The sequence below is a fragment of the Drosophila innubila genome (assembly GCF_004354385.1).
Source record: "Drosophila innubila isolate TH190305 chromosome 2R unlocalized genomic scaffold, UK_Dinn_1.0 1_C_2R, whole genome shotgun sequence".
Lineage (NCBI taxonomy): Eukaryota > Metazoa > Arthropoda > Insecta > Diptera > Drosophilidae > Drosophila > Drosophila innubila.
Window position 1 is genome coordinate 4,507,950 of NW_022995374.1, and position 278,020 is coordinate 4,785,969.

At 37.2% G+C, this 278,020-nt stretch overlaps 29 protein-coding genes, 7 long non-coding RNA genes and 2 other non-coding genes across 66 annotated transcripts; 17 read left to right on the forward strand and 21 right to left on the reverse strand.

Annotated features, from left to right (window-relative positions):
* The first annotated feature begins 560 nt into the window (after nt 1-560).
* On the forward strand, nt 561-14,614 carry LOC117784747. 2 transcript variants are annotated; one of them, XM_034622555.1, is made up of 5 exons: nt 561-922; nt 975-1,060; nt 1,586-1,736; nt 1,804-1,964; nt 14,596-14,614. In XM_034622555.1, the coding sequence occupies exons 1-4, from the start codon at nt 646-648 to the stop codon at nt 1,959-1,961; spliced, it is 672 nt and encodes a 223-aa protein (XP_034478446.1). In that variant the 5' UTR covers nt 561-645; the 3' UTR covers nt 1,962-1,964; nt 14,596-14,614. The 2 variants fall into 2 exon arrangements, with proteins under 2 accessions (XP_034478446.1, XP_034478445.1); XM_034622554.1 differs by lacking the exon at nt 14,596-14,614 and having other exon boundaries at nt 570-922; nt 1,804-2,041.
* Nucleotides 2,044-18,087, reverse strand: LOC117784744. Its single transcript, XM_034622552.1, has 10 exons — nt 17,774-18,087; nt 17,142-17,243; nt 8,061-10,240; nt 6,848-6,978; nt 6,327-6,557; nt 5,205-5,316; nt 4,883-5,136; nt 2,686-2,979; nt 2,577-2,620; nt 2,044-2,513 (listed from the first exon to the last, which is right to left on the reverse strand). The coding sequence occupies exons 3-10, from the start codon at nt 9,521-9,523 to the stop codon at nt 2,442-2,444; spliced, it is 2,601 nt and encodes an 866-aa protein (XP_034478443.1). The 5' UTR covers nt 9,524-10,240; nt 17,142-17,243; nt 17,774-18,087; the 3' UTR covers nt 2,044-2,441.
* A 9,478-nt stretch (nt 18,088-27,565) lies between these two features.
* Nucleotides 27,566-30,352, reverse strand: LOC117783920 (angiotensin-converting enzyme). The gene is made up of 6 exons (XM_034621488.1): nt 30,272-30,352; nt 28,424-29,695; nt 28,150-28,367; nt 27,968-28,090; nt 27,733-27,911; nt 27,566-27,671 (listed from the first exon to the last, which is right to left on the reverse strand). The coding sequence occupies exons 1-6, from the start codon at nt 30,323-30,325 to the stop codon at nt 27,661-27,663; spliced, it is 1,857 nt and encodes a 618-aa protein (XP_034477379.1). The 5' UTR covers nt 30,326-30,352; the 3' UTR covers nt 27,566-27,660.
* Nucleotides 30,353-30,479: 127 nt separating this feature from the next.
* On the reverse strand, nt 30,480-33,016 carry LOC117784478 (phenoloxidase 2). Its single transcript, XM_034622227.1, has 4 exons — nt 32,016-33,016; nt 31,834-31,929; nt 31,017-31,778; nt 30,480-30,955 (listed from the first exon to the last, which is right to left on the reverse strand). The coding sequence occupies exons 1-4, from the start codon at nt 32,997-32,999 to the stop codon at nt 30,740-30,742; spliced, it is 2,058 nt and encodes a 685-aa protein (XP_034478118.1). The 5' UTR covers nt 33,000-33,016; the 3' UTR covers nt 30,480-30,739.
* Nucleotides 33,017-34,800: 1,784 nt separating this feature from the next.
* Nucleotides 34,801-35,803, reverse strand: LOC117784352. The gene is made up of 2 exons (XR_004617417.1): nt 35,728-35,803; nt 34,801-35,655 (listed from the first exon to the last, which is right to left on the reverse strand). It is a non-coding gene; the product is annotated as an uncharacterized LOC117784352 (long non-coding RNA).
* A 356-nt stretch (nt 35,804-36,159) lies between these two features.
* LOC117784611 (putative sodium-coupled neutral amino acid transporter 11) lies at nt 36,160-52,594 on the reverse strand. The gene is made up of 10 exons (XM_034622400.1): nt 52,538-52,594; nt 47,812-47,871; nt 42,573-42,905; nt 40,158-40,272; nt 39,812-40,064; nt 38,241-38,311; nt 37,912-38,073; nt 37,732-37,844; nt 37,300-37,491; nt 36,160-36,757 (listed from the first exon to the last, which is right to left on the reverse strand). Exons 1-10 carry the CDS (start codon nt 52,592-52,594, stop codon nt 36,515-36,517), a joined length of 1,599 nt encoding a protein of 532 aa, XP_034478291.1. The 3' UTR covers nt 36,160-36,514.
* A 134-nt stretch (nt 52,595-52,728) lies between these two features.
* On the reverse strand, nt 52,729-53,368 carry LOC117784999. The gene is made up of 2 exons (XR_004617470.1): nt 53,274-53,368; nt 52,729-52,897 (listed from the first exon to the last, which is right to left on the reverse strand). It is a non-coding gene; the product is annotated as an uncharacterized LOC117784999 (long non-coding RNA).
* Nucleotides 53,369-54,366: 998 nt separating this feature from the next.
* LOC117784397 (leucine-rich repeat-containing protein 34) lies at nt 54,367-55,647 on the reverse strand. Its single transcript, XM_034622123.1, has 2 exons — nt 55,199-55,647; nt 54,367-55,141 (listed from the first exon to the last, which is right to left on the reverse strand). Exons 1-2 carry the CDS (start codon nt 55,611-55,613, stop codon nt 54,399-54,401), a joined length of 1,158 nt encoding a protein of 385 aa, XP_034478014.1. The 5' UTR covers nt 55,614-55,647; the 3' UTR covers nt 54,367-54,398.
* Nucleotides 55,648-63,569: 7,922 nt separating this feature from the next.
* Nucleotides 63,570-72,062, forward strand: LOC117785193 (protein anachronism). 3 transcript variants are annotated; one of them, XM_034623105.1, is made up of 5 exons: nt 63,570-64,211; nt 69,290-69,684; nt 69,764-70,003; nt 70,943-71,015; nt 71,510-72,062. In XM_034623105.1, exons 1-5 carry the CDS (start codon nt 63,913-63,915, stop codon nt 71,868-71,870), a joined length of 1,368 nt encoding a protein of 455 aa, XP_034478996.1. In that variant the 5' UTR covers nt 63,570-63,912; the 3' UTR covers nt 71,871-72,062. The 3 variants fall into 3 exon arrangements, with proteins under 3 accessions (XP_034478996.1, XP_034478997.1, XP_034478998.1); XM_034623106.1 differs by having other exon boundaries at nt 69,290-69,675; XM_034623107.1 differs by having other exon boundaries at nt 69,764-69,999; nt 71,510-71,611.
* Nucleotides 72,063-74,259: 2,197 nt separating this feature from the next.
* LOC117783579 (solute carrier family 28 member 3) lies at nt 74,260-78,561 on the forward strand. Its single transcript, XM_034621029.1, has 9 exons — nt 74,260-74,420; nt 75,237-75,290; nt 75,354-75,389; nt 75,450-75,624; nt 75,687-75,897; nt 75,953-76,717; nt 77,766-78,093; nt 78,157-78,337; nt 78,414-78,561. The coding sequence occupies exons 2-9, from the start codon at nt 75,237-75,239 to the stop codon at nt 78,497-78,499; spliced, it is 1,836 nt and encodes a 611-aa protein (XP_034476920.1). The 5' UTR covers nt 74,260-74,420; the 3' UTR covers nt 78,500-78,561.
* Nucleotides 77,174-77,752, reverse strand: LOC117783580. The gene is made up of 2 exons (XR_004617374.1): nt 77,663-77,752; nt 77,174-77,477 (listed from the first exon to the last, which is right to left on the reverse strand). It is a non-coding gene; the product is annotated as an uncharacterized LOC117783580 (long non-coding RNA).
* A 187-nt stretch (nt 78,562-78,748) lies between the features above and the next one.
* LOC117783582 (solute carrier family 28 member 3) lies at nt 78,749-82,097 on the forward strand. 2 transcript variants are annotated; one of them, XM_034621031.1, is made up of 6 exons: nt 78,749-78,924; nt 78,985-79,330; nt 79,390-80,154; nt 80,208-80,535; nt 81,728-81,908; nt 81,963-82,097. In XM_034621031.1, the coding sequence occupies exons 1-6, from the start codon at nt 78,780-78,782 to the stop codon at nt 82,064-82,066; spliced, it is 1,869 nt and encodes a 622-aa protein (XP_034476922.1). In that variant the 5' UTR covers nt 78,749-78,779; the 3' UTR covers nt 82,067-82,097. The 2 variants fall into 2 exon arrangements, with proteins under 2 accessions (XP_034476922.1, XP_034476923.1); XM_034621032.1 differs by having other exon boundaries at nt 78,752-78,924; nt 79,765-80,154.
* Nucleotides 81,685-84,969, reverse strand: LOC117783581. The gene is made up of 10 exons (XM_034621030.1): nt 84,621-84,969; nt 84,387-84,562; nt 84,196-84,323; nt 83,924-84,135; nt 83,712-83,866; nt 83,537-83,648; nt 83,322-83,475; nt 83,088-83,259; nt 82,726-83,026; nt 81,685-82,667 (listed from the first exon to the last, which is right to left on the reverse strand). The coding sequence occupies exons 1-10, from the start codon at nt 84,891-84,893 to the stop codon at nt 82,089-82,091; spliced, it is 2,262 nt and encodes a 753-aa protein (XP_034476921.1). The 5' UTR covers nt 84,894-84,969; the 3' UTR covers nt 81,685-82,088.
* Nucleotides 84,970-85,148: 179 nt separating this feature from the next.
* Nucleotides 85,149-87,436, forward strand: LOC117785333. The gene is made up of 9 exons (XR_004617503.1): nt 85,149-85,235; nt 85,430-85,551; nt 85,732-85,786; nt 85,972-86,032; nt 86,203-86,252; nt 86,442-86,493; nt 86,681-86,737; nt 86,929-86,979; nt 87,162-87,436. It is a non-coding gene; the product is annotated as an uncharacterized LOC117785333 (long non-coding RNA).
* On the forward strand, nt 85,822-85,905 carry LOC117786014. Its single transcript, XR_004617548.1, has one exon. It is a non-coding gene; the product is annotated as a small nucleolar RNA R38 (small nucleolar RNA).
* On the forward strand, nt 86,531-86,615 carry LOC117786015. The gene has a single exon (XR_004617549.1). It is a non-coding gene; the product is annotated as a small nucleolar RNA R38 (small nucleolar RNA).
* Nucleotides 87,437-88,553: 1,117 nt separating the features above from the next.
* Nucleotides 88,554-105,621, reverse strand: LOC117783045 (protein FAM13A). 3 transcript variants are annotated; one of them, XM_034620206.1, is made up of 4 exons: nt 95,594-96,125; nt 93,324-93,486; nt 91,675-92,543; nt 88,554-89,308 (listed from the first exon to the last, which is right to left on the reverse strand). In XM_034620206.1, exons 1-4 carry the CDS (start codon nt 95,621-95,623, stop codon nt 88,613-88,615), a joined length of 1,758 nt encoding a protein of 585 aa, XP_034476097.1. In that variant the 5' UTR covers nt 95,624-96,125; the 3' UTR covers nt 88,554-88,612. The 3 variants fall into 3 exon arrangements, with proteins under 3 accessions (XP_034476097.1, XP_034476095.1, XP_034476094.1); XM_034620204.1 differs by lacking the exon at nt 95,594-96,125 and adding an exon at nt 103,579-105,621 and having other exon boundaries at nt 91,675-93,486; XM_034620203.1 differs by having other exon boundaries at nt 91,675-93,486; nt 95,594-96,127.
* Nucleotides 105,622-105,743: 122 nt separating this feature from the next.
* LOC117783053 lies at nt 105,744-108,108 on the reverse strand. The gene is made up of 2 exons (XR_004617343.1): nt 107,988-108,108; nt 105,744-106,235 (listed from the first exon to the last, which is right to left on the reverse strand). It is a non-coding gene; the product is annotated as an uncharacterized LOC117783053 (long non-coding RNA).
* Nucleotides 108,109-112,979: 4,871 nt separating this feature from the next.
* On the forward strand, nt 112,980-114,331 carry LOC117783050 (SH3 domain-containing protein Dlish). Its single transcript, XM_034620222.1, has 3 exons — nt 112,980-113,057; nt 113,126-113,240; nt 113,304-114,331. The coding sequence occupies exons 1-3, from the start codon at nt 113,012-113,014 to the stop codon at nt 114,277-114,279; spliced, it is 1,137 nt and encodes a 378-aa protein (XP_034476113.1). The 5' UTR covers nt 112,980-113,011; the 3' UTR covers nt 114,280-114,331.
* Nucleotides 114,332-115,039: 708 nt separating this feature from the next.
* On the reverse strand, nt 115,040-117,246 carry LOC117783049. Its single transcript, XM_034620221.1, has 3 exons — nt 116,051-117,246; nt 115,533-115,669; nt 115,040-115,468 (listed from the first exon to the last, which is right to left on the reverse strand). Exons 1-3 carry the CDS (start codon nt 117,032-117,034, stop codon nt 115,408-115,410), a joined length of 1,182 nt encoding a protein of 393 aa, XP_034476112.1. The 5' UTR covers nt 117,035-117,246; the 3' UTR covers nt 115,040-115,407.
* Nucleotides 117,247-117,479: 233 nt separating this feature from the next.
* LOC117783051 (serine protease inhibitor 42Dd) lies at nt 117,480-119,533 on the reverse strand. The gene is made up of 2 exons (XM_034620223.1): nt 118,562-119,533; nt 117,480-117,851 (listed from the first exon to the last, which is right to left on the reverse strand). Exons 1-2 carry the CDS (start codon nt 119,417-119,419, stop codon nt 117,579-117,581), a joined length of 1,131 nt encoding a protein of 376 aa, XP_034476114.1. The 5' UTR covers nt 119,420-119,533; the 3' UTR covers nt 117,480-117,578.
* Nucleotides 119,534-120,304: 771 nt separating this feature from the next.
* On the forward strand, nt 120,305-122,106 carry LOC117783048 (venom serine carboxypeptidase-like). Its single transcript, XM_034620219.1, has 2 exons — nt 120,305-120,428; nt 120,488-122,106. The coding sequence occupies exon 2, from the start codon at nt 120,507-120,509 to the stop codon at nt 121,953-121,955; it is 1,449 nt and encodes a 482-aa protein (XP_034476110.1). The 5' UTR covers nt 120,305-120,428; nt 120,488-120,506; the 3' UTR covers nt 121,956-122,106.
* Nucleotides 122,107-122,467: 361 nt separating this feature from the next.
* LOC117783052 lies at nt 122,468-122,972 on the forward strand. Its single transcript, XM_034620224.1, has 2 exons — nt 122,468-122,699; nt 122,753-122,972. The coding sequence occupies exons 1-2, from the start codon at nt 122,468-122,470 to the stop codon at nt 122,917-122,919; spliced, it is 399 nt and encodes a 132-aa protein (XP_034476115.1). The 3' UTR covers nt 122,920-122,972.
* A 260-nt stretch (nt 122,973-123,232) lies between these two features.
* LOC117783046 (myocyte-specific enhancer factor 2) lies at nt 123,233-181,580 on the forward strand. 12 transcript variants are annotated; one of them, XM_034620211.1, is made up of 13 exons: nt 123,233-124,137; nt 139,053-139,105; nt 146,447-146,757; nt 156,305-156,359; nt 173,339-173,774; nt 174,582-174,785; nt 175,979-176,345; nt 176,738-176,836; nt 177,082-177,212; nt 178,331-178,503; nt 178,600-179,054; nt 179,436-179,504; nt 180,433-181,580. In XM_034620211.1, exons 5-13 carry the CDS (start codon nt 173,721-173,723, stop codon nt 180,621-180,623), a joined length of 1,743 nt encoding a protein of 580 aa, XP_034476102.1. In that variant the 5' UTR covers nt 123,233-124,137; nt 139,053-139,105; nt 146,447-146,757; nt 156,305-156,359; nt 173,339-173,720; the 3' UTR covers nt 180,624-181,580. The 12 variants fall into 12 exon arrangements, with proteins under 12 accessions (XP_034476102.1, XP_034476103.1, XP_034476099.1 ...); XM_034620212.1 differs by having other exon boundaries at nt 175,979-176,327; XM_034620208.1 differs by having other exon boundaries at nt 177,082-177,254; nt 178,331-179,054.
* Nucleotides 181,581-184,521: 2,941 nt separating this feature from the next.
* LOC117784143 (electron transfer flavoprotein-ubiquinone oxidoreductase, mitochondrial) lies at nt 184,522-187,293 on the reverse strand. 2 transcript variants are annotated; one of them, XM_034621798.1, is made up of 6 exons: nt 187,178-187,293; nt 186,918-186,997; nt 186,460-186,686; nt 185,821-186,392; nt 185,307-185,756; nt 184,522-185,247 (listed from the first exon to the last, which is right to left on the reverse strand). In XM_034621798.1, the coding sequence occupies exons 2-6, from the start codon at nt 186,943-186,945 to the stop codon at nt 184,710-184,712; spliced, it is 1,815 nt and encodes a 604-aa protein (XP_034477689.1). In that variant the 5' UTR covers nt 186,946-186,997; nt 187,178-187,293; the 3' UTR covers nt 184,522-184,709. The 2 variants fall into 2 exon arrangements, with proteins under 2 accessions (XP_034477689.1, XP_034477688.1); XM_034621797.1 differs by having other exon boundaries at nt 186,918-187,006; nt 187,178-187,290.
* A 793-nt stretch (nt 187,294-188,086) lies between these two features.
* On the reverse strand, nt 188,087-194,514 carry LOC117784144 (FMRFamide-related peptides). Its single transcript, XM_034621799.1, has 2 exons — nt 194,410-194,514; nt 188,087-189,480 (listed from the first exon to the last, which is right to left on the reverse strand). The coding sequence occupies exon 2, from the start codon at nt 189,470-189,472 to the stop codon at nt 188,447-188,449; it is 1,026 nt and encodes a 341-aa protein (XP_034477690.1). The 5' UTR covers nt 189,473-189,480; nt 194,410-194,514; the 3' UTR covers nt 188,087-188,446.
* Nucleotides 194,515-197,814: 3,300 nt separating this feature from the next.
* Nucleotides 197,815-203,075, forward strand: LOC117783691 (putative fatty acyl-CoA reductase CG5065). The gene is made up of 7 exons (XM_034621220.1): nt 197,815-197,938; nt 200,432-200,615; nt 201,219-201,312; nt 201,374-201,537; nt 201,606-202,391; nt 202,460-202,717; nt 202,790-203,075. The coding sequence occupies exons 2-7, from the start codon at nt 200,449-200,451 to the stop codon at nt 202,872-202,874; spliced, it is 1,554 nt and encodes a 517-aa protein (XP_034477111.1). The 5' UTR covers nt 197,815-197,938; nt 200,432-200,448; the 3' UTR covers nt 202,875-203,075.
* Nucleotides 203,076-203,360: 285 nt separating this feature from the next.
* On the forward strand, nt 203,361-203,976 carry LOC117783902 (cytochrome c oxidase subunit 7C, mitochondrial). 2 transcript variants are annotated; one of them, XM_034621469.1, is made up of 3 exons: nt 203,361-203,525; nt 203,643-203,816; nt 203,879-203,976. In XM_034621469.1, exons 1-2 carry the CDS (start codon nt 203,439-203,441, stop codon nt 203,757-203,759), a joined length of 204 nt encoding a protein of 67 aa, XP_034477360.1. In that variant the 5' UTR covers nt 203,361-203,438; the 3' UTR covers nt 203,760-203,816; nt 203,879-203,976. The 2 variants fall into 2 exon arrangements, with proteins under 2 accessions (XP_034477360.1, XP_034477361.1); XM_034621470.1 differs by having other exon boundaries at nt 203,643-203,811.
* A 150-nt stretch (nt 203,977-204,126) lies between these two features.
* LOC117783901 lies at nt 204,127-204,663 on the forward strand. Its single transcript, XM_034621468.1, has 3 exons — nt 204,127-204,248; nt 204,311-204,444; nt 204,497-204,663. The coding sequence occupies exons 1-3, from the start codon at nt 204,162-204,164 to the stop codon at nt 204,516-204,518; spliced, it is 243 nt and encodes an 80-aa protein (XP_034477359.1). The 5' UTR covers nt 204,127-204,161; the 3' UTR covers nt 204,519-204,663.
* On the reverse strand, nt 204,650-205,729 carry LOC117783900 (protein seele). The gene is made up of 3 exons (XM_034621467.1): nt 205,417-205,729; nt 205,190-205,357; nt 204,650-205,121 (listed from the first exon to the last, which is right to left on the reverse strand). Exons 1-3 carry the CDS (start codon nt 205,517-205,519, stop codon nt 204,805-204,807), a joined length of 588 nt encoding a protein of 195 aa, XP_034477358.1. The 5' UTR covers nt 205,520-205,729; the 3' UTR covers nt 204,650-204,804.
* A 377-nt stretch (nt 205,730-206,106) lies between these two features.
* LOC117784614 (SPARC-related modular calcium-binding protein 1) lies at nt 206,107-219,857 on the forward strand. Of its 7 annotated transcripts, none has more exons than XM_034622405.1 (11): nt 206,107-206,228; nt 211,437-211,757; nt 214,277-214,454; nt 216,993-217,480; nt 217,600-217,714; nt 218,248-218,514; nt 218,583-218,734; nt 218,839-219,104; nt 219,171-219,305; nt 219,370-219,509; nt 219,576-219,857. In XM_034622405.1, exons 2-11 carry the CDS (start codon nt 211,659-211,661, stop codon nt 219,635-219,637), a joined length of 1,902 nt encoding a protein of 633 aa, XP_034478296.1. In that variant the 5' UTR covers nt 206,107-206,228; nt 211,437-211,658; the 3' UTR covers nt 219,638-219,857. The 7 variants fall into 7 exon arrangements, with proteins under 7 accessions (XP_034478296.1, XP_034478297.1, XP_034478299.1 ...); XM_034622406.1 differs by having other exon boundaries at nt 211,549-211,757; XM_034622408.1 differs by lacking the exon at nt 206,107-206,228 and having other exon boundaries at nt 211,118-211,759; nt 214,285-214,454.
* A 220-nt stretch (nt 219,858-220,077) lies between these two features.
* LOC117785450 (nose resistant to fluoxetine protein 6) lies at nt 220,078-225,112 on the reverse strand. The gene is made up of 6 exons (XM_034623456.1): nt 224,903-225,112; nt 223,026-223,422; nt 221,462-222,308; nt 221,035-221,400; nt 220,432-220,975; nt 220,078-220,364 (listed from the first exon to the last, which is right to left on the reverse strand). Exons 2-6 carry the CDS (start codon nt 223,390-223,392, stop codon nt 220,233-220,235), a joined length of 2,256 nt encoding a protein of 751 aa, XP_034479347.1. The 5' UTR covers nt 223,393-223,422; nt 224,903-225,112; the 3' UTR covers nt 220,078-220,232.
* Nucleotides 225,113-226,241: 1,129 nt separating this feature from the next.
* On the forward strand, nt 226,242-240,650 carry LOC117782998 (kinesin-like protein KIF13A). 4 transcript variants are annotated; one of them, XM_034620120.1, is made up of 17 exons: nt 226,242-227,409; nt 230,531-230,618; nt 230,711-230,874; nt 230,945-231,461; nt 231,574-232,150; nt 232,207-232,782; nt 232,842-233,156; nt 233,258-233,299; nt 233,414-235,079; nt 235,152-235,297; nt 235,710-235,739; nt 236,067-236,169; nt 236,239-236,343; nt 238,049-238,459; nt 238,520-239,140; nt 239,199-239,510; nt 239,576-240,650. In XM_034620120.1, the coding sequence occupies exons 1-17, from the start codon at nt 227,355-227,357 to the stop codon at nt 239,641-239,643; spliced, it is 5,796 nt and encodes a 1,931-aa protein (XP_034476011.1). In that variant the 5' UTR covers nt 226,242-227,354; the 3' UTR covers nt 239,644-240,650. The 4 variants fall into 4 exon arrangements, with proteins under 4 accessions (XP_034476011.1, XP_034476012.1, XP_034476013.1 ...); XM_034620121.1 differs by lacking the exon at nt 235,710-235,739; XM_034620122.1 differs by lacking the exon at nt 233,258-233,299.
* On the reverse strand, nt 230,482-230,928 carry LOC117782999. The gene is made up of 2 exons (XR_004617342.1): nt 230,697-230,928; nt 230,482-230,623 (listed from the first exon to the last, which is right to left on the reverse strand). It is a non-coding gene; the product is annotated as an uncharacterized LOC117782999 (long non-coding RNA).
* Nucleotides 240,651-243,050: 2,400 nt separating the features above from the next.
* On the reverse strand, nt 243,051-247,510 carry LOC117784239 (polypeptide N-acetylgalactosaminyltransferase 1). Its single transcript, XM_034621915.1, has 4 exons — nt 246,119-247,510; nt 244,614-245,013; nt 244,433-244,554; nt 243,051-244,375 (listed from the first exon to the last, which is right to left on the reverse strand). The coding sequence occupies exons 1-4, from the start codon at nt 246,772-246,774 to the stop codon at nt 243,751-243,753; spliced, it is 1,803 nt and encodes a 600-aa protein (XP_034477806.1). The 5' UTR covers nt 246,775-247,510; the 3' UTR covers nt 243,051-243,750.
* Nucleotides 247,511-251,636: 4,126 nt separating this feature from the next.
* LOC117785969 lies at nt 251,637-253,433 on the reverse strand. Its single transcript, XM_034624270.1, has one exon. It carries the CDS (start codon nt 253,431-253,433, stop codon nt 251,637-251,639), a length of 1,797 nt encoding a protein of 598 aa, XP_034480161.1.
* A 1,841-nt stretch (nt 253,434-255,274) lies between these two features.
* Nucleotides 255,275-257,077, reverse strand: LOC117785970. Its single transcript, XM_034624271.1, has one exon. The coding sequence runs from the start codon at nt 257,075-257,077 to the stop codon at nt 255,275-255,277; it is 1,803 nt and encodes a 600-aa protein (XP_034480162.1).
* Nucleotides 257,078-273,918: 16,841 nt separating this feature from the next.
* On the forward strand, nt 273,919-274,886 carry LOC117785199. The gene is made up of 2 exons (XR_004617488.1): nt 273,919-274,148; nt 274,205-274,886. It is a non-coding gene; the product is annotated as an uncharacterized LOC117785199 (long non-coding RNA).
* Nucleotides 274,887-278,020: the final 3,134 nt, after the last annotated feature.

The window sequence follows — 278,020 nt, forward strand, 5'->3', positions numbered from 1 at the left end:
GCTTTAGGAATTTTTGAAATAAATAAATATTATTTATTAAATAACTATTAAAATAAAATAGATCTGTGCCAGTGTATGCGTTAGCTATATTTACATAAGTTCCAACATATAAAATACACATATATTTTTAATCATATTTTTTGATTGAGTCGATTTGGTATGAAAATAATTTTTAAAAACGATTTTTTTAAGATTGTTCGTATGTATTTTTTACAGGAGCTGTGTAAAAACTAATAAAAACGGTTTTAAATATTTAATCTTTATATTTAATCTTAATCACAAAAAATGTACATAATAAACATAAAAGTTATTTAACAGACTAAAGGGTATCTCGTAGTCAATCACTTGCGACTAGAGCGTTCTAATAGTTTCAGCTGAAAATGGAATTCGACATTCTTTGATGTAACTTTCTAAAATCATTTCAATGTGAATATTAGCATATCAAATATGCTTTCTGAGCTTATGAAATATTTGATAGCAGCATGCGATTCGCTTTGTTGTCACACGATTGTAAATCGGAAAACACAACAAGATACTTATACTTTGACTAGACCAACAACTCGAAACACTCAATCATATTCGTTAGTAAATTATACTCGCAACATAAACCAAAAATCGAAATTGAATTAGTTTGAGCTCTTCGCCATGTCGGGCAAGGCAAAAGCAACAACAGAAGCTGCAGCCGCCCAAACGGCGGCAGCACAGGGCGTGGCTGCCGCATGTGGCAGCAGCATTGCGTATGTGCAATGCCAGAATCTCAAGTACAATGCCATCATTATCGGTTGGCTGGGAGTCATCATATCCAGTGTGGTAGTCTTCAGTTCCCTGATGATCATAAATATGCAAGCAGATGTCGAACTGTTGATCAAACATTTGCTGCTCAACGATGCCACAGACAAAGAGCAGCAGTTCCTGATGAATCGTAAGTAATCCCTTATAGAATAAGTGACTCCTTTAAACTGTATCCTTTGTAGTGTTGGCTGCATTCAGCACAGTTGCTTATGGACTTTCATTGATTAACTTGGGCGTCAGCCTACTGCTGCTCATTGGTGTGGCTCGGGTAAGTCAGAGGCGAATTTGAGGTAGAGCTTGTTAATAGCCCTCTGAGATATATATTTTACAGTTTTAAATTAATTTGGAAACGTATTAAAATTAAATATAAAACACTTTCATTTACCTGAAAACATACTTAAAGATCATAACCATTCTAAAATTATAATTAAACCAATGTGAAAGCCACTCAAACTTAAAATGCCATGTTAAGTTTAACGTTTATTCATATAATTTACAAAGAAAAATTATTTTCGAATTACTATTAATATGGATTACCAAAAGTTTTAATGTTTTTTAACTTCAAATTCAAGTTTTTAAATTTTTTTAAATTCAAGTATTTAGTATTTTAAAAAGAAATAGTTATGAAATCTATTTTAATTAATTAAATGCATTTAATATATTTTATTATTAAAGTTTAAAAATGCTATATTGATTAATTTTATTTTTGACGCTATATTAAAGTTGAATAAAAGTTTAAATGTAAAAATTAAAGATCATTTTTCTGTTGTTAAGCTTTTGGTTCTCTTTCCAGGACTCGAGCAGCCTGCTGTATCCTTGGCTGATATATCATGGCGTTATGTTCGGTTTCGGGCTTTATTTGGGTGTATTCTATGCCATGGCTGGTCTCTTTATCGATCTGTCTAGTTTCTTAATGTGTTTGCTCGTCTTTGCACTGGTATTGGGTGAGTGCTAGAATTTTCCCAACTATTCTACAACTAGACTCTTCTGCTTGTATACTTCTTTTCGCAGTAATCTATTATAAGATATATCATGAGGTTTTCACCCTGTTCCGCGTCATGCAACAACAGCTGCACTGTGGTCCACTTTATTGCCAGGATGCGGAACATGCTTGGGCTGCCAATATGCCGTATACGCCGCTTTATATGCCACGTATGCCCATCAAGTAATAAGAACAACAATCATCCGATATATGATGTGTATACAGTACGTATACTTGATAATAAATGTTTGATACATTGTTGCCTGTCATTTTCACATTTACATCATTTATTTACACAAAAATTAGTTCATAAATAGTTTAAAATTACGTAACAGCGCATATGACTAAGTAAATTAATTAATAATTAATTTCTAGTTTAAGTAAAGTATTTTGAAAATCGCATAATTCGACCGATATTCAATTTGGGGAATATCTTCTGCCTAAAATTCTAAATTCTAGCGAACTCGGCTTGCTCATTTTCTTAAGTTTAGCTTTATAATTTGTTCATGAATTATTAAAAATATGCATAAATAAAGAAATTAATTAAGACATTATTAAAGAATGCAAAAGTCAAAGGAAACCGGAAAGTGAATTATATACAAAACGTGCCCCGTCATGTTGCAAGCTGCAGCTGGAGCTAAAATAAATTAGACGCGAGTTGCATAGCTTAAATATTAGTTGTCAGGCCGACAACATAGGATACCCAGTCCACGGTATAGGCCAGACGATGATAGATACCCTGTAATTAAGTTGAGAAATTAAATTGAGTACTTTAAGTAATATTTTGGGTATTAATACTTACGGGTTGGCCACGGGAGGCACAGGAATAGCCGGCCGAGACGACACCTGGTGTAAAATAAATATCAGAGTAAGCTTAAATCTCATTTTTAAGAGATGATAAGGTAAGTTACCTATTAAATACCAGCGGCCGTTCTTCTCATGCATCAGCGGACCGCCGGAGTCGCCCTGGCAGGAGTCCTTGCCACCATTGCGATAGCCGGCGCAGAGCATCTCCTGGTAGATGACCACATTGATGCCGTTCTGTCGATGCCAACGCTCGCAGATGCGATTCTCAATCACGGGCACATCGACAGCTTGCAGCGTTTTGGGGCGCAACCTCGAGCCTGGATTCAAGGCGCCCCAGCCGGCAGCCCAGCCAAATTTGCCCAGAAAGTCCTCATTCTTCTCCGGCAGACAAATGGGAGCTGTAGTGTGGAATATATCAGAGATTACAAATAATGATTATTTACATATTTTTTTAATTTAAAAAACTAACGACATAGAAGAAAGATAAAAAAAAACACCATAATGATCGATTCTATGAAATCTTTGCATTTTCCTATTTTTATTTTTATGATCAAAATAAAATTCAAGTGCATTTTTGCAATTGTTTGTTACTTTTTTTGGCTTTGAGTGGTTTCTCTGTGTAGCAACAAAATTTGTAAAAAGTTCTACCCGTATGCCATAAGTTGCAATTGAGTTTTATTTTGATCAAAAATATAAAAATCGAGGTAGTGATTATATGTGTTTTTTTTTTTTTTTACTCAAAAATAGTTAATATTATTCATGCTTATTTTTTAAAATCATCAAGTTATCATTACTATTTTTAAAAATAAAACTCATAATGATTACGTTTTCTGGAATATATATACTATAGATCAGATTAGTATTTGGATTTATCCAAGTGGCGTGTTGTCGTTTTATTTTTTTTACTCAAAAATAGTCAATATTATTGATGTTTATTTTCAAAAGTCATCAAACTATTATTACTATGTTATTTTTAAAAATAAAACTTATAATGATTACGTTTTCTGTAATATATATAGATCAGATTAGTATTAGGATTTATCCAAGTGGCGAGTTGTCGTTTTATTTTTTTACTCAAAAATAGTCAATATTATTGATGATTATTTTTAAAAATCATCAAGTAATTATTACTATGTTATTTTTAAAAATAAAACTTTTAGAGATTACGTTTTCTGGAATATATATAGATCAGATTAGAATTAGGATTTATCCAAGTGGCGAGTTGTCGTTTTATTTTTTTACTCAAAAATAGTTATAATTATTGATGATTATTTTTAAAAATCATCGAGTTATCATAAAATAAAAAATAAAATTTATTATAATTACGTTTTCTGGAATATATATAGATCAGATTAGTATTAGGATTTATCCAAGTGGCAAGTTGTCGTTTTATTTTTTTTTAAATCAAAAATAGTCAATATTGTTGATGCTTATTTTTAAAAATCATCAAGTAATCATTATTATGTTATTTTTAAAAATAAAACTTATAGAGATTTTTCTGGAATATATATAGATCAGATTAGGATTAAGATTTATCCAAGTGGCAAGTTGTCGTTTTATTTTTTTAACTCAAAAATATTCATTATTATTGATGATTATTTTTAAAAAATAAAACTTATAGAGATTACGTTTTCTGGAATATATATAGATCAGATTAGGATTAAGATTTATCCAAGTAGCGAGTTGTCGTTATATTTTTTAACTCAAAAAAAGTCATTATTATTGATGCTTATTTTTTAAAATTATCAAGTTATCATTACTATGTTATTTTTTAAATTAAACTTATAATGAGTACGTTTTCTGGAATATATATAGATCAGATTAGTATTAGGGCTTATCCAAGTTGCAAATTGTCATTTTATTTTTTACTCGAAAATAGTCCTTATTATTGATGCATACTTTTAAAAATCATCAAGTAATCATTACTATGTTATTTTTAAAAAATAAAACTTATAGAGATTAGGTTTTCTGGAACATATATAGATCAGATTAGTATTAGGATTTATCCAAGTGGCAAGTTGTCGTTTTATTTTTTTTAAATCAAAAATAGTCATTATTATTGATGCCTATTTTTAAAAGTCATCAAGCAATCATTACTATGTTACTTTGAAAAATAAAACTTATAAAGATTACGTTTTCTGGAATATATATAGATCAGATTAGGATTAAGATTCATCCAAGTGCGAGTTGTCGTTTTATTTTTTTACTCAAAAATAGTCAATATTATTGATGCTTATTTTAAAAAATTATCAGTAAAGTAAAATAAAGGATTATTCATGTGGCAAGTTGTTGTTGCTTTACCTATGTGTGGCATGAAGTGAACTGTGCGCTCCAGCGTCAGCACGGAGACATCAAAGCGATCCGCCTGCGGTGTGAACTTGAAATACGGATGTACATCGATGCGACGGACGCCAAAGGTGTAGGCGGGCAGCGGTTCCACGGCCGAGTTGATCACATAATCGCCCAGCGTGACGTGCACCTGACGGGGCGTGGCACGTGCCACACAATGCCCGGCAGTGACCACATGACGACGCGAGATCAGCGAGCCACCACATCTGCAACACAACAACGAGAATGTGAAGGTGAAACTATTGTTGTTATTGTTGTTGTTGTTGCCACTTACCTGGAGGAGCCAATGCGTATGTATGCCTGCCAGGGAAAGGAGCCAAAGCCGGCATCATCACCGCCCACAATGCGACGCTGTGCGGTCTGTTTGGCCAGCGAGATGCCACAGCCTGTGGCGAGTGAGCGAGAGAGAGAAAGAAAGAGAGAGAGAGGAGATTGTGTGGGGTTAGCAGTCAGGTCAGGCTGAGAAATTATAGTACAAGAGTTAGTAGCAAACATGGCAACAGAAGCGTTAAGGTGAGCAGAGTTAGCGGCAGTGGGAGCAGGCGGATTGTATGTGTGTGTGTGTGTGTGTGTTGCATGCCACATAACAGAAAATAAAAAAACAAATAAAGCCGCTTGGAAACTGCCCGCAATTTCTGTGATCTGTGAACTGTAGTATAAGGAGGCGTTCAAACTTTCTAGTCGTTGTTGTTGATTGAAGGGAAAGGAAGGAGGGGGAAGAGGGGGAGTGATAGAGGAAGAGGAAGGGAAAGGGGCAAGTGGCATTCTCGTAGGTCGCTTGGACATGGAGCTCTCTTGCTGCTCGCCATGCTATTAAATGATGTGTAAATGTGTCTTAATTATCATTAACTTGGCTAATTAACATGCGCATGCTGTGGCAGCTAAGATTTTCAGTTTCAATATCTCTCATCTCTTACATTTTCCCACTGCATTTGGCGGCATTTTCATTTCGCTTGGCGCCTCATTTGAGAGGCGTTTCTTTTTTTGTTCGTTGTTGTGTTTTTTATTTTAGTAGCGTGTCTTAAAGTAACAAACAAATTGCAGCTTAATTAAAGCAGACTACAAAATTGATGGTGCAACAACAACAGCAACAACAACAACATTAATAACAGCGCTAACGTTAACAAATAAATCATAAAAGCAAAGCAAACAAAAATCAACAAAATTATTTGTTAGACAAAAACAAAAAATGAAAAAAGTAATGCATGCAAAAAATAAATATTTATTATTTTTTTGGAATCCAAAAGTGGCAAGCTGGTTGCTCTGCAAATAGTTGTAGTTGTTGTATTACTTTATTTTTTTAGTGTGCACGTGCTTGGGCTAAATATTTGTTGTTGCAAGTATGTATTTATTTATTTATTTTTTTTGGTTTTTGAGGAGACGCTGCCACACTCACTGGGTTCGTTGTTGACCGGTCCAAAGTTCTTTTGTGGCAAATCGGTCAGATCAACCGTATTGCCAACATAGTCCGAGCTTCGCAAATTAGCCGATTTGGCGGTGCGATGGCAACAGCCCCGCAGCAATCCGTTGCAAGTGCCCTGTATGAGGCCACCGGATAGCCAGCAGCCTAAAAAGAACTCACAGGTACCGCCGCGATGCTGGCACTCCATGTCCGATGAGATGTCGACTGTCGAAATGGTTTTTTGGAATGTATTTCATGATGAGAGCAACATGTAGGCGGTGTATGTATGTGTATGTATGCATGTGTATGGGTGTCTATCTAAATATATGTGAAGAGAGACTTTTTTGGGATGTGTTTTTTATGTGGGACAATTAGGCCTAGTGCAAGCAGTTCCCAGCAGCAGTAGCAGCAACAGCAACAGCAACAGTAGCAGTAGCAGCAGCAACACTAACTGAAGCTTAACTTAAACGACAAGCCCAAGTGTTGACTTTCGATCTAGAGACTCTGGCTCTTACCTTTCTCCTTGAATGTGCTGGCCGATTGGGGACTGCTCGTTGCCTCCGCAGCGCTGTCCAGATCCTGCAGGCTAAAATCATTGCGCACATCCTGAACGGCAGCCAATTCATTAATGCCAAAGTTTTGATCTCTGTGGGAGAAAAAGGTAGAGTGAGAAAAAAGAATTGTTAAAGATTTTAACTACTATTTGAATTCTGTACTTTAATACGTATTTATTTTAATTAATATTAAAACTAAGAAATTACTTCGAATAATAAATAATTTTTCACTTTTTAAGTTAAAGTTTTCATAAATTTCATATATAAAAATTTTGATATAAGTATATAACCAAATCTCAAAGTTTTTCTATTGTAATTTCTATGCCCAGTTTTCATTAAGTTATTCTGTCTTAAATACTGTAGAAATTTATAGTGAATAATACGCTTTTTATGGTTATTTACGATTACTATTAATATTATCTATAATCCCACTTAATCGCAGCAAGATCGAAGAAGTAGAACGGCAGTAATAGCTAACCAAAGTTAATAAAAATTAAGGCAATACACGCACCCAAAACTATGCAGTAGTTTTTGTTATGTAGTTATTTATATTAAGATCTTTAATATATATTGAAATAAGTAACGGGTATTCAAGGGATCTCGACTATAGCCTTTCCGACTTGTTTTTAATGTCCTTTATCATCCTATTCTCTCTACTCCTCCACATTAAACTTGTATAATCCCTAGCAAACTTACCTGAAAGCAATGTTGTAAAAGATTTTACCTACTATTTGAATTTTTTTCTTATTATTTATCTTACAAAATAGCTTAGAAATTCCTTTGAATATTAATAAATTTTTCACTTTTCAAGCTAAAATGTTCCTTCTTTAATACTGTATACATTTATTGTATAATACGCTTTTTATAGTAATTAACGAAATCTTTTAATATTATCTATGATCTCACTTAATCGCAGCAAGTTAGAAGAAGTAGAACCGCAAGTAATAGCTAACCAAAGTTATTAAAATTTACGGCAATACAAGCACCCAAAAGTATGCAGTAGTTTTTGTTATGTAGTTATTTCTATTAAGAACTTTAATATGTATATTGAAATAAGTAACAGGTATTCAAGGGATCTCGACCATAGCCTTTCCGACTTGTTTTTAATGTCCTTTATCAACCACTTTCCCTATACTACTACACATTAAACTTGTATAATCCCTTGCAAACTTACCTGAAAGCAATGTTGTCGCTAAAGTAGACGCCTGTGCCGGATGGTGCACTGCCTCCTCCGCTGGGTCCGGTGGTGCCGACATTATCATTGGTGGGAAAGACGACGCGGGGACTGCGCGACGACTTGTAGGGAAAGTAGCGACTCTTGCGGGAGCTCTGATAGTCGCCGGGTGCCACGTACTCGTTGAAGGCCTTCTGTGGCCCAAACTGTCGCATGGGACTGGGTCCAGTGCGGAATTCCGTGTCACCAAAGTAGAGGCCACGCTGCAGGCGCTGTGGCAAGGCGGTGATGGGTCCATTGATATCGCCAAACTTGGTAACATCATCGCGATAAAGTTTGCCAGCGGCAACGGCGGCATTGAGTGTGTGCGGCTTGGAATTGGCCACCAAACCGGGAAACTCGAAGCTCGAGGGCGACACATCCGAGTCGAAGTAGAGCTGCCGCGTGTGGCGCGTCTCATGTGGCTCGTATTGTGTGGGCGTGGGCGGGGCATCTTCGCTGTAGGGTTGCGGCTCATAGGCGCCTCCAGCAGCGCTGCTCTCCTCAAAGATGGGGCTGTCCTCGCGATAGGCCTGCGGATAAAATGGATTCGCCGGCTTCAAACTGTAGCTGGGAAACTGAAAGCCCACACGGCGACTCGTATTCTCCGGCTCGGCATACTCCAATCGGTCCGTGGAGCTGGCAGCCGCCACAAGATCGCTGCGTTCCGTGCGCTCCTGTTGCTGCTCCGCCTGTGCCGCCAATGCGGCACCAAATTCATGTGCCGCCGCAGCAACGCCATCGGCCGGTGGCCCCAGAGCAGCCAGTGTGGCATTGTGACTGGGTCGCAGCTGCAACAGCGTGGCAGCCGTGCCCGACTCCGCCTCCGACTGCAGTGGAATGTACATGTAGTTGCGTCTGCGTCCCTGACGTGTCACATTCTCCGGCAGCGTGGGCACCAGCTGCTTGGGTATCGTAATCAGTTCGCTCTGTGGCAGCTCCACCGATGGGGCAGGTATAATCTCCACATCGGAGCGACGCTGCGCATATGTTGCTGTTGGCGTCGATTGACGCGCTGTGCGATAGGAACCAAAGGATTGCACAATGCTGCCATCTGTGCGCTGTCGCACATCCTTAAAGCTGATGTCGTCCTGCCGACTAAAGCGCTGATATGGCGCATACAGATTGCGTGCTTGTGGCGCCGCCGTTGGCGTCGTGTGAAACGAGGCGGTTGTTTGCCACGGCGCCAACTGTTGACCCGTCAGCAATGCTGTTGCTGCCGTCGAGCTGCTCGCTGTGGCATTGCCCAGCTGCAACAGGCTGCAGCTTAGCAGCAGGCTGAGACTCAGGTGTTGCCAACTGTTGCTGTTGTTGTGGCAGCATCTGTTGTTCCTGTTGCTGCTGTTGTTCCTGTTGCTGCTGTGTTGGTGTTGGTGTTGGTGTTGGCGGCGCTGGCTCTGGTTGCTGTTGTTGGTCACTAACATCTTACATTGAGCGGGATGAGCGTGTGTTGTTGTAGCTGTAGTTGTTGTTGTTGTTGTGTTGGTAATGACACTGCGCCCAATTAAGGTGCAGCTGTGCAACTTCCTGCTTGTGGCAGTTGCAATGCTTGTTGCTGCTGCTGCTGTTGTTGTTATGGCGATTTTGAACTTGAACGTTGCCAAGCCAAATGCTGGCCCGTTTTGTTTTTTTTTTGTATGCTTCGTTGCGCCGTTGTTGTTGTTGCTGTTGTTGTCAGCTGCGTGCCGCGTTCATTGATCTCTCTCTCTCTCTCTCTGCACAGGTTTTTCTATTTGTTTTTGTTTTTTTGGGCTTTGGGATTTTCCGGCGCCCGATGCTTTGCAACGCGTTGTTACAATTCAGTTTCGAGGAGCCAACAAAGCTGGCAATTGGATTTGTGCCTGCCGCGGATATCTCGTGTGGCAAGTTTCGTTGCTGTTGTTGCTGTTGTTGTTGTTGTTGGGTGGTGCGGTTATTGGACTCCTTGCCTGCAGCTCTGGGGTGTGTATCCGTATGTGTGTGTGTGTGTGTTTGTTGTATGTTTGCTGCTCCAATGGCAATTATGGCAATTGCTGTTGACGCTTCAACAGCCGACGTTTCATGTGGTTGCATTCATGACGCTGCTTGGCTGATGATCTTGCAACGACGACGACGACGACAACAGCAACAAATCGACAGCCACAAATTACTTCCTTAATTGCCTGCAAGACAAAAAACAAAAAGTTAACGGTTTGGTATTTACGTGTATTTAAAGAAAACAACAATTTTGGCCATTAAATGACTACAGGCATGACACTAAATGTGGGTGTGTTTATCTTCTACACACACACACACACACACATATATTATCACAATATTATCAAAAGCGTTGTGGCATGTAGAGGGAAGTGGGCGGCGCTTGTAATGGGGGGCATGGCCATTAGCCACATCTAAACGCTCAAATGAGCTTTCATCTGGCAGTTTTAATCAACGATTTGCGCATTATAAGCACATTAAACCGACAACAAATTAATTGCAAATTACCGATTTAAGCATCAGCTTGAAGCATCAACTGGTGGCATGCAACATCAGCAGCAGCAGCAGCATCAGCAGTTGCAAGCTGTTAACCGCATGCGTTTCCTCGGTCACAAACCGCGGCAACAGCAACAACAACAGCAACAACAACAGCAGCTGACTTTTGGCAACAGCGCCAAAAAACCAGTTAACAAAAATAAAAGTCGCTTTAAGCCGCTGGAAAGCGGTAAATTCGAATTACTTTTATTTTTAGTTTATTTTTTTCAATTTCTTTTTCAGTTTTTCAAGTTATTTTTACGTTTAACGATAGAAGGAAATGAATGACTGCAATAATAGCAAAACCAACTTGCAATTGCATTCACAATGTGCTCCAATCAAAACTCTTGAGCATTTGCCTTCGTTTAGTCAGCCCAACACTCTGAGTTATTCATGAATATAATTGCTGCAGTTTCATTTATAAATATTTATATAATTCATTTAAATAAGTTACTCATTTTACTTATTTCCAATAACTTATTTTACATTTTTATATTTTATAGTCTTTGGATAGCTAATGAGTATAAAATATATTTTTGTTTGCATTTACTGTAAATCATTATCATTATATTTATTTAAATATTCTGTCAAATAAGCTGTTAATGGCAAAGCTTTTGTATAATATAATATATATATTAAAGTTTACTTTTTATCACCTCATACGAATTTTTTTCCTTATTTCCCCAAGCTGCGTTTCGTTTTTTTTTTAATTATTTAATAACTATTTTTAACTTTAATAAACAATTTTTTTTATGTTGTTCTTTTATTTTATTTATATTTATATTCCATCTATCGTCTTTTATTTTATCAATTTGAGACAAGTGCAATAATTTTTAAAAACTAGTCTATTCATGTAAACAAAATTAAATTAAATAAATTGTGAAATTGTTTAAGTATTTTTCTGTAATTTTGAACAGAAATTGATTTTTTTTCCAATCAATCATTTAATAATACGTCTCTTTTTATCCAATCCATCATTTAATAATACCTCTAATCTTGCCTTTGTAACTGATAGATATAATAATTTTTTTCACTTGAAGTAAGAGCATTCTACAGTCGACTTGCTGAAATTGCAGCGTTCTTTGTTGTTGCTTATTTGTGTGGTCAACGAAGCAGCAACAACAATAATAATAACAACAACAACAGCAGCAACTGCTTTGAAAGTAAGAGTTGGCAACTTTTTGCGCTCAGCTGCGTTGCAATCGTCGACGTCGCTGTCGGCGTCGCTGTTGGCGTCGGCGTCGGCGTCGCAGCCAGCGCATTTTCACTTTCATTTCGAGTTCAAGCACCACGCGGGCAGCTAGAGATGCCTAAGCGTCTATTGTTGTTGCTGTTGTTGCTGTTGTTGTTGTTGTTATTGCTGTCGTTAGCGATGTTGCTGCTTGTGCTTCCTCTGACGCTGGCGTAGACATTTTGAACTTGATTTGCCAGCAAAGGAGATTTCCATTATGTGCGGAAGGACACGAGTTGAGTCGAAGGCCGGGGGCAGGGTTCAGGTCATGTCACCAGGAAGCGACACGAATGAAACGTGACTAGACGGCAGACATGTTGTTGTTGTTGTTATTGTTGTTGTTATTTACTTCCTTTAGCAGCCATGAAGATTGTTTTGCATAATGTTTAACACATTTGCAGCGAGGCTGATAGATTTAATATATTTCTTTTTGATTATGAAATCTGAAAAGTGCCTGAAATGGCGCCTCAACTGGTTTGTCCACAAGTTGCGGAATTTTCCAAATAAATATATAGCAATATGTTCGTGTGTACATATAGTTGAAATACACGATTTGCGCGACTTATGCTGTGATGCAACCAGGCAGTGTCGCAAGTTGCTTAAAGTTGTGCAGTGTTGGAAAAGCAAACATAATTATATGCAAAAAATAAATAAAAGTGGCGCTTTAACGAAATTATTTATTGTATGTTATATAAAGCTGCGTTGAAAATGTTTACAATGAAGCAGCTGCTTCAGCAGCATCAACGTCATCATTATCATCTTCATTATCATTATCATCAACATCTTGAGCAGCCGCTGGGCGAAGCGGCATCAATTATTGCAACGGCCTTGTGAAGGACGCCGGAAACTGGCTTTACTTCTTTCTGTTTGCTGCCTTTCGCTTCTCTCTTTCTCTCATTTAATCTTATTTCATTTCTTTTATTTGCCTCGTTTTCACACTTCTCTTTTTGTTGCTGTTGTTGTGTGTTTTACTTTGCTGCACGCATAATTCACATTCATTTTTACTGTCTGCCAGTTTATTTGTTTTAATTAACAATTGTTGCTGCTGCTCCTCTTTATTTTTTATTGGAGCCCTTCTTTTGTGCTTGACTTTTATCTACATGTGCACTTTGTTTTACTTTTGCGCTGTGCCTAGTGAAAGTTTTATTTCTGCTTCTTCTTCTTCTTCTCATTGCTGCCGTTGTTTTTGTTGCTAACAATGCGCTGTAAACAAGCAATTTTGTTATTGTTTTTGTGTTTTTTTTTTCCTTGACTTTTATTCGTAATTGAGATAAATGCATTTTAAATGTGCTGAAGATGCGGATACATTGCATTGCGTATACGCAACGTTGCCTTCTCTCTGCCAGCTGTGTGTGTGTGTGTGTGTGCGTGTCTGGGGCGTGTTGTGGTTTCTTCAACTCTTTTTTCAACGTCTTCGTAAAATGTAAATACGCAATTTAAATAAAAAATACAATTCCAAATGCACAAAATCACAAAATGATGGCAAACAACAATGGCCAAAAAGTTGTTAGCTTTGTTCGTTGTTGCATTTGTCACAAGTCGTTGTTGTTGCTGTTGTTGTTGTTGTTGTTGATGATGCTTATCGCTACTGTCGCATCTCGTTTGTGCCGCTGACGAGTTGCGCATAAATAAATAAATGTCAGCCTATGGAAAATTGTGTATGTGTGTGTGTGTAGTTGAACATTGCCACAAATTGCTTAAATTGCACACGATTGCAGAAATGAATTATGAAAACTTGCACAAAACTTGCCAGAAAATTGAAGTTTTATCTTAACTGCCGATTAGACAAGAGTGTGTAAAAGTCAAATGCAAAAACTTTCAACTTTAAATTGGCTATAAAAATTCAAATTTCTACCGAACTACACGTATCATTTAAATAATGTAAATACAATAATAAGAAGTATTTATATTTAAAATACTTGTAACTATTGCTAATTTTAACGTTTAGATTAGTTTTTTAAATAAACATATATTTGAAATAAATATAATAAATTGGAGAAAATTATAAATTTCTAAAAACAAGTGCATGACTATAAAGAATATTGGATAACTAAATAGAGTAATTAAATAAAATCATAAAAGTAATGAATATTTGTTAATGCTTGGAACACTTATTATAGATCCAACTCTTTTACTTTTCAACTAATCTGCATAATATAACTATGTTTTATTTTCTAGTTGATCTCAGACTGTAGACATTTACAATTTGTGGCAATTATTTAAATCGTTAGCAATTGACCAATTGCAAATGCTTAAAGTCTGGCCAAAGCAAAAAGGTCGAAACGTTTGACTTTCCCATACATGCACACACACACGCACACACACACACAGGGAGATAGAGACACACTCAAGTGGGTCAGCAGCTTAGCTGAACTCTAAACAAAGCCGCATATCGATGGTAAATTGGTGTCATGCCATTGGCACATTTAGCCAGGCCAAAAGTAAACACACACACACACACTCCACACACAACGCAGTGAAAAGCTATTGGGTAAGGTAAGTGCCGCTGTAAGAGTAACTAGTAATTTGGGCCCAGGCCAAAGTGTTGTTGCCACATCGAAGGCGGCGCACGCCGCGCTACATAATCAATAGATGTACGCTGATAGACGGCAAGAGGGGAACACCCCACGAGGAAAGACATTAAGAGAAAAACAGTGAGGCAGAGAGGGAGTGTTAATTAATATTCAATACACGCGCCTGCTGCGCAATTGTTACGAATGTGTGAAGTCGACACCGACAGCAAAATGTGTTAAGAAGCATTGGCAACATCAACAGCAACAACAACAACAACAACTACAACAACATTGCATAGCATAAGCATTGCATGCAAATCGCAGCAACAAGTTTTATAAATTGATAATACTTATGTAATTAGCGCCACCTGTTGTACGATTTGCAATACAAGTATTAACAAATCTGCTGCACAGTTGAGTTTGGGTGTGCGATTTATGGTTTTATGGCTTTTTTTTTAGCAACTGTGCATTAGATAAGCGCCATAAAACTAAAAAACGAATATCTAATATATAACAACTCCTGCAAATTACAGAGAGAGAGAGACAGAATCCGGTCACTAACCGCTAAAAGCTGCCAAAAACTAACCGAAAATAACTTGAACTGAAATCTTCTACACATGCTAATCAATTTAGATTAATCATTAGATCTATAAAAGTAAATAAAGAAAACAGTAGCCATCATCCAATTAACAAGCAAAATGAATGCATAATCGATTGCGAGTCGAAAAATGTAGAGGCGCATTGAGAAATCATTTACATTTTTCGATTGCTTTACATAAGTCAGGCGAATGCAAAGGTGAAAGAAAACGAGAGAAATGAAAGAAAATACACAATCAAATAGCTATTTACATAAACAATAAACAACCAGAGAAAAAGCCAAGCAGCTGAGTAAGAAATCCATTGCCATGGTCACAATTTGGCGGAACTTGTTTCTCGTACGAACGGAAATTTAGGTTTATTACCAGATGATTTTTAAAAGGGTCGCGGCCTGAAATGCCCAACCGGATTTTGAATTTTTTGACCACTGCAACACCATAATCATAGCGATAAGAATGCTTAACCAAAGACTGCTAGACCAGCAGATACCCTGTACGGGTAATATTATGATAAAACTTCTGATCAATATTTGATTCCATTCGACAGCTAATTATTTTGTACCAAATACCCTCAACTGGTGTCTGTATACAGGGTATAAAAATGCGCCTTAAATTAAGTAATTTGTGTCAGGCGAGGAAAGTTCTCAGGTTTGTGTCTTAAGTCTTTCGTAATACAGCAGCACTAAGAAAAACAAAAACAACAACGAGGCACCAACTCAATATATAACATGCTCTAAAGAGCAGGCAGAGCAATACGAGTTTCTCCGCTTATGCAATAAGCAAAGCCCTAAATAAAAAATAAAATAAAACCACTTCAGGAAAACAAAAAAAAAAAAAAAACGAAATGAAATGAAATGAAAAAGCCAAAGAAGAAAGAAAAGAGATGTTACCAAAAAATACAAAAAGGAGAAAAAAAACAAAAAAAAAACGACATCGACGGCGTTGGCGGCGTTTTGCTGATAATGAAGTTCATGTCATACACAAATACATATAAACGTATGCATATATGCTGATATTGTATAAACACAAGACAAAGCTTCGACCAGACTATAAAAACGTTGCCAAATAATTTAAGTTTTTTGGGCCGTCTTGTGGTTTAAGCAAATTTGGGTTAAGTTTTCGACGCTTGCTTTTGTGTTGCATCTCTACCTCTCTCTCTCTCACTCTCTCTCGCTCCCTCTATGCATCTTTCTTGTTTGCCCTTTTTTCAACGCACTTTTATTTATGTTTTCCTGGTTGTTTTCGTTTTTGCATTTTCGTTCATTTTTATAGGCGACTTGACATGGTTTTTTTTTTGTCGTTTTCGGTTGGTTTATTTATTATTCAATGCTAGTGTTTGTTGCAAATGTTTATTATATAACAATTAACAAGCCCGAATGTTGTCGAAATATAATTAATACAATACAATTTGACAAATTTGGATCGACAACTTGCTTTACTATATATGAACATGTCTCATTTCGATTGACAGCAAGTAATCAACAAGCAACAATTCACATAGATTAACAGATTAAAAAAATAAATACAAAAGGATTGCAGAGAATTAAAAAAACACTTTAAAATATTAAATAAATAGTGCTGTTTATTAAACATATTTTGAAATGATTTTAATGCTCTTGAGTTGTATTAGTTAAATATTATTTTTATAATAAGAAAATCAAGTTATCAAAGTTGTCAATCATTGAACAATATATTATCGTGCATTCGATAATCGTGCACATATTTTTCAGTAATTCTTTTCAAATTATTTGAATTCCAACAGTTTCTTAAGCAAATCGCTATAAATACTGCGGTAACTGCCATGTCCAGTTTCTTAGCCTGTTTGCATTTTTCTAGCGTCTAACTCGAATACGTGCAACATGTTGCAAGAGAGCACGCCATGTTTACGCGTTATGCTACGCCACCCATACATACATATCTATGAATATTGCAAGATATATTAGATAATGACGCTTTAGTTTTCATTTCATTTCAGTTTTTTATTTTTCTTTCATTTCGTTTGTAAGTTTTTTTTTTTTGGTTTTGCGGTTCGTGCGCTGTTGCAATTTGAATGATTTAATCATCGTCGCAACGTCGATTGCTAATAAATGTTGATTGAATGTGAAATTTATGAACATTTGATTAGTTACTGCTCGCATTTGTGTCACTGTAGGAGTGAGTGTGTGGCAATACCTGAATATCGAATTAATTTGTGTGTATGGCTTAGGCTTACCCAACGATTTATTTGCAGAATTAATCCAAAGTTATAAATTGTATGTGTGTGGGTAGTTGTTGTATCGCTTATTGATGTTTTTGTTGTTTTGGCTGTGATAAACTGAAGCACAGTGAGAAAAACACGCTTTTAGATACGAGTATTTTAAGAAAAAAGATAAAAAATCAAATGCAACAAAATTCCATTGGAAATTGCTAGCGATTTTAGCTGCAATTTTGTATTTTCATTTTGGTTTTGCTTTGGTTTTGGCTTGGTTTGGCTTGACTGAGCGTTTTGTATTGCGTTGCGTTTTGTTATGATTTGATTTACTAGCCATAAAACTGTATAGCTGTATATATAAACAAAATGGAATATAATGATACCGAACAGATCAAATCATGCAGCAGCTGAGAGCTAACGCCAATAATAACAACAGCTTGAGATTGCGATTGCAACTCGGACTGAAATTGCAAAATCAAATCACTTTCACTGTCAGGCGCGCTGCAGCAGCCGCAATGAAAACGAAATTGCAACTCACACACAAACAACCACAACAACAACAGCAGCAAGTCAAACCAATCCCAATTCAATCCCAATGCAACCAAAATGCATTTCAATCGCTATCCAATTGCTAACAGTATCACTCCACTCACTCAATGATAAGCACACTCAATTTAGCAATAGTAATATCTCAGTTTTCAACTTCTGTTACCAATTCAAATGGTTTATTTGATCGTTTTTTTATATTCCTTGAATTTGCAGGTCCTTTGACATATCCTACACATGCACACACAAACAAACACTTACGATTGCGCGCTCAAGCAACACGACGAAAGACGAACGAGCTGGCGTTGCAAAAGAATTTAAATCAAACGAAACACAACGAAACGAAACCGAAACGAAACGAAATGAAATGAAACGAAGCAAAGCTTTGAGCTTTTAAAGCGAGCGCACACACGACCTTCTTGAGCGAAGTCTCAAAGAAGTCTGAACGCAAGCGCAGACGTTAAAGCTGACTGAAGCTGCTGTTGCTGCCTCTGCCGCTGCCGCTGCCTCGGCCTCTGCCGCTGCCTCTGCCGCTGATGCTTGCTTGCAGCTTTGGTCGCTGCCGCTGTTCGTGTTGCTGCTGTCTCTTCCTACTCTTGTGTGCGCTTTTTATGCCCAGTAAAAAAATGTTTTAAGAGGTTATGATAAAACGACTTTAATTTATTTAGTTATTTATTTCCAAGTTAAATTAGTTATGCAATTAAAATAAATTATTTATACAATTATTTTATGTTTGATTGAAAGGATAAAGAAATTGAAAGTCTATTACAATATTATATATAAAAGAAACAACATTTGTTGAAGGAGCGAACCTATTGCAATCCGAATAGAGGCTACAAGTTACAGATTAGATAATTAATAGTACGAAGAGAGGATTTTGTTGAAATAGCTGTTTCTATCGTCCTATTTATATCGATGTAAGGTATGTTTATGTTTGTTTTAATTATTTCTTTATCATTGATTTATAGTTTATTTCTTTATTATTTATTTATAGTTTGTTTGTTTATTTATTTATTATCATTTATTTATTATTATTATTTTTTTTTTGTTTATTTATTATTTATCTATTATTTATTCCAGTTGAGTACATTTTAACTTATATCATAGCAGTAATTCAGCCATAGTTATTTATCAACTGATTACAGGGTGTCTGCCAGTCGTCTAACGCTCTCTTGCTGATATATTTAATTTTTTTTTTGACTGTTTCGGCGCTAAGCAAAGCAAAGTAAGGAAAATCAGCTGGCGGTGTTGCTGCTGTTACTGCTGCTGCAGCGTTGGCGATGAGGCAACAATAAACTGCACAGACAGCGTCAAATATATGAAAGGGGACTGCGACGATGATGATGATGAGTTGGTGTATATATGTATATATATACACACATGTATGTTTGTGTGAGTGTAAGTATATGCATTAAAAGGCAGTAACAGCCAGCGCATTGTACAAATACTTATTACAAACAATTATTGCTTAATGCCGACCAGCAGACAGCAGACGTTTGCCGGCTCCCTTAGCATCGCCCTCGCCTCTCAGTTACTGACGTGGGGTGGGTGGGGGAAAGGGGGCAAGGGGAATTCCCCACGCACCCCTGCAGCTAACGACAGGCGAGTATTTCGTAAGCTGTAATTACAATGTTATGAAGCATCGTAAGGCATCATTGGCCGCCATGGTCAATAGTAAGTACGAATAAAAGCACAAACTGGCCATTGCTTTATTTTATTTTCATAGTCCAACAACTGTCGAGCCATGACAAGCGCCAATTAAACATATTTGGCTTAACAAAAAATAAAAAATAAAATAAATAAAACAGCCTGACAAACAGAACAACAAAAGCATCGACATGTTTAATGCTTTTTGACAGGCTGTGACATGTCTGTGACTTGACTATGACAGCTAATTGCAGTTAGGCGCGTCAATGCGATTGAAATATAAACGATCGCCCGAGCACCTTGTCAAATGCACATAAAAGAGTCTTTACATCGAAGCGCTGATTCGAGTTGCTCTATTGTCTATTATCTTGACTAAGAAATGGCGTTAACAACTTAAACAGAGCTGGCACGCAGTTCAAGGTAACATGACAATTGCTCGAAATTTCGTTTATTTTAATAAAGATTAAATTAAAGACTGAATATTCTTTTGACATCGTTTTAGGGCTTATGAATAATAAAATACCTAAAGGCATTAAAAATTCAATATTATAAATCTTAGATAACTTTAGATGTAAGAGCGAAAACTATATGGAAAGCTCTCGCAGTTTCTTTGACTTTTTTCCGTGTCTTTTCTTGACCTCAGTTGAGGTTATGAGTTGCAACAAGATCGCATGTACTTATCGGGCTAATTCCGCTTGAATCGAATGTATTTTCAACAGTAGTTCATCTTTCAACCTAACCACTTGAGCGTTCAATGTTGACCAAATATACAAAGATACAAACGAAAGACTTAGGCAACGAACTTGTGCTGAATGCTCAACGATTCAACGTCAAGGCTATGCCAAGGAGCCTTGATCTCAACAGTCAACGGGGCGAGGGAAACTCCCAAAAAGCAGTTGACAAAAAGCAGCTCACATCACATGAGGTAGCAAACACACACACACGCACACACACACACTCGCACGCATGTGAAATGGCCTTTGGAAAAACAACAAAAATGAAGACGATGGCGACAGCGCAAACAACATCCGTTGCCTTCAACTTTAGATGAATCATCGCGTTAAAAGTTTATAACGATTTCTTCTATTTTGATTGTTGAAGAGTTGTTGTTGTTATTGTTGTTGTTATCGTAGTGCGCCCCTTGTTGCTGGCGAGCTAAAGTCCGTTTTGCTCTCATTTTGCACACTGGCGAATTGAAAGTGAAAGGAGCAACAGCTCGTTTCTACAACTGAAGTTGTTGTTGTGGTAGTTGTAGTTGTAGCTGTGTATGTATCTGTATCTGTAAGTACGTGCATCTGTATCTGTATACTACTACTGGGACTACTTCAACTACAGCTGGCGGGCATGGGCATTGGCATTGGCGCGGGTGATGCTGATGTTGTCGTTTCTCTTGTTGTTGCTGTTGTTGCTGCTGTATCTGGCGGATGCTTGCGACAGTTGGAAAGTGTTTTTTGTGCTGTGACCCGGGCCAAATATTTGCATACACATCATAAACGCTGCGATAACCGCAAACTCGAGTAGCAATTGCTCTTAATTTCGCTTTTGGTGGCACAATTTTTGCTTTTATTTTTTGCATAAAGCTTTATAAAAGCCACTGCTGTTTGTTTGCTTATAATTTATGAATATTCATATTAATGCTCGCATTCATTTGACGGATATTCATATTTCAAATCTGCTCGATTTCACCGGCAAAACAAAGCGCTGGCAAATTTGCATCCATTATTGTAGATGCTGTCACATTTTGCGTCGACTGCATAACAGCTTCAGTTCCAGTCCCAGCGTCAGCATCACCTCCATCCACTTCATGGTCAGCTCCCGTTCCCGCTTCAGTCACAGTCCAAGTCTCGGTTCCATCTGCATGTGCAATGAGGAAGTCTTTGAGAGTTGCGCTTCACAGTTCGACGTCAAAAGCAAATAAAAATCGATAATTGAAAAAATGGCAACACAAATATTTATGAGCGGCACAAAAATGCAATAGACACACATACAAAAACTGCGGCTGTAACAAAGACAGAGAGAGAGAGAGAGAGCGTGAGAGAGAGAGAGAATCAGAGAGATTAGCATACATTTGCTGTGAGTTAAACAGGGTGCTCACTGATGACGCTGCAACTGCAACGTTGCTGCACCCAAGCTCCCCCTCTTCCCCCTCTCTTCCCCCCCTCTTCCCCTTCACTTCCCCCTCTCTTCCCACCTCGTTTTTGTTTGTGTTAAGCACCCAAAATGATGAGGCAGGAAAATGTTCGCACATGCTTCATTTGCGTGTGTGTGTGTGTGTATCGCTGCGAATGCCATCATCACTTTCACCCAGAGGTGATATAATGAACTACCGGCCTGTAAGCTAAAACCCGAGCCGCAAAATCGCAACTGCAGGCCCTGCAAATAAACAGCTGCCCGCAAGATGCGATTTATTATTGTTGTTGTTGTTGTTGTTGTTGTCACGCTGTTTTCTTACGCTGCGCCTAAAAACCCAACTCGTGATGCCATTTAGCACCCCTGTTTTAACAATTCTAACAAAAGAATTAACAACGCTCTGGGCTGTTGTTTTAGTTTCGAGTTTGTGCCTTAAGTCATTTGTTTGTGCATCTCGTACGATTGTTGCTACGACGATCACATCTAACTCTAATTCGATTAGCAACGCTTGACTAATTCCTCATAATTGTTTATTAATTATTTAAATGTATCAAAAACAGCCGGACATACAAATCGGATAATTAAATATACTCATCTAAATTTAGAGGACACTGAAAACTTTCCGCGTTAGAAAATGATTCATCATATATCTGGTACAGTTGACATATAGTTCTTTATTCCAAAATTTGCAATTTATTACCCTATAAATATAATGAATAATATACATATATGTACATGAATATTTATTGGTATTTATTTGATTACTTTTAGTTTCCAAAGCATAGTCAAAACTTATCCGATTTCGATGCGAAATATCAATTTAATCAATTTAAATTTATTCGCATCTTAACGTATTAAAATTGAGAAATTAAAATTTGGAGGTAAACATTTTCATTCTTTTACAATAACATATTTCCCAGTATTCGTAAAGTCAATTTGATCAATAAATTGACTGGTTGTACTAGTTTAAGAGACATTCCTTTTTTTATCAGTGTATTTGGATTGTCAGTGGGCACGTGCCCCACAGGCTGAGCTTAGCAAGAAATTTGCCTTCATAAGGCAATTAGTGGCATTTTTTGTGCGCTTTGAAACAAACAAAAAATATATGAACTACAAATGTGCTGGCCGAAAAGTTATTGTGAGATATGGAAGCGTATATGACAGCTGGCTGTGGGGCTGTCATAAATCAATTTCGGCGCCGGCAGAAGAAAAGGTGTCAACCAGTTTGTCAGCTGCGACCGACCTAACTTCAAGAAGGAAAAGGAGAAGGGGGGGAGTCACTGGATTGCCAAATGCCTTGCAGAGACAATCGAACAGCTTATGGAAATGTTTTTTTGAGTTCAAGAAATGAATCTGTGAAAAGCTAAAAGCCGTTTAGATTTTTAATGCCCCTGTCATTTTACTCTTTTTTTTGTCTTGTTTATTTTCTTTGTGGTTAATTACACAATTGTCTGTGTAACAACAACAGCAACTCCAACTCAAATGCGACATATTTATGTGTCATGTGGGGGACTGTCTGTGGCTTATACAATATAAAGACAGACAGCAGCAGATTCAACAGGGCATGCGTAACCGAGGGTGTTTTTTGTGTGCAGCCAAATGGGCTTTATGAAACGCCTTGTACAATGCTCGTTGAAGAAGAAAACTATTTCTCTCTCTCTCCCTCTCTCTCTCTCTCTGCACACTCTTTTCCTCTTTGGGGCGACACTGCTGTCTGCCTGCAGTTGATTACCTTTCAGGTCTTTGAGCTGCAATTTGAGTAAAATTTTATTGTCAAAAAAAATGAAAGATGAAGACACACACACACACACACACACACACATACCCACATGAAGGAGCTGTACGATTTTGCACATTAGTGTGTGCAGTAGAGTACAGTTAATTGAGCAACACCTGGAAATTAGTTTGGCAATTTAAATTTAAATTTTGTTTAAATTTCATTTAAGTTGACCTAGAAAATGTCTGACGAAAATCTAAACAGTTGTCAGCGCAATAATTGCATTTCATAAGCCAAATCCCAGCTAAATTGCCCCTTTGGCTGTAACGGTTTTTTTTGGCTGGCATCGAGCCAGGAAATTTAGCTATGGCCTATTAAAAGGCAATTTCAAGTGGCAAAACTAAACGAGACTCTTTGACTTTCATTGCGTTTTGTGTTGTGCAGTTGTTGTGCAGTAGGCGAATCAAATCAAAACAAATTGACGTTCAAGCTTTTATTATGATTAAATTGCAAATTATAATGAAAATATTTATAGATTTCCTCATTGCAGCTCACCGTTCACTCCGAACAGTCAGTCAGTCAATTTGTCAGATTTTTACGCCGTTATAAATTGGAATGGCCAAAACCAATAAGTTAAATGTATAACATTTTATGTGTCTCGATAGCAGAAAACTTCCTGTCAAAGTGAATGCTTGTTGCCATAAATCTCAACATCTCTCGATATTTGGACTTTAATGTAACTAGTTTTATATTGTTGCTTTATTTGCAACATATTCAAATTGCAATCAGATTAAATAACTAACAGCCAAAATAGACAGAAGACGATTTGTTTATAATTTTGGTCAAAAAAATTCATTAAACCACAACCAAAACATAGACAAGAGTAAATGAAATGAGCGCTGCCGAAAATGAAAGTAAAATGAATTTTATTTTGATATTTTTTTTCAACATTTTTGTTGTTGTTGCTTTCAAGTGGTTTCTGTTGTGGATTGCCGCTTGGCTTCTTGGCAATTTTTTGGCGATGATGTCAACATAATTTCTCCACCTACACAGCAGGCCATCCGCTGCCCCTACCGCACAGTCTCTGCCTCTGCCACAGCCTCTCGTATTGTAACTCTGACCCCTTGCGTGCTGGTTGAAGTTTTATTTAAAGCGAGCACGCGCTTATATAACCGGCCACAAGCTGGGCTTTAAATCTTGGGCGCGTTCGTGTCTTCAGTCTTTTGTCTTAGCCATTCGCCATGGAAGCCAGGAAGCGGAGATTGAGTGAAATAAATACTATGATTTGCATTTCCAAGCGCATCATCAAATGAATCAAACAGAACAGAAGTGTGAAAGACTTACAAACGAATCTAAAACTGAAGCTGTTACTGAAAAGAAATGATTTACATGTTAAATGCCATAAAAGAAAAGCACAAATCAAGACAATGCGACAGCCAAGAGTAGTGGAAATATAGAAATGAAATGCAACAAATGATAATTATGGGCATGCTACGAGTATATCATTGTGTTGTTTGCTTCAGCTGCTAATAATAATAAAGAAAGGTTAACAACAACCAGATGAAGAAAGGCGCCTGCAGATATTACTTATGTGCGTAGTACGTGTATACAACATTTTGGGGCAGCTGTAGCAGCAGCTGTGCCATCAAGCGGTGCGTATACATAATGTTCATTTCGGGTGTCGAGCGTCCATTTCACACCCCGCCATCTCCAGTTATTGTTGGTTTTTTTTTTGTTGTTTTCTTGCCATCATCACAGTTCGCTTCATTATACTTATACATAATTTCTTAATTGCTTGGGGTCAGCTTCGAGTTTTCTCGTTTTTACAGCCACAGCTTAAGATCCAACTCCAAAAATATTTAATAAAAAATAGCGTATGCGTGATATCGATGCAAATCAGCAATTGGTTTTCTCACTGTAATTATGGGGCATAATAAAAGCAAATCAAGCTGCAAATAGGCCGGATATTAAAAAAAAAAAGTTCAACTAATTTTTATATAAACTAGCACTTAAATTGAAAACAGCTTTAAGTTAGCTGCTTCAAAAGGAAACTTTATCAAACATAGATAATAATCTATATTATTTATATTATTTATTATAATTTTATTACCATTTTAATTTTGCTTATATATGTAAAGCATGATATAAAAAAATTAAATATATAATTAATAATATAACAATATAATTATCCGATATTTAACAAATGCAATTATTATGTTATTCTCCAAAAGAAAAATCTGAAATATATATCTATAAAAATATTATTGGACAAATTATGTTAAATTTTTGTTTTATTTTCGCTGAATATTTGAGATCTTGAATAAACATGATAAGAGTAAAATGCCGACCTCTATTTCACACACAGCTAATATAACATATATGTATATTCATATATGTAAATCCTATTCAGCTCACCTATTTGTCAGATTTGCTTATTTCATTTGGTTTGCTTTGTGCAAAGTTAATGGGAAAATATTTGCCTGAAATTCACCTCTTGAATATATAAGCAACAAATTTGCAAAGAAAAAGACGCAGAGTAAGTAAGAAGAAAGAGAGAGAGAGAGAGGGAGAGAGAGAGAGGGAGAGAGAGAGAGGGAGAGAGAGAGAGGGAGAGAGAGCGAATGTAGTTAAGACGATTTTTGGGTTAATGTTAATGCATTTGTTGATGGGCATGGGGGCAATTTAAAAAAGTTCAGCCAAATTGGCTGACAGCCGCATGTTAATTTCATTTAAAGTTGTTTTCCCTTTGCGGTCTCTTTGGGATTTTGCATAAAAAGGCATTCAGCAAAAACCGACGGACGATTACGACGACAACGATGACGATGACGATGAAGATGACGATAGCTGCGACTAAGTCTATGGCGTGGGTGCCTTTCACTCAACTTCAAGTTGAAGTTGAAGTCTGCGTCCGGCTGATGGCAGGCGTGCCACAGCGTGCCACAGCTTGCCACTGCTTGCCACGGCTTGCCTCAGCTGCATGTGGCATGTCAAAGTTGGACTCGGCAGCAGCTGCAGTGGAAACGATTTAATTTCATGGCCATTCATTCCGCGAGACACCCTGACAACAATTTGGCGCAATTAGCAGCGGCATGGAGCTACACTACGGATCCTAACGGATCGCTGGCGAAGGAGGGGGGAAGACAGACACACAATGCATTCATTTACCAGAGGACGCCCACACGAGCTTTAAACAATTGCAACTGCCAGCGAGTGAAAGAGCATTTGTTCCGCCCGACAATTAGCGCAGTTGGACTTGCAATCAACTCTTGGTTTTCAAATTCGAATCGAAAATCTAAATCTTCAGCGAGGCATATAAATGGGCGACCTTGCGCCATGGCAGCCAATTGTTGCCAGAGTTGCCACAGTTGGCTAATGACCAGTCGAAACGCTGACCTTTTGCCAGTCGCATTGTCGTTGTTTGGCGCAAGTGAAGCGTCAAGTTAAGTCCGGCTTGGAGCAGAATGGCAACAAAATGGGCATTACATATTTATAATCCAGTGTCTCATGATGCACGCTTGGAATGTGCAGTCAGAGATACCCGCTACAAATATGTTGCATGTCATGTAGTCTAGCCAGAGTCGTTGTCTTCTCTCCATCTCTTTCTCGCTTCGGAGGTGGATGGATATGGATGTAGATGCAATCAACCGACAACGAGCTGCGCTTGGATGAGCTTCAACTGCGACGGCTATAACTAAATATTGCGACACTTTAGCGTACGCATGTCGAGGGCTCTTGAGATTCGAGGTTGTTCCTCCTTCTGCCCCTTTCCCTTGCAGACGACGGTCAGCTGTGGTTAAACTTCAATGGAGTTGATACAATACAACGGATACAAAAAGTTAAAGTGCATCGAAAGCTGCACTGCCCACAACCGGAACCGATTATTCGGCTGACTGACTATTGAGAAATATATGGATAACTAATCTTAGCCAAGTTAACAGCAATTGTTGCTGCTCTTGCACAAATCTCTTGCGTTAGATTGGACAATTCTTAAGCAAGTTGCCAAATTTGTTATTGTTACTAGTCAAAACAATGCAACACAAAAATAATAACATTGGAAAATTAAAGTAAATGCAAGAAATCGATAACAAACACTCAGCTAAAAGGGAACTATAATGAATAAAAGTTAGAAACTAGTTAAAATATTTACTTATTTACATTACATTAATAAACATTTTTCAAATTGAATAAAAGCAATGAATAAATTGTGTGCATATTTGTAAATTCAAATTTCGGCATTTGGCGGCACAATTTCTAATTCTATTTGTCTCGCTCGCACGCACATGCGACTGCTTTAGCGCTGATACGCTTGTTTGTCTCAGAGCAAACGAGACAACAGCTGCTCGCTGAGCTAGTTCATTTTCGAAGTGTTGCAGTGTTGCAAAGCGTACACACAAAGCAGTTAATATTTAAAAACCTGGTGACAGCAATTGAGCAACTAAAAAGTTGAATTTATTGATAAGCAGAGTATTATATAAACAATTTAATGTTGTTTAAGCAAAATTAAACAATTTCTGAAAGTAGAAAATAACAATTAGATATAAAAATTTTAAAAATTATAAAAGATATGCTCACTTTTGCTTGTTGAATTCCAGCCAATTCTCACTTTGGTCTGCTGGTTGTGCGTTTTAAGCCAATCCAGAATCGGTTGATAGTATTCCAGCAGAGCCAGACTGCTGAGACCTGTATTCTTGGGCAGAACTTTGGCAACAACTTGCTTCCAGGGCTTAGTAGAGCCCAAGGACATCATAGATCTATTATGTAAAGAATTTGTTATACATATGAATTCAATTTTAAATAATTTGCTTACTTTAAGCTATTGCCAACTGCAAAATTGCCAAAGAAATCGCAATTGTGAAGCTGACCGCGATGATTGCTCTTCTGGCAGAGCGAGCGATAGAATTGATAGCCCAGAATTTCAGATATGAATTTTCTGCAAAGGAAATGTAAATGATTTACATAAGATAACAGTAAGATGAATATTTTAAATACTTTGTTTGATAGTTCTGTTCAATGTTCACATAGAACTTGTAGGGAAAATCAATGGCGCCCTCGGTGCGATCCGTGGGCGGTTCAATGCCCGCATGCTGCTCCAACAGCTTCCAGTAATGTTTGTTCACAGTGTCCATGTCGACGGTGCCGTTCAACAGATCGTGCATCACTTTGGTGTGCACATAGTACAGTGGAATGTTGAGCACATTATGAATGCCCTAAATAGGTTGACAATTAACGCAATGAATTAAACCAACTCTCAATTTCAACTCACCATACGGAAGAGTCGATTCTGCAGGGCATTTTCAGTGAACTGCACTCCCTTGGCCAAGCCACGGTTGGTCAGATGTGTGGGTGAGGAGGCGGAGAGAACGACAGCCTCGCCCACCGGATACTCCAGATTGTAGGCCTTAAAGTAATACGAGGGCAGACGCTTCTTCTGATCGGCATAATACACACGAGCCATGTGGGCGTGATATTGCATTAGTTTGCGGAAACTGACTTTCTCGCAGTACATCATATAGACATGCGGGGTCAGATCGAAGAGAGCGGGACGACAATCATCGTCGGGTCTCTCCTCGTTGGGCTCCTTTAGTTGATTCTTGTGGAAGTCGGCGCTGAGCGGCTCGAATCCCAGGGATGTGTAGAAACTCTCGGATTCATTGATTAACGCCTTGGCGCTGAGTTGCTTCACAAAGTCATCGTATTGGGGCAGATCCTTGCGTGGAAAGTAGGACTCAATGATGCTGCCCTCCTCCCAGGCCTGCTCCACCACCTGCTGGAAGAGATGATCCGGAATGGGTCCATTTGGCTTAACCACATCTCCGCCGTACTTCTTATGCAGCTCGTCACGCACAAATGCGTGAAGTTGTTGATAGGCGGGTTTCAGCTCGGACATCGCTTGCTCCATTTGCTGGAGCATCTCTTGGCTGTCGTAGCGATACCACAATTGATGCACTGGAATCTCTAGAATCTTGGCTGCCTTCTGATAAGACTGCACAATCGTATAGAAATTGACCGAGGCCCAGATTTGATTCTTATCGCGCCAAGTCTCCCAATAGTATTTCAACTCATCGACGTCATTGCTGCGCTGCACAATCTTCTGAATGTCCGGATAATAGGCCAGTGGACTGTCATCCTCGTCGGGCATCTTGGCCCCGCCCAGATACGGCTCAATGTCCTTGTCCGTCGACATCTTCTGCAGCGAGGCGAGATTCATTTGCACCGAGGAGAAATAATCCTCACCGAGCACAAACAAATCGCCAACTGTGCGAAGTTCCTGAAGTGCCGCCTTAAGCTCCGCACTATGCACCCGGGTTACATTAAAGCCACTTGCCTCTCGGGAGATGCCAACCAGCTCATCGGCAATGCGTTTCACATTGGTCAACTTGGAGAAGAGTGCGTCAAAGTCCTCCTCATCGTTGGCCGAATATGTCTCGGCGGCAATCTGATTATACAACTTGAAGTATCGCTCGCTGGACAGATCAATGAACGCTTTAACCTGACGATCATAGCTGGAGCTGGAGCTGACGCCAGCAGACGCACACTAGAGTTCAGAGATCAGTTAGATCAATAGCTCACAACACTGATAGTAAAATATTCTAAAATCAAGATTTTTGTCTCAGAACTAAGATTTTTGGTATAATAAATGCGTGGAGAATGTAAAATTCTTAAATTTATAAAACACATCTTGATTTTCAAAACATTTCTTCTTCTTTCTTATTTTAAGAAAAAATATTTTTAACTTTAACTATTTTTTTATTTATATTTTTATTTATATACACTTTATTCCGTCTTAGTAATTTTAAAAATGTTAATTTATTTTGTTACGAGTGGGATTCGAACCGACGCCTACAGCTTCACAACTGAAACGGTTTCTCTAACCAGAGCGCCACGGTTCCATCATTTGTTTCAAATGAAATTGAACATATTTATACTTTCCGGACAATTTAAGAATTGTGTTCTTAAATAAAGATTTTAAGATTTTTTAAATTAACTACTTAGTTTTAGTAATTTGGTCATAAAGTAATCATATTTAAAAAACAAAATATTCAAGATGAATGTTCTTGATTTTAGAAGCTGGTATTTTTTCAGTGTACAACTTTTAGTGGACTTTACTTACGCCCAAGGCCGCTATCAGCAGCCAGCACACAGATTGGCACAGAATGTGCCTCATTTTTCAACCGTTATTTTGTAGAATCTTTACACTTTTGCAGCTCGTCTTAAACTGAGCCACTCGAGCAGCTTCAGCTACAATTTAAGTGCGTGTTCTATAGGGAAGAGAGGAGAGAGTTTATAGCAGAGGAAGAGAGAACGAGAGAGAGAGAGAGAGAGTAGGCTATCAATAACACACATGCCCCATTGATAAGCGCAATCAATGAACAAGTGAAACTCGTCTAAGGCCACGACGTACAAAATTTGTGCTATTTTACGTTTTGTTTTCTTTAAATGCCATGATGCGTTTATTAAATGCTCAATAAAGATGCAATAACTGCTAGTGTGTTAGTATCTAAGTATCTATATAAATGTATCTCAACTCGTTGTCATCAACTGAAGGTCGCGTCATCTCAATCTGTAGCTCAATCAGTTTCTAGGCCTGTCGATTGGTGGTGGTCTCATTCTGGTGACGAATGCTCACATCCACAATGCTCATGTTGGGGGTCAGGAAGTTGACCAGACGATCGGCGCCAGTGCGTGGCAGACGATCGAAGGGATAACCCATCGATTGGCGATCAGGATAACGGCGATCCCTAACGCCACAATAGCTGGCAGCATCACTGCAACGGCCCACCAGCTCCTGGTCAATCTGTAAGCCAAAGAATTAGCTAGCGTCTAAGAGATTGAGATTAAGGTACTACTGTACTTACCCTATCGTTCTCATAGTTGGAGACCATGACAAAGAGATCGCAACGCAGTCCCTCGGGCAGACCCTTTGGGATGAGCATGTGATTGGGCCAACCGCAGCCGCAGAAGTTGAATTCGAGCTCCTCAGCGGTGCCAGCGGCCGGACGATTCGCATCCAGATTGCGGAAGGTTCTCTCGAAGGGTATGGTCACACTGGACTCCGTTGAGCGACGGCGAATGGTATTGGGTCCCGGATTGAGCGAAACCACAAACTTATCGAGCTCCACCATCATCAGACGTTGCTCCCGCATCAACATGGGCTGACCACGCTCATCATTCTTCGGCGCAATGAAGATGCGCACGTAACCAAAGCGCTGGGCACCGCCATCGTTGTTCACATTGATGGTGTAGGTGAAGGGCGTATGGGTCAAATGGGTGAAGCGAGCAAAGACATTGCCGCGTGGCGTGAAATCGAATCCACGTGACAAATCCATGTCAGACTGCTGCCAGAAGGTGCTCAGCACATTGGGTTGATTGCCATTGGCTGCCACTTGAACGCCAGTGATCGAGATGCCCGCATAGTTGAGCTGCGCATCCGTGTAGGCGGGCAGACGACTCTTGTACTCCTGGAAGATGCGATCGATGTACGCGTGCCATCTGTAGAAGGCTGGATCCCGCATGGCCGTCGAGGAGTCACCGATGACGCCAAAGGACTCCAAGTGCTTGTTGTTCGTATCATGAGAGTACGAGATGAAGACGTGGCCAAAGTTGTGCAGATCTCCATACTGGAAAACAGGATTAAATTAGTTCCAGTTTGGGGTATTACCTAAAAGGACTCACCAAAGTGCGATTGGGCGACAGAATCGAGGACTCCAGAATGTTACCGAGCACATCAATGCCTGTGGCCTCATCCAAAGGCACACGTTGTCCACGCTCCTGAAAAGCAAAGTAAAAAAAAAAAAAAAAAAAAAAAAAAATTTAATTTTTAACTGAAATTTAAAGCCATTGCATTTCCCACTCACATCCATGACGAAGCCCTGATGAATGGCCTCAAAGATGCGATCCCGCCAGCGTTCCATATCGGCCACCTCGACATTGATCTGATCCTGTTCGCGATTCAAGTCGCCCAGGCGCGTGTTATCGAAACGTGGCGGCCAAGCGCGACTGGAGACCAGCGAGTCCATCTTGGGGAAGTAGCCCTCGGCAATGGGATCTCTCAGATTGTTGAAGGGCTGCACACGGGCGAGATTGTTGCTGAAGCGTTCCATATTGTATCTGGCCATGATCTGTTCGTGCATGTAGTAGAAGAGCTCACCGCGACGATCCTTGTTCACAATGCTGCGATCGGAGGCCTCGAAGGGATAAACCAAATGCCAATGCCAGTGATGCAGATTGATGCCCAGATCCTCACGGAAATACCACAGACGATGCTCTGGCTCCAGATCCGAGGCCGTATAGTCGCGGGGAATGACAATGGGCATCCGTGAGCCTGGCTGCACCACAAAGGACTCCTCGCGCAGTTCACGGAACACCTGCGAGTCGACAAAGCGATCTGGGAAGGTCTGCGCAAACGAGGGCAGATCCAATCCCTGGGTATCGGGACGATGCAACAATGCCACGGACAATGCATAGTTGAACATGACAGGATTGACACGATCCCGAGCATACACCGCCACACTCTGCAGATCATCCACACTGCGCATATTCATGAATATGTCAATCAGACGTCCGGCGATCCGGCGATGCTTCGGAATGAACAGCGAGAACTGCTCGTCACGGCCCAGGGACATGGGAATGCGCAAGTCCGGAATCGAGATCTCACGAACTGGAATCCGTTGCTCAACCTTCTCGCCCACACGGCTCTGCACCTCGGTGCTGATGGGACGATAGCGATCGGTCAGATAATTATCGGGCACATCGAATACGGTCACCTTCTTGCCCTTGTCCATGAAGACGGGCTCCGTGGGATGCTCGAAGAGCAGCAATAGATTCTTCTTGTCGGCCATCTTAGCGAGTTGAACTTGGAATACCAGAAGTTGAAACAAATACGAGTATTACACTTGTGCGGCAGTCAGCTTGAGAACTGTGTCCATTCTCGGTTCCAGCTGCACCTTTTATAGTCGCCAGTTGAGGCACTCCATGTCCAGGGTATCAGCGTTATCAGAAACCGCAAGTATTCCCTGGGAACTAAATATGCGATAGACCCTTAAGTTAGGATAAGCAAATGTTTTGCGGTGTGTCCAAATAAATTCAACTGACAACTGATAAGAGAAAACCGCAGTTGCTGTTGTTCTTCTTCTTGTTGTTGTTGTTGTTTGCTTGTTTATTGCACATTTCTAAAATACATTCTTTATTTAGTTTATTAGAATTTTGTTTATACATATGTATATGCTAATTTGAATGAAATTTGATTAATCTTGTTTGTATATAAACTATATGTATATATATTCTATATATATTTATGTATGTATATATGCAACAAATTCTACGCTCAGAGCATCGAAATTCTACAATATTTTTTCTCTGTTAAGATCCAAGTTCTTCAACTGATCTGCAACTTTTTTTCTTTTCAAAATAGTTGAGACATTTAGATAGATGAAAATATCATAATATATGAATATATATTTCTATATTTTTGGTTTGAAATACTTCTGCAGACCAGCTCTGTAAAGTGTATATACAATTATATCTTGTTGTTGTTGTTGTTGTTCTTGTGTTGTTTTTGTTGTTGGTGTAAAAGCGTTGTTCGAGTTAGAGTTGTTGTAAAAAGTATCATAGAAAAGCCCTTTGGTTATGTCCAGTGTTCCATTTATAATTTGGCATGATATGTTGTGTTTTTGTTGTTGTTGTTGTTGTTGTCATTAAGCTCTTAGGATAGAGTTGGTTGTTTATCGGGTTTTCAAGTTTTAAACAGAAAACAGAATATACATTTGGTTCCCAGTAACCAGTACGAAGAAAAGTGAGCATTGTATTTAAGTATGAGTATCATATGGTATAAATCTCTTTAATCATATCAAAAATTACATGAAAATCCAAATACAAACATGTATTTACATAATCGTTGTGCATTATATAGGAAAAAAAAATCACAAAAAATACATACACAAACAAAAAAAATAGTTACATTCGGTGTGCCGAAAATTTAATACCTTTGCAGATTGAAGGATCGATATAATGTCAGCTGTTTATGCATAGAGTTTATTGGAGAAATAAATTGTATAAAATCAAAAAAAAAAAATATTATCTACCTATTGTTTTTATGGCAGTTGTATAAAATAGTTCTTAGAATAGATTTAAAAACAAAAATATGTTCGAAATATATTACACGTACTTCAATATTGAAATTAATCATTTAAAATTTATACACATAGAAAAATCACCTGCTTTTCTCTGCAAAGATATGGATAGTAATATAAATACAAATATGTATATATATATAAGTATGCAAAATATAATCAGTGCCATTTTGTTAAACAACTTAAAACTGTTGTTGTTCCCTAAAATAAGTTGTAAGTATATATTATATATATTGTATATGTATAATATGTATAATTCGATGAAAGTGGAATCTAGTTTTATGTTTTCATGTTTTCATGTTTCATGTATCTGGTTTCGTGTGTGTTTAAAGCTTAGTCACAATCTTGAGCTAAAGCAATTTCTCTACAGTTTGTATACATATATATAAAACGTTTAAATTTAATTTGATTCGATACGATAACTGTACTTTATGCCATATAAATTTTTCTATATATATATTATCGTATTTAGATAGTGAAAAGAAATGTGTATCAAAGCAGGCCGAAACTTTTCCTATGTTGATGTATTGTATTATATTTTAGAAATATAGTCAGTTCAAGCTAATACTTCATAGCGAGAGCTAACAAATTAAAGTATTGTTAATATTTTCTAATTTTACAATAAGAAAATGGCTGAAGAAGATCATCAGGGACTAATACTCTCGAATCACTGGGTCGACATCAGAGAAACTTAATCAACTTTAAGATCACAGACTCCACACTGAAGGCTTCTTTGGAGATGTATGGCCTGTGTCTCTGGATTCCATACATCTGCATCCTATGCGCCTTACTGCAAAACTCGGTGCACGCCAATTTACCGAGAAGCAGAAGAATATTGCAGCGGATTGTGAAGACAACAAGGAAGCTTAAACACAGCCCACTGTGGATTCTGAACTGAAACTGCTATCTATTCATCTATTCTGCAATGCGATTCGTAGACAACAGCAGCCAGCTGGAGTACTCATGTCGTCCCATTAACCAATGTTCTCAGATTTGAGCATTTGCTCCTCCGCAGCTCAGTAGAGCAAACGGAAGAGCAAGATGATGTTGATTGAATGGAAGTGGCAGCCGCACCAACGACATCGATGTTACAGCCTCTGGAGTCCAATGCGAAGCTGCCTCAAATTGGGAGGAATTGAGACTTAAGTCAGTCGAAGATTTGGCATGCCGGATGACAGGATGCATTCCAGCAATGAATCTGGTTTCTCATTCAGAGTTGGTGATCCATCAGTCGATGTTACTCTTACTTGAGGCAATAACTTCAATGTTGCGATGTTATAGATTGCCAAAAAGACTGTAGATTCCCCAATTCCAGCTTCCGGAGTATTTGTGCCTTTTGACAATCGGGCCAAATGACAGAATGATTCTGTGAAAAATATAAAACAAGATTACGTATTTAAAATTAAATACGTAAAGCTTTTATATAGTAACAACTAACCTTTCGCTATGAAGTATTAGCTTGAACTGACTATAAATAAAATAAAATACAATACATCAACATGAAACCAATCTTAGCCTACTTTGATACACATTTCTTTACAATAGTTACAAATTGTTTTTGGTATAATACTTTTGATTAGTTTTCTGTCAATTTCATATACTTCTTTCGTATGTATTGTGTGTGTGTATATTGGTGCCCAAATATATTTTCAGACTACACTAATGCTACATTTTGTATTTAAGTTTTTTTTTTTTTGGTTTTTGATCTTGTAATTACAATAACAACTATTCAAAAATTTTGCATGCATTAGAGACCGCCTGAAAGATCAAGGAACTTGCACTACAATTCAATTCATTTCAATTCAACAATTCCACATTCGAGGAATTCGCTTTAAATAATATTTTATAGAAATAGATTTGATGTTTTTGCTTTTTGGTGGTGTTTATAAGTACATATGATATAACAATTTGTTGCTGCTTTCTTTCTTGTCGCTTTGTACTGAGATTCAGGTTTCAATTAGCCTTGCATTATCTACTACACAGTTTGAGATACATTTCTAGCTAGCAGATACATTGCACATCAAGAGACTCAGGTACAGGTATTCAAGTTGCCCTCTCTGCCAAACTCTAACACTTTGTTATGGAACATAGACAGAATAAACTTAAAGATAAAGATTCCCACAAACAATGCTACATTAATGCAAATGTTTTGCCAATGCTTATAACTAAACTAATGACTTTTGACCCGACTGCTGCTTCAATTACTGTTCCTGTTCATAATTCGCTCAATTCCTCGTGGTGGCATTCTGTGACTCCTGCTTGCAATATCCCATCACAATATCCGAACGGCAATCGTCTCCCATTAGTCCAGGTAGCAGCACCGCAGCTCCCAGGATGGTAACTATTGCTCCAAACACAACCAGTCCCAAGGCGGGCAGCTTCTCCCGACTGAACAGCGCATGTGGCTCCATTTGTATATAGGCCAGGCCGGGCAGGATATATGCCAATGGTATGGCTGCCAGTAGACCCTAAAGTTGTTTAGAAATTTGCATGAAATTACAAAAGTTGTTCTTTTTATAAATATGCATACACTGAAAAACAAATGTTCTAAAATCATGATTTTGGTTTTAAAATTAACATTGGTCTAAAAAATGCGACAAGAATATAAAATTCTTAAATTTAGAAAACACATCTTGGTTTTAAGAACATTAAGAATAAATGTTCTTAAAATAAAAATCAAAAAATAAAAAGATTAAAAAATGATTTAAAAATTTAAAATCTTTTTTTTATTATTGATTTATATATTTATATATATTATTGAACTTATCGTTTGACAGTAAAAAATAAATAATAATAAAAAACTATAGATTTTATTTTGTCTTTGTAATTTTATAAATGTTTTCCTAACAATTTTTATTCTTGCATTAAGAGCTTTGATTTTACAGATTTATATTCTTTGTATTAGTTATATGGTCTTAAAAGGTTCATATTTTAAGAACCAAATATTTAAGATGAATGTTCTTGATTTTAGAAGTTAGTCTTTTTTTTCAGTGTATCGAATTAGACTCACATTCAATTCCAATACCGAGCCCAAGCAGTCGGTCATGGGCGATATAATGAAGGCGCTGAACACAATTGCCAAGGTAATGGCTTTCGAATACTCATCGATTTCGGCGCCCTTCTCCAAGCTGGGATCCTTGTCCTGGGTGAACTCGCTGATGGGTTCCTTCAGCACAAATCGATGCACCAAAGCGCGCACAATCTGTGAAAGAAAATACAAAATATTTCAAGCTGTGGCATGCCACACAAAGTTGCTCAAACAAACTGACAAAATAAAGTGGTCACATTACAGCAAAGTATCTCAAGGATGCAATTGTTGCAAGCACTAGCAGATACTTTGTAAAGCGCAGCTAGAAAATTACTGAATTTTAAACGAGAGTTTTAAAAAGGAGTATACACTTTCTAGGGTATCAATATATAGTAAAATGACCAGCATAAATACCTCACGTGAAACGAAGCACTCAATGGGAAAGGTCAGCAATATGGATATCGAGAAGAGCACACGCGAAAAGTTCATCAAATCATCATCCCAGCAATAGTTCTCCAATAAATCCCCTGACATAAATGCAAATGCAAATTTGATATTATTTTTATTTCAGCTATAACTTGTCAATTTGATTACCTTGAGACAGAGCCCGAAATGTTGAGTAACCCGCAATGCCAAATAACGCCGCCACAGTCCAGGCAAATCCAATTGAGATGTGGGTGACCTTCTCCCATCGTTCCATGGTCGCCTCGCGCATCGATTGATAAACGAGAAAAGTATTGTGATGACACATGAAAGCTGTTTGAATTTCGAGACGACATAGAGTGAGAGAACGTGAGATTGAAAGTGGCAAATGCAATTTTATAGCTTGTGGCTTTATTCCGAGCTTAGCTTCAATCATGTTATGGCTTATCCCTTTAGTTATATGTATAAGCAAATCAACTTGTGCTTTTTTAGCTACTTACCAAACACCATGATGCCTGTGGCGGGTATTAGATCCGAGTTCGCAAAGCGCCACGAGTCGGCAGTATCCGTGCTAAAGTAAAAAAAAAAATAGCAGCAACAGGCAAAGTAAAAATTACACAAAGTTAACACCAAATTAACATTTCGTTGGCTTGAGAAATGTTAAAAAATGTAGCTTGGCTTACAAAGAGAAACCAAAGCTGAGGTGTTGCTGCTTACAACAGCATAATGTGCCGCAGATAAAGCGGACCCAAGCAACGTAAATTGGGAATTTATTTAAATTTTATGCCCAGCAACATGGGGGGTAGAGCTCACAGCTTAAGCTCGAGCACCCTTTGACCATGAAATACGCAATGGTTGCGAGAATGAGAATGAAGAGCGCGAGTCTGTTTCCCAGTCAAGTGGCAAGTGGCAAGTGGCAACTGCAGCTGGCCAGCATTTGAGTTGTCGTCGCCAGGCAACAGTGGCCAACGATTCACCCTCGCTTGTGGCATATTCAAAAGTTGCAAGTCTCTTGCAAAAAAAAAAAAAACTGATGAAAAGCCAAACAAGTGGCGCACTAGCACATTTTATGAGTTACGCTCTGTTCAATGCCACACAGATTTTAAGGCACTAAAGCGCCACTTAGCACTAAAGCGACCTGGACTCCAACTCAACTGCAACACACAAACCCAACTGTAGGTGTGTGTGCCTGTGTGTGCTTGTGTGGGTGTAACACGGAGCTGCTCATAAATTTGCTGCCCCGTCGCACACAAATTGTAATTAAAATGCAAATAAATCTGCTCGCCTTATTAGACCGCGTCAACACTTAAGCGAAATTCATTTTATTTTTGGTAATTTTTTATAAATTAGCCAAAGCTGTTGCATGCGACAGGCAAGAAGAACGCGAGCTCCACTTCATAAATCATTCACCTTAATTTAATTCATTTTCTATTGCATACTCTGTGGCAAAAGCAGACTTGCGTATACGTAATTTTTTAAATTTGGTGTGTATAAAGTGTTTATAAGCTGCTACTCTGCTTTGATTAAGCTAAAACAATTTAAATGCAGTATTTGTAATTGATTTTTCAGTTGATACACTTAAATATATTTCTTAATAATATTCAAAATTATAGCTAAGCATATGAAAATTTAATTCAACTTAAAATGAATTTAAATTCAGTTTCGCATACTATATTTATTGACTAGCGCATTAAATAATATGTTTATTTTAATAAGAGACTTAATAAACAAATAAATAAATTATATACAAATATACAATATATAAATATTTATTTAAGAGATGTTGACAAAGTCTCTATATTTACTGCTATCTACTTAAATTCTTCAATTAAACTCAATCTTTAAACAAACAAAAAGTCAAAACTTAGTTGCTTTTGCATTTAAATGTAAACTTTAAGACAACACTTTTTCATTTTTTTAGCACCTGACGCAAATCGAAATCACTTGGCATTTACTTTATGCACTTTATAGAAAGGAGCTTTGACTTGGAAAGCCGTTAAAAGTAGCGCTATAACTAAAGTGTAAAACTTAAGCTGAAGATAAAACTTATGTATATACGTGAGATACTCACACTTTATAATCGCCCGACATGAGCTTCAGAATGACGGCAAACAATATGAAGACCACACACGCCAGGCTAACGAAACTGGCGCGAGCCAAACGGGAGACGTTCTTATAGAGGCATAGGGGCACAACCACGCCCACCGTCACAAAGAAGACAACGCCCAGTCGAACAGCGCCCATGGAATCGCCCCAAGAGGGAAAGAAGCGTACCAAAACTTTTGATAGAGTATCGCCCACGACAACATTGTACGATATCATGGCTGTAAAATGTTAAGTAAAAAGATGGAACAAGTTTTTCATTGTGACTGGGATGATAACATGTAAAGATAGCACGGTTGAAAGTCTCCACTTACCCAGAAAAGGATACATGAATTGCAGCAGCGAGAGCAAATAGTAACCGTATTTGCCATAGGCAGCCTCCATGATGCCCGGATAACTGAATCTGCCGCAGATGTGACCGCATCTGACCTGCAAATGAAATCAGCATTATCGATTGTGTTTTCCCATTCCCCTCTCTCTTTCTCCCTCTCATTCTTTCTCTCTCTCTCTCTGTGTGAACCGCACATTAATTATGCTAATGCAACAATTTTTCTGCTGCTGAAATGCAACTCGCAATCAATCAAAATATTTTGACAGTCTAAGAGCGAAAGCTTCACGGCTTCACAGTTACAGATTTAATTAAAGTTATCGTTTTACATAGCAAATTCGTATGTTCTTTGTAAAACAATTCAAACTTACTATTTTTTTGTTTTCTTGTAAAAAAATCATTTCAAACTGAACAAAAATGTTGACTTGTAAAGTTGCTAAGTCAAAAGTCGGACCAACTTTAAGCTTTCATAGCTTTGTCAAAACTAGACCGATTTTCAAGCGGAATGTCATTTTGTTCATGATTTGGTCTCTAAATTGATTCTGCATTTAAGTTTTTATCATCTAAAAAATTTGATATTTTTCGATTCTAAGCCATATATCATCCAATTTTCCATACCTACCCCTTCACATTTTTTCAAAAACTTTGATCTCTCATAACTTCATCAAAACTCATCCGATTTTCAAGCGGAATGTCATTTTGTTCATGATTTGGTTTCTAAATTGATTCTGCATTTAAATTTATATCATCTAGAAAATTTGATTTTTTTTCGATTCTAAGCCATCTATCATCCAATTTTCCATACCTACCCCTTGACATTTTTTCAAAACCTTTGATCTCTCATAACTTCATCAAAACTGATCCGATTTTCAAGCGGAATGCCATTTTGTTCATGATTTGGTCTCTAAATTGATTCTGCATTTACATTTTTATCATCTAGAAAATTTGATATTTTTTCGATTGTAAGCCATATATCATCCAATTTTCCATACCTACCCCTTGACATTTTTTCAAAAACTTTGATCTCTCATAACTTCATTAAAACTCATCCGATTTTCAAGCGGAATGTCATTTTATTCATGATTTGGCCTCTTAATTAATTCTGCATTTAAAAATTTATCATCTAGAAAATTTGATATTTTTTCGATTCTAAACCATATAACATCCAATTTTCCTACCCCTTGACATTTTTTCAAAAACTTTGATCTCTCATAACTTCATCAAAACTCATCCGATTTTCAAGCGGAATGTCATTTTGTTCATGATTTGGTCTCTAAATTGATTCTGCATTTAAAAATTTATCATCTAGAAAATTTGATATTTTTTCGATTCTAAGCCATATAACATCAAATTTTCCATATTTACCCATTGACATTTTTTCAAAAACTTTGATCTCTCATAACTTCATCAAAACTCGTCCGATTTTCAAGCGGAATGTCATTTTATTCATGATTTGGCCTCTTAATTTATTCTGCATTTAAAAATTTATCATCTAGTAAATTTGATATTTTTTCGATTCTAAGCCATATAACATCCAATTTTCCATACCTACCCCTTGACATTTTTTTAAAATCTTTGTTCTCTCATAACTTCATCAAAACTGATCCGATTTTCAAGCGAAATGTCATTTTGTTCATGATTTGGTCTCTAAATTGATTCTGCATTTAAATTTATATCATCTAGAAAATTTGATATTTTTTCGATTCTAAGCCGTCTATCATCCAATTTTCCATACCTACCCCTTGACATTTTTTCAAAATCTTTGATCTCTCATAACTTCATTAAAAATTAACCGATTTTCAAGCGGAATGTCATTTTGTTCATGATTTGGTCTTTAAATTGATTCTGCATTTAAATTTGTATCATCTAGAAAATTTGATATTTTTTCGATTCTAAGTCATATATCATCCAATTTTTCATACCTACCCCTTGACATTTTTTCAAAAACTTTGATCTTTCATAACTTCATCAAAAATTAGACGATTTTTAAGCGAAATGTGATTTTCATTAAGATTTTATTCATTCTGAATTAAATTTTTTTTTAATTTCGTTAAAAAAAATTATTGTTTTCTAAATCTTGGATTTCTTAATTTACTTCTTATGTCATAATTAGTATAAAGCAGCACTTTATCATTTTAAAATTTTTTAAAAATGATTTACTATATCTACTATATCTGTCTATACCAATATCTACCTGTTAATAATAGTTGCTTCGAGACGTACCGGAACCGAAACCAATATTTGTTTCGACTTAATTTCCTGCATTAAAGTTTTCCCTGACACGCTTTCAATTTCCGCTAGATTTTCAATTTGTCGCCAGCTTTAACTGACGACCAAGTGACCAGACAAGCGACCTTTGATATGAGCCCCGACCCAATGTTACACACATGCGTTTACTCACCATCAGGATGAGCGAGTAGTCGGTGATGTAGGCGACCAGGATGAGCAGAGCCAAGCCGAGACCGAAGCCGGCGCGGTGCAGAGCGTAGGGTATGCCAATAACGCCGCTGCCAACGATGGAGTTGATATAGTTGAACGATGCTTGCGGTAATGAGGACAACGTGTCGCCGGACATGACATCTCCTCCACCCCCACCTGCTCCTCCTCCTCCTCCTCGTTGTTGTTGTTGTTGCCGCTGTTGCTGCTGCGATGATTGCTGTGGGCGTTGTTGTTGCTGCTGCTGTTGCTGTTGCTGTTGCTGTTGGCCCTGTTGCTGATGTGTCTGATGGTCGTTCTAAAGGCAGCGTTAAGCAAAAACAAAAGACTAGAGTAAATACTGTGTGCATGAGAGTTGGCATGTGTGCCTGTATGCGTGTGTGTGAGTGTGTGTGTCCGTCCGGTTTGGTTAAGTCTATTATTGCACGTTGATTGGGATAAGAGCGCAAAATTGCCTCGAGTGCCTCTTTACATCAAAAGCAAACTGTCCTCCTGACACACACACACACATCCACACACACACAGACTGACATACATATATCTAGATAGCTAGAGCACGTTGCGTATACGCAATGTGCAGGTAGATGTTACGTATACGCAACCTTATCGTAAATTGTGGCTGCCAGCGCCAGTTACATCAACTGGCAACTGTTTGTCTGCGTTCTTTTTGTCATTTTTATGACAGAAGGGGTATACCCCTTCATCCCTTCATCCACGAAACGTGGCTATAAAAGACAAGTTTATATGAAGGGCTTTCACATAAAACCACAAATAAAATGCTACATCACGGCACAAGGCCAATGTTGTGACAGACGCGAAAACAGAATTTCGGGTTGTGTGTGCCAAGTTAGCAGGAGTTGCTGTTAGCTGTTAGCTGTTGGAGCATTTACTGCATTGCGAGCAAAAACTTTTTAGCAGCTGTTTGCAATTAAACAAGTTTTTTTTGCCCCTTTTGAGGTAACTTGGCGACGGCAAAATAGAGAAAACGAGTAACAGCAAAGAGCAAACAGTGAACAGCTAACAGGATAAAGCAGCTACAAAAGTTCTGCGTACAATTGGTAGTTGTTAGTTGACTGTTTCAACTCTCAAGTTGCCGAGCAAAAAGCGAAAAGCAAATATTTGCTGAACGAGATGGCTTAAAAGCCTTTGCTGGTGTTGGGAAAGGTGTTCGCACCTGGCGTTAAGTAATGAAAATTTCCAAAAGCAAATTACGTGCGAGTTGTGAGTTTTACAATTCAATTAAGTGGCGTCCTGTCGACAGCTGGCAAAGTTCGTAGCATACTTTCAGGCGGCACGTGGCAAAGTGCCATTAAAAATGCCATTCAGTATCAAAGCAAACGCCTAATTATGGGCAATTGAGTGTGAGTTGACACCCACGAAACTATTAGGTGTGTGTTTGCCCAGTCGCTGTGTCTCAATAATGAAACAAAGGCAGCATCAAGTATCTCGCCAATGCCAAGGATGCGACGACCATCAAGGTTACACAGCACACAGCCAAATGAAATTACAAAATGTCCTTCCTTCCTGCCAGCTGAGCAGCAAAACAAATTGCGGCATCAGATGAGCGACAAGCGAGAGAAACAGAGAGTGCGATAGGATGAAAGGGACAGCAAGTGGTTGGTCGTTAATCTGTCACAACAAGATTCGAAGGCTGTAGGTCTCGTATCCGCTGTCTGTTAAATCTAAATGGCAGCCTTGTACCTTTTTTTTCAGCTACGTGCCACATATACACAAATTCAGCCTGAATGCCACATTTAACTGCCTAATTTATAAGTACAAGTGGCATGGTGTTGTCTCTTTTGGGCCATGCAATTAGCTTTGACTTAAACCAACGACACATTTAACTTAACCATTAAACGACAGTTTTAAAGCGTTTTCACTTATCGTTTCAGTTGTATCAGGTAAACCTTGCTTTCCCCATGTGGCATACTTTTCGCAAATAATATTTATTCAGCATAATATTTTTGTAAGTGGTCCCAGGCAGCCTTAAGTTATGTCAGGCATAAAAAGGGACAAAAAGGTCTTGCAACAAGGCGATGACAACGGCAACAATAAATTTCACATAATTATTATGACTGCTTGAATGCCTATTCATATTTAACATAAACTCCCCAGACTCAAATCCCAAAATTCACAGATAGAACTGTGGACATTTATTATCGAGTGGATTCAGTAAAAATAAGTTAAAGCTTAAAGCCCATAAATAATGTCATGGAAAATGCCATAAATAATTTGGCAGTCAAATTCCCTGCCAGGCAATTAAAGCGCGCAATCCAATTAATTTGCCAAAAGAGAGAAAGAGAGAAAAAGGAAGCATGCAAAATTAAAGGCAAAACAGGAGGAAAAGGTGAAAAAAAAGAAAAAAGAAAAAGACAGCAGTCGGTACAGGTTGAAACTCAATTGAGCCAAAGTGTGTGAGGCGCAAAAAGGAAAAGCAACAAATTAGAGTCATGCTGACGTGTCGCAAGTGTGATCGACTGCCAGATGTCCTGCAAAAACGAAGAAAGAGTAAATGATGCGAGTGTGAAAATAAATATAATCTACATTAAAAATGAATAAAATAAACTGTACACATTAAAGATAAACTAGAATTTTATAAATTTATTATGCCACGATAAAATTGTTTTAGCTATGTTGTGTGAAAATTTCAGCCTTCTAGTTCTTATGGTTTTGGACTGTGCAGTGGGTATTTATTTATTCATTATTTAATTAACTTCCGCAATGCTAGGTCAACATTTTGCCAAGTAAACAGCACTGATTTTTGTGCTTCACTTTGTGTGCTTGCCACTCCTCCTAAGGCCACCCACACACATACACACACACACATATAGTCGCACAATTGTAGGATATTAAAATGCAAGAAAAAATGGCTGGAGCTTTGGCTGGCGAATCGACTCGTAACTCGTCTGTTGAATAGGTACACGTTTCTAATAAAAGACAAACATTGTCCAAGGCAAACACAAATACAAATACACACACAAACAGGTAGGATATGGCAATCTGAGGCAATCCAATGCTCAGATAGGAAGCAAACAAACCTTTTCATGCATTGCACGATTTTAATTAATAATATTCATGTTCACATTCCGACAGAGAGAACCATCTTGTACATTGTTCAGTGAAGCATACAGTACTGTAAACACTCTCACACACACTCACATGTACAGTAAACATTTCCCTAGAGCAACGCCCATAAAAACTTTTTGTTTGTCTAATGAAATTAGGCTAAAAATAAAAAAAAAATTGAAACAACTGAACATTTTAATTTGTTGAAAAACGTTTAGGCGCAAAATGTCAACACAGTGTTGGGCGTTGGGTCAAAGGGCGTGGTGGCAAGGGCGGGGAGTTGTGGACAGAGACAGGTGACCAAAATGTCAGACCGTAATTATGCGCATGGCAAATGTCAACCGCAGAAACTGCGCTTTTGTCAGCGTTATTGACACAAGCGTGTCGACCTATTATTCTATTTGTTGTTGTCTTTCTGTTTCTTTTTTCTTGTTGTTGCACATGCAGATAAACAAACAAATAAAGCCAACCCTCAGTCAACCACAAAGGCCAACACCAACACAAACATCAACATGGCCAAAAAAAAAAAAAAAAGAAGAGAGCGTAAAGTAAAAGTGAAACTTTTTCGAACCCTCTTCGTTTCGCTTCCTCGTTTCTCTTGCTGTCGAAATTGTAGAATATAATTAGATTTTGGCTTCTGCTTTTGCAATTAATAAGTTATATTTTGGCTTTTATCGAAAAGTTCTTTTTTAGTTTACACATAAAGTGCATAAATTACTAAAGCAAACTACAAAGACCAGTTGAAAGTTCTGTTGCCTTTTAGCACATGTATTTCGAATTCTTAACATTTATTCTTAGCATTTGGAGCATTGGCAATTTGCGTTCACGCTTTTCTCATTTTCTTTGCCCAACTTGCCATTAGCTGAGCAAACAATCAGCTACATGGGCTCAGGCTCAGTCTTGGCAATGAATGATACACTTTTTTATACCCTATGCTATACTCAAAATATTTGCAACATGTCTGAATAAAGGAAACAACGCTAAGCCTCATAATTTCAATTGTAAGGACTACTTGTGTCATGCGCACAGGGTATCTGCTAGTCTGGCAGTCTTTACTATTTACCAGTAGAGACTTGTTTCTTTTTTAACTGTCCTTAATATAGACCTTGTTTTGTTCGGGATTTTGGACAGCCTTGTTGGCCCTAATGGCAATGCCAACACTTTCAGTGTTAGCCTATAAAAACATTGCCTACACAGGCACACACACACACACACTTGCACACACACTCGATTCTTACTATGCATGGTCATGCAGCAACATATCAAATTACACAAGTTTTTCTCATTGTCATGAAATGAAAAAGCTGCAAACTTTTCATAAATTTTTGAAAATGGTGCACTTAATGCTCAAGTTTTTCTATTATTATTTTAAAACATTTTAAATTCAATTAAAGTCGCTGCAAACTGACTTGAATAATAATTTAGTAACTATATAATTTTATTTTAAGATCAACAATTTCTTTGTATTGAACATGTTCATTAGAAGAGGTGTTGAAATTTATTTGATTTTAGCTGTCTGCAACTGTTTTAAAGGAATTCGATAAAGATTTGAATTTTTAGCCGTTTCTCATTTTATTTAATTTTTCAGACATCATTTTTTCTTTATTTTGCTTCCAAAAAGTGTATTTTACTTTAATCAAGCTGAGAACAAGAACTAACTGCTGGTCCATGCTATATTTGAACATTTTTGATCCATTTGTTTATATTAAAGAAGTAAAAGAAGCAGATGCAAGTAAATTTTGCACCATTACTCATTTGCTTTTAGTCAGATAAAATGAAATTTGGTAGTAAAAATAAGAGAAATGTAGGAAAAGCAGCGCCCAGAAGGCGTCAAGCTGAAAATATTTCGAAATAAGAAAATTCTTTGATGTTGGGCAAAACCCAAAAGCAATTTACCCACAGGACTGAGAAGGTTGCGGCCAATGTCAGAAGTTTTTCAAACTCTTCCCATTTTTCCATATGCGAATAATGTCTGTCTCTGTGTGTGCATGTGTATGTGTGTGTGACTGTTATAGCAGCACTTGGAATTTAATGAATGTGAATGTGAATACGTGAATATGCGAATGCGGACATGTTGATTTGCATGTTGATGGAGCAAAACACTCTTTTGCCAAAATGTGGGTCAAACATACTGTTACCTTCATTAAATTGTTGAAGTCGTTGAATGCATAAGCCTCAGCAGCAGACACATCACTTCCCTGAGTCGCAGCATCGTTTATTGAAATTATGAAATTAAAATCGAAAAGTGGGAGGGAGAACCCCAATCAAATTGTTAGCTATATTTAATTGGTTTCTTTATCGAGTGCAATCTAATTGATCTTTCGTCCGTCGACTATCTCTCGATTTATGTGCAGGGTTATAAAATAACGTGCTCTATAAAAATTGCATTGCATTCCAAGTAACAGCCACAGATGGAAACCAAAGCAAAACCAACAAAAGCAAAAAACACAAGCTGAAAAAACAGAAACCAATTTATTTCGCATGCCAAATACGTATATACATAAGTACACATTGAACACGTGTTTTTTGCATACCCTGGACTTATAAAGGCGCAAATAGGGAATTTCAGTAGAATAGCGTCAATTTCAAATGACTTTTTAAAAGTGTCAAGGGGTTAAATATATTAGCAGAAATTTTATTTAATTAGAACTTCGATCTTATTCTTATTTTGATTAAAAAAAAATAAGTGTTTAAAAATAGGATGCCTGCTCTATATTTTTATAAACAATTTATAGAATATTTCACATTCAGTTTAAAACAATGCTATTCGAGTTTAAAAACTAATATTGAGTGTAGTTTACCTTTTTAACACTATTTTAGGTGTGCAACCATGGTATAAACACTTCCATTTATAGAGCAATTCATTGGCCTATCTTTGTCTAACCTCAAACTCTTACTTATTTTTATGTAAAAACAAGACTCAGCCCAATGGACTTACTGCCACTATTCTCGTATTCCCCACTCTGTTTGGATTCGGGCTGTTGTTATTGTTTCGCGTCGCCGTCAGTTACCGAGATATACACAAATACCACACAGCCCAGAGCAGAAAATGGCGGAACAGACAGACAGACAGACAGACAGACAGACAGACAGACAGGCAGACAGGGGCAGCGTTGTTGCCCCAAAGCGCGTTTGTTTTTATTGTTTTGCCAGAAGACACACAATCGCACACGTTAAATCCATCACAGAGGCATAAAATCGGCATGGACGTGAAATCGAAACCATTTAAGGCAACAAACCCATCCCCAGAGAAGAGCGTGAGTAAGCAGGGAATTGGCACACCTTATCAGGGGCACTCTGCTATTTTTTATGTGCGGCTTCAGATTTTTATGGCTTATACGTTCAGATAATGGCCAAGATTTTTTGAACAGCAGCTGTTGAATGCACTCAGCGCGCCATATAAATATATATTTGCATTTTTCTACTCGTATTTTTGATTTATATGTATTTCTCAAAATGCAAAACTTCTACGTACAAATTTGTTTTTTACTTTGATATCTGATTAAGCGTTTTTTTTACTTATTTAAAAACATAAGCATATATTATTATATCAAGTCGAATAGCAATAGTCGAAATCTCCACCTTAGAATACCCGGTTACTTTTTTCAATATATACTAAAGTACATAGAGAAATTACTAGTTAATAAAAACTACTGCATACTTTTGGGTGCTTATATTGCCTTCATTATTAATAACTTTGGTTAGCTATTACAGCCGTTCTACTTCTTCGATCTTGCTGCGATTAAGTGGGATTATAGATAACATTAATAGAAAACATTAAATGTTTTTTTGTCGTATGTATATCTCTTGTAAAGCATTTACTATGTGTGTGCAACAGTCATGCACTTATTGCATAACTTCAACTTGGGTTCAACATTGTGTGCGTTCACAATATGATTTCAAGTTCTCTTACTGAAGAACTTGCAACGCCCCTTGACACACATACGCCTGAGTCACTTTCAGTGACAGGACGTTGACGATGACGAGACAGAGAAGTAGAAGAAGAACGTTTATGTTGTCAGCGGCGCCGCAATTGGCCTTCAATTTGTTTAAATAGTTTACTAGCTTAGATTTGATTACAAAACAATTACGTGAGACATCAACTCTATAAACGGTTGTTGGCAATTGAATTAGGTCATTTTTAGAGCCCGTACTTTTTTTAATAGCTTCCATTGCATTGCGCATACGACACGTTGTGCAGCACTGCGTATACTTAATAACAGGCACTTAAGCTTTAAGTATAGACGCGTTTTACACTCCATTTGCAAGTACAAATTGTATGCGAAACAGGTTTGTCAATATTTGTGACTTGCCGCAGGTTGCACTTTGCACAACTTGCCGCAGACGACATTGATTTCTGTTATCGCGACTCGAGGGGGTTTGTGGAGGAAGAAAGTGCCGTTCGACAATGCACTGCATTTTTATTTGATATCTGAACAATGGCTGAGACGGCAAGATGCCTCGCAAGGCCTGTCTTAAGGTCACACCCTAAGCCACATGCCATGCATATTAAGCGGCGATTAAGCAGAACGCAAGGAGCTGGCAGCAATGCCAACCGTGCCACATGCTGCTGCATAGTCATCATAACAATGCTGCGAAACTCATCAGTATGTTCAGCAGGCGTCATAAATCCTGAAAATGTGTGTGTGCGTGAGAGGATGTGAAACACACTGAGTGAGAGCATTTTTTGCTGTGTGTGGCTGAGAATTGTTGTGTGTAATTAAAGGTTAAGATGCGCGACTTATCGATTTTATTATCGTCCAAGCGTCCCAAGGGTTTCAGAGATGTTGCCAAGTCTAATTAAATTTTCAGGATATGCTGGCAATGCAATGTCCTTTTTATACACTGACACACAGACAGACAGACAGACAGATGGACTAGAGCAGACAAATTTGTTAGCAGCGGGCAAAGGTCACAGTACAAACGATAAATTACTCAAAATTCATGTGGCAAATGTTTTCCAAGTTTTGTGAAGCCGCACAACAAATACGCCCACACACACACACACACACCTAACAATCATTAATCATAAGAAACTCAACAATTCCAAATGTGTGTGTGTGGAAGTGTGATTTATTAATTTACCACCTTTGGCAACATTCTACAGACTATGGCAACGTTTATTGAGTTATCACTCAATCAAAATCATATTAGCCATGTGCTTGTTGTTGCATCTGTTTTGTGGCTCTAATGTGTCATTGTCTTAATGCCCAAAGCGTGTGTAATTTGGCATTTGGTGTTGCTCCGTCATCGCCATTAGAGCACGAAACAAATTGATTTCATTCATGATTTAACCGTCTGCTCGATTGAGTCCACACGCAAGCCAATTTCGTGGCAGATTGTTTATTTGCCAGTTTATGTGCAACACAAAAATCTAATGAATTTCTGTCAGCTAACCGCAAAAGCCAAAATCATAACGAGGTTCGTCCTGTACCCCTTATTTTTGCTCTTCCTGCTGCTGTCCTGGTTCAAGCTTCAACCCGAGTTCTTGCTCAGTTACGTATTTATCGTAGCAAGCTCAAGGGATTATCAGCACGTCAATAGGTTTTGCACACACCGTCGCACATTTATGCATATCCTATAAGCATTCACATATGTATGTATATATGCACATATTTTATACATATATACATGATATGAATAAACCGAAAGGCTTTCATCGGAATTGGTTTTCACAGCAATTCATATGCAAATTTTGAGATGTCCGCGTGACGCGTTCTCATCGACATGACAAAGGATTACACAAAATGCAAATCACTTAAATACCCTTTAAAATACTATTGCATTCGATGAATGAAAGTATCTATAATATATATATATATATATATATAAATAATTATTATCAAATGTCTTTAAGAGCGGAACGCTAATTTAAAATTAATAACGACCAATTTTTTTTTAAATGCTAAAATTTCTTTGTTGGAAAACTGTAACTTTATGTCTACATGTAATATAAATGCCAATAAATATTTTACAAATATCAAAAAAAAATTATCTGATTTCTTTTTAATTTATTAATATAATAATTAATTAAAAATGAAACCATTACGACTGGAAAACTAGTGAATTTTAGTATGAAATTTGAAAATACCTAATAATAATATTAATTAAATATCTTACTTGGACTCAAACCTACGTGAATTGCGTGAATTACGTGCTGAAAAATCTGCCAACAACTCTGATCAAATGAAAAATGCCATCATATCAGACAGTTTATTGATGGACACTGCATTTCGTTATTATTTATTGCATTTTCATGCTGTTCACATATAAAATATTGACATGAAGATAAATAAGTTTATAGAAAACGTGATAAATGAAGAGAAATTGTGAAAATGATGCAAATTTCAGCATATTTTGTTTATCATGCACGGAAATTGATTTAAAAAATAAAGTCATTTTGAAAGAGTAATATTGATAAAAACCAATTAATTCGGTGCAGCAAAGTTCGTTAAGTATACGCCATGTGCAACGAAGAGAAAAGGCCAATCAATGAAGATTGGGGAGAGGGGGAAGGAAACAGCGAGTGAATTTGTGTGTATGAATTGAATTTGATTTTCGAGTCGACTTAACAAAGACATAATTCTTGTCGAACAGAAATTATGTACTTGGCAGAGCGGTTGGCAGGCGGGAGGGGTAGTTGCTTTGTGCTGTGGTTGCAATTAGTTGCTCTACCTGTTGTGGCAAGTTAATAAGCGCAAATGCTGTGCAATTAAAGTGAAACAATGGCAAGGGCTGCCCGGACAAGCTAAACCTAATAAAGAGCCAAAAAGAACAGCCCCAAAATGCATGCAATTAGTTGTGAGTAGTTGGGTGGGTGGAAAAGTGGTTGTACCTCTAGAATATGCTCAGCACCACACTCACCTGTCGTTGCAGTATGTAACTGAATTCCGTTGCCGTGTTGCGTCGACTGTCGTTCATTTTGCTGGCTTTATTTTCGTCTTTTGCTAGTTATAGTCAAAACTTTTAACGGCTTCTGCTTAAGGTTCAGTTTTAGTTTGAGTTGAAGTTGAAGTTTCAGATTGAGCTGCAGCTACAGCATCAGTTGAGTTTAGTTGTTTCGTTTTAGTTTTGATAAGTTTCAGTTTAGGTGGGTGGTTGGTCTTGACTTTGTTCTTGTCTTTGTTGCTGTTGCTGAAGTCGCTTAACGGCACTTAGCTGCACACTCACTGACCATATGAAAATTTAATTTTCAAACTCATTAAACTAAACAGCAGCTGCCGCCTGAAAAAATGGGTAATCAAAATCTTAATGAAAACATATAAAATTTGACACAGGAGCGCAGCTTAAACTCTTTTCATTTTGTTTAGAAGCTAAGCTACTTTCAAACATTTTAATTAGACGCTGCTTAAGCTGGGTAATGTCTTCATATCCTGCGTCAAATAATTAATTCTTTTTGGGCTTTAAATTGCCGCTCAGCTTGCACAACCGCAACAACAATAACAACAAATTAATTTAACACAAATCTAATCACAAGCAATGTTTAAAATTAATGGCATGTCTTTTACAATTCACATTTACATGCACCAAACGATATTTTTAAGCATTTTATATTTGTTTTCTTTTTATTATTTGTTTTTTTTTTATGCATTTTCATTACATTCGGATTATTTTGGGCCGTTGTTTGTTTGAGATCTCGATGCGATTTAGTTGCTTCGACGCTTTTGATGAGACTGCTGCAATAAAAATATATTGCAAAACTCTCAACAAGGATAATATTGGCGTCGTCGTCGTCGTCGTCGTCGTCGTTGTCCTGTCGACTGCCGATGTTGTCCTCGTCGTGTTCTGTGTTCTGTTTGCTGTTGAAGTTTCTGTGCTCAATGCTTTCGCAGCTGTTTGCTGCGCATTGTGTTGTTGTTGTTGCCGTTTGACTTTGAAATCGCCAACAATAATGCGCGCACACACACACACACGCACAGAGAGAAGCCGGAAACAAAAGCGAAAGTTGCCAGACTGTCAAATCAACTGATTACCGTTACAAGCATAGTCAACATCAACTAAAGCTTGAACTTATTAACAACAGTTAGTTCAAATTATAATACGGTACAGCTTTAGCGCCAAAAAAAATTGTTATTTTATTGATTGCATAATAGTCTGGCAACCTCGAGCCTTGGTATTTCATTCATACTTACAACACAAAAGAGAGAGAGAGAGAGAGAGGGAAACAAAAGAGTAATTTGAGAGCGCGGTGAAAGCTTAGTGCATTTACACTGCGCGAATTTGCCAAAAGCGTTCAACAGATGGCGTTAGAAATAAGGATAAAAGTTGCGCTGTTGCTTAATTAAAAATACTTATTTATTTATTTATTAATGCACGACTTATTGCAGTCAGCTAAAAAATTAAAGAACTGCAAAAAAGGCTTAAATTTATATCAAGAATAAACAATTAAATTTTATATTAATTACGAACTGAAACAAAAAAATTAAAAATTACGTAGTATATGATACATATTCTTAAATTATCATTCAAAGAAATAAAATAATTAAATGTAACCATTTATTTATTCCGCAACTTTTACATTAAAATAAAAAAAAAACTTATGAAAAATTGAAATATATTTTATATATTAATTTTCCAATTCTTAAATAAAAATTAAAAATAAATATTAATTTTAAGGGAATTAATTAAACTATTGGAAAATAATAATAATTTGATATTATATATTTTAAACCTACAACAGCTACAATCTCTGAAAAAAAACACATTAATTAAACTACAATAATTTTTAAAGCCAGGGCACAATGCGATATTGTTTGCTATCCTGATCGTAGGTGCAGCTAATGTCGATTTCATCGTTATTCAATATCTTGGCTTCCAGCAGGCGATGCAGAATTTGTGCAGAGCACTTATCAAAGTGATTGTTATACACTTGCAGTCGCTTGATGCGACAGGGCTTCTTGAGAGTCAACAGAATGAGATTGATGGCACTGGCCGCAATGTCATTGTTATTGATATACAAATGCTGCAACATTTGACAGGAGCTGAAGTACTTGGCAATCCATTCGCCGCCATGGGTGCCAATCGTGTTGCCACTAATGTCGAGCAGCTCCAGAACTCCACCCTGGGAAATGGCACGCATGAGGAACATGGCACCATCGGCGGAGATCTTATTGTAGGCCAGTTCTAGTCTCTTCAACGAACTGTTTTTGTTCTGCAGATACTCGGCTATTATCTCCATGTCCTGGGCAACAAATTCACACTGATTCATGGTAAGCTCCACGAGTTTATTCTGCATTAGCAGTGAGCCCACAATAGAGGCGATTTTATCCGTGTCCAGCGACAGATTGAGGCCAACTAGACGATTGGCACACAACTTGCGTATACTACTTGATTTGTGAACACCATCGGCCACAGTGGCAAAGTTGTATTGGCACAGGCTGCAGCTGGACACGTTAAGAGTGTGCAGCGTTTTACTGGCCAACAGAAACTCCCGCAACATGTTCGCATCCCTGTCGGACAATGGAGTGCCTGCAATAGCATTCAAACAGTTGGAGAACAAACATCATTCTACGCTATTCCACTTACCCTTCAAACTGAGTTCACACAACTTCATCTTATGGACATTTAAGCGCAACATGACAAAGAACTCATATGGCAGACGCATGAGCTTCAATTCAATCTTTGACACGCTTGAAAGCGAGCGAACAAAGCTCTGCAGCAAACCTGCATCCCGATTGCTTACAACAACACCGGAAATAGACACGGAGAGCAGACGACGCTGCAACATGAATTTAACAATGGTGTGTAGGTCACTTATACAGCGAAAATTGCGATTCATGCGCTCCTCAAAGTCCAGACGAGAGAACTTAAATTTGTTGTACGGACGCACATCGTATTCCCGCTGCCAACAGCTGAGCAACAGAACGGGAAAAGGACGTCCTTTAATGGGCGGCAAGTTCAAACTGCAGCTAAGATCGTTGCCACACAGCTGTTCGCACATCTTTAGTATTAAATTTATTATTATTACGAAGTAAAATAAAAACTAAAAGCGTTACGATTCTATTAAATTATACGATTATAATTTGACGACACAAAAAACACTAAACGAGTCTGAACTATGAATAAAAGCCAACTGCCGCAAAGTATGCAACGAAAATTGCAAACTCAGGCGAAGCGACATGAAGCACCCTGTGAGAAAGGCTGAGGTAAGACTCTCAGTCTGTTGAGTCTGTCGCATTAGCATAGTTAGCAGAACTTTAAGGATAAATTACCATAAACGATATTTCATTCATTTACTTGTTTAACTTGCGACGACAAGACGAGGCACTGAGACTGCAGCACAATGAATTAATTCAATGCCACGTGCGTGGACACAAGTATATATACAAACATATATTTATGTGCGGTTGAATGTGTGCCGGCACGCGCCGACTGCCCTATAAATAAACAGACAGGCCTATACACGTACATATTTATTTATAATCACTAAAAAAAAAAAGAAGAACAAGTAAACGACTAAGTAAAGAGACAGAGACAAGTTGGAAAAAAAAGAAAAGAGCGACAGGAACTGCATCGTTCTGCACGTAGCGAATGGGGAATGTCTTGGGATACATATTAGAACCATTTATGGACTGCTTGCATCTTCATTTATCGGATTGCCTTTTACGCGACGACAAATGCTTAAAAATAACGTGCTTCGATTTCTCGCTCTCGTTGTAATTCAGACTGCAACAGGTGCCCATTCAATAGACAAAGTGGCCACTACTTGCCACTTGGCATATTTGGCTCGTCAGATATTCAGAAATGAGAATTGTTTTTCACTTTTACTACCATCTTGCCAATGCTGTAATTATGCATTTAATTATGGTCAAGTTCAGCGACAGTGACGACGACAGACAGACAGGAAGGAACCACTGACAGGGGGCATGGGCCTTTTTCTTAGTCATCCCCGCAACAAAATGGCTGACAGGAGACAGGAGACAGAAGACAGGCAACTGAAACAACAGCAACAACAATAATAACAGGCAATTAACAGCAGCGACAATTTGGTGGCACGTTGCCTGTAAATTGAAATTTTAAACTCTGCACATGGCGTTGGCTATTACGTTGTCTCTCTCTCTCTCTCTCCCCTCTCTTTCTATCTCTCTCTGTCTCTTGCTTTGAAATCAGATAATTAAAAACAAAAACAATTTTAATAAAAAATATTGTAAAAGGCAGACAACCAGACGCTTATAATTGCAGACAGTCTCAGTTTACAGCTAGTGCAGGCCAGACAACGACAACAACCACAACAACAACGACGACTACGACGACAACAACCACAACAACGACGACGACAAGAGCTACACTAAAAAAAAATGTTCTAAAATTAAGATTTTGGTCTTAAAACTAAGAATTTGGATCTAAAAAATGCGTTGAGAACATAAAGTCCTTATATTAAGAAAACACATTTTGGTTTTGAGAACATTTTAAAGTTCTTATTTTAAGAATAAATGTTTTTAAATATAAAACCAAAAAACAAAAAAATTAAAAATGATTTTTCCAATTTATAATCTTTTTTTTAATTTTGATTTATATACATTTTATTCTATTTAAGTAATTTTATAAATGTTATTTTAATTTATTACGAGTGGGATTCGAACCGGCGCCTGCTGCCACAAAACAAATTATATTTGACCTTTCCTAACAATTTAAGATTTTTTATCTTGTTTTAAGAACTTTGATTTTTTAGATTAATATGCTCAGTATTAGTAATATGGTCTTAAAATGTTGATATTTTATGAAAAATATATTTAAGATGAATTTTCATGATTTTAGAAGTTGGTTTTTTTTTTGTTCAGTGTAGAAGCAGAAAAGCGAATCGCATGTGCATAACATTTAAATAAATTTTTTTTGTGAAATGCAAAGTGTGAAACTGCAGGCAGTCAGTCAACGAGCCAAACTATGCCCATGTCCGGACATTCAGCCAGCAGCCAAGGCGTCTGGGCCTTGCCTTATTCACCTGCCAGCAGCCAGAGGCAGAGATGGTCCATATTTGGATGCATCACTTAAGGACAACAGCAGCAGCAGCAGCAGTGGCAGCAGCAGACGCAGCAGCAACATTGGCATCGACATGCACATCAACATCAAAATCAACATCAGCGAATGTCTGCGACGGCCTCCAGACAAACGCCAGACATATGTATGAGATATATGTATGCACTTGTCTCAACTATGTGTCTGCCATGTGCTCACTGTGTGCGAGTGTGTGTGTGCGAGTGTGTGTGTGTGTCTGTGTCGAGCGCATTCATTGTCAATTTTGACAATCAACAAGATGCGACTACACGCCTGCTTAAATGCCAACATCAACATCAACATTACTTTGCCTCTTGTGCGTCTGCGTCTGCGTCTGCGACGGTCTGTCTGGCTCACGGGGTCTGGTTCTCAGTCTCTTGGCCTCTCCGTCTCTCAGGTCTCAGGTCTCACCATCTCTTGTCTCTTGTCTCTCGATAACAAGTACTTTGGCTGACTCTGGCTCTGGCGGATTGGTGTTGGGCAGAAGCCAAACGACGGCACGCGAAAGGCCTAAAAACTGAAAGCCAAAATGCACGAAAATTAATAACAATCAGAAATGACAAGGAAATCTTTTTTTAAATGACAGCACAAATACTCTTTAAAATAAATCAAATAATATCACATTAAATGTGAGTACAATTCTATAATTATTAGCACAGTTAAATTAATAATTAAATATTCTGTAATATATATACGCCATTATACATCCATATTTTTTCTATATACCTTTCATAAATGCTTCTATTACCTCTATTTACTCCTCAAATTTTTCTTATTCTTAGTAGAAAACTGCTGGTGAAAGTAAACCAAACATTTTACTTAAATATTGTCTAAAAGTAGTGTTAAATAATAGTATTAATAGTAATATAGTTAAAATAATAAAAAGTAAATCATAAGAAAGAGTAAAACATTAGAATTTAATTTAGGTAGCTAATAGAAAAAAATTAACATTTATATATACTTAATTCACTATAAATATATTTAATTCATATATATAAATAAAAGAATTTATACAAAATATTTAAAAGGCTTATTTTTGTTGAGTAATTACAAATAACAAACAATTACTCAATAATAATATTGAAAATGTATACGAGCAAGATAATTCTATAGATAAAAAAATAATAATAATTTAATTATAGGTTAACAAGTTTTCCATAACGTTTTAACTGTTGAAAATTAAATTTAATTATGTTAAGCTTTGTAAAATTTAATTTTAAGAGTTAAAGAAAGATAGATAGTTTTAAAAATGTGTTGGAAATTTTTGTTTTTTTTTTATTTATTTTTTTATTTATGCACGACTAAAAGCAGTTGGCAAGGAAAAAATTTTTAGGGAATCAAAATGATGTTAAAAATGTAAATTTAAAATTTATATTAAATAAGAATTATGAACTGAAAAGAAGAAAAAAAAATTAGAATTATAAATGGAAAAGAAAATTTTAATAATTAGCATCGCTGCATGTCATGCTCAAGTTTAGCTGGTTAATCACAATGCCCGTTGCAAGAGTATAGAAGAACGGCTGCAGAAGCTGAACGACAGTAGCACGAAGAGGCAACTGCAACGGTAGCAGCCAGCGGGCAATGGACAACAACAAAAACAAATTGGCTCCTGGTCTTTGCATTCCACAGGCAATCTGAGACAACAATCACGACAACTGCATTCGGCGACTACACCCGGCAGCAACACCGACACCGGCAACCGTCAACCGGCAACCGGCAACATCATCGGTGCAGACACAGACACAGGCACAGATACAGACACAGACACAGGCATTGGCATTGGCAACACCCAAGTGCTGGGCACTGTTGTTCGCTCGACCAGCAACAACAGCAACAACAGCAACAGCAGCAATCACAACAACAGCAACAACACTGAGCAACTTATTGACTTGGTCTGTGTCTGCCTCTGCCTTTGCCTCTGATTCAGATTCAGATTCAGATTCAGTTGCTGCTTCTGGGCCCAGGTCTGGGCTGGTCTGTTCTGGTCTGGTCTGGAGTTGTGCTGTCTGCTTTATGTATGTATTTTTAATAGACCTCTGGCGTGCTGCTGCTGCTGTTGATGATGCTTAAAGTGCTTTCTTGCGACTGGCTTGCTTGTTATTTTGTGATCTCATGCAACGCCAAGACAAAGTCACAATTATATTAATTACGTGTTATATTGATGCTTAAATACAATGTATGCATACACTTGCACTAAGCACACTTGGTCCAAAATGCAAAAATAGTAAATGCCTGGCCATTTAATTAGCCAAGTCTGTAAAAATAAGCATGACGATAACTGCGATCTTGCCAAGCACTAAATTCAATTGTTTAAACAGATAATCAATGTACTCTAGCGGTTCAATCACCTGCACATAAAACAATAAAATCCAATCCTGATAGCATATGAAAAGTGCGTGCTAATGAAACGATTATGCGATTGATAGATACGTGTATGTATTTATAGAAAATTCACTTAACAAATTCATCTGATTGTTGTTGTTATTTGTCGGCTTGGTCGCCACACAACCACTTGAAAGTGGAGCAGATGTTTGATTCTTGCATTATATAATCGCTGCTTTATTGACCAAGTGCTTTATTGACCAAATGTTTTTTTGCTGGCTACTGGTTTTATCAGTTTGTTGGCGGCAGTTAACATTAATTGGTAGCGCAAACAGTCGAATTTGTTAAACAATTTTTTTTGTTTTGTAGCCAGCTAGGGCCAGCCCCGTTCACTATTTTTAGAGAGAAAGGTGGAACAACGCACCTGCTTGTACACAGCTGAAAATTGTTGTGTTGACAGCGCCATTTAAAATTAACTTTCCAACTCTCTGTGTGGCATGAGGCACAGCTTGTATCCCACTTAAAAATAGCAGATTTAAATATACATTTATTTCGAGAACTATTTTGGCACTCGTGTGTCTGGCAGACGATGAGATCAAAGGGATCAACGGGTTCAATTACTAACAGGCTAACTTACAGTCTCTCACCAGCCTTGGCGAAATAATGAATTATCGAAAATGTTCGCTCGTGTTTTGAATCATTTTGCATTCCAATTGTCGCCGTTTTTCAAAATATATTTTTGACTTGCGCTTTGATTGACTGTTTATTTGTGTTTTCGTTTTCGCTTATTGTCCGCGAAGTGGGACAAATTCTATGCAAATGTGCGAATAGGTAAATAAATAAACATTATTATATAAACGTCTCGCATCCACTTTTTTTTTCCTCCTATTTACAGATTGAAAGAACTCGTTCCACTTTTTTTGTTGCCCCTTTTTTAGATTTTGTTTGCATTATTTTTTTTCTGTTGCGATTATGATCTGTGTCTCTACACATTTGATGCGATTGCAACTTTGCATAACAGACAATGTCTGGACCCGCCTCCGTCCCCGCCCCTCGTGTAGGTGTATCATTTGAAGCCTCAACAATGTGTAGACATAGTAAACACAGTCAGACAGTGAGAAATGCACACTTTATAAAGTGCTGCAAATTATACAATCGTTTAGAAATTCAATTTGATCCAGACAGCAAAAGGAACCAAAAAAAAAAAGAAAAGAAAAACAACAAAAATCAGTTTTAGAAAAAAGAATACGATGATAATCGTGTTTTCTTTGGATACTCGGATATAACAACAGCAAAGTAAATAAATAAATAAATCAAGAGCGTCCTTGAAGTCTCGCTTGTGATTTCCGTATGCTAATTGAAAAAAAGAACTTATTAATGAATGAATGAATGTTGTTTGTTTTTTCTCAGCTGAAGCTTAAAAAATTGGGCAGTTCTTGCAGCTATATCTCAATCTGGAATATAGAAAACCTATTTAAATATTTGACTTAGGAGTAGCCGTAATTATTCGTCTAGCCGATTGAATTCGCTGGGTTTCCGTTAGCTTCAGATGTAGCTTAAAATAGATTGAATCTATTATTTTAAGAGGAAAAGGAAACTCAACTCAGAAGCTGACAGTTTTTTCGACAGGAATTGCTCTTCAAATATTATTCGATTTATATTTATGTATTTGAATATATTCAGTAATATATTCAGAATGTACATGTAGTACTACCTTATTAACAAATATTTTAAACCCAAATTCGACTGTTAAAAATATTTATTTGTTGGGCCTTCCTTGGGTTAAGATCGTGCCAGGCACCGCCTCTCTATATCGCACGCATAATAGATTATTTCCGCCGATTTTCTTAGATATATCAACATCACACGCACTTTTGATTTGTATTAATCAACACGCACATTTTTGAGCCTCACAGTTTGAGGACGATCCTACTTAAGATTAGATAAACAAACGCAACAGTGTCAAAGTCAAAGGCAAACAAAAAATGAGAGACTACGACAAGTTTGTACTATAGATTGCACTAAGAAAAGAAAAATGAAGAATAATATATAAAAGAATTGAATTTGATAACAATAACACTAGATGTCACAATTTAAGTATCACAACAATTTGATTTAGAGCAAACGTGCGTTAAATCAGTGTATAATCTTATATAATCAGCTACGCCTCAGTTCATGGGGTATATATTATAACTACAAATATAGAGGCAGTGAGATTGCCAAATATAATCACAGTTCAAAGTCTAGCAATAAATTGGCGAAAATCAGAAGCTAGCATCCAACAATAATTGAACTAATCGATAATCTAAGAAAAAAAACAAAAACTATAATCATATTAATAAATTAATTGGTAATTGTACGGGACTTAATCAAGTACGCGCGCACTATCAATCTCTTAGCTAGGTACATTCGCAAATTCCAGCAATAATTCACAATCATCCAAAATAGTTAAAGCATCTCGTTAAACCCAATAAACCTGCCCCCTGTCGAACTGTCGAACTGTCCCACGCCACCTTCAGCGATTATGCGTTCCAATACGAATATCACTTTCTTTGGCAGTCACGATAAGAAACGAGCTTACAAACAACTATACACACACACACACACACATGCTCACAAATCCAATAAGCAAACAGACACACCAACACACACACACACACAGGTAAGCAAACGCAGTAGCTACGCTGCCGGCGACAGCGACAGCGACGCAACGTCAGCAGATCCTCTCAGCAGCAACAACAACAACAACAACAACAAGAACGACTACGACGACAACAGCGAACGATTTTGATTGGTCGACGACACGTCGCGACGTCGGCAACACAAAAACCGAACTATCCACACGAACCATGGCAGCGTACACTGCGAAAAATTCATGTAACAAAAAACTGAATATTAATTACAATAATATATAAATCAAAGTAAATAATGCAAATATAAATAATAAATACTTTGAAATTTTTTGCAGCTCTAACAGAAGTGTATGAAACATTTTTAAAATTTTCAATATAAAACAAATAATGAGTATAAAATAATTTAATAACATTTGATTTTAAATAAAAAACAAATTTGCTTTGATAACTTATATCAAAATAATTATAATTACAGTCTAATTGGATGAATAAGAAATGTATCTAAGAATTTCTTATGAAATATTAATTAGTAAAATATTCAAATAATAACAGTAATTAGTAGAAAATTTAAAAATATGTATAAGTACAGTCTAATTGGATGATTAAGAAACATGTTTGATTATGAAATATTAATTAGAATAGTAGAATATTCAAATAATATCAGTAACTAGTGGAAAATTTAAAAATATTTTTTTGATCTTCAGGCTACCGATTTAATTTAATAAAATATCTTAGTCATATTTATAGATTGCTAAGACTAAAACTTTAAAAATAAAAACTATATAAATATATAAGTTCACAATTTTTAGATGAGTAATCTCGTTAGGCCTAGCAAATGGGAAGTAACTATATAATTTTTTGTAGTGCAGCCGCAGCCCGTTTACGACCATAACAAAGTAGATATGCCCAGCGCCAAATATTTTCTTATTTAAGACTAAAAATTGAGTCGTGCAAATCACTTCATACTTGGTTCTTAGAGCGAACACATCGAGAAGCAAAAAAGCCAAAAACACACAAAATCGAAATAAGTAAAAAAAAAAGAAAAACAAAGTCCACAAGGAAATCAAGTTCGGAAGCGTTTTAAAATAAAAGGAACGCTTAAAGAGTGTTAAGAACTGCAGTGCTGTTAAATAATTATTAAATTCTCTCATTTATATCAAATATAAAATGAATCAATTTATTGCTTAGGCTTTAACTGTTCAATTTGTGTGATAAACTAACAGATTAGGCCCATTGCCAAGAACTCGTAATACACCGTTCGTATAGTTGCTGTTTGAAGCTCCCAAAAAAATGTCAAGTGTTGTGTGCTGTGAGGGCGGCAGTAGGCGTGTCAGCGTGTTGTTGTTACTGTTGCTGTTGTGCCTGCAGCTGATTTTGTCCTGCAATGCGGGACGGATCAATCGGTCGGCCTTCATGGACGGCGATGTGCGATCTGAGGTGGTCGATCCCAACAATCGCACCATCTGGAGCATGTTCAATCTAACCCAAGAGCAGGTCAGACGCATACAGAACGGTTCAAATCCCAGTGGTAAGGATGAGACAACACAAGCCACCAGGAATCAACTGCTGGATCAAATAGCCGTAAGGCGGTAAGTAACAGTTTCTGTGAACATTTCGCAAGCCAAACAATTTATCAATTAGATTAAAATTATATCTTAAAAAACACACAACACCAAAAATTTATAAATTTCATGGAGTGACCTTGCACTTTTTAGCTTAACCTGGCAACAAAAAATATTGAACTTTTATATAGAAAATATAAAAATGCAAATTTTGTAGCACATTGAAACATTGTACAAATAAACAAAATTTATGTGAAGAAAAGTTTAAATTGGAAATTTCAACGATTGCACATTGCAAATCTTAATATGTATTTAGATACAAAAATGAATACAAAAATTAAGTGTAAACACAATTTCTCAAAAATTTGCAATTTTCAATAAGAAATTGTGTGAAGCGAAAAACAAAGGAAAAAGCAATTGAAGCTTTCAAGGTTGAAAATATATGCATTTTTCTTGTATACATATATTATATTATTATAGCTCGATCAATCTTATGCCTCAAATCGTTAGGCATTCAACACGATTTTCCAGCAAAATGCAAAGTAATCAAAGAGTTCAAAAATAAATCATGTGAATATTATAGTGGAAACATGTGTGATAAGCACGTGTGGCAAATGCCAAATTGATAAGTGCTTGGCATATGCACTCTTCCTTTTTATACGCTAATCAAATCAGATCAGATCAGCACGTGGTGTCTGTCGGATTGTGACGACAAAAAGCCTGCCACAAAGCTGAGGGCGCTGTCAATTGTCAAGTATCTGAATCAGTATCTGTATTTGTATCTGTATCTGTTGCAGTTGACTGTGTGTACCTATCAGATACTACTTACAACTGGCAAACACTGCTGCATAAAAGCAGACACTCATACACACACACACACACGCTCACACACACACACAGAGTCATACACAGTGACTGAGACAGCTAAAGAGAAGTGAGACTGAATGGCTGCAATTGCAACGAATTCCGTCGCCGGCCTCTGCGTATTTGTATACGTCGTCCAATGTGGCCGCCTGTCTGGCAAATGTCTGGGAACAGTCTGGGCCATGTCTAGCTGGCTCCGTTAATGAACTTTTTGTAGGTCGTTGCTATGCGAGACATGCATGTACCATGCCTAGACAACACTAAATGTACACACACACACACACACATACATTTAACCATACATACATAAATAATATGATATTCTTGTTGTCTCAACAACAACAACAACAACAGCAACAACAACAAGAACCACAAGAACCACAATCAAAGGCATTTGATTAATGCTAGTCGGCGGTATCTAAATGTTTTCATCTCTTGTTTGAATTCATACATAATTATGACGTATGAGTAATATCGCGACATGGACACATGGTCGTAAAGCAGCAGCTACACTGAAAAAAAAAGACCAACTTCTAAAATCAAGAAAATTTATCTTAAATATTAAGTTCTTATAATAAGAACTTTTTAAGATTATATTACTAATACGAGTACTAAGAATTTTATTCTAAGAAATCTAAGTTCTTAATACAAGCATAAAAATCTTAAATTGTTAGGAAAATAACATTTATAAAATTACTAAAACAGAATAAAGTGTACATAAATCAAAATTAAAAAAAAAAATGTTATAAGTTTTAAAATAACATTTATAGAATTACTAAAATAGAATAAAGTGTATATAAATCAAAATTTAAAAAAAGAAGAAAATTATAAATATAAAAATAATATTTATAAAATTACTAAAATAAAATAGGATAAAATGTATAGAAATCAAAATTTAAAAAAAAAAGGATATTATAAATATAAAAATATTATTTTTTTGTTTATTGTTTGATTTTAATTTTAAGATTATTTCCTAAAATATGAACTTGGTCCTGCTTGAAATGTTCTTAAATTCAGGATTTGTTTTCTTTATTTAAGAATTTGATGTTCTCAAAGCATTTTTTAGACCAAAACTCTTAGTTTTGAGAAAAATCTTGTTTTTAGAACATTTTTTTTATCAGTGTATGTTGTATGTTTGCTCAGACTCAGACTCAGACCTGCCCCCACAGTCAATGCAAACAGACTGACAAACTGACTGACAAACTGACTGACAGACTGACTGACTGGCAGACTGACAAAGTGGACTGGACAAGCGACTACTGTTCGTCGACGCATGATAATGAAGTGCAGCCGGCGAGACACTGTCTAGCCGCGCATTGTGTATGCGCACACAGAGACAGAGACAGCGGGAGAGAGAGCGAGCGAGAAAGAGAGAGAGAGAGAGAGAGCGGAAGAGGGAGCAGAAGTTGGTCCAGACAGTCGAGAGGTAGGCAACAAAACAAGAGGCAAACCACAAAGAGGCAGACAGACAGACGAATACGCGTTGCTAGGAGACGACATATATAAATAAAAAATAAATACAAAAAAAAGGAAGCAAAGATTCAACAGAAGGTTGCATGCAACAGCTTAAGTAATACTTCAACTGGCCAAATGGAGGCCAGAGATTCACCTGCCAACTGCGCATGCTCAGCTCGAGAGGACAGCGCGTTGTTGCAGTTGCAGTTGCAGTTGCAATTGCAATTCGGGCTGCGTGAGTCACGCCATGCCTCAGCTGCAGCAACAGCAACAACAACAACAACAACTGCCTCCTGGACAGCGTCTGCTGTTGTTGTGGCTGCTGCATTTAGCCTAGCCAATAAAAAGCCACAACCTCGTACAACAGGCGTCTAGACAGGCCCCAGACAGACAGCAACAGCTAAAGCAGCCGCAAGTTAACAACAACAACAACAACAACAACAGCAACGAGTTTTCAAGTTCATGCCCCAACAGTTGGCAGACAGTCAACGAAACTCCTCAGCGTGCCATTTTGTCTGGTAGCGGAGGGGGAGGCAATCATTCCTTGCTTGATCGCTAGTTGAATATAAACATAAACATAAATTTGCAAGAAACATAACTATACATATAATAAGCCAAAGGCGTTTACAGTCTCCACTCTTGGCCTGACTTAACCCTCTAACACAAAAGCGTGTCTCAAGACACTTAACTCTTTAATTGAAATAACTAAAAAAGTCATTCATTTTTTAATAAAAAAATATTTTTTGACTTTTGCTTATAAATACAACAAATTATTTGCAAATGCTTAAAATCTCTCAGAGGCTTTTAGGGTATTTTTTTTTGACTTGCACACGTTTTGTGTTTTTTCTGCGTTAAATTCCATCTTTTAAAATGTGAGTTTTTTAAATTAATACAACTTACAAAATAGTCCATCAATTTAACTTATTCTTTTTTTTATAAAAGAAACGTTTAATTACTAATCAAATTAAATAGCATATTTGTAAAAAATATGAAAAATAAGCATTTAATCACTAAAAAGCTTTTTGAAATATTTTAATAATACTAATTTATTTTAATAAAACATTAAAAATATTTATCCAAAAAAAATAAATAAATGAAATATGTTTACATATGGTCAGCTTACAGTTAAAGGAAACCTTCTACACAGTTTCTGAACTCATTTTTAAATTCAGCGACCCAAATTAATTTATACAAAAATTATTTGACTTATATTTCTGCTCATTATTTTCAAAGTTAGTCATAGTGGGTTAACTTGACTTGGCCTGACTCGACTTGAGCTGAGTTGACTCCACTTCACTTCAGTCAACTTGGCTTAACTTGACTTGGCTAGGCTTTTGGCCTGGCTTGGTTCACTTTCAGAGCATGTTGCCATAATTATTTTGGCTAGACAAAATACGCCGCAGGCCAAAAACCGCGACAGCTCAACAATAACAATAACAATAATAATAATAACAATAACAATAATAAGCAAAGCTGTAAGCCAAATTCAAATATTTTCTTTGGGCCATTTGTTGGCCAACAATTAATCAGCTTTTTATTTTGACTACAGTCTCCTTCAGTTCAAATAGTTGTTGTTGTTTTTTTTCTGGCATTCGCAGCAACATTTTATGAGCAACTTTTGCAAAAGCGCGTCTCAATTACCGATCCAGACAGACATAACACACACACACACATGAGTACTCACAATTGTCCAATTGCGCACATGTGTGTGCCAGATTAGATCATAACTATAACTGCTGTATACGTATGTTTGTACAACTATTGTTGTCCGTCCAGACGAAACATTTCTCTACCGTCTCGATGGCTTTTTAAGTGACACGGCATTTTGATCTTCTTATCCGCCTCGGTCACTTATTAGATACATATTTCTATCTGCGAGATATTTAGGAAAAGTCACTCAAAGCTAGGCACATACAAACAATTAGTTAATTGAAACTACTTCTAGTTTAGGCAATGAGGCAATGAACTATGTATTTTTGTATATGATTAATTTATTTACATATCAGATTGAAGTTCTTCTAAATGTATTGTTACAGAAAATTTTAAATATTTCTGAATTTACTACAATAAAAAATTTTTTTTAAATTAGTTCCCATAAAATATTTCATCTGCATTTTGAGATTAGTTAATTAGTTAAAGACAATAAAACAAACTTACATGAGACCTTAAACAATTAAAATCTTTACTATTTTATTTTTTACAAAAAGTAATTTGCATATTTCATTTAAACTCTTACAAATGATTGATAGTTTTTACTAAATTGTTTGATTCAATTTTCACTTAATTATCTTATAGAAAATTGTAAACAGTTCGTAAGAACTTTTACAAATTGTGTGATTTAATTGAAAAATACTGGTAGGCTGTTGATAAGGCGCGGAAGCATCAATTTCTGGGCTCGCTAAATAGAGGCTAATCAGTTTCTATTGCCTGAGATGTCAGAGTAAAAGACACAACCCAATTTCCACACAAAAAATAAAAAAAAAAAGCTTATAAAGAACTAGACGTCTGTCTGTCTATTTGTCTGCCTGTCAGTTTGTCAGTTTTGTCTGTCTAAATTGAATCAATGCGCTATAAAGCTGAGCTAAATGGCACGTTTTCATTTGTGGGTTGCTCTTGTTGTTGTTGCTCTTGTTGCTGTTGCTGTTGTTGTTGTGCGCCAGTTACGACAACGCTTAAATGTCAATTAAGTGAGGCTTTACATAAACACTTGAACTAAATTAGTTAGATAGTCATAATCGCAGTAAACACTTGAACTAAACTAGATTCTTGTGCCTATCCAATTGCAGGATGAATGAGGTACAACAACGCATACAATTTGCACTGTCCAATAAACAGAATGCCGATGAGCCTCCAAGTGTGGATGATCAACCGAAGGCAACCCATGAGAAGGCTGGTTATCCTATGTGCAACGGCGAGACGACTCTGCAGCACAACTGGCAGCGTTTAAATAATGTCACATTACAGTTTGCCGACAGCATTTTCCAGCACAATAACAATGCCACCAACGTGGAAAGCGCCTTTCTGCGGCTCTACAAGGTGAATCCAAGGGCAACAGCTGGCCAGGAGGCAACACGCCAGCCAACGTCGGCAATGGAACCCATTTGCCCAGAACCCATGCTCGAGTCCCAGATACGCGTCACAGTCTCCATTGTCTATCAGCTGAAGAAGAAACGTAAGTTAAGTGCGTCTTCAAGTACATATAGCTGTTGTTCAGGATCAGTTGCTTTATGCCATTACTTTTTTTATTGTCTTTCGTACAGAAACTAAGAAACGCACCTGCAACACAATGATGCTGAGCTCGACCAAGACCGGCTGGGTGGACATTGATGTGAAATGTGCCCTTAACTATTGGTGTCAACCAGCAAGAGCACAAACTAACAACAACAACAATAGCAATGCACATATTGTTGTTGGCCAGCTGATGATCGAGGTGCACGATGATGAGGAGAATCAACTGTTGCCCGGACTCTACTTTCGACCACCCACTTGTGATCAGGCAGGTAAGCGTGTTGTTTGCCAAGCTTAACTAACTGCCAGACATGAGTCCAAATTAAATTCAATTAATGAAAAGATAAGAAAAGAGAGCGAGTTCTTCAGGGCTGCACTTTCCATATAAATCTTTGATTTCTATCTTCAGGCCAAGCCCCCACATCTTAGCGTTTATTTACATTTCCCTAAAAGGTCAAATATACTACATTTCTTTTGGGACAATGTTGCAAGCAAAAAACAATAACACATTTCTGCGGTGTCTGTAATATCGAATACAAAAACGCCGTTCGAAAGTACGTCGCACATTCGTTTCGACGAGCTCAGCAAATGTTTGTCGCGACTCTGGCGAGACTCCAAAAAATGCGACTGCATAAAAAATGCCACTCGTAAAATGCTAAGTAAAGCATTCAATTCAATTAAAATACAAGCACGTTTTCCAATTTTGTGCTGGCGTCTGTTTTCAAGAATTTCGGTATGTTTTCGTGTCAATTGTCTCTTACGAATTGCGAAAGTTTCTTCCGTTCGATATTTATGTGAAAGATTCACAAATTTCACAACCGATTTATTCCGTCTAGCGGAAGTAACAATCTGACAATTTATTCATAGTATTCAATAGTTTTCATGTCGCAAGTTTTGTTGGTAAGATATACACACACACACTACACACTCAGCTTACGCCGTTTATGCTACTAATGCTAATTGCTCATACGCACCGTTGTGCGTACATTGTTCAGTTGCTGCTGCTGCTGTTGCCGCTGCCTCTGTTGTTGCTTTATGTTTGATTATTCTTGTTGTTGTTGTTTTTTTTTTATTATTGTTATTGCCAATCCCCGATTATCTTGCATGTTTGTTGTTTCTGTTTGAAGTCTTTTCTTGTTCAGTTGAATATTGCATGCAACTCATATTTAAATGCAGTTGGTTTAATATACTCTCTTAAATGTATTTTACAGATCTTGCAGTCCCTTGGACCTTCTACAGATCAGCGACGAGTGTGTCTAGTTTGGAAAACAACAACTTGTCCAAGTAAGTACAACACAATTATCAATTAATTACAATTTCATTTCAATTTCCTTTTGTGTTTCGCATAAAAGTATGCTATATTATTAATTATCAATTCACCAAATATAGAAAAAATGTTGCATACTTTTCGGCTGTCGCTTTAATGGTTTGTGTCTTAGATCACAATCTGAAAACGTGCACAATTAAAATCGTCTTAATTTTATAGCAATAATTTGCAAAAAATTAACAGTTTAATGAAAATTTTTAATTCGAAAAAATATATGTGAATTTAAATTTGAATGCTGAGAATTCGTTGTGCCTCAGAGGGAAAAGTTGTGTAACTATGTTTAAATAAATTAAATAAAATTTTTTTACAAAACTCTTACAAATATTCTGCTAAAATTTTCCAACAATTATTATTTACTCTTAAAAGTTGGCAACACTGGTTCCAACACCGACAGTAAAATAAATTTGATTCATTATAATTAACAAAATTATTTGTTATTATTTTCTTACAGATGTCCAAGGTTAGATGTGCTATTCGTGGGCAATGGAGATTTGTCGGTGAAGAACTTCGACCATAGCAACTACGAAAGAAGTCAGCTTGAAGCCTTAAAGCATAAAACTTATAATCCAAACCGAAGCAAGGAAAACCTGAACACCGAATCAACCACATTAAATTCACCCACAATTGACAATATGCTTGAGAACAGCGAGAATGAGAGCCAGGAGATGGAGCAAGTTCATCACCATCGCCGGCATCATCATCACAACCAACAACAGCATTCAATGCCAGACTGTGAATCCAACTATCATCATCGTCACCATCATCAGCATCACAATCATCATAAGCATCATAATTCACAGAGCGAGGAGTAAACGCATATTCGCACACACACTCACACACACACACACACACGCACACAATTCCATTGCACATGCAATTCACCGATTCATGTCTCACACACACACACATATACATACTATACATACATGCATATATGCTGGTGTTAGTTTATTGTTTTTGTATCTTTAGGGCCAGTTGACTTAAATAGCTTTTAGTTCATGTCATTCATATTTTTTTTTTAATTTTTTGTAATTTTTTTTATAATCTTATATTGTTTATATTATTAGTGCTTTGATTTGTAAGTTGAAAATTTTTGACAAATTACTCGAAATTTGTATTTTATTTGAGAGTGTCTACATATGTTTATGTATTTTATATGTACGCATATTATTATTTTTAAATCTCTCTTATATTAGGAGTCTGTGATTTAGATGTGGTTGAATTTGAGAATTTTTTGCTTAAATTATCATAGAATTGTTGGAACCTCAAAACTAATTTCATTACGAATATATATAAATACTTATATATTATAATAATAATAAAAATAATAAAACGTATAAACATTAATCTAAATATGTATAACATTATAGGAGCATTTTGCCCTTGCTCTCAAATAAAAAGAAAATTTTCCACGGCACAAATCCTGAATACAACTAAACATGAATTATATTTACAAGGGCAAGGGCAAGTAGTCTATAAACCCATGAGTATTTATACGCACACATAAGCCTACTGAATTTATATACGTACACATCTAAACATATACACACATACACGCATTTACGTGTATAGTTTTGTTATTAAGTCACTAGGTTAAAAAGTGCCTTCCTTTTATATATGTAGCTACAAAACGTGAAAAGTCATGCAAGTGGATAACAGAATGTTAATATCAAACACTTTTTAATCTCATAACTGTTCAACTGTGAACTCTGTGTGAACTGAGAAGTTTGTGTGCATAACTTCTATTTAATATAATCCGTTAAAAACTCATGTTTTTTTACTTAATTAAACTTAACTCCTTTTGTAATCCAACCGACTGCAAATCAAATCAGATCGCACGAACAATAACAATTGTGAAACTTTGCCTATTACATGCGTTTACACATTCAATAACTATTATATTACCTACCTGCAATAAAATCAACACGTGACTACTATAAATATTAAGTATACGTACTTCGTTTTATTCAAGTATTATTTGTATAATTTTTCAATATTTATTTCAGCCGATTATTGTCTTGGCAACACTTTGGGTAAGTGCTTCGATAAGATGTCAAGAAATCAAAATCAATGTGATAATCTACCCCTTATACTAAAGATAAAGAGAACACGGCAGATTGACAAGTAAATACAGAAATAAATTATCAACAGAATTGTCAAAGTGTCAGTAGATTAGTACATTAAATCACCTGCTCGTATCCGATATGATACTCAATCTCTCAATCTATTCGCTATTCCACATTGTACCATGTTGTTCTAATTAAATTAATGTAGCTCGAGAGAATATTGCTGCTCTCTCGGGGCTCTCGTGGCTTTATCACGCAATTTCGGAGTTATCTTTGGTAAATATCGACACAAGCTCTCATGGGCCTCATTTCGAAGCTGATAAAGTGGTAAATATTAACATAATATACAACGCTTTGAGAATGCACTCCAAATATACAACTACGACACCAACTAGATTCGCTTCTTAACTGTTTCTATTACCAATGCCAAGTTCTGCATTATTTTTTACCGTGTAGCAATTCATTATCATGGGCCACAGCACTCATGTAAGATTACGGTATACGATAGGGTTCGACATAGAAATACCCTGCACTCTCTACTTGTAATCAGCAACAACAGCAGCTTCTAAATGATTTACACTTAAATAACTGATATAAATATCAAATGTGTGATTAAAACAGCCAAAAATTTGGTCTAAGTGAGAGGGTTCGATATAAAGATACCCTGCACTTCTCAGTTTGAAGTGCTAGCAACAGAATGCGTTGCTAATTACTGGAAAAAATTTATAACTAAATTATTTCAATTTGTAGCATGAAAATATAATTTATTGGTTACAATTGATCCTTCATAGCTCCGATGAAAATGGATGGTAGATATCACAAAAATCACAGGAGCTTGAGAGTCGTTGAAATTATTAAATTGTAATTATTAATTGTAATTATTATTAATAGCTCTCTTGTATTTTTCTTGTCGAAATCAAATTATATATAATAAATTATAATTAAATATAATCATTTTAAAAGTATTTACCATATATGATCACAATTAAATTCTTCAGCCTGTTGCATAGTTTAAGCATACCCGTATTGGCTAGTTTCAAGTGCTACAGGGTAGAAAGAGTAACAAATAGTAAACGGCATATATTAAACGGCTTTTGGCAGTTTCCAGTTTTAGTCGTTCCGCGGCATTCAATCAGTTACAATGGCCGATATTCCACTGCCCGAAAAATAATTACAGTTAAAATCGTGCTTGAATATATATGTTAAATATATTTATATACAATTCAAATACACACACGAAGGTTGCGACTGTGAAATTGTGTTTACCGCGACATAAACAACAACAAATTTGAAAAGGTGAATTACCTGTAATTTTAATAACACTCGCTGATATATGGCGGAGAAATAAAAAGTTAAATAAATAATAATAAACTGTTACGTGTATCTAGATACTTTTGTGTGCACTTTTATTTAGACAGATGTCATGATAATCATAAAATCTGTTAAGCTCAAAAAACAGCTTAATAATTTTAAATAGAATTGCAAAACAAATGTCTTATAATTTGTATATCTGGATAAGTAGCCTTGCCTGACAATATTTCAATTTAATTTCTGAATAAGTAGTCGCACCTGAAAAGAATGCAGCTTAATTGCTGGATAAGCATTCTCACCTAAAAGGAATTCAGCTTAATTTCCAGTCGAGTTGATGATTCACCTTGAAACTTTCAATGTGATTGAGCAGATAAGAGCTTCGATAGTTGTATTATCTGATTATAAACAGCCTGTTTAACGGAATATATGAATTATATGCCACAATTGTATTACTAACGTCAATTCATGAAGAATTTAGTGGGTGTCCATTCTGATTTCTGATAAGCTCGCATTTATTGGGGACTTCACCTTACGTTTATGATTGAAATGTAATTCTGTATCAAGCTAACTACTCTTGATATACGAGCATTTTCAGAAATCAGCACTTGACCAAACTGGCTATAGAATCCACGTGCTGTGTCCAGCTTATCGGCACCAACCCAAACTTATCTGTAAGAATGAGGAAAAACATTATTCAGTGCACTTTAACGTTTAATACCAAAGGAGAACTTAAATAGAGATTAGGGAAATATAGCTACACACGTTATCATTGAAATAACGAAAAAATTTATATAATTTTAGATGGCCAATAAAGAAAAAGAGGGGGCCATTAACAATTCCTATGAATTGGATCATGTACGTACACACATCTCTATTTATTTGTTAAACTGTAAACTAAGTGAACTATCTTCATTACAGAATGATATGGATGTAAACAAATCTGACTTTAATAAGGTATGAAAACGATTTACGATTACTTATTTGAATTGTGAATTACGCTTATCTTTGCTGCAGACTGACTTTCAAGTTGACAACATACATGATCATGATCCTGTGGAGAATGGAGAGATCATCGCAGCGAAACCTGAAAGCAAACTCCCTCGCTGGGTTAAAATTGGACTTCATCTGGTGCTCCAAGGACTTATAATTGCCTACTTCTGCTATGCCACTTATTACTACCATGATTTAAGTATGTCTAATCTCAGTTAGCTGTGTGGCTATTTTAAAGTACATCATTGCGATCTTCAACAGACAAATATGATTGTCATTATTACCAACCCTCAAACCCGCTGATGTGTGGCATACGCTTCTGTACTGGATATGGCATGCTCGTCCTGCTCCTGGGCTTCATCTACTTGGGCCTGTTCTATTACCAAATATTCAAGCCGAAGTTAGGACGACATCTGCACAAGAACTATCTGCATCCAGCCTCTGTGAAGTGGCACCGTTTCAGCAGAACCCGGTAAGTGTAGAGTATCTTCTAGTCGTACCCATACAATAATCTTTTCTTATCGCAGCGTGGTATCAACAGTCTTGATAATCATATTGCTTATCATCTTGGGCATATTCCTGTTCTTTGAGACCAGGGATGAACCGCAGAAATTGGTCTCCTTGGTGGCACCCTGTTTCTTTATATTCTGCGGATTTCTGTTCTCCACCAAACGGAGTGCCATCAAGTGGCGCATTGTGGTAACGGGAATCACCTGCCAGTTTCTGCTTGGCGTCTTTTGCATACGCTGGACGGTGGGTCGACAGATCTTCGAGTGTCTGGGCAACAAGGTGGCCACATTTTTGGACTATGCCACAGATGGTGCACGCTTTGTGTTCGGCGACTTTTTGATTGACACAAAGACCTTTGCCTTTGGCATATTGCCCGTGATCTTTTTCTTCAGTTTCTTCATATCGGTCCTCTACTATCTGGGCACCATGCAGTGGGTGGTCATCAAACTGGGCTGGATACTGCAACAGATCTTGGGCACAACTGTCTGCGAGAGCGTTACAGCAGCGGCTAACATATTTCTGGGCATGTCCGAGAGTCCCATGCTCATCCGACCCTATATCAATAAGCTGACCAAGAGCGAAATACACAGTATTATGGTATCGGGCTTTGCCACAGTTTCCGGTACTGTGCTGGCAGCATATCTATCCTTTGGTGCCTCAGCAGCTCACTTGATCACATCCTCGGTGATGGCAGCACCCGCCACATTGGCCATATCCAAGTTGTACATGCCCGAAACGGAAGTTAGCCAAACGTCAAGTGATACCATACAGTTGGAGAAATCGTGAGTTGATCAAATTTTGATTAAGATACAGATTCGGATGGCTGATTGCTATATTTCCATCTTATTCACCTACATACGCCATTATACACCATTATTTGACCTGTATACCTCCCCAAATCCTTTTTATTCATTTATATACGCTATTATACAAATTTGTTTGCCCTATATCTCTTCTATAAATAATTATTTTACCTGTTTTTACTCCCCAAATCCATTTTATTCACCCATATTATTACTATTACACTATTATACACCATTATATGCCCGGTATACCTTCTATAAATAATTCTATAACCAGTTTTTACTCGCCAAATTCATATTATAAACTCAAATACTCTATTATACACCATTAATTGCCCTGTATACCTTCTATACATAATTATGTTACCGGTTTTTAGTCCCCAAATCCATCTTATTCACCTAAATACGCCATTTTACACCATAATTTGCCCTGTATACCTTCTATAAATATTTCTTTTACCTGTTAATACTCCCCAAATCCATTTCATTCACCTATATACGCTATTATACACCATTAATTGCCCTTTATACCTTCTAAAAATAATTTTATTACATATTCTTACTCCCCAAATCCTTCTTATTCACTTTTATACGCTAATATACACCATTATTTGCCCTGTATACTTTCTATAAATAACTCTTTTACCTGTTTTTACTCCCCAAATCCATATTATTCACCTACATACGCCATTATACACCATTATTTGCACTATATACCTTCTATAAATAATTATATTACCTGATTTTACTCTCAAAATCCTTCTTATTCACTTTCATACGCTATTATACACATTTGTTTGCCCTGTATACCTTCTATAAATAATCATATTACCTGTATTTACTCCCCAAATCCAAATTTTTCACCCAAATACGCTATTATACTCCATTATTTGCCCTATATACTTTTATAAATAATTTCTTTACCTGTTTTTACTCCCCAAATCCATCTTATTCACCTATATACTCCATAATACACCCTTATTTACCCTTTATACCTTCTTTAAATGATTCTATAAATAATCTGTAGCGAGGACTCCTCCTTGTTGGATGCAGCTTCTAGTGGCGCCTCCAATGCTGTGCCCATTGTTCTTGGTATTATTGCCAATATTGTGGCATTTGTCGCATTCGTTGCGTTCCTTAATGGCGTTGTCAGTTGGCTGGGCTTTCTCATTGGACACGAGGAGATTGACTTTGAATGGCTGTTCTCCAAGCTTTTTATACCGCTTGCCTGGGCTATGGGCGTGCCATGGGATGATTGCGATATTATTGCCAAAGTGGTGGCCTCAAAGACCATCATCAATGAGTTTGTCGCCTACGAACGTCTTGGCCAATATATTGACAATGGTGATATTTCCGTAAGTAACTCAACTGCATACTCTTTAAAGAATGTGTATAATTAATTTGTATTTAATTCACAGGCTCGCAGTGCTGGCATTGCCACATTTGCCATCTGCGGCTTTGCCAATCCCAGTTCGCTGGGCATTCTCATCGGATCGCTGAGTGCTATGGCTCCCAAACGACGTGCCACAATTACCACGGTCGCTTTTAGAGCTTTTATTGTGGGCAGCATCGTTTGTTTCATCTCTGCCAGTTTTGCAGGTGTGTATAGAATACTTGAAAAGAACTCCACTTGAAAGTTCTACTAATACTCTAATAATTCCTCATCTCATTGCAGGCATTTTGATACAAGATGCTGAGGAACAGTATCACTATGATAAAATATTTGAAAAATTGGGACGCAGAAATATAACTATGGTCTAGTCTTTATTGTGGCAAAGCTACGGCTTCCTCATATTAGTAAATATATTTATTTAACTAAAATTGAAACTTGGTCTTTTAATTAGTCCTGCACTCTCTAGAAAAACAATATATATCAATTATTTCTGAGTGGAAACTTAACCAAACAGTTCCGAGTTTAATATTCGATACACAAAACAAGCTTCAACCTCAATGTCAAAATAAATTATTCCTAAGAAATTCTAATTTTGTTGTTGAAGTTAACACGAAAAAAAAAACAAACAATATAAAATATTAAACAACTATGGCCGAAGCTCCTTCAAGTGATGGTGCTGAAGATAAAAAGGAGTCGAGGACAAAAAAAATTATTAAATTAGTTTTACATATTCTATTCCACATACTTTTGATTGCTTACTTTATATGGATCACGATTGTATTTGTGAGGTTCGGTAAGTATGGCTTAGGAGCTTACAAAAGCTGCTTTAAAGCTTGCTTAACTTAATGCTTAGATAAAAATGGATCCGAATGCAATGAGCCTGAGAAGGACGATACTACAGCACAGCCAACGGCACAAACTAAAGCTGATGAGAATACAGAAGTGAAAACGACGGCTGTATCAGGAGTTACAACAACAACAACAACAACTGAAGCACCATCCAAGGAAACAGTATGGAGACCTCATATCCTTTGTGAATTGAACTGGTGTATTGGCTACGGCTTCTTTGTTATCATGTTTGTCACCTTTTATTTATTTTGGATATATTATTGGCTCTTCAAGCCATATGTTGGACAGAAACTATATGATGACAAGATTGAGCCAGTTATCGATAAATGGCTTATTTTCAGTCGCAAAACGTACGTACATCAAATCGAAATTCAATTTAAATCTGCTGATAACAATCAGAATCCCGCAGTGTAATATCCATTATAATGCTGGTGATTGTTATTCTTTTGGTCGGAGCATATTTAGGTTTTGAGTGTCGAGATGATGTCAAGAAATTGATTGGAATTTCTGGACCCGTTCTCTTTCTGCTTCTGGGATTTGCGATCTCCAAGAAACGCAGCGCGATTCCATGGCGAATTGTCGTTCATGGACTCTTGGGACAATTGATACTGGGTATATTGTGCATACGTCTGCAAGTCGGCAGGGATATATTCAATTGTGCCGGCGAGAAGGTGTCCCGTTTTCTAAGGTTCACCGATTATGGCGCTCGTTTCGTATATGGCGATCGAATCTGCGATGAATATGTATTTGCATTTGCCATATTGGCTGTCATCTTTTTCTTCAGTGTGGCCACATCAATACTGTATTATCTGGGCGCTATGCAGTTCTTTTTGGGCGCCTTTGGATTCCTGTTGCAGTCAACGGTGGGCACAACGGTCTGCGAGAGCGTCAATGCCTGCGGCAATGTATTTCTTGGCATGTCAGAGAGTCCATTGATGGTACGACCCTATATCGAATTGCTGACCAATAGCGAGTTACACTGCATATGCACATCGGGTTTTGCTACCGTTGCCGGCACTGTCCTCGGCGCCTATATATCCTTTGGCGCCTCGCCGGCCTATTTAATCACAGCCAGTGTTATGGCCGCACCCGGCGGACTAGCTATTGCCAAACTCTTTTATCCGGAAACTGAAGAGTCCAAGACAAAAGCCGATAATATTCAGCTGGAAAGATCGTAAGCGTTTAATTAAAATTCCTTTCTCGATTTCAATCTCTTGTGGTCTACAGCACAGATAAATCTCTTATGGATGCAATTTCTACTGGTGCTGCCAATGCTTTAATGATTGTTTTAGGCATTGTTTCCAATATTATTGCCTTTCTAGCGTTGATATACTTTTTTAATGCTGTCACCGAATGGTGTTTCGAGTTGGCGGGCCGGAATGGAGTCACATTTACATATCTGCTTACCCTGATCTTTATACCAGTTGTATTCGTAATGGGAGTGCCCACATATGATTGTGAAAATATTGCAAGGGTAGTGGCCGAAAAGACTTTCATCAATGAGTTTGTTGGTTACAGATCACTGGGTGAACTAATCGTCGGAAATAAGATTGATGTAAGTTTTGGCAAGTCTTTTTCAAAAATTAAACGATTTTCAAGCGGAATGTCATTTTGTTCATGATTTGGTTTCTAAATTAATTCTGCATTTAAATTTTTTTCATCCAGAAAATTTGATATTTTTTCGATTCTAAGCCGTATATCATCCAATTTTCCATACCTACCCCTTGACATTTTTTCAAAAACTTTGATCTCTCATAACTTTATCAAAAATTAACCGATTTTCAAGCGGAATGTCATTTTGTTCATGATTTGGTCTCTAAATTGATTCTGCATTTAAATTTTTATCATCCAGAAAATTTGATATTTTTTCGATTCTAAGCCGTATATCATCCAATTTTCCATACCTACCCCTTGACATTTTTTCAAAAACTTTGATCTGTCATAACTCCATCAAAAATTAACCGATTTTCAAGCGGAATGTCATTTTATTCATGATTTGGTCTCTAAATTAATTCTGCATTTAAATTTTTATCATCTAAAAAATTTAATATTTTTTCAATTCTAAGCCAATTTTCCATACCTACCCCTTGACATTTTTTCAAAAACTTTGATCTCTCATAACTTCATCAAATAATAACAGATTTTCAAGCGGAATGTCATTTTGTTCATGATTTGGTCTCTTAATTAATTCTGCATTTAAATTTTTATCATCAAGAAAAATTGATATTTTTCGATTCTAAGCCGTATATCATCCAATTTTCCATACCTACCCCTTGACATTTTTTCAAAAACTTTGATCTCTCATAACTTTATTAAAAATTAACCGATTTTCAAGCGGAATGTCATTTTGTTCATAATTTGGTCACTAAATTAATTCTGCATTTAAATTTTTATCATCTAGAAAATTTAATATTTTTTCGATTCTAAGCCAATTTTCCATACCTACCCTTGACATTTTTTCAAAAACTTTGATCTGTCATAACTCCATCAAAAATTTACCGATTTTCAAGCGGAATGTCATTTTGATCAAGATTTCGTCTCTAAATTGATTCTGCATTTAAATTGTTATCATCTAAAAAATTTGATATTTTTTCGATTCTAAGTCATCTAACATCCAATTTTCCATACCTACCCCTTGACATTTTTTCAAAAACTTTGATCTCTCATAACTTCATCAAAAATCAACCGATTTTCCAGCGAATTGTCATTTTGATCATATTTTATTTTACATTCATTAACTCTTTTAGGAACGCAGCGCTGGCATTGCTACCTTTGCGCTTTGTGGTTTTGCGAATCCAGGTTCTTTGGGAATTATAATAGCATCACTGAGTGCCATGGCTCCGAGTCGACGGAGCGATATAGCAAATGTCGCAGTTCGGGCCTTAGTAGCTGGAACCGTCGTTAGCTTCATCTCGGCTTCCTTTGCTGGTATACGAAATATCATAACTTTTATTCTATAATTGTACAAACTGTTGCTTTCAGGTATCTTAATTCAAGAATCCGAACTAAAGCAACTGGGTCAAAAATTCTTATATATTATGGACGTGGACGATGTGAGTGTTGGCCAATATATGTACAATGTTTAAACAGAAATAAAATGTATATTAACTAGCTTGATAAAAGTTGTTTTAAATTGCTAATGGTGCTCCTCAGCTGCATCACATCGGATGCATCTAATTCGCCAGAGTAGAGAAGCAATTCTTTTGAGTTACTCTCAAGTTGTTGTATTAATTCCTTGGGCTCGTTCTCCGATCGTTTGCGCTTCTGGCTGCTTAATTTGCAGCGATGGAATTGAAGACGCTTGTAATCCCATTGTTGGTAATTAAAGTTGTAATTTTTGCTTGCATTGGACCTATAATTTAGCGGCGGTTGCAAAGCATTCAATAATGGCAACAAATCAGTGGTAATTGTGTGTAGATTAGCCAAGGATTTGAGCTGTGCATCATCACTATTCTTGCAGGAATGAAGGAATTTCTGAATATGCCAGCAGCTCTTGATAATCTCATGTGTAGGCATTGCTCCCTGCAATATGCGTAGCTGTGTAGCTCGATTACATTGGAGTCCCAGCTTAAAGTAGATATTAGCCAGGAGCTTACACTTGTCGGTTTTAAAAAGTTCCTTCACGCTTTCTGCTAAGAGATGCAGCCAATCAGATTGGCTGTTCATCAGCAATTCCATCAAAGCTAACTGCAAGAGTAGAATGTAAGTTTATATATGTATTCAGATATAATTAATTGTGGCTTACCATTTCATAATACTGCTCAGCGTCGTTTAAAGGCGCTATCAATATACGCTGAAGACGCATTGTCCACAGTCGCTGATCCTGCTCAATTCTGGCTGATACACAGTGTAAATAGCGATAGTTTTTCATATTGAATAGTGGCAGCTCGTGGTTGCCCAATTTATGGAAATATCTGAGCATGCGTTGTATATGCCACTGACTCGGATTCTGCGAGAACAGAGTATACAAGTTATTGCATTTGATGTAATAATCGGTGGCCTGCACGACATCAGGATGACTCCAGCCATCATTTTCATCTCTTAAACTGCAAGAAAGTTACCAAATTGATGAATTATTAGGAACTAAATCTCGACAAACATGCTTACCGAAAGCAAATCATGAGCACATCAGCACAAACTTGTGACTTTATTAGATCCTCTTGAAATAGTCCATTATTAAAGTATTTAAGCAGTGTTACAGAGTCTGCCAAGTACAAGAGGCTGCCAAATACTTCTAAAAGTCGATTATAGCGTGCAGCATTTGTAAAGTTTGAAGCATCTATGCAATGACAAGAGCAATAAGTAATTTATAAATCAATAAAAAAAACTTAAGAGTTTTACCTTTGACCAAATATTCAAAGATTTTCTGTACTGTTTGGCAGGTGAGTGGCATAATTTCTGTATTATCAATAATGACCACAGTGATATAATCCAAGCAAAGCTCATAGTAATCCTCATCCGCTTGTTCCGGCTCTGTCAACAATGCCATAAGGTACTGAAAAATAAATTTCTTAGTTAATTGATTGGTAGTTCAAGCTTGACGGTTAGGAATTTACGTTTTGAAAGTCATTCAGCTGATAGATTAGCTCAAAAAGTTCCAATACATAGGGTCGCACATATTTTGAGACAAGTATTGGAATTTCCTTGCTCAGATCGTGGGTTGGTCGACTAAAAGAATAAGGAAAACTTTAAAAGCAAAGTGCTTATAAAACATTAATTTTTCTGACTTACGATTCACCGCCCATTAATAGCAATATCATGGTGTCCAAAACGGTTTTGTCCATATGTTTAACACCGCAACTTAACAGTTTGTGCAGCATTATTAAATATGCCTGGGCAATCTTCAAATGCTCTTCCATCTTATCCAGCGGTACGGAAGAGACACCCTGTAAAGGTAAATGAGTAAACTTTAAGATGATTTAATTTGCTTATATAACAAGTACCTTTTGATAAACTATCTCCAGATTGTTGAGAACAGTGTCGCATAGATGCAATATGGTTTCCTGTAACCAATCGGGCAGGGATTGGTTCAGATCAACACTGCTGGAGTAGTGGGTGCAAATGTTTGTCATTGTCTTGCTGGTTTTCACAAATGCACGCAAATGTGACATTTTAGCACCGAGAAAGTCTGCAATCTCAATCAGCTGTCGCAGCACTTTAAAGACAGTGAGTTTAATTCATAATTATTATAATTGAATCGATTGCCAAGACTTACAGGGTGTAATCCGAGCATGTACTTTGCTGGAATTGGCAGTAATTTCCTTCAGCAGGAAAAGCACCGTCATATGCAGCTCGATTGCCAGCGGTTCATGCTCCTTTAATGCATCCACATTGTTTTCAATGCTGTTTACAATGCCGATTAATATAAATATTTAAATATAACTGCCTCTCAATTACAGTGCTCACCTTTGCTGCAGACAACCGTTTACAATGGAAAGCAAAAAGAATGCTGTTGTGTGCATTAAACGTTCGCCAGCTTTAACCAGCTTTTCCTTGGCCCACTCAGCAAAGCCCACTGCATCATTTAGCAATGTTATGAAATCATCGCATGCCGTTTTATTCTCTGGACTCACATCTTCTTTCTGCAAATTATAAGTCAAGATTTACAGGCAGTTTGAAAATATTGTGCACAGTGCTTACCAATTTTATGAACCACTCATACAAACACTTGAAAACCTCTATACAGCATATGGCATCATTAAAATAGGCTCGCAGCAGTTTTCGCAGCCAGAGACTCAACACTTCCACAGTTTTAGCGCTTAAATCTGTCACACTGCGTTTGCAAATTTCTAATGCTTTTTCTTGTGAAACACATGAAACTACATCTTCGCAAGCAAGACATTGCAGTTCGCCAAATGTTATACTGACTTGCATTTCCGCCTGTTCCTTTTCCAAGTCAAATATATTTTCCATATTGCCAGCTATTAGTTTTTAGTAATTTATTTTTAATATTTGTTTACATAAAATAAACACCGCGCCATTTTCCTCTTGCTACTGGTATATCGATTTAATTTGTTCTGTAAATCTATCGATATCGGGCTGCCATTCACAAAATACGAATTTTTTAACCAGGCCTGCCAAACTGTTTTTTGTAGGGACATGACTATTAAAGCAAGTTGGCAGCCCTGTACCTTTGCACCCTGTAACCTTTTGGTTGCAGTCAAACTTGATTTCTTTTTCGTCGCAACGCTTCCACCGCGAGGTTGATTTTTATTTTGTCGCCACAAATAAAATTATATACACATTACTAAAATGGTAAGTAATTTACTTGCATATATTTAGATGTGTTTAAGTCAAGTGCCCTGTTTATTTCCATGATGTTTATTATTTATCGCCCCAGTCTGAAAAGATGTGTTGATTCGATTTTCTGCTGATAAAAAAATCGCCACATGCTTTCTGAATAGTTGTGAATTTATGCAAAAACTACATAAATGTTGTTCTAATTACAGATTATGATGCATTGGGGAAGCTAACGGATGCCGTGTTAAATTACCGTCAATGGCCTGAACAAAATTCAAAATGTGATTACATTGAATCACAATGTGCCGCACGTGTTGGCAGAATTATTAAGGTTAGTTCCGATGCAACTCGAACAAGTTTGGCGGCAAATTTCACATGATGCTTTTTAATACCGCCCCAGTCGGAAATATAATGTCGATTGGTTTTTAGTTACTGATATTTTACAAGTTGTAAAAGCATTTGAATTTTTAAAAGATTGCATTTAAAATATAACTATTTTTTTAATTTTCAGCATCACCACGTGTTCAATTTTCTCGATTCGTTGGGTACACTGCCAAAAACTTAAGGTGAGTTCAAATAAATTGATAGTGCATAACCTGAAAATAATGTGATGAGCAACTTATTTAAGCCAAAACAGTTATCCCTGTCATAAGAACAATTGATGATGCAAATATCTGACAAAATATAAAGAATATAATATTTTCACATTTAATTAGTTTTCAATTCTAATCGAAATTATTTTCCATTTCAGTTGTCTTTGAAAAGACAGAAGAAGCCCCTTTGTACGGAAGAATGCAATTCAGAGAATAAAGGTGAGATTTGTTTACATTTCATTTGCTATCAATTCTTAACATGATGTTTTATATACCGCCCCAGTCGGAATTAATAATGTCGATTGGTTTAACTTGCTGATAATTCTATACTCTAAATTAATATAATTATGTATGAACGCTGTATTAAATGAATATTTTCTTTCTTTCAGTAATTGCTTGCTTTTCATTGACTGAATTGGTTTGAAAGCTGTAACTCAAGGTAAGCATCGTCTTTTTTTCTTAAATATATCTTCACTATCTTATCTGATGATAAAAACCGTAGACAAGCATATAACTGAATTTATGTGTGTTGATACCGATTCGTCTGAATTACTTTGAGATACTTATATGTATGCTTTTGTATCTATAAATTCCATTCTAATGAAAATGTGTCTTTTTCCTCTTGCAGATGACGTAGCGTATTCTTTGTAAACTTATTAAACAGTTGTTAAAAGTCAAAGGTTAGTTTTTTTTTAATGTTATATAAAGTTAATACTTAAATCACAATGATGAACACCTTATTTAAGCCAAACAGTTATCCCTGTCATAAGAATAATTGATGATAAAATAAACTGACTAAAGAATTGTTCATTATGATGATTAATTGTTTGAGAAATTTATATTAATTAATTAAATTAATTATTTCAGATTGCTGAAAGATTTGCAGTAGCAACAACCTTATCTTTTCAATGGCAGCAGCAAAAGGTAATTATCTGAGAAAATTATATATTTATTAATATATGCAAGTTTTTAAATGATGCTTTCTATACCGCCCCAGTCGGAGTTAATAATGTCGATTGGTTTTTAATTACTGATTACAAATTTGCATTCCATTTCTGCATATTGGCATTTATGTACAAATTTTTAATGTGTTATATCTCTTTTTTTTCTTGCAGATAATCTTTAAATCGGGACTACGTTTGCCGTTTGTTCAAATATCAAAATAGGTATGCAGCTGACTCTATATATATATTTAAAATGTTTCAATTTGATGACAAAACCCTGACAAGCATATAACTGAATATTTTTGTTGATTACACACGACTGATTTTCATAAAGAAACTTTTACTTATTTTACTCGACGTAAATGACACTTAATAATACTTATCAATTTATTTTCTATTTGCAGGCAAACCAAATGTCGTCATCTTCATCGACTATTATAAGCCTTAAATGTACAAGCTGAATTTGAATAAAACCACTAAATTTGTTAAATGTATTTTAACGTGATATATTTTATTTGCATTTCATATTATAGACATTCATTTGTTGTTGGGTATTATCTTTGTCGCCTTGGGCCGATTCATTGGCACCATGCGTAATATATAAGAATATTTTGTTGTTTTGTAAATGTTGTATTCTGTCAACTCTTATTACACTACATAATATGTTTGTATACTCGTAGCATGTTTTGGTTTGGTATTTGTAAATTTATACTCGTAATATTCAAATATATATGTTAAATATGCTTGCTATCCTCGAAATATTCAATTGCTTTATTGCTCAACAACCCAAAACGAATTCAAGACCAATAAGCATTAATCGATAGGAGGCAATCGGCCTCGATCTACATATATCGATATCCACTGGGTTGTTATCGAGCTGCTTCCGTTTCCGCTCGATACACTAATATCAAATTGTCGGTAAAAAGTAAAACATTTGATTGAAAGCACGACGATAAATGTTAGTTTTTCAATTACATTACAAATACACATATATCTACATAGGATATAAGTAGTATATATATATGTATATGAAGAGAGAGATAGATAGATAGTCTATTCGGATAGCGATATAAAATTTGTGACTACAAATGGATAGACAACATTTATAAAGTTTTCTTTGAAATATTCATATTTGATTTATGCTTTAACAAACATAGAGCTCTATAACTAATTAATAAGTGCAAAAATATGTTGAAATCATGAATTTGTTACTCTTTTTACGTAATGTCTGAAAGCGTATCAGTCATATAGAGCGTTTTATTCTCTGCTAAATGGGGAAAATCAAGCGTTCTATGTATAAACCAAAATCGAACATTTCATTTTTTAACATCAATGACGATAGACAGATAGCGATTTGTTATTACGTCTCGAAGAGTTTACACGAATCGAATACAATAAGTATATGTATGTTTGTCTGTCTGTAGATATCAATTCCGTGGTGGAAGTCTGCTTGATATATGTATATATATTTGTGTGATCCAATATTAAGACATGTCTGTCTTTCAGAACCAAATTGCTTGCAACTTCTTGAATATATCATATCATAATTTGTTTTTTGTTTTTTTTTTATTACTTTTTTTTTTTGTTTTATATTATCGTATAGACGTTTTCAAAAAACAATAAGGAATCAACAATATTCATAAAATGTATCATTATAGAATATATGATAAATATAAATCTAAAAACTACATATATGTATGTTCTTTTATAATTATTATTATTGTATGTATATAATATATTTTTGTATTTTCTTTGTTTCTTGGGAAAATAAAAACTGATTGGGTTTTGTTTTTTTGTCTACTTGTATGATGAAATAAATAGTTTTGGATGAATGTGAATAATATGTTGAATCTATCTAGTGTCCGATGTGCTTCTTGATAAGCGCCTGCAGTAGACGCACCTTGGCCTTCTTCTCCTTGTACTGGGCATAGGTTTCGGTTTCCAGAGATTTGCGATCGAGCTTTAACATTTTGCGTCCGTTCTGCTCCTCGAATATGGACTCATACTCGCGAATTGTGGCCTTGAGAAGTGTCTTCTCATCCCGCACGCGCTCCAACTGCTCCCACAGCTGATCCAAGCTGAGCGCCGCTATATTCTCCGCCTGCGTCTGCTCCGGTGCGGTGTTTGTTGTTGTTGTTGTTGTGGTTGTGGTCGTCGACTCATCGGAGGAAGCATTCTGGGTTAATGTATTTGGCGCCATTGAGTCGCTGGGTGAATTTGTTGTCTCAGTGCTGTTGTTCGATGAATACTGCAGCGGTGTCGATGTTGCCTCAAAGACCATAGCCTCGTGCTCCAGTATGGTGGGCAACTCTGGCACCCCGCTGCCCCCACCAAACATAATGCTGCGCGATACCAAACGCTTCAGCTGACGATAACGATCATAGAGCGGACGTGCTGCATCCCGCTCCTCCTTGGTTATGGGATGGCCATAAAGGCTCTCAAAATAGAGCAAACCATGCTGCACGGCGGTCTTCTCCTGCACCAGCTGATCGGATGTCAGCTCCTCCAGCAGCTGCGGTCGATGACACTGCGCTCTCTTCTCACTGAGATTCTGCAATTGCAAGAAAATTACAGAAAAAAAGTGAATTAGTGAAACCAGGAACCGTAACAGTTATAATTTTTAAAATAAAAATTACAAAATAGCAATTATTTGCTAATTTAAAAAAAAAAATGGATAAATAACTATTAATTTCAATATTTATTTTAAAAACTAAAAATAATTATTAATCTCAAATTTTCTTTATATAAATAAAAACTATTAATTTCAAATTTTATTATAAAAATCAAAAATAAAAATTATTTGTTATTTTCTATTATAAAAATTGAAAGATAAAAATGGAATAAAAATTTCCAAATAGAAATCCAATAGAAATTGACAAATAATATGTATTTTTAATTTTTATAATAAAAATTGAAATTAATTATTATTTTTTATTTTTTAAAACAAAAATCTAAAATAAAATGTATTATTCAATTTTTTCATACAAATTTTTAAGTTGTAATTTTTTTTAAATTCATAACTATTATTTGCAGTTGCTGAGAGAAACGACCTCATTTAAGGACGAAGGTCAACGAGCATATTGCAAACGACGCCATTTGTCGCCTTTCACAGTCCATCAATCAACTTTAAGTCGACAACAAAAATGGAAATTGTGCGAGTAATTAACGAAATGTCATTTGTACCCAAAATGAAAGCCCCACAAGAAAAGAAATAATGCCCAAAAACTGATAAAAATAATGATATAAAGTACCCGGTGGCAGGCAATTGGTAAACAAGACAATTAATCAGCGACATGCATTAGGCATTATTCGATTTGCTCGACTTAATGGTGAAAAGTGCTCGACAAATATGTGTTGGAAAACAAAAACAAATGAAATTACGAGAATACTCGATTTGTGGCACTGAAAAACATCACAGGCAGCCACTACATATCCACATATATCCATATGAGTATATCCCATTGGCCGAAATAATATTTCTAATTTGGCAGACTTTCAACATACTATACATATGTAGATTTGTTTTCACATTTGCTGTGACAGACAACTCATGCTGAGGAGGCTTGTCCGAAAACAACAAAACTTATATAAACACATGGGCCCAAGCCAAAACAAGTTGTTAAAAATAAAATTATATATTGCATATAAACAGTACTATAAAGAAAGATCATGTGTGTGTGTGAAAACAACGATAGAAAGTGCTAAGCATTTTTTGGTATGAATTTCCGCATTTTAATGAGGCAAATAATAAATTAATCATAATATGATTTATCATGAAAGACAGTTTAGTTTTAATCTTTTAATAATGAGTTTTAAAGTAAGATCAGTTTTTAAATAGTTCAGTTATATATTAACTAAAGGATATTTTTGAGTTTGAAATTCACGGCTTTACATTTTGGGTAACAATATCTTTTAGTTGGTTATCTGATATCTTGAAAAAACTTTTTTTTTTTTTTAAGAATTTAAGAAAATTTAAATGCAGAATGAATTAAAATGCCAAATAATGATTAAAATGACATTACGCTTAAAAATCGGTTCAGCTTTAATCAAGTTATGAGAGTATGAAGTTGGTCAGACCTCGGAGTTAGTCACTTTACAAGTCAAAATTTTTGTTCAATTTCGCATGATTTTTTACAAAAAAAATGAAAGATTTCAGAATCAAGTATAAAGTGTTGTTTTATACTACTTACGATATAAGGAGTTGATTAAAAGTGAAAACTTGAGATTTAAAATTTTGAATTTGCAAAATTTCAAAGGTCGAAAATAATAAATTTTTCTAAATGAACAAAATTTGAATGCAGAATGAATTTAGAGGCTAAATCATGATCAAAATGACATTTCGCTTAAAAATCGGATAATTTTTGATGAAGTTATGAGAAATTAAAGTTTTTGAAAAAATGTCAAGGGGTAAGTATGGACAATTGGATCATAAATGGCTTAGAATCGAAAAAATATCAAATTTTTTAGATGATACAAATTTAAATGCAGAATCAATTTAGAGGCCAAATCATTGTCGAAATGACATTCCGTTTGAAAATCGGTTCAGTTTTGATCAAGTTATGACAGTTGGAAGTTGTACAACTCTTTGACCTAGCAACTTTACTACAACCGTGACCGTAACCGTAACAACTGTTTAATCTTGAGCAATTGTATCAGAAATGTACAAACTTCAGTATAATTATTTAAATAATTATTCTAAAAGACAACAAGCTGCATGTATTATATAAATAATTTCGTTTTTGGCACACAAAGTGACTTTGCTGTCATTTAATAATTCAAATGGCATTTCGCTTTCGTTTAAAGATTGTCGGATGAAAAGATTGGAAAGCCGTTGACGTCATGCATGATGCGTTGGCCATAAAATTAGGCCACGTTAATGATTGTGAGTGGATTGTTGTTGTTGTAAGTTAGGCTTACCTGTTCGATTTCGCAGAGTGTGTTCTTCATGCGCTCCAGCTTCTTGGCCGCCTCCTGCTGAGAAGCAGCGATGGCATTGGCCCCCACCTTGATGCCCAGCGCCGCAATGGGATCAGTCTTAAGCTCGTGTCGCTCCTTGCGCAGCTTGCTCAGCTCGGCGAGGGCGTTCTTCATGTACTTATCGTTGAGTCGCTCCGCCTGCGATGGCCGATAGCCCAGACGCTGCTCCAACGCATCCTCCAGCTGCACCAGTTTCTTTTTCAGCGCCGTCACCCGTCGATTAATGGCCTTGACCCGCTCCTCGGGCGTCTGGAAGGCCATCATGGCCGGCACCACCTGCTGCATGACATCGCGTGTGCGCATATTCTCCAGCGAACTAAACGCACGCACTGCATCCATCGGCTCCAGGCAATCCATATCCTCGCCCAGCAGCTGCACGCTGGCCGCCTGTTTGGGCTGCTGCTGTGGATACGGCATCACCTTGGACAGCTTGGCGGCCGCATCAATGTTGCCGCCCGCATGATGTCTGTAGTGGGCGTAACGGCGACTCAACATGGGCGCCGGCTCATCGCCACGCCCCCAAGGCAACGATTCCTGCGCCGAGGTCAAGTTCAGACTCTGCTGCTGTCGCTGCGGCGGCTTGGCCTTAATGGGATGGGCACAGGTGGCATTCGGTGTGCTATCATCGCTGCCCGCCGAGCTGCACGAGCTGCTCGTTGTTGGTGTGGGTGAGATGCTGGCGCTGCGTTTGCTCTGCTGCTGTTGTTGTTGTTGCTGCTGCTGCTGATGGAAATCAATCAGATTGTTGTCGTTGTGATCGGCAACAGTTGCTGCTGTTGTTTGTTGCTGCTGCTGTTGTTGCTGCTGTTGTTGTTGCTGCTTCTTGCTGCTTATAAAACCACGACGCTCATACTTTAATGCCGACAAATCATATTTGTAGGCGCTCTGTTCATCCCGCCGCGAGGGCAAGTATTTCCCACCCGCACTGGGCTTTTTGCTTACGCCGGATTTGCGCACCGGCGGCTGTCGCGATTTGCAGAAACGTTCGCTGCTGCGTCGACGCTCGTGCTCACAGTCGCTGTCATCGCTCGCCTCCCGCTGCAACTGTTGCAGCTGTTGCAACTGTTGCTGCCGTCCATTGCGCACCGGCGAATGTTGCTGGGAGCGCGCTGGACTTGTCTCGTAGCGTGCACGATCTTTGGTTACCTCGCCATTGGCGCTCAGCGGCAGATTGGCCAGCGCAGCATTGTTCTCCTGCTGCTCGCCGTTGTCGGGCGGCAGATCGACACCGGAATCACGCTCAAACTCCTGGCAATAGCTGGCATAGCTGGCGGTACGCTTGAAATCCTCGGATGAGACGCGTCTAATCACCTCGCAATGCGTTTGCCGGCAATGGGTTTGAGTGGTCTGATCCGCTGGAGTTTCCGGCTCGGTGAGCAGCTCCTCGCTGTTGCTGCGCTGTAGCTTGCGATCCTGGCTGCTGGCCGAGTTGCTGTCCAGTCGCTCCTTGCGTTTGCGCGACTTTTGCCATTCCAGTGGATTTATGATTTCGGGTAAATATGTGGAATTGAAGCGTGGCAGCGTCTGTTCCGTATTCGCCAGCTGTTGTACCACATCACAAATGTCCTGTGGATGTTGCTGCTTCTGATTCTGCTTCTGCGTTGTCGCTGCTGAGGATGATGAGGACGCTGATGAGGCGGTTGACGATGCCGACGACGATGACGACGACGACGACGATGATGAGGAGGATGAACCAGTGAGACGACTTAGGTCGTCTTCGTTAAGGCCAGTTGTGGGATGGCGCATGCCGCACTGCAATTCCAATTCCAATCGAAAACGAGAGAGAGAGAAGAGATGAAGACACATTAATTTATATAAATTGATATATTGCTCATACGACGCGTGGTCGCCCACTAAAAGTCTCGAGACTGTCGCATCACGAGTCAGTGTCGCCGGCGTTTTAATTAAACAACACTTTGCCAGCACATGACGCGACTCAGTATGAGTGCTACACTGATAAAAAAATTCAGTCTATTCTAAACTCAAGATTTTGGTCTCAAAACTAAGCATTTTAGTCAAAAAAATGCGTCGAGACAATAAAATTCGTAAATTAAGAAAACACATCTTGGATTTAGGAACATTTTATATAAGATCAAGCTCTTATTTTAAGAATTAATGTTCTTAAAATTAAAATCAAAAAATAAAAAAAATAAAAATGATTATTTTAAATAAAAATTTCTTTTTTTGAATTTTGACTTTTAAATAAATAATGTTCTAAAATCAAGATTTTGGTCTTAGAACTAAGATTTTTGGTCTAAAAAATGCGTTGAGAACATTAAATTCTTAAATTAAGAGAACACATTTTGATTTTAAGAACATTTCATATAAGATCAAGCTCTTATTTTAAGAATTATTGTTCTTAAAATTAAAATAGAAAAAAAAAAATTAAAAATGAATATTTTAATTTATAATTTCTTTTTTTTTAATTTTGACTTTTATTCATTTTATTCTGTATTCTGTTAATAATGTAATTTTAATTTGCTCTTTAGTGGGATTCGAACCGCCGCCGGGCCACCATTAATTTCATATGCAACAATAAATATTTATACTTTCCCAAGAATTTAAGATTTTTATTATTGATTTTGATTTTTTAGATTAATATTCTGAGTATTAATAAAATGGTCTTAAATGTTCTGATTTTAAGAAAAAAATATGTAAGATGAATGTTCTGGATTTTAGGAGTTTTAGGAGTCATTTTTTTCAGTGTATATGAATGTAAAAGCCAAGCCCTTAATTATGAATAATTAAGCAACAAACTGGCAAAACGTCATGAGTTGACGGTTCTGCAATCGCACGAGTTAACCATTAAGTGGGCTAATTCACTTTCATACCAGCCCCTAATATGACTAATATCCATTACAAAGCCATATTCATCATGTGCATTAACAAGAACACATGGAGCTCAAGTCTAAATAACTCACATATATAGGGAACGCATTGAAATTGTTTTGTAATAGTTATTATTCACCCCGATGCAGCAGATAAGCATCTGTGTTCGCATTTAATCTATGCTGACCTATGACTAAGAGCACAATTATAGTACTTTTTTATAATAGTTGTGTAAAGAAATTTACTAAGAAGTCGATATAACTATTAATATTCATTATGCAAGTCATACTTGACTTAAAAGTTAGTTTAAATGATTAAACTAAAAAAACATTAAAAAATACGCATGTAGAAAATATAATAATTAAACAAATTATGACCTTAATTAAAATACATTCTTTTAGAAATATCTCTATCCATTTGTGTATAAAAAAAAAATTTATAAAAAAATATTATTGGAGTCTTAATTTTAATATATTATATTTAAAATCAATCTTGACCTTCGTAGGAATCTTTCAGATTAGTTAATCAGATTGTATTGAATAACAATTATTCCGTAACGTTTTTTTTTTAAATGAAAAATATTTTTTGTTTCGCAACTTTAATTTAAGAACAGAAATTATTTTTATTTCGTGATTTATACTTACAAAATATTAAATTATAATTTTTTTATCCAAATTTTAAGCTAAAAAAAAGGTTTTTTTCGTAAATAAAATTTTAAGAACTGCAAAAGTTACGATCCGTGAAACAGGCATTAAAAATATCAAAATCAAAATATAGTTTGGGATAAAAAAATATTTAACTATTTTTCTATAAGGTTTTAATATTAAAAAAAAATAAAATGTAATAAAATTTGAGTATTGAAATAAATTAAAGATAATACTGACTGGCCTAACTTGCAAATAGTTTATCGTTGAAATGTCAGTTTTTACGTAACCAAATACAAGTTAAAAATTCTTTTATCAATTACAAAAAAAAAAAAAACAAATTTAAAATCTTTTCTAAATTAAAGAGAATTCATTGCAAAATTTACCAGAAAATATGTTATAATTTTAGGCGTCATTTCAATTAGCTGGTTCGCTAATTTGATCAGTCTATTTAGATATAATATCACAATTGAATTTAAATGTTTATCACAAATTGTCGCTTATTTGGCAAATCACTTTTCAGTTCAGCACAAATATAGTCAGTTTAATAAGAAATATAAATCTGACGTAATTAATATCAATCGAAATCAATTGAAATTTTCACTTTGGTCAATTTAACAAGCTGAAGTTGAAGGTTGTTGTTTCTATTTTCATTTATTCGTATTTTTAATTTTTTTGATATCACTTTTGTTGTTGTTGTTGTATTATTTGCTGCAAATTAAAATTGTGTCTAATCACAATTTAATTGCATTGCAAAAATTTCACATGTTTTGTTGCAAATGTTTTTGGTTTATGTTCTGTTTTGTTTTTCTTTTGAAGAACGAGAATCTGGGAACGTTGCTTTCTCTGCGCGCGCCAAATTACTATTAAATTCATTTCAGCGCCGACCTCGCGAATTATATGCGAAATTCTGGAGAGACTCCTACAGACAGAGAGACAGAGAGAACATAAACAACACAGCGAGCAAGTGAGAGCGAGAGAGAGAGAGAGAAAGAGAACGCGCATGCGCATTGATAATTGCCTAACCAATCGATCATGAGCTGAGCGTATAAGGCTGCAAGAGAGAGAGCGAGAGAGATAGAGAGGGAGAGAGCGAGAGAGAGAGAAAGGTGCGAAATTTGTATGGCCTCAACTTATGCAAACTTGAGAGATTTCCAGACTGCAGACAGCAGATTCGCAATATTATCAGCAGACACACGAGGCGTATGATTGATATTGCGATTTATTGATATTTTTATAGGAATTTTCAAAAATAAATCTTGCTAATTTGCCAGTGCTTATGACCAACTTAATTAACGTTTATGCACTTGTTTATGTTCAAAATAACACAAACAAAATTAAAATGGAAGCAAAATATTGATATGCAAACGGCAAACGGGCAGCAAACACTTCCTTAACGAAAACAACACAAATATTTCAAGAGCAATGCCACAGTTAAAGGCCGCCACTGCGTATACGCAATGTCTATTTAATGTCTAACTGAAACAACAATCAACCAAAAATAAAAAAAATATATGCTACTGTTAACTAATTAAGTAGATGAGTCTCCGAGCACGTCAGCCAGTAAGATGCTGCTGTGCCCATAGTACATGGCAGAATTGTGTCAGTCACCCTGTTTATGGCTTGTACAGACATTCAATTACTTGTGTTTGTGCCACGAAAAATCTCAACGAATCTCAATTAAAGCCCACGCGCCTCTGACGTCAATGCGGAATGGGAATCATGGAATCATTTCCATTCCAATGGAACTCCATGATCGCTGACAGTTGAGCCAACGACTAACTTAAGGATACACAAACTTAAGTAGAAGAAATTATGGCGCGTGCAAAGAATGAAGCCTTTCTGTTATGTCAGGCATTAATGCTTATCAAATTAATTGGACTAAGTTGGCAGACTTTCAAGCTTTATATCAGCGAAAAGTGGGATTTTCTTTTAGGGGGGATTTGTGTGCGTTGACAGCACAAAATGAATGAATGCGGCAACAATGACAGCAATTAAAATAATACAAATATCAACAAGAGATTGTGTTGCATTCAAAGAAAGTGTGATAGATATTAATTTGAGATATCAAAGAACAATATTTATGTCATGAAATACTTGATATAATAAGCCGCTTGTCATCGATCTGTATCCATAGGTATTTTTATTACATTTCTGCGTATATTTATGTAATAGCAAAACTTGTTGTTTTCTTCGCATTTGGGCGTCTTTTATCTATAGTTATAAATAGTCGCATTACCGTGTGTGCTCGATTTCTGTGATAAACATTTTCCAGCTAAACAAATGCTTATCCCCCCAAATGGCTGCTTATGACGCAATCGATTAAATAAATGAAAAGCAGACTAATCGTATATCAAATGCAGTGTCAACAAATGCACTAAACCAATTAAATAATTAGTTAATATGACTGATCAAATGTTGCAAGTGTAGCAGAAAACACGAAAAAAAAAACGCTGAATCATAAACAGCAGCCAAGTCATGATAAATAAAATACAATTTCAGTTTTCCAACTGATAAGAAGAAACAAAATAAATGATAAACAAATGGCGAATGGCTCGCTACCAAAAACCCAATCAATATGCCAGTAACAAAGTTGGAATCCATAGTATATAATAATGTTATTCTTTCAGAAAATATTGATAAGCTCAATGCGTCATGGCCTATTTTTAGTTGTGGCACATTCAATTGTTTACTTAGTGTAATACGAGCATGAAAAACGTTTTTCCTTAAAAAAAAAGCTGATATTTCATAAAGTCAACAAAAGGAAATGAAATTGTTGTGTATTAAATACAAAATTCATTGGTAAGGATTGAGATGTAGATAAATGTTGTTGAACTTTTGCTGAGGCTATTGAATTTCTTAAGTTCTACGCCCACACAAAACAACAAGAAGAAGAGGAAGAAGAAGAAGAAGAACAACAACAAGTTTTTACACAATTTGACTGTACGACACGCGCTTTAATCAAATTGTTTACTACGTTGCTCAGGGCACGAAAACAAAGTCATAAGCACAAAAAGGCTTTGCGCTCGACAACAGCATCACAAACACACACACACACAGAGACACACACACAGAGACACACACACACACGACACACACACAGAGACAGTTACTCGCACCGTGCTGCTAAAAGTGTAACACACGGCGTATGCGCGATGTGCGCATTTTAACAAATCCGTGTAAATTCAGCGTCACAATCGCCAGCGTGCAAATATTGAAAAGGCATTTTCACATTAGCCTCGTTGTTGATAAGATTTCAGCTAAAGTCTAACTAAACCGGCAACAGACTGCCCAGCGCCAGCCTGGACTGGCTAAAACCGGTGATAGCTGGGTAGCGGCATCATCATCATTTAGGGCATCAGTTACCAAATCACTGTGCGATTAGTGCTCGTATTAACAAATTGGCTAAGTGATGCTTTTTTTAGACACAGACTGAATCTGAAACTGAATCCCAAACTGACAACAGGTAATCTCTCTGTTGTGCACTTCACATAGCTTGACTGCAGTCATCCATTGTCCATTGTATCTTTTGTTGCGAGAGCTGTCAGTTCCTTAATGAATGTGGGATATATAAGTGTTGTATATAAACATAGTTAACTGTCTGACAATTTATCAAAATGGCTTAGATAAGATAACAATAATATATATGTTATTGATTTAGGATGTTTAGATCAGATCAGCAATTGTTAAGTGTCCAACTGTTGAAATAGAACCAGGCTAAGAATAGCATGTATGACAGTCAGACTGCAACACCATGTGATTAGAATACTTCATGTCTATATTTATGGTGTGCTTTATTTTTAGAAATCTTTGCCAATTGCCTGGCTTAATCAATTGAACAATCAATCAATTTATATTACGTTTCTATCGACTAAACAAACGTACCACATGTATTACCCAATTTTCCTCTACACTTGCCTTTAAACATATTCACATATTCAACTTACAATGCGGTTAACGTCAGTCACGTGCGCCATGTTTTTGGCTGCAGGCTAGAATTATATAATCCAAAAAAATACGCAGACAGAGGAAAAGAAGTTCTACTAAGACAAGAAACTGCTTTTGCTGCTGCTGACGTCATCATTGTCTGCAAATGTCAGCGGAATTTAACCAAGCAACATAAAATTTAAATGCGGAATAAATACAAATTTAATGAATTAAACAGCTTGGCAACAAAATTATACTTAATAGGAATGAAAAGGTAAATACAACAAAAAGTTAATACACTCATAAAATATGAAAGATACTGAGATTTTAAGGTGTATATATATTAAAAAAAAACAAAAAAACATTAAAATATTACAATGTAAATTTACTAGACAAAACTTTGAGCAGTTCTTTTTTATATGCGAAGCTATAGAAACAGTCCAATAGTTGTAATTATTTTTACAATTGAAACAATATTTTCAGGTCGAATAAAACACAAGAACTTTACAATACATTTCCATAGTCATGGCATATTTCAGTATAAATTGTTACTGTTAAGTCTAGTAAATTTACACAAATACAACGATACTATGTTAGGTGAATACCCTTCATGTAAAAAATGTTAATAGGTAAAGCCTGTGGTAAATAATTATAAATATTTGAAAAGTTAAAGATAAACCAAACTAAAAAGTTACATTTAAATAAAAGTTAGATAACTTACTACATACATGACATTTAGATACTATCCTAATATTATAAAGAAGTTGGAATTTTCTATTGATAAACTAACTATTAAAAAAATATACTGACTCAGCAATCAAGATCTCATGTGAAAAGAAATAAATGAAAATGAAATAAATAATCAGTTTGTCATAACACAAAAGTTTATTTTAAATAAATACTAAAATAAATGTCTCATATATTGCTTTGTTAGGATTGCACACAAAAGGTTGTCGAGCAGAAAGAAGACTACTGAAAGAAAATAAATCACAGAGAAAAATGATAAATGACAAGAAAAAAACAATATAGAAAAAGGGCAAATGGTTTATTAATGTATGCTGGGAATGGAAATGTCACGAAACAATGGGATAGGTAATGAAAACGAATTGAATCGGGCAAAGTACGATTACACCTACTCTTCTAATCGATTGTCGATTGTCTGATTTTCTTATTTCGCTGACAGCACGTGACGCAATTAACGGTTGCATTTCATTGATACTTTTGTCGTTGTTGTTGTTATTGTGATGCTCAATTTATTTACAAATTCCGCTTTGACAATACATGTATTTTTACTCGAGTTTCGTTAAAATCAATCAAGTTCAATTGAATATGGCACGCAGTTGTATAAGACATAAAGCAAAAAAAAAAAAAAAAAAAGAGTCCACAAATTTTATTTTCCAGTTTCGTGAACTTTGCCAAGTACTCATATTGAAAATGAATGATTAAACCGAGCAGACCACAACAACAGCAAGAACGTCACAATCTCGTAGTCGTATTGACTTGATTTATGAGTCCAGTTGACTTGCCAACAGGTTTTTAATTTAAAAATATTTAAGAATTTTTTTTTGCATTTTATTTTTTGTGATCATAAATGGTTGATTTTTTGTTCGATTCTACGGATATCGTTGCTGTTGCCGACTGTTACCACGTGCCAATGGAAGACTGGTACTGTTACTGCTACCGCCATTGGGTCTGGGACTACCTCTATACTACTGGTTTACCGGCTCCGCTGCGAGTTCAATCACAAGATCACATGACTGTCAGATGTTTGGCCTTGTGACCAACTGAGATGCAAATCGCAAATAAAATCTTTAATTACGATGAATCAACTTGTGCATAATCATGTTCGCAACGAGTTGTTTTACCACTACACACTGAGGTCGCAGATCTTCACTTGAGAGACTCTAGAGTCTAAACGATCAATGCTAATCAAAACAAATAAATTGTATTGTAGTAGAAAATCACAGAATGTGACATAGTCTTGTTTTTCCAAAGGATTGCAACTGTCTACAAATAATAAATAATCAATTTGATCTAAGCTAAACGTAAAAAAGATCAGATTCTACTCTGATCGATCTGTCAGATAAATGACCTCACTCAACAAACAATGATAATAAATTTAATGATAATGATCTATTATAATAGACTATTGCACATTCAATATCTCTTACGTAGATTTGCTGTTCTTTTTATAAATTTTATTTTAATCGAAATAAACAATGAACTATATTTTTACAGATGTGAACTCTTTGCATATTATCTAAATATAGAAAATTCACGCATTACCGAGCTCACACAAATTCGATTGTTGATCAATTGTTGTTTCTTATTTGTTGACTTGATTTCTGGGCTGATTTGTTAATTGAATTCAACAGCCGTGTGAATTTGAACAGTGCTGGGCCAGAAAATAGAACCCTAAGCAGATTGCCAGGCAACTGTTTAATATGTAATATTATAATTATAAACAATATGAAACAAACAGTTTATTGACTTGTCTAATATGAAACGAGAACAAAGGGCTTGGTAATCATTTTTTTTTTGGGTCAACAGCCATGAATATTGTGTGAACGAGACATGACAATTGAAATTAAGTATGGGGGAGACATAAGGCGATTTCGTGCCTAAAAGCACGCAACAGTTTGTTCCACTTTGCAACAAGAATAACAATAACAAATAAGCAAATAGATACAACAAACAATAACCAGTCTCTGTCGTCAGCGAAAATTTATATTCAAACAAAATAAGGTCGATAATTTCCAAAAAATTTTCCACTTCAATGTGTAAAGAAACAAAGAGAGACGACAATAGATTATTATTGACATTTTCATGTGGCAGAGTGTTCACTGTGGCAAATGACAGACAATATGACTCAACCGTAAACAAAGAGAAAACATTGAACATAATTTAATCGATTCAATGGAACTGTAATGGAAAAATCAGTCAGTGAATGTTTGATATGAAGATACGAGTAAGAGTTCCTGCCTGTCATAAACAAACAAAACTCAAGTAACTACTAAGAAGTACTCATCATCGACTATGAATATATATGTGAGTGTGAATGTGAATATGTCTACTGTTTGTATTTGCTTTCGACACAGACTGTGCACAAATTGGATATCAATCATGTTTGACTAAATGCCAACAAAGTCCAACTTTTGTTTATCAACAACTGGCTGGGGGATTAGTTCTTTTCGAAATTAACTATAAAAGTGCTCACGTAGTATGTATAGTATAGTATGATGTTCTACTTGCAAGTATTTTGTGCCTGGCAACGCTCAACTTGCAATAGCAAAAGGTGTAAATTTCTTTATAACAATATCAATATGAAATTCAACACGATTAGCAACAATCTGAGCAAATGTGTTAAATGGATTAACGATAATTGAGACAGACATGCGTCAAACCTCATAAATTAAGTTAAGTGAGAATGAGAGTGACTTAGAGAGAGAAAGAGAGAGAGAGAGAAGGAGGAGCTTGGAAATTTGATAATTGATTAAATTGGCAGTACAAACAGAAAGTAAAAAAGAAATAAATAATCATAAAGATATAAATCATCCAATTTTAGCGTTACTCAAAATATATTTTAAGTTAATTTTAGCTATTCTTTATTATTTTTAAACTACTAAAATGCCTAATAGTTTTAATTTTGAGTTTATTTATGTGGAACATTTAGATGTTACTAAAACATATTATTATAATATACGACTATCTTAAAAGTGTCGTAAACAGATTGTAAATGTCTACAAATGCAGTAAAATAAGATAACAGACTGTCGAGTGAGAGAATGATGACAAGTATAGAGAAAATTAAGAGAGTATGGAAAATTAATTCTTGGCCTTAAGTAAACTATAGAAAATATGAATATAATAATCAGATGAAACTGATATATACGGAAATCGAAACCAACGGAAAATCTACCAAAAATGTATGGAGTTTTGGGAGATTTTTGGTTGGTTTTGATTTTTGTGGCACCCCCAATAGTTTCTTTTATTTTCAAATTCCGAAATCCTATAAATGTCATAGATATGGAGTTTAGTAGTATTCAAAGTAGAGACTAACAATCGTAATAAGCGTACACGGAAAAAAAAAATCCGGGATTACGGGCTAAAATTAATCCAATGCGGTGATTCTTATAAAACACGTATGAAATACTTAACTCAAACCAGAGTTTTCTCAACAATATTTCAATATATGGGGTTCTGTAATATTATTTTTCAGTTAGATCAAATAATATGGGCTTCTTTGACTTTTTTAATATAGATTATTTAGGATCCTGTTTATCTATATATTACCTTAATTTAGGAACTATATCCTGAATACTTACTTAAAAAAGTAAAAGTTTTTAAAACAGATTTTTAGTGTAACGACAAATGGTGAAAATAAATATAATATATTTTTTTTAAATCTGATAAAAAAGTTATAATAATATACCCGATATACTTACAATGCAAGCCTTAACGGACTTCCAAAGATTTTTCGCAAAGTCTTCAATTTTGCTGATTTTTCCACGTACGTTCGCCAGCTGCGCGACGTTGTTGGTTAACACAGAACACAGAACACAAATAATAAAAAGAGAGAGATTATCGCTTGGTTGGAATTTGAACAGCGATGAATCGAAACCGCTTGAGAGGCCCCCTTATTAGATTCTTAGGCGGCGGGGGGGTGGCAAATGACGCGAGTATTTGTTGGACTTGTCAACGAGATGTTAGAAATAGTCACATTTCACGCTATGATAATGATAAATCCGGCAAGGAAACTCATACACACACACACATTACGAATAATAGTGAATCTTTGAAATCTGATGTTGTTGTTGTTTGCTGATTTAATAAATTTGGCTAAATGATGGCTGATGTAGGCTTAAATTGTTAACTTTGGTATTGTAGCATGGATCGCAATTCGACGTCCTGGTTGATGTTGTTATTGCTGTTGTTGTTGTTGTTGTGGCTGTTGTTATCGTTGCTGTTGTTGTTGTTGTTGTTGATGTTGTTGTTGCTTGGTCCAAGGCTCTCTCTCAATAAACGCCCACACAACGTTCTCTTGTGACTTTTTGGCATTCAGTTGAGCATCAGTTTGATTTTTTTCTTAACCTTATATTGACGATTACGCTGATCTATGACAAACTCATATCGCGATCTCTGCACATTTTCGCTATTTAATTGAAAACAGCTCAAACCGAGTAGGCGTAGAACTCCTAGCGAATACGTTGTGACTGAATTATATTGCCCCGTTTAGATGCGAATTAAATGCCGCTCTGCTGCAAACTGATGCAACTGTTGCGGTTCAAGCGATCGTATTGCTGATTAAGCCGAAAATAGCTTATAACTGACCCACACAATTGGTGTTAATCGATTGGACAGCACTGTTGCACTTCCTCTCACTGCAACGTTTGGGAAGTGAATGCGCAGAGACGGCGCACCTGATGTACTTATTGTATTGCTTTGATTCGTATTCGTATATCCTGCGATCGCTCTCTTCGTTTGACGTCACACGTCCACAGTCAATCTCTCTCTCTCTCTCTCTCTCTCACACACACTCTCTTTTTGTTTTGCTGCGCTAGCTGCAGTTGCTGCAATTGCGTTTGCACTTGGTTTTCGCTCTAACTTTATAACGTTCTCTCTTCGTTTTGCTCTGCTTCTGTCTCTCCCACTACGGCTGCTTCAGGAAGTGTGTGGATACGAGCCGATATCTAAGCATGTGTCTCTGTGATTTTCGACTGCAGCTACTTTGGCCGCTCTCTTCTGGAAGCGTCGTGCTACTTTTGCGCCTTCTTCTGCCTGCGGCAGCAGCAGCAGCCACAAAATTTTCCACTTGCACTCGGTTAGCGAACGCCGTTATAATTTGTGTTTTTGCTAGTTTTGGTTTTACTTTTGCGTTTGCTTTTACGTTTGCTTCTGCGTTTGCTTTTGTTTTATGCGCTTGAGCAATTATGTAAAACGTGGCTCAATTAGATTTTGGGCAAAATCGTTTCTTAGCCTCTCCCTGTTGCCAACTCAGCTTTTGCTTTTATACAGTTGTTGTCGGTGTAGTTGTCGTCGAGGTCATCGACGCGGTCTTAAAAAATCGATATTTTGCACTCGCTTTGTCGTTAGTTTTTTTTTTAACACACGTTTTGATTTCAACACAATTGTTATTTTTACGTAGTTTTGTTTGCTTTGACTTTGACTCTTATGCGAAACACATTTGCATTGCAAATTCCTTGCTAAATATATTTTATACTTCTATTTGTATTTATACTCTTGCCGTTTGGGTTTTCAATGACCGACTGCCGCTATTGTGGGGGCGGCACAGCAGCTGCTGCTCAAGCGAATGAGCAACACAAAAGCAAAGAAATAAAAACAGAGTCAACTTCAAACACACACACTGGGAAAAACTTTCCGCTCGTTTGGACGCACGTTGTGTCACGCGAGAGACTCAATTTCTATCTGGGAGGCAGACTCAGCGTCAGCACGAGACTTTGGAGCACTCAACGAAATTTGCTATGCTTGCGTGTTTGTTGCTTTTGTATTTTCGAGTAACGAGCGAGTTTTGCCTTCTTTATGTGTGTTTGCGCCTCTTACTCTCTCTCTCTCTCTCTCTCTCTCTCTCTCTCTCTCTCTCTCTCTCTCTCTCTCTCTCTCTCTCTCACACACAATGCAAACGCTCTCTTTGCTTTTGCGCAAACTCTTTGATTTTGAATTTGCGTGTCCAGTGCAGCCGCTTCTATTGTCGATTTGCGTTGCGTTGTTGTTCAAATTTGTTTAGTTAATTGCCAAATTGATTTAATGTTTAACGAAGCTAAATATTTGTTTATGTAGTTTCCATTTGTTGCAATCGCATCTTAGTCGCACAAATGGGCGTGTAAACAAAAGCAATGTGCGCTCGCGCGCTCTCTTTAACCGCTCTCTTTTTCAATTACAATCACGAAGAGTTTACTTTGCTAAAGAGTTGACTGTGTCTTTGGTTTTGGTTGTTGCTTTTTGGCTTTTGCTTAAAAAGCTGTGAGCGTAATTCTTTTTTTTATTAATGCACATTAATTAAGTTTCTAATGATTATGCATTTTCATGCGTTTGTTTCTGTTAAGACAATCCATTTTGGAGATTCGCTTTTCCATTTCCATAACTAAAAAGAGACAGAGGAGGAGATAGCAATAGTTATAGTGAGTGAGTAAGAGAGTGAGAGCGTTTTAATTATGAATAGGCATTAAAAAACCATAGCTATTTATGAACCCAACCACTCATTTGATTTATTTAATAAAACATAATTAAATCTGTCCCCATTTGGATGTAAAAGTTTCACAATAAAATGTAGTGCTGGCAATTTTCGCGCCCTCGAGCAATTAAACCCAATCGCATGCAATTCACAGTTACATGTATACATACATACATACATACATGTACTTATTGTAACGGTACAGGACAACAGTCAAGAGGGTGCAAAAGACTGCAATCAATTACGTGTGTCAAGTTCTTATTTCTTCATATGCCCAACCAGATTGTTCTAGAATTCTGTAGCATCTGCATACATATACATATACCATATAAATAGATAATTGGAAATGGGAAATGGGATTGAAAAAGCAAAAAAAAAAATGAAAGCAAATTGATCAAATCAAAATGAACAACTGCGATTGAAAATATACACTTTTACAAACACATCTAAATATTTCAATTGTTGCAGCAAATTAAGTAAGCAGTTTTTTCCAGAATACTTATATAGAACTGACGTGTAGTTCATTTGGTTAGTAGATAAACAAGATTACATCATGCAAAGAATTGAAAATATATAAACAAACCATTACTGTATTTTAAAGACTCTCAGACTAGTCCTATATCATTAATTTTCACACGTGAATGATCTCATTAGTTTTTAACCTTGATGCCGAAATAGCATTTGGCGACGTTTTTGCAACATGAACTATTTTGAATTGAGTTCAACATACCCTGTACTTATTTCGAAAACATATCAAAATATGTTCTACAACATCTGTCAAATAAACCATAGAATTAATTAAAATTTATACAAGTATTCATTTGAATAAATTTATAACTGAAATTAAAAAGCTTTTATATTACATAATATTGCAGCAAATTTTAACTTTAAAAAAAAATTACGTTGAAAACCTCCTGGATTCTAAATTTTTTTTTTTAAGTTTCAAGTTTGAAACTCCAAGTTTTATATATTTTAGATATTAATTTGCAAACTATGTTATTTCAAAATGTTGCTTTACAAATTTTAAATATTTATAACTACACAGTTGATATTACAGGGTATTTATACATAAATTGATTGCTTAACAAAAGATGTCCTACAATATTTGCCGAATGGAAATTTCGCGTGTCAACAATGCGCCACTTTCATAATTATTTATTACCAAAACAACTTACATATAGAACTACATATATATAAATGTATCTACAGACATCTAGAAGATATACACACATAAAAATGCCTTTGACTTTGACGTCGCAGACAATCCGAAAATATGTATTTTGTTTGGGGGCAAAATTTTATGGCGTCTGAAAAGTCCAGAGTGAAAACAAAAGCGAAAAATCATGACAAATAAATCAAATATGAAAAATTATATGTAAAATGAATGTAAAATCATTAATATGTATGTGTTTGTAATAATACTATGTATGTATAGAGAGCGTGGACCGGAAGTGTCGCCCAGAGAAGCCACACAGCAAAACGGCTTAAATAATCCATGACAATTTACACAGTGTCACCTGTCCATCTAAGCCAACTTGAGCACCTGTGCACTTTATGTAAGCGGCAATTGGAACCCACATAAATCTGTGCCCTGTGACACTTTAGGGGCTACAGTTTGTGTTTAATGTCATTTCGTTGCCAATATCTTATGTATGACTTTACCTAAATTGAAAATTTTTGTGTTTTCTCCAGTTGTTTAAGCGCGAAACTGGCGAACTTTACCAAAATGCGAACCACTCCGTACGAAAAACCAACATGAACTGAGCGCCGACAAAAAAATCGAGAGCACGGCGACCGACAAACGAGCTCCACGTTGGCGCACGTGCCCCAAGTGGCATCCGACAACTTGCAGACCAAATAGTAGAAAGAGAGAGAGAGAGAAAGAGAGAACAAATAGGAAACTACGCAATGAATGCAGGCTGCAGGAACAGGAATAGTAGCAGGAACTTTAGTTGGAAGCTTAACACTGAGCTCTGAGCTGTTTTAACTCTGGCAGCCAACTAAAATGCTCGCAAGGATGTGGCTGCATTTAAAAGGCTCCCAGGATTGCCACTGACATTGACCAGCAATGAAAGTGTTTGGGGGCTATTAAATATAACACATACGCAATGTTGACGTGCAATTGCGAAATCGGTTGGTTGCTGTCATTGTTGCTAAACTGCGTGCCACATTTAACGGCTTAATGCCCTCACAATTGCCAGTGCATGTCCTTGAATATATTCGTACTTTGTCTAACCATACCTCCTCAACCCCACACCCATTTCCTGCACATTCATTGAGCTTAGTTATGAATCAACAGTCTTGTGTAACATCTTGACAATCCACTTAAAACATTTCCATTCTTTCATTTCATTCAAATGCTCAAAAAGCAGCTTATGTAATCATCAGTTTTGCTTTAACTTGTTTGAAATTTGCAATTTATACACTTTTGTGCACTTTATGAATTACCTTTATTTTGTTTTTCTAGTTTTTCATTTTCCCTTATTTACGCGATTTTTGAAAACTACAGCTGCCGAATGCATTTTGGTAGCCTGCCAATTTTTCTTTCAAAATTATTTATTTTTACATTTTTCAAGCTGCATTTACGTATTTATTTTTTTTGATTTTGTTTATATCTGGCGCATTTTTAGCAGCGATCGTTAAATTTCTGTTGCACAAATGGAAATTAAAACCAAATTGATCGCAATTGGAAAACAAATCGTGTGGGAAATGAATATATACTGTATAGAGCATTAGAAAATGAATGCAAATAATCATGATCATTTGATGTCACGCTACATGTGAGTGCAACTATCTTAAATTATCTTAATGAATACAGGTAAATGCTATCTTACAAATATTTGTGGCTAAATTTTCGCTATAAGCAAATCTTTATATATTTTATCAATAATAAATGCACATTTTTGGCAGAAGTTTATATTAGAGTGATGTGAGGTTTATATATGGAAAAATTTTAGAATACATTTTGAAAATTTCACAACAGAAAGGTATAAGTAAACATTGGATGAATATTTTTGAGAACTTTGTATTTTAGGATAGGTTAGGTTCAATAAAATATTCATTTTATATCTTTTCGTTAAGAAAAAGCGTAGCTAATAACTTAAAGTACTTGTTTCCAAGTTATAGCCTGATTTATAGAGCTTACATTTAAAAAAGTGACGTCCATTACTCATAATTTGAGTACTTACTGAACTTTGATCTCTCATAACTTTTTCAAAACTCAATTTTCATGCGGAATACCATTTTGTTCATGTTTTGGCTCCCAAATTGATTCTGCATTCAAATTTTGTTTACTTAGAAAATTTCAATATTTTCGAGGATAAGCCGTTTTTTACTCATAATTTGAATACTAACCCCTTTACATTTTTTCAAAAACTTTGATCTCTCATAACTTTTTCAAAACTCAAACGATTTTCATGCGGAATACCATTTTGTTCATGTTTTGGCTCCCAAATTGATTCTGCATTCAAATTTTGTTTACTTAGAAAATTTCAATATTTTCGAGTATAAGCCGTTTTTTACTCATAATTTGAATACTAACCCCTTTACATTTTTTCGAAAACTTTGATCTCTCATAACTTTCTCAAAACTCAACCGATTTTTATGCGGAATACCATTTTGTTCATGTTTTGGCCCCCAAATTAATTCTACATTCAAGTTTTGTAATCTTAGAAAAATTCAATATTTTCGAGTTTAAGCCGTCCATTACTCATAAATTGAATACTTACCCCTTTACATATTTTTAAAAACTTTGATCTCGCATAACTTTCTCAAAACTCAACCGATTTTCATGCGGAATACCATTTTGTTCATGTTTTGGCCCCCAAATTAATTCTACATTCAAATTTTATAATCTTAGAAAATTTCATTATTTTCGAGTATAAGCCGTCATTACTCATGAATTGAATACTAACCCCTATTAATTTTTTCAAAAACTTTGATCTCCCATAACTTTCTCAAAACTCAACTGATTTTCATGCGGAATACCATTTTGTTCATGTTTTGGCCCCCAAATTGATTCTGCATTCAAATTTTGTTTACTTAGAAAATTTCAATATTTTCGAGTATAAGCCGTCCATTACTCATAAGTTGAATACTTACCCCTATACATTTTTTCAAAAACTTTGATCTCCTATAACTTTCTCAAAACTCAACCGATTTTTATGCGGAATACCATTTTGTCCATGTTTATGCCCCCAAATTAATTCTACATTCAAATTTTGTACACTTAAAAAATTTCATTATTATCGAGTTTAAGCCGTTTTTTACTCATAATTTGAATACTTACCCCTTTACATTTTTTCAAAAACTTTGATCTCACATAACTTTCTCAAATCTCAACCGATTTTCATGCGGAATACCATTTTGTCCATGTTTTGGTCCCCAAATTGATTCTACATTCAAATTTTGTAATCTTAGAAAAATTCAATATTTTCGAGTTTAAGCCGTTTTTTACTCATAATTTGAATACTTACCCCTTTACATATTTTTAAAAACTTTGATCTCTCATAACTTTCTCAAAACTCCACCAATTTTCAATCATCACAATAAACCTGTCAAGATTTACGTCGGTTACAGCGGGAAATTGAAATGCCATTCATGGAAATTGAAAGCTCTGTAAGTCGAATTACGTGTGTTGCACATATGAGGGAGTTCTGGTGAAATGGGCGCGAATGACGTAGACATGTAATAATTTCACAAGTCATAGAAAACAGAAAATGCCGCTGACAGTTTTATTACAGCACTTGAAGGAAACCTAATCCCAGAATGACAAGTCCATTACAGCTGTTGGTAGATCCTAGCTGAGAACTATAAATAAATATGCGTGACTCCAAAAATAACTGACCCACTTAACAGTCACTGACTGGGTTGCTTCTTTCGTGTCCAACTGATCCAACTGTCTGTCTGTCTGTCTGCTCGCCAGACGGCGGTCCGTATTCAGTCTTTGAGCAGCAGCATAAAGAACATCAGTAGATACACGAACACAGCATCAGCATTGTCCATCATCATCTTTAGCTTCATTGTGCAATTTTAGTGAATGGTTTCACGTGTGGAAACAACGCGCAGACGCCTTTCTATCGATTCGCTTGGAGCGGAGCGTGCTCTCAGTTTTATGCTTGGGATAGGGCATGGGAAAAAGGTGGTTTGTTTGCTACAACCCGAAGGAGAAGGGAAAGGGAAGAACACAGGATATAAAATCAACTGCGTAGTAAGCAAAAGTCAACAGCGAGACGAGTACGAGACAAAGTGCTCATTTAGGGGGTGGGTTAAAGGGCGTCTATAATATAATATAATACGGTAGGATATATATGGGGTGTAAGCCAGCTGCAGCACAGAAATGGTAATGCGCAGTTTCAGTTGTTTTTTTTTTTTGTGTGTTTTTGGCAATGAAAACGAACTCGGTTTATGGGTACCGAGTGAGGACTGAGAACTGAGGACTGAGGACCTGGGTTCAGGAATGGGCTGCTGTGTAGGTCAGTTTGTTAGTTGTGTGTACTTTCGCTTTGCAGCAACAATAATCGAAAATGGCATGCAAGCAGCAAATATCCTTGGCACCAAAATAGTACATTGCCCGTTCTGACAGGATGCTGCCACGACTGTTGCTGTTGCTGTTGCTGTTGCAAGTACATGCCATATAATAGACCTTGAAACTCAGTTTGCATGTCCTGCACAATATCAGCGATGCGTCAGCCAATTTCCTGAAACTTCGCGCATACAATAATAGGAATTCTGTTATCCTTTGACTCCCCTTTCCAAAGGTAATAGCAGAAATTGCAGAAAAGATAGTTTGTACATAAATTAACTACTTGTGCTAGTTACTTTAATTGATAACTTCTTTAATTACATATTTGTTTTACTATTTTACTAACGGGCCACAGCAATGAACCTGCGCCAAGGTGTCCGCTTATAGAAGGCCACTAATTACTAAATATATTACCATATAGTATGTGCAATTCAAATATTGCTTTCCAATACTTACACGCTTGATGGCACAGCAAAACGTAGCATTTAATTAAGACAATAAGCATATGATATACAGTAAAATAAAACAAAAACACAAGAAAAGGGCAATATATCAATTAATTTTAAAGCGCTCTCGATTGATAGTGTGTGGAGGCAAGCCAATAACATTGAAATCTCTGCAATATCGATAAATATGGCGTTCGATATACTTTATCTTCTGTGAACGTCGCACAATTTAAATATGAACTTCATTTAGCAATAACTTAGTTTTAAATAAAAAGAAAAACTGTAAGAAAAAGTTCAAATTCTAAATTAAATAAAATGAAGGTGATCGCTTTTATGAAGGTTTAAGCTTTAAAGTTTGTCACAACACGGAAAAAGAATATGTATAATTTGATTTTGAATAACCTATCACAAACTCAACAAAATTCTAGCAAAAATTCTTCAAAAATGTATGAACAATACATAAAAAAGATAAAGGTTTTTTAATTTAACTATATAGCATATTTATTGAGCTGAAAGGTTCGCCGACGTTCAAACTATCGGTATATATCACTCGTTCATTTTAGTGACTCGTTCATTTGATTACATTGTGAACGAAACGACGCAACTCTAACGCAAATGCATTTTCCAATGGGAAATTCATAACTGCAGCATAAGAGATAACAATAATTTATTAATTCTTTAGTAAACGAAAATTAAATTAAATATTAAATATTACAATGGCGTTTCTGTGTCCAGTGCGCATGCGTCGCGATAAAAAGAAAGGTGCGCATGTGCAACAACAACATTAACCAGTTAACAAAAGACTTAAACAACAAACTTGTTTTCCACAGCCACAAATGCAAACATCGAACGAGATCTGGCCCCTGTGGGAATGGGGCGCATTACAGGCTCCTCCAGCATTGAGACCCTGGTGCGTGTGGGCATTGAGAAGGAGCATGGACTTAGGTAAATAATTCCATTAATAATTATTTAATTCAATAATTAATTTGAATTTAATTGAAAACATAGCCCTGATTCAAAAATGGTTGTGTTGCACGATTTTACGCCCTGTGTGGACGATGAGTTGGAGGTGAAACGAGGACAGCTGGTTAATATTTTATATCGTGAAAACGATTGGGTCTATGTCATTGGCCAGGACTCGCGCCAGGAGGGCTTCATACCGTTTTCCTACTGTGCCCCGTACAACACACAGTTGGCCGAGTTGGCCATTAAAAAGAAGCTGCCACGGGAACAGTGTCCGGAGCAGCCTCATGATGAGAATCAACCGTTGCTGGGTGTGGGAGTCGACAACAAACTGGATGTGCTATGCGATGAGCCGATCACTGTGGTCAACGCCTCCACAGTAAATAACTTGGAGAGCAATCTCCATGTGTCCATGCCCGAGTGTACGCCGTTCATCAAGGAGCCATCTGGACGCTGCATTGTGCTCTACACATTCATTGCCCGCGATGAGAATGATTTGTCTGTGGAACGTGGCGAATTTGTGACCGTACTTAATCGTGAGGATCCCGATTGGTTTTGGATAATGCGCAGCGATGGTCAGGAGGGCTTTGTGCCGGCCAATTTCATTTATCCAGCCGACAGTGTGCGTGTGCTGCAGCAACAAAAGGCAACAACGCCAGCAGCGGCGCCACTCAACGAGAGCAACATGCAACATCATGCCACGCTAACAGGTGGCGGCCTAAATGCCATGGAAACCATCCTGCAACAGCAGGGACAACAACAGCAGCAGCAACAACAACAACAACAACAACTAGGCATTGGCACTGATGATCTGCGTTATCATGGCACAGAGCTCGTTATGCTCTATGATTACAAAGCGCAGGCTCCGGATGATCTGTCCGTGCGTCGCGGTGACTGGATCTATGCCGACCTCAACAATCAGACCGTGGACGGTTGGCTGTGGGCGTATGCGCCCAAGACCCGTAAATACGGATTCATACCCAAGGCGTATGCACGTCCGCCGGCCATGACGAGCCTATAATTCATTCCGATAAGTCTAGTACATAAAATATAGTTTTTATTATTGTACATTAATTCTCAACGAGTAGAAGCTTGCCTATATAAATTATATTTTATATAATTTTTGAGGAATACTAAGGCCTACAATGTCCTTAATGCATTCAGATAATTTTTGGATAATCTATTTACTTCTTGTAATTCAATTCTCAAAAAGTAAAAAATTCGCATATGTTTTATATATTTTTTGGCTTATTATTATGTCCTTAAATCGTTCAGATAAGTTTTCGATATGTCTAGTAAATATACTGTAGATTTTATTCTTGTAAATTAGTTCTCAATGAGTAAAAAATTTGAATATATAAATTGTATTTTATATGTATGTTTTTATGTGCTAATTATTGTCTGAATACTAAGGCCTTATATGCCCTTATTCATTCAGATAATTGTCATATAAGTCTAGTAAATAAATTTTATTATTTTTAATATTGCACTTCAATTCTTAAAGAGTAGATACTCGCCTATATTAATTATATTTTATATATTTTTGGCCTTATTGTTAAACGAAATATACTTCTTGTAAATCAATTCTAAACGAGTAAAAACCCACATATACATATTATATTTTATATCTTTTTAGGGTTTATTATTAACCGAATGCCCTTAATTTATTTAGATATGCTAGTTTTGGGTAACTCTAGTAAACAAACTGTAGATTTCATGTATTGTAAATTTTATTGTGCTTATTCTAAATTTAATAACAGGTAAAAACTCGAATTTTATTTTTAGGTATATGTATTTGTATCGCATTTGGGCTTATTAATGTGCCTGATTAATTCCAATTATTGTCGGATAAGTCTAGTAAATAAACTGTAGATTTTAATCTTGTAAATTGTATGGTGCCTATGCCTAAATCAATCATCATTGAGTAAAAACTCGCATATATAAAATATATACTTGTATTTCTTTTGGACTTATGTTATGAACTGAATACTAAAGCACTGTATAAGTGAGCCTTTTTTGCGCCTGATATGCACTTGGAGTTGTTGGATTTATACTTATTTATATGCCGTGCGAGTGCATAGAGTTATGCTCAGCATAATATTGTACACACACGCACACGTTGAATCCTTGCGATTGCTGATCCTTTAAGCTACTTGAGCGAATTGCTTTCGTTTGCCGAGGAGCAGTGTGAGCAATCCAGATTGATATTTCTGTGAATTAATATGAATAATTACTAATTTGTTTATTTCTTAACATCTTTAATGATGCACTTACTTCAAATCCTCCCTGAGCTGCTCCTTCTCGATCATTTCCTCGCGCAACTTCTGCTGCAAACTGAGTATGTGATCGTTTTTGGTCTGTATCTGCAGTTTCAGATGTGCTATGGTCTCCTCCTGAGCCTCGAATATTGCCTATAAATCAGAGACGGTAAATAATGATTGTTTTGATTATTTCAATTGAAAAAAATAATTAATTTCTAGTAACTTTAAAAGAGCGTGAAATATAACAAAATTTTTCTTTAAGGGTAATCTATGCATTTTCACTATGATTTTTACAATTATCTTATAAAACATGATTATATTTGAGCAGAAAAATAAAAATCAAGAAATTCTCATTATTTTTGAGCAAAAAAAATTAAACTCATAGAATAATGATTATTTCTTGAGTCTATAATAAAACTTATAATGAGCAGTCACTGAAAACAATGATTATTTTGAGTTTTATAATAAAACATATATAGATTTCAGTGCCTGTTATAAATATATCAAATGATTTATTGTTAAACCGCTTACACGACATTCCTCCATTGATTCCGAGTAGCTGGGCGGTTCGTCCAAGCAAAAGAATTCCCGCACCAATTTGTGTTTGCGCAGCTGCTCCTTGACCATAATGGAGTTGACAAACATTTGAAGACCCTGCACACGATTGTCCAAGAAGACCGCATTGAAATTGTCGCCAAAGAGTTTCTTGCGCGGCAGCAACAGATTGACATGTGGAAACACTTGCTTCAGTTTCCCATTGAGACGCACAAAGTCCGTGTAGCGTCGCATGACCAGCCAGCAGTCCCTGGTATCCGGATTCTCCACACGCAGCTTGTAAACGGTGAAGCGAGCACGCTCCTCCATCACCTCATAGCCAATAATGGGTACACGCAACACGGCATTGGGATCAACAGGTGCTGCACTGGACAACGCCATTTGGCTGGCAAACATGGAGCTGGTGCGTCGGGAGTAGGCACTACCACTGGCCTGACTATAGCCCAGGCTGCACTCGCTCATTCGCCTCGGTGCGCGGCCATTCTCGTAATCCAGATTACTATGATCCCCGGACAGATCGCGATGGGATTGTGCTCCGCCCAGCATCTTAATTTGGCCGGGCTCGTAGCTGTGCGAACTAATGCGCTGCAGGCACACCTCGGACTTGGCGTTGGCTGCCGTCAAACCACGAATCGTTTTACCTGCCAGGGTCACTGTGCTAACATCACCCTCCGATTTACTGCGCAACAGGTTGTCCCCAATGGCCCTTTGGAATTCCGTGAGATCCGGATTGGAATATGTTGCACGTCCTAACAACTTGCGTTGACGTATTAGCTTTTGTATGCTCGCTGTTGATGACTTCTTGGCCAGTAAATGTCTAGGTGACGTAGTTGTTGTTGCTGTTGTTGCTGTTAATGTTATTGTGTTGTTGTTGTTGGCCTTCTTGAAGAGTGTCGCTTTTGAGCTGCTTGCCCCTTGACTTAATTGAGTATCCCGTTTCCTGAGTGCACGCAGTGACATTGCTTTGTTTTAATATCTTAGTTCCTAGGCTTATTTATTGCCACATGACTGTTTATTGTTCAGCCCGCATCATCTATATGCTTACATATATATGTAAGTAAGTAATTGTTTTCTTTTGCGCTTTTCCTTCTGTTTTTTTTTGTTTTAAAGACGTTGCCACCTGGCAAAAAAATTTACAGTTAATTTGAAGGTCTGGCAAACTTACAAAATGATGTAGAGCATTTTCTAAAAAAAACTTTTAGCTAATTTTTTTTTTAAATTTTAAACTAAAATTTTGAACAAGTTTGTTAGAATTTTGTCGAATTTGTAAATTTTCCCCACGACGGTGGCGAAGTGCGAAGGCTGCCACCCCGTTTTAATTTGCATCAGTTGGCGCAAATTGTGCGCATGGTTCAAATAGTTCACAGTGCTGCCAATTAATAAAAAAAGGAGCGATTGTCAAATGTACTTTCGTGTTCGTTATTTATTCAAAGTATCTCAAAGAAATGCTTGTATTTTTTTCAATTAAAAATGATAACAATAAATTAATGAGTTTTTGCAGAGTTTAAGCATTTGGTGCATTGACAAAAGCGCCAGCGAACATAATGTTTTTCTTGTTCCAGATGCAGTACAGGAAGGGGCGATCGGCCTGGAACTGCACGGGGAACGTCATCATGCGCGTCATCATGATCATGCCAGTGGCAGCAGCCGCCTCTGTGCCCTCCTCGTTGACCTCTATTGTGGCTTTGTGCAACACCTTTGAGACATAAACGCCTTCGGGGGACTCCAACAGATTGTTGAATTCCGCGCTATCGTCAAACATTTTCGTGATGCCCAGCTAAAAAGAAAATACAAAATAATTTTGATTGTATACAAATATTAAAAATAAACAATGATTAAACACGTAATCGATGAGGTCATTTGCAAGCCCAAGAGGATGTACTCGATAAGATATTATGCACAGGTATGTAGATAAGCTCTGTCACCCTATAAGCAAGTCTTATATTATTTTTCATGATACATGATCTTTAACACGAACCGCAAAATGCGTCAGAAATGCTGCAAACCGCATTTCAAATACCCTACACTTTATCTAGCAAGTCGCTACGATAAGCTACCAAAATAGTTAAAACATCAAATGAAAGTACTTTAAACATTGATAAGAAACTAATAAATATTTTTGATAGAATTTTTTACTGATTGTGGACGTGTCAATGAAAGAAATGCAGTAGGGGTAAATAATGATTATTCTTGTTTTTTTTTAATTGACAAAATCATTCACTTTTAGTAACTTTAAAAGAGAGTGAAATAAACCCAAATTTTTCTCAGAGGGTAATTATTCTATGCAATTTCACCCTGATCTTCTATGATTTTTTTTATTTAACTCATGATTACTTTTCAGCAAAAAAAAAAAAACTCAAGAAATTATCATTATTTTTGGGCAAAAAAAAAATAGGACTCATAAAATAATGATTATTTCTTGAGTTTTATAATAAAACCTATAATGATTACAGTCCCTGAAGAAATGTACTTTCTTTTGTTTCTCACCTGCTTCAGCTTATCGGCCAGTTCAATGGAGAAGTCCACCTTGAATTTGGGGAACTTTACATGCACCTCTTCCTCGACAAGTTTGTCCGCCAAATCGACCAGATTGACGGTCTTCAGTTTTTCGGCCAACTCCTTGAGTCCATCACGCTCCTGGGGCAGCAGCACAAACATCGAGAGATCGGAATCCTTGTAGGGCATGTCCAGAGCGGTGCAGTTCAAATCCTCAAAGTAACCGTAACCGTATTTAGCCTTTTGGTTCATATAATTAACCTTGACGCTCTCTTCGGCGCCCACCCAGAAATCATCCTCTTCGGTGCGCTCCTCCTGGAATTTGTGCGCCCAGCTGCCCTTGAAGTGGAGCGCATTCAATAGGACGAGACGAGTGTTATCATTAAAGGCATCGGCTGAGACAAGTTCCGTGATCTTTCCTGCCGTTTTGGTATTAACCCAGGCATTGATGGACTTGGCAGCCGCATCACTCAGTCCAAAGTTAATGGACTCCGCCTCCGAGTGATAATGCTCCTTGATGGCCTCCTCATAGCTGGCCTTGAGCTGCTTACCCTGCTGTACATACAGCTTATTGGCGATCTTCAGTATATCACTGTTCCTGTACTTCTCCAGCACAAACTGGAAGGTCTGTGCGACTTCTGGTGGAAAATTGGAGGCGAAACGCAATCCGTTGGCGATCTCGTCGGCAGTGTCACCTTGGGCGCCGGCAAAGGCCAAGGCAATGCACGCCTGAATGGAGAAGGGCGAGAAGACAATGTTCTGCTTAACGCCACCTGCGGCCAGTAGTTGAAACAAATCGGTGGTGAAGGAGGCGCCGCCACGAGCAAATTCCAAATTGAAATCAAACATATTGTCGATACTTGTGGGTGCGTGTGTGTGAGATGCGTAATAAATAATTTAGTGTTGAGAGAGCGCGCGTCCAACACTTTCAGCTGCCTACACTGGAATGCCTAAACTTTAAATGCCGATTCCGATTTGGGGCCAGACCACAACAAAAGCGAAAGCAGCGTAATTTCATTTTGGCCCCGCTGCGCTGCCTGCGTCGACGCTGCTGACTCATTATCAGCAGTAATGAAGGTGGTGACATTGCTTACGTCTTCCTAATAGATTTACTCACACCTATTTTTTATGGCTTTTCTGTTGCCAGTATTTGGAATTCGTTAGCCATAGATATCATAAGTACTTTGCATTAGTTTTCTCATTAACATCCTAATGTCAGTTTCATTATTAATTGCTTGTTTGAAAACAACAGCTGATAGGCAGGGTTGCCCTTTTTATTGATAACAGTTCTATATTAATATCGATAACATTTCGATATGAAAAATATATTATTTTTACTTAATATTTTTGGCTAAAAAATCGGTAGGATCAATATCTGGGCGCGAAATTCAGATAGTCTTCCTTTTACGTCAAAATAGCTGTGTTTTCACCAGGAAATAAGCCCGGAAACGGTAACCGTAAAGTTGCAAGTTCAAAGTTTTGAAATACTTAAACTTTCATAGCTTTGTCAAAACTTAACCGATTTTGAATCAGAATGTCATTTTGATCATAATTTGACATTTAAATTCATTCTGCATTTAAATTTATTCAAATTTCTTGATTTTTGTACCTATATATATATATTTATATCACACAACTACATCGATATTTTCAAAATATCGTCTGATGAATATATCGTACAATAATATGTCATCGCTAAGAATATCTATCGATATATTAATGTATTTTGAGTAACCCTAAAGTTGCAACATCAGTTTGCCGGCTCAGATTAGTTTTTGCTGTCGCAAGCTAAAGTTGAAATTGCAGCATACACATATATACAAAGATACATACATATATTTATATGTTTGTATAAACGGTAAGTGGGCAGAGCAGTGTCAGATAACGAACTGATTATCATGAAATTCCGCCCCACAGCTGAAGCGCAGTCTAAACAATGAAAAGCGCAAATCATTGCGTGCTCTTAACTATCGCAGCTGCTGTCTGCATTGTTGTTGTTGCTGCCTCTGAGGATCGTCCCTATAGGCGGAGCTTTGTGAATCCGTATCCACGCTTCCAGTTCTACAGCGATGGCGTGGACCCTGGAGAGCCGCTCTTCCTGACGCCCTTGATTGAGAATGCATCGCTGCCCAAGGAGGAAGTCAAGAAATTGGCACGCGTTTCGGGTTCTCAGTTTCATGGAGTTGAGAGCTATTCGGGTTATTTGACCGTTGACAAGGGCTACAATTCGAATATGTTTTTCTGGTATTTCCCATCGGAAACTGATCCCGACTATGCACCAGTTGTATTGTGGCTACAGGGCGGACCAGGTGCGTCCTCCCTCTTCGGTCTGTTCACAGAGAATGGTCCACTGCAGCTGGACGGTCAGGGGAAACTGCAGAAGAGAAACTACACCTGGAGCAAGACACACAACTTGATCTATATTGATAATCCGGTGGGCACTGGTTTTAGCTTCACGGACAATGACAAGGGCTACGCAACGAATGAAAAGGACGTGGGACGCAATTTGCATGAGGCAATGATGCAGCTATACGAGCTGTTTGGCTGGAGCAATTCCTCGGGCTTTTGGGTTACTGGCGAATCCTATGCAGGCAAATATGTGCCTGCTCTGGCTTATCACATTCACAAGGTGCAGAATGCTATAGAAACACGCGTCTATATACCGCTCAAGGGTGTGGCCATTGGCAATGGTTTGTCCGATCCAATACATCAACTGAAATACGGCGATTATCTCTATCAGCTGGGATTGATTGATGACAACGGCTTAAACCAGTTCCATGGGGCCGAAAAGAAGGGCGCTGAATGCATTGAGAAGCGGGATATGGAGTGTGCCTTTGATATCTTTGATTCCCTCATCAACGGCGACATGACAAACGGTTCCATCTTTAGCAATCTGACGGGTTACAGCTGGTACTACAATTATCTAAACACGCATCCCGATGCCGCTGATGCCAAGATGGGTGAATTCTTGCAGTCGGGCGTCACTCGTCGCGCCATCCATGTGGGCAACAAGACGTTCCATGACCTGGACAAGGAGAACAAAGTTGAGAATTTCTTGAAGAAGGATGTTATGGACACTGTGGCGCCTTGGATTGCTGAACTGCTGAACTTCTACACCGTGTGCATCTACAGTGGTCAACTGGATATTATTGTTGCCTATCCATTGACCCGCAATTATCTAAAGCATCTCAAGTTCCCGGGCTCCGATCAATATAAGATTGCACCTCGTGAAATCTGGAAGGTTGATGGCGAGGTGGCTGGTTACGTCAAGCATGCTCGACATTTGGTTGAGATAATGATCCGTAATGCTGGACACATGGCTCCACATGATCAGCCCAAATGGCTCTACGAGATGATAAATCATCTGACTCATTACAAACACTAAATGCTTATCAAATATACAATTGCAGCTAAAGAAAAGAGCTTTAGATATTAGCAAATACTAGTATATTTGTTAAACACTCATTTACGATTGATTATATTATATTTAAGTTGGAAATCTGTAATTGAAATAAATTGGCTGTTAAAGGGTTTATGTAATCTTTATTTTCTCTCAAAACAATTGTTTAATATTTTGTTAAACGTTCATTTACGATTATACTTATGTCGAATTAAATTGGCCGTTAAGGGATTTATGTAATCTTAATTTTCTGTTCAGTCAAAAAAAATCTCACTGATTTCAAATATTAACAGCTGTTAAAAAGGTTGACCATTTTCAAAAATAAAAGCACAGCTGTTAGAGCAACCATAGGCAAGTAAATAAAAAGCCTAAATTTACTTAAGTCTGGTCACCCTAACGATTTGTTAACGTTTCTAGATCTAGCTATAAAATAGCTAAGTTGGCAACAGTGGTTTCGTCGGCGTTGTTGACATTTCAATTTTTGAAACAACGCAACCATGTCGCAAGCAGACGTGAATAAAGGTATCGAGATTATAAACAAAACCGAGGAGCTGGCCGATAAGATCCTGGCCAACAAGCAGGAGCTGACTGTCATGGACAAGCGTCGCCAGCAGAATCGGGAGGCATTGCGTCTGTTGGAAAAGTCAGAGGAGCCAAAAGTTTGGATTACCGTGGGCAGCATGCTGGTCAAGATGAAGCTGGAAAAAGCAACGCAGCTGCTCAAGAAAGGTAATTTAATAAAGGCCAAATATATGTCGTTTAATACTTCATTATATTTTCAGATCAGCAACAAATAGAACAAGAAATCAATAAGATTTATTCCGAGCAAAAGATTTTGGTTAACAGACATCGCGACGTGGAATACAGATCCCCCTTTTCGGGCACCCACTTAAAGCCCTTGGCTCGCAAGGAATTTGACGCCTTAAAAGCAAATTTGCCTATGCTTTAATTAATACTAAGCTAAGTTATAGTTTAAATAGTAATAAAGTTTATTTCTAAACATATTTTTGTATTGGGCAGAAAGGCTGCCAGGCGGTCGAAAGGTTGTCACCCTACAAAATTTTCAGATCTGGCAACGTACCATCGCAATTGCAGCTATTTTTCGGAAAATAGCCAGAGCTTGTTATAAAATAGCTAAGCTGACAGCTGTGGTTGGGCTCCCGCCTTGCCGTTTTTCAACACTTTTGTGGAGCTTTTTTTGGCGTAAATAAAATCAATCGACTTGGCAACTCTGGCATGTGACTCTCTTTACGCTCACCATTTGTTGTTGCGCCTCGTAATCGCGGTGTCGTCGTTTTCCGTTGTCTCTGGTTGTTTCTAAATTCTTTGAAATTCATCAACTTTGCTAAACAAAATATTAAAAAATACTGAAACCAATTGCGGCGCAAATTGCTGCTGTGTTTTAAAAAGTGAACAGAATTACAAGTGTGGCCATTATTTGTAACAGAAACGTGCGCTTACGTCGGATTGCGTGTGTTCCGACAAATTCCAGTGTGATTGTGTGTGTGGTGAATTCAGCCCCCTTAACATTCGCCTCCGCCCGACCGCCCGAAAGCCCCCCCCTCGACTCAAACGGCGTGCAAAAAGTAAATTTTAGTGCAAATAAATTGCTTTGCTTATCTCGGCGCGCGCGCTCGCTTGATATGGCTATGTGTGTGCGTGGTGTGAGAGCGTGTATGTGTGTGTGTGTGTGTGTACGTTTGAGTGTTGTTAATTAATTTACAAAGCCGCACAGCTTCAGGCTCAAATAACATATACAAATTTGTGAATTTGTTGATTTCTTTCGTTGGCAGAGCGCGTGTCATAAACAAGTGCGAGTTCGTTTCTGTTCACCACGCGCGACCTGCTAAAACAAAACAGCCAACAACAAAAACCAAAACAACAATAACAACAAAAACCATAACAACAACAACAACAGTAAAAGCTTCCTTCTGGCGCTTCGTGTACTTGAAAACGAAAGTTCTTTTGCATGCAAACGGTTGTGCATAAAAAAGCATACTCACACACACACACACGCATAGTCAAACACACACACACGCATACATAGAGAAGAGCACTCGCAGAGCGCGAAAACTGGCAGCAGCGGCAGCAGCAACAACAACAACAGCAACAAGAGGAGGCGCCGTGGCCACTTGGCCTTGAACTTGTGCGGCGCGGGAGCGCAGCGGTAAGTTGAAATAAAAAATGCCTTGTGCCTTTAGCCTTTTAGCTAGTTTCTGTTCTTCTGCTCTTCTTCTCTTGTTCATTTCTTCTACTTCTCTTGCTTTGTTGTAAGTCAAGTCTATACATAGCCATAGTTGGTTAGGCTCAAATTGATTGCAGGCAACGTTGAGTTATTTTTATCGCGTCTTTATGGATATTTTTTGGCTGAGTCGAGTCTGGAATTGTTTTAGTATTGCAGTTGCAAGTTGCAAGTGACACTTTGCTTTCTTTGTGCAACTCTCTCACTCTTTGTGTGTGCTTGACCAGCGCAAACCGCTTTATCAGCACGCTTGGCGCTGGTTAAAACTTGTCTATCCACTTAAATAGTTTTGTTTTGCATACCGCCGCACAGTTCCCTCTCTTTCTTGCCTTTTCATTGTGTGTGTTGTGTGTCTGTTTTGATTGCAGCACATGAAATTAAGTGACAAGCTCACCACACACTCACACACACACACACAGCAGCCGGATAGCGGCGACTGATAGCAGACAAGAGCGAGAGCGAGAGCGAGCATCATCATTGCCTAAAACGGTAGATCAACGACATTTCCCCAATTGTATGCCAGGAGCGCGCACAAAGAGAGCATGTACTCTTATGCGTATGTATTGGTGATCCACAAGTAACTTCGTTTGCATTCGGCAAACTGTAATTTACTCTCAGGGCCATTTGCTAAGCACTCCTGATTTTTTCTAATCACATGCAAACACACACACATACAAATCTGTACGCATATGTGGGTGCTCTTACTCTCACTCTCTTTCTCTTTGTCCATCTAAGATAGACGCAACTAAACTTTTATTGTACTTCATAGTTACATTAGGGTGTTGATGTCGGGAATTTTTTTTTTTTTATCATATATGCATACATTTGTATTATTCGTTAGGCGTAAAACCCGAAGCGGCAATGTTATTTAGACTATACTTATAGTTAAATTATAACTTGAAGCTTTAATTTGTTGTTGCTGTTGTTGTTGTTGTTGGGGTTTTCAACTATTACACATTGTAATTTATTCACTTGTACACAAAAGTATACAAATTTTCCATTTGATTAGCGTACACTAAGCAAAACTGGAACTAATCAATCAATAAAAACTAAGATTTGCATACTTATGATAGAATATTATAATGTAACTATTTATTTGTAATGTTTTTTTAAATCTTTTATTTATTAGGTAATAATTGTAAAGATTATTAAATTGATTGTGTTTTCTGTCTGTGCAAAGAGAGTGATAGAGAGATAGAGAGAGAGAGAGAGAGAGAAATAGAGAAGATGATGTGCAATGTGATAAAAGCTTTTTTACATGCATAATAAGTAAATATAAATGCATATATTTGTGTATTAGTCATAATGAATTTTCAACCGATTTATAACTAAATGAATGTCTTTTAATTTCAAAAGCATTACTCAGAGTTTCCTTATGGAGTTGTCATGAAAATGATAAGGATAAACTAAGCTCAATGTTCACAGCAAGAATAGTTTAAATATATGTAAGGTATAAAATTTATAACTTATATTATATTTATACTATAAATAGTAATTTTGAATAAAATAAAAGTGGAAAAGACTATGAGTTATCTCAAGAGAGTTTCCTCTATATTTCTTCTTTTGTAGTCATAGTATTTCTTAAGTTTTCTAGGGTATTCAAATCTAAGCTCATTACTGTTTGTATTTGGAATAACAATTGTTAAATAGATTTACAAGCAAAACTAGTTTTCACAGTACTAAGACAAAATATATATGATTGTTCCTATTTTTGTTGTTACTATTTGTTGTTATTTGATCGTTTGCTATTTTTGTTTGTTGTTGTTATTGTTGTTATTGTGCTGTCTTTATATATGAGCTTTAATATAATTTGTAAAAATATGCGAATTGATGTTTGAAAACTTGTTTTGACACATAGATTTGGACACTACGATCGTAGTAAATTCGCATTGCGTTTGTGTGTATGTATTAAATTGGGGAAACGTAGTATTGATTGAAAATAATGCATAGAAAAAAGTTAATAAAATGTTGCGTTGAAAATACCCTGTAAAAAAGTGCTAACAATGTGTATCTTCAAATATTTTATATAATAAACTTATAATACCCCAGCACTAAACGCAGCTTTACAGGGTATACAAAACAGACAAACTGACCAGTTGATAAGCGCAAATAACATGGGAAACAAACAAGTTATTGATTCTTGTTAATGTTGTAAGGGATCTGCACGGAATTTGCAATTTGTTGGCTGTACACGTAAATTGTAAATTGGTAAACAACAAAAAAAAAGAAGGAAAATGTTGTTGTTGCCTGTAGTCTGATTAATTATGGGTTGTCTCTTGTGTTTGACTGTCGTTCAAAACTCAAACTAGACGTTGCTTCGTCTGTCTGTCGGTTGATCTGAGCCGGTTGTGTGTGTGTGTGAGTGTGTGTGTGGCAGGCAACATCGGCTTTGCAGCCTACGTTTGTTGCAAGTGCAGCGCCGGTTTCTTTATACGGCGGGTTCCGCGTTGATTTGTATTTTATAATTTCAGGCACGTTGCACGATCGTTTAAATCTTGTTGTTGTTTTTGTTGTTTTTGCATTTATTTAACCACATACACTACACCTATCAATGGGCAACAGAAATTTTCCATTTACTAAACACAGACAGATGTATACTATGTAGTTGGCTTGTCAATATTGAATGCGAATTTATTAAATAATATTAATTGAATTTGAATTTCCAAGCTGATTGCCAGCTGATTGGCGGAAACCAAGAGAGGCCGAAAGAGAGTGCGAGAAAGCGAGAGAGAGTGAGAGTGTGAGAGCATAGCAGAGGCAGACAAGCGGTCGCATTTGTTTGGCGTTCTTTAAATGCGTCAGCGGCAGCGACTTGAGAAATTCAATAATGAAACGCAGAGCATGATAATGTGTACATGCATATGTATGTATTAGTATGTATATTAAGTACAATTACAGCAAGAACGAACAAACAGAAGTAAAACAAAAACAATAAGCTCACCACGCGCTGCTGCTGCTGCTGCTGCTAAAGAGCAACACACACACACACACACACACAGGCACACAGACACACAAATACGAATTGAGCTAGGAGCAGCCACTTGTTGATGGCAGCAAGAGAGCGAAATCGAGAGAGCGAGAGCGAGAGCGAAACTCACCATGCGCGCGCTCTCTTTGGGCATCGATTGTGGTGTGATACGGCATGCCTCCTCTTTCGCTCCCCCTTTTGTAAACAGCAAACGTATTTGTGCACTCCTTGGTGAGCCCCTTCCTTTTTTTCGTGGGCAGTTTCACTCTGTGTATGTGTGTGTGTGTGTATGTGAAACTTATCAAGGTCGTCAGTTGGTGTGTTGCTGCCGCGTTTTTTTTTTGCTGCTGTAAGCGGGTTTTTCTACTTACACACATCACATTCGCAACACACACACACACACACACAGCCCCCTCTGTTGTTTGAGTCGACTTCATCCTTTTTGCGCAAAAAAATTCTTTAGCTTTTATGTTATTGGGTTTCTTGCCTTTTGCCTCTGTTTTTTATTTCATTCCTTCTTACATACCATTTGCTTGGTCGTTGTTGCTGCTTTTACTCTTTTGGCTACTATGTATGTTTGTTGTCTGTTTGAAGTGGCGTTCTACCGTTCTTGTTGTTGTTGTTGCCCCTCCCTTCCACCTCACATTTGTACTATTTGATTTACTTGGTTTACCTTGGCACCCGCTGTTGGTATTGTCTGGACTGGTCTGGTCTGCTTGCTACTCTTCACCCTCGAGGTCTTATCTTGTGTTCTGTTTTTTTTTCCCTCTTGTATCTTTTTTTTTTTATATGTTCTGGGCCAAAATGTTTGCCATGTCAACATTGCCAAAATAACAACAGCAATTTAACTTAATTGTTTGAAGTTATGTAAACGCTCTTTATTTTTATTTTATTTTTTTTTTTTGGTTTGTAAGGACTCGAAATACTTAAGAATAATTTTAGGAATGACTACATAATAAGTGCATTTTTAATGCATTAAAATTTTAGTGATTTATTTTTTATAAACTAGCTTTTTTATCTTAATTTAATTCTCAGGCTTTTGCTTATACAATTGTAATTTTATAATGTTGAAATTAATTCTAAATTACACTATATTTATAGCCTGAGCAAGTAAGAACTTTAGGCTGTTTTTTTTATGATTTTTCTTTTACATATGTTACATATGTATAGTTAAAGGGTTATGTTTAATTTAGAGCTCAGTTTTTTAGGCTTTTAACATGGCACTGCAGCTTCACTGTAATAAAGGCAAAAAATCTGTGCAAAACTATTAAGAATTTACCGAGCGTTCAACCAGTTCCTTGGCGCACTAAACTAGTTCAGCAGCTGAGAATAAATAGTTGCCAAAGAAATGCTCAACTGCAAAAAAGCTAAGTGAACTGAAAAAGGAGCTGAAAAAAGTGCCAAATCGCCAACAATAGACATAATTTTAAAATTTCACTTACTGTCTATTTTAACTTCAGGTTAAACTAAACACATCTTTAACAGCTCTAATAAGTGGTTATAAAATCCTTGGATATTTGAAGCTTAAGAGATAAACTTTGTTGGCACCCACGTCACGAGCAAATTTAGTTCACCGTACCCATTTTACCTTTATATTTATATATTTTTATTTATGTTTATGCAAGTTATCACATTTTACGCTACTCTTTTGCAGCGTCTCGTTTATTACGATTATTTTACTCTATTTTTTTTCTTTTTATTATTTTTGTTGTAGTCGTATTTGCTCAAAGCGAACGCGATTCAACTTGCTGGCTATTTTTAGCCTTTTCTAATGAGCGCTCGCTATTTTTAGAGTCCCGTGCAGCAGGCCAAGCTCATCTTTCTATCTGTGTGCCTGCGTGTGTGCATGTGTGTGTGTGTGTGTGTGTGTGTGTACGTAAGAGAGCTGAATCTCTTGAAAATCACCGCATCAGTTAGTTATCTTAAAACTTGTCCGCTTTTGCTGTTATGTGTCTTGTTGTTGTTTTCCATCTTGACCATTTTTGCAAGATCATTATCATTGGTATGCCTGCTCTTTGCTATTGCAGTTTCGTTTTGGTACTTCGTAATTGTGTTTTGATGGCATTGGCCAGTTGTCCAGTTGTCCAGTTGTCCAGTTGAAACGGGTTTTTAACGATTCGCGATTGTTGTTATCGTAGGGTATGCGAGTGAATTTCCTAGGGCGATCACTGATCAGTATGCCAACTATGCCAAAGCATTTATCAAAAATCTGCGACCGAGATGGACACAAATAACTTGCAATTAATCCTAAGAATAGAATATGGTATAAAGCAGCTTACGTATGTATATATACATAATTATATCCAATTATCATGTAGGTCATTTACATTTCTCACTAGCCGAATTTTTAGTCGGTCAACACATTGGTTCCACTTGTGGCATTGAGTGCCAAATATCGCAGACATCATAATGATGGCTGTGAAAGTTTCAAATGCTTCATTAAGCTGCTTAAATATAATTCCAGACAATTTTGTTATACCCTCAACCATATCGTATTAAAACGGGCATATTAAACAGCTGTCATTTGAGATAATGGAAGTAAGAGCATTATCTCTAAAGATCCTCGAAACTCTCGCATTTAAGCTTAAGTTTCAGATGCTAAAATATAATTTTATCATGAAAAGTTTTAGTTTAAACAAAATATAAATAGAGTGCATACTTTACAGATAATAAATGTGGCTAATTTTACTTTATTGATAGCTTAGAAAAATACATTTAAGTGCTTTTGTTTAATATTTAATAATTAGCAGACTTTTTAGATTACCTTAAGAACAATATTAATATTCCATTCTTTAGTATTTTATGCGTCTTTAATGGTCAAATTTTATTGATTGGGAGCAGGATATTTGACAGTGTGCTTAAAAGTAATATATTTATAAAAGTAAATTGGACATTGATGGAATGCCAGAATGATCAATTGCTCAACTGGGCAACTGGACAACTGATTAACTGTTTAACTGGTCAACCTTCAAATTCCTTCTTAAAAATTGGGTCAATTTCAATACATTATTATAACAAAGGCATAATAAATTATGTACTGCGGCACCTGCGTGATTGTGGTACGCCCACAGAGTATGCCACGCCTCCTACGCCCACTGCTGCTGCTGCTACTTCCGCTTCAACTCTGGGTCACATTGCTCATACGCAACGTTGGCCTGCGCATGACTTTTAAGTGCCATTAATGAGGAACTTGTACACTTGTTGTTATTGTTATTGTGTATCAGTTGTTGTTGTTGTTGCTTTGCAGTCCTTTCAAAGCTGCTTTGAAGTTGGTGCGACCAAAGTTTGTGCCTTTTAGCGCTGTCAACTAATTAAATTGAGAACAAGCATTGAAAGTTTTTATAAGTCAACCAGAAAAACTTTTAATTAGTTAAAGCGGTGCACAACAAAATTCAGCAATCGATTTAAGTGAAGTAATTGCGATTTAATTAAAGCGTAAATAATTTTTTTTTTTGTTTTTTGTTGCTGTTGTTTAAGTGTTGAGCCTTTTATGGCACAAACACTTGACCAAAACAGAACAATCATCTGCCAAATATATTCAATACTTGTATTTAATAATAATTTTTGTACAACGCAAAAAATTGGATAAAAAAGTCAAGTTGCTAAGATGTGCATAACTTGCATATGCCCTATAGTAAATTATAGAACAGACAGAGAGAGAGAGAATATCAGAACTATTGCACAATTTTTAACTGTTTATAATATTAGTATATGAATCTATTTATTAAATTTTAATATAAATATTTAATTTGTATAGACTCTGATATGAGGATAAATTTTTACAGGGTATACTCGTTGTAGCTGGGATTGATTTTGGGGCCAAAGCGTATTGTTTGTATAATTCATATAAATTGAATAAATAAATATTTGCCATGCCAAATTGTATGTTAAGATTCATGATTTTTAATTATTTGTGTGTATGCATAAATTATTAATCAACAATAGCAACAACTACAAGTTATATGTATGTACGCTTGAAAGTGCCTTGAGATCATTAGCTCAAGCTAAAGACCTATTCCAAAATCTGTAAGATACCCAACAATTTCCAGACGTGGCCACTTTGCAGCCCTCTTAATTTAATTGCTTTCATTGAGCAAATCAACACCTTACACACAACACGACCAGAAGGCAGTCAAATGGAGTGTGGACCAGATCTTAACTGGCAAAACAAACGAGAAGAGGAAGAAGAATGAGAAGAATCAAAAGACAAAGAAATTTGGTGTATGTGGACAGAGGAATTTGTAAAATAGATCGTACTCTCCATATCAATAGTAACAATTGTGCAGAGATACGTTTTAATGTTAATGTATACACGGAAAAAAATCTTTCTAAAATTCAAGTTGAATTTTCTTGATTTTAGCATATTTTTTACGTATGCATTCAGGATTTTATTTTTAAATTAAGACAATATGCGAATAAAAAGTCAACGACTCAACATTAAAAATGTCAAAGAAACTTTAAATATTTAATGTAATTAAAATTGTTTTTAATAATCACTGAAATCAAAATATTTGCTGAGAGCTTAATGAAAAATCGTGCTGAACTTAAGTGTTTTGTTATTGACATTTGTAATTGACTTCTGACACTGCAATAGATTGATTTAATCCCGTAGTACTCCGTTTTTTTTTCTCTGTAGAATAAATTACAATAAGTACTTCAGCTCAAGCTTGTGTTATATTATTATAATAACCTCACACAATCAAATAATTTCATTTATTTAGATGCCACTGGAACAGAATTTTGGGGAAATTTCCATTGGTTTCAAAACGATTTGCAGCTGTTTCAATAAAAATTACTTATGATGTGCTAATTGTGGTTCAATATTTGGAAATACAAATGTTTGGTTTAATTCAGCTGATTATAATGCTAATATAATAAAAGAAATTTATTTCTAAGTAGGTTAACATATCTAAGTTGAAAAAAAAATTAACAACAACTTTAAAGTTTTCAGTATCCTTAAAAAAAAAATATATAAAGAGTTGAAAAACGCTTGCAGGCAATTGTTCTACGGTTTTTTAATCTTGCTCATCGACAGCGATCATTAAAGAGCCACTAGACAACATTATTTAAGGTGAATTCTTTGCTTTGCTTTGACAGCATGAAGACAACACGGATTGTCTGCCTCAAAAGCGGCCAGGTGATTAAGGTGTCAACTTAGCTGGCCAAAAAGCCACAGTCAATGTCAAAAACCAAAGACAATTCATAGAGATTGAAATGAAAAATATGTTTTGAAATTCCTTCGAAAGTTTTTTGTGGCACAGCAATGAATAATCATCGAATAAAATGTTACGCACACTAAACAAAACGACAATGTGTGAAAAAAAGAACAAAAACAAAATAAATAGCAACAAAAAAAAAAAAAAAAATAGAAATAAAATAAAATAAATATATGTAAGAAGTTGTGAGTTGATAAAGCAGCTAAAGAAATAAATCAATAACGAAAAAATTATTAGAGTCGACAGTTAAGCAAAGCGTTTATGTGTGTGTGTGTGTATGTTTTTTTCTTTCCGCTTCTCTTATTGTTGTTGCTGTTGTGCTGCTTAAGCTGACTTTTTGGCAAGTCAAACACCAAGCGGTCCAGCGAACCGGTTCTCAAGAGATTTCACGCGATTCCAGCGAACCAAATGAAGCGTCAATTAAAGTTTAATGAGTGTTTTTGTTGTTGTTCATGTTGTTGTTGCTGATGTTTATGTTGTTATTGCCGCGGCAGGTACCAAAGGAGTTGCTACTAGCTGATTCTATGTTTGGGCACGTGTGCCATTTTTAGCAATAACAATACAATTGAAGAATAATCTGAGTAAATATCATATTAAAGAGGAATAGCTCAACTCTAATGTAAACAGAAGCAAAGCCCAAAACAAAAAACCGAAAAATAAAGCACGATCTTTAATAAAAGCGCTATAGAAGCAGTGCTACAAGTATTTCCGAATTCACAAAAAGGCAAAAAAGAATTTCAATAAAAACAAAAAGAACAACAACACTACACAACACAGTCCAGCTACCTTCCTCTCCCCCCTGCTGCCGCTATAGCTAACGATCGTGCGATTAACTGTTAACAAATCGTGCACACGCTGATGTCATACATGCTTCACTTCTCACTCTCTTACACTCCTCTTTTCTCTCACTCACGCTTGTTCGCTCTCGTGCGCTGTTATCGCACTGCGCAGCGTCTGGTCTGGTGAGTTGTTGTTGTTGTTGTTGTGATGTCATTTTATGCAGCAGCCAGCCAGCATTGCAGAAAGCTGCTCTCTCCCTCTCTCTCTCTCTCTCAATCTGCTCGCTGCGTGCTGAGAGAGCTTTATTCTAATTGGATTCCGGCTCCCACATGCAAACAACTATGTGTGTGTGTGTGTATGAGTTCACGTTTGCTTGTATTTGTATTTGTGTTGCTTCTTTTCAGTTGAACTCGCAATTTTGTTGACTTTTCGCCGTTTTGTGTTTATCACATTTTATTCATTTCGCTCTCTAGTCTGTGCGTGTGTGTGTGTTTGTTTGTATTTGTGTGTGCACAGTTTCGTTTTGTCACTTGTTGTTGTTGTTGCTGTTGCTGTTGCTTCTCCACTTGCAATAAATACCAATTTACAGCATTTTCGAATGTTTACACGTGACTTTAGTTAAGTTGTTGATTCTGTGCCGAGTGCCATAAGCATGTGTCGCATAAAAACAACAACAACCACAATAATAATAACAACAACAACAACAGTCACAATGTTACCATTATGGGTGACATTTATCTGAGCGCTATTCCTATTTGTTGAGCTGATTAAACGACTTTGCGCTTTTTGCCGTTTGTCTGTCTGTCTGTTTGTTTGTTTGTTTGCGTATCATTTATGATTGTTGCAAGTGTGCAAACATATAATTGCTGAGGTTGCCACGAGCTTTGCATGTGACGGCAATAAATTTTGCATATTTCGTATACGTGTTTGTATTAATATTAAGTATACGTCCTGTTGTGTGCTACTCATTGAAATTGTGTAGAAAATACATATCTAAAATAGGTCAATATAATTCATATCTTATATTTCTTTATCTATTGCTGAAACTTTATGTTTATCAGTTGATGTCGCAAACTCCAGCGTTTACAATTATTTAATAGCAACTTTTAATTATTTTATACAAAAGGTATTTACATTCGTCAGAGTCATTAAACATTATTTGCAGCGAACGTGACAATTGATTAAACCAAAATTTGCTTTTGCTCACGGGTCGTCAGATAAAACCACTAAAAAAAAGTTAATATGTTGGGCCTGAATTTTAGAGTGAAATTACTTAATCGAAATTGCGTTCTTTGAACATAACAAATAAATTTGTATTACATTTTAAAAGTGTGTTAAAATGGGTGTCTTTTTAAGTATGTTTTCATATATTGCTATGGACATTCAAACAAATAATCGCATTTTCTTATGCAATTTCTTTGTCGTTACGCATAAACTAATTAGACAACAAACAAACAAAAGTCCAAAGAACTGAATGGCTTAGTCGAAGTGACTAACTAAACTACTCACTCACAGTTATACTCTGTAAACGTTAGAGAATAAGAGTCACTTTAGCCCACAATAGCATACTAGAATTAATTTTAATTTAATATTTAATTTTTTAATTTATTATTATCTTTCATATCATAAATTGTAAATAATTTTTATAATAAATAATAATAATTAATATTTTAATATTATTTTAATGGTAATAATTAATAATCAAAATTGATTATATTAGTAAAGTAACATATTAATTTAACATATAATTTAACATATTATGTAATTTATTTATTGTAGGGTATCTTAATGTTCATAATTTAGTTTTCAACTGCATTGAGAAATGCACTGCCTTTGAGATTTATTCAAGCAATCGCCTTCCATACACACACACACACATTCTCAACAACACAAACACAAACACAAAAACACTCACCTCTCACCTCGCTCTTGGACTCTGCAAATGTTGACCGTTACGCCCTCGCACGCCTTTATTACGCAAAAACGGGCGCTGCTTTTGCATTCTCCCACTTGCCGCATTCATCGTCGCTTGGCAACTTGTCCCACGATTCTCATGGGCGACGTCGTCGTCGTCAAGGACAGCGTCGCTGCCCTCTTCGTATTGCATTGAACTTGAACGGGGGTTGGCTGCGCTGGCTTTGGCACTGGTGAATTGCAGCTAACTGACGCTAGGGGGCGTGTTCACTTGCAGTCCTCACTCAATGCGTTGCGTGCGCTCTCTCTCTTTAATGCGCTCTTCACTCACTCAAGTTGTTTTGTTGAACCGAGTTGAGTTTCACTCGAAGTGCGCCTCTGAATATGCAATGGAATTTTCAATTAGCTGTCACAGCTTTTGGGGAATTTCCCACTGCGTCTCCACTGAATAAAATGCATAATTTAACTGTACAATATTTGAATAACGCCATTGCTGCTGACGTCAAGACAACAAGAACAAAAAGAACAAAAAGAACAACAAGAACATGCGACACGGAAATGCTTTTCAACTTTAAACTTTGCTCCTAAATTTAGAAGCCTAAAAGCAGCAGGCAGCAAAACCAAAGCACAAATATAGTTTGTGGGCGTTGTTGTAGTAGTTGTTGTATTTATAGCTCAGTTGACTTTTGGCTTTGCCATGGCAGTAAGAAAGTGTTGCATACTTTGTGGCGTTTTATTTTTATGTTTGTTTTGCTGTCAAGATTTAGCGCCTTCTGCTAATCAAAATACTTTTGAAAAAAAAACCAAAACAGCTGTCGCGGCTTACATGTGTGTGTGTTTGAGTGTGTGTGTTTGGTTTTATGTTTGCGGTCATTTCCGGCGACATTTACAAGTCGATTAGAAATGCAAATAGCATTCACTTGCATTTGCTAAGACTTGACTTTTAGAGTTGGAAACGCGGTAAAAAGCAGCAGGTATTGAGGGGGGAGGAGGCATGTTGCATGGTTTATCAATTACAGGCATAGTCCCCAAGTCGCAGACAGTTTACAGTCAACGCCACTTGCCACAAGTCGATGTGACGTTCATTTCAAGGACATAAATGTGAATATAGACTTGGCATTTAATATGCAATATGCGAGGGCAGCAATGTTAAGATGTCGTTTTCTAATCAAATTGACATCGAAATAAATAGCTAGACCTAGAGCAAAAAAATGTTTTGAGCGTATGGAAAATTGGATGTTAGATGGCTTAGAATCGAAAAAATATCAAATTTTCTAGGTGATAATAATTTAAATGCAGAATCAATTTAGAGACCAAATAATGAACAAAATGACATTCCGCTTGAAAATCGGTTAATTTTTGATGAAGTTATGAGAGATCAAAGTTTTTGAAAAAATGTCAAGGGGTAGGTATGGAAAATTGGATGTTAGATGGCTTAGAATCGAAAAAATATCAAATTTTCTAGGTGATATTAATTTAAATGCAGAATCAATTTAGAGACCAAATCATGAACAAAATGACATTCCGCTTGAAAATCGGTTATTTTTTGATGAAGTTATGAGAGATCAAAGTTTTTGAAAAAATGTCAAGGGGTAGGTATGGAAAATTGGATAATATATGGCTTAGAATCGAAAAAATATCAAATTTTCTAGGTGATATTAATTTAAATGCAGAATCAATTTAGAGACCAAATCATGAACAAAATGACATTCCGCTTGAAAATCGGTTAATTTTTGATGAAGTTATGAGAGATCAAAGTTTTTGAAAAAATGTCAAGGGGTAGGTATGGAAAATTGGATGTTAGATGGCTTAGAATCGTAAAAATATCAAATTTTCTAGGTGATATTAATTTAAATGCAGAATCAATTTAGAGACCAAATCATGAACAAAATGACATTCCGCTTGAAAATCGGTTATTTTTTGATGAAGTTATGAGAGATCAAAGTTTTTGAAAAAATGTCAAGGGGTAGGTATGGAAAATTGGATGTTAGATGGCTTAGAATCGAAAAAATATCAAAATTTCTAGATGATAATAATTTAAATGCAGAATCAATTAAGAGACCAAATCATGATCAAAATGACATTCCACTTGAAAATCGGTTCAGTTTTGATCAAGTAATGACAGTTTGAAGTTGGTAAGATCTTTAACCGTACCGGTACAAACGTTTCGGTATTTGGTTCTTGACAGAAAATTTATTTTGGTTACGGTTTCAGACTCGGTACTAAAAATGAAACGGTTAGTTTCGGTTAACGATTGTTATTCCCTGATAATAATATGGTGATATAATTTCAATAATAAATCTTGTTATTAATTTATTTTTCTTTGTTATTACAAAAAGTTTAAATTTAGTTGATGTTTATGAATTTCTTCAGATTTCTAAGTTTTCTCTCAACTATTAAAATGACCCTCGCTGCTATAACAGCAGAAGTAGAAACAAAAGCGAAAGCGAAATTGAAACTGAAGTTGCAGCTGACCAAAGTCACGAAGTGAATGGATTGAACTTCACTTTGGGTTGGGCTCTCTTAGAACCTTGTCGAAGCCGGCATTTGCATACCAATTTGTTGTTGTTGTTGATGTTGTTGCTATTGTTGTAGTTGTTGTTGTTGTTGTAGGTTTGTTGTTATCTGCCGCAGCGGAAATGCAATGCGGCTGTGTTTGTTGACTATGTGGTAACGTGCAACTTACTGTTGGCAACTTGCAACTGACTCTCGAATGATTGACACCGCGTTGCACGCAGGTTGCATTTTGATAGCAACTTCCCCTTGCCGCTGTTTCTACAGCAGCTAATGGCAAACAAATTGGTATCTATAATAACATTTATTTGGCTTTATTTTAGTTGCGATTCGAGCTCATAAAACTAAATTGCATTTTCTTTGATTTTCGCTTATTTTTCAAACATTTTTGCATAAATGTGCAATCTCCAAGTATGTAGGTGTGTGTGTGTGAGTGTGTGTGTGTGAGTGTGTGTTGAGGGAAATCCTTTTGCGTGCCTGGCACCTGATGGTGCGACTTTAGGATTTAGTTCTCGTTTGGTTTTCCCTCTTCGCACTAATGGCTTGTTATTTAGCATAAAATCGTGTTATCCCATAACTGTGCTGTTGAAGTGTGTGTATGAGTGTATGTGTGTGTGTGTGGTTGTGTGTGTGTGCATTTGACAGGCTGTATAAGCTATTGGTTTTTAATAGCGCGTTTCGTGCATATGAAAATGGATTTGATGGCATATCATCAATAACAGGCAGCAGGAACTGAATAAAAAAACGAACGAAGAAACAAACAAAAAACCATCAATATATGTTTGTTAAAATACGTATGCAAATATGTGTGTGGGAGTGTGTGTGTATCATATATGAGAGTGTATAATGGTTATTAATTTGATTAATATTATTATTGTTTATTTATTTAATAAATATGACAGAGTAATATTGTTGCTAGTGATGTAATTCCAAACAGTGAATCAAGTTTTAAATTGAAATGTTAAAGTAGAAAAAAATAAAATCGAGTTGTCGATTTATCGACAATTAATATATCGAGTTTTCCCAAATTAATTCTTTTTTTAAGTGTAAAAAAATGGAAAGTGCTGCAAGAAATCTAAAATTTCTAATTTTCGCTTCTGTATTTTTACTTAACTAGTTGTTACTATAATTATAATTATTGTAATTTTTAAAAAATTTGCAGATAAATTAAAAGTTATTTTCTAAACTTTTATTTGAATTAACTCAAATTCAAGCTCTCAACTGAAAGTGTATTAAATAAATCTTCATAATATTTCTATATACAAAATTTAACATACTGAGAAAGCTTTGCAGAAAGTGAATAATTTGCATAACAATTGGCTCTCATAATTTGTAGATCGACATTGAAAATGCATAATAAATTTAGTTGATAAATGTATTTGATTAAGTTATATAATATTAAAACCAGTTAATAATCGCATACTAATTTCATTTATGCACATTTGCAGATTGACAACTTTATGAAGAGACAGTTTCATTGACGACTGCGGGAATTCAAAGGGTAAATATTTATGCAAATTTTAAAAACACCTAATTATAACTCAAGTTAAGTATTGTATTTAGTTGCAAATGCTTAAAATAATTCTTGTGAGAGTAATTATCAAAGAAATTGTAGTGCTATAAAATTGCTGATTTGGAAATTTAGTACGCGAACAGAATACGGAATAAAGGGATTACGAAATACACAGGACGCAGTACAATTAATGATGCTGAGAAAATTATGCTCATCACATTGCTCAATTCTAATAATTATGTTAGTTTCACACAAGGCGGAAGAACGAGGGAGGGGAGGGAAGAAGGTATAGCAACTGAGTGTTGTTTTACGCCATTTTGTTGTTGTGGTTGCGGTAACTTCCGGTTCAATAGGGCGGCAAGAGAATACACATTTATTCATTTAACGCCTCATTAATTCATCACTTTCAATAAAATTTTACGCTTACATACATTTTGAGCACACACCTGCTGTGTGTGTGTGTGCGTGTGCGTTGGATATTAACCTCAAGTAGGGTATTAACCAACAGTAACGGGACCATGAGTCGCTTCATTAGAGAGACAGTAATGCCACAAAGCTGTGAATTCTTGCGCTTTAATTAAGCGTGCACACTCTGCCTCAAGATGTATAAGTGTGAGTGTATGTGTGTGTGTGTGAAACTCATTGAATTTCGCATTAATGCATTAACTTTTATTCAGCGTCAGCAATGCGCAAAATGTGTAGCATACTTTGAGGCGCAAAAGTTGCACTGACTTTAAAACTCGAGCAAAATTCATGCTGCCAATACACGTGACCAAAAGGTTTTGGCTTATATAAGCTATAAGGCTGACTGCCAAAAATAAGAAGGAGGGAGAGAGAGTGAGACAGAGACAGAGACATTTCGCATACGTTTTATATGCAAAATATATATTTGCCAATTACTTGAGGCACTGCTAAAAGGATTTTGACAATAAACAGACGCATTTTCTTTATGATTATTTTTTTATATTTTGGCTAGCAGCTGCCACGCCCTTCCTTACGCTTCCCTCCTTCTAGGTAACAGCAAAATATACAGCAACAACAACAGCAGCAACAGCAGCGGGCGGGCGATGCGTCGTTTAAAAATAACTCCTTGTTGGAATTTCCATAGAAATCATGCATATTGAAAAATGTAAAAATATTGATGTTTTCACTCTGGTGCTAATTTTAAAAATTTTATGTGAAAACACTGAAATTGGCAGCAAGGAAAGTTCATAACAGAGAGAGAGAGATAGAGAGAGAGGGTGGCTGAGAGAGTGGAAAATAAAGGAAGAGAATGAGAAGGGCAGACATTTGCCTTGGGAGATTTTTTTTTATTTTTTTCCAAATGCAGTTGCAAGTGCAGAAATTGCTGGCAAATTGTATTTTACATATTTAGCGTGGCGTTGGCGTATGTGATTATAAAAATAAGTGATATTTATTTGAATAACTCGCGCACACACGTCTCGCCACTTCCATTTCCAAATGCAACACTAGAAAATTATCGAAACCGAAACAGAAACAGAAGCAGCAACTGAAACAGAAAACAGAAACAGATGCTCAGGCAAAAGCAGCAGATTTCCTTTCTTTTATTTAGTTGAAGGAGATCGGTAGTCAAAGCAACAACACACACCACACACACACACACACTGTGAGGCCGAAAAACTGAGGCAGGCGCGCCGACAACCAAAATACTTATACAATAACAAAAACAAAGAAAACCAAAAATAATACGAAAAATTGCTTTAATTTTAAAATATTTCAGTGTATGTTTATCTATCCATCTGTGCGTGTGTGTGTGTGTGTACGCCTCGGCCTTTCGATTTATTTCGAGCGATCCGATCGGCCAGAATTAAGAGCTTTATTAGCGCATCGGCCGAGCAATCAAACGCGTCGCGTTTAACAAAACGCAAAAAGGAATCGATTCTTACTCAGTTTCCTTTGTACGTTGCGGGTTTTGCCGGTATCGATAGACGTTTCGATTGGCGTTAGAGAAAGCCGGACTTATTTTTGTTGTGCAGTTTTGTTATCATGTTGTGTTGTGTTGCAAAGTGTAGCGATCAAAGTGTCTATCGATATATTACAGAGTAATATATAAAAGATTACACTGCTCTATAGCACACCATAGTAATTCAAATACAAATTAAATTAAATAATTAAAATATACAAATATGTAACCAAAAAAATGCACCTATCGATAATTCGTGTGTTATCGATAACATTATATAATAATGTCGATTAATCAATTATCGTTATCTATAAATCGTTTGAGCTCTCAATTGAAACTGTAATAGACTTAAAGTCGCCAATCCATTTATTTCCTTATTCCTTTACTTATTTATTTACATGCACATGTGCCTATCGATAAATCGATACTACAAGTAGCATCATCAAATAATTGATTATTTAATTTCCAGGACTTTCTTGAAATGCTCATTAGGCACCCAAGAAATAATTCTGCGATTAAGTACTTACATAAAAAGGCAGCCCGAAATGTAATTGATTATTAAATGGCATTGATAATGTTATGACCGTTATAATCTCATTAGGTTCTTATACTTATTTTATGTGGATAATTTTTTCTTGAATTTTTCTTTATGCAATCCTTAGAACGGGTTGCTTAGCGTCGTCTTGGCTTTAGGCCAAGAAGCTCAAGTAAGACGGAAAGCCAAGCCGCAAATCCTTTGTACAAACACTCGAAATAAGAAAACAAGAATTTCGCATGAAAACGCCATTAAAACGCTTTGAAAACGCTTAACTCGAAAGCTTATCAAAAGTAGGAGGAGAAGAAGAAGAAACATACTCAGATAGCAATTGGGGTTTTGCCACCTGCAATTTTGGTTTCAAGCATTTCAAATTGTTCGTTAGGATTTTGTTTTTCAGCTTTTTTTTTTGAAATATATTTTTTGGTTTTGTATTTTGTCGAAAGGTGCTTCTGGCCGCGTTCTGCCTGCGGAATGGTTGGTTATTTATTTTGGGTTACCTCTAAAATTAAAATGGCTCAAAAACACACAAGACCAACACAAACACACACACACACACACAACAATAACAACAACAATAGCAACAACAACAACAACAACAAACAAGAGCGAACAAAAAAACGTTTTTTATAGAACATTTATTTATAATTATACATTCTCGTTGTATATGCGATTTTCTGCGCCAGTAAAGTGAAGTGTAGGAAATATCGTGCACAGACATATTTTCATTTCGATCCGAATCCGATTCCGATCCGTTACGATACCGATGCTCAATAATACTTTGCGTGTGTTCAATTAACAAGTGAATCAGTGAATAAATAAGTGATTATATATATACATAATTGTTTAAATTATATGCAAAATCAAATTCAAATTGCAATATTCGTCTCGAAGGACGCGCCATTCCGTCTCACTTCGTCTTACGTCTTTCATCTCTCTCTTCCTGCCGCGCAGTTCAATTAACTGTGCAATAATTGACATATAAATTAACAACAATGTGCTAAATAATTCACCATCTTTATTCGCTCTAAAGTGATTCAGTTGGGGTCAGAAATAATATCGATCTTCGTTTTCTGTGTGTTTTTTTGTGTTGAAAAGTGAAATTCTGTCAAAGCAATAAAATTTCCCAAAATAAAGTCAAAGAAAACATCTGTTTTTTGTTGTTTTCCTACGAAAATCGCGCAAAGTGAATTACAATAACAACAACAACGTCAACGTTCATGATAACAGCGGCAACAACAACAATGTTGTTTAACATAATGCTAAAATTTAAATTGAAAATGTTGCCAGCAGCACAAATGCTGCCAACACATGTTGCTAGCCGCCAGATGGCGCTGTACATGATCGGTGTTCACAGATGGCGACAACACGATCAGCTGAGCATAAATGCTGCTAGATGGCGCCACTCACAATTGTAAGCAATTATTTTCTGGGGAATGTATGAGGTATTAAAAATATATACTTTCCAAATATTTCACTGTCAAAACAATGAGAAATGTGTAGAGTTAATGTTAGGTTACAGGAGACTGTCAATAAACACTCGGAAATATTCCTAATGCGAACATCCTGGCACTCCTAACGTGCTTAAACAATGGCTATAAAGCTTCTAAGTTTCCAACTAATCCTTCAAACCACCTGCAGAGTGTTTTTCATGGTGCTTTGCTTTCGTTTTATAAGTGGCTTTTCCAGCTGAAGGCTATTACTAAGCGGTTTTGCAGTGAGTGTCAATGAGTGAGTGTTACAACAACAAACAAGAGCTTTGAGTGTTTTCATAGAAATGAAACACATGCGATAAGCCTTTGAAAGGTTCGGTTAGGGTTTTAATTTTAAAATGCTAAATTCAATTCAAGAGAAATATTGTAAAACTGTTACGTATGTTACATGTATGCAACACATATCAACACATCTTGGTTTTAAGAACATTTTAAATAAGACCAAGTTCTTATTTTAAAAATAAATGTTCTTAAAATTAAAATAAAAAAATTAAAAATTATTTTTTAAATTTATAATTTTTTTTATCTTTGACTTTTTTATACATTTTATTATAATTAATACTCATAGTATTAGTGATATGGTCTTAAAATGATCTTATTTAAAGAACAAAATATTGAAGATAAATGTTCTTGATTTTAGAAGTTGGTTTTTTTTTTCAGTGTAGGGTTAGGGTTTTAATTAAAAATTGTTAAGTTCAATTTTAGACAAAATATTGCATGCATGTATATTAAATTAATGTTTTTTTTCTTTTTTACAGTTTTCTAGTTTAAATTAGATATATTTTGATTCACTTTTTAAATTATTTTGGACTTGCTTCAAGTTTTATCGACATTTAAATATCACAACTATAATTTTAGAATTTCTAACTCTAAAGTACAAGAAAGTGTGTTCCAGATTCGATCTTATATACAATAATTTCTAATATATTAAAGGTGCCTTGGGTCAGGCTTAGGTATTCTGTGACTTATTCTAGGCTTAGCAGCTCGAGGGGGCTGTAAGAGAAGTATGTAGGGTTAGAGACATGTCTGTCATGCCAATCAGATGCGATAAGCGCTTCCGTTTCCGTTGTAATCCAATACGCACATTCGCCAGACTTCACTTGGATATGTTGCTTCTCTCATAGACAAGTATGTATGTATCCACTTGATGCTTATGTATTTTGAGTCAGTTCTCTCTGTATGTACAGTCTAGTTTGGTTGTGTCCCCTTTTTTTTGGCACTCGTCTCGCATATTTTGTGCAAAAACTTCGTGCAATTCTTTCGACCAAAAAGAAACAACTAGAAGCATTAACGACTCTTTCTAAATTGCAACAAAATGTTGTTGTTTATTTACGCAAATTTGTGTAGACTTTGGATGGCTGCCAAAAATTACAAAAGCATCACAGCGACTGCCCCGCACAACCCGCCAAATGCGACGCCATTTTTCTAGCCATTTTCTAGCATTTCAAATGCCAGCCAAATACCCCAACAACAAGAACAACACAACAACCAAACTGCCAAATTGTTGTACGATTTTATTATGGAAATATTTACAAGAATATTTGTTAACTTATTCATTAATTGTTGTGTCTCGGCCTCACATGATGATTTCATGATTATGTTGTTGGACGGCGGGGAGTGACAAAGGCGATTTTCACCCCATTTTGTTGTTGTTTTCACTGTTTGGCCAGAGGTGGGCGAGAAGCGCCTGTAGGGAATGTCATAAAAATCAAGTGAGAAGAAAAAAGCGCCACAAGAGAAACATTGACAAAAATGTCGAAAATCATGACAAAGAGCCGAAAAGTCGCAGCCCAACAATTTATTATAGACAACTGTGTTCAGTCTGCATTCCGTTTTAGTTTCTATCTCCCTTTCACACTCTCTTTCACTGTCTCTCTGTCTCTCTCTTTATCGCACTGACTGTGAACAAAAAAAAAAGGAAAAACTGTAGACAATTTGGACCCGCTGGAAAAGCTCTGTTTGTGTATTCTGTTGCCTGCTCTTGCCGAGGTGTCATGACAACACACACACATCACATGAGATACATAGATATAAAGATACAAAGATACATATACGGCACGGGGCCAGAACTGATCAACGTAGGTGTATGTGAATGTAGATGGATGCGGTTGATGTCGTTGCTGCTGTTGAAGCATTTCATTAGCCACCCACACGCTTGACAAACACACACACACACACACACACTCACACACTCACAGAGACAGCACGTTCACAACATCACTACAGGAGAGCACTGCGCCTGGCATGTGGGCGTTGAGACAAGCACGCGCATTTGTCTCTCCTAAATACCCTGTAAACGAAACACCAAATGTGGTGCATCCGTAACAGGCAAATCATGTTCACTTTTCTTTGCAACAGGGATTAAAACCGTAAGCGGTATTTACCGATTGAAATTGGTAACCGTAATTGAAACCCTAACCAAATCAAAACTTTTTCATTATACCGAATCCAATAATATTTCAACCAAAATAACCGATTAGTAACCGTAATTATGTTGTTAAGGTTTTATTATCGTTTTGAATATCAATCTTACCAGGAAAATCTTTTTTTGAACTCAAAATATCTCTGTTTATATACTAACTTTGTTTAACATTTTCACAACTAATTTATTTTTTAATTGAATTCATACTTGTATTTCGAAACCGAAATATACAAAAACCGTTTCGAAATCGATATATAAAGATACAGACTAATACCTTGTCTTGCATTAAAGCTTATCAATTCTAAAGTATTTAAATTTTCATTAAATTTTTAAATTTTATCAATTCTTAAGTATTTAAATTTTCATTAAATTTTTAAATGATTTTAACTTTTAATGGGAGCAAGATGTAAACCATATTTAAGCAAAACAATACAAATTTATTGGAAATATAATATTTTTATTTTTATTTTTTAAATGTATATATATTTTTTGTATAATATATATACATTTTTTGTAAAGTATATATAAATTTTTTTTTTATAATATATATATATATATATTTTTTTTTCATAATTTAAATATATTTTTTATAATATATATATATATTTTTTTTATAATATAAATATATTTTTAATTAATTTTTTTGAAATCTTTATTAAGCAGTAAATTAAACGCATAGTCAAAAGTGTCGGGAAATATGAAATAAGGAGTATTATCACAGTCGATTACACTGCAAATTTGTACCTTTGCCAGATTCTAAACCAAAACCACAATATCTCTCAAATATTCGGAGAAATTATCTCTAAATCAGACTTGTTGCATATGCAACACATTCAGGCGTAGGCTTAAAGCCTGCGGGAGGCTCTATCTCAGGCATGACGTAAATAGGGATATACTTTCTCACTTTATGTTTGAATGACATTGCTTATTGTTTCTGTCATTTATCTATTTTCAGTGACACAAAACGGTTGCAGCATAAGGAAAACAGGTGGAAGCGGCAGCAACCACAACGTCAGAGTCAATTGATAAGCGCAACAACAATAAAGTAACTAAGAACAGAAATCAGGAATAAACAAAACACCTAAAAGTACACAGATCAAGTGGCTTACTATCATTCAAATGTTGCCATATACAACAACTAAATAAATATATACGTAACATATATTTATAAACTTAAAAAAAATGTTAACTAGTTGTCATTGGACATTTTAAAGGCACTAGAAACGTTGGACTTTTTTCATGTTGCTCAACAGCGGCATTTGGCAGGTAAATAATTATCTTAAATTTGTAATCATAATTTTTGTGTTACTATTTATTTATTTGTTTCTAATTGTACATATGAATTAGAAAATATTGTTAACGATATCGAACTGTTGTATCGAATTTAGCGTTTGTGTAATTCTTTATGAAATTCACTTATTGATGCAAAAATATAATAAAATATTTTAACGACAGTCACAATGGTATCGGGGATTAAAAATAATTAATACTGTTGGGAATTTCAATGTATTTTTTTTTTTATGTGGTCGAAATTATAGTATGAATCTTAAAAAGTTGATTAACTGCAGTTTAATTTCTACAAAAGAAATATTTATTTCAAGAAGAATAAGTTGTAGTTTGCACGAAATTTATTTTAGAAATAAACTAATTAAAAATATTCAAAGCACCGAAAATAAAACACTTTTCAAAAAAATCAGAATTTTAGTTACTTTTAGATTTTTAGAAAAAGTCTCTTCTTATATCCTTGTTACTTTTTGATCATGCTGTGATCTCTACATAGATTCTGTTTTATCGAGTGTTGACTGTGGAGCAGATTATTGTAGAGCATACCATTCGTTTTTATATATGTACACATATGTATCTTTTAGTATAAGCAGGGCGAGACCTACAACAACAGCTGAGCATGTATTGTGTGTGCACAATGGACAGACAAACACACAAACACACACACACACACACACGCACAACACACGCACATCGATGTTGGGCGATGGTATTTCTTGGCGTTCAATTAACGTAAAACATTTGCCAAGAAATTTCTTGAGTCTTTTGGCTCGTTGGCCCGTTTCATTGGCTTTAATGCCATGGCAACAGCGGAAAGCAAGAGAAAAAAAATGCCAAAAAGGCTAAGAACCGACGCGAAACATCAAGCGTTAGATTACAGCCTTTAATGAGAGCAACTCGATAGATAGTTACATGTTGCACGGGGTCAATGTTCGATTAAATGGGAATAAAATAAAAATAAAATTGTACTTATAATAATAATACCTATATAGTTAGTTAATGAAGTTAAGAGTTAAATTTGGTTTTATGTTAAAACAAATCTACTTTCATTTTCGCTTTTTCGAAATGATAAACACTTTTACACACACACGCACACTGTCAAAATTTGTGGAAAAAGGAGGCAAATGAAAGTGCGTCATACAAAAATTTGAAAAAAATTATTGAACGTCATTGCAGGCAATTTGGTTGAATTGTATCTTTCTCCCTCTCTAAAATTGTCAGTATTTCTCCATTTCATTCGCTCTATGGAAATTATAAAATATTCATGCATATGTGTGTGTTTGTGTGTGCTGTATTAGGGTGAGAGGGATGCGGGAAATCATCAAGAATTCAAGCACGCGTCTTGTGTAATATTAACACACACACGCACACACATTAATGTATTGTTGTGTTTATATACCTGTAGCCACATCTCATAAAATCTGGTGAAAACAAAAAAAAAAAAACAAATGAACAGTCGAAATTGTGGCTCATATTGTTGTTGTTGTTTAATGTTGTTGCTGTTTACGTGCAATTATTGCGCGCGACGACCGCAATAAAAGAAAATTAAAGTTTTTCCCCCCAGTTTGTTGTTGTTGTTGCTGTTGTTGTTGTTGTTGTTGCAAGCGTATCGTTCGTTCTTTCAATTTTCTGGCTGTCAGTCCGTGTCGCATCTTTTGGCTCGAGTTTTTATTTCTACGCTCCCCACTGTGCCGCCCCATACCCATATTTCCTCTCGATTCTTATGCCTCCTCTTCGGCCACCCTTTGTTTGCTCCTTGCTCTTGTTTTCCCCCTTTTTTTGTATGCCTGACATTTGTGCATTTTGCATTTTACTCGACGTTCTGCCATTTCATTTGCAGCATCAAGTATTTTGGCCCTGTTCCAAAATGTTTCGTGTCTTGTTGTCTTCTGTGTCGCCGCAGACGATGCCGACATCCAATGGGGCTCTGCTCACGGGGACAGTTAGTGATTAAGCGTGAAAATATCAGACTCATCATAGTGCAACTGCTCGCTACAGCCGCCCAAAGGAAGAGCTAAAGAGCTAAGGGAAAAACGAAACACAAAACAACAAATGCGAAAGCAAAAGAACACAAATGAAGCAAAATCATAGCGCCAAAAGACTAAGCAAAATGGCGACACTTTCATCTTGTTGTTATTCTTTCTAGATTTATTTGTTTATTTGTTCTTCTGTCTTTTTTTTCTTCTTTTGCAAATTAAGAAATGTTTTTCTTAGTACGTTTGTTGTTGCTTTTGCCAGATTTCGTTTGCAAATTAAAATAGTTGTTTCATGTTTTGCATACTGTACCCAACAATTTTACAATTGACAACTTTTCATTTTTATTGACATGTCATAATTTGAATTTTAACATATTTCTATGCCTAACAGTCAGACTTAACATTGGTCAATTAAGCGATTAACAGCAGTTATGCTAAGCATGTTAAATTTCTTATGTTAAATAAAAGAGTAGCAGCTGTTAAACTTAAAATGTTAAATTAAAAGAGTGTTAGTAAAATACCTACTGTTAAAGCTTTATTTCGAACATGTTAACAAGCTGTTGGTAAAGCTGCTGATACAGCAATTAACAGCTGCTATGTTTAACATACTATGTTAATTTGTTAGTTAAAGTTAGTTAAGCTGTTATCCCATGAATCAGCTGCTTTTAATGCCTTTACTGATCTGATAAACTGATCAAGAAACACTCCAATGCATTTCTCAGCATTACAATTAAGTACTCTTCGATCTCATCAGATCAAATGTACAGTATTTACATAGAATATCAGCAGAGACTTTAATACATATGTATTACGAAGATCATGTTGCATTCCTACGATTCTTCTGTATATTTACTGTGTGTATCAGCACGAAAGGGAACAACAAATTGTTGAATACACTGTATACAGAAATGTTTATACGAAATGTCAGTATAAGAACAAAACAAAAAAATATTTCTTTTGGTCGAGTAGTTGTACTCATATATACTAGATACTACATAGGTAGGTATGTGCACGATTATGCCTGAGTGTGCGTGTTTGTGCCTGCAGCTGCGCAAATGGCGACGACAGACAGCAGATGCAACATCGAGGGCTATGAAGGGGCATGCTCGATTTTGCAACTGTACATGAGGCATAGAGACTGTGTTTTCGTAACGTCTTTCGGCCGCACCTGTCTTGGAGGCCATTCGAATGGCCAACGAATACTCAGCATTTCGTAGGGGCACTTGGAAAAAAATAAAGAATTTCAAAACAACTCAAAAAAAAAAATGTTGTTTTCTCAAAAGCACTGTAATTTAATCAGTAAACAGCGCGGTGTGGTCACAGGGGGGGGAATATACACATACTCACACACACACACACACCCACACCCACATACATGCACACAGTCACATATGCAAATGAGTGACGTACATGGACGAGACCAAAGCAGCGTCAGCATCATCGACTCTTTACACTCACCCATACACAGATGTGTATGCTCTCTCTCTCTCTCTCTCTCACCTATGAGACGATCACACGCTTTGTCTATATTTAGACAGAAAATGCAAATGGCGGCATACGCACACAATGCCCGCCAGAGAGCGTGAGTAGAAGAGTGAGAGCAGGATAGCCAGAGCAAGGGAGAGACACAACAACAGAAAGAAAGAGAGAAAGAGAGAGAGAGAGAGAGTCTTGGTGATCGAGTCACATGAATGCACAAATACATTGACAGAGCTTGGCAGCTTTTGGCGCATGCGTTTTGCTCTCTTGTAGGTAAATGGCAAGGGGAAATGGAAAAAAGAATGTGAACTGATCGCCGTGGCAGCCATTTTGAAAAGTCGTAATGAACGTTAACTAACGCTTAAGACATTTCAAGCATTTCGCTTTGTTTTCTTACGTTTTTACGTTTTGTTTTCGATCAATTTGTGGCGCTATTATAAATAAAAATAAAAAGGATAATTTTTATAGATTTCGGTTTCTCTATTTCTGTGCCTGCTGTGTGTTATTTTTATATGTGTGTGTGTGTGTGTTTGCAACACAAAAATATCCATAACTAAATTTAACATTTGTTTTTGTTTTATATTTAACTTTGCCCGTCTTATTTTGGCCAACTTGTTGTTGTTATGCTTGCTGAATGAATGGCAGACAACAGGTCGCAGCTTATAAATACTTACAGCCATACACACAAACACACACACACACACACAACCATACACTCCCCTCGTACAGAGTATAGTAAAAAATAATTATCAATTGTGTTGAATTGGTTTTTGGCTCTTGCACATTTTTAATTGAAATAAACAATTGATTTTTTTGCTAATTGTGTGCTCATTGGATTTTTACAGCATTGTATTTAACATTTTGGCAGTTAGTTTTATTTATTCTATTTTATAGATATATGTGCGATACATATTTTTAACAAGTTGGCACGTGCCACAGCTAAATCTGAACTTTTATTTATGCAGCGCCACAGATACAGATACACACAGCTAAAGATACATAGATACTTGTATAAACAGACAGTTAACCTATGTGTTGGTATATAGCTAAATAATCTTTATGGATGCCTCCTGCATCATCGTTTAATGTTATTTTTTTTCTTTCAGAATTTTATTGTTTATTTTTATTGTCTTATATTATCTTTTTTTTTTTGCAATTTGTTGATGCAACAACAGCTGCTGGCTGGGTGGTCTAATATTTCCAGTTAATGTTGGGCCAGAGAAAATGCGAAAGACTAAGCCAAAAAGAGGGCCTGTATTTTTTATCCTTTGTTCCAATCTGTCTACGATATAAGAACTGGGTATAATTAAATGCAGTTAAATGACAGCTAAAGAAAATAACATCTAGACTTTTCTTTGCATTGAAAATCTTGATAAAGCTTAGAATATTTCACAGAATACATGTCATGTTTGGAAAAATTACATTTCTTAGAATTAACCGATGTTTTTATGTCTTTTCAATGGTTCTATGATAAAATTCTTGTAATTAAATACAGTTAAATGACAGCAGAAGAAGGCAACTTCTAGAGTTTTCTTTGCATCGAATATGTGTAAATAAAGTATCATTTCATAGATATAACATATTTGTTTAATACTTTTCATTAATTTTCGTTGTATGTTTGGTCTAAGTGTCAATTATTAGCTACAAAGATTTGGTTTGCTTAAGAACTAGATTCATGCTTCATTTATAAAATTTTTTACAATGAAATTAGGCATAGAAACAAGTAATAGAAAAAAAGGGATTAACTTTAAATTCTATTTTTAGTGGCTGCTCCATAATAATCGTCATGCAAGCCAAATTAGGAAACACAATATGACACATCAACAAATTATAAAAAATATTATGAATGGGATAAGTGGATGGAGGAAGATACTGTCAAAAGGATTGCATGTGCGCCACCACAAATTAAACGTGTTCCGTTTTGCCCTCTTGCATCTAAAATTGGGGAAGAGTCGACTAAGCAGATCCGACAGCTACTACACATGCATAAATATATAACATATGTATATATATATATATGAGTGTGTTTGTCTGCACATAATGTACTTCCTTAAGTGCGTTTCCCCAATGCAGTTGTAGTTTTACCTACACAAGAACACACAGCATCACGGAAAATGCCACGTAGAGCACGCGTGAGGCGTACAGAGATTTGCTATGGGATTACGAGTATATCTGTATATGTATATGGGAAGACTGCTCAGTTTACTAATTGCTTCCGCTACTGCAACGCTTTGCGGCTGCATGAAGTTTTTAGGGGTCTAGAGATTCATTTTAATTGCATTTCTTTTAACGGTAACATCACCCAGAGTCCCAGCAGCAACAACAACAACGACTACAACAGCCCCAGTCCAAGTCCCAGCCGCAATCGCAGTCCCTGAGTCAACGTATGGCCGCTGCACGTCTTTCCCCGCCAGCGTCTGCTCTTCACTATCGACGGTGCCCGGACGGCGACGTCAATAACATTTGTGTCTGCATACACACACACACACACACATACAGATATATATATAAGTGTGTCTATGTGTGTATAACAAAAATCAAAGGAAACATATACAAGATCTAGAAACATATCTACATATATTCAGATTTTCCTGCTACTTGAGATCTCTTTCGAAATGGACGTTGTCTGGCGCTGTAGGTGAGAAACTATACACACACACACCCACACATACATACATACAGACAGCAGCTCGGCCCGGGTCATAACAACTAACAACTTTACAGTCGAGTGTGCTCCACTGTGAGATACTCGGTACATAGACTTTTAGATAAACAATCGGTTCTGAATCGAACCGACTCGAAAAAGAAAATAATTACATAAATTTTATGGTTTTCTAATATTGCGCAAATATTTAAGACTTCGGCTTAAAATAAGTCATATTTAAGTCTTCAAATAAATTTAAACTATCACCAAAATTTAATTTCTTAAAAAAAAAAAAATTTAACTAGTTCAAAATGTAGAGAAAAATGTATAACAATAAAAATATTTTTAGTATGAAATTGAACCAAGGTTCGAACCTAACCTAGGTTTCAGGGTGTATATAAACCAATTCGCAAACCGAACCGATGTCTAGCTCTATGGTTCGAAACGCCGAACCGAACCTTTAACAAAATTTTGGAGATTCGCAGCCTTGATTTGAACACAATTACGTTGTAGAGCTAGTTTTCTCTTCTTCTTCAGTCTCAAAAATTGATTCTATAATAACTTAAAAATTTATTATCCGATCATGCAGAAATTTTTAGGTCACCTTTGTATTATTATTATTTTAATGTGTACCAAAATTTGCACTCTATAGCAATATTTTTTTCCCCAATTTGGTAGCTCTAGCTCTTATAGTTCTCTGTTATAAAGGAGATGGCTAGATCACCTCGACTGTTTATGCTGATCAAGAATCTAAACAATTTATAGGGACGTAGATGCCTTCTTCTCTCTGTTACATAAACTGCCACAAACTTATAAGCCCCTTTTACTCTTCATCTAGCGGGCTTAAGATATGTAAATGTAGTGAAGAGTTTTGTGTTGTTACCCGGAGCCACTTAAGTTGCCATTGCAATGCATTTCAGCTATGCGATCGACTCGTATGCTAAATGCCTTTTTAAGGAAGCTAAGGCCAAAGGATGTGCGCACTTGAGACCCAGACCAAGGACCGGGGACGGGCTAGAGATGAGCCCGGGAAATGCGCTTGCTTGAAAACCAAATATTTGTATCAATTACGAGAGTGTGCGTGTGTGTGTGTGTGTGTGAGTATCTCCCTGTCTGTGTGTATTTGTGTTTTGTCTATCATTGACTTTTTGGCACATATACGGTTCATTTCATGAGCCGAATCTTATGCCATGTGCTGCTCGCCAACAATAATAACAACAAAAACAACAAGAGCAACAAGAACAACGGCAACAACAAATTGTGCACACATGTTGCGTATGTTTTTGGTGTTTGGTTCGTTTTACAGCATCGTATAGTATAATAATACTTATTGTGCAGACAGTCGGTAGTTCCTTCTGTTTTCCCTTCTACCTTGTCCTCTTCCTCTTCCTCTTCAGTTTTTGGGGTCGACATAAATCCAACAGCTGATTGAGCATACGCACTTTAGTTATAAATAAATATAAATCGCGTGCAGGATCTGAATATATTTCCCTGTATAAAAATATCCATCAACAGCTGAGCAACTGACGTCACACTGTTGAACCAACTTGCAATTGATTTTTGAATATAATATTTTTATTTTGGCTTTTTTCTCGGTGTTTTTTTAGTACCCTTGTGTATATAAAAAGTTAGCTGGAGGGCGCAATTATTCAGGGAATGTGACGAATGATGTTAACTTCCCATTGGTAATATAAAGTTTATACATTCCTAGATAAATTGTGGAATTGAAATGGGCGAAGAACGAATGTAATAAATGAGAAATAAATAGACTAGCAAATAATTATTGATAGTATTATTTTATTTTGTTATATACCAAGGTGGTAATGTATTTTCTAAATTTTTTTTATAATTATTTTCTCCTTTTTAAAGTCTGTAAAATTATTAAATAAAAATATTTATCTATAGAAAATAATTTTATTAAAAATCAAGCTGAAATATGTATTAATAACAATTAAATTAAAGATAGAAAATATAAAATATATAAAATTTATATTTTTTTTTTGTCTTAACTTGCTTAAAAATAATTACATTATTCTCTGATTGCCTTGGGTTTAACTTTTCATACCCTTAACTCTGCCACAAGTTGCATGTCATTTGAATTTCAATTCGTAATGCGCATAAAGAGCTCTTCCAGTAACTCCCAAATGCCACATCAGTCTTAATTCAAAACCATGCGCAGTTTTTGATGTTATGCAGAACAGTCGAGAGACATGTCTTGCCAGGCTTTATCCATATGAGACACACTAAACCCAATGCTGTCAATGTGCTGCCGCCAAGCCTGCCTCGTCATGACAACTCTGAGCGAGATAAAAAGTAGAGCGAGCGCGAGAGAGAGACAGTGAGAAAGAGAGAGAGAGAGTGCAAGTGTTGTGCCTGTCGCTTTGCATTTGACTCTAAAGATTTATGGTATCCTTTCAACTTTAAACTCGCTTTAGCTCTGGCTGCATAAAGAGACAATGCCCCTCACAAAGTTGGACTCATGCAAAGTGTGATTGTGTAGCGTGTATGAGTGTGTGTGTGTGTGTGTGGCACATGTGCGTATTGTTATACCCTATATAATAAAGGGGTGAGACTGCTTTGTAAAAGGGGAAGACGTCTGACCTAAATTAATATTGAATTTAAATTATGTTTATTTGGGATATTTCAAGTATTTTTGCAAATTTTTTAAAACTTTGTTTATAATTTTTTACTTTTTAACCCACCATTGTACATTTTATTAACATCTTTGAACTTTTATATCATTGTCAAAACTTTGTCAAAGGTACAATCTGTGAGTTTGGATGATATAGTTTAAAAAAAACAAGAAAAAGTTTTTCAAACTAAGCAATTCACTCAAAGTGTAAACTCTAACCTCAAATTTGACAGACTTGCAGGTCGAACTTTTCAAAAAGCCGCTTTATTGCACGATCAAATCGTGTCAGCTAAGTTGTGTACAAATTTCAGCTTTCTAGGTCTGACGGCTTGTTCTACGCAATGATCAGTCAGTGAGTGAGTAAGTCAGGACAAAGAGTTTTATATATAAAGATTTACTTCAGTGCTAGTTACAGGGTATTTGTCAGTGTACCACCGACAGCCGTCTCCGTAGTGCATGCAAACCTAAGCCAGCTCAGGGGGGCCAACTCTTTGGGCCACTTGGCCCGTTCTTGGTCTCATCTGGTCGTAGTATCGACTGCCTGGCTTGGGTCTCCGTTGCAGGAGGTTACAGGCAACGCGTGTGCATTGAACTGATCGTCATAAATTGCGTGTTTTGATGCTTGAGAGGCGAGACGCGACTACGCCTTCGACAGTCAAGATTAATTGGCTGGCAGTGTTGTCGTCATGCCAATAGAAAATTGTGTACTTTGAGTACTTCAAGTACACACTGTATTCATTTGATTCACTTTTGAAACAAATTCTCATATTTTTATATATTTTCTCTGTCTCTTTGCAGCGAAACTTTTTATCTGTACCTGTTGTTTGCGCACGCAAAAGGAAACTTTAACAAGGTGAGTGTGAAAGGTATCCCCAGGTCACAATCTACACGTGCCCCCCTGCCACAGCGACAGCCTCTTATACCACACTCACGCTCTCTCTATCTCTCTCATTTACTTTCTCTTTATAAGTGAAAGAAATGAAAAGTTTTGTATCTGCTTCATGGCTTAACTTGAAACGCACAGCACGTGCCGCGTATTATGGGGCATCTTCTGCTACTTTAGCTGGTGTGTAAGTGTGTGTGTGTGTGAGTGAGAGTGTTTGTGCACAAGGTAAATATTTACACTCAATGGAACATAATAAAGACATTAAAAATATATCATATTATGTGAGGCATCGCTACAGGATGCGTTTGCTAGTGTACCTTTGTGTGTATGAGTGTGCGTGGGACACTTTTATTTATCTCACACCCACAAGCTGTCAATTTCCAATGCTGCCCCCGTCTACTTGTCTATCTGTTGTTGTTCTACACCTGCCCATCGAACCATAGCACCCAACTACTACACCAAACAGTTGTTCAAGTTTCCCTGCTCCTTATTTACCGCATAAAGTAATGGTGTGCATGTTTGTGTGTGTGTGTGTGTGTGTGTCTGTGTGTGTGTGTGTCCTCTTATGACAGACAGTCAAGCAAAATAGCATAGTCATAATGATTGATATGCCTGCTACAGAATTGTGATGCTGATTTCAAAATGATTACCTGACAGTGCACGTAGTCTGAACAAATATGCGATTATGCAATATATTCAATTGGCTGAGTGGTAAAATTTTGATAGAAATGTGAAACAACCTATTTCATACATCTATTGACAATAAAATATTAAACATAATTTATATACTACATATACTAATAGCTAAAAGTGTTAAAGTTGTCTTAATATATTTTTTTTTTATTATTTTATGAAACAACCTATTTCTTATATCTATTGACAATAAAATATTAAACATAACTTATATACTACATATACTATCAGCTAAGAGTGTTAAAGTTGTCTTAGTATATTTTTTTTTTATTATTTTATAAAACAACCTATTTCTTATATCTATTGACAATAAAATATTAAACATAACTTATATACTACATATACTATTAGCTAAAAGTGTTAAAGTTGTCTTAAGATATCTACTTTTTTATTATTTTATGAAACTACCTATTTCTTATATCTATTGACAATAAAATATTAAACATAACTTATATACTACATATACTATTAGCTAATAGTGTTAAAGTTGTCTTAATATATTTTTTTTTTTATTATTTTATGAAACAACCAATTTCTTGTATCTATTGACACTAAAATATTAAACATAACTTATTTACTACATATACTATTAGCTAAAAGTGTTAAAGTTGTCTTAATATATATTTTTGCCCTATTTTAACTACTTTTAAAATTCTGTCAAAATTAATAGCTATCGTTAAATATAGATTATAGATATTTGTCCTGGCAGTTGTCCTAGTCGTCCTTGAACTGGCTCATAAACATGAAAATACTTTTATTAGTCTTTCCGATTTGATTAGTTCTGCATGCATATTTAGTTAGTTTAGCAACTTGAGTAGATTTCACTCACTAAACAATGAATTTTTCATGAATGGAATTTGGCATAAGGCCGTAAAGAAAATCACTTATACGCTTGTTCAAATCAATTAATGCCATCCTCTCACTTTGTAGCCTTACCTTGAAGTAGATGCAGATATACGTTGATAGAGATACGGATATATGTGTGTGTGTGTGTGTGTGTGTGCAGTACTTTGAAAGCATCCATTTCAATTATAATTTGTGTGGGCAGCGGAAAAACCTTTTACCGCACGTGTCCTTGCCAAGGTATTTGCATGAAATATTTGTCCTGGCAGTTGTTACAACTTTTATTTACCATTTGAGCGCTGTCACATTGCGAATTGGGGCCAGGAGCTGTGCATAAAATGGGGTATTTTCCGACCTGTGAAAATTCCCGCAACATACGAAATGAAAGTGAAAATGTGTCAGTTTGTCAAAAGTTGCAAACGGCAATGGAAGGGTTTATTTAAAGCCAAAATATATGGTATGAAATGTTTAAGCTTTATTAATAAAGAGTTAACAGTTGCAAGCGCAATGCAACTGACAACAATAATAGAATATCAAGGGGGGAGAGAGAGAGAAGGTTAGGGAACAAGGCAGCCTGTCATGGCCACGTTTTCTAGCCACTTTAACAGCCAAGAGCCGTGTTGCCGTGCTTCTCATCTGCTCATCATTGATGCAAACAGTGAAATGCTTTCACCGCCGCCTCTCAGCTGCTCGCTTGGCTCCCCAAAAGCACCCCCGCCCCTCCTTGCCACTCACACACATGTTAAGGTAGCGTTATTGAAGCTGACAGGCGGCTGCCTCTCTTGTTGCCTCTGGTTGTCTCTTTCTGCTCCTGTGCGATTGTGTGGGCGGTGAGCAACAACAAAATTGATTAGATTAGGCAGCTCGAATCGAGACAAACCGAACCAGGGAATATTTATGCGGCATGGTCAGGGGGGGGGGGGGGTTCCCCTTATTGCCCGTTTAGGCATGCTTCAGTTGACGACAACACTTTTTGTCTGCCAGAAGGAAACACTTTTCCTGTTTCACTTTTACTTTTTCTTTCTTTTTTTTTTCGCCTTTCTCTTTTCTCATTTTGTTTCTTTCATTTTTTTGTGATGTTCGTTAAGCTAATATCTAATCACATTTAAATTATACACACACCCTTGCTCGTATTTGATGAACGATTGAGAGTTTAAGCGCCTTTTAAGACATGCGATTGAAATGTAATTAGGCAATGTTAATGTCCCGATCCTTTGGGATGTCTCTCTGTCCTGAGATCTCGCTATAGCACTGCCTATAGCTTTTTATTCAATTTGTGCCACAGCCAAGTAATTACTGGCCTAATTGCTTCTGGCATTGCTGCTGCCTTATTTTGGCTTGGCTTGCATTTAAATTAGTCAAGTGGCTGGGCTAAAAGTTGGTGAATTGGAATTGAGAGATTGAATTTTAAGCCCCGTTCTTATTATGTTAAAATGGAAATATTCTGCACATTGATGAGCAAAATATTCGGCTAAGAACATACCTGTCTTTGCCACTTATTTTCGCAAAAAGCCAAACAAGAATTTTGAAGAGCAATTTGTGAAATGTAATCCAATATTGAAGTGGAGCTAGATTTCTTTAGCATTTCAATTGTTTGAATTTTTTTAGATAAATTCATAAGTTTATTTGAGTCAGTTCTTTTTTATTATAAGCCGACATAACCCCTATAATTTTTGAATTTACTCAATTATTATTAATAATTATTAATTATTATTAATAATTATTAATTATTATTAATAATAACTGGTATCGGAACCGTTAACCGAAACTAACCGTTTTCCATACCTACCTCTTGACATTTTTTCAAAAACTTTGATCTCTCATAACTTCATCAAAAATTAACCGATTTTCAAGCGGAATGTCATTTTGTTCATGATTTGGTCTCTAAATTGATTTTGCATTTAAATTATTATCACCTAGAAAATTTGATATTTTTTCGAATTTAAGCCATCTAACATCCAATTTTCCATACCTACCCCTTGGCATTTTTTCAAAAACTTTGATCTCTCATAACTTCATCAAAAATTAACCGATTTTCAAACGGAATGTCATTTTGATCATGGTTTGGTCTCTAAAATAACTCTGCATTTAAATTTGTATCATCTAGAAAATTTGATATTTTTTCGAATTTAAGCCATCTAATATCCAATTTTCCATACCTACCCCTTGACATTTTTTCAAAAACTTTGATCTCTCATAACTTTATCAAAAATTAACCGATTTTCAAGCGGAATGTCATTTTGTTCATGACTTGGTCTCTAAATTGATTCTGCATTTAAATTATTATCACCTAGAAAATTTGATATTTTTTCGATTTCAAGCCATCTAACATCCAATTTTCCATACCTACCCCTTGACATTTTTTCAAAAACTTTGATCTCTCATAACTTTATCAAAAATTAACCGATTTTCAAGCGGAATGTCATTTTGTTCATGATTCGGTCTCTAAATTGATTCTGCATTTAAATTTCTATCACCTAGAAAATTTGATATTTTTTCGATTCTAAGTCATCTAACATCAAATTTTCCATACCTACCCCTTGACATTTTTTCAAAAACTTTGATCTCTCATAACTTTATCAAAAATTTACCGATTTTCAAGCGGAATGTCATTTTGTTCATAATTTGGTCTCTTAATTAATTCTGCATTTAAATTTTTATCATCTAGAAAATTTGATATTTTTTCGATTCTAAGCCGTATATCATCCAATTTTCCATACCTACCCCTTGACATTTTTTCAAAAACTTTGATCTCTCATAACTTTATCAAAAATTAACCGATTTTCGAGCGGAATGTCATTTTGTTCATAATTTGGTCTCTAAATTAATTCTGCATTTAAATTTTTATCATCTAGAAAATTTGATATTTTTTCGATTCTAGGCCATCTAACATCCAATTTTCCATACCTACCCCTTGAAATTCTTTCAAAAACTTTGATCTCTCATAACTTCATCAAAAATTAACCGATTTTCATTCTTATTATTCATTCTTATTCTACATTCAAAAATATCAACTGCAACTGCTTTCGAATTGAGAATGAAACACTATATATGAAAAACTACCTACGCAGCGTTTACAACAATAACAACAACAAGAACTTCACGTGGCTTGCACTTATTCTTATTGCTGTTGTTGTAGTTGTTGGCCTTGGCTGGGGTGCCACGTTGTAGAACCCTCTGCGTGGTGGCAAAAACAACACAAAATGCAATGCAGCCGCGCTGAGCAATGCAAGACAGGGAGACAGAGAAACAGAGAATGAAAAGAGATGCAGAGAATACTAAGGAATAGCGGTTAAGTGCCTGGCAATGCATCCAAGTCGGACTCAACACATTGCCACAATAGTGCGCATGTGTCGCCGCATGTTGCACATGTGTGGCATGGCTACGGCAACGGCTACGGCGAACTGACTCTGGACATGGACATGCGCGAAATGCGAGCGGCGTTTTATTGAATTAACTGCAGAAGGCGACGACTCACAACTCTGTGGCAAGCGACTGGCAGTTGTCGCCATCACCATCATCAGCATCAGCATCATCATCAACTTCATCTGCATCTGCATCTCTCTGGAGGCAAGGGTGTTAAAAGTCACAAGGACACACGCACGTTGCAGTTGCAGATGCCGCGTCGAGGTCAAATGCAACATTTGCATTCCCATGTTGCCATATGCCAATGCAACTGCCACTGCCGCAAAACTCCATCGCTTCCTTCCCCCCTTCCACATTCAAGCCTGCAACAATGTGTGGCGCCCCTCAAGTCGTAAATGCTAACTTGCTTCTGACGATGCGTGATTTTTACAGAATTTCGTTAAGACAGCTTCTGCTGAAATATTAACAACAGCAGGTACAGACATTGAGCTAAAGGACTCTGATTTAGACGACTGATATATACTCTAAATGTAACTGGTAGCAATTAAAAAGAACCGACAGTCTATCTCAAGTTTCATTAATAAAGTTTCTACATAGTATTCTACTCTCTACCCTTTTTAATAAAACAATGATATATTGGAAATGCGGAAGCTAATTAAAAATAATAATACACTTTGTATATTGGTCAACTATTTAAGGAGCTCTTTACTTTGTTTAAGGTCAAATGAGGGAGTTATTTGTCTTATATTTAACTACCAATCAATATTTCCCTTTATTCATTAGCTGGTAACGTGAGCAGGTTGTACAATTTTAAATTATATGGTTGTTGCACCTTGAACCCATGTCAGAATATGTGTATCTTTAATACGTTTTATGTTAATGAAATTCTAAGTCTAACATACAAAAATATTCACATTTTTTTAGTTAGTTTAATTGCATTCTTAAAGCTTTTGAATTGTCAATATTCTTACAAAATAGATAAACGACAATAAATTAATAATTTTGAAACAATGGTGCTTTTAAGATGTATTTTAACTTTTGGAATTAATGGTCATTTGTAAATATTAGATATTAGAATTAAATTAGATATTATTTTTAATATTTTAATTAACCACTTGAATTTAGATTAATACATGTTTGTGTACTTTTGCTGAGAACTTAAGGCATCAATACATAATCATGCCAAAATCATGAATAGTCAACCATGTAAAAATTAATTCTTGTAAAATTAAACTTATGGAAGCATTGAATATTTTTGTTTTGTTTGCTTATACATATTGATGTCAGTAAAAAACTTAACAAAGAAAATAACAACTCAGTTTTGGTCTTTGTTTTTGGCTACTCTAACGTATTTAAAAAACGTTTATAGAGTAAATTGAATTTATGAATTCTTGAATGAACCTTAAGGACTCTCATTGCTTATGGGCCACATTGTAATGTCATTGTTTTTATGCTGCCACACGCAGGTTAACAAAGTTTTATATGAAGCAACGTCAGAAAGCAGCCTAAAGCACTCGAAACTGGGCCCAAAACAAGGACAATGCGTTGTGTGACATGACAGGAAAATAGCAGGGGAAAAAAAGGAAAGAAAAAACTGAAAGAATGAAAGGAAAACTGAATGAAACGAGAGTCGAATAAATAAACAGACAACAGACAAACCGACACACACACTCGATTTTGATAAAGTATGAATACGGATACAGATACCAGAAAAAAACTAAGGCGTCGTGTTAGCAACGAAGCAGGGGGTGGTGGGCGGTGAGAGGAGAGTGGGCGTGCCCCCCTTTTTTGGGAGGCAGCTGTACATCAAAATGGATAATTAACATTTATGAGCAGGCAATAGAGCGAGAGCGACAGAGTGAGAGCAGGAGAGCGAAGGGAGGGCACGAGGGACGAAAGGGGGGAGGCAGGTGCGTAGCAATCGAAGTGAGCTGCAAAAGGAATTTCAGAAAAATAACTGTTGCTGCTGGAGATGGACAACAACAACAACAACAACAATAACAACAACGAACGGCTGTTTAGACTGTATGTGCGAGTGTGTGTGTGTGTGTGTGTCTGAGTAAGTGTGTGCATGAGTGAGCGCAAACAAAAACCATATGTTTCTTGTTTGAGGCTCTGAGGCTTTTGCTTTCGTTTCGAGTGAGAACTCAACAAAAAGTCACTCAATTTTAAAGCGACTGCGCGCTCCTGAGTGTAAACAACACACACCGAATAAGCGCAAGCGAGAGAGCGCTTGAGCGTGTGCGAAAGAGAGCGGCAGTTTCAAAGAGAGAGCGTAAAATGAAATGAAATGCGCTTGTGTGTGTGCGATATTTTGTTACACAAAACAGAAATCTGTTGCACTAATACAAGCGCAGGAACCGTTAGAATGCCCGTGTGCCTGTAGCTTTTTGCCCACTCACTGCTCTCCGTGTGTGTGTGTGTGTGAGTATGTGTGTGTGTGTGTGTGTGTGTGTGCTGGCTACGTTCGTTCGCCGCAAAACGAGCATTACGAGATTCATTCGACATCCTCACTGCATTCGCGAGGCAACACACAACACACTCGCACACACACGCACACACACACACACTCGCACATATAGCGATACCGATACCGATAGATACCGTTCCGTATCCGTGTGTCTCTGTGGGCCGTGCGACTACGTCAACGGGTCTCCGTATCCGTCAGTACGTTCGTACGCGTTCGCAACGCCGCTTCATTAGTTCTCCGATCTCCGCGTTTCGTTCGCGTTTCTGCCGCGTTTTCTTGCGCGATTGTTTCAACTAAAATACAAGCAAAGAAATGCTAAATAAATAAATACTCACAAAAAAAAAAAAAAACAAATCAAATAAATAAATAAAAATAAGAAAAATAGAAAATTCAAAATAATAATAAAAGGTGCATGCAAATGAGGCAATTTATGCCGCTGCGCGCAATAATTTATTTATACTCCAATCTATAAACAATTTGACGTCTCTATTTCCAAAAATAAATTTGAAAAACAAAAGTCGAAAAATTTAAAAATATATATAAATAAAAATAAAAACAATGCGTATGCCACTTATAACATTTTATTTTTAACTTTTATTTCGCCAGACGTTCGGTCGCTCCTCAACACCCTCCCCCCCTTGTGTTTGGGTGCTGTTTATAAATATTTACAAATATAACAATTTGAATTGAATTTACAAAACCAAAATAAGAATATACACAACAAAAACAATTTTGTATTTGTGTGTTTATTTGCCAAAGAAGCATACAAATTATTGAACATGAAAAAAATGAAAGTAAATAGAAATTAATGCAAACTCGTGTACAATTTTTGAGAGACAAATTCAACGATTTATTTGTACAGTACATTTATTTTATATGCACATTTTTGAGACATTTAAAATAAAAAAACAACAAAAACCCTTGCTCAATTAAAGCGGAATTTGAAAGATTGTAAATCATGTAAGTTCACATTGTTAATTTAGTAACAATTTAATAAAATAAAAACTGTAAATATTGGCAAATGCCTGAAGTTACTTAGTGACGTTCTAGCTGAACGAGTTACTTCATTTATTAGCCGTATACTGACGTCATCATGTATATCAGTTAACATTTGCAATCAAATTTCTTATTGATAGAGACGCACACACACACACACACACGCACACACGCACACACGCACAACAACGTGCCAATTGATATCGCGCCTTTTACTTTTCTTATTAATTTTGTGCTCTTCATTTTCTTTTTTTTTTTTTTTTGCATTTAATGTTCAAATGTTTCAAACCTCAGATACACACAAACATCTGCTCATTTCCAGCCATGTGTGTGTGTGTGTGTGTGTGTGTGTAGACTTTTGCCAAAACTGATAAGCTGCCAATACACTTACAGTTACATATGTACATATATAGAAACATACATAAACATGTTTGTATGTACGCATTCAGCGAAGTTCAAATCCATTTCCACTGCTTCACACGTTATCAGTTCTTGCATGTAGTTCTTGTTGCTCCTCCAACTGAATGATTGACAAACTGAATGAATTAATTATTGACTGAATGCCTCTGATAATTGTCCCGACTGTTTGCTTTGCTTTGCTGCATTCGCAGGGCTTTTAAATGCCATGCAAAAATCTGCCACTCACTTTGTTTGCCTTATCAACTGTCTGAGCATGAGACATTGCACTTCCAAGTAGTGTTTTTCAACCAATTGGACACCTATAAAAGGTTCTCTCTTTAAAACTCAGATGATCTAATACATACTGGTAATTATTTAAAAAATAAATGAATAAACCTTACACAGAAAAAGAATCCATTCTATAAATCAAGTTTAAAAAACTTTTAAGTATGTATTCAGGATAAATTTCCTAAATTAATACGTAGATAAAATGGCAATGATATAAATAAATTGACATTAAAAAAAATTCAAAAAAGCCTAAATTATTTAATCTAACTGAAAAATAATATTACAGAATTCCAAAACTGAAAATATTGTTGAGAAAAATCGGGCTTGACTTAAGTATTTCATATATGGTTTATGCAAATCCGGGACTACCGTACTTCTGACACCGCATTGCATAAATTTTAGCTCAAATGTTTTTTTTTCTGTGTAGAATTACATTTCATAAGATTAAAAAATTATATATTTTCAACAATTTTAGCTGAGTAACAGTTTAGCATGAAAATCAGTTCCTTTATCTGTTAACTACTATTAAATGTAGCAGAACTCTGTTAACTATTCTGTTATCATCACACTGTTAATCAAAATGTAGTTTCAAGCACTTGGCCATACCTTTCAATGTGTTCTCAGCCTTCATTCAAAAGAACCTGACTTTGCGCTAGATTTCTTAGCATTTTCAATATGTAATCTCATTGATAACCACCATCTGATAGCAAATAATCACTGATGGTGGGAGACGACTGCTGACCAGCCAGCGGGGTTTCTCACACAGGGCACAAAGGCAAAACCTTTGCCCTAGGCCTCAAGCTGGCTGTTAATCGTATCACACACACACACACACACACACACACACACACACACACACACAAAAGAAATGCGAAAACAGAAACCAAAAAAAAAAAAAAAGAAATAAATAAAATTAAGAACGAGCCAAGTGAAGTTTTTTCTTATCAATCAATAATTTGGCAAAAAGTTTGAAGTGTGCTTGCGTTTTTACTGCTTTTGTTTTTATGATAACAAACAAAATTTGCAATCGAATTTTTTGCGCTCTACAAATTATTTAGATAAGGATCGTTGTTGTTGTTGCTGTTGTTGTTGTTGTTGTCGCACTATCTGAAACGAGAGGGAGAGTTTTCGGCTCGACCTTATCATAATGGCAAAAGGTACCCAAGCAAACAGTATACGAATATGCTCACCTATAGTATAGAAAAAAAATATATAATATAATAGATTTTGTTGTTCAGTTGATGAAGTATTTGGTTGGTGTGATTGTGTCACATTTTCATGATTATTATTATGATTTCTGCTTTATTGTTTTTGCATTTTATTTCGATTTTTGTATACATTGGTTTATTTTGCCGAATTCTTCCGCCTCTCTATTTCTCACTCTCGTTCTCATTCTTAGTTTCATGCCGCAGTAGCGATAAGATATGATTACATAGAGCAGTTTGTTTTTGCTTTGAGCATAGGACGCGTCTTTTTTTCAGCTTGCCAAAAGGAACCTTGACTCTGCTTATCGAACATTGTTAATGCAATTGAAAAATGTTTGCAATTGCAAAAATGATAAACACAACATACATAGAAACTTTATTGATACAGACTCATATTCAATGGTATTTTTGGGTAAGAGAAGATTATGGGAGCTGTGGAAGACAGAACTATTAGATCATCCTATAGCTCCTTTAACCCCCCTTTTTTCTGTGAGTGATCACTTCAATTTGAACTTGACTCAATTTAAAAAAAAAATGCCTTCAGCTTAAGCATCGTAAATTTAGCTGACAAAATACATATTATTTTGAGTCTACACTTTCAACAGATTATCCAAAGTTTCAGGATAATGTTTCATTTGAAAACTATACCAAAAATGTCGAAGAATTAGCGGAACTAAAGGAAATGTATTGCCGCCTTTGATGCGGCTCAATGGCAGCGGCAATGAGGCGTTTAAGGCGCGTTTTAAAACGCGACGTTGCGCGTGGCGTTAATTAAGTTGAGATTTACGAGTGTATAACAAATCGGCAGATGCGTGCTGAGTGTCTCACATTAACACTACCCCCAAACCCGGAGCACAATCCGATCAGATCACAAAACAGTTGATTAATCTCTTGCCAAGCGAAATTGTGGGCGAGATTTTGTGGCAACTTCGAGCTGAACTCCTTTGCAGCCAAAACGGAGCGAAAGGCAAAAAGTTAAAGACGAAAATTTATATAATACATATGTAATTAAAATGAATTGAGTTGAATTGAATTTTTTTGTTGCAAACGTGTTCATAAATTTGAGTTTTTAAAGTGACTTAAGAAAACGCAAATTATTTATTTAATTTTGTAGCTGCAATAAAAATGAATTTTATGAAAGGTCTCTTCTCTGACTGTATGTGCGTGTGTGTGTGTGTGTGTGCGTGTGTGTGCGTGTGTATCTCATGTCAAATATTGGGTTGAGAGTAACAACAGCTTCAACTTTGAGACGAACTGGTTTTCCAACTTGGCAAAAGTTCATTCATCCAAACAATACGGAAAAGTTTAAAATTTGCATAAATTACTTGCAGTAAAGCGTAACAACAACAATTACAAATGTAAGCAATAACAACAACAACAACAACGATAACAACGATAACAAACTGCTGCTAATTGCAGGCGATACATTTAATGGAATTAATTTAAGATGTTTCACCAAAAGAAAACCACGAAACCCAAACAAAATGAATCACTAAATAAAATGGTGCAAAACATTCAGTATTAGTACTTACTTGCATATGCGAGGGCTGTTCTAAAAGTAAGCGACACTTTAAATAAATTTGTCTGCATTTAATTGTAACTCTAAATTTTGCTTAGAAATGTTAACAATTGTAAATTAAATCAAGATAGTGCAAAGAAACCAGTTTTAGATTTAAGTTAACTTCCTGCCTAACTGTTGTTGCTACCCTCGCTTATATATATGTATAAAATTTACATTTATTTTGCGGTTATTCGTAGAATTGTAATTACTTGCTAATCAAATGAGTTGTGAGTGTGTAAATTAATAAAAACATTATTAATATACTGACTTGACGACAACTTCCTCAATTAAATGCATATGCAAATGTCTCATACATTTGTTGGCCAATTGCCTAATGATCTGTAGATCTCTGGTTATGGCTTTGGCTCAACTGCACTCTCTGGCCCGTGTCTTTTGGCCAATTAAAATGGCGCAAATGCTGCGGCCAGCTTCTAATTGCCAACAGACACAACACAAACAAACAAACAAACAACAAACACTGTAATAACAAGTCGTCTTGACACACATGCACTTCTTTTTTGCTCTTCTTCTTCTTCTTCTGGCAGTTGCTAATTTCCTTTCTTCCTTCCTTACTGGCATGTTTGTTGTTTCCTTCTTTGTTTTGGCTTTTGTGCTGTGTGCTCAAGTGTTGACCCAGTCAACTTGCAACTGCAACCGCAACTGTTTAATTGTCGCTGTCTATGCAAACAAACTGTGTTAAGTTTTGACCCCAGGCATTCAACACTTTCAAACACTTGCGGAAAGTGGCAAGTGGCAAGTGGCAAGTGCAGCAACATGGCCATTCTGTCCATGTCCGGGTTGATTAGCTGCCGCCGCCAACGTCACTTGCAATTAGCCAACCAAGTTTTTGGGCCCTCTTTGTGCTTAACACTTGTGCACTTGCATACATTTTTTTTTTTTTGGTAACAATAAATACACATGCACATATATACAGACGCACATTCCTGTGACGTGTCAATTTGATTTATTGCTTCTTTTTTTGTGGTGTATTCTTTTGCTTTTTTTTGACTGCTCAAGCACTTGAAGCTTTTGAATGACTATCTAATCGCTCGCTTGGCCAAGCAAGCAGCAGTTAAGTGGCAAGTGGCAGAAGCAGCGGCAGCGGTAAATGCAGATTTCGATAAGACCCCCGCATTGATAAGTAGCCAAAACAGCAAAGACTAAAAAACAACAAACATAAGCCAATCAAAAAAAAAACAAGGAAAAAAGAAGAATAAATCATTTGCCAAAATTTATGTTTACAATTTGCAAACGTTTTCCATTTTAAAATTATAATTAATTGTGTAGATTATATTTAATCCAAAGGCAGACATAGTTATCTCAGCTTAATGAAAGCCTTTTGCTAAACATCAATTAAATTAAAATCATAAACAAACAAATTATACAATAAAATTAATTTAATCTTAACCCTTTTATTTCCATCAAAAGTTTTTGTTGGACTAAGCCAATGCTTATTAAACCAACACAAAATTTACAACAAATAAATATAAATGGACCTACTCAGACAGGCATATATTATATGCATATAAAGAAGTTAATGTCAATTTAAGCATATTAAGTATACGTAGTTATTCGTTGACAGACATTTCTCTTACTCAGCTTTACATAATTTAAAAAAAAAATGAAGAAATAAACATTGTAAGCAATAAATATATATTTTATTCATACATGTGCCTTAATTAGTCAAGTTTAATGCATTTATCGTCCTCACAAATTGAATTACGCTTATAAGTATGCTATAAATTTTGTAATTCAAACTCCTGCTATTCAGCTGCATATGTATGTGTGTGTGCGTGTGTGCAACTATTGGAATTTTGAAAATTTGTTTTCTATTAAGTCTGGCAATGCATTATGTTGCATTCGCATTGTTTAACAAATTACGAATATTGCATTTAAAGATTGAGTTGTCTTTCATTTATGTGTGTGTGTGCATTACATATTCGGAATTGTATAATGTGCAATGCTTTAATTGGCAGCTGCTAAGCGACGCCTTAAGACCAACCTCAGTGTTCCCCAATCCCTTGCCCCCTTCGGTCCAAGTGTTAACCACTAAGCAGCTTCAATTATTCATGTTTCGTGCTGTGTTCAATGACGCATTTCTCTTTGTTTCTCTTGTTGTCGTTGTCGTTGTTTTGTTGTTGCTGTTGTTGTTGTTGTTTGGGCTTCAATGCGGGTGCTTATCGCGATTGTAGGTTGAGCTTCGATTTGTTGTACACGCACTCGCGCATCTGGTTATATTCAAGTGTGTATATAACTTGAGGTCAACAATTATCGTCTTTATGTTCTTTACTATAAATATGAACAGAGAAGTTTCTTACTCAGCGATCCCGATGGGAAACCAAAGGCCCGTGGTTAATGCGTTATAAAGGTACCCATATCAATGATGTCAATGATGTGTTGTGTCAAGAGATCAGCATGACACAGAGTAAACACTGCACAAAATCAAGTAATCAAATCTCTTAAATCTCGATTAATGTCAAATATTAGTCGAGTGTCCTTTTTGCTCAACTTTCATCGACAAAAATGCCGGATTAAATGTCTCTCATTGGCAATTAATTAGTGGCAACTTTTTGATTGCTTAATTAAGGATAGTTAAACTGTTTGCTTAGCTATTTAAACTTAATTCCTAATACAATAAAAGATGGTATCGCATTATTATTGTCTTTATTTCATTATAAGTTTTAATTGCTTTCAGTTAGATAATTATTGATGCCATGTTAACAATAAAAAACATAAATTAGTTGTCTGCCTGCATTGTATGCAGCACAACGTTGCGTATGTGTAATGTGCAAAGTGACGAATTACATGCCAGTAAACTACTTAAATAGCTCATAGACAGTGACTAACCGGATCTTTTGCTCACTCTCCACTAAGTATAACTAGTTACAATACTCTTTCTTTATCAGTTTATCGATACAATATCGATTCAGAGTCCGTCTTCCGGCTTGCTCGAAATATCTTGTATTTCAATAATGACATGTACAAAACGCACGCACGCTCCAGATAATCATTTTGATATCGAATTTTTGTTTCGGGGGTCTCGCAATGTTGTTGTCCCCTATTCGGTTTTCCTTATTTTCTTTTTTTTTTTTTTTTTTGAAATCGAGGGCTTTGCGTCAAGGTTGCCCGCACGTGGAGTTCACTCCCATCCACAATACCAATAGCCATTTTCACCCCAGCTGGCAGTCCAGGGTTGAAAGCTGAAACATATTGCGTAGGACGACGAGTCGTTGTTGTTATTGTTGCTGTCGTATTTGTTATTGTTGTTGCTGCGTGAGCCGAACTCATTTCTAAGCAAACGTTGCCAAGGCAGCAAAGTTGTTCTGGCCGGAGGACAAACAAGCAGCTAGCTCACAGGCAGGCGACAAAAAGGACAAAACGACAAACAGACAGACAGACAGACGGACAGACAGACGGACAGACGGGAAGAGCAAAGCAATTGAAATTCATCTGCCTCGATTTCCGGCACTCGCACTCGGAAATTTGCGCTTTCCCGCCGTGCCTGGACCTAGCGAGCAACAAGAATTGCCATGTTTACACAGCCAAACTCACACACACACACACACACATGCACACACACACACATAGTCTGCAGAGAAAAGTTACTCGCGTTTTTAGCCACGTGCCTTGACAATAACCGCAGGCGTCTTTTATATTTCATATCCTGTAACTCAGATACATACGCTGGGTATTTTGATTTTAAGCAAACAGATATTGTTAATAACAGAGTGATAGTTTATCATGTTACTTAAATTTTAAATCTAAATTACAGCTGCTGTTTTGAAACATTTCTCTTTACAAAGTTATAATATTTTGTTTATTCTTTTAGGACTAACAAGTAGTGATGTAAATCCAAACTTAAGAGCGAGTTTTATATCGAAATAGAAAATCGCTAAAAATAAATATCGAGTTGTCGATATATCGGAAAATAGTAGATCAAGTTGCAAATATCGAGTTTTTTCGAAAAACAAATTTTTGTAGTTGAAAACGCAAACTTTTATTAGAAATCTTATTTTTCTTGCATCGTTTTCATGTTTTTGTCAAATTTTGGCAATTTAATAGGTTGTTTATTATGGTCGTTCAACAAAAATTGAACGACCAAACTCAATTCTACAAATTAACTACGATGTACAATTCCCTGTAAGTTTTCGATTTTTCATGGAAATCGATTTAATCAATTCGATAGATCGTCAAAAAAATCATCGAGTGGATATACTCTCGATATTTCGATATATTTTTACATCACTACTAACAACTCAAGTTTATTTAAGGAAATTAAACAGTGTATAAAAATAATGTAGTTAATAAATATTTGTTAGAAATATGCAAGCCGAAAGAATTTATTTCAGGAGCTTACTCCAATTTGTGTACAATTGTTTTCTTCTTATGCTGTTATTGTTTTTCTTAAAAAAGCAAACAAATAAGTTTGTTTTTGTTGATTCTGAATAAGAGACTCGCCGAAACTTTAGTTTTTTTTTTTGTGTTTTGTAATTTCTTTCTGCTTTGATAAATAAATAATGTACTCAACGTGGCCAGTGCGCAGTTTGAAGTGCTCTTTGGAGCCTACTGATTTCGGTTGTGTGCGTGTGTGTGTGTGTGTGTGTGTGTTGTGCATGTGCGTGGGCACCTGAAGGACATCAAAGCGTACGCAGGAAATGACGCTAATCACGCGTGAGAGCGTGTCCAGCGAACTGCGTTCATTGAAGGGCCAAGGTAAAAAGTAGCCTACGTAGAAAGGATTTGCAATGAGTAGCCCATAAATTAACCCAAGTAATGTCCTTAATAGGCCAAGCCAGACACAGTAGCGAAATGGGTCAGAAATGTCCTGTACCACATTGTGGCATAAACTGGGAGGTGCATTGAACTTTCGGCACGTGGCCAATGAAGCGTCAACAAGTTGCCTGGCTCAATGGCTGCCTTTGAATATCCTTTTGAAGTCAGCAGCTAAGTGGGTTAACCCACAGAGGCTTTTTCCAATCTCTCTCTCTCTCTCTCTCTCTTTGTGTGTATGTGTGTAGGTTCTATTAGATGATTGCTCATCCCTTTGCTCTTGTTTAAGTTGTTCACATGGTTACTCATATCAATTTATTTTATTATATGTATTTCTTTTATTCTTTATTTGCAGATACCTGAGAACACTTTATACAGCAACATATTTATTTAACTAGTAACAACAACAACAACAACAATCACAACTGCAAACAATAATAAAGAAAAAGCCGTCGAAAAGCCGTCCAGCAGTTATATACAAAGCCTATATATATATATTTATATATAACAAATAGAGCAGTGAGAGAAGTATATGTCTATTAAATATGCCCAACGTCTGCCACAACATCAACAACAACTACAGCATCCAAAATAAGCAGAATTAAAGCATATACTTCCCAACATTTCTATCGACAAACACAAGGAAGCACAGTAACTTCAACCTGAAGACGTGCTCAGGGCAATAGACATCATTATTATTATATTTGAGCATCAAATCTGTATCGGAATCTGTTGCCATGGGTCGCAAAAAAATTCAAATTTCACGCATCACCGACGAGCGCAATCGACAGGTGAGTTTAACGCTGCGTATACTTAATTTAATCAGCGTTTTTCCTTTATTGGCTGCCACATTTCCATGTTGCTTCCATAGAAATGCTTCAACTTTATTAATTAAAAAAATAAAACAAAGAGTCAGAGTAATTCAAAACAAATTCAAATGGTATCATGACCCGAAAGGAGGCAATGAAAAGTCGAGGGCTTGTGGCAAAACTGCCAAGAAGCCTATAAAATGAAAAAATGGCCAGCATTAAATGCAGTCGCACCCACGTGGCATGTGACTAGCTGATAGCCTTAAAAAGTCAGTTCATTATCACTTAAGTGTAGTTCTTTTTTACTTCTTTTTTAATTTTTGCTACTTCTACTTTTTATTAATAATTCGAAGTTAAGCCTTTGCGCTCACTTTTTTCAAATATTTTACGTTCTCAAGAGTCTCAACTTTGTACGACAAATTTTCAACTGTTGCTTTTTGTTCATTTCAACAATTTGTTCCTCATGTGCGTGACTGTGCAACGACTTCCCACAAAGCTAAGTACATTTGTGGCATCGTAAAGGTTAATGCCTAACCAAGTCGTAAACGCGTCATAACCGACAACAAAATGAACACCCGCACACACACACAGATACATACACCAACACCTCACAACAATAACTTGTCCTCTGGCCTTGACTTGGCCATAATCGATTCATTACCAATCGCAGTTAGTGTACAAGGGGCTAGCGTCTAATTACATCAATATTTGAGCAGGCAATTGAGGAACAGTTTTGTAAACCGACCTATCATTTTCTTATTTTCCCCTTTTCCCCATTTACACCCACAGGTGACCTTCAACAAACGCAAGTTCGGCGTTATGAAGAAGGCCTATGAACTGTCAGTGCTCTGTGACTGTGAGATCGCCTTGATCATCTTCTCGTCGAGCAACAAGCTGTATCAGTATGCCAGCACTGATATGGATCGGGTGTTGTTGAAGTACACCGAATACAATGAACCACATGAATCGCTGACCAACAAGAATATAATTGAGGTAAGTCACTCGTTGCTTAGCACTCTTTACTCGTTACGTAATAAAACTATATTTAGACTTTTGTCATGAGGTTCTGCATTTAATCACTCGCTGCTTTATATTTGTTACACTCTGTACTTAAAGCGCCATAGTCACTCGCTGCCAAAAAATCGTTACAGAAGATTCAGAGTCACTCGCTGCTTAATACTCGTTACATTCAATTTGTCGATGATGCGGTGTTTGACAATTAATCTTGACTTTACTTGCCGTACTCGTTACTTGTTAAGTTTTAATAACTTCAGATATAAAGTCACTCGCTGTTTTATACTCGTTACTTTCGACTCGTAGATAATGAAGTACTTCTCAGTCGCGCGCTGCTTCACATTTAATCAAATGCTTGGCAATTACTCGTTAAATTACACTCGTTACTCGTCACTTGAACAATCTTTATTTGATTTTTTTACCGCGAAACGCTGAAGTAGACGATAACTTGTTACTCGCTGCTTTAAGCTCGTTACTTTCTACTTATAAATGTTAAATTGTTTAAGCGTCATTCGTTGCTTTACACTCGTTAATCGATCGACCAAGCTATCGGTATTTATCTAGAGTCTCTAAACGTTTGACAGTTGCATAAAATTATGAACACTCAAATGAGCTGTGAAAGCGCAGCAGCCACGCGGAAAACAAACAAAGCAACAAAACAGATAATAGCAATAACAACAACAACAATGTTTAGTTTTGGGCTCTAACAATAATGGGAATATGCAGAGGGCCAAGGAAAAAAAAACAGAGGAGAGAGCGAGAGAGAGAGAGCGAGAGAGAGAGATGGAGTAGGGGCATAGACGCCAATGTATTTAGCATTTCTAATGCGACATTGTCGCTGTTGTTGTATCTCGTGTTGTAGTTGTTGTTGCTGTCTTTTGTTTGCTGCCTTTTAAATTGTTTTGTAATGTTAATGCCGTGCAGAGCGTAGACAAGATTTACATAATTTAGCACATCAACAGAGTGGCGACGTGTCAAGTGCCAAAGCAACCCCCTCGCTTCCCTTACCTCTGCCATGACCCATCCCCCTCTCTCTCTCTCTCTCTCTCTCTCTCTGCTTGCCACGGCCAATTACGAGTACTTGCCGCCTTCCCCCATTTACGTCTCTGTTTAAACCCACAATTTAACAATTTCTCTCTCTGTCTCTTTTTTGTTTTGTCTCACATTTACAGAAGGAGAACAAAAACGGCGTCATGTCACCGGATTCACCCGAAGCGGAGACCGATTACACGCTCACACCGCGCACTGAAGCCAAATACAATAAGATCGACGAGGAATTTCAAAATATGATGCAGCGCAACCAAATGAGCATTGGCGGTGTCACGGGGGGCGGTGGCGGTGGTGGCGGCGGTGGTGGCGGTGGCGGTGGTGGACCGAATAGACCAATGCCAAATACGAGTTACACGCTGCCAGTATCGGTGCCAGTGCCGGGTTCGTACGGTGAGAATCTGCTGCAGGCCAGCCCACAAATGTCCCACACAAACATCAGCCCACGTCCATCGAGTTCGGAGACGGATTCAGGTGGGATGTCCTTAATAAGTTAGTACAGTGTCCCGGGTGCACAATTTTCATTTATTTCTATTTCTGTTTCTGTTTCTATTCACGTTTTTATAGTTGCTCGTTATTTGCTACTCGTCGTTATCAGTTACTCGCTACTCGCTATTATACATATATTTTGTATCTTGCGTCTTGTGTTATTTTTATTTCTTAATCTATTTTGAAACTCTTTGTTTTTTGTATTATGCATGCACAACTCGTTTAGGAATCCAACTAAGATTTAATAATAAATAAACTTTAAGTATTTTGAGACGTTTTCTTTATCTAATCTCTAACATTGCCTGCAGTTTTTTGTTTTGGTTTTTCTACTTTCAATTTTTAATGGTGCTCAAGTAATTAAACGATTGCATATTCTTATATATTTCATTCATCAGTCTATCCATCGGGTACCATGTTGGAGATGTCAAACGGTTATCCACATTCACATTCGCCGCTTGTGGGATCACCCAGTCCAGGTCCCAGTCCTGGCATAGGTGGGCATAATGACTATAATCATATTACAATGGAAACCCCCTATCCCCCCCTCCACACAAAACCCCCTTAGATAATACATACGTTTAATATAACAAATTAGTTTAGTTAGCAAAATTATTTAACTGACAAACACGCCCACTGTCTGCCCACTCAATTACTTCCATCCATTCATCCAGCCATCGCAGATACACTTGATACCCTGCAATTTGTCCAGTCTACTGAACAATTAATCCTATTTTTGCAGCGCATCATTTGCCCATTAAACAACAATCACCGGGCAGCCAGAACGGACGAGCTTCCAATTTACGTGTCGTTATACCGCCCACTATAGCGCCGAATATGTCGGCGACAGCGGAGGATGTGGCCTATGCAGATGTAAGTTCAATTTCACAACAATACCATCAACTAACTAGAATTGTGAGTTTAACAAATATTAGATAACAAACACAAGTATAATACTGCTTAAGAACGGCTTTGACGCTTCCTAGAAATTTGAACTATTTACTGAGAAAAGAAAGTATTTTTAATAATACATTCAGATTTGTAGCAGGATTTCTGAGAATTTCAACTGAATACCTTTTTTTAACAGAATTATTTATTTTCATTTAAAAAATGTATTAAACGAACGCAATTAAATTAGTTTCGGTTTGAAAAAATATAATTAAATTAAAGTAACTAAGGACACTTTATTAACGTAATGAAATCACTTTCTTAGTTTAATTGAAGTATGTTTTGCTTATTTTTTTGAATGCCAAAGTTTTGTTTACTATTCATAAGATTAGATGGGAGCTTCGTATGACTAAATCCAAATTGCCAGGAGGGATAACATATTAACTACTTTAAAAAATAGCACAAAATTAAGTTGTTGTTGGTTTTTAATATTCTTAATCAGAATTATATTCTGAATAGATGATGTGTTAAATTCATATTTAAAAGTCTTTGATAAATATCTGAAATTCAATGAAATAAGATGATAAAGTTGAATATATATATGTAAGTCAGAGAGATCTGTAGTTCTAGGAGAGACCTATTTGATTCTAAAAATTGAAGCTTTATCAATTTGCACATCCAGAAATCTATGATTTGATTAAAAGTGTTGACTAAAGTCTCTACTTAAATATATAAATTTGTTTTTTTTTTTTTTGCTTCCTAGCACTACAAGAATAACTTATTAGTTATGTGCTAGTCACGACTACAATTCTGAAGCAACAAAAAAATTTGAGTTCTTAGTAAAGTAAACGCCTCGATTTTGACACACTTGCAGGTAGAATTTTGCAAAACGCCGTCTTATCTTCGTTATATTGTGTCCAAATATTAAACATGTAACTTATGCCGTTTGGCTTGTACAATGCTAAATCAGTGAGTTAGTCAGATGAACAAAGAGATTTATATATATAGATTATTATTATAAATATTACATATAAATAAATTATTATTTTAATTATGATAATTAATAAATATTGAAGCTGCATCAATTCTCAACATCATTGCAGCAGCGACAGAGCCAGACATCGCTGAATACGCCGGTGGTGACGCTGCAGACACCGATGCCCGCGCTGACGAGCTACTCATTTGGGGCGCAGGACTTTTCGTCATCGGGGGCGATGAGTGCGGACATAATGAGCCTGCCGCAGTGGCATCAGGGTCTCGTACAGCAGCACACTAGGTGGGTAGTCCAGGCCCCGAGCCCGGCGAATAGCAGCAGCAGCAGTCCCAGCAGGCAAACACTTAACGGCGACCAACATCATAATCTGCCTTGCAGTCTATCGCACTTGGCTGTCTCGAATAGCACACCGCCGCCCGCCAGCTCACCCGTCTCCATAAAGGTCAAGGCGGAGCCACAATCGCCGCCACGCGATCTCTCCGCCAGCGGCGGACATCAGCATAATAGCAACGGCTCAACGGGCAGCGGTTCCAGCAGCAGCAGCACCAGCAGCAATGCCTCAGCCAATGGTGGTGCCACAGGTGGTGGTGGTGGTGGCGTTGGTGGTGGTGGTGGTGGCTCAATCAATGCATCCAATGTCATCACACACTTGAACAATGCCAGCATATTGTCTGGAGCGCCTGGTGGAGGCGGCGGGGGAGGTGGCGGGGGAGGTGGCACCAACGGCAGCGCCGAGCAAGCCACCAATTTGAGCGTCCTAAGTCATTCGCAACAGCATCTGGTCATGCCCAATTCACGGCCCTCATCCACTGGCCACATAACACCGACTCCAGGTATGTCCAAGTCTCACTTTTAATTCTTTCCTTTTGAAGAGTTTTCCCCGCTAAAATGAAATTTCGCTTGCTAATTTGATATTTGGATATTTTTACTAATTTTTATTAAAAATGTTCTTTTTGGCGGCATGTTTTTTAAAGCTACGATAAAAACGTTAAGGCGGCTCAAGCGGCGTATGCGCAATATCTGATATTACGCATGCGCCGCGTGTGTCGTGCTAGAAATTCAGCTGATTTGATTACCAAACTTTCTCTTTCTTTTCCTTCGTGTTGCTGCCGAAATTTTGTTCGTTTAATTAACCAATCTATAACCACACAAACAAATAATAATAATTCAAATAATAACAATAACAACCAACAAATATATATGACAATTTTTAGGGCATGATAAGTATGAAGGATATCCGTACCGCGCTCTTATGGGACATAATCCTAGATGGAATTTTGCCGGTAAATTGGCCAAGAACAATCAAAAACGCATACAACAACAAACATACATATGTACATACATGTTCACACACACACACACAGAGAAACACAGCACCTGAACACCATCGCGAGCCGATAAACTAGCGATAACACTATCGACAGTATCGATTAATAAATTATTGAGTTGCTGTTAAGAAGAAATAAGCATTTGAAGCAACTCTCTGACAATTATCGATAACTCTTTGTTAATTTATCGATTGCTTATCGGCTCTTTTACACATCAAAATTCGTCAAATCTCTTTTGATTTTATTGCCAGCCATTTTTCTCCTTGTTTTACAATCTTTTTCTGTCTTTGCTGAAAATTGTATATTTATTTTCAATTCCCAGTTTTGTTCTTAGCTTGAGAGCATAATCTTATAATTGCCTGACTTTGTTCTTACTTATTATTAGTTTCTTGACTAACTCAAGTTGATAATGACACACACACACAGACAGTTACAGTTTCTTCACAGCTAATTCGACCCACAATATTTTCGTTGATTTTTTTCAATTAAGATATTATAAGGAAAGGTTGCAAAAAATCACAAAATTAAGATATACAAAAAAAGAAATTGCTAATAAACTAATTAACAAAAATATAAATATTTTGTTTATACAACATTCCGATTAAAAGATAAACTTATTGAACATTTGTAATATGTAAGAGCAGTGGGTCAAATAAGCTGTGAGCCACTGTACATGCATTCACATGCAGTACACTCATACACACACACACACACACACACACACACACACACACACACACATACATTGTTAATCCGTTGCCAGGCGTTGAATGCCACTGCGTCTGGCCCTAAAAAAGCCCCCGCCTGTTGCCCGTGCCACACACATTTGAAATCAGTGCATCTCAAACTAATAGTTTAACAGATTTTATTATCTTAAACGCAGGTGCGCCCAGCAGCGAACAGGATGTACGTCTGGCTGCCGTCGCTGTGCAACAACAACAGCAGCAGCAGCAGCAACAGCAGCAGCAGCAACAACAGCAGCAGCAGCAGCAACATCAACAACAGCAACAATTAAGTGATTATGATGCGCCCAATCACAAAAGGCCGAGAATATCGGGCGGATGGGGCACATAGCCGGCACGTGGCGCCGCTTTAAGCAACTATAAGCTACAACAACAACAACCACAACAACAGCAACATCACAACAGCAACAAGAAGCCAGTCAGCAGCAACAGCAGCAGCAACAGCGAGAGCGAGAGCGACAACGATCTGGTCATGATGCCACCGCCACCGCGTAAAGAAACAACAACGTCATCAAGTCGCACGTTTCTAAATGCGATTAATTATGGGCGTGGCAGTTACGATTGCTATGGCCAACATCTAGCTGTTGGCTATGCACCGGAGCAACAGTAGCGACAACCACAACAACAACAACAACAACATATAGAAGAAAAATATTGAGATGAACAAGAACAGTTTCCAGACCAGTGCAATAGTTATGAATGGGAAGTCGAGCTGGAAGCGAAAGGTTTTGTTATTGATTTAAGTTTAAGCAAAACAAGTGACAGTGTCATATCTACAATTATTGTCTAATGTGTAACTTATGCTAATAAGTATATATATAACATATACAAATACATATATATTATATATGGTAATAGTTATAATTTTAAATTATATATACACACACACACACATCTAAACATATATACACCTATATACAAATATGTGTGTCATATTTGCCTCCCCCCCGTCACTCCCCCAAGAGCCGTTGAAAGCCGTAGTTAGTTAATTACATATGATACTATGATAAATTGAAATTAATATCTAAGCGCAAGAGATAAAAGTGAGTTTTGAAAGCGACTTGCGACTCGAAAAGAGCATTAGTTAGTTATTAGTGTGTTGAGCTGATTTAGTTTAATTCAATTTAATGTTAACTTTAAGTCAACAATATCACACACACACACACACACACACCCAAACAAACAAGTATGATGTACATATTTTATTTGGTTTTTAGGCTAAATTGATCACTGAAACTAGAACTACATACAAAAAGAAATATAATTACAAGATACGTAAAACATGCAAGTCAGACTTTATGAATGATATATATACATATAATTATGAGCTGTTAATGTGAGCACACACACTTATACACACCACTTCCACACACACACACACACATACGCATGAGAATGTACTCAAAAACATTTATGCAATGTTTTTCTTTTTATTATCTTTTTGGTTTCTTTCATTATTAATTATTATTGTGCAATTTATCAATACGGTTTATCAGCTTGTAATACAAATTATTAATTATTTTATTCAACGACTCCGTTTATATTAATTTGTAAACTTAATATAATGCCTAAGTTTTAGTTTGCTACAGTTTGAGTTTGAAGAAAACAAACAAAATCAATAAAAACAATAAAAAAAAATATACAAACAAAACTTGATTTAATAGTAATTGTAATTTATTTAAGCTCTTATTTTATAGACTTTATTCTCTTCTTCTCTAAGCAAAACGAAGTCATAATTTGTAATTAAACTTAAAGTAAATTTTCTGTTTCGATTTGAAGCGTTTCAAATGTTGCGCCTTAAGTTTTGTATTTTTACATATTACCATTTACAATTTGAAATGCAGTTTGTAAAACAAAAACAACATAAACACAAAATATAATTTAAATAAAATGATTATAAACAATTATTTTCAGTTCATTTCATTTTTTATCGTTTTATTTTTATTTTATTATAAGTTTGTAAACAAACAGATAATGTATGGACTATAAGTACCTATAAAAAGGTGGGCGTGGCTGTCTACTTGTCAATTGCCCAAGTTATTTAAGTACTCGTATTCACACTAAAGAGGTAAACGCGCTTTGTAAATATTTGCGCTACCAAAACATGACCTGTTGCACTTTCCACAGCAAATTGTAAAAAAAAATATGGAAAAGAAACAGACAAAATTGAAGAACATATGCAAAAAATACAACAGTATTTACATATGTATGTACATTTCGCATTGTACCTATACGTATGCTGCAGACTGTAACAGCTGTGCATATACATATAGCCCGAATTGTACGATCCGCAATGCACAACAAATGAACACAAACAATAAACATTTACACTTTACAGGTTTCCCAAAAGAAGAACAAACAAGCTTTAGAACAAGTATATACACATATATATATATATATATATATATTATATATGTACCTACCATATATATGTACTATAAAGTAGCCAGCGCTACATATTTTCTAGCAATATACTGAATATAGATATGATATTAAGACACAGATTGATCTGAGGGCAAGCATTGAACATTAGCAGAAAATCCCAATAAATAGTTTAAATTATTCGGAAACCCATTTGTCAGAGTTCACAGTTCAAAAGAAATAATAATGGAATATGAGTATCTGCGAAATTCTCTGGCAAATTAATCATAAATAATTTAAACCAATTTCTCCTCCAAGAAAAGTTTAAGAAGGACATACTATATACAAAATATTTATAACAAATACTTATATATACATAAAAAAGTGAATGTTGATTATAGTGTTACAGTTGTTATGTGTACAATGTTTTGTTAACCCTAAAATGAGTTTTCATATAATTTGCAATGAACTTTTCCAGATTTCCTCTATATTTAGTTGTTTTACAATTCTCAGTTTGGTGTACATAAATCCTGGTAAATGAAACTTCACTCTGTAGTGTTGCCTTAAAAACAGTGCCTCTTAAATGAAATAAACATAAACATATAAATAAATGTTAAACAGCGATCAATTGCTGAAAATGATATATAAAATGGAAAAAAAAAACTTAATGGTGAAACATTTCAATACAGGTGTTATTTGTGCTATTTAAAGAATGTAGTTAATGCAACCGAGAAAAACAAAAAAACAATTACAAATGTACTTAAACTAAGCTTTAAAATTAAAATGAACATTTGAAACTTGGATAAAAAAGGATAACTCAAGTAGAGCAGCACATAATGTACAAAAACATTGAACAGGCTAAATTACAATTGGCATAAAAGGGTTTGAATACTTTAAGAGATCATACATATATGATAAATAAAATATATATAGGTATATATACGATTAGATTGGATCAGTGCACTGTATAGCTGGCCGTCTACAAGGCGTTTTATGGTCACAGGGACCACAACAAATGATATATGATTGAATATCGTAATCAATGTTTATTGGTAATTAACTGTTTCTAGCCGGTTCGTTTAAAATTATAGTATAAATGTTGAAACAATGCACTGTTGTATGGATATACTCTATGTGACACACCTACCAACTAATGAAAATCCAATTAAAAATGGCAAAAGACTTTATGCATTAAACATACTTCATTATATAAATATATATATATGTATATCTCACCTGTCTTACACATAGTTTAAATATCTTATTATATCATTTTAGTTCAATCATATTAAACGTTGTATTTCTGTTATGCAAAAAATTGTGTTTCCATTTGCAATCATCATAAGATCTACAAAAGGCACAAATATAGCATATAATCCACATAGAGAATACTTAAACAAAGTTAAGCAACAGGTATAGAAAATGGCGTTTAAATGTTTTTAAAACTTTGAGAACGCTGTCAAATATGGAAAAACATAATTAAGTGATATGCATATAGTTAAGTTATCTTTATAAAGGCGCTCCAAGTTGATATTACTTACGTGTACAGTCAAGTACAGATATTATATTGTAATAACCATCGATGTATCTCTGTTCAAATAACTTACAACTAAACCGTAAGCATTATGTTTAGGACAATTAGTTACCGTTTTGGTGGAAAACATCAAACAAACAAAAAAAAGATACAGATATGAATAATTATTAGTTAATAATTGTAAACAAGTTTTATCCGTGCACTGAATATGAAAGGTTTTGAAAATTGATTGTGGAATAAACAATTACCTATTAAGTTGATGTTTTAAACAAAAAAAAAAAAAAAACAAAACCGAAAGTAGAAACTTTTAAATAAAAACTTTTTGGCAACTGAATTTCACAAACTATAGTTTTCATTTTATTGCATCTTTAAATTCTCGACTTTCGACTTAAACATTTAATTTTAATTTGTAAGATAATTTCGAAGCAAATTTCGTTTACTTTTATGTAATTACAATCTAATCAAATGCAGTTGTGGTATAATTAACAGTTACAATCCATTGTTTTAAACAGGGAGTGTAGCTTACATGCCATTGTAGGCGGGGCCACCGCCTCCTTCGGGGACCACCCAGTTGATATTTTGCTTGGGATCCTTGATATCACAGGTTTTGCAGTGAATGCAGTTTTGTGCATTGATCTGCAGCTTCATATTGCCGCCTTCCTCGTTGGGCACATACTCATAGACGCCAGCAGGGCAGAAACGCTGCTCGGGTCCCTCATAGAGAGCCAGATTGTGATCGACGGGTATGCGATCATCCTTGAGGGTCAAATGTGCTGGCTGATCGCCCTCGTGATTGGTGCCCGTTAACGCCACCGAAGACAGCAAATCAAAGGAGATTTTACCATCTGGCTTGGGATAAACGATGCGCTCGCTGACATTTGCTGGCTTCAGCGATTCGTGATCCTGGGGGCCATGTGTCAACGTCCAGGGCTCGCGACCACCCATGAAAATGGAGAAGCCACTGAGCACAAGTCCACCATAGAGACCCAAGGGATTGTGGAACGATGGATGCACGTTGCGCACCTTGTACAAATCCTTCCATACAAAGGATTCTTTAATTCTGCAAAGGAAAACGATTTAAATTAATTTATAAACATGCTAGCTTTGAATTTAACTTACTTATCCGCATAGCTGCTGGGCTCCACACCGGCTGTTGTCTGCGTACCCGCATTGATGGCCTCCAATGCACTCTCGGCGGCCAGCATGCCACTCTTCATGGCGTAGTGGGAGCCCTTGATGCGTGGCACGTTCAGGAAACCGGCGCTACAGCCCACCAGACAGCCGCCCGGGAAGGATAGCTTCTTTGGTATGCTCTGGAAACCGCCCTCGTTGATGGCACGTGCACCATAGCCAATGCGTGTGGCGCCCTCGAAGACATGACGCACCTTGGGATGCGTCTTAAAGCGTTGGAACTCCTGGAAGGGACTGATCCACGGATTCCTATAGTTCAGTCCAACAACGAAGCCGACAGCTATCGTGGGCGTGGGTTCGTTAAGATGATACAGGAAAGAGCCGCCGTATGTGAAGCGATCCAGAGGCCAGCCAATTGAGTGCTCCACCAGACCAGGTCTAAGGGGAGATAAGTAATGAGAATAAGAATCGATGCTTTGGTTTTAAAGCAACTGCAACTCACTGATGCTGCTCGGGAGCTATCTCCCAAACTTCCTTAAGTCCAATGCCGTAGGCTTGCGGTTCGCTGCCCACGTTGAGGCCAAAGTTTTGCATGATCTGCTTGGAGAGATGACCACGGCAGCCCTCGGCAAAGATAGTGGTCTTTGCATGCAGCTCCATGCCACGGGCAAAGGTCTCTTTAGGTGCTCCACTCTTGGCAATGCCCACATCATTCGTGGCAATGCCCTTGACACTGCCATCCTCATGGAACAGCACCTCAGAGGCCGCACAGCCTGGATAGATCTCAACGCCCATGGCCTCTGCCTGATCACCCAGCCATTTAACCAAATGACCCAAGCGCACAACATAATTGCCATGATTATCCATGGGCCAGCCTTTAAAGATGGGTATCGAGATGCGTCCCGTGGGCGTGAGGTAGGAGAAGGTATCTTTCGACACAGGCGTGTTCAATGGCGCACCTTGCTCCTTCCAGTCGGGGATTAGCTCATTCAGTGAGATCGGATCAATAACTGCGCCGGAAAGTATGTGACCGCCCACCTCGGCTGACTTTTCCACAACACACACGCGAACCTCCTGCGAAATATGAAGACGAAGATTGAAATCTAATGACTTGAAGATTGACTGAAGATTGTAGACTCACCTGATTTTGCTCCGCCGCGAGTTGCTTGGCGCGAATGGCAGCTGACATGCCAGCTGGTCCACCGCCCACAATAACAATGTCCACCTCCTCGATGCAACGCTCCATGTCCACCTCCTTCCATCTCTCGTCCTTCTCGCGGGGATTCAAAGTGTAGTGTGTGGTAATCCTTGGATACTTGGCTGCCTCTGACACACTGCGCACAAAGGCGGGTGTGAACAGCTTATGAACTATGACATATTATGATTAACAAAAGATACATGTATGTATTATTGATAAGAGCTTTGATAACTGACTGTTGCTCAATTGATTCTCTGCTAATCGTTATATAAATTGTACAAGTTTATTATCTCTGTGTCTCATTTGATGATCTCTTCATCCCAAAACATTTAAATTATGTAATCAACATTTTGTTTGTTGTTGTATTTCAATAAATTTTAGTTGTTCGGTATTAAACTCACCTCTATGCATTTTCAGGAGCGCCGACATTTTCGCAGAAAATAAGAATATTGCCAGCAATTGATTGGCTTAATTGCAAGTTCTAAATCGTATATAATATATAATAATAAATATATTTGTATTTACATTGATTGCAAACAAAAACAAATATTGCCGCCGCCAACAGAGCAACAAGTTGGACTTTAGACTCGACCAAACATTGCGACAATGCGGCGGTTAAGGTTCGAATTCTTTGAACAGACAGACGCCTTAAGTGTTTTACCTATTTGTTGATTTGTCCTTCGCACTTAAAGATTTCAGTGCCGAATACGTTCTGCAGATCTTTTGTCTGCAATCACATTTAGAAATAAAACAAACGCGAGAGAACTTAAACTGATCAGCTGCAAAATAGAGTTGTATCGGAATTGCTTAGAAATCAAAACAGGTTTTGCAAACAGACAAAAGGTGGCGCTTGTAATTTAATGAAGAGGTCAGTTACGGCGTTTGTCAGTTGTTACCCGCCTTTGCTTCTAGCATTCATTAAAGATAATGAACTTTACCTGAACTATAATTCAATTAAAATTGTCTAATTACAATTTTAGCTTATGGCATACAATTTTACAAAATTTATATTAAATACATCAAAATGTTATCTTACATTGCAATGTTAATACTTTAGGTCACCTTGCAGGCCGATAGGTGTCGCTCCCACTGTCGCCTTGCCACACTGTGTAAAGTTTTTGCGCGCCACTTGCTTTTGATTCTGGCGACACTGCTGCTGACCGACAGAGCGCGCCAGCGCATACTCTCACTGTTGGCAGCTTACAGGTTCCAGTGCTGGCAAGTTTTTAGTGGGAACAATAAATAGCTGTCGCCAAGTCAACCAATTTAATATTAGGTGTTGAAAATATAGCAAATGCCGTAACTTTGTAATTAATTAACAATTTTAAGAAGATTTAAAATTCGAAATAACATAAGATAAAGGTAAACATTTTATTGAATGTCTGAAGTTCGTCACCCCTCGTGGAGAGAAATTACAAAATTTAATTCTAAAAAAAAAAATATAAAAAAATCTAGAAAATTCTAACAAAAATGATGCGAGATTAAACAATTTTAACCTTAACAGGTCAATGCTAATGTCAGGGAAAATATCGAAAAATTTATCAGCCCAAATAGATAGAAATACGATGAATAGTTAGCGAGTTGTCTTTATTTAAAAGATTTTTCACAACATTTCAATGCATTGAAGGAAGTACATTTAACATTTCAATATTGTATTTGATATTACACTTAATAAGTATGGTGTGGGTGTATGCGAGTGTATGTAAACCTTTGGTTATTAGTTATAGTTTTTTTTTTGTTTTTTTGGTATTTTGTGATATTTTGTTTTGATCAGATCAATGTGTGGTGAATTTTTAATCCAGCCCCATTAAAAATTCAATGGAATTACAAGTTTTGTTTTTGAGAATATCTCTCATAAAATGACATAGTTTTAAGTAGTTTCAGCTTTGACCAATTAATATATTTACAATGTGCGAATGGTCAGACAAATCTATGGCTCATAGAATTGCTCCACACTGCTGTCATCCAGGTTGTTTTGTGGATCAGTCTGTTCGCTGCTTTTCAGTTGTTGCTCCTCCTGGGGTTGTGGTTGTTGTTGTTGCTGCTGCTGGTGGTGGTGATTTTGAAAGAGCATGGTTATGGCCTTGTCAGTGGGATTGCTGTCATCACTTGGCTGTTGCTTGCCTTCAGTTGCCTTGGTTTGATTCGACTCCGAGCTGCTTAATCCTGCCTCTTCTCCATGTACACTCTTGCCAAATCGCATGAAATTTGAATCCATTTTGCCAGCACGCTCAAATTCCGTGGGTGTGGAGCGACCGAAGCGCATAAAGTTATCCGGACGACCGAAGCGCATGAAATCCTGTTTGGGACTGCGCAACTCCTCGGGAGAATGCATGCTCCTGCCGAAGCGCATAAAGTTATCCGGGCGACCGAAGCGCATGAAATCCTGCTGGGGATTACGTCCAAAGCGCATGAAATCCTGCTTGGGATCACGGCCAAAACGCATGAAATCCGACGGGGCGCGTCCGAAGCGCATAAAATCGGACGGAGCACGACCGAAGCGCATAAAGTCCTGACTCGGATTGCGTCCATAGCGATCCATGGCGGCACGCTTCACCGTCTCGTAGTATCCATTGCCGGTTGCCTGGGGCAGCTGCTCCGCCTGCCGCTTGCCAAAGTGCATAAAGTTATCCTGCAGCGACTTGCGCTTCATCTCATAGTCAGGATCGTATTTATAGCGTTGTTTGCGCGCATGTTTCTGGAAACGCAACACGACCGAATTCTTGGCATAATCAATGCCAATAGCCGAGATCGGATAGCGGAATTCCAGTTCGGTTTGTTCCGGTTTCTCATCCATCAGCGCATCTAGCAGCTCGTTTTCGTTGTTGTTGTTGTTGGTGTCCTGAGTGGTTTCCATAAGAGCATTGTCACCATAGTTGGGCGCCTCTATGATCTCGCTGTGTATGGCCGATTGCATCTGGTACAGGGCCAGCAGGAACATCAACGCAATGCCCATGATTACAACTGTAAAAAGCAAAAAAAAGGAGAGGTAATCAGGGAGTTGTCCAACTTCCAACTGTCATAACTTAATCAAAACTGAATAGATTTTCAAACGGAATGCCATTTTGATCATGATTTGACCTCTAAATTCATTCTGCATTCAAATTTTGTTCATTAAAAAAATTTAATTATTTTCGACCAAGATTCGATTTCGATGCTAAGGGTCCCCCCTTTGAAATTTTGAAAATTCAAAATTTTAAATCTCAAGTTTTCACTTTTAATCAACTCCTTATATCATAATTAGTATAAAACAACACTTTAAATTTGATTCTGAGACCTTTCATCTTTTTGTAAAAAATCATGTCAAAATTAAGAAAAAATTTGACTTGTAAAGTTGCTAGGTCAGAGGCTTGAGCAACTTTAAACTGTCATAACTTTGCCAAAACCCAACCGATTTTTAAGCGGAATGTCATTTTAATCATTATTTGGCATTTTAATTCATTGCATTTAAATTTAATTAAATTCTAAAAAAAAATATTTTCCTCCAGATTTGATTAGATATTGATTTAGATGCTAAGGGTCCCCCCTTTGAAATTTCGAAAATTCAAAATTTTAAATCTTAAGTTTTCACTTTTAATCAACTCCTTATATCGTAAATAGCATAAAACAATACTTTAAACTTGATTCTGAGACGTTTCATTTTTTTGTAAAAAATCATGTGAAATTGAACAAAAATTTTGACTTGTAAAGTGGCTAAATCCGAAATCTGAACAACTTCAAACTGTCATAACTTGATCAAAACTGAACCGATTTTCAAGCGGAATGCTATTTTGATCATGCTTTGGCCTCTTAATACTTTCTGCATTCAAATATTTTCGTTTTAAAATTTTAAAATGTTTCAAAATTGATTTCATGTACCGTTACGTACCGGTACTGATACCGGAACCGAATGAAAAAAACTGAAACTCTAACTGAAACCGATATTTGATTCGGCTTCTGGTGGTAAGTGATAAAGTGAGATAATAATAATTATGAGGTGTTAAGTAAATAATTTGACGCATTATCTATTACAAGTTTTAATCACATTAACGCCTATTCATTTTACTTAGCTGACAGGATGAGCAACGGGAATAACCTGGCAACTTATCCGGTAGCCAGCGAATGTCTTAACGCCTTTATTTTTCATGTTCTTCTTGGCCAGACAAAGTGTCCCGCTAATTAACCATAACAATATTTATGTGATAATCTGCGTGGCCAAGAGCGAAATATGAATGTGCGCGTAAAAAGTTAACCAAGCGCATTAAAGGCAACACCAGCAACAACAACAACAACAACAAACAACAGCAACACGACCAAGTTCACCTCCTTCCTCATATTGAAACAACTTGTAGAAGGCGTTAACTGGCATTGGCCATGCTAAAGGCCAGGCCAGAACAAAAGCTCGAGTAGGTGTTGATGTATGAACGTCCGGACTCCGTCAGAACAGAACAGAACAGGCCATTAGAGATGCAAATGATTATGGCTTATGGATGTGGCGAGGAAAGCAATGTGGGACTCAAAGCGGGACTTCAGCTGCATTAGGATCAGGTTGGTAAGTAATGCAGCTAAAGGCTGAGATGCCCCCTTGGCCAAGACTAGAAAAATGACGAATAATGCATTAAGCTAAGCCTAATTGAGTTGTGGTTACAAATTAAGTACTTATAAGCAGTTAAAGCCCTATTCTTAGACATTTTTCCCAACTGAAAGTCTTTATAAAAGTTGATGCTTAGCGATTAATTATAATATGATTAATAATCTAAATTATTGCTAAAGATAGAAAAATGCTCAACAATACATTAAGATTATATGTTGATTAGTAATTAAAAATGTATGGGCAGTAAAAGGTTTTTTCTACGAAAGCTTAACTTCATAATTTTTTTTTTTATTTTAAATGCAGTCTGAAAAGGGAAAATTAATTTTTAATAGATAATAAGTATTACACATAGAAAATTGGCTTATTTGTACTTTAAGCTAAGCCTAATTGATTTGCTACTGGCAATTAAATATTTATGTGAGTAAAATTTTTATACTAAAAATACCCTTTAAAACTAAGCTCAATTTATTAAAAATATAAAAATGACTATTAATAAATGAAGATAAGCCTAATTTTATTGTGATTAGCAATTAAATTTTTATGTAAATAAACGTTTTCATACTGTGAAATCTATTTTTACAGCTTGACAAGTGGAAGTTCCCTTAAAAAAAACCGTTAAATAGTTTAAATATAAATACAAATAACGGTTCTCCGTAGGTATAACTCAAAGAAGACCCTGAAAACGAGTTATTAATAAAATAATAACGTCGATTTGCTCGTCTAAACTTGACATTAATCTCTGGCAAGTTGGTCAACTTATCGCGAATAGCTGCTACAAAAAGAAAAAAAAAAACGAAACAACAACTTGGCAAGTCTAGAGTCATCAAAAAAAAACAACAATAAGTTGACCCCAACTAACAGTGGCTGATGAGTTGGCAACCTGAACTCATTAACATACATTTTCTGTACTCAACATTAATGTACAAATTTCACAAACTGTCGCAGCGTAATTTTTAAGAAAAAAATTTTATATATGTGTAAGAAGAAAAAAAAAAGTGATTTTCCTTTTTTTATATTTATTTGGTTGCAGACGCAATCAGCTTACATTCATTTTTGGACATAAGTGGCAAATGAATGTGTTCGAAAGAGATGGCAGATGGTTTGGGCCAGGCCAATGGCAATTTGTCAGTCAAATCAACGACGCAGCATTTTGCGGCAACATTCAACCAAGTGCCCTGTTTCCTGTGCCCTATTGCCACAATACAATGTTTGCTGTTTGCAGTTTGTTATGCTTGCAATTAAACCAAAAAAAAAAAAAAAATGCAAGTGGCACTTGCAACACGACATTTGGTGGCATCGAATGCCGACAAATTTGTGGGCACAAATTGAAGTTGCAGTCAAACGACAGCGTTGTGGAAGAGTTGCTAAATTTATGAGTGTGTCAAATGTATTATGATGTGCCACCACTCAAGGATGTTGCAACATGTGGAATGGAGTGGAGTGGAGTGGTACTTCTAGCTACCGCTCAAAATGACAACTGTCAAACAGGCTGATTGATTTCTCCTTCAACAAAAAGTGAGATGCGTACTTAAAACTCACATATTTCGAAACTGTGGGCAGTACGCATTGTAAGTACCTCGAGATTACGCATACGCACCGTTGTCTTATGTACGTGTACGTTGCCTCGTATCAATGACACACACTCGTTAATTCGTTTAGCACAAGCTCTCAGCCTTTTAGCTTGGCTTGAAAGCTGACACTTTGCTTTTATTTTTTTTGGGGGCACAAAGCAATTTTAATCAGATTTTCATACCTTATGAGTGTTCCGCAATGCGATACATTTGATGTGACTGACATCGAGCTGTAGATGTATCTTAGGAATTATGTTTTTGGCAAGCAAACATCATTCGGCACATTTAAATATAATTTATCAGCGACAGGCAACATCAGCTCAACATCTCTCAACATAAGACAAATGATTGTCGCATGGTATGTGCAACAGAGACACCTGCCCCATGTTGTAAGTTCAGAAGCAGAGCCTCACATTGTCAGTGATAAATCAAAAATTGTTCACGCCTCGCAGCAAGTTCTTGAGCTGCAAATGCCACCTGACCAGCTGGCATTCAACATACGACTAAAACAACAATAATAAAAACTAAAACAGAACAAAATTCTGAAAACTGCGAAGGTAAATGAAAATCTAGAGTCGCTTTGTTGCTCCGCCACTTCTGTTTCTCTCCAAAGTGTAGCCATAAATATTTCAATTTGCTTTCATTAACCCAAAACGGACCTGGTGTGTGTAGTCTAGTTGTATGTGTGTGGTGTGTGTGTGTGTGTGGCAGCAACTATTTGCCACCTTCAATTGTAACATTATTTGCATTGCACGCGCATTGTTTCAGGTCGTTGCCATTGCACTCAAGTCAGCAATTTTAAAGTAAATGTAATTCAATATTTTACAAAACCCATTTTTAATATAAAATTTTACCCGGAAAGTCATTTTATGTGAAAAGTCTAAATACCAAATTAATAGTTTTATTTTATGAAGTTATGGTAAGCTATACATAATTTTGAACGTTTTAAAAATAACGAAATTATTATTATTAAAAATGCTGAACTTTCGTTTGAACAAATTAAATAAAAAAGGTTATTTGAAATAAAATTTGTTTTATAATTTTTCGATTTTTCGAAAAAATTTTTATTTTATAAACTTAGATTTAGATTCAAATGAAACACCTAAATTTTCGAAACGGGCAAAATTTAAATGCAAAATCAGTTTAGAGGTAAAAATATGATCAAATTTTTTATTCACATAAAAATGTGTTGAGTTCTGATATATATGGAAGTTCTAAATTTTAAAGCATGAATCTGGCAAGTTCTCTTATTTTGAAAGTAAACATTGAAATAAATATCAAACATACTATATACTTTTTTTCTTAAAAACTAATAAGCTTTTTACTAATTTGTATTAATTAATTTATTAGCTTAAGACTAAACAGATAGACAAAGGTCGTAGCTGGCTAAATCCTTTTAACAAATTAATAAATTTCTGACAGGCAATTGTTAGCTCCTTATGCATTTTGACTTGCAAGTGTACAAAAACTGAAATGCATATAAATTTGGCTTAAAAATAAATCAATAAATTATTTCACAAGTAAATGAAAAACAAAAATTGATTATTGGCCTAGTTTTTGAGCACTTAAATCTATGATTTTCAATAGAGTACTTGTAGATTTACATATTTAAAACAAAGACTTGTTTATTTATTGTTCTGCACACTTAAAAATGATTTCAAAATAAAATTCAATATTATGGAAAATCCAGTTTTTAATTCAACCTGTCAACTTTTGAGTTTAACGCTGAACTCTACAAATTAAACTCACCCTTTGCTTAACAGCTGGACAGTTAATGGTGAATTGAAATTGTTGTTGCAATCAAATTGACATGCCACAGGATGAAATCGTAGCTGGAATTTAGATAACTTTACACTGTGATATTAGCTGCTTAAGTATGTTTTTGGCAGGACACTTGTTGACCGCGCAAATGTGAAACACTTCTGTGCAAATGTTTGGCCTAACATCCGGTTTTATATGTGTGAGTTGCCGACAGGCGACAGAGGACAGACGACAGCCGACAGCCGACAACTTGCAACCTACAACCGACGAGCGACAACCGACAGCCGACGTTGTCCTTTGTTAAGGATAATGGGCAGCAGGCAGCAGGCAACAGGCATACAATGGCTGCCAAAATGCTGGGTATTGCTGTTGTTGTTTCTGATGTGGCAAGCAACAAGTGTTGCCACAATTTGAGTCTGTGCAACATATTTCAACACGAGCTGGCAACATTTTTCATCTTGTTTATTAGCTGCAAGCCAGCGATATGCTGCAACAGCCTTGACAATGTCAGCTTGCAACTGCCTCCTGCCCCTTCACCTTCCCCACCATCTCCCCTGCCCAAGCGTTTGCTGCTCGCTGTGATTTGTTTGTTGTGACAGAAAAACTGTCAGACAGCAAACAATGAATGCCATTGTGTTGCACATTATTATTATTATTATCTTTATTAACTGTATGCTGCACAAATATACTATTTCTATGTATTTGTTAATATGTCATGCATAAAGTCATCTGGGTTGCTTTTTTTCTGTTTTTTTTCTTGTTTTTTTTTTTTTGTATCTGTCTCTGTTTTGTGGCCAACAATGACGCAGCAACATTTTGTCGCCGCTTTTCTGGTAATCCAAGCGCCAAATTGTATGCAAATCGCCCACAATTGTTACAATCCGCCCAGTTTTAAGTTTTGACTGGAGCGGAGCGGGGGCAGAAGCAATGCGTAAGCTGGCGTCCAATTAGCCTGGTCTATGGACTTGAGACTTGGACGAGGGCTACGTGTGCGTATGCGGTATAATTTGGCCTCGTGTCGTCGTCGGCCGTTTATGGAGTTTTATGGCCGTGTAACGGGATACATTGTGGCGCCTTCAGCATCCCGATTCTGTCTATGCGCCTTTCCTCATCTGTCTCAGTCTCTGTCTTCGTCTCGCTTTTGGCCCGACTCAGTTTGTTTGCCGTATTCACTTCTTGGCCATTTGGCTGTGCTGGGTGGGCACTTCATTTTCGTAAGCGGAAGTCTGTAATTACGGCCTCACTTTGAAAGGCCAAGTTCTTTGTTTTTTTTTTGTTTTGTTTTGTTTCGTTTCTTTTCGTTTATTTATGTTGTAGCTGAATTTGAAGAGCACTCCCAGAAACGGACCAAAATGACTGGCAACAAATGTGTCAACTAACAATGGTTTAGCAGGTTTGTCCAACGATCACTGAAAATCAATACTAATCAACATGCTCGTATTTGCATTGATAAATATGCATGATAAACACAAATACGACTACGTATACAAATACAAGTCTATGCTCATTTACATAATACAAACATATTCAAAGTGTCTACAACTAATGCCGAATAACGCTCAAGTTCACAGACGTTTCTTGACCAAGAGCATCGATCCCGTCGCGACGGTCGTGTGCCAGTCCAGCGGTGAGTAAGACTTTCAAAAGATCTCACCTAATTGTTTTTAACGACCTTCGAATACACTTTCCAAAAAAAGATACATTATTGACTATTTAACAGTTGATCAATTTAGATATGTTAATTGTTGTATGTATGTTTAAAGCAGTAAAGTATTAAATCAAAATTAATATAGATTTTAGTTACGGTTTTCGCTATGCTCGAATTTTCGCTTTCGGCTACGATAAATTCTTTGTATGTTTTGGTTTCGAAATACAGGTATATTTTCGATTTAAAAGTATAAAAAATTAGGTATATGAATTTAGAAAATGTTAATTTGTTAGCAAAAATTCATTAACCTCGAAAAAGAATATCTATATAGTTCAATAATGCTCAAAAATTGGATAAATAGGCTATAAAACAAATTTTCGTAGAACGTATGATAGGAAAATGTATTTTATTGCCTACTTTGGACACCACTGATTTAATGAGGTTTATATTCAAGTTCAATTAAATAATCTTAAAAATAAAACCTATTTCAAAAAAAACAATAATTACAAAATTAATTGTATTTAATGATTGTTTAAATTGAATAATATCGGCTTAATGTAAAAGTTGTTTTTGGTTACGATTTCTAATTTACAATCGGCTAATTCCGTTGTTACGGTTAGAGCTCTGCTAACAGTTTAAATCCCTAGTTTAAAGGGTATACAATTGTTGGTCATAATCAAAATGGTCGTTACGATCGCCACTTGGCAACCAAACAGACCAATTGACCAAAATATCTCGTTATTGATGTGCCACATGAATTCTCAGTTTAACAAAGTATTTTGACTACCGCTCTCTTTCCTTGTCGCTCGCTCGCTCTCCCTCTCTCTGCTATCTTTAAGAGAGCGCATTATCGAATTCGATGTCAATGCCATTGTCGAATTTTCGAAACACTTTGTTTTGGTTTGATATTTCAGTTCACAAAACTGTAACCAACTTTGTTAGTAATGATTACTACAATCGCCAGCTGTGCCCATGGTCAATTTTGTCTAATTTGTGGATAAACAATGGAGTTTTATTTATGTATGGTAATAAAGATTTATAAACCAATTCACATAATAGTCGTAACCGCATTTGGTGCTGCAAACATAAACATAAATATAAACATAAATTTAAAACCTTGCTGCAGTTGCGACATGTTCTAAACTGCATGTGTAAGCTTCGCAGCAGCAGCAACAGCAATAAACAACAACAACAACGTAGTGATGCAATAACGGCAGTTGCTGTTGTTGTTATTGAAAGAAGCTTTGCCGGTTAACAGCTTTGATCGTTTACTTAGAGCGCACGCAACCAATTACATTAAAAACAACAAAAACAAAACTGAGAAAGCGTCGCACAGTAAGCAGTTGAACCTCTGACCGGAGAGAGAGATAGAGAGAGAGAGAGAGAGCTTGATAAGTGACTGCAGCAGCGACTGCGACTGCGACTGCGACTGCAGCAGCAACTGTTGTTATTGGTTTTCGTTTGCTCTTTGCATACAACTGACTTTTCACGTGTGTTTGCTTGTGTGTGTGTGTGTCACTTTGGCTCTCTAGGTGAGTGTGAGTGTGAATATGTGTGCTTAGCTAGTTTTCAAGAGATCAGAGCCTCTGACTGTGTCTGTGTGTCTTATAAACTTGCCGATACGTTACGATGCTTAGTTTAGCTATTTCATAGTATTCACTTAGCTATTTTTGTTTTCTATTCGATTCGTTTCGAGTGTGTGAGACTCTTTTTCCTAATTTGAAGCCAAGTTTAGTTCAGTTGTTGCTTAGCATTCAGTGCGCGCGTACGATTAAACGAATTAACACCGCATCCTGCAGCCTAGTGTTAAATATCAGTTGGATTCAAACATTTCTTATCCTACAAGGAAGTGACTTTAAATAATCATAGGTGCGCTCAAAGCTCATAAAGTCATTTAACGATTTCTTTAATTAATGCACACATTATTATGAATGATTGTGAATGTTGAACAATAGAAATTAAATTTACGCGCGTTTTTGTTTGATTTTGACGAGTTAAGCGTGTTTTAAATAGTTGCTCGGTTGTCAAGTTAATTTAAGACATATTTTATTAGGCTGCAGAACAACATTTTTACGGCCCAAGTCCTTGACATGGTTTGTTGAACCGGAAAATGCCGAATGCTTCTATCGAGTACATTTCAGGCTACATAAATGAATATTTTATCTTCTCCTACTCCTTTTTTCGATGACACTATTGACTTGGCCAAAACTGGTTGCCCAACTTTTGGTCAAATACCCAAAAAAAAAAAAAAAAAAAAAATGCAATTGAACAGCGTTTTTTTTTTGGGCAATTGCCAAACCCATATTTAAGTTGTCACTGTTCCGTGTTCCATGTGCTCAATCCCAGCTCCAGGTCCAGCTTCAGCTCCAACTCCAGTCTTAGCCTTTTTAATGCATACTCTTTAATCCATTAAGTATTTCAGCTCTAACAATTAGTTTGTTTTGTAATTAATCTGTGATTAAAATTAATTCATTTATTTATTTAATGTCCTCGAATTATTAGATTAATAGATTCGTTACTATTATATTATCAGACTGCATAATAATTTAATCCACATTTGTAATGATGTGTCAGCACTTGTTTGCGATTATGGAATATTCTTGAAAGCATTTAAAATAAAAGCAGCTCATTTTTAGTTTCTTTATATAATTTGAAAAGTATTTAATAAAGTGTGAAATGTTTACAGAGTATTAATGTAATCGACTGTTGTCAATTCGTTTGTTGCATATTTCAGTTTGTTCGTGCTTATCTGTATCTGGGAATCGTTTCTTTTTAGTTTCTTTATATAATTTGAAAAGTATTTATTAGAGTGTGGAATGTTTACAGAGTATAAATGTAATCGACTGTCGTCAATTCGTTTGTTGCATATTTCAGTTTGTTTGTGCTTATCTGTATCTGGGAATCGTGCAGATGCACAACTGCCTTTGCACAGACTCCAACTTGCATTGGCAACAACAACAAGAAATGCATTGGAATGACAGTCAACAAGTATACAAGCCACATACATACATAAATACTTTTGTAGCGTGTAAGTCCCCGATCCGAAAGACATCAACGAACCGTATTTGATCACTGTGAACCTCGAGGCAGTTCTGACCCGGCATGTCTGACAAAGTGTTTGAATGACGTGCAAAACGTTTGAATACAATGTGTGGAAAGATGTTGTTGCTGTTGCCATTGTTGCTATTGTTGTTATTGTCGTTGTAACAAAGTGTAACGATACCATTTCGATTTACAATCGGATTTTTCCAAAGTGCTCTTTTAATTTAAGTGGTACTATTAAAATGCCCATTTAATTGCAATAGTTTGGGCTCAAAGTCTAAAGCCATTTAACGGTACTGCATTAAAGACAAGTCCCTCCTACCGAATAAAATGTTGGATTTTTATCTGCTCTGCTTGGCGCTTGCTAAGGTAATAAAGATCAATTTGCCCAACCGCGTTCGTTGCCTAAATCTTTAGTTTTCCGACCCGCAAGACAATTAAATGGAAAATGCCGTCGTTGTCGAAAGGAATCATTTAATCATTTTGATCTTGGCCACCAGTTTTCGATTCTTGTCGGCCAATGCTAAAGCTTTTAACAGGTCTTTCAAGACATTAAACGGTTTTGAAATCTGCTCATAAATAGTTTATCGATCGTATAAATTTATAAAAAAGAAACATATTTTCGGTAGATTAGTTGTTGTCGTAAATGTCGGCTTTATCCACAGCTGTACTCTACAGCGTATTAAGTACAAGTTTTGTGTGTTAATAAAAGTTAGGCAGATTTAATAATAATTACTTTAGTATATAGTGTTGCGTTATGGACTTTGGCATATTAAGTTCAACGTGTCAATCGGTCAGACAGTTAAAAACAATTCACTTTTCCAACAAGGTTCGGTACGAGGACATGGACTTAGTTAGTTCGCACACAAATTAATTGGTGAATGGGGAGGGGAGGCTGGAATCGCTCGACTGCACTTACAAGCTCACTATCATGGCACACAAGTTGACCATAACCAGCGAACCAGCGAGCCAAGTGGCAAGTGGCAAGTGGTAGATGTCGCAATCGCCAACTTAATTGGCCCACATGTGCCACGCTGCGGATACGCAATATGCGATTTGGTGTCAGTTTTGTTGTTGTTGTTTTTTATAGTGCTCAGCGGTTCGCTGGTTACGTGGTGATCATGAAGCGTGCTGCCAAAACAGTGACAAATCTTGGACACCACTTAACATTGGGGACAGCCAAACAGCTAAAAACCAGTTGATCACTCAGCCAAGATCAAATTAAATTATTGTGCACTTGATTAACGCCATTTATAACGATTGCGAGGGCATTTTAAAGATACGAGAATTTCATTAGTGTTATCTATTAAAATATTGCAGCATCGACTGTACAAAATATGACAGCTAAACCGAATTTCGATTTTGAGAAGGAGGGCTCATTGACCATAGGACATGTGGATGAGGATGAAGTGGATCGCATTGCGGCCAGCTTCAAGGGACGCTCCCTGTTCATCACGGGCGGAACGGGCTTTCTTGGCAAGGTGCTGGTTGAGAAGCTGCTGCGGTAAGTAAAAGGATTAAGGAGACTGATTCAATGAGGAATTAAAAACGTAATCGAAATCGTAACCTTTAACCGATATTCACCGATTAAAATTGGTAACCTTACTTATTTTAACGATTATTATACCTTTTTTATTATATCGAAACCGAAACACCGAAATTATTCAAACCGAAGTAACCGAATAGAAACCGATTAATGTATATCGGTTAGTTTCGTTTTAATCAAGCAATAAATTCAAACTAATTTTGATTTTCATATTGAACTTATTTATTACAACTTTTTTGAAATAAAATCATTTTTGTTTAACGGTTTTTTTTTTAATTTTCATAAATAAATTTTTTTTTTGTGAATTGAAATCATACCGTTATATCGAAACCGAAATTTAAAAAAAAATGTGTAAAAACAAAAGAAATGTACATAAGCTTTGTAGTGGAAAGATTCAATCAACTCGGATGTGCCAAAGGTGGACTGTCGAGGTGGTTGGGTGTTTAGATGGTTGGGTGTTTGGGTGTTTAGGTGGCTGATTGCGTTGGCCAACAGCTGCCGGCACACGTGACCTCAATAATTCAACATAAACTGTGATTATGCGTTTATTAATTTGTGCAGGTCGTGTGGGGAACTAAAGCGTATTTATCTGCTCATTCGACCCAAGAAGGGCAAGGATCCACAGGAGCGCATTAAGGATATATTTCAGAATGTGGTAAGTAACCACACGATTATGAAAAATCCTTGCACATTTATTAATAAAATGCCGCTTGCAGTTATTCGACCAGGTTAAACAGTTGCGTGGCGAGAAGCAAATCCTGGAGCAGGTGGTGGCCATTGCGGGAGATGTGCTGCTGCCGGGCTTAGGGATCTCAGAGCAGGATCTGGAGACGCTGCGCAATGAGGTCTCTATTGTGTATCACTGCGCTGCAACAGTTCGGTGAGTAGGACTTAAAAAAGAAGCTGTCTCTTCTGACTAACTGGATTTTTATTTACTCTCTTCTTCAGCTTTGATGAGCCACTTCGTAATGCCGTATTCATGAATACCCGTGGCACTATGTACATGCTGAAATTGGCGGGCACACTGAATCAATTGGAATTCTTTGCCTACTGCTCCACGGCCTATTGCCACCTGCATGTGAAGACGCTGTACGAGAAGCCCTACGATCCACCAGCAAATCCGCATCAAGTGATCCAGGCATGCGAGTGGCTAACCGATGAAGAGGTCTCCCTCATTGAGCGTAAGATTTTGGGGGATATACCGAATACCTATGCGTATACCAAGTCCCTGGCCGAGGCCCTGGTCGTGGAGAAGTTCAACGAGTTGCCTGCGGTTATATTGCGTCCGTCTATAGTTATACCCATTTGGAAGGAGCCCATTCCTGGTTGGACGGACAACATTAATGGACCCACTGGTTTGCTCATTGGTGCCGGCAAAGGTGTTATACGCACCATGTATTGCAATTCTTCCGGATATGGTGACTTCCTGCCCGTGGACATTGCGGTGAATGGCATTTTGGTAGCCAGTTGGCGTAACATCACAGCAGGAACGGACAGCACAAATCGTGTGGCGCACATGACCTCGTCCAATGACATAAAGGTCTCCTGGGCGGAGATCATTGAGCTGGGCCGTTGGGTTATTGAGAACAAGGTGCCTCTAAACGGCGTAGCCTGGTATCCTGGTGGTTCCATGAAGTCCAACTATTGGGTGCACTTCATCTGCATGGTACTCTTCCAATGGCTACCAGCCTTGTTTGTCGATGCTCTTCTCATACTCCTACGTTATCCTCCTGTGTAAGTGTTCTCTATTTTATGTAGTGCAGGACGAGCACTACAAGATCCATCTTTTCTTACCATTCCAGACTCTGCCGCGTCCAGAATCGTATTTATAAGGGTTTCGAAGTCTTTGAATATTATGCCAATAATGTCTGGAGCTTTGATAATTCTGAAGCCGTTAAATTACGCAAACTTATGAACAATAAGGAACGAAAAACCTATGTCATTGAGAAGATTGATTTGGATCTAATAGATTATTTTACAAACAGTGTGTTGTGTGCTCGTCGTTTGATTCTAAAAGAATCAGATGAGTCTATACCATCGGCCAGACGCCATATGAAAGTGTAAGTATACTTATTTTTGGTCATATGATAATTCTTATCTATAATACCGAAATCTATTTCATTTCTTTATAGAATGTGGGTCGTGGACAAAGTGTACAAGGGCATTTGGTTATTTGGAATTTTATACATGCTATACAGATGTTTTTTCGCCAGCTAAACTAAACAGTGCATAAATTTAAGTTTATTTAAGTGCTTGAGACCAAAAGTTGCCCCAACCGCTTTTCATGCCGCACAAGATATATTTGATTACGTATTTAGGTCTACTATTTTTACTTGGTGCTGATTAGCTTTTATAAATATTATGTTATTATTTAGTCCTAAGTTTTAAAATTCAGCAAATAAAAAATTGTTTACTCTATGTCCGAGTCATTTAATTATTTAATATAGTAACAAAGAAAGTTTTTATTATTTTGAAGCCAGAACTTTTACAATTTTTACAGAGTTTTTCTTAGAATTTAGTCGATTTTCTGCTATATTTTTAGTTTCATTACCTAAAGTTTATATTGTGGCGCTTTTTGAATTCGGTTCTTGTATCACAGATATGCTATGAAATAGTTATCGATATATCGCATAAGCAGCTCATTCGATATATCGATACATGCGGCCGCATTTGATATTGGTAACGCAGTTTTTAATTGTGTACACACTTTTTCTTCAGCAAACCAACAACATATTCTGCGCTCGCAGTTTTACATAAAAAAAACTAAGTAAAATTAACAAGATGTTGGGCCGCAGCAGTGTTATTGCACGCAATTTCTCGCAATCGATGGTGCGCTACAGTGGCGGCCATGGTGGTGTTCCCGGCGAGGTAAGCAGCGAACGGATGTGTCGCACCTTGGTTACATAATTTGTATATTTGCACCTAGCCATATAATCCTGATAGAAAATCGATGATATCACTTGCTAATCTGTTCTTGAATTTCAGAATCTGCCGTTCAGCATCCAGAACAAATATAGGGTAACCGCTTTGTTCACCATCGGCTGTGTTTTGGGCTTTGGCTCCCCCTTCCTGATCGTCAGACATCAGCTGTTGAAGAAGTAAGTGGTCGTCGCAGCACCTAAAGCAACAACAACAACAAAAGCTACACAAAAATGTAAGGTTAGTTTTATCAACCGTTCAATTTGATGCATAATTATTAAATATTTCTATGGACTTTGCAGATTTCGCTGTTGTTTGTCGTGATTTGTGTTACAGATTAACATTAAGTCAAAAGTTTAAATGTAATAAATCAAAGTAACCCAGAAACTATAGACATAAAGAGCGTTGTTTTCATTTCCCATAAGTAGGCTTTGAAAATCCAATCAAACTTCTCTACTGGCTATATGTATACGATACGCTTAGAGAAAATCAGTCACAAATAGTATTTCGTATGGAGTGGCTGGCAAACAATTTATTATTGTATTTTGAAAGTCTTCCAATATTTCAATTGTAAAAAATTTAAAAATGTTTCGTACACGCGGCGAAGTACGCAATATATTTTCGCCAATAGTTCGTCATATGTCTGAATATCCTGGCGGAGTTCCAGGATTGGTAAGCAATTAATGTTTATACTCGAATTTATATAGCTTATAATAAGCGTGGACATCGAACAGAACATGCCCTTTCGTAAAGGAATGGATAGCCCCTTGCGGTTCACTATCTTTTGGACGATCCTTGGAACTATAGGATTTGGGGCTCCTTGTCTGGTTCTGCGGCATCAAATGCTGCGTAATGCCTCGGATCCGCCGTAAAGTAACGTATATATTGTTCGAAACAAAAAGCTAACTTCTTCATTTTAGACCTCCCGAAAGTGAGACGTAATATTAGAATAGAAGGATTTAAGTTCACAGCACACTATAATTGTTTTTAAGGTTGGTGAATAAACACTTAACACGAAACCTGGGCTCCACGACACAATAAATGTAATAACTCTTAATAAATGCCATGGAAACTTGGGCTCACTCTCAGATTTATTGTCGTTTTAATGCTTGCATATATAAAATATATGTTAAATTTTGTTAGGGTCAGTCTGTTGCAGACGATATATAGTAACAATGATGATCATTCATGGAAATTCGCTCATTTTGAATTGACTACGTGATTAGAATCACAACTCTTCCTTGCCATCAAAATCGTATTCATCCTGGACAGGTGCTTCATCGCAATATTTGGCCTGTTCGGAGCATATTTTAATATCCAAATCATTGCCCAGCTCTTCGGCTTGGAATGCTTTCAAGAACGTCTCCTCGTTGTCTTCTAGCACCTCCAGACAAAAGTGACCCAAGCTCTTATTTAGATCACCATCCTGGACAAAGTCAACGAGCGAAGATTCGGGATTCATTTTGCCATCGACAATCATCTTTAACAAAGTGAATTTGTTATTGCTTTTGTACGTGGCTTTAAGATAGTCATCCATCTTGTCACCTGGAGAGAAAGAAAGTGGTCCTTTGGCATTAAAAGAGTTACAGAGTATAAAGCTGTCAATAACTTACAAATCTTCTCCATGAGTTCGGTCAAGTACATCTCGGATTTAATGAAGCGAACGCGTTTGGTAACGGAATTTCCGCTGGCATCTAGCCGGAAACCGCTGACATCGACCATCTTTTTGGCGTCCTCCTTGGAAATGGCCTCCTCTAGTTCCTGTACTGTTGCCTTGCACACTGTATAAACGGAATTTTGTCGTGTATTTCAACAGGTTGTCATTTGTACGGAATCTTACCATGACATTTGACCTCCTTTGATGTGAAGCTGTAACCTTGCACTTGACTCATGGCCAATGCCACAAGCAGTGTGCAGCACAATAACACTTTTATTGCAGACATAATAGAAATCTAGCTAACAGTAATTAAATTAGTATTACACAAAATCGGCGGTAACAACTTATTTAAACCACGTCAGCAACGCAAGCGATTTGAAATTTACTAGAGCCGTTTAACTGGGACTTATTATGACGACAGCTAACGCGCGTCTATCTTGCAAATAGCTTTCTGTTAGCACTTGAGTCTATTTGTAGGCCACCTAAGCTTCCAACTAAAGGAGATAAGAACAATTAAAATATTCCTAATTTTAAGGTGAATGAAAGGTTGCCACCCGGTCCAAATATTGCCACCCTGCAAAATTTTCCGATCTGGCAGCATCCTGCAAACAATGTGTGACCGTCATTGTTTTTGAATTTGTATTGATATATATCGATTTATTTTCTGGTATATTTTATAAGCAATTAGCGCCAATTTTGAATTTTTAGCCGCAAGTTAGTCGAATAAGTTGGACACCTAGTTGCCATTCTCTTGAATTACCGTTCATCGATCGTTGTGTGAGCATTTTTGGATTATTATCTACGATAATTATTACGATTATTGCTATGCGTTTGAAATGCGCAATACTGATAACTTAAGTCTCAGTGTAAATAGAGAAAGTCTCGCGTGCGGTTCTCTGAGACGGTATTAAAGCTCCGTTGGCAAATCACAATTCGCGCGTTCTAGAAACATAATATAGCAAAAAAATAAAAACAATCTGCTGCCGGTTTAGTTGGTTAGTTGTAACAGGGCAATTAATAAATAAATTTAAGCCCACGACAATCGTAATTTTATATTAATTCCAATAATTTTTATTAACAATTTTCGCTTTGAGAGCACGTATAATTGGCGTTAATTGAGTGTGTGTATATGTTTCTGTTTGTATTTATGTCTCTGTTGCAGACTGTGCACTCTTTCCTCTTGTTGATGTGTTCATTTAATTGATAAGAATAAACGTTGCGGTCGTTGTGTATGTATTTACATCTACTGCAAAGTGTTGAATGTTTGCTTTCTTTTTATATGTTTAGTCACACTTATTGTATGTACATACATCACACATCATGTGAATGAAATGAAGAATTGCTCCTCCTGATCTAATGTGCTTTTTTTGACCCGTATCTGTTCAGAATTTTGTTGTTCGACGAGCGCAGGCGATAAGCTTGATTATTATAATATAATTATAAATAATTATAAATAATTATATTATACAATTCAAAGAACATCAAAATTAGCGGCTGAGCCACATAATTTAATTTTAAAATTGCTTATCAACTGTCCACTAGGAAATTCCAACTTCCAAACGTCTTTAAAAAATTATATATATATTTTAAACTGAAAGAATTCAAAATTGATAATCATTTGACATTTACAATTTTGGAAGCTATTCTTATTGAATTAATGGTGAGCTTAAGTTCAATGAAGTGAAAAACGATACATTTTAAATGTTCATCATGAAAGTTTACATTTTATTAAATGGCATACAACAAACTGGATTTATAATGCAAACACAAAATATCATTATAAAAAAAAAGTTAACTGAAGGCACTGTTTAGTGGCAAACTACAACGTACTGGTTACCCTGCTGCCTCTTTCTGCATTTCACATTGCTAAACATATCCTTGAGAGCATCGGTCAAGTCTCGTTTTTTAACAACAAGAGCCTCATCCTGATGCACTTCTCCAACTCCATCCTTGATAATAGGCTGATCCAGCGCCTCCTTAAGCTCCAGATCCTCTTCAAATACAGGTTGTGCCTTGGTCAGGGACACCAACAGAGCCAGAGCAACCAGGAAGATTGGCAACTTCATTATACTTTTATAAAGATGAAATTTTCTTGCAGGGAGTAATGCTTGATAGACGGTACCAAACTCGAAAGCTTATAATGCCCATCTGCTGTTCAACAAGCCCTTAAATATCCATGTGCTAACTTTATCTTTGTGTACTTTGTGTGTGCTTGTGTGTGTTTCCAATAGGTGTAGAGTTCTTAGTAATGCTGGACATTTCACAGTTAGAAGGTGCGGCCAAAGCTATGTTGGGTCACCTGCAAGGGATTAACTTAGTACCATATTTACAAATCAATCATATTACAATATGCTTTGATATTTTATTTGTTTTGAAATTTTGAGCTCTACATAATTTCAAAACAAAATCCACTGATAATGATAAGGTGACACAATTTTTCCCAATGAAATACCTTCTGTAATATTATCTCAAGTTAAAATATTTTTTGATCGTTAACTGCGCAAGTTTAATATATAAATACAAAGATAGGATTGTAATACAAGCTCAATATTAAAGTAGTTATTTTAAGGCGCCCTCTAGCGGCGGCAAATGCAAACTATCCTTCGGCCAGTCCTAGTGCAACGACAGACAGCACGTTCTTGGCGGCTTTGCGATTCGTCAGTCTCCACAACATCGCCTGTCTCTTTCTCCCGGCGAATGAGTTCGTCGATAGCATCGATTAATTCTGGTGGCTCAGCAACAAGACGATGCACTTTCGCAACTTCATCTAGATCCACTGCAAGCTTTGCATCCTTCAGATCCTTTTCGAATACGGGTTGTGCCTTGCTTAAAGCCACCAGCAAAGCCAGAGCAACCAGAACAATGGAAAACTTCATTATAATTATTTGAAGATGAGATTTTCTTGCAGAGAATAAGACTTGATTGCTGGTACTAGACTCGAAAGCTTCTATCGCCCAACTGCTATTTAACATACTCTTAAATATCAAAAATCTAGCTTCGTCTGTCTTGACATTGCGTGAGATAATTCAGGGGACTTCCAAAAGGGGATTTTCTTGTATTGTTTTTTTTAGTATAGAAAAGTGTCCATTTCGAGCAGAGGGTGCGGGTAAAGTTATATTGGGTCACGTAGATGGGATTCACTTAATATTATAATAAAAAACAAATATTAAAGACTCATTTCTTATTGTGTATGGATTCTTTTATAGACTTTACCCATTAAATGAAGATTTTAATGATAATAATTTCTGTATTTTATTGAAAACGTTTTATTATTCCTGAATAATCCTTTCTTGATTAGATTTATATTAAAAATCAAAATGATTTTCGCAAAATGCCCTGATAATTCAATAGCTGTGAATAATTTTGAACGCTATGGATATTATAATAAAATAAATTCAAAATGCATGGTGGTTTGAGGTATTCTCTTTTAGCATGGTCTTTAGAAAAATTGTTATTTTTGAAAAAATGGCCTGATTTTTTAATCATATTAAGAGCTCCAAAGTAATATTATTCTTTCGCCTAAGAGAAACAATTCGTTTGTTTGGATTAGTTCGATTTCTTGGTAAGTGTTGAATTTTTTTGCGAGTGCGCAAAAAGCGATTCATCTTAAAAATTGGAATACAGATCCATATTCAGGTACAGATACACACTTGCAACTTCAACAAAAATAATTTCAACCGAAAAGTTTCTGTACAAAAACAAACAGAGAAGAATCGGACAATGATTAGTTAAGTACATGAGCGAGGCGTGTGTGTGCTTCGTATCTTTGTATCTATATCTGCATCTGTATCCGTATCTGTATCTATTCATTCGTATCTGTATCTGTATTTGTGTATGTGTTTTTGTTGTTGTTGTTTTGTTTTGAGCACACAAACACAAGCGCACAACAACGGGGCTACCAAATGCGTCTTCATCCATGGGTATTATTATTGACACTCCTCAAGTGGTTCCTTCTAGTAGGGCCTTTTCTCTCTCTCTTCCTCTTTGTCTCTACCTCGCTCCCTTGCTCTTTACCTTGCATGGGCTGTTTACCTTTGTTATCGACGATGTTGTATTGAATTTGGCGTCATACTGTCTGGTAGTCTCAGTCTCAGTCCCCATCCAGAAACTCCTAATATCTATAGCATGTTCGGCCATAAAAGAAGACCACAAAAATACACGTTGAACAAGCGACCGAAAACAATGGAAGACAAGGGCCAGTCTGGGTCTGGAGCTGAAAGACAGACGGACAAACAGACAGACAGACAGACAGACAGACAGATGGACAGAGGCAAGAGGGCTTGGGACGCTATCGTTAGTTGCCGTCACACTGTCTGGCAGGTTTCACACAGATACCGATACCGGTAACAACCATCGGCTTCGGCTTCGACTTCGGCACCGGTACCGGCATCAACATCGACATCAACCGGCCGGTCCGTTCAGGCAGCAGCTCTATAAATCACAGACGTGCGACTGCCTGGCAGGAGTTGGCTCAGTCCCAGTCTCAGGCCCAGTCCCAGTCCCATTTGCAGTTCAAGTTGTAGTCCCCGTCTTATACGAGCGAGTACATAGCTCACGTTTTCCTTTTCTCCTTTTACTTGCCTTATTATACCCTTTAGCCATGAAATGGTTAAAAGGGGTATCATTCATATATCTTTAAGGTGTGTTTCTCAAATCTCTAGAGATTTAAATGATAACTGTTTTTGATAACAACCAAACCGACCGAATAAATGATTTTATATTTGGACCATATATTTGTTGACTATAAAAATCGACTTTAAAATATTTACTTACCTAACGAAAGAATGAATTTATTTTATGCATTTTTGTTCAATCTAGACTTAAAATCTATTAAATTTTTACAATATTAATCTTTTAATGAAAGTTTCAGAAACATTGACAGTTGCTGTTGCGTTGCTTTTGGGTTGTTAGAGATTTCTTTGTCTAGCTTAATCCCTGAGTCCATAAGAGCTGCATTCTTAAAATCATAAGAAGCGTTTTGTATTCGCATCTTTGAAGATATTGCCATGATTTTGCTCACACATGTCTATTAAACTGTTGTCTTTCAGTCCTGAAAATTTCATGATGATCGAGTGATTAGTTTAAGTAGAACACCCAAATTATAAATGCTTCAATCTTGTGTTTAGCTATATCACCACTATTTCCAGGGTATGTTATAGCTGCACTCTCTCGACTAGAAGACTACTTGTTTTAATTTTTTTTTATTTCGGTTATGCCTTTGCCTTTGCTAGAGCCACAGCTGGTCGGTCGGGCCACAGATCGCGTCGCTGATCCCACCAACTGGCATTACCAGTGGCTTGTTTTGTTTTAGGTGTTCGTGTTCGTGTCTGTTGTTGTTGTTGTTGTTGTTGATGGTGTTGGTGAAGCAACCTCTTGAGATATACAAAGGAAGATAAATTTCACACTTATATACTTTTACACACACACACACACACACACATGGGCAATATCAAAAGTTTTTGTATGTGTTTGAGGATGGTCGCTGTCGAACCTTTATGCTGACCGCTGTCCAGGCCACTCAGACATTGCCCAGTGCCAGTGCCAAGTGCCAGGTTGCCTGCCGTCTCAGCCGTGAAAAGAAGGCAAAAGAAAAAAGATAAGATATGGCAGTAGACAGCCCCAGACATTGTGGCGACATCGGCATTGTCGATTCCCAATGCTGACCAACAGTGAGCTCTGCACGATCATCATCTCACTCTCGTACTCTCTCTCTCTCGCTCCTTTGTACCTCTCTCTGTCTGTCTGTCTGTTGGGCTGTTGCTGTTTCACTCGTTCGCTCTTATGCACTCACACACACACACACACACACACAGTCAATCGCTCTCTCGCAAGCCACTTTAGGCCACACTCTCGGCCATAATATCTGTTCCCGACTACTCCTATTGAACTGCTTGGGTCTCAGTCGTATTTGAAACTTGGCGACGCACGGTTTAGTTTTCAGCTTTTCAGTTTTCACTCAAGCGTTCTGTGTTTGTGTTTGTGTGTGTGTGTGTGTGTGCGAGTATATAATTTGTTGCGAATAAACAAATAAACAAACAAATAGCAACCACAATAAACATAAGTTCATATTAAGCAGATCTCCATTATTCTTACTTATAAACAATACCAGATACACTCACTGTTCTCTATACTCGCAACTGGCCAAAGTCACTAAAAATAGCCGTGGAAATCGATAAATAAATAAAGAAAGGTATAATTTCTAGCACACCTCAGAAGACACATCCCCCCCACCACATTCACACCCGCATCCAGACTTTCATCCATATCCCATCATCTCAAACGAATATTTAATTGCGACGTTGTGAAAAACTCAAGAGAATATTTTCAAATAATGTTACGCCAATAATTTGCAAAACTGAATAAATTAACAAATTGACAAAAAGAACAACAACAATTGAATTGAACAATTGATTGACAATCGTAAAATGTTTGGAAGATGCTTCTCATTTGCACTGCTCCTGGTGCTTCTCCAGCTGGCAGCCGGTGGCAGGAACACCGAACGAATATCCCGAGATAATCAACAGGTAAGTGCCGATAACTGAAGGTGAAAAGGGGCAGGGGGAAGACTTGCAGCCAAATCAAAATCAGCGTGTAAATCCCAAGAAAACACTTGAATATTCCAGGTATAGTATTAAAAGTTGAACACTACAAATTGTCGACAGAGAAAAGGTTGAGCCTTCAGCCTTAACTTCAACTCTCAGTGACTTCTTTGACTTCAACTCGCGTCAGTTCTTCGTCTCCCTGATCCCTTCCCTTCCCGCACCTGCCCAACCTGCACCTTCTAGTCGATGTGGTGCCGGTTGTTGCCGCCGCGCTGTCTGCTGCGATCTCGACTTGCCGGCAAACTTCGCAATTCCCCATTCCCAATCCTCCTTTTTATTTCATCTGCCGACGAACGTGTTTTGAAGAAGAAGCAAAAAAAGAAAAAAATTAAAAGAACTGAAAAGAACTGAGATGTAAAAAAAGTGGTCACAAGTCAAAAGCGTTTTGAGCTTTTTCTGGCTGTGGGAGCAGGTAGCCTCTGCAGACAGAGAGAGAGAGAGAGAGGGACAGAGAGTCGGAGTTTTGCCATTTCCAATGTCCAATGTCCAGTATCCATTGCCATTGCCATTGCCATTGCCACTAAGCTGTCTGATGATGACAAAGTGTGAAGCCGTATTTTAAGTGTTGTTCTTGTTCTTGTTGTTGTTGTTATTCTCGATTGGATTGGGGTCTACGCTTTTTGTCCGTGAAACAGCTTCAGTCTCCAGTCTCCAGTCTCCAATCCCCACGAGCGTGAGAACTGTCAGTCAATAATTTTGTCGTTATCGTCGTAACAATCCTTGAACTCTTTCCATATATACATATCTACATATACATATATCATTTGTGTGCACAGGGTGACTCGAGGCTGACAATACCTATATTTGTATAAGCATATACAATTGTATAGATGCATATATCATATTATGTCTGGCACGTTTTAGGATGACGCCCTATTTCAAACTGAAAATGCCATTTGCATTGCCAATTAGACATAACACGATTCATTGGCGCCTTCCCTTTAAGCTTTTCGAGTTTCGTATCGATGGAATATAATAAGCTTGTCCACACACACACACACACACACCTCAGTCAGATGCCCTACTCATGGTCAGGTATCATTCCTGGAACTTGGCATCCAGTTGCAATTGCAGACACATTTGCTTATGGCAGCATTAACTACAATTGTGGCTGAATATTTTGGCTCTCTTTCATGTTTATTCACATGTCGAAAGTGTCTGCCAACAAGTTGCGAGTCACCAGCTAACTGTTCCCGATCCAGCTATCCGATTACAAACAGAGCGCGTGCTCCAAAGTCAATATATACAATATATACAATACAACAATTGGACTTTACCTATGCTTCTATTGCAATCTGATAGGAGTGAGACATCAATTGTATTTATCTATATCACTCGTATGCCATTTCCTTTTGTGCGTCTGGTTTCCATTTTCAGTTGAATCACACTTTTTTAGAATAAATGACATCTTCTTTTTTCAATATTTAAATTGGAAACAAGGAATGGAATACATGAACTAATTCTTGAGTATATGAAAAGCTACATTTTACAGTTTAATTGTATTTTAATTTTCAGATTTAAAACTGCTTAACCATAAGGGCGCCTTAATTCATATAGTGAGGTTAGGAACATAGAATAAAACAACTCTAAAGTAACTCTTTTGTATTTATTAATTCTGAAATATAAGGCCTATTATTTTATCTACTAAAAAATGGCTCTCTTATATTTTACTTTCCATTCACTAAGAAAAAGGATTGAAAACTGTTTTAAAAGCGTTTGCTTTGAAATTGTAAGGTTAGGAATATGGAATGGAACATGAATACGGTTTGAATTGTTCATAAACCTGGTGATATAATTAAAAAGTCAAACATTCAACTGCAAATTTGTAATGTGCTCGTTATCTTGTAATCATTTCTGAGTCATTTGCAATGTCATAATTTTGCTTCGAACAACTTGTGGCTAATTAATGTCATAAAATTTGAAGTTTATCTAAAGAGTCACAAACTGGCGACAAAAGCCGCTGTAATGGCAAAACATAAGTGCTACGCAATGAGAAAAAAGAAGTAAAGCTCGAAAATGTTTTAATACATTTTGAACTAAACAAGAATCTGCGCAGTCAGCGGCAACAGACTGGCCATAATTTTTGGTCAATTTCGATCTGGCTTTTTGGCTGGGAACTGGCAGACATTCAAATGGTAACAGACCTGAGTACGCGATGCTATTCAAGTTATGGTCTGACCACTTTGATTTTCATATATGCCCCCTCTCTCTCTCTCACTCTGCCCCTGTCTCTCTCTAGGTGTCGTGAATGCAACTGATTCGTATTCAAGTCGTTGATCGCGACGACTGCGACTTGAATTTGGCGACCATAAATGTAATAAATCATTTAACGCGTGTTTGATATTATTTACGATTTTGGTGTGTAATCGCATACAGCGAATACTTCTCACATGCCCAATTGACACCTTCCTTCCTCACCCCTCTTCTTACTGCATCCACAGCTGTCGCCGTCGCCGTCGCTGTCGCTGTCGGAATGCGCCGCCAAGCAGGGGGAGTGTGATGAAAGTGAGGGTCCCGTCTGCGGCACCGATGATCAGACTTATCCCACGCGCTGTCACCTGGTCCGGGTTCAGTGCAGCGGCCACCAGGTCAGCTTCAAGCATCGCGGCAATTGCAAGGGTAAGTCACAACTCCTACTCCGAAGGATGGGGAAAATTTAACCAGGGAATCAAAAAATATCAAATTTTGTAGATGATAAAAATTTAAATGCAGAATTAATTTAGAGGCCAAATCATGAGCAAAATTACATTCCGCTTGAAAATTGATTAATTTTTGATGAAGTTATGAGAGATCAAAGTTTTTGAAAAAATGTCAAGGGGTAGGTATGGAAAAATGAATGTTGGATGGCTGAGGATCGAAAAAATATCAATTTTTTTAGATGATACAAATTTAAATGCAGAATCAATTTAGAAGCCAAATCATGATCAAACTGACATTCCGTTTGAAAATCGGATAATTTTTGATGAAGTTATGAGAGATCAAAGTTTTTTAAAAAATGTCAAGGGGTAGGTATGGAAAATTGGATGATAGATGGCTTAGAATCGAAAAAATATCAAATTTTTTAGATGATACAAATTTGAATGCAGAATCAATTAAGAGGCCAAATCATGATCAAAACGACATTCCGCTTGAAAATCGGTGAATTTTTGATCAAGTTATGAGAGATCAAAGTTTTTGAAAATATGCCAAGGGGTAGGTATGGAAAATTGGATGATAGATGGCTTAAAATCAAAAAAATATCAAATTTTTAGGTGATAAAAATTTAAATGCAGAATCAATTAAGAGGCCAAATCATGATCAAAACGACATTCCGCTTGAAAATCGGTTAATTTTTGATAAAGTTATGAGAGATCAAAATTTTTGAAAAAATGTCAAGGGGTAGGTATGGAAAATTGGATGATAGATGGCTTAGAATCGAAAAAATATCAAATTTTTTAGATGATAAAAATTTGAATGCAGAATCAATTTAGAGGCCGAATCATGATCAAACTGACATTCCGTTTGAAAATTGGATAATTTTTGATGAAGCTATGAGAGATCAAAGTTTTTTAAAAAATGTCAAGGGGTAGGTATGGAAAATTGGATGATAGATGGCTTAGAATCGAAAAAATATCAAATTTTTTAATTGATAAAAATTTGAATGCAGAATCAATTTAGAGGCCAAATCATGATCAAAACGACATTCCGCTTGAAAATCGGTGAATTTTTGATCAAGTTATGAGAGATCAAAGTTTTTGAAAATATGCCAAGGGGTAGGTATGGAAAATTGGATGATAGATGGCTTAAAATCAAAAAAATATCAAATTTTTTAGGTGATAAAAATTTAAATGCAGAATCAATTAAGAGGCCAAATCATGATCAAAACGACATTCCGCTTGAAAATCGGTTAATTTTTGATAAAGTTATGAGAGATCAAAATTTTTGAAAAAATGTCAAGGGGTAGGTATGGAAAATTGGATGATAGATGGCTTAGAATCGAAAAAATATCAAATTTTTTAGATGATAAAAATTTGAATGCAGAATCAATTTAGAGGCCAAATCATGATCAAAACGACAATCCGCTTGAAAATCGGTTAATTTTGAATGAAGTTATGAGAGATCAAAGTTTTTGAAAAAATGTCAAGGGGTAGGTATGGAAAATTGGATGATAGATGGCTTAGAATCGAAAAAATATCAAATTTTTTAGATGATAAAAATTTGAATGCAGAATCAATTAAGAGGCCAAATCATGATCAAAATGACATTCCGCTTGAAAATCGGTTAATTTTTGAAAAAGTTATGAGAGATCAAAGTTTTTGAAAAAATGTCAAGGGGTAGGTATGGAAAATTGGATGATAGATGGCTTGGAATCGAAAAAATATTAAATTTTCTAGATGATAAAAATTTAAATGCAGAATCAATTTAGAGGCCAAATCGTGATCAAAATGACATTCCGCTTAAAAATCGGTTAATTTTTTATGAAGTTATGAGAGTTCAAAGTTTTTGAAAAAATTTCAAGGGGTTAGTATGGAAAATTGGATGATAGATAGCTTAGAATCGAAAAAATATCAAATTTTCTAGATGATACAAATTTAAATGCAGAACTAATTTAGAGGCCAAATCATGATCAAAACGACTTTCCGCTTGAAAATCGGTGAATTTTTGATCAAGTTATGAGAGATCAAAGTTTTTGAAAATATGTCAAGGTAGGTATGGAAAATTGGATGATAGATGGCTTAGTATCGAAAAAATATCAAATTTTCTAGGTGATAAAAATTTAAATGCAGAATCAATTTAGAGGCCAAATCATGATCAAAATGACATTCCGCTTGAAAATCGGTTAATTTTTTATGAAGTTATGAGAGTTCAAAGTTTTTGAAAAAATTTCAAGGGGTTAGTATGGAAAATTGGATGATGGATGGCTTAGTATCGAAAAAATATCAAATTTTCTAGGTGATAAAAATTTAAATGCAGAATCAATTTAGAGGCCAAATCATGATCAAAATGACACTCCGCTTGAAAATCGGTTAATTTTTGATCAAGTTATGACAGTTTGAAGTTGGTCAGACTTAAAATTTGATTTTTAGTTTATTTTTGAAATATCGAACCTTTTTTAAGAAGGGGCTCCGATTCGGGGTTTGCTTGCAGTCTTAATTTCTAGAACTGTTTATCTTATAGGTTGCCTGGCTGCCCGTCAATATGCAATCAGGGAGAAAAAGCGCCAGCCGAATCTCTTCCTGCCACGATGCCGCAATGATGGTTACTATGCGGCCATGCAGTGTCTGCCTGGAACTGGCTGCTGGTGCAGCGATAGCAATGGACATCCCATCAGGAATACCTCAACCCGCGGCGGCAGAGCCAAGTGTGGACGCTACAAGCGCAACTCTCGCCGTCGGGGACCGCCGCATCTGCTGAGCCTCGAGGTGGATGCTGCCAACAGCAGCGATGGTGGCGGATCGGGACATCGTTCCTGTAGCAAGCCAGATCGCATGGCATTCAACAATCATCTAATCGAAGTGTTTCGCAGCGAACTCTTGCGCTCCGGGCAAATCGCTGGTGCTAGCGATTCCGATGTGCTGAATTGGAAATTTGCCCAGTTGGATGTGAATGGCAATCAATTGTTGGACAGACAAGAAGTGCGTGAGCTCAAGAAGCTATTGAAGCGCGTAAGTAGACGTCACTCAGTCCCCCAAAGCAGCGCCCATTTAACCGGCTCTATACTCTCATTTTATATGCACCACCACAACACACAACACAAAACCATCACACCACATGACACACACAGGCGGTAAAGCCCAGACGATGTGGACGTGCCTTTGGCAAGTACTGTGATGTCAACAGAGACGATAGCCTGTCGCGCCTAGAATGGAGCAGCTGCCTCGCCAAAGATGCCAGCCATCGTAAGTAGCCCATATACAAAGCACTTGCATGAGAATCGCATAGAGGGGCGAATGCATGAAATAATACATGAGTAAAGCATGGGATTTGCATGTGGGAAGGTCATTTACTTAAAGTTAACCTCTGTTGTTGCCTAATTAAGTAGGAATTTCAAAAACATTGACAAAATAAAACTAAGAATACAATAACAATGAAAAAATTCGGCAAATCTTTGATTACAAAATAAATTAGCTGTACAAAAATTAGGAAAAATCTACCAAATAAATACTTTTTAATAAAATATTATTTTAATTTCGGCATTTCTTTATTTTTACCAAGCTAGGAAAAATCTAGTTACTTAAATAATATTTTTAAAAAAATAATTTAATTTATTTTTGGCTTTTTTTAAGTTTTACCTTTCCAATTCTTGATTTGCTACTTTTTTGTTCTTAATTTCCATCCACAATATTGCTGTTCTTAGTATTATTTGCCGAAAATCCTTTTAGGAAATCCCTCAGTTTGTGTGTCTATCATGTCTATCATCATTCCTATGCAGGTAAAGCAGCAGTCAATATATTGAACAGCAGCTCTACATTCAGCTCAAGTCCACCTCGTAGAACGCACTATACAAATGTCCACATTCATCACACAAACTCCAACCACGATCATACCAATACCAATATCATTGGAACCATCAGCATCAGCAATCCCAGTGCTCATTCGAATGACTTTGGCAACGAGAGTGAGGAGCACGAGGATGAATATATTGGAGAGGATGAGGAAGATGGCATGCCTCATCGATTGTCACCCTCGTCATTTAATTGTACGTACATGTCGGGCGATTTACTAACCTATAATCTATTTGAATAATACCTAAGTAACATCCATTAGCACTTGGCAAGCTTTCAAAGCTTAAAACCGAATCCATTCTAATGGACCTCTCCTCCACAGTTCTGAATCCTAGGGCTGAGACACCAACCAATGAGAGCGAAGGGGAGACCAACTGTTGGACGGATCAGGAAGCGGCTCGCGAGGAACAGCGCGTAAGTGCAATTGGAGATCTCCTCAACATTAATGTCCCTCCTCCAATCTGTTGCCTCCTGCCTCCTCCGTCTTAGCAGTAACGATATGCGTATCCTTCTTACAGCATGGCGGCAATAGCTCTTTATATGTGCCTGAGTGCATGCCCGATGGACGCTATAAGCGTGTCCAGTGCTACAGTTCCTTCTGCTGGTGTGTGAACGAGGAGACGGGCAAGAATATTCCATCGTCCTTTGGCAAGAAGCGACCGCAATGCGATGAAGTAAGCGCAGTTCGACCCATGAAGGGTTGCACGGGACCCCGCAAGACGCAGTTCCTCAGGGAGCTGAAGGAGTTCCTCAACACGAAAGTGCTTCCCAGCAGCAATACTGGGTAATACAGAATCAATACTTTATTGAATCCCCCATTGCCTGCAACAGACATATTCAATTTATTCAGCAGGGACTCGACCGTGTGGAAGTCAGAAGATGATCGCATTGCCACATTGAGTTTTGTGTTTCTGGATAAGAATAAAAACAAATTTTGGGAGCGTAAGGAGTGGAAGGATTTCCGTAACCTGGTTACGAGCGCCAGGTAGTTAATTTTACTCAACTAATTCAGTACTCAATCACTATCATTGTATGATCTTTATCTGCAGCAATTTGAATAAATGTGGCAAGAAAATGCCTCGATATTGTGATGTGAATGGCGATAAGAAGATCTCGTTGACCGAGTGGGTCAACTGTCTCCAGCCCCAGCGAATGGAGATTTCAATCACAGTGAAGCCGCCAATGTCAAGTTAGTAGAATCTTAAACAACAAATAAATTTAACTTTTAACTAACTGCTCCCTTTTCTTATTTTAGACGAGATGAGTACGTCCCGACTCCAGGGATCCAATCCGCTGGAGACATATCTTAAAGATTAGTTTATAGTGATGGATGATGCTTGTTTTGTGCTGCTACTCATTAGATGTCGTGCCATGTTGCGTGGAGGAGTTTGAATATATCCAACCTCTCATATACACACACTCACTCACCCCACACATACACACTCACATTCCTAGCATATAGATTCTACGATTTACATATATATGTAATTAGTGTTGTAAATATTATTGAATATAAATGTTTAGGTTATTTGTAAAATCTGTCGAAATTGACTTTGAAATTGGCGGGCAATTTTAAAAAATCTCGCAGCACACTTCACTCCACGCAAAATGTACTTAACAGAATTCTGTAAATTGGCGTGCACTTTTATTAAATCTCGCAGCCAACTTCACTCGACGCAAAATGTAACTAACAGAATTCTGTAAACGCAAATTTGCGTCGCGGGAGCTTTGGCGCAGTTATCGATAACATTTAAAAGTGAATTTAAAATCGTCAAGACTTTTATTTGGTTAAAGTTAATACAACTAATTGCTATTAATTAGACCGGCTTTGGAGAGTATACACATATTTAACAATAAACTAAATGCACTAGGCTTGTTATAAAGCAATGTTCACAGAACACTTGATCACAAGTTACGTAGTTTTTGGTTTACAATTGCGCCTCAATAACAAACTGGACAAATTGCTGTAAGGCACCTCAAATGCCATTGAGTACACAATGGACAACAGGTAGACAATCATAGCAAAGCCACAAGTGACAACACCCTGAAATGATTAAATAGAATTATGCATAAAATAATCATAATCAATATAATAATAATTGTTTACACACCAGCATTAAAGGATCCACATGAGTACTTGAAGTTGTGAGGCTATAGACAAATGAAATTACCAAAGGATTAAGCAGATAAATGGCATAAGATAGCCGATTGATGTGCTGAAATATGGGAGCCTCCAAGAGGCGTGACCACCAGACACCACGACCTCTGGCGCTTCCCGCAATCATCCAACAAACGCATAGCGAAAATATCACTCTTCCAAGGACAAACAAAGAGATTGTTATCAGATAACCCAAATCACGCTTGACAGTCGAATAGATACAGACGATGAAGGCGAGCAGACAAAAATGCCAAAGACCACGTTCCTGCAGATCACTCAATTCGTATTGCAGACGACGCTCCACAAGACACCAGGCGGCCATAGAGCCAACTATATAGGGCAAGACCCGGACAAAGGAACTTATGTAGATCAGCGAGCCCGTGGCGTACATTGAGTCAAAGGAGAACTCATAATTGTGGTGGATGCCGATGCCATAAGACCAAATAATAGTGGCCAATAATCCACCAACAGTTGCCAACTGTGCGAATTTGGGACGTCTATGAAAGGATGGTATTTTATTAAGAATCTGTAAGAATTATGGTCAGTTAGAACTTACTTGGCATAGAGAAACAGCATCGCGTTGGCCAGCACAAAGAACTGCATATCACAGGCCAAGCTCCAGCTCCAGTTGAGGCACATTTCCCGATGGTCAAAGAGATTCTGTATGAAGAGCAGGTTGCGCCACCAATGCTGGGTGCAGAGTTCATCGAAGCGCTCGTTGATGTGGTAAACCGAAGTGTCTCCAATGTAAGCGAATACCAAATCCACGCTGCCCATTACAATTAGATAAAGTGGACCCAGTCTTAAGTAGCGATGGAATAGCAGCTTGCCATACAGCTTGGCATTGGCCAAAAGACCATTTTGACGCACTGCATCCATTTGCTTAGTATTGCGCATAAAGTTGTAGGTCTGAAGAAAGCCACTGAAAGAGGGTAAAGATGAGAAAAATGGATAAAGATAAAAGAGAGAGAGGCTAAACTTACCTGATGGTAAAGAAGACGTCCACCAGCAATGGAGCGGATGAAACATACTGAAAGAAGATCTGCTCCGCATAGGATATAAGCACTGTTTTGTTGTGCACCGTAAAGTACATATACCAGAAGACATGGAAAATTAATATGAAGATGGCACATCCCGATCGCAGTCCATTGATCAAAGGTATATCGCGTGAGTTGCTCTCCCGCATGGCAAACATCTTTCGCCAATTGCTACTCACATCGTAGCAGCTGACAAAGTTCTGGAGGGGATGCCACTTAAGCAGGGAGTACAGTACTCGCCACAGTTCCGATTCAACAGGCGCCAGTCCAGCGTCATCCTCTTGACCCTCTGGAGGCAACTGCTTGCCAACACTCAGCTGCTGGGCACACATCATAAAGGCACAGGTGGCCAACACGGAGGCGACAACTAGCTTGAAGCTCAGACGATCATAGAAAGCATCTCTTAGTTTGAGATCCTTCATGTAAAGCACTTCAGGCTGCAGCTCAAAGATGTCGTTGTCAGCAAAGCTGCCAGTCACATAATCACTGGTCAATCCCTCGATCTCCCTGGACTGGCAAGAGCTGGGCAAGCATAAGCCAATGTGTAGGACTTGCTCCGACATGAGCTTTATCTCAACCTGCCACGGTGAGCTGTGTCGCAGATAGACAACACGATAGTCCATGTCAAAGGGCGCCGGCTGAGTAATCAGGCCATAGTGCATCACACGCTCATAGTTCTTGGACAACGTTATGCCCACCGGACGCTGGACACTTTGACAAGCCTCCCGACTACCCAGCCAATAGTTTTGACCAAAGATAAAGCCCGACGATTTGCTGCCAGATGCATCAAGAGCTGCAAGAGTGAATATTACAGGTTTAAACACTTGCTAACAAAATAAAAATTCATTTAAATATGTTATCACATAGAAATCAAAACAATTTACAATTTTTTTATATATACAATTTAATTTGTAAAATACTCATTTGATATTTTTTAAAGCGAGAACATTAATAGTCGATTTTATAAACATAATAGATATTAATCATTTATTTATTTTTTAAATGCAACTATTAAAGTTAGAATTAAGTAAACTATGATTTCTAGAACGGAAATTTGTAAAATATTTTTTTTACTTTAAAATAACAATTTTTCTAGAGTAAAACTCTGTTTTTTTTTAATTTTTAAAATACTTATGTATTTTATAGAGTTTAATCATGCATACACAATATTTAAATCACAAGTTTTGCAACTATTAAAGTTAGAATTATGAAAAATATGTTTTTAGAGCGGAAATGTTTAAAAAAATTTTTTTACTTTAAAATTACAATTTTTGTAGAGCAAAACTCATTTTTTAATTTCCTCATATGTAGTTTATAGATATTAATAATTTAAACTCAATTTTTTAATTCAATCATAAGTTTTGCAACTATTAAAGTTATACTTAAGAAAACTATGAGCGGAAATTTTAAATATATTTCTTGAATTTAAAATTATAATCGATTGACAGAAATGAAGGGAACCATAAACTTTTTTTTATTAAAATGAGTAATTGCTGTAGATCATACAAACCTTTCATTGCCCAAGGTTGTTTGTTGAGGATTCCCCGTTGCAGGTGCTTCAACTGAGCATGACAAACCGCATTCACGTTGCTCGTGTTGGCCACTTCTGTCAGGCCATAGATGACGGAGCTGTGTGTCAGATGTGCTCCATGTCTGCCAGCTTCAGTGACATCCTTTAATGAGTCCTTGTCTGTCTGGAGAGGCACAGGCAAAGGCAGCGGCAGGGACCAGACACTTGTGCCATTAAGTATGTTATGTCTATATTGATGAAGTCGCAACGTCGAGTCGTTGAGCTCAGCTTGACAGTTGCAGAGCTGCCAGAGGAGGAGGAGGCTCAGCATAGGAGCTATTACTGTTCCATATCCGCGTCTGTTCATGGCGCCAAAGACCGCGTTCAAGCGGTTCAACTGAAAGCCAATGAATAAAAGCAACTGATAGTACTCGTAGCCATACCCGTACTCATACACATACTCATATGAATAAATTCGAGTGTACTCAAAAAGGTGCCATTACAAATGCTAACAAATGCTTTTACCGGACTTACAGGGCGTATGCAAATACAATTAGTGGCTATATGAGTACATAGTTACGGCTAGAGCATTTCCCACCGGAACTGAGTTCATGCGACAACTGTTAACGAAGTCCAGATGGATGTCAGCTCATTAAGAGTTGTTGCACGTGTCGCACCCGAAATCGTTCATCACAATGGCCATAGATTGAACGGGTTTCAGATTTCAGGCAAACAAATCAAGTTCAAATATCAATTACCCCCTTACCCACTTTGTTTTTTAGGACTTAAGTGCGTTCCAAGGTCAGCTATATACTTACATATATGTCGACATATATGTATATAAGTACGTATATATGTATGTTGCATTGGATTAGTTTATAGCCCATTGAAGAGGGGAAAAAAATTGAAAACAAACTACATACATAAAATCACAAGTCACTTGAAGGTTAATTGGGGTGTCTGTCAATTTCGTAGTGCCAATTTAAGTCTCAATACCCATGTCGACAATTGATTCGTAAAATCTCTAAAGATTTTTTAGCAATAAACAAAACTAATTAACTTAAGGGGCTTGTTTATCCATCCCCATTGTCATACGAGTACTTATTATTATTAGGCACAAGATCTCAAGCTAATTATAAATTTCTTTCAATGCAATATATATATATATATGTATGTGTACACAATTGGAATATTCTTATTATTGGCAAATATTTATCCCGATTCATCAATTATGAGTATTATTTACTCAATTGTTCAAAGATTCGATAAGTGCCACGGGACTACGAATGAGAAATAAGACAAATACCATTGGAGTTCATGAGTTTATTCGCGCATGTGTGACATGTGCAAAAATCAAAATTGAATTCATAAAAAATCCATATTAATATACATGGTATACTAACATGGTTTCGCTGTAAGTTTTATACCCAGGCCCGTTTCGATAGCTGCTTAGTTAATTGGTATTCGATGAAACTGAAACCATTTCAAGGGCAAACCGCCTTCGGGTTTTGCATCTCTTTTTTATGGTTATATTCCATGCAAATGAACCGGCACCTTCACATTCAGTGGCATCCGTTTCAATAATGCCCATTTTTGGCAACTTTATAAACAAACAAAGGTTTTGTAATATTTATTGGCATTTCATTTCGATTCACGATCGATGCTCCGTGCAGGTTTTGTGATGGGCGTTAATAATTCAAATCGTTATTAGGCACACTTTATTGCACACTTATGTAGATTATATTCCAATGAAGGTCGCCTTTAATGAAATACTATGCATTTTATTTGATATGATTAGATTCTATCACTTATAAAAATGTTGAATGCATGCAATTTAAATATTTATGTTTTTATATCATCAAACTAATTTGACTTACTTCAATTAAAACACCAACTATTTCGAATTAAATCCAAGGCGATATGTACGCAACTTTCGATTAGCTATATAGTTAAAGTTTTCACCTTTATGCTGTTGGTACTTAATTAGGTCTTTGCTTTATTTCTGGACCAATCGTTAGTGTTCGTATGAAAAACCAACTATATAAAACCGCACAAAAACCCACATTAAAGCTTAATCTAAATTCGCTTAATTTTTGCTTGGGTTGCGCACGTCTGAGTCTGAAGTTTACCGAGAAACTGTTGCGCCCTGCGTCTCGTCTTGATCATTTATAAACTCGCAGACCGAACAGCAGCACGTGAACAGGTAGCAGCATCAGCATCAGCCGCCGCTTTGTCGTCGCTACAAGAGATTGAGCGACAACAACAACCATAACACTTCATCAACAGCGCCATCAAAACAAAAGCCGATAGTGTAAGCAAAACGTTTTCAGGTTTCTTAGCGACTTTTTCGTAACCATTTGTTGTCTTTTCGCCTCTCCGACAATTACGCCGGCGTGCATTTCCGAGCTGTCTCTGGATGAGATTGAAAGTACGTCACAAGGTGAGCCTGCAGTTCTTGTTACTCATTGAAAGATGCGTTCATTGATCTGCCTTGATAATGGGTATCGGCCATTTCCGCAATTGTAAGGGTGTGGCAATACTTAGCTTGTTAAAAGGGCACAGAATTGATCTCTTATCATATATTCAATTAAAACTGCTGATGGGTGCTCTACAATTTCCTTTCATATCGTCAATTATAGTTGTTCTTGAATTAAATCGTTGCACTCCATTGTCGATCACAGCAGCAATTGTAGTTATTGCTTTGGGTTCTTCAGAAATCATTTAAAACACGGGATTATTTAAAATGACCGCCAATATCATATGAAAAACGTGGCGCCACCTATTGTTTGGTTGCCAAACATAAAAACGCCTTCCAAAATAGCTAAAATGGCATCACTGACATTTGGTCGAAGAACGAGTGAGGCTTTGGGCCTATTAAAACTATCAACCTTCTTTTATCTTATTTATAATTTAAAATTTTCATTAAATTATTCATTTATAAACAATAATGCCAATATTATTAAAATTCGACATCAGATAAAATAAAGGTAAATGAGAGAGATTACAAGTTTAATTCAAAAATTCTAGCAAAAATTCTGCAACATTTAGCTACAAAATTTACAAAAACTACCAAAAATATTATTTTTAAAAAAAGGTACTGCAATTGAAAATAGTCTAGATTTGTTTTCTGGGCTGCCAGACGTTCAAATTAATTATAATTTTTTTCTGACCTGTGGCAACGTCTTTCAAAAAACAGATACAACAAGCAAAAATACAACTCTACAACTCTTATCGTTATCGGCAGTCATAGCTGGTCGAGAAACCATTATAAAATAGCAAAAATTAAAGTGAAACGACGCGAAAAATATAATCGCAATAAAAATAGTAAATTTAAGTGCAAAACGACGCGCAAACGATAACTAAGAGGTGCAATTGCTAATTAATACACAGCTCAAACGAAAACGAAAATTGCGCAGCATATAATTCCAGCTTCAGGAAAAGAGCCATAAAAATCGATTCTCCAACGAAGTCACAGTCAGTCATACGGGCCAAGAGAGTGACTTTTCGCGCGGGCGTCGGTGGAGCGCCCAGTGCTTACTCTTTACTCTTTACTTTTTTTTTGCCTACTTACTTGCCAAAAGTCTAGCTACCTGTGTGTCTGTCTGTGTAAATTTTATGTGTGCGTGTGAGCCTATTGTTGTTTGTTTGCAAAACCAGCTAAAATCGGACAGGACAACGCGTAATTACTAATTATAATTAGACAACAATACAACTAATTTGAAGCAAATATACATTGCTCAAATAAAAACGGACTCTGTGCAAATAAAGAGGATTCCAACACAATTGAGCGACAATAACAAAATACAAAGCGAAAAAAAATAATAAACCTGTGTGTACAATACATATACAAATACGCAATGTACATGTGTGTAATAAATAACAAAAGTCAAGAATGAAATGGAAATATTTGTCCAGTCTCAGTCCGCCCCACATGACGTACTACTGTTACTGCAACAACAACAACTGTTAGGCGTGTGCGTGGCGCTAATTGAATCGCTCACTCAATTTGGAACTACATACTAATACTACTGCAGCAAGTTTGTCCCTGTTTGTGAGTCACCTGCCCCAAAAAATAACGATTGCGTGCCACCGTGCCACACACATAATTCTCGGCGGGCTTCAACGTGAACTGAACTTTATATCAGTCAACAACAACAACAACAAATACCGTCCCAGTCATATCCCTTTTGAGTATTATTCGAACAGTGTGTGAGTTGGGTGCATGAATCAGACGCACCCACACTCCCGCTACACACACACACACACATATACAACACACACACACACACAAAATTAAAGTAAAAGTGAGAGTTTATCAAGGCCTTCACGATGTCAAGTGATAAGATCAAAGTTGCTGTGAGGGTGCGACCCTTTAATCGCCGTGGTGAGTACAATAACAACAACAACAAGCTTAACTATTTAATACAACTCTCTTTAAAGTTAAGTAATCGTTTCGTGTATAATGATAGATGATTTCCTCCCATCGGGCTTACATTCTATGCAGTATTTTACTCTCCTTTGTCTGAGTTGCAATCAATAATGCACTAGTCAGCAATACTCGTATAAAATGGGTACTCGTACGGGCACTCATACGGGCACTCATACTCTATTTTCGGGATAACGAAATTTGCATAGTTGTTACGTTGAGTTTCTTGGTTGTTTCTCATGCAAATGTTGTTTCCTTTTGCTTTGGTAAAAAGGTCGCCTCGTTTTTCAATGCAACGCCAGCAACTTTTTTATTTTTTTTGTGCTGACAGCCTTGCAGAGCAAATATACTGACTGACTGACTGGTTGACTAACTGACACTCTGACTGACAAACGATTTTCATTTCCAGCTAATTTTTCGTTTCTATTGACGGTTGGCATGAGGTGAAACCATCATCGTTGTTGTTGTTGTTGTCGTTGTCTTTGTCGGGTGTTGCAAGTGCAAAGTAAATGCAAAGGCGAAACACTGTTTCCACTTCCAATGTCAAGCGACGATCATTCATTTGGCTTATCCATGACTCACACACACGAACAAAGTGCAACGGAAATGTGGCTAGAGAAAGAGAGGGAGAGAAGCACGAGCAGACAGACGGACAGACAGACAGTCAATTTGTGCCCCTCTGGGGCGTCAAGTGGAAGTCATTTGCCATTTACTTTTTTCGCATATGTTTCGTGTTGTATCACACACACACAAACATGGATATATAAATATATAAATTAATATATATGTATATATAGTTGTATTCCTTTTGCTCTGCTCCCATCTGCTGCTGCTTCCACATGTTGCCAAATCACTTCTTTATTTGGGGCTGGTTTGTGTCATGTTTCGTTTGTTATTCATTCGCCTTATTCGCTTGATTCACTGACAGGTGTGTAGTTTGCCAGTGTGCGTGTCCGTTTGAATGATAAGCTTGTCTAGATCAAGCACACACATACTTACGTATGTATATAATGAAATGTTATCAGTGCTGATAATGCAACTGATACAGTTGTAGTACTAATATGTTACACATTCTTCAATTCCCATGAATTAAATACATTTGGACAATTTCCTCATCAATTTTTGTGACATCTTACGCATCGTTCCGCATTTGGGCCATATTGCTGATGATGTCGACCTCTTCAAGTCGCAATCCAAAGCAGCAAAGCGTAAAATCAAAACTAAACTAAAACAACAACAAACAAACACACACACACACAGACTTATATATAAACACAAACAAGCAAATGAGCAGCGGCTCGAAATGAAGTCAGAGCTCGAAAGCTACTACCAAAAAGCTTAACCTGTTTTGACTGCCCTCTAACCAACTTGATGTCTGTTGTCTGATATTATTAACCGTCTATCTCGCTCTCTCTCTCTCTCTATCTGTGTGTTTATGTGTCTGTTTGTATGTTAATTTCAACATCGGACAATGGCAAACGGCAAACGCATAACGAGACTTTAAGGTTATAGCGGAGAAATGCCCAAATCAGCAGCTTGAGCTGGCCAACTGACCAGAACTCATTCACTCACAAATTGGGGGCAACTCGTCAAATTATTTATGGCACGCCTTTGTTGCAAGCAACACACACATATATACATGTATATGTATATAAAAGGCCTGTCAATGATGTTCAATGTTGATGTGCGTCCTTTGTGGTTTCTCGGCTTTCTCTCGAATTTCTCGTATTTTCTGCCCTTTTGCCATGTCCATTTTCTATGTCACGTCGGATTTATTTTTGCAATGCGACGCACAACGGATGTGAGTGACCAACGGCAGGAGCAGGCCTCAAAACAAACATGTGTACAAGTACAGTGAAGCCTGGTCAAGCTGACTCGCGCATTTTGTTGGTTTCGCTTTGTGTTCGTTGAAATACTAAGAAATTTAAGAAAGATATAATTATTCCTAGGGAATTCCTGGAAATAAAAATTCCCGCCAAGCTTTATATAAAAAAAACTTTGCCTAGAATTTTTTCGCTGCATTCACGCATAAACATAACAATTGAATTTCAATTTACTTTTAGAAATTAAATACATTTAAATTGTTTTTTTTAATACTATTGCTTATAGTTTTTAAAACAGTTTATTCAACTAATAATTGGGTTTAATTCTTTATTAAAATATAAGACATATACATACTTGTAAGCAATTACTTGACTACTGTATATATGCATAAATTAGTTAACAAATAAACAACCACAAGCAAAAAATACTTACATCATTGAGGTTATTAAAATTAAAAAACAAATGCAACAATTGTTCCACATAAAATATAATTATACAATTCTTTTATCAGTTATTTAAAAATATACAAGGTTATTCTTTGTTATGGCTATTTCTCAACTTGCCGAAGTCGTTGCTTGCTCAACTTCAGGGGCTTCACTGTAACATTGGTTCCTGTTTGCCTGTTTGCCTGTCTTTTGTCATGCTTTTTGTCATGACGCACGAAGGACATTGGCCGTAGGTCTAAAGTATTTCGACAATTTGCAGCTTGAAACATTTTCAGCTATTTCTTTTCCATTCTTTTTCGCATTTGTTTTATTGCAGTGCAATGTCCGTGTCCGCTTAGCTGTAGGTAGTAAATATTTGTATGCCAGAATATTTATTACGCTGCACGTTTTGGGCAAAAATTCTAGTTTTTTTTTTTATATTTTTTCGAATAACAATTTTTTGAAAGGTTCGCGTTTTTATTTATATGCATTAAGATTGCGCTATAGCATTGGACTTGCTTACATTTCGTATATTCACACATATACACTCATTTATCGCCTTGATTATACAATGTTCTATATACAAGCATGTACTACAATACATTGGTCTATATACAACAATTGTATGTTATTTTCGCACTCATATACGAACATAGCTACTGACAATCGACTGTCCCGCATATCTATTATATACTATATATCATGTATGAGTTTGTATTTGTTTTGCGCTGCTGTTTTGAACTTGTTATCAACCTTGGACTGAAATAACTCAAATTATATATCATATGCTTTACACTAATATATTTTTGCATCCTTTATTCTGTTTACAGAAATCGAATTGGGTACAAAATGCATCGTGGAAATGGAAAAACAGCAAACGATACTCCAAAATCCACCGTCACTGGAGAAAATGGAAAGGTAAGCTGAAATTTATATATATATATTTAATTATGTTGTGTGTGCTCATCCTTAAGAACTCCCACTGATTTCTCTTACTTTGATTCACGCAGAAAACAACCAAAGGCATTTGCATTCGATCATTGCTTCTACTCGCTAAACCCAGAGGATGACAGCTTTGCATCACAGGAGACGGTCTTCGATTGCGTGGGACGTGATATACTGGATAATGCATTTCAGGGCTATAATGCATGCATATTCGCCTACGGCCAGACGGGTAAGCGGGCATTATAACAATACAATACATAAAAGCAAGCAACACAATAACGTGACTCAATTATTTATAGGCTCTGGCAAATCGTATACGATGATGGGATCGCAGGAGAACAAGGGAATTATACCGAGACTCTGTGACAAGCTATTCTTGGCGATAGCTAACAAATCGACACCAGAGCTGATGTACAAAGTGGAGGTGTCCTACATGGAAATCTACAATGAGAAAGTGCACGATCTACTCGATCCCAAGCCAAACAAACAGTCGCTTAAAGTGCGCGAACACAATGTACTTGGGCCATATGTGGATGGGCTATCACAGTTGGCTGTCAGCGCGTATGAGGACATTGATAACCTCATGACCGAGGGCAACAAATCGCGTACTGTGGCCGCCACAAACATGAATGCCGAATCCTCGCGCTCCCATGCCGTCTTCTCGGTGGTTCTCACACAGATTCTCACCGATCAGGCAACCGGCGTTAGTGGCGAGAAGGTCTCACGTATGTCCCTCGTCGATTTAGCTGGCTCCGAGCGTGCCGTCAAAACGGGCGCTGTTGGTGATCGCCTCAAGGAAGGCTCCAATATCAACAAGTGAGTACTTTAACTGACTGCGATGCTAGAGATACATATGTCTGTGTGCCAGATACACAGACAATCTTATCGGTTATATATACTCTTATTAATACTGCTCACTCAATTTCAGATCACTTACTACATTGGGTCTGGTCATCTCAAAGCTGGCCGATCAGTCAAATGGCAAGAAGGGAGCCAACGATAAATTTGTGCCCTATCGCGATTCAGTGTTGACTTGGCTGCTGAAGGACAATCTCGGCGGTAATTCCAAAACAGTGATGGTGGCCACCATTTCTCCATCAGCAGACAATTTCGAGGAGACGCTGTCAACCCTACGGTATGCGGATCGAGCCAAGCGTATTGTCAACCATGCTGTTGTTAATGAAGATCCCAATGCACGGATCATTCGCGAGCTGCGTCATGAGGTGGAAACGTTGCGTAGCATGTTGAAGCATGCCACTGGGTCGCCAGTGGGTGATGTTCAGGACAAGCTGGCCGAGAGCGAGAATCTGATGAAGCAAATCTCGCAAACGTGGGAGGAGAAACTGGTCAAGACCGAGCGCATCCAAAATGAGCGGCAGCAGGCGCTGGAACAAATGGGAATCAGTGTGCAGGCCAGTGGCATTAAGGTGGAGAAGAACAAGTACTACTTGGTCAATTTAAATGCAGATCCGTCCCTCAATGAGCTGCTGGTCTACTACTTAAAGGTGAGTCTCATTTAATATACTTGGAAACATTACTCACCTCTATAATACATAATTAGGAACGCACATTGATTGGCGGCCGCAGCATAAGTGGTCAGCAGCCGGACATTCAGCTATCGGGTCTTGGCATACAGCCGGAGCACTGTGTAATCACCATCGAGGACAGTGGCCTGTTTATGGAGCCCGTACAGGGTGCTCGTTGCTTTGTCAATGGCTCTGCAGCATCGGAGAAGACGCCACTGCAGAATGGCGATCGTATTCTTTGGGGTAATCATCATTTTTTCCGCGTCAACTCTCCCAGAGTTGGCAACAATGCCAGTATGTGCGCCTCAGAGCCTCAAACGCCCGCCCAGCTCATCGACTACAACTTTGCACGCGATGAGATCATGCAAAATGAGCTAAGCAATGATCCCATACAGACGGCGATTGCTCGACTTGAACGACAGCACGAGGAGGACAAGCAGGTGGCGTTGGAGAAGCAACGACAGGAGTACGAGCGACAATTCCAGCAACTGCGCAACATTCTATCACCCAGCACACCGTATGCACCCTATGCACCCTACGATCCCTTGCGTATGGGCAAAGTAACGCCCAATACGCCCACGTCACAGATGCGTGTAGAGAAATGGGCACAGGTGATTAATTAATCAATGAAGTGAATTTCAACAGCTTCTAAATATCTCATGTTTTGCAGGAGCGTGATGAAATGTTTAGACGTTCTCTGGGTCAGCTTAAAACGGACATAATGCGAGCCAATTCCCTGGTGCAGGAGGCAAACTTTCTGGCCGAGGAGATGGAGAAGAAGACCAAGTTCTCGGTGACCTTGCAAATACCACCAGCCAACTTGAGTCCCAATCGACGGCGTGGCGCGTTTGTCAGCGAACCTGCGATTTTAGTGAAGCGCACAAATTCGGGCAGCCAAATCTGGAGCATGGAGAAGCTAGAAAATAAACTGATAGACATGCGGGAAATGTATCAGGAGCACAAGGAGCGCATACTCAATGGCCTGGTGCGTGTCAATTCATTTTCAGAATCACCCTTTTTCCATTGTCTTTTTGTACTAACCATAAAACTTTATGTGTACACGCATTCAATTAACCCCTGCAACAGCCCCTTATTGAGACATTCTCAGACGATGAATTCGACGACAAGGTAATTAATGAGTCCCTAAACCGTCCACAAAAGCACACCATTTATGTCTAGAAAAACAACTGGATCGGGCTGCTATGAAACTTGATATTAATTCATTTGTCTGCCAAATTCCAGGACGAGGACAATGGAAAGCCACAGGATCCATTCTATGAGTCGCAGGAGAATCACAATCTCATTGGCGTCGCCAACGTTTATCTGGAGGTGCTGTTCCACGATGTCAAGCTCGACTATCACACACCCATCATTAGTCAGCAGGGCGAAGTCGCCGGTCGTCTGCAGGTGGAGATTCAACGCGTTGCTGGACAGATGCCACAGGATCGCATGTGCGAATCGGTGTCGGAGACTTCGTCGGCTGATTCTCGGGATGAGTACGATGATCCCGTGGATCCAATGGCAAATCAAATCACCTGCCGCGTCACCATTAAATGCGCCTCCGGCTTGCCGCTTTCCTTGTCCAACTTTGTCTTTTGCCAGTACACGTTCTGGGGCCACCAGGAGATGGTTGTCCCGGTGATTAATGCAGAAACCACAGCGCTCGATCAGAATATGGTCTTTAAGTTTGAGCATACAAAAGATTTTACGGTCAACATTAATGAGGAATTCCTGGAACACTGCATCGAGGGCGCCCTTTCCATTGAGGTGTGGGGTCATCGCAGCGCCGGCTTCTCCAAGTCCAAGGGCTGGGAGGTAGAGCAGCAGCAGGCTAAAGCTCGCTCTCTGGTCGATCGTTGGGCGGAACTGTCGCGCAAAATCGAGCTTTGGGTGGAGATACACGAGCTGAACGACAACGGAGAGTATTCGCCCGTCGAGGTCACCAATCGCAATGAGGTGCTCACTGGAGGCATCTACCAGCTGCGACAGGGCCAACAGCGTCGCGTCAATGTGCGCGTCAAGCCGGTTCAAAATTCAGGCACATTGCCCATCATCTGTCAGTCTATAGTCAACGTGGCTATTGGCAGTGTGACGGTTCGGTCGCGACTACAGCGTCCTCTGGATTCCTACCAGGAGGAAGATCTCACTGTGCTTCGCGAGAAATGGAGCGAGGCGCTGGGTCGCCGTCGCCAGTATTTGGATCAGCAGATACAGATGCTTATCAAGAAGGAGGAGAAGAACGAACAGGAGCGCGAGCGTGAACTGAGCCTGGTGCATCAGTGGGTCTCGTTAACCGAGGAGCGCAATGCGGTGCTGGTGCCGGCACCAGGCTCGGGAATACCGGGTGCACCCGCTTCCTGGGAGCCTCCGTCTGGCATGGAACCGCATGTGCCCGTGCTGTTTCTCAATCTAAACGGCGATGATCTCTCCGCACAGGACACCAACGATGAGTTGTCCATTTCGGGCATCAATTCCATTTTATCCAAGGAGCATGGCCACAAGTTCTATACGCTACAAATCTTACAGCATTTAGATAAGGATGTGTGCTGTGTGGCCAGCTGGGACTCATCCATGCATGACAGTCAGGCCCTGAATCGCGTTACCGAGGCCAATGAGCGCATTTATTTAATACTACGCACCACGGTGCGTCTATCACATCCAGCGCCCATGGATTTGGTACTACGCAAGCGTCTCAGCATAAATATCAAGAAGGGTCAAACATTAACCGATCGACTAAAGAAATTCCGTCTGGTGCGCGGTGAGAATGCCATCTGGCACAGTGGCGTCACCTACGAGGTTGTCTCGAACATTCCCAAAGCTTCGGAGGAGTTGGAGGATCGTGAATCGCTGGCCCAACTGGCAGCCAGTGGTGATGATTGCTCCGCTTGCGATGGCGAAACGTATATAGGTAAGCAAGGAAAACCTATTTTAATCTATATATATAACACTGACTGAATTATTTCACTTTTTCCTCCTGCAGAGAAATACACACGTGGTGTTTCGGCTGTGGAGAGTATTTTGATACTGGATCGTCTGCGTCAGAATGTCGCTGTCAAGGAGCTGGAGACGGCGCACGGTCAGCCGTTGTCGATGCGCAAGACCGTCAGTGTGCCGAACTTCTCGCAGGTATGTGATGTCAACGATGATGATAAGAATGCTATGCTTCCTAGTGCCTTTTGTGCTGCTTTCACCTTGCCACCCCCACCCCCACCCCACCTGTCACCCGCCAGCCAAATTAAACTTGTACAATTTAAATATTTGACTAAAACGCAATTCTTTCTCTTTTCACATATTTCTATGCGCTTTCACCAAAATAAAATCTAACAAAAACTCCAACAATAAATTATATTCTTCACACAACGCACACAAAATTAAACTAAACTAAACTAAACTAACAAAAAATTTGAAATCAAATTCGGTGCGCCTTTTAAACTGCAAACTGTATATTGGCCTCTGATCTATTATCAATGTATGTGTGTGTGCGTGTGTGTGTGTATGCATATGTGTGTGTTAACTGCTTTTCACTGCACACATAAAGGCGGTGAAAGACACCACCAATACCGGGAGTGTAAGTAATTTGTGTGCAATGTACTGTAATCTATGCTTTCTAGATATATTTGCCAATTTCACCTTTAGCCTTTTGACTTTTTAGCCTCTATGTATTTTGTTTTGTTACCTCAACCCCGCTCTCCAACAAAAATATATATTCAGTTGTATTTGTGCGGCTTTCAGTTTGCCAGTTTACGTGTGTGTTTGTTTTTCGTTTTTCTTTATTTTCAATATGTTTATATTTTTATTTTCGGTATTCTTTTCATTCATGATAAATATAACATTTGTTGTAAATACGCACACACGCAATTTATGACACAAGAAACTCATAAATAAACTTATGCAGATTATGCGCTTCGATGCCTCCATGGAGTCGCTGCTGAATGTGGGACGCTCCGAGTCCTTTGCGGATCTGAACAACACGACGTTGGGCAACAAGTTTACACCAGGTTTGAAATTGAATACCATTTACTGTAGCATGTTTACATTACTAATGGTCTTTTCGCTTTTGTTTGCAGCTCTCAATGGGGCAGGAGCAGGAGGTGGCGGCGTTATACGTAATCGCCATAGCTTTGGTGGCAAGGGAAGCTCCGACGATTCTCCAGGCAAAGCCTTTGGCATTGGTGTGTATATCCCTAGGGAACTAACACAGCGAGAACAAACATGTTTTATTTGATATATACTCACCATTAATTTTCGAGCAACTATTTGCAAACATATAACCAAAGTTTTTTGATTCACAACAAACATATATCTATCTACATAATTTATCTAATAATTAATTAATGCTTATGCGCAGCAACTTGTTTAATTATAATCAAATTCTGAAATCAAAATCAAATTGTACGACATAGTTGCTGTCATGCTCTAGAGCAAGGGATTTATCTTTGTTTAATTCTTAAATTTATTTAGCGTAATTTATTTTGTATTCTTAACTTGTAGCGTATAATGTCACATTCTCTTTCAGTCTATACACAAAAGATAAATCCTTTTCCAAACTGTGTTATCACACACATTTTGTCAATGCTTTCCAACTGCTTTTAACTGCCTAAACAAAAAGAAAAACAAAAGGCTGCCGCTTCGACTTGTTTCTTAACAGTTTAACGTTTACTTCTTGCTTTGCTTCAATGCAACACAAATAGCAAATATATATTTAACAACAAAAGCAACAATAGCAAATACAACAACAACAACACTCACTCGATCTGATGACTCGAGTTGAAATGCACATTAATTATTTGTTATCACACCAGAGCTTATCATATAAATTGACTATACTATACATATACTTAACATCATAAATACATCATAAGTCAATGACATACAATGCATTTATCATATGATCCTTCGGATAATATCTCTGGTTTATTTCACATGTCATAATGTACTCTTTTCTGTGCTTTCTCAACAACCACAAAAAACAATACAAAAAAAAAACTATAAAAACAATTTCAAATTTGAAAGGCTCTATACTGTCAGGTAAAGGCTGGCTCTGTAAAGTGCATAAATATAAATTGATTGAAATTCATTAAATGTTAGTTGGAGTTTAAGTTTGTCTGTTGTTCATATAAACAACCACCCACCCAAACACTCACACACACACACACACACTCAGTGTCATTCAATAACTGTTGATTCCATTAATGTATATCCAATGTAACTCAATTGTCTTCTCATCTTAGGGGATATAAAAATAACTTAGCAAGTAGTTTTGTGTTAGCTCTGTTAGCTGTCACCCTCATTTACCGATATCATGATCAAAATCATAATCAAAACTCTGACAATTGCCATCATTCATTGTAGTTGTTTTGTATCTATGATTCCCCCGATATTATTGTTAATCCATTCGTTGTGTTCATTCATTGTACACCACACTCAAGTATATACAGACAGTTTATAATTCCAATTTGGTGCACCATTCACAGCAGGCACGCACAGCACGAGATCCGCACGAGCAGCGCATTTAGTTAATTAATTGATTACCTAGTCAATAGCTTTAGTTTCTATTATAGTTATAGCTTTAGTTTCCGTTTTGATTTTGTGTGTGTTTGTTGGCGAATTAGTCGCTAGAGTTACGTTTATTAAATCGCTCTCATCACATGTTTGTATAAATCATTGTAACTAAACATTAAACAAAATCATTGTCTTCCTTGAATCCATGGAATGCAGCGCGTCCAACATTTTTGAATCTCAATTTGAACTTGAACACATTGAGAATTGCGCCAACAAAACGTATGTGGTTTGTCTAGCTCTAAGTCCCAATTGCTAAGCTCTATTTTTCGTATATTGAAACCGTAACTTAAATTAATTGTTGGTCATTTCCGATAGCTTCTCCGGCCACCAGCAAGTTGCTTGGCATGCGCATGACGACATTGCACGAGGAGCCACTTGGTGGTCATCGATCACTGGACGAGGAGCCCGAGGACAGTTACAGCGACTCGGAATATGCCGCCGAGTATGAGCAGGAGCGTCAACAGAACAGAGGATTGGCCACACGATCGCGTCTGACTGCCTCCAAGACCATGGACTCCTTCATGGACGTTAGCAGTCATTCCAATCAAAGTTATTTGAGCTACACGTCCAGTGCCAATGCGAATATGAAGCATCTGACTGGACTGGCCACGCTCAGCATGAGCTCGTCTACCAGCAGCGGCTACGGCTCCCAGGCGGTGTCCTGCAACAATCTAAGCAACGAGGATATCACATCAATGCGTTCTATGAGCATTGATGAGACGCCAGGTAAATGAAAACGCCCTGAAATGAATCAAACAAAGGTCTTACATATTGATTTTGTTATAGATTTCGATCGCATCAACTCAAACTCACCGCCAAATCGTCAGGCACGTGTCAATCCCTTCCTTAAGGACATGCCAAAGTCCAAAACGCTGGAAGCAGAGACAAAAAAGCTGCAAGAAACGCTAACACATCCACTGGAGCAGCCAGAGTCCAAGGATAATTCACAAAGCGAGGATGAGTGCGAACAAGTGCAGAGAAACAACAATAACGATGTTAACGACAAGTTGAAAGTGTCAGAACTGGCTCAGGAGGAGAAGCAGGAGCAAGTGGAGGAGGAACAGCAGACAGACAATCAGAATGGAAATAAATCGCTGGAGAATGCACTTGTCACTTCCGAGATAAACGAGTCGGCTGAACAGCAGCTTGAGGGCGATGGCATTGTTAGGGAGCAGCTGCCAGAGGGCAAAGTGATGCGACGCAAAAAGCCAACAACCCAAACACCCAACAATTGCGATAACAGCAGCAACAACAACAGCAATGGCAACACAAACATCAACAACAACTGCAACAATTCCAACCAAGTGACTCGCCACAACCAACGTGCTTCGGTGGCCAAAATGGAAGGACTGGGCGCCTTCTTAGATGTCAATGCCAGCATCATGTCGAGCAGCACAGAAGTAGAAGGTGTGTATTAGTTTAAATTTGTACTATAGTCGATTGAACTGAACTTCTTTGTGAACAGATGAAGGCAAGGAGCTAGATGTGACGCTGCCCGATTGGATTGTGGTTGGCGAATCGGTGCTAATACGTCCCTATAATACCAGCGGCGTTGTTAGCTTCGTGGGCACCACACACTTTCAGCCCGGTGCCTGGATAGGCGTTGAGCTGGACACGCCCACGGGCAAGAACGATGGCACCGTCCAGGGCATTCAGTATTTCCAGTGCAAGCCTAAGCATGGCATCTTTGTGCGTGCCGATAAACTGCTGCTGGACAAGCGGGGTAAGGCGATGCGTGCCTACAAGGCGGCCGAGAAGAGCAACAGCATCAGCAAAGGTGACTTCAATAGACATGTAAACTGATTCCCAATTGTCACTTAACAGATTATGTTTCCCTTTTAGAGATGACCAGCTCCATGACGCGCTCAAAGAGCCGTGGCGAAGCGCTGAATGTGTCGGCGCGCAAATGATTATACCCAAAATGTTCGCATCAACTGCAGCGTTGGACTAATTGCAGGCAATCGACGCTGGTTACCAGTGGAGTTGGAGCAACTGCAACTGCGACTGCGACTCCATCGACCTGCCACAGATTGCGTGCAACCAGTGGCGCTGCGGATGCGAACACCACTCATGGCAAAAAGTGCTATGCCAATCGACGCTCGACGGCCTTCTAATGCTAAGGTCGCCATGCCAACGATGCACATCGTCCAGCAACGAACAATGCGGAGCATTAACCAATCACACGCTAGCTTAACTTACTCTCACTTACACACACACACACACATACGCAACGCATGCCGCCGCAAGCACACACAAACACACACACAGTTAGCCCGATGTTGTTGTTTGGCGGTGTCTTAAGCAAAACTAACTGAACAACTAGCAATTAACTAAATGCTCCCCTCGCGTCTCCCGCTCTTAATTGATAGTGAAGCTAAGTGAAGCGTTTGCGTAGTTGCATCCACCAAGTGCAATACCACAAACACTTTGATTACACTTAGTAGTAGTAACTAATTAATCAAATCGTTTAAACGTGTATGTATCTATCTATGTATGTATCTATGTGAATGTTTCCAAATGGTTTTGTATTATTCTTAATTCAATTGGTTGAGTTCTAGTAGTTAATTGATGTTTGCTTTTTGATAAAGCACAATTGATTATATTTTTGTACCGGTTAATTAATTGCCTAGTTTAATTACATTGTTTTTTGGTATATACGAACTTTACTTTATCTACTTATACTTATTATCTATGTATATCAATGTGACTTGGTTAATCAACTATGAGCTTATTTTAATTATTGTTATGGACTATATCAAATATATGAAATCAGTTGTATATAAATATTAATGCAATAAGTTTTACGAAACATGCAATATTTTTTCAATATATCTCCCATTCTGTTTAGCGCATTTATACGTATCTAAATATATTGATATATATATATATATATTTCAATTAAAACAATACAAACAAATACAATATTAGTATACTTATAATAATATTAATAATAACATATTCCATATAACAGCGTTGCATTCACGTTGCATATATGTTAATTGTATTATTTGATGTGATGTATTTTATAATTTCTCTCCATTTATATTTAAATAAACTTCATTTTGCTATATATATATTTGCATATGTTTATTTTATTGTTTTTGAATTTTATGTGATTATTATATATATTTTTCATTCGACTTTTATGTATTTTTATAAATGTTAAAGGTTGTGCGACTATGTTTGTGAACCATTAACCGAAAGAAAGGCTTGCGTTAATCCAAAACGTGAATAACGGGAAAGATAACAAATGAAGCAATAATTTCCGAAGAATATTCAATTTTACTTTTAAGATAATCTATAACATGCGAGTATTTAATTATGATATTATAAACAAGTTCGATTCTAGGGGAAGTCAGCCAGCAAATCGGCTGACGGACGTTTGTACGTAAACGTATCCATCCATCCAAAAACCAAGACATCCAAGACACTCCAAACTGAGTCTGAGATAAATTGCAATTTACAAACAATAACAAAAATATAAGAAAACAAACTACAAACAACAAGAAGCGATTTACACTTAGAAACTGAAATCCAAAAACAGTCAAAACAGTTGAAGAAGTAGATCCCTACTGGATAACCAGTCAACCAGTATATACTTCGATGCATACATAAATATATATATATACATATATATATTTTCGAACTGTGTTTTCTACTTGCATCTACTACCAAATATACTTGAAAATACGTCCAAAAATTAAAAATTAAATGAAATTCAAAAGCAAGATAATTACTATAATATATATAATAATAATATATACACTTACATAATAATTATACATACCTATACATAAATATTTATTTACCAAAATGACATAACATTAACCAAACAATTCAATACTTTGACAAGCCAAAGTGACGAATATTCCCAGAATAACAGTAATAACCAGATATAGATGCCAGATATTTATTTATGTTGATAAAAATTCATCACACCCCGCCCACAACAACACAAATTGTCTGTACATGTATCTATGTACATAAAGGCGCCTAAAAATTAAATAAATCAAGTAAAAATCTACTATGTATTATCGTAAAATTACTGAAATTTAATGCATTTAATAAGCGTAAATAACATTCAAAATAGAGCTTGAAAATTGAAAATTATGAAAGAAATTCAACAAGAAAATTAAAAATTAAAGGCACGCGTAATTTGCAATTAAATGTATGTAAAATAGATGAGATAATGAGATTAGAAAATGCTTGCTTGCATCTTAAAAATATCCGAAAGACACAATATATACTTATTTATATATAAATACGTAGCTATAGGATAGATCATCAGCATAGAGCACGAGCGTAGAAATCGATCGAAATGGTACCTTAAATAGTGCATATTGTATCTATGGATCTTTATGTTTTAGGAGCTATTGCCCAGGGCTATCAAACATTTTATTGTAGATACAGATATGATTTGCAAATCATACTTTAACACACACCCATTCACAAACACACAACCCACACACAGAGATATATATTAAATATTCTGCTATTTATTATAGAACGATATTGATAGATGTTGTGGGTAGTCAAAAATAATCGTATTATTGCGCACTTTTAGAGCTTTTAGCACGGTCAACGAAATAATGAAATAATGATAATGTTATTAATGCAATACACTACAAAATGAACTAATAATTATAAATAATAAATACAAACACAGCAACAAACAAGATATTCCACGTTAAACTGCTATTAAAATAATGTTGAACAGCAAACAAAACAGCAAAAAAAATCTAAAAAATGCTTTTATTGTGCAATCCACACACACACTCTCTCACACACACACACACTTCACAGACTTGAACTCTTCAATAATAACAGTTGTTAATTTTATTGCAAAGTTCACTTTTGCTTGTAGTTGTAGTTTTTGTGTACTTACAATCGAACAACTTGCAAAAAACAAGAAAAGTAACAACAACAACAATTTCTGTAATTTATACTTACTTATTTTACTCGACAATTTTTAGTAACTTTAAAAGAACGTCAGCAAAAAAACAAAAGAAAAAAAAACACGTTTTCAACAGAAAATTTAAACTTAAACTAAACAAAGACAAAAAAATTATGTACTTTAATCTATAAATATATACAACAAATGTGCAATGAATTGCTTTGAGTTTAGCTTGTCGAACGAATTTCAGCTGGGAATCACTATAGTAAACGTGAGTATTTTATTTCGACCTTGATCTATGCCTTTGAAATACCTGTAGTAGGTCTGGGTATATTATTACGTTGGGGCCTTAGAGCTGAGCTGACCCCGTTGAACCTCAGGACAACCAAAAAAGTGACCCAAAATGACAACAGCTTTTTGATCTGTGTTTTGTTGGTGTTTCCATTTGGAAACTTTTTATTTTTCAAAAAACAAATGGCAAAAATAGTTGCAGGTTGCAAGTTTTGTTAGTTAATAAATGCTTACAACGCTTTGTGTGATTAACGCATTGCATATATTAGATTAGTTGGTTTATTATTATTAGTATTATGTTGAGACTTTTCAAGTATATAGTTCGACTGCATTGGAATGCAAGTGTGTATTCCATTTAATGATCACATAGCAATTAAAATTACAGTTATTAATCAAGCATTTACATAGGAATAATATGCACATGATCCGATATAGTACATATATATACTTATAGATATATATCTATACAACTGGTTCTACCTTTCTTCATATCTTTTTTATAAACAAATCCACAACACATAAATTATTTATATTTTTATAGCGTATTTGACTTTTTCATTTTGATTTGTGTTGATTTTTGATATTCGCTAACTACAACTTACACATTCTATATAGTATATGGTATAGTATATATATGTATATCATATAGAAAATATATATATAGATACATATTTCTAGCATTGATTTTAATTGGTATTTACACGTTTTTCTTTTTTGTTTTGTTGCGTTAATTCGAGTCTGTTGAGTTGAAAACGTTGCGTTTTGTTTCGCTTAGTCAGTTTCTCTCGGTTGCAATTGGCAATTGGTCCGCTGGCGTTTCCTCCACCGTTTCTCAGTCGTGTTCGATGGTCCAACGCTGCGTCTCACTGGAAGGGTTGCATGGCGCCACTTGGGCATCATCCATGCTCTTTTGGCCGCCGTAGTCAAGGCACATGCCCGTGTTACTGTGCACCAGCTGATGGTTCTGGTATTTCCACTGCTCGTTGTAGTCGTCGTTCTCCATGCAGGGCACCATGACCACACGGAACGGCGGTGAGCTGCTGTGCTGCACTGTGGCACAGCTCAGTTCATTGCGGAGCACATGGTTGTTGGTGAACGAGAAGAGCTGAGACTTTTGCATCGCTTTGCCACAGGGATACAAGCCCAGATTGAAGGGCTTCTCGTTGTTCTGCAGTAGATCATCCAGGCACAGATTGGAGTTGACCGTTTTCACTTTTCCCCAGGCCTTAACGTTCTTATTAGGCACAAACTTCTCCGGATAAATGTTCTTCAGGTACCAGTCAAAGTTCTTGCAACGCAGCTTCTTGCGCAGCATTACTCTATGCGTAACGTCACCAATATCCGGATGGAACTTAAGATCTGGCCGATTGAGGAAGAATATGTTTATGTATTCATCCATCCACACCAGCGCCATGCGAGCTGTGTTTATGCCATGTGTGTCACGATCATTCGGGAATCTGCAGCAGAAGATTTAAGTAAGCGAATTTACATATTATGAGAAGCTGTATGCTCACTTGTAGGGATGGAAGTCACGGAAGATATGACCCACTCGGGAGCAAGGTATCGTCTCGATGGTGCCGCCACATTGCCAGATCCTGAAGGACATCTCCAAGTTCTCGCCACCCCAGCCATCCATCTGTCACAATTAAATATTTGTTATATTCAAGCTTCATCTAATTTACGGCTAATGCTCACCTGTTCATCATAGCTGCCCACTTCCCAAAAGTAGCGTCGATCCATGGCAAATAGTCCTCCGGCCATTGTTGGACTGTAGGCGGGACAAATCTCGCGCGGATCTTTGCACTCCCTGCTCTGACGCTGTTTCTCGCGATCCGGCAGATTCACCCAATCGAAGTGACCATTCCACTGGAAGCCACCCACCTGGAATGACTTGTAGCCATTGGTGCTGTACTGAAAGTCATTGGCATCGATCACATCGATGATGGGCACCAGTACGCTGGTGCGTGACTCCTTGATACGCTGCAGCAGCGGCTCACACCAGCCCACATTCGCCTCACAATGGGCGTCCAGGAAGATGAGCACATCTCCGGTGGCAATGCGAGCGCCAGCCAAACGGGCACGTATCAGACCCAAGCTGTACAAAGAACGAAACCAATCCACAACTTTCCTTTAGTAAAATTGTATAGTTTTGGACTTGTGGCCAAAAAATAACAAAAACAACAACAATATTATTGGGTCAGCGAACAAGCTCGCTAAGCGAATAGTGTACGGCAAGATCCGAAAGATACAAAATAAAAGTCAAAAGCATAATCGTAAGTTGACGAACAGGTTTTACGGTTTCATTACATACCCTGGTGCCCAATGTGGCACGTTGGGTTGTTTGATTTAACTTGATAAATGTCACAAGTCAAGTTGATAACAGGAATTAATTGATTATCGACCGGTTTTTGCGAAATGATCACAAGGGACATTTTTTAAGAAATTGAGTTTTTTGTGCAAAAATCTTTTAAAATTCTTAACTAATCAAAAACAAACCGTCTCCAGAAAAATTTATTTTTTTGTCCCTTACGATCATTTCTCAAAACAAACAAATAAACAAATCCAGCTTGGTTTCATATTTTTAAAATTTTTTAAGCCCAAGAATCTTAATAAATTGAAGAAAGAATAATGGTAATTTTTTGTTTCTTAAAACAGTATACTAAAAAATTTACTGATTTTAAGTTCAGTTTCAAAGCAGAACTTAACTAAATTAATTGGGAATCCCTTTTCTTATTTATATAAAACTGCTTTCCAAAAACTGCTTCCCAGTTGCAATTGAATAATATAGAACTTGGGATTAATATAGATCATATAGGATACCATAATTAAGGGGTATTTCAAAGTCGTGTTGTCGCCAAGTTTAACTTGACTTTTGAATTTTTGAACGTTTTTCAGTTCTTCAACTTTAAGCTGTGAAGAAGACGCTCCAAGACAGTTTGTCTGCCCGTCGGTCCGTCGATCCGTCTCTCTGTCCCTGTCCAATTGTGAGTCTGTGCCACAAACGAGTTATTCAAATGGAGGCGAACAACAACAAAAATGATATCCACACGAACGTGAGGTTGGTTCGTGTTAATTTCAGTTGAATGTGCATTCGATTAGTTTCAATGGAACTTTTCCTAGCCAGCAAATTTGTAAAGTGTGCCAGTTAATGGAGATTGTGTTGGCGTTTTCCCTGATGCCCGATTCCCCGCAAGACTCACCGATTCTTGAGACGGAGTATTGTCACCTTGCCGCTGGGCAGTCGAGTTCTCACATAGTGATCCAGTTTGCCGGCCAGTTCCGCATTGTCGCTGCCATCGTCCACGAGGATGATCTCCTTGAGTGCCTTGTGATTGCAGGTGTTGAGGGTGCTGTGCACCGTCCTAATGAGCACGGAGTAGGGTTCGTTGAAGAATATGACGACCACACTGGCCGTGGGCAGTGTGCTGGGATCATCATAGTGCTGTTGCAGGCACAGTGGATTGCGATGATCGCCCACTGTGCGATTGTAGGACAGCTGTTCGCTCAGCTCCTCGTTCAGTGCGATCTTCTTGTAGATCTTCTCGCCACGCGTCTTGGCAACACCTTTCAGATGCACTGCCACGCCTTCATTGCCTAAACCCGATCGTTGCTTTTGTAGATCCAATCGTATGCTGTGCTCATACGGCGATTGCGTGGCAGGTCGAATTTCATTTTCAGCCTCATCGACATCCAGATTGTGTTTGTCATGCGAGCGATGCAGGGCTGCTGGTCTGGGTCTGCCCGACTGCAGATACTCTTCGCTGGCCGGCTGGACCTTCAGGTAGAGTATGAAGCACAGTGCCACGAGTATAAATATTATGACTTTGCCATAGAAGGAACGAAACCGAGGCAGCATATTGGTTGCGTGTGTGTGTGTGTGTGTGGTTGGTTGACTGGACAATGTCTATGTCTCTGTCGGTAGTTGTTGGTTTCTTATTTCTTATTTGTTGAGGTAGCACTGACTGACTGTCCAACTGACGAACTGATTAACTGCTCACTTTCAGTTACAATGTTGCAGCGTGGACGTGGCCCGTTGAATTTCTAGCTGGTGGCTTTATTTGCCATGACGCCGCTGGCAAAATTTCAATATGTGCACACAAACAAACAAACAAACAAACAGACGAGCGCAATATTAAAATATTTACATATGTACACACACTTGTTCATACACATATAAATTTCAGCTTATTTATAATTCTTTTATTTTTTTAGGCAGCTCCAATCGCCAATCGCCGCTTTGTGTTTATGTTATGGCTGTGGCTTAAACTAGACTAAACGTTAATTCTAGTCGCTCCGCTCGCAGTCGCTCTTGTTGTCCGCTCCGCTCTGCTCCGCACCGCCCATTGCTCGCACCTAACTATGTTTGTATGTATGTATGTATATAAATATTGTATAGTTTAACTGTTGCTTCTTCTTCTGTTGCTCAGTTCGAACTTTTTGACGGCGACTGTGTTCCGCATCGCTGTCTGATTATTTTCAACACGTCACTTTTCACATACGTTCTATATGTGGTTCTTTTTTCGTAAGCTTATCGCGGGGATTTTTCAATATTTTATTAAATATGGCTTTGCGAAAATAAAAACACTCGCGAACAGCTAGCAGGTGGTGCGGCGTTGCCACCTTTGCAAACAAATTTTAATGGCTGCGTCCAGCACAATATGCACAGATTTTCGTTGCATATTACATAATGTAAATATATTACATTAATATGTAATTACGTTAATCACTATAGTCGTTTGATTAAATCTCACATTCAAGTGTGTGTGGTTTTTGCAGTGCAGTTTGCAGTCTGGCAGCACTATACTAGAGATGTGCTGAACAGCAGGTAAGACAGTGTTGCAAAATGAATTTTAAGCGCTAAAATTTAAATTGATTTTTTTAACATGCATAATTTTACAACTAGTAATACTGTAGCGTTAGGAATATATGAATTATATGATAATATAAGTATGCTAGCTGGTCTACAGTTGCACATAATTATTTGTCAATCAACGCAAAGTCTCCTTAGACGAAATAAATAATGATTTATATGATAATAATTTGAGAGCTAAGTGCATCAAACAAATTAATGATTTTTAAGGATTTTTTACTGGTCTACAGCTCCACATAATTATTTATCAAGCAGATTCCATACGAAGAGTAGATGACATAAATGATGATTTATATGAAAATAATTTGAGAGCAAAGTGCATTCAAGAGCTGCTTCAAAATGAGGCTGAAAACGAAAGGCAACTACCGAATGTTCCCCTTGCGCTGTAGTACTATTTACATAGATTCAACTCAAAACCGTCACACTTGACACTTTTGTTGTCACTTAATGCACAAATTGCATGCTCGCTTGTTGTTAAAATGAAAACAAAATGAATTTCCTATACAACATTCATTGTTAGAGTTGTTGACTTTACTTTCATATGATTTGACATGCGATGACACCTTGTTGCTGCTGTTGATGTTGATGTTTCAGTTACTCTGTTGCGACTAATTGAAATAATATTTTAATTTCAGACTTTCATTCATTTGAAAAATTGAACAGGGTCAACAAATTTATCCCATATTTGGCCCCATTGCCTTTTGCCATGATTAATTTTGTTAATTAGCTTAGGTATTTCATTTATTGCGGATTGTTGTTGTTGCTATCCCATAATTAATACGTTACGTATACGCAAGCGTGTCGCTGCGGGAGATGCCGCAGGTAAGCGGCATAAAAGAGTTCAAAGTGCTCCCTAACACAGGTAATTGGAGTTTCAGGTGAAGGGGAGGGGGGGGTGGACGCGGCAACAACGTGTTGTCAGCATTGTGGGAATACAGCGACAACGATAAAGCGCCAAAACATCGAGACACCGAGACGCCGCAAGGTGCAACTGTCTTATTTGCAGATCTTCGCTAACGCTCTTTAATAGCTTCAAGCGACAAAAACTAGGAAGGAAATAAATTACTTTGTTGGTCACACACCGTTTGCCAAAGTTTTTCCATTCCTCTTCATTACGTTTTCTGCCCCTTGCTGTGCCAGGCATTTCGCATTTGATTTGTGGCAACCTCAAAATGGAACCAAATGGTTGAAATGTAATACAAGTACAGTCGACATTGAATCAAATTAACCTTTTGGCTTTAATAAGCCAAAAGTTAAAAAATTAACACCTTCCATTTAATAAATGCATTTTTAGCACATTTAATTTGTTTAAGGTCGAATTTGTAAAGTTTTATGAGGCGCGGCATCAAAAAGTAAAAATGGAAATAAAAACTAAAATAAAAATAAAAATCAAATAGTTGCTGTCTATAAACTCAAGGCATAATTTAAGTAGTTGCTTCTTTAATTACAGCTTAAAACTCGGTCGATGTGTGTTTGGTAAATTAAATAATAAATATATTGACTCATCTATGTGTCTATTATTGACTTTCGAAGCGAGGCCTCATTAATAAGCACAAACAGAAACTATAACAATAACAAATACAAGAAAACAGTTTAGGTATTGTTCAAGAGCTAACCATAATGATATAAGCCGCAAAACCTATTTAATCTAAATGACCCTGAGTCCGGGTCGGAGTATAAGTCTGCTCTGGGTGTCCATTTATGTGGTCTTCATCTTACAGATAAGCTGCTCGATATACGCTCTCGGATAATCGTCATCCTCGACCATCTTCATCATCATCTATCAACAACAGACAAAAGTTAATAATAGAATTCGAAAAGCGTTTGCAATTGAAAAATTGTTACCACAGTTAACATTTATTTAGGTTTTTTTGTGTTTTTGTTTCGTTTCGTTATGGTTTTCTGAACGATGAAAGATCTGCAATCTGTTGTGATGAGTTGCTCTGAAAACTGTCAAAAGGTTGAGCAACTATAACTAAAGGGATTGCGACTTACAAAAGGAGCTGAAATCCGTTACCAACTGCAATTGCAAGCTTACATTCCCATGGCCAATCGCTGAAATGGTCTTCAGAAATTATAAAGGGGAAACATGGAACTTTTTGGGCAATAAAACTGGATAGACATGTCTTTCTAACAGATTAACATGTTAATCGTTGGAACATTTCAAGATTTGTCCACAAAAACATCTTGTAGTTGACTTGGAAAAGGTCAAAAGGCCTAAAGTTGCTACTGGTTTTGTTAACTGACTTAAGAATCTGAAGAGTCGACCAAACTAGTTTGTAATGCAATTTGAAAATTTATTTTAACAGTTGTAAACTCAATTTGAAATAGTTTTGAAATAAATTCAAATCTCTTAGCATTGCAAAATAGTAATTTTATGTCTAAGATATTACCTAAAGCCCAGTTCAATAGGCAATTGCACAAGTATAGTAATTAAGATGGATTTAATTGACAGATTGATTGTAAAAATGGAAAGCGATTTTATGATATCCTCTTTAGCAGACAGACAATCTATTGATTGCCATTGTCTAAAGCCGTATCTGTATCGACATCACCCACGGCGGTAATAATACCAAGCCATGCACGAACTGATCCGATCTGAAGGCCGTCGGAAAGGTTATTCAATCAGAGGAAGGCAGTTAGCACGCGTCAAAGAAGTGGCGCCAAAAAGCCGTCACTAAAATTATGATTAAAATAAATGATGTGGTTAAATCGTTGATGATATGGTTCGAAGACATATTTGAATTTGGTATTTCAGGTTGTCGGAGCAGTTTATATAGTTTTCAAGTTTTGCATAATCGTCACAGACACCCGCATTGTTCGGCATTTATGGGCAAATTTGATGCAACACCACATACAATCAAGCAATCATCCAATCTGACCATCATGTGGCATGTCATCGAATTGACCGATACATTTGGTTAACTTGGCTATCCGGCTGATACCTGTCATCGCACGGAATGCGAATGCACAACATTTCCATTTTGTTTTTCACAATCGCCCTGCAAATTGATTCACAGATAACATTGAGTGCCTTTTAAAACCGCATCGAAATCAATATCTTCGACTGATCAAAAAAAAAAAACAGACAAATTAAAAAGCTAAAAAATCCAATCTTTGTGCGGACGTTCGCAACGTTTGCCGTTTTTTTATGATTTCATTTGAATGAAAATGGACACAAAAATAGAAATAAAAAAGAAAAAAAAGAAAAAAAAAGAAAAAGAAATGCGTGGTTATACATATCCGCATTTATGAGGCGAAGGCGTATGTAGGTCTCACAAAGCTAATGGAGTCAAAAGTTCAGCGCTCGGCTTAGATTATAAAACAAATAAAGTCCCACTAATCGCACGATGTCGACTACCAAATACCCTTATTACGACCGCACTATAGAAAAAGCTATTAATAAATAAATAATTCTTATAAATCAAATGAGAAATCTGCTTTGACTTTGTTTAGCTAGAAAAAATATTTTTAAAAAGTTTGATTTTTTTTTTCTCATTAGAAAATTATATTTCGATTATTTCTTTTCTTTATTATAGGCTTATTTTCTGAGAATAAATTCAATATGATATATTATTTTGTATTATTAGGTTTTTTTGTCTTTATTTTTATGCAATCAATATAATAGAATTTTAAGATAAATGTTAGTATAAATTACATTAAGAGTAATTAGCGGCAGATATTTAATTGAATAAAATAAAACTATTATTTATTGGGCAGACTAAATTTGAGATCGAAGTTAGAGTTTGATTAAGCTAAAATATCTCGCAGCTTTCTTACTGCCTGTTAGAGGCTATTTCCCTTGATTAGTTAAGTAAAGGGTAAAACACAGTAACAGACTTTTAAGCTTATTTCATTCGGGGCGGAAGAAATACACTGCGGTTTCTTCCCATGTATAATTCGATGGCAAAGCAGAAGCAAGCAATGAGATGCCCTGCCAAGTAGAAGCAAAGTATCCAGGTGAGATCTCTGAGATAAAGATCTTCCTCCACTGGTTTGGGATTGCTGTAGTCCTTAAGAGCAGTTTGACGCAACTGGACCATGTCAAAGTAGCTTCTGCTCATCCAAAACTGCAACATGCCAAACTCCTGCATGAGTTGCATGTGTTCCTCAAAGAGCTCCCGATATGGCAAATGGCGACGAAGTGGGACACACAAAAAGGCGTAGCGATAGACACAAATGTCATCGGAGTAAAAAAAGACTGGATGCTTGAAGAAACGCTGCTGCTCGGCGTAGGTTCTCCAGCGGGCGTCGGTTACCAGATAAACGTAGCTGGCATTAAAGTTGTCACGCAATTGGACATATTTCTGCCAGGTTTCTAGGACGTGCAGATTCGTGTCATTATCGGTGGTTAAGATGCGCCTATTGAGAAGCTCATTCGCCTCATGAGGATGAGTGGCAACCCTGTAGGGAGATTCACGCACCTCCTGGAGGCTGCGCAGAATAGGCTCTAGAGGCGGTTGTGTAAAATATGCTTGCAAATAGGATTGGTACATGGTGGTCGTCATGATGCTAGCGAAGCATATAAGAAGGATAATGGCCTTCAGATATCGATTGGGATTCTCTGGCAATGGAAACGACTGTCCAAGCAGACCACGCAAGCAGCGATCGTTGAGCAGAACGTTGGCCAGGCTAAGATCCCGCCAGGATAGCTTCTCACTGTAGATGAGTAGCAGAGAGAAGATGAGAAAGAACAGGACCAGAAGACCCAGCGCCAAAGGATGCACAATCACGGCATAGATCTCTCTGTAAGGCACTGAGTCTGGCACTGGAATCATGGCGCAGTAGGAGCTTAGCACATACGGATAACTGAGAATGTCAAAGTTCTTTTCGAAAATACTGGTACTCAAAGTGGCAGCCACGTCCAGTTGATTTTTTCGCGTCCAATTCACGATATCTTCGAAGTATGTAGTCTTTCCGATCACGTAGTCCTCTCTCAGATGCAATGTTGCATTCACGCGTTGCACGAACGTGTTCACCAGGTTCGCTACGTAGCCGATCATACGAATCTTGCCACTTTTTGCATCCCGATAGATCATGGCGCGTGGCGACAACTGATCTGCCTCGCTCCGAATGATTGCTCCTTTCATGTTTCCAAATTGTCGTACATAAATCGAGTTGGAGTCCTGCAACATGAGTTGCACATGGTTCTCCTGCTGGAAGCAGCGGCAACTATAAAAGTTGCCCGAGGTGGCAAATTGATCATCCAACATTGCCACATTGTGCTGTTCCCGCTGAAAGTAATCCTCGCAGAGCCACTGCGGTTGCACGTCCGCCTCCAGGTAAATCAGACGCCTCGCATGCTGCAACTTCAACAAGGTGCGCGAGTTCTTCTCCTGCTCGGCGGTGGCGCCACAGCTCAGCAAGAGAGGCTCGCTGTTGAAGTCCCAATCGTTGTGGCTGCTGCCACTCGTCAGCAGCACTGTGGGCACCTCCAGTTGCTGCAACACCGTGTGGAACACACATGGCGCTCTTCCGTATACAAGTACCGTATCAAACTGCCGCTCCAGGCGTATTCTCTCCAGTAGTAACAGCAACTGTTGTTGCAAATGCAGCTCTGGCTGATGTGGCAACTCACTTAGGTGGATGCAGTGCAGACGCAGGCACTGACAACCCAGGATGATAGCAATGGCAACGAGGTGCATGACTCTGCTTTAAGCCCTACGGTCATCACGCAACTGTGGTCCTAAATGGCAAAGTGGCAGGCTTTTGTAGTGCCTCCAGTGGCATGCACCTTGCATGTTGTGCACCATGTTAACATGGCTAACACAACAATTACGCACATTTCAAGTGATTTCCCACATGTTCAGGACAATTATCTGCAACTAAGCGTTGCATTTTCTGCGACCTATTAACCACTGTGTAAGCCACTGTTTACAGTGGGTCACAACGATTACATTCCCATTTTAAATTTAAGTTTAACTTAAACAATTTTATAAATATATAAACTATGTTAATTTTCGCGGGATCCATTGCGAAACGTTGTATCTCTTTGTTAAGAGAGTTAGGTCCATCTCATTCGCATTGACGGAGCTGAGGGTCATGGGACAGACTCCCGTAATAATTATGCCTATGTCGTTGGAATAGGCAGTTATTTCTAGGGCCCTCCTCTCAAATCTCTTGATTAGGTCGTCGACTACCATGTTCCATACCTTTTACCTTTGTGGAGCTTTAAGGCGATCTATTATTGCTTTCGTGGATACGTTATTGAATGCTCCAAAGATGTCCACAAATGTTCCTAGTGCATATTCTTGGTGGTGGAGGGCTTTCTCTACAGAGGCTACTAGGGAGTGCATCGTTCCTCATGTGAAGATCCAGCAGTTTTTTTTAACGGTCTTCAGTAGAAATTACGTTAGGCTTACTGACTTGTAGTCCTTGAGGCTCATATGGCTGCACTTTCCTGCTTTGGGCAGGATTACAACCCAAAAGGTTCTCCATTGGATAGGAACGTACACTGTGCGTAAGCATGCGTTGTTAAACCCTTGCAACCATGGGGTGATCAAGTCTTTTGTTACCTGTAGAATGGCTGGGATTATTTCATCTATTCCTGGAGCCTTTATTCCATTGAAGGCATTAATGGTCCATTAGATTTGCCTGGATTGATGATTTTAAAGATGCACTTGAAGTTAATGTACTTGTGATATGAGATGGACGGTCTTTCAAGGACCTTCCAACCCGTTACCAAGTTGCTATTGCCCGTTACTAGTGTTAGATCGAGCAAGTTAGACTAGATGGACCCTACGAACGTATGTACCTAGCCTACGTTTACTATGTCTAGGTTAGTTGCTAGAATAAAGTGAAGGAGTGGCTCAATTCTGTCGTTGGTATCGGAGCTTCTCCACACTGGTTGGAGGACATTGGCGTCAGTACCAATGACGATATATTAGTCACCTCTTATGCAGATTGATCTTTAGCACACTCAACATCTTGGGTGGCTGCTTTACCAGACGGGTCGATTACAATCGTTAGGTCACCGTCCTTTGCTTCGTTTGGCTCGTATTTTATTTTTTTTTTTCTTTTTTTTTTTTTTTTTGATACGTTTTATTAATATTATAAGCATGCTACATTCTACTTAAAGCATTTTCAGTGTAATTTTAAGAAATGACAGAACAGCTAAGTTACAGCTTATGAACATGGCAGGGTTCGAACCCAGTCTAGTTATGTGATAGTTCGGTGACAGCTGAGCCACCGGACCACATCTCTTTTTTAAAAATAAAAAAATGTTTTTTCAGATGTTTTCTTCACTTTGAACTCGTAAAATTATTAATTAAGACAATTTATGCATTTATAATAGAATTATTACAAAATATTAGTATATATAAATTACGTTGAAGAAAGCTATCTTTTATTGGGCAGACTAAGAAAAATAGAGTTTGCTAAAATTGAAATATCTGGGACATTAAGATGTCTCATTCTGACGGTTAGAGGCTATACCCTCTTCATAAGTTGAGTACGTGGTAGAGAGGAGTGTACCACCCTTTGAAGCTTATGTCATTCGGTGCGGAAGAATTACCCTACGCTCTCTCTCTCTTCCCCTGTATAATTCGATGGCGAAGCACAAGCAAGCAAAAAGATGCCCTGCCAAGCAGAAGCAAAGAATCCAGGTGAGATCTCTGAGATAAAGACCTTCCTTCACTGGTTTGGGATTGCTGTAGTCCTTAAGAGCAGTTTGACGCAACTGGACCATGTCAAAGTAGCTTCTGCTCATCCAAAACTGCAACATGCCAAACTCCTGCATGAGTTGCATGTGTTCCTCAAAGAGCTCCCGATATGGCAAATGACGACGAAGTGGGACGCACAAGTACGTGTTGCGATAGATACAAATGTCATCGGAGTAAAAGTAGATTGGATGCTTGAAGAAACGCTGCTGCTCCGCGAAGGTTCTCCAGCGGGCTTCGGTTACCAGATAAACGAAGCTGGTATTAAAGTTGTCACGTAGTTGAACAAACTCATGCCAGGTTTCTACGATGTGGAGATTTGTTCCATTATCCGTGGTCAGGTTGCGACTTTTGAGGAGCGCATTAGCCTCACGACGATGAGTGGCAATCCTGTAGGGAGATTCACGCACCTCCTGGAGGCTGCGCAGAATAGGCTCTAGAGGCGGTTGTGTAAAGTATGCTTGCAAATAGGATTCGTACATGGTGGTCGTCATGATGCTAGTGAAGCATATAAGAAAGACAATCGCTTTAAGATATCGACTGGGATTCTCTGGCAATGGAAACGACTGTCCAAGCAGTCCACGCAAGCAGCGATCGTTGAGCAGAACGTTGGCCAGGCTAAGATTCCGCCAGGATAGCTTCTCACTGTAGATGAGCAGTAGAGAGAAGATGAGAAAGAATAGGACCAGAAGACCTAGCGCCAAAGGATGCACAATCACGGCGTAGATCTCTCTGTGAGGCACTGAGTCTGGCACTGGAATCATGGCGCAGTAGGAGCTTAGCACATACGGATAACTGAGAATATCAAAGTTCTTTTCCAGCATAGTTGTACCCAGAGTGGCAGCCACGTCCAGTTTATTCTGTCGCGTCCAATTCACGATATCGCCGTAGTATGTAGTCTTTCCGATCACGTAGTCCTCTCTCAGATGCAATGTGGCATTCACGCGTTGCACGAACGTGTTCACCAGATTTGCTACGTAGCCGATCATACGAATCTTGCCACTTTTTGCATCCCGATAGATCATGGCGCGTGGAGACAGCTGATCTGCCTCGCTCCGAATGATTGCTCCTTTCATGTTTCCAAACTGTCGCACATAAATCGAGTTGGAGTCCTGCAACATGAGTTGCACATGGTTCTCCTGCTGGAAGCAGCGGCAACTATAAAAGTTGCCCGAGGTGGCAAATTGATCATCCAACATTGCCACATTGTGCTGTTCCCGCTGAAAGTAATCCTCGCAGAGCCACTGCGGTTGCACGTCCGCCTCCAGGTAAATCAGACGCCTCGCATGCTGCAACTTCAACAAGGTGCGCGAGTTCTTCTCCTGCTCGGCGGTGGCGCCACAGCTCAGCAAGAGAGGCTCGCTGTTGAAGTCCCAATCGTTGTGGCTGCTGCCACTCGTCAGCAGCACTGTGGGCACCTCCAGTTGCTGCAACACCGTGTGGAACACACATGGCGCTCTTCCGTATACAAGTACCGTATCAAACTGCCGCTCCAGGCGTATTCTCTCCAGTAGTAACAGCAACTGTTGTTGCAAATGCAGCTCTGGCTGATGTGGCAACTCACTTAGGTGGATGCAGTGCAGACGCAGGCACTGACAACCCAGGATGATAGCAATGGCAACGAGGTGCATGACTCTGCTTTAAGCCCTACGGTCATCACGCAACTGTGGTCCTAAATGGCGAAGTGGCAGGCTTTTGTAGTGCCTCCAGTGGCATGCACCTTGCATGTTGTGCACCATGTTAACATGGCTAACACAACAATTACGCACATTTCAAGTGATTTCCCACATGTTCAGGACAATTATCTACAACAAAGCGCTGCATTTTCTACAACCTATTAACCACTGTGCCGGTTATTGTGGGACGAAACGATAACTTTTTCATTTTAAATTCAAGTCAAAAAGGGACCAGGAATTGATTTTAGAACTATGGTTTCTAGGTGAAAATAGCTGCGAATAGGCCGTAGATTACGAATTTAGAATCGATGCACAGCTGACTCTTACAGCTGAGCCACATAAGCTTTTGTTGAATTCTTTCACTTATTTTAATAAGAGGGTCGCACTTGCATTAAATTAAATATCACCTTACATTTAATTAGAGTGCAAGAGGTACCTTCATCAAGGTCTACAGCTTTGATTAACAAACTGGTTTTTTACACTCGCTAGCCCAGCAGACTTAATGAGCACCCTTTACACCTAAGATCTGTGCAGATTGGTGTAATCAAGTTTGTGAGTGTGTTGGGCATCATTAGGGTAATTTATATAGTTAGAATGTTGTCGCTATTAGCTTGGTATGGTAATAGGGGCGTGAGTGTGTGTTCCGTTTGGGATTTGGCTTAGCTTTTCTCTCTCTCTCTCTTTTAGTTCACAGCTCACTCACATGGCAATTGTATGAGTATTTTAACAACTTCCGGTGCGGTGTGTGTAGCGTGTCTGTTGCAAAGTCATTTGTAGCAGCAACAGCAAACAATTCGAATTCGAAGTCAAGTTAAAGCTGGAGTTGAAGTTGAAGATGAAGATGGAGCTGAAATCGAGCGAAATTTTCCGGCAATTAAAGCGAATGCATTGCGATCGACGTATAGAAATCAAACACATTTCATGTTGTGCTCTTAATTGCACTGCAAGTGGTTTTCAATTATTCAAATGAGTCTCTTCCAGTTGCGAGGCCACTTCAAAAAACTCTTCCCAATTTTCGCCTACTCGTACAAGAGTTGCTCTTGATTATAGCGTGTTTGTGTTGTTGTTGTAGCTGCTGTAGTTGTTGTAGCTGTTGTAGTTGTTGCTATTGACAATGCTCCTGCTCCGGTTGCTGCCAAAACTGGTCTAGACCTGCGTTAATGGCCACAAACAAGGCGAATGGCAACTGAATTTCTTCTGCTTCATCGTTGGTTTTTGGCTTTGGTGATGCTATCGTCGTCGCGTCGCTTTATCTCTTTGCCTTTTGCCATTTTAAGCTGTATTTGTTGTCGTTGCTGTTATTGCTGTTGTTGGGAATGACGTTTCAGCGAAAGTTGTTACGTTACATCGACATCGCCATCTCCATCTCCATCCACGACAATGGCAACAACAACGACGACACTGAAAGCCTATGCAAAACCGGTCGGTCATTGATTTTTGGCGGCTGCAAATTGCCTGACCATGGTCACTGCAAGCCAGTCAGTCACCCAGCTAGTCATCCAGTCCGCCAGCTCATCTGCCCCAGCTCTTCAGCGCCATGCATCGCTAAGCTTGACAATTGTCGCGGCGCACGCTGCGTATACTTGATATTTATGAAGGTACGCAATGAGCTTTGTATGTCAGCGTGCAGACATGCTAATTGAAACAAATTGTACAACAATCTTAACTGCACACAATTAAGCAACAGCAAGTTGCAATTTATAACAAATAAAATCAACCAAAAATAACCCTCTCTAAATAATGAAAAAGAAGACAACTGAGGAATGTCGTACAGCCGTCGAATAATTCTGAAGAATGCCACTCTTAATTGTTGTTTTATAAATAAAACATATGGTTTTGCGGTTACATTAATTTAGTTTTTTTCCTGATCTATGCAGCCTTCAAGAAATTAACGGAAATATTGCAGCTTTGTTTAAGACAAATAAATGAATAGTCTTTTAATTTCCTGTAGTATAAAAAATTTAAATATTTATCTGGATTGTAGCAAGCGACATTTTTGTACGTTAAAATTTTGAGCTTCTATAACTTTGTTAAATTCAAAGACATACCTAGAGCAAAAAATTTTTTGAACGGACTTAAAAATATTTGAATGCAAAATGAATTAAGAGGCCAAATCATTCTGCTTGAAAATCGGATAATTTTTGGTGGAGTTATGTCAGATCAAAGTTTTTGAAAAAATGTCAAGGGGTAGGTATGGAAAATTGGATAATAGATGGCTTAGAATCGAAAAAATATTAAATTTTCTAGATGATAAAAATTTAAATGCAGAATCAATTTAGAGACCAAATCATGAACAAAATGACATTCCGCTTGAAAATCGGTTAATATTTGATGAAGTTATAAGAGATCAAAGTTCTTAAAAAAATGGCAAGGGGTAGGTATGGAAAATTGGATAATAGATGGCTTAGAATCATAAAAATATCAAATTTTCTAGATGATACAAATTTAAATGCAGAATTATTTTAGAGACCAAATCATGATCAAAATGACATTCCGCTTGAAAATCGGATAATTTTTGATGAAGTTATGAGAGATCAAAGTTTTTGAAAAAATTCCAAGGGGTAGGTATGGAAAATTGGATAATAGATGGCTTGGAATCGAAAAAATATCAAATTTTCTAGATGATACAAATTTAAATGCAGAATAAATTTAGACGCCAAATCATGATCAAAATGACATTCCGCTTGAAAATCGGATAATTTTTGATGAAGTTATGAGGGATCAAAGTTTTTGAAAAAATGTCAAGGGGTAGGTATGGAAAATTGGATTTTAGATGACTTAGAATCGAAAAAATATCAAATTTTTTAGATGATAAAAATTTAAATGCAGAATCAATTTAGATACCAAATCATGAACAAAATGACATTCCGCTTGAAAATCGGTTAATTTTTGATGAAGTTATGAGAGATCAAAACTTTTGAAAAAATGTCAAGGGGTAGGTATGGAAAATTGGATAATAGATGGCTTAGAATCATAAAAATATCAAATTTTCTAGATGATACAAATTTAAATGCAGAATTATTTTAGAGACCAAATCATGATCAAAATGACATTCCGCTTGAAAATCGGATAATTTTTGATGAAGTTATGAGGGATCAAAGTTTTTGAAAAAATGTCAAGGGGTAGGTATGGAAAATTGGATTTTAGATGACTTAGAATCGAAAAAATATCAAATTTTTTAGATGATAAAAATTTAAATGCAGAATCAATTTAGATACCAAATCATGAACAAAATGACATTCCGCTTGAAAATCGGTTAATTTTTGATAAAGTTATGAGAGATCAAAGTTTTTGAAAAAATGTCAAGGGGTAGGTATGGAAAATTGGATGATAGATGGCTTAGAATCGAAAAAATATTAAATTTTCTAGATGATAAAAATTTAAATGCAGAATCAATTTAGAGACCAAATCATGAACAAAATGACATTCCGCTTGAAAATCGGTTAATATTTGATGAAGTTATGAGAGATCAAAGTTCTTAAAAAAATGGCAAGGGGTAGGTATGGAAAATTGGATAATAGATGGCTTAGAATCATAAAAATATCAAATTTTCTAGATGATACAAATTTAAATGCAGAATAAATTTAGACGCCAAATCATGATCAAAATGACATTCCGCTTGAAAATCGGATAATTTTTGATGAAGTTATGAGAGATCAAAGTTTTTGAAAAAATGTCAAGGGGTAGGTATGGAAAATTGGATGATAGATGGCTTAGAATCGAAAAAATATCAAATTTTCTAGATGATACAAATTTAAATGCGGAATTATTTTAGAGACCAAATCATGATCAAAATGACATTCCGCTTGAAAATCGGTTAATTTTTGATGAAGTTATGAGAGATCAAAGTTTTTGAAAAAATGTCAAGGGGTAGGTATGGAAAATTGGATGATAGATGGCTTAGAATCGAAAAAATATCAAATTTTCTAGATGATACAAATTTAAATGCAGAATTATTTTAAAAACCAAATCATGATCAAAATGACATTCCGCTTGAAAATCGGTCAGTTTTTGATGAAGTTATGAGAGATCAAAGTTTTTGAAAAAATGCCAAGGGGTAGGTATGGAAAATTGGCTTAGAATCGAAAAATTATCAAATTGTAAATTAATTCAGCATCTAAATTTAAATCATTTTGAAAAATTAAAAATTGTTCAATATAAAATATAATGTACAGATTAAAATATAATTAATTAATTTCAAAATAGAGATAAAGAAAACACAATTTATAAATTTTATCAAATTTTACTTCTAACAAATTATAAGATAAATGAAAGTTGTGATATTTTGGTAGTATTCGTAGAATTCATTAGTCTTAAATGCAATCTTTAAGACTGAAATTTCTTGGACATTCACAAAAATGAATAAAAATCAATCATTCATCAATATGTTATTAATAATTTGGGTTTTTTTTTTTGTATTTTTGGCAACTTCCATTACGAGTATCTTTTAACATTTAACCGCTCATTTGGCAATCGATTGATGTTTATTGTCCATAATGAAACAAATCGCCATTCGATAACTACTCATTATCTAAGGTATTGTGATCTATGATCTTTGGTCTCTAAAAGCGCACACTTTTCATTTTATTATCTATGTTTGCACTTTGTTTCTTTATATTTATTTCTTAGCCCGAGGCTCAATTGAAGCTACTCTCTAACCGTGTACGCGCTTATCGTAATTGTAATAATGATTAAGTACTTTTGTTTATAGCCAAATGAGCTGTAATGTGCGAGTGTGCGTGTGTGTGTGTGTGTGTGTTTGTTTCAGATTCACTTTCAGTGTGCGATTTGATTGAGAATGCTTGAGTTGCAGATGGAATTGTGGCCAAAGTTGGATTGTTGACCAACTCACCACGAGGTGAGCGGCGAACCACTTTGTTTTTGTATCTTCTTCACACTCTCTCACGCTCTCGCTCTCGCTCTCTCTTTCGCTGTCGCTGTCGCTCATGCGGCATGACTGGGCGAGTTGGCAACTTGGCGAGTTGGCTCCAAGTCGTGAGCTGCGTTTTGCATCAAGTTTCAGTTATAACACGGCCGCGTTTCGGTTTGGACGCGCTTCTCTTACCAACTGCAGCTTTCAGTCGCCGGCTTTTGACGTATTTTGTTAGCACGCAACAAGTGGCAGGATAACGTTGCCCCCCCTAAAAATAAAAGAGTGTAACGCACAAACAGTGTTTATGCTGTGCAGTGTAGTGTAGTGTATGCTATATCAAATTTTGTTTTTGTTAACAACCATAAGTTGCACAGAGACGCAGCTGTTGCACTAACCGGATTAATAGCAACAAACAAACGTATCCTTGTGCTGCAAGATGCGCTTGCAACATTTGCCATTGCTGGTAAGTTGGTAAAACATAACAACATAACATAAGTCTTGCATTAAGTTCAAGTTGTGTGGGCAACTGTGAACGCTTGACCCGCCACAAGTTGGCGCTCGTTGACATTGATAAATTATGTCACAAATGCGGCAACAGCTAAGCTGCAAACTGTCTTCCGGCTGCCTGCACAATGCTGTGTATCTGTGTAGTTGCCTCCATGTGGCAGACACGCAGTGTGAAGTGCAGGAGTTGCCGCATCGCAGTCTTCAACTTGGCACTTGTTACGCCTGCGACTCTTAATTGTCTGGCCAATGGGTTGTCTCGCTGTTGCATGCAACTTGTTAGTGCTGCCTGTTTACCATTCGCTGCAATCAGGCAAAGATCTTGTGTAATCTCGAGCATGAAATTTGCATTGTCAGTGGCAGCCTGGCCACGCGGCGTATGCGCAATGTGAACACAAACAGAGTAATGACCAAGAGACACCAACTGTTGCAGCTGCACGTCTCTAACATCTTCAACTAACCAAAATCCACATGCAACTTGTTGCAAGCGTGTCCTCCTTTCCATTTTTATTACTTTTGTGCTGCTGTTGTTGCTCTTTGTTGTGGCAGCATCAGCAGCAGCCTTTCAAATGAAGGCGCCAAATGGCCATCAGCATTTGGCAGCTGATGATTTTTAGGCCAATATTCAATACCAATCATTAATGGCCATTTGCTTCGTGGCTTTAACTCAGTACGATATTTCTGTAACCTTTACAAAAGATTTGCAACTCTTTTTGTGCAACTTCATTTGGCAGATGATCGACCCACAAAATGTGATGTGTTGTGTTCGATGTTACTTGTTTGTCAATAATGCGCGCAGACATGTGGCCCAAATGCGTTTCATGGCTAATTGCAAGTTGCCAAAGCAAATAAAAGCTAAGCAAACAAATTGATTGTCATTGCGAGTAGAATTGGCCAAGTTATTGTCGACAAAATGGCCAGCTTTCCGTTTCCAGCCATAGTACTTGGCCCAGGGCTGACCACGAAGACACAAAAGCACTTCAAGCACCTGTTTCACATACTCACCTATGTGTGTGTGCGTGTGTGTGTTAGTGTGCGTGTGTCTGTGTCTCTCTCAAATAGGCTGAGCATTTTTTAATATGCTGCACGCATGCAAACCAACAATTTGTGCCTCGGTAAATTTGGAGTGTAGAAAGTTGATTGGTTTTATTTTTGTAAGTATTTTTATTCATGTATTCAAAAAGAAAATGAAAAGTTACAATTGTGACAACTTAAGACAGCTAAAATAAATATAGTTATATTAATAGACTAGTTACATTTTATTTTAAAATTATTTTCAGGTAGTATACCTGAAGAAAAACTTTGCAAGCAAACTTGTTGAAGATTTTACTCACTTTTAATATTATGTTAATAATTATTTTTCTATATGATTTTTATTAGTTATTTAGACAGTCGAAATGTTGAAAACAATATAAGAAAAATTTAGTTAGCTTTGATTTTTTTGCAGGCTTTCAATTAAAAAATTTAATTTAAATTATTTTACTGTTCAGATATTATAAATATTAAAAAACTTCTCATATCTTTGTAATAAAGAGTTAAATATATTAAGATATATATATCTGAGTAGCAATTATGTTGGACTATATTAATTTAAAAATGATTAATCCAATCAAATAATTAATAGATGTAGGAAAAACAAACGAGCTGACTTAACATTACAAAAATAGAAGTGTTCAAATAATTGAATATATTTATTTATAAATATAATTTTCATACTTAATATTTATTCAATATTTCATATAATTTAAATTATTTATTTATAAATATAATTTTTACAATTAATATTTTATAAAGCGACATAAAATTGTAAATGCATTCAGTAATTTAACAAAATTTTCTTTTTTATATATATTATGTACTCTATATATATGAAGTTACAAATATTTTGAAATGCTTTTATTTGTATATTCAATATTTTTTATTTATTTTATAAATACTTAAGAAACTTTTAGTAACTTTTATCAGGTTGTAATTATTACATCAACAGTCATGCCAAATAAATAAGCATAAAATAAATAAAAACAATAATGTGTATACTTGTACACATAACATAGTATGACTCCTAGTTGTTAGCCTTTCACTTGGCAGGCGCAATTATTTGTGGCATCGACAAGATTGAGAGATGCGCTTCGGCACGACTGTCCAGAGTTGTCGCTGGACAGAGTTGTCGCTGAGGCTGCGTTGGCTGCCGAAAGGAAAAGGAAACTTTGTTGGTTTGCTGCAGCTTCAGACTAAAGATTGAAGACGAGTTGCCTGCCAGCTTACAGTTACTGGTTTTTCTAGCCTTTTCGAGTGAATGGCGACACACGAAATATGAATTTTATACACATACTCACAGACACACACACACACGTGGATTTTTACATGAAATTGAAATGCGGTTTTTTTTTGACCACAAAATAATTACAACTGAAAGACTTGGCTGCTCATCAACAGCATAACGATGATGATCGCAATGATCATCAGTGTAATGATCATGTTGGGCATTCGGCAAATTTGTTAAAAGCGGGGCTATAGACCCGTATTTATTTTAATTAAAAGTTACTCAAACGTTGCCACTGATTCAACTGCTTCTGGGGCAGCATCTTCTTCGTATACTTAACAAAAAAAAAAACATGTTGGAATATTAATGACCCAAATGCGGCGATTAACTTAACTCTAATTTGTGACTAGCTGCCCCTATTGGATGTTGTTGGTATTTTAATTAGTCTGGTCAGCAGACTCTTTAGCATATGTATTAATTCGGAGTGCACAACTTACATAATACGGCGAGTTCACTCACAATGCGTCATATGTAAATACCAGCAAAGCGAGACGGGTATAGAGTGGGTGTGCGAGAGAGAGGAACGATCAAGGGCCGGTTCCGGCTGTGGCAGAAGACGACTCTCACTCTCGGCTCGAGAGTAACATTTGTTGGAATTTATTAAGGCTTTTATTTATTTGATTTTTATGTATTTTATGCAACGACCTTGCACATCGTTTAGCTCGTCAGCTCGCCAGGTCGCCAGGTCGATGCCAAAATCGTAAACTAATTAGAGATAAACATAAAGATATAGTATTATTAATTTAAGCGTGTCGCCCGCAATCGGCATTGCTTAAATGGTGCGCATAGGTTCGTTGCCTAAGTCATTTGTTGCCACACTTGCTAAGTCCGCCCGCTCACCACTAAAGCACACTTGCACACTTCAACCCATGTAATTGTCACCATGTGCAACGTCCACGCTTGGTCACTTTGTTTGTCTGTTTGTCTGTTTGGCTTGGGTTTTCATTTTCAGATTTTTGCATAACTTGTTGCTGCCACGCGGCGTATGCGCAACATTTCGTTCAATTGCATTTCAATTTACTTAGCGTAATTTGCCATGGACACATGCAAAACTGCAACGGCGACAAAGTTGCTCAACAAACTAAAGACAGAGAGAGAGAATGCGAGGAGAAGAGAAGAGAGAGGCAGGTGTAAATTACTCAGTGTTGTTGTCGTTGCTGTTGTTGTGCTATTAAATGACAATAGTAATAACAATTGTCAAATGCATAATGATATGAAGCTGTCCAAATGTTGGCACATTTATCATTCAATCCATTCATTGCATTCATGCCACAGGGAAAACAAACCATTTGCATTTGATGAAAATTTTTAAAAAATTATCTGAATTTCATTTCAATGACATTCTTTGACTGGTTGAACAACTTTTACATTTCTTGGTCAGACTGTGCATCGTGATATTTTTTTTATATTTTTTATTTTAATTTTTTTTCTTTCTGTTGTGGCTCTAATAAATGATTATACCCCAAACAGCTGCAACGCTCGCTTTGGTTTATTATGCAGATGAGTTTGGTCGCATCTTCAGCTGCCCACACCCAGACGATGGTGGGAGGGGGGAGTGTTGCTACTTGTTGGCACGTTGCCGCCACCAAAAAAACTTTGACTTCAACCTCAACTTGGACTTGAAGTTCGCTTTCTCATCGCACTACCTGTTCCCCTGTCTCTGTACCTGTTGCTGCGACTGTATCTATACTTGTGCCTGCCAATGTATCTGTAACTGTGCCCAATTCATGTCACGTTGAGGTAGATTCAGCTGGCTGTCCGGCTGAGCGGCAGCAGCATCATCATCATCATTCGTTTGACTGACAGAAAAACACTTTCATTTTTCATTTCATTTAATAATTCATATTTTTTTGCTGCTGCTGCTGCTTCAATTGTTTCTCAGCTGCTGTTGTTGTTGTCGCTCTTGTTGTTGTTGTTGTTGTTGTTGTCATTGTCTGCTCTCCAAGTGTTTATTTGGGTCTAAAATTTGCCGCTTGGCGCGTCGCCAACTTCCGTTTCGGTGTCAGGCCGTGCAACTTCTAGCACCAAAACACACACACTCATACTCTCATAGCAAGTTAACGGCATAAAAAAGATTAATTGTTTCTTTGGTGTATATATTTTTTTCGTATTTTCGTATTTTTACGCCTTTTAGTCGCGGCAGACGGCGACTCACACGCCAAGTTTGTCGCTTAAGTCTTTCGTTTGTTTTCGCGGATTTTGTACGCCGTCAGTTTAACACTCACACAGTCACACTTATTTACACTCACACTGGCACACTCACTTCCTTTCATTCCTGTTGTTGCTGGTCCACTTTCGGCAGACAAGCGAGAGTCCGTTATATAAGCGCCGCTGGGTGATCTCTTTAATTATAAGGATTATTCGCAATTTTGCATTTACTCACAACCGCAATCGCATTATTTACATCCGCAATGCTTGTCTGACTTTTTTTTTTTGGCTTTCATGGACATATCAGTATTTTAAATTTAGTCAAAAAAATGATTTTGTGCTGAATATTAAATATGCACGATTTGAATCGATTGAGGACATCAAAATAACACTTCATAAACTTGATACGTTAACTAAAACGCCTTGAAAATATGCAATTTCTATGATACGTTAATGCTTTGATTTTATTTTATTATTTTTAACAAAAAAAAACCAAATGATTGGATGTTTGTTTATGACACTAAAAAGCTGTTTTATACGAAATTGATGGCTGCTTTTGGTTATCTGCAGAGCAAACGCTTTGAGATACATTCCCAATTAATTATAATTTGTGCTTAAAGCATAATTAGTGCGCCTTTGTTTGTAACAAATAAGAACGCTCAACTGTATGAATTCTTATTAACAAAACAACAGATCGTCTCATTAGCCTCGAATTGTGAAGTGAAAGTTAAACATAAAAGCATATATTTAGCATGTAATTTGCAAAGTGGTTTAAGCATCTATTTTTATGCTTGCAAATATTGCAGCTATAATTAAGAAATGTTAGCAAATTGTTGGTTGTTCTCAGGTTGAATGAAATAAAATTATAATACTTGAGCATAAGCAATTTCCTGTGCTGACAATGATGACTTAAAGCTAAAAGCTATTGCCAAATATCTTCCGTTCACTTGTATAATTGGCTGTGACTGAGATACAGATACATGTGAGTTGAGAGTTGAGATGACTTTCAGATCAGACTCTGGCAGAATAATTGTGCCGTGTCAGTTGTTTTGCGGCTTGCAATCTATTCACATGACCGACAATAACAATGGCAGATCGTCTGCCACATATCATAACTGTTCATCATCAAGTGCATGATGGCGGCAAGTGGCATGACGCAGTGGCAGCGGCTGTGGCAGCTGAGAGATTGCCATCAGCAGTTAAATTGCAAAGAGACAACAAAGCAAAGTACGAAAAGGCTAATTGCAAATTGGTTAGACAACATGAGAACCCAAAGGCAGGCCCATTTGTCATCAGTTTACAAGTTGATATGCTAACCAAATGCGGTTGCCAATCTGCAATTGCAACTGCAACTGCAACTGCAACTGGTGTTGTGGCAACAACTTGTCGCCGATTTCACTACAACAAAGTGTTACCAGCTGCCACATGCCACAAGTTGTTGAGCTGTTAACTTGTTAGCTGTTAGCTGTTAGCTTGTTGTTTGACTGGCCCCAAACAATCCTGTTGCAGCATCTGCTGAGTAATTTGGCCAAACAAATTTCCACTTTTGGCCATAACTTAACTTCGGCTTGCATTACACAATCAGCTGTGTATTCAAAAAAGATGCGCTGCACACTTTGATTTACACTTGGGCACTAACTATTGTTAGCCAGGCCAACAGGCTAACATATTGCATAATTCTTTGCAAATTGTTGTGGGCCATAAACAGCTGCTTCTCATCATATATTATTTATTTGCTTATAAACATATAAACTTGCCTCACCGTCTGAGTCTGAGTGTGAGTGTGAGTGTGAGTGTGAGTGTGTGTGTGTGTGTGTGTGTGTGTGTGTGTGTGTGTTTTTTTTTTTTTTTTTTTTTTTTGTATAGGGAAAAAAGCATTAAAAGCCGAAAAGTGTGGGACTTGCACCCACTAAAACGACCCCTACTCTCCCTCCTCTCATGGAACCACCGCTAAGTATTACCTCACGAGGGAGATGGCATGAAGGCCTCTTCTAGAGTCTCATCTAGAGTTTGAATTCGAGTTGCGCTGTCTTTCAGCGCGACGCAACGATTTCATGATATCTGCAGCCATGTGGGTTACAGCGACCCAATTGTTTTGCGAGCTAAGTAGGATATCTATAAAGTCAGTGACTATGAAATTCCTCCCAATATTTAGGCTTAGCTCTTCCCGTTCAGCAGAATATCTAGGACAGACAAAAAGGACATGCTCTGCGTCTTCAATAACCCCTGCACAGTGTGTGCAAAACGGGTTCGTCTCATGATTAAACCTATAGAGATATGATTTAAAACACCCATGTCCTGTCAGTAGTTGGGTCAAGTAATAGTCGGTTTGTCCGTACTTCCTACTCACCCACGGCCGTATGTCCGGGACAATTCTTCTGGTCCAGCTGCCGTTGGTAGCAGCTCTCCATCTCTCCTGCCATTTCATCAAAGTCGTCTCCCTCTTTACCGCTGCGGATCCGTTGCACCTGGTTTCATCAGCTAGCAGGTCTAAGGGGATCATTCCAGCAAGAACCAGTGCTGCATCTTCGGAGACAGTACGAAAGGCACTGAGCACCCTTAACGCGCATGTGCGGTATGCCGCCTTACATGTCTGCCCATACGCCTTGACTGACATTGCAGGTGCCCATATAGGTGCTGCGTACAGGATGATGGACCTTACCACGTTGGATATGAGCCACCTACTTCGCTGTCGAGGGCCTCCGACATTCGCCATTATGCCAGCAAGTGCGGTCGTCGCCTTTGTCGCCTTGCTTGCAGCGTAATCCAAGTGGTACTTGAAGGTTAGCCTGTGGTCTAGCTGGATCCCAAGGTATTTTATGGCCGGCTTTGAGGTTATAGTGCAACCGGCGACTTCGATGGTAGCGCATTCTACGGCCTTCCTGCTGCTTATGAGGACTGCTTCTGTCTTGTGGGCAGCTAAGGAGAGGGAATTGCTTGCAAGCCAGCAAATTACCTGTTCTATGGCGACGTTCGTACTGGTCTCCACATCTCTAAGCTCTTTTGCCACTGCGACAATAGCGATGTCATCGGCAAAGCCAACGATGCGGGTGCCCGGCGGCGTTGGTAACCTTAATACAGCGTCATACATGACGTTCCACAGTGTTGGGCCCAAAACTGATCCTTGAGGGACGCCACCAGAGATTCTATGCTGTAGACGGCCGCAGGAGGTATCATACAACAGAACCCGATCCCGAAAGTAGCTGCTTACTATGCTCACGATGTACTCCGATATCCTCAGGTGGTGCAGTGCGTTCATAATGGAGGGCCAGCTTGCAGAGTTGAATGCATTGCGCACATCCAGCGTTGTTACCAAACAGTACCGCTTTTTTCCTCCTTTCCATCGTTCGCCCTCAATCGCATTGCTGGCTATCTCGACTACGGCCTTGATTGCATCAACTGTGCTCCGCTTCTTCCGAAAACCAAACTGCCAGTCCGAAATGCCGCTCCTTTCTTCCAGTTCCTCTTCCAGTCTGTTGCATACGATGCGCTCAAATAGCTTGCCCACAACGTCTAGCATGCACAGTGGCCTGTATGCAGATGGATCGTCCACGTTGCCTCCTTTTGGGAGCAACACCAGCCGCTGCAACTTCCACCTTCTTGGCACTGTCCGCTCCCTTAGGCAAGTGTTGAACAGTTCTGCGAGGAGTCTCGGGCATTTTTCCGCAATGAGCTTGACGACCAGCGAGGGGACTCCGTCTGGTCCTGGGGCTTTGCCTGGTTGCAGGTGTGCTGCTGCCTCTAGCACTTCGTTTGGCTCTGTGTATCTCGGTGCTGCTCTTGTCGCTTCGGTCACGAGTTCGGCTGGAGGGTGTTCCGGAAACAGTGCATCTACAATGGCACGTAGCTGATCTGGGTCTGTAGGCATCGGCCGCCTTGCCAACTTTCCCATTACCATCTTATACGCTGTCCCAAATGGTTGCTCATCTGCTTCGGCGCATAATTCCTTCCAGCATCTTGATTTGCTGCGTTTGATGACCTTGGTGAGAATGGCTCGCTTCACCCTGTAATCCTCTAGCAGTTGTACAAAGTGTGGTCCTCCTCTTGCACGTTGCTGGCGACGTCTTGCTGCATGGCATTGTCTTCTCGCATCTGCAATGTCATTGCTCCACCAATGTACTGGCTTGCGTCTGCAGCCTCCTTTTCTCCGCTGGATCATAGAAGCATCACAGGCATTCTTAATCGCCAACGCGACTCTATCTGCATACTCATCTGCGTTTTCGCTGGGCCGTATATGCGTGGTGTTCATCATTAGGAGAAGGGCTTCCTCATCTAGCGTCTCCGGATTCCACGTCCTGAACGACGGCTGTCTTCTCATTCGCAAGTTGGACTCAACGGTGCAAGTGATTGCTTGATGGTCGCTGTGTGTGTATACGTTGGATACAGACCACTTGGCGTTTCGCGCTAGAATTGGGCTGGCGAAAGTCAGGTCTATCACCGAACCTCTTCCTGCTTTTGTGTAGGTATGGGCGTTACCTGAATTGAGCAACGTCACGTTCAGCACAGCGAATGCATCCAACAGCATTCTACCCCTCGGTGTAGTCCGAACACTGCCCCAGTCGGTTGCCCAGGCGTTGAAATCACCGGCAATAATCACCGGAGAGCGTGTTCTTGCATCCTCCGCTAGCTCGTCCAGCATCTCGGCGTATTCTGGGATTGGAATACTAGGCGCATGTAACAACTATATATTATGCCGTCACCTCACAAATCCTCTGCTATGCGTTGCTCTCAGTTGTGAAGCAGGGCTCCCACAGCTCAAATGGCGGCTCCAACATTGTGGTTCTGCGCAGCTTCCGTCCTGCCTGGCACTGTAAGGCTCACATAGAATGGCTACATCTATACTACTTTCACGCACCGTTTGGCTTAGTAAGTCCTGTGCGGCTCTGCAATGATTTAAATTAAGTTGGAGGAACTTAATTTTTGACATTGTTTATTGCCTTCACATATAACGGGCAGCCCCTACTAAGCGTGTGGTGACTCGTTTTTTGCTCTCCAGCTCTTGAGCAGAGTATGCAGCAGGCATTGTTGGAGCAATCCTTGGCAGGATGGCCTTCGCCGCCACAGTTAAAACACTTTTTTGATGCGTCGTGCTTGCTTCTGCAACGTGCTGCCGTGTCCAGATTCCAGGCATAAAACACCTACGTGGGTCGACATTACTTCGGATATTGCATACTGCCCATCAATACGATGTGTCCCATCGCGAGAAGCTTGTCTGCGACTTCCTTGGAGAGGAGCATTGATGCAATCTGTGCCACGGTAACCTTTACGCAGCTTAGGTGCTGATTCTACCGGTAGATCGCCCTCGACATGTTTTATTATCTCCAGCATAACTTCTTCGTTTGTTGCCCATTCCGGAAGATCTTTTTTCCACACGCACCTTGTCAGAGATCACTTTAACATCTGCAGTCTCGCCGGTGCTTTCTGTACAGCAGGTGAAGCTTCCTTGTTGCTTCATCGGCGGTCTTGTTCATCTGCAGCAGAACTTCACCTGCAGCAGTGCGCCCACCACGTACATTCTCCTTGTACTGCTGCAGCTCGTTGCTATTCTGCACAGAGGCGAGGACTTTAGCGTAGTCTGCCGCATCTTTGCATTTAACCAGTATTGCATCTGGTCGGCCCCTGCGCCTGGGCGCTGGCTTCGCCTGGATTTAACCTTCTGCCATTTGGCTCCGTATCTACAACGACCCGGACGTCATCAGCGGGACACGCTTTTCCTTCGCATTTGCTGCCACTTGACTATATGTCGCGCATCTAGCAGCTGGCGTGGACACAGACTTACTTCCGGGTGGTTGCTCTCCACTCTGTTTTGTTGTTGCTGCCTAGTTTGGCAGTCCTCCTTTCGTTCGGCAGTAGGGATGGAGTGGTCTGAGAACCATTATCTGTGGTACTCGGTGTAGTGGTTCCGCTGCTGGGGCCATGTGGACTTTGTGAATTAGCGACCATTTCCAGGTATTGGCTAATTGAGATCTGGATCTGCTTCATCCTGACATATGCCTCCTTTTGCTTCAGCGTCACGTGTCGAACTGCAGGCTTCTTCTCCGTAGTTTGGAAAATAAGGTCGTCTAGGATCTCTCCGAGCTCGACTATTTCCATCCTAGGGGATGCACCGGGACCTCGCTGCTTTTTCGGTGGAGTTTTCCTCATCTGACCATGTGGGCTGGTCTGCTCCCTGCTCCTCTTTGGAGTCTCGCCATTGTCCTTCTGACACGTGAATGTAAAGATCTCTTCACGAACTGCTGGTGGCGCAGAGTGCGGTACTGCTGGTGGCGAATGCAGAACCTTTGCGCTATTCGCGAATGGGTTTCCCAATGTTGTCCTTCCCGCATTATCTGTTGCGCCAGTCCGGCTTACAGCTCAGATTGGCAGTTGAAGAGGTTGCACTTTGACAACTACTCCATATTATCTACAATATTATTAGGGGCACTATTATTATTATTATTAGTATTATTATTATTATTATTATTATTATTATTATTATTATTACATTGTTATTATTATTATTATTATTATTATTGTATTATTATTATTATTATTATTATTGTTATTATTATATTATTATTATTATTATTATTAATTATTATTACTATTATATAACTATATTATTATTGGCTATTATTATTATTATTATTATTATTATTATTGCTATTATTATTATTATTATTATTGTTATTATTATTATTATTATTATTATTATTATTATTATTATTATTATTATTATTATTATTATTATTATTATTATTATTATTATTATTATTATTATTATTATTATTATTATTATTATTATATTTATTATTCTTATTATTATTATTGTTATGTTCTCCTTGTCGAAATTCCCAATTTGAATTTTGAAATTTGAATTCAAATTCAAATTCAAGCGCCAAGTGAGTGCCAATATGCGATCGTCTGGCAACTCTCGTCTCTGATCAGCTGAGCGCTCTCCTCGTTTTCCAACACTGGCTTAGTGACAGCGTGGAATTGCCACCAGCGAGTGCGCAGAATATCAAAGGAAAACAAACACCTTGCTTCGCGAGCGAAAGCCGGTAGAAAGGCGGGAAATCAGAGAAAGGCACTCACCAGTAGGCCGCCCCTCCCTTGCCCACTGAGTATTGAGTGACTCTCGACTCCTGCAACAGCCGGCCAGGCCAGAATGCACGTTCAGTCAGGCCGCCAGACACTCGGTATGTAGGCTGCAGTTCACAAGGCACAATTCTAAATCGCTTCTGTAATTTTCCAGGCGGTAAAAACAGTTAAAAACTTCAAAACACCGGACTACGAGGGAAAGTACGTTCACTTCAACTTGTGTGTGTGTGTGTGTGTGTGTGTGTGTGTGTGTGCGTGTATTTTTGGTGTGTGTTAACTTTCACCCATTGTTAGCATCTTTCTTTTTGGTTATGCGCCAGTTTCTTTTTAGCCATCAATGAGCATGTTTTGGCTTTGTTTTGGCCAAAAATCTCTGTGTGTCTTGACATTTGGCCATTGTCTGCGCTTAGCTTAGCTTAGCGCATTGTGGGCTTTCATTGTGACTCCACAGACACGCCCACTGCCCCCTGACCCCCCCCCCCCTGCCAACTGTTTGTTGGCATTCAGGTGTTAAAAAATTTGAAGTCTATCGACTGCCAGCTACCGAGTCTCATCATCGACCATTAGGTTGATAGGTCAGTTCGTTATGCTAATCCCTACTCCCTGCTGCCCCTCTCTGCCCCTCTCCGCCTCACTCTGCTCAATTCGCGACATTTTCTAAGAGTTCGAATGTGTTAAATAATCTTGTGTGTTTGTTTTATTTTTTTTTTTTTGTGTGGGTTTTCTTCGATCTGTGACAATATTCCATAATTAGCATATCATGACCAGCTTTTATGTTGTAATATTTTAAAGAAACTCAATAAAAACTGAGCTCAACTACGAACTGAGTTTAAATATGATTACATTTATTACTTTGGCTATAGTTGGTCCATTCGCTTAACTGAACTGACTTAATTATTGCAATTAAAAGATGCGACGTTGCGAGCTATCAAAGCTGTCAAAATGTGTGTCAGCAATCACAAGTAAGGCGACAGCTTGCAACAACAACAACAACAACAGCAGCAGTGACAACATCCACAGCAACAACAGACACAAATAAAGAGTTAAAACAATAGCTTTTGGCCTCAAAGTGCTGTCAAAAGACTTCGCACAGCTTCCGTTTTTTTTGTATTTTTTGAAGATTTTGACGAACAAGCGTGTTTGACAGTTGCAATGATGTGACAACGATGCCATAATCACAACATACACTCACACATACACATTCAACTCACTGTGGTCTGTGATCTGCGAAAAACATACACTGTCCAACTGTCCATCTGTCAGTTTGTCCGTCTGTCAGTTTGTCCGTCTGTCTCTCTATACGCATTTACAGCTACAACATCAATTTTAATTATTTCGCCGCTTTGTTTATGTGTGTCAGTTTTACTCACACACACACACACACATAATTCAAATGTCAGCGCCCACAATGCTGACATTTGCAGTCAATAAAAAATTTAACTAAAAAATACTACTTTTCTCTCAACTCATATATTTTTTATATATTTTTTTTTTATTTTTACTATAATTTTTTGAGAAAGTATCGCAAATTTAAGTTTTATGGCGGGCGTTGGCAATGCCAAATGTCAAATGCCAGTCACAATTGCCCACAATTTCACTTCACAAGTTGAGTTGCCAGTTGCATGAGCCAATTTGGCAGTTGGCCAAGTTAGCTGCGTGGGCGTTGTTGCAGTTTAGCATTGTCATATGTTTGTTGAGACAAAAGTTTGACAAAAGTGAACTTAACTAATCGAGTTTTCTTTGATAAATACACTACTGTGGGGTATAATAGCTGTCATAGGACAATTTGTTCTATGAAGCAAAGATTAAGGGTACTAAATACAACTGACTAAAGAATCACCAAAGAAAGTTGATTAGAATCTATAAATGTATAATAAATCTAAAGAATAAAGAAAGTGTGTATTTATTCTAGGTAATGGGTATAGAAATGATTGCTCTGTAAATAATTTAATTGTACAAAAATATTCCTCATTTCTTTTTATACCCTGAGCCCATTGAAAATTGGCAAATTAGGGTAAAATGTGTATGTTTTTATTTGCATTGAAGGTTGGTTTTTCTGTGACAAGCGTTGTTATTTTAGTTTCTACTTTTGTTCATTGAAAGTCAGAAAAAATTTATTAACTTCGCTTACTCAAGCTCGGAATTTATTCATGCATTTTTGTTTATATATTATTATATAATTATTATATTATTTATTTAATATTCAATAATTTTTTTTCTAATTTGAATTCTATAGTTAAGTCTAGTTAAGTGCTTTGATAACTTTCGAAAATATATTTTTACGTAAAATGCATAGAAATTTATGTCAATTTGAAACTAACTCTGAAAAATCGACACTAACCATTACTTTTTTAATTTTTTTAATTATTGCCATCACAAAAGATTTGTCGCCACACCAAGAACTATTTATTTTCATACTTGAGAATTGTACCCTCGTATTTATTTTGTATTTCTTAGTCCATGAGTAATTTTATTTTATTACTCACTTTGTTGCCGTTTATTGTAGGCATTCAAGTATTATAATTAGCATTGATTCGTAATTGCAGCTTATTGTATGGTAAAAGCTACTCAAACTTGATTCTCTTTGTAGATTTCCTCGTAGCTAGGAGGCGGTGGATCAGATCCTTTGCCATTAGTTGTCTTTGGTTCTGTTCCATTTGCACATTTACTTTTGTTGCGAGGCAAACTGGGTGAGGATCGAGATGGTTGCGGGGATTCCTCTCCTCCTTCACCATCTTCTCCTCCTACTGCATATTCTCCCATATTTGTTTCGATAACGCATTCACTTGCATGCCGTTCAATATGAATACTCTCGATACTCACGACATCAGTTGTCTCATTTGTGATGCACATTTTCACTTTATGATATAACCAAACGATGGTGATAAATAAAAGCCAGGAGAAGAGTGCCTGACTGACGGCAAACAGGAATATAGTTCCTATGCATTCCCAAAAAACGAGTTTATTCCAAGGAATCCATTCCTGATTCTTGCAAAATATAACGCAAGATGGAGTTACCACCAACCAGTACAAGATGACGGCCAAAGTCTCGACAACTTTTCGAGACATCTTCTAAGGAGTACATGAACTACAGTGCCTACAGAGCCTGAAATCACGACTGAGTAAAATTTCTAATTTGATCGTTAGTTTATAGTACAAACTTTATACTGCCGCATATGATAACAAAGTGTTAATCATGCCATAAATATGGCATATTACTTTATGTGCAATTTGTAATTAAAATTTACTTGCGGTTTCCTTGATTTCTATGTTTTGAACTGTAATATCTAAAAATTCGATTGACTGCTACTAACTTGATAAAATTTAACGATAAAATACGCAGCTATCGAAAATGTACATAATTATCGATTTATATATTTCATATTGTGAGCCTGTTTATTTTGTTTTTTTTGATATCATATAAATTTAATTATATAACTATTATAATATTATAACTTATTATAATTATAATATATATAACTTATTATAATTATTTATTGTCTTAAATTCAAATAATTTAAAACTTATTTTATAACTTATACAATTTTTTTTAAAATAATATTTTCTAACATAATTTTATAATTATTATTATATTATCGAACTCTATTTAATTATTGCCAGTTGACTTCTCTAAGTTTATCTTAAATTAATTATTTGTAATCGACACATATTATCGATATTTTGTTAAAAATCACGTATACGTTATGTAGGGTATACACAATTCGTTGTTTTGTTGACTCATTCCTTTGGCTTTTGCCGTTTAAATGCAAATAAGTTATTATAATTATTTTTTTAACATTTATTTAAACATAATTTTCAACTTTAAATTAAAATTCATATAATTAATCGAATTTTTAATTTTTGTCAGTCGACTTGTCATAGTTTATTTGACAATAATAATTAATATAAAATAAAATAAAATACAATTTGTAATAATCGATACATATACGTATTATCGATAGTTTGTTAA

What these genes read in the sequence shown, in the direction of transcription:
- LOC117783902 (XM_034621469.1), top strand. Translation starts at nt 203,439, where the DNA reads ATGTTGGGCCGCAGCAGTGTTATTGCACGCAATTTCTCGCAATCGATG. An exon ending in ATGGTGGTGTTCCCGGCGAG is followed by an intron (nt 203,526 to 203,642) that starts GTAAGCAGCGAA and finishes CTTGAATTTCAG; the next exon opens with AATCTGCCGTTCAGCATCCA.
- LOC117783901 (XM_034621468.1), top strand. Translation starts at nt 204,162, where the DNA reads ATGTTTCGTACACGCGGCGAAGTACGCAATATATTTTCGCCAATAGTT. An exon ending in CTGGCGGAGTTCCAGGATTG is followed by an intron (nt 204,249 to 204,310) that starts GTAAGCAATTAA and finishes GACATCGAACAG; the next exon opens with AACATGCCCTTTCGTAAAGG. An exon ending in CGTAATGCCTCGGATCCGCC is followed by an intron (nt 204,445 to 204,496) that starts GTAAAGTAACGT and finishes TCTTCATTTTAG; the next exon opens with ACCTCCCGAAAGTGAGACGT.
- LOC117783046 (XM_034620207.1), top strand. Translation starts at nt 173,721, where the DNA reads ATGGGTCGCAAAAAAATTCAAATTTCACGCATCACCGACGAGCGCAAT. An exon ending in CCAACAAGAATATAATTGAG is followed by an intron (nt 174,786 to 175,978) that starts GTAAGTCACTCG and finishes TCACATTTACAG; the next exon opens with AAGGAGAACAAAAACGGCGT. An exon ending in ACCATCAACTAACTAGAATT is followed by an intron (nt 177,255 to 178,330) that starts GTGAGTTTAACA and finishes ACATCATTGCAG; the next exon opens with CAGCGACAGAGCCAGACATC.
- LOC117784397 (XM_034622123.1), bottom strand. Translation starts at nt 55,613, where the DNA reads ATGTGCGAACAGCTGTGTGGCAACGATCTTAGCTGCAGTTTGAACTTG. An exon ending in GTGTGAACTCAGTTTGAAGG is followed by an intron (nt 55,142 to 55,198) that starts GTAAGTGGAATA and finishes ATGCTATTGCAG; the next exon opens with GCACTCCATTGTCCGACAGG.
- LOC117783048 (XM_034620219.1), top strand. Translation starts at nt 120,507, where the DNA reads ATGAAAAGCGCAAATCATTGCGTGCTCTTAACTATCGCAGCTGCTGTC.
- LOC117784744 (XM_034622552.1), bottom strand. Translation starts at nt 9,523, where the DNA reads ATGTTAGTGACCAACAACAGCAACCAGAGCCAGCGCCGCCAACACCAA. An exon ending in ATACGCATTGGCTCCTCCAG is followed by an intron (nt 5,137 to 5,204) that starts GTAAGTGGCAAC and finishes GTTGTGTTGCAG; the next exon opens with ATGTGGTGGCTCGCTGATCT. An exon ending in GTGCCTCCCGTGGCCAACCC is followed by an intron (nt 2,514 to 2,576) that starts GTAAGTATTAAT and finishes ACTTAATTACAG; the next exon opens with GGTATCTATCATCGTCTGGC.
- LOC117783045 (XM_034620203.1), bottom strand. Translation starts at nt 95,623, where the DNA reads ATGACGCCTAAAATTATAACATATTTTCTG. An exon ending in AAATTATAACATATTTTCTG is followed by an intron (nt 93,487 to 95,593) that starts GTAAATTTTGCA and finishes TTGGAATTGCAG; the next exon opens with TGCGGCATGCGCCATCCCAC. An exon ending in CACTCTGCGAAATCGAACAG is followed by an intron (nt 89,309 to 91,674) that starts GTAAGCCTAACT and finishes TTGCAATTGCAG; the next exon opens with AATCTCAGTGAGAAGAGAGC.
- LOC117783691 (XM_034621220.1), top strand. Translation starts at nt 200,449, where the DNA reads ATGACAGCTAAACCGAATTTCGATTTTGAGAAGGAGGGCTCATTGACC. An exon ending in CTGGTTGAGAAGCTGCTGCG is followed by an intron (nt 200,616 to 201,218) that starts GTAAGTAAAAGG and finishes TAATTTGTGCAG; the next exon opens with GTCGTGTGGGGAACTAAAGC. An exon ending in CACTGCGCTGCAACAGTTCG is followed by an intron (nt 201,538 to 201,605) that starts GTGAGTAGGACT and finishes TCTCTTCTTCAG; the next exon opens with CTTTGATGAGCCACTTCGTA.
- LOC117785969 (XM_034624270.1), bottom strand. Translation starts at nt 253,433, where the DNA reads ATGCACCTCGTTGCCATTGCTATCATCCTGGGTTGTCAGTGCCTGCGT.
- LOC117784614 (XM_034622405.1), top strand. Translation starts at nt 211,659, where the DNA reads ATGTTTGGAAGATGCTTCTCATTTGCACTGCTCCTGGTGCTTCTCCAG. An exon ending in AACCTGGTTACGAGCGCCAG is followed by an intron (nt 219,306 to 219,369) that starts GTAGTTAATTTT and finishes CTTTATCTGCAG; the next exon opens with CAATTTGAATAAATGTGGCA. An exon ending in AGTGAAGCCGCCAATGTCAA is followed by an intron (nt 219,510 to 219,575) that starts GTTAGTAGAATC and finishes TTCTTATTTTAG; the next exon opens with ACGAGATGAGTACGTCCCGA.
- LOC117783581 (XM_034621030.1), bottom strand. Translation starts at nt 84,893, where the DNA reads ATGGAAAATATATTTGACTTGGAAAAGGAACAGGCGGAAATGCAAGTC. An exon ending in TGGAGATAGTTTATCAAAAG is followed by an intron (nt 83,867 to 83,923) that starts GTACTTGTTATA and finishes TTACCTTTACAG; the next exon opens with GGTGTCTCTTCCGTACCGCT. An exon ending in GTGCTCATGATTTGCTTTCG is followed by an intron (nt 83,027 to 83,087) that starts GTAAGCATGTTT and finishes ACTTTCTTGCAG; the next exon opens with TTTAAGAGATGAAAATGATG.
- LOC117783582 (XM_034621031.1), top strand. Translation starts at nt 78,780, where the DNA reads ATGGCCGAAGCTCCTTCAAGTGATGGTGCTGAAGATAAAAAGGAGTCG. An exon ending in TCGTCGGAAATAAGATTGAT is followed by an intron (nt 80,536 to 81,727) that starts GTAAGTTTTGGC and finishes TAACTCTTTTAG; the next exon opens with GAACGCAGCGCTGGCATTGC. An exon ending in CATCTCGGCTTCCTTTGCTG is followed by an intron (nt 81,909 to 81,962) that starts GTATACGAAATA and finishes TGTTGCTTTCAG; the next exon opens with GTATCTTAATTCAAGAATCC.
- LOC117782998 (XM_034620120.1), top strand. Translation starts at nt 227,355, where the DNA reads ATGTCAAGTGATAAGATCAAAGTTGCTGTGAGGGTGCGACCCTTTAAT. An exon ending in TCACTGGAGAAAATGGAAAG is followed by an intron (nt 230,619 to 230,710) that starts GTAAGCTGAAAT and finishes TGATTCACGCAG; the next exon opens with AAAACAACCAAAGGCATTTG. An exon ending in GTGTGCCGAACTTCTCGCAG is followed by an intron (nt 235,298 to 235,709) that starts GTATGTGATGTC and finishes GCACACATAAAG; the next exon opens with GCGGTGAAAGACACCACCAA.
- LOC117784611 (XM_034622400.1), bottom strand. Translation starts at nt 52,594, where the DNA reads ATGAACGACAGTCGACGCAACACGGCAACGGAATTCAGTTACATACTG. An exon ending in ACTTCAACAATTTAATGAAG is followed by an intron (nt 42,906 to 47,811) that starts GTAACAGTATGT and finishes CGCTGCCTTTAG; the next exon opens with AACGACCATCAGACACATCA. An exon ending in ATTCATGTATCCTTTTCTGG is followed by an intron (nt 40,065 to 40,157) that starts GTAAGTGGAGAC and finishes AACATTTTACAG; the next exon opens with CCATGATATCGTACAATGTT.
- LOC117783051 (XM_034620223.1), bottom strand. Translation starts at nt 119,419, where the DNA reads ATGTTTGATTTCAATTTGGAATTTGCTCGTGGCGGCGCCTCCTTCACC. An exon ending in TGGCCGATAAGCTGAAGCAG is followed by an intron (nt 117,852 to 118,561) that starts GTGAGAAACAAA and finishes TTTTCTTTTTAG; the next exon opens with CTGGGCATCACGAAAATGTT.
- LOC117785970 (XM_034624271.1), bottom strand. Translation starts at nt 257,077, where the DNA reads ATGCACCTCGTTGCCATTGCTATCATCCTGGGTTGTCAGTGCCTGCGT.
- LOC117784239 (XM_034621915.1), bottom strand. Translation starts at nt 246,774, where the DNA reads ATGCTGCCTCGGTTTCGTTCCTTCTATGGCAAAGTCATAATATTTATA. An exon ending in TGGGCAGCTATGATGAACAG is followed by an intron (nt 244,555 to 244,613) that starts GTGAGCATTAGC and finishes TAATTGTGACAG; the next exon opens with ATGGATGGCTGGGGTGGCGA. An exon ending in CGTGACTTCCATCCCTACAA is followed by an intron (nt 244,376 to 244,432) that starts GTGAGCATACAG and finishes CTTCTGCTGCAG; the next exon opens with ATTCCCGAATGATCGTGACA.
- LOC117784143 (XM_034621798.1), bottom strand. Translation starts at nt 186,945, where the DNA reads ATGTCGGCGCTCCTGAAAATGCATAGAG. An exon ending in GCTCCTGAAAATGCATAGAG is followed by an intron (nt 186,687 to 186,917) that starts GTGAGTTTAATA and finishes AATATGTCATAG; the next exon opens with TTCATAAGCTGTTCACACCC. An exon ending in CCCAGCAGCTATGCGGATAA is followed by an intron (nt 185,248 to 185,306) that starts GTAAGTTAAATT and finishes TTTCCTTTGCAG; the next exon opens with AATTAAAGAATCCTTTGTAT.
- LOC117783049 (XM_034620221.1), bottom strand. Translation starts at nt 117,034, where the DNA reads ATGTCACTGCGTGCACTCAGGAAACGGGATACTCAATTAAGTCAAGGG. An exon ending in AATCAATGGAGGAATGTCGT is followed by an intron (nt 115,670 to 116,050) that starts GTAAGCGGTTTA and finishes TCTGATTTATAG; the next exon opens with GCAATATTCGAGGCTCAGGA. An exon ending in CAGCTCAGGGAGGATTTGAA is followed by an intron (nt 115,469 to 115,532) that starts GTAAGTGCATCA and finishes ATTAATTCACAG; the next exon opens with AAATATCAATCTGGATTGCT.
- LOC117785450 (XM_034623456.1), bottom strand. Translation starts at nt 223,392, where the DNA reads ATGAACAGACGCGGATATGGAACAGTAATAGCTCCTATGCTGAGCCTC. An exon ending in GACGTCTTCTTTACCATCAG is followed by an intron (nt 221,401 to 221,461) that starts GTAAGTTTAGCC and finishes ACCCTCTTTCAG; the next exon opens with TGGCTTTCTTCAGACCTACA. An exon ending in ATGTGGATCCTTTAATGCTG is followed by an intron (nt 220,365 to 220,431) that starts GTGTGTAAACAA and finishes TAATCATTTCAG; the next exon opens with GGTGTTGTCACTTGTGGCTT.
- LOC117784144 (XM_034621799.1), bottom strand. Translation starts at nt 189,472, where the DNA reads ATGGGCATTGCGTTGATGTTCCTGCTGGCCCTGTACCAGATGCAATCG.
- LOC117784478 (XM_034622227.1), bottom strand. Translation starts at nt 32,999, where the DNA reads ATGGCCGACAAGAAGAATCTATTGCTGCTCTTCGAGCATCCCACGGAG. An exon ending in TGTCGCCCAATCGCACTTTG is followed by an intron (nt 31,779 to 31,833) that starts GTGAGTCCTTTT and finishes CCTGTTTTCCAG; the next exon opens with TATGGAGATCTGCACAACTT. An exon ending in CCAACTATGAGAACGATAGG is followed by an intron (nt 30,956 to 31,016) that starts GTAAGTACAGTA and finishes TTTGGCTTACAG; the next exon opens with ATTGACCAGGAGCTGGTGGG.
- LOC117783900 (XM_034621467.1), bottom strand. Translation starts at nt 205,519, where the DNA reads ATGTCTGCAATAAAAGTGTTATTGTGCTGCACACTGCTTGTGGCATTG. An exon ending in AAAGGAGGTCAAATGTCATG is followed by an intron (nt 205,358 to 205,416) that starts GTAAGATTCCGT and finishes CCGTTTATACAG; the next exon opens with TGTGCAAGGCAACAGTACAG. An exon ending in CGAACTCATGGAGAAGATTT is followed by an intron (nt 205,122 to 205,189) that starts GTAAGTTATTGA and finishes CTTTCTCTCCAG; the next exon opens with GTGACAAGATGGATGACTAT.
- LOC117783052 (XM_034620224.1), top strand. Translation starts at nt 122,468, where the DNA reads ATGTCGCAAGCAGACGTGAATAAAGGTATCGAGATTATAAACAAAACC. An exon ending in AACGCAGCTGCTCAAGAAAG is followed by an intron (nt 122,700 to 122,752) that starts GTAATTTAATAA and finishes TTATATTTTCAG; the next exon opens with ATCAGCAACAAATAGAACAA.
- LOC117783050 (XM_034620222.1), top strand. Translation starts at nt 113,012, where the DNA reads ATGGCGTTTCTGTGTCCAGTGCGCATGCGTCGCGATAAAAAGAAAG. An exon ending in GCGTCGCGATAAAAAGAAAG is followed by an intron (nt 113,058 to 113,125) that starts GTGCGCATGTGC and finishes TGTTTTCCACAG; the next exon opens with CCACAAATGCAAACATCGAA. An exon ending in GAGAAGGAGCATGGACTTAG is followed by an intron (nt 113,241 to 113,303) that starts GTAAATAATTCC and finishes TTGAAAACATAG; the next exon opens with CCCTGATTCAAAAATGGTTG.
- LOC117783579 (XM_034621029.1), top strand. Translation starts at nt 75,237, where the DNA reads ATGGCCAATAAAGAAAAAGAGGGGGCCATTAACAATTCCTATGAATTG. An exon ending in TTATTACTACCATGATTTAA is followed by an intron (nt 75,625 to 75,686) that starts GTATGTCTAATC and finishes GATCTTCAACAG; the next exon opens with ACAAATATGATTGTCATTAT. An exon ending in ACCATACAGTTGGAGAAATC is followed by an intron (nt 76,718 to 77,765) that starts GTGAGTTGATCA and finishes AATAATCTGTAG; the next exon opens with CGAGGACTCCTCCTTGTTGG.
- LOC117785193 (XM_034623105.1), top strand. Translation starts at nt 63,913, where the DNA reads ATGTCAAGTGTTGTGTGCTGTGAGGGCGGCAGTAGGCGTGTCAGCGTG. An exon ending in ACCCACTTGTGATCAGGCAG is followed by an intron (nt 70,004 to 70,942) that starts GTAAGCGTGTTG and finishes TGTATTTTACAG; the next exon opens with ATCTTGCAGTCCCTTGGACC. An exon ending in GAAAACAACAACTTGTCCAA is followed by an intron (nt 71,016 to 71,509) that starts GTAAGTACAACA and finishes ATTTTCTTACAG; the next exon opens with ATGTCCAAGGTTAGATGTGC.
- LOC117784747 (XM_034622555.1), top strand. Translation starts at nt 646, where the DNA reads ATGTCGGGCAAGGCAAAAGCAACAACAGAAGCTGCAGCCGCCCAAACG. An exon ending in GCAGCAGTTCCTGATGAATC is followed by an intron (nt 923 to 974) that starts GTAAGTAATCCC and finishes TATCCTTTGTAG; the next exon opens with TGTTGGCTGCATTCAGCACA. An exon ending in TGCTCATTGGTGTGGCTCGG is followed by an intron (nt 1,061 to 1,585) that starts GTAAGTCAGAGG and finishes TTCTCTTTCCAG; the next exon opens with GACTCGAGCAGCCTGCTGTA.
- LOC117783920 (XM_034621488.1), bottom strand. Translation starts at nt 30,325, where the DNA reads ATGAGGCACATTCTGTGCCAATCTGTGTGCTGGCTGCTGATAGCGGCC. An exon ending in TGCTGATAGCGGCCTTGGGC is followed by an intron (nt 29,696 to 30,271) that starts GTAAGTAAAGTC and finishes TCTGAACTCTAG; the next exon opens with TGTGCGTCTGCTGGCGTCAG. An exon ending in GCAGTTGGCAATAGCTTAAA is followed by an intron (nt 27,912 to 27,967) that starts GTAAGCAAATTA and finishes TTTACATAATAG; the next exon opens with ATCTATGATGTCCTTGGGCT.